General features: G+C 42.5%; 9 protein-coding genes across 18 annotated transcripts in view; 4 read left to right on the top strand and 5 right to left on the bottom strand.

The window, feature by feature from the left end:
* Positions 1 to 982: 982 nt before the first annotated feature.
* SLC23A2 (solute carrier family 23 member 2) lies at positions 983 to 72,003 on the bottom strand. 8 transcript variants are annotated; one of them, XM_049831182.1, is made up of 19 exons: positions 63,249 to 70,907; positions 62,390 to 62,431; positions 60,769 to 60,867; positions 43,643 to 43,746; positions 33,840 to 34,119; positions 33,070 to 33,168; positions 27,525 to 27,641; positions 26,136 to 26,293; positions 21,497 to 21,585; positions 19,935 to 20,005; positions 18,602 to 18,783; positions 15,511 to 15,631; positions 14,670 to 14,826; positions 12,360 to 12,507; positions 11,658 to 11,763; positions 8,488 to 8,617; positions 8,209 to 8,346; positions 6,971 to 7,066; positions 983 to 6,423 (listed from the first exon to the last, which is right to left on the bottom strand). In XM_049831182.1, the coding sequence occupies exons 5-19, from the start codon at positions 33,969 to 33,971 to the stop codon at positions 6,191 to 6,193; spliced, it is 1,977 nt and encodes a 658-aa protein (XP_049687139.1). In that variant the 5' UTR covers positions 33,972 to 34,119; positions 43,643 to 43,746; positions 60,769 to 60,867; positions 62,390 to 62,431; positions 63,249 to 70,907; the 3' UTR covers positions 983 to 6,190. The 8 variants fall into 8 exon arrangements, with proteins under 8 accessions (XP_049687139.1, XP_049687137.1, XP_049687140.1 ...); XM_049831180.1 differs by having other exon boundaries at positions 62,390 to 70,907; XM_049831183.1 differs by lacking the exons at positions 60,769 to 60,867; positions 62,390 to 62,431; positions 63,249 to 70,907 and adding an exon at positions 70,924 to 72,003.
* An 81-nt stretch (positions 72,004 to 72,084) lies between these two features.
* TMEM230 (transmembrane protein 230) lies at positions 72,085 to 77,921 on the bottom strand. The gene is made up of 4 exons (XM_049831196.1): positions 77,306 to 77,921; positions 74,910 to 75,037; positions 74,308 to 74,430; positions 72,085 to 73,364 (listed from the first exon to the last, which is right to left on the bottom strand). Exons 2-4 carry the CDS (start codon positions 75,006 to 75,008, stop codon positions 73,224 to 73,226), a joined length of 363 nt encoding a protein of 120 aa, XP_049687153.1. The 5' UTR covers positions 75,009 to 75,037; positions 77,306 to 77,921; the 3' UTR covers positions 72,085 to 73,223.
* Positions 77,922 to 79,897: 1,976 nt separating this feature from the next.
* Positions 79,898 to 82,775, bottom strand: PCNA (proliferating cell nuclear antigen). Its single transcript, XM_049831194.1, has 6 exons — positions 82,501 to 82,775; positions 81,874 to 81,971; positions 81,376 to 81,443; positions 80,999 to 81,193; positions 80,563 to 80,686; positions 79,898 to 80,435 (listed from the first exon to the last, which is right to left on the bottom strand). The coding sequence occupies exons 1-6, from the start codon at positions 82,719 to 82,721 to the stop codon at positions 80,353 to 80,355; spliced, it is 789 nt and encodes a 262-aa protein (XP_049687151.1). The 5' UTR covers positions 82,722 to 82,775; the 3' UTR covers positions 79,898 to 80,352.
* Positions 82,776 to 83,527: 752 nt separating this feature from the next.
* CDS2 (CDP-diacylglycerol synthase 2) lies at positions 83,528 to 109,342 on the top strand. Of its 2 annotated transcripts, none has more exons than XM_049831190.1 (13): positions 83,528 to 83,683; positions 96,520 to 96,662; positions 97,663 to 97,759; positions 98,169 to 98,266; positions 99,004 to 99,143; positions 99,567 to 99,625; positions 100,389 to 100,471; positions 101,340 to 101,427; positions 101,762 to 101,830; positions 102,493 to 102,645; positions 102,947 to 103,066; positions 103,714 to 103,817; positions 104,513 to 109,342. In XM_049831190.1, the coding sequence occupies exons 1-13, from the start codon at positions 83,621 to 83,623 to the stop codon at positions 104,640 to 104,642; spliced, it is 1,347 nt and encodes a 448-aa protein (XP_049687147.1). In that variant the 5' UTR covers positions 83,528 to 83,620; the 3' UTR covers positions 104,643 to 109,342. The 2 variants fall into 2 exon arrangements, with proteins under 2 accessions (XP_049687147.1, XP_049687148.1); XM_049831191.1 differs by lacking the exon at positions 83,528 to 83,683 and adding an exon at positions 96,088 to 96,327.
* Positions 109,343 to 112,294: 2,952 nt separating this feature from the next.
* ARHGAP25 (Rho GTPase activating protein 25) lies at positions 112,295 to 135,945 on the top strand. The gene is made up of 11 exons (XM_049831179.1): positions 112,295 to 112,696; positions 118,065 to 118,258; positions 120,502 to 120,589; positions 121,013 to 121,132; positions 123,784 to 123,991; positions 126,471 to 126,603; positions 127,608 to 127,681; positions 128,263 to 128,384; positions 129,150 to 129,349; positions 129,860 to 130,443; positions 131,036 to 135,945. Exons 1-11 carry the CDS (start codon positions 112,636 to 112,638, stop codon positions 131,244 to 131,246), a joined length of 1,995 nt encoding a protein of 664 aa, XP_049687136.1. The 5' UTR covers positions 112,295 to 112,635; the 3' UTR covers positions 131,247 to 135,945.
* A 9,104-nt stretch (positions 135,946 to 145,049) lies between these two features.
* BMP10 (bone morphogenetic protein 10) lies at positions 145,050 to 151,614 on the bottom strand. The gene is made up of 2 exons (XM_049831193.1): positions 151,241 to 151,614; positions 145,050 to 147,579 (listed from the first exon to the last, which is right to left on the bottom strand). The coding sequence occupies exons 1-2, from the start codon at positions 151,572 to 151,574 to the stop codon at positions 146,636 to 146,638; spliced, it is 1,278 nt and encodes a 425-aa protein (XP_049687150.1). The 5' UTR covers positions 151,575 to 151,614; the 3' UTR covers positions 145,050 to 146,635.
* Positions 151,615 to 167,856: 16,242 nt separating this feature from the next.
* Positions 167,857 to 171,512, bottom strand: GKN2 (gastrokine 2). The gene is made up of 6 exons (XM_049831195.1): positions 171,404 to 171,512; positions 170,781 to 170,834; positions 170,108 to 170,239; positions 169,478 to 169,588; positions 168,517 to 168,670; positions 167,857 to 167,936 (listed from the first exon to the last, which is right to left on the bottom strand). Exons 1-6 carry the CDS (start codon positions 171,413 to 171,415, stop codon positions 167,857 to 167,859), a joined length of 543 nt encoding a protein of 180 aa, XP_049687152.1. The 5' UTR covers positions 171,416 to 171,512.
* Positions 171,513 to 182,007: 10,495 nt separating this feature from the next.
* Positions 182,008 to 189,047, top strand: GKN1 (gastrokine 1). Its single transcript, XM_049831593.1, has 6 exons — positions 182,008 to 182,070; positions 184,758 to 184,815; positions 185,198 to 185,319; positions 185,526 to 185,636; positions 187,622 to 187,761; positions 188,972 to 189,047. The coding sequence occupies exons 1-6, from the start codon at positions 182,008 to 182,010 to the stop codon at positions 189,045 to 189,047; spliced, it is 570 nt and encodes a 189-aa protein (XP_049687550.1).
* A 7,378-nt stretch (positions 189,048 to 196,425) lies between these two features.
* The window catches only part of ANTXR1 (ANTXR cell adhesion molecule 1), a 110,340-nt gene continuing 19,730 nt past the window's right edge, over positions 196,426 to 287,035 (top strand). Inside the window, exons 1-17 of one of the 2 annotated variants that reach the window (XM_049831188.1) lie at positions 196,426 to 196,904; positions 207,826 to 207,897; positions 208,612 to 208,683; positions 212,147 to 212,228; positions 213,444 to 213,477; positions 215,414 to 215,493; positions 217,234 to 217,302; positions 219,380 to 219,460; positions 226,638 to 226,698; positions 230,285 to 230,383; positions 241,073 to 241,142; positions 241,434 to 241,512; positions 259,206 to 259,301; positions 269,643 to 269,684; positions 277,860 to 277,955; positions 278,463 to 278,630; positions 285,935 to 286,015. In XM_049831188.1, coding sequence (XP_049687145.1) covers positions 196,753 to 196,904; positions 207,826 to 207,897; positions 208,612 to 208,683; positions 212,147 to 212,228; positions 213,444 to 213,477; positions 215,414 to 215,493; positions 217,234 to 217,302; positions 219,380 to 219,460; positions 226,638 to 226,698; positions 230,285 to 230,383; positions 241,073 to 241,142; positions 241,434 to 241,512; positions 259,206 to 259,301; positions 269,643 to 269,684; positions 277,860 to 277,955; positions 278,463 to 278,630; positions 285,935 to 286,015 — 1,434 coding nt within the window. In that variant the 5' untranslated portion in view covers positions 196,426 to 196,752. Of the gene's footprint in view, positions 196,905 to 207,825; positions 207,898 to 208,611; positions 208,684 to 212,146; positions 212,229 to 213,443; positions 213,478 to 215,413; positions 215,494 to 217,233; positions 217,303 to 219,379; positions 219,461 to 226,637; positions 226,699 to 230,284; positions 230,384 to 241,072; positions 241,143 to 241,433; positions 241,513 to 242,867; positions 242,990 to 259,205; positions 259,302 to 269,642; positions 269,685 to 277,859; positions 277,956 to 278,462; positions 278,631 to 285,934; positions 286,016 to 287,035 lie in introns of those variants that run through there. The other variant, XM_049831189.1, reaches the window with a different exon arrangement.

Consider the following 287,035-nt stretch of genomic DNA (forward strand, 5'->3'; position numbering starts at 1 on the left):
CTCAGCCAGACATTTCCAGGTCCTAATTCATTACAGGCAGCTACCGCGCATCACTAGCGCTCCAGGCTAACATTAAGAATTTAATATTACAGCTCCAGATAAAACAAATGAGTTCATTAAATGGTTGGGGATGAGGCAAGGTGCTAGTCAGCTTCTTTCTTTTTAAATGCTGGTGAGGAGGCAAGGCGATTGACACTCAGCTCGTTTAGCTGTACACGCTGTCCAAGAGGAGGGACAGGACATCTCCAAATCCACCGTGCCCATGGATCGCTTTGTGCACGCAGCAGCCCTGACAAGGGGCCCAGGAGACTTCACTTGGGCTACAGATTACCAAATGCAGGGCAAGAATCTAGAGAAATTCCCAATCCTAAGGCTTTAACCCTAAACCAGAGGGTTATTTCTCTGCTGGTGACTCTTGCTGCTCATATTCGTAACTGGACAGAATAACTCAAAGCCTCTGCTCAGTGTACTATGAGAACGTGAAGGTTGTTTTTTCATTTTCATCAGGAAATTAGTCACTTAAGTTTTGCTGCGTGGACATTGCTCAGAAACACACCAGTGCTGACCGTGCAAATTGGTTTTAGAGAGAGTTTTGCTGTTCCTTGGCTGCCCGAGAGGTTGGGAGCTGCGAGAAGAGAGGGGCATGGGGCGCGGAGGGGGGACAAGTCCCCAGCGCTGCTGCTGGCAGCTCCTTGGGGCGAGATCTCGGAGGTGCCTCAACCGAAAGCAGGGACAGACAGCAGATATGAGGTATGGACTGTTAAGCAGCGCCTCTTCCAAATAAATCAAGGAATTTAACACGTCTTCATGGTATGAGCTGTGGGCTGAGAGCTGGAAGGGTCAGGAAGACGGCTGGGGGTTGTATTTTTGGGTGGTACTTGCTACAAAGAGATGCTTGGTCTTCACATCACCTGAATTCCCAAGCTGTCAATTTTGCTTCAAAGGGGATGTTTAAAAGGAAGTGTAACACCACGCTGCCAGGTTGCATCTATGCCCGCGTTTATTTATACTGAACAGCTTTAAAAATACAGAATAAAATAGCTTTATCTACTATTATTCACAACATCTGGTCCAAATATTACATTTTTAAATATTTAATTGTTTAATGAAGCAATGTTAGAAAAAAATATGAAATAAAAAAAACCTCCATAAAAGAATTACACATCTCAGAACAAAAAAAAAAAACCCAAAACAAAACAAAAAAACCTCTTGCTGTTTAACAAAAGAGTTTTACAGCCAAAGTCAGTCACAAAAAGTCATGGAAAAAAAAAAAATATTTATCCCCACTGCCTAAGAACAGTCAATAGTTTGTTACGCCAAAGGTTGTTATAAACAGACAAAGTACAATAATTTGGACTGGCAGCAAGATGATTTACCTGGAAAGATGTAGTAAATGCCAGATAGTACACAAGGCAATTCTAAATATATCTCTCATATCAATATGTACGGATGACAATGCACAGTCACAGTCAAATTAGAACTAGACAGGAATATTTTGGATGGCTCTGAACACGGATCCCCAATACTTAAAAGCAGCCCAGCACTAAGCTGTATAGACTCATGGGCAGAAGCGAAACACTGGCAAACTCGTGGCCTCCTCCAATACTGCAATGACCTATCGCAGCTAGATAAACATGAGAGCACAGAGTACCTGTCATCCCATGGCCACAAAGGCCATTCGCCTTAAGAAATACTAAGAAACATGCATCAAGTGGGACGTTTTCTGCAAAAATGAGTGACCCACCACTCCCCCACCCCCCTTAAACAAAAAAGAAAAGAAAAAAACAAAAAAAAAAGGAAAAAAAAGTCGCTTTTGGTTTAAGAAGGCCACGTGAAAAGAAACACTGTAGGTTGTGCTGGTCTGTCACACATGCATTTTCTACATTGATATACAAATTATGTTAAGCACAGGTTGTTTTAGATTGCGTGTAAGCATCCAACAGTTCGTTCAAACCATTAGAAGCCGGCTATTTTAAACCACATGTGCCTGGAGTGCTGTTTACACCACAAATGAAGTGATTTTCAACACTTTTTATTAAGGATGCAATGCTATAAATGACTGGTTGTACTCACTGATGCTCCTTGTGGTATAAATAGTACTGAGGATTTCAGTTTGCAAGCGCCAATTCTGCATTGGGAGTACCAAGATCTCAGTAGGGAGATGAACAATAAAGAAACCCTTTAGTTTTTGGTAGGAACATAAACATGGGTAAATAAAGTATACACAACTACTATAGATTCGTCAATGAAGAAATTCTACCATCACATGACATTGTCATGACAATCATACCACTCCCTCCCAGGAAAACTGTGATCGTTATCCTGAGTGGAAATGTTATTTTTAATATATGGAAATAAAATACTGCAATATTCATGTACAAACCAAGTTGCCATATTTAAAGTCAGTATTAAAAGGCATAAAGCAAATTCTGGGTTTAAAGTTTGAACTTTCTGAGCGAGGTACCCGATGAAGTTCCTCCACCAACACACTCTAATATGACAACATTAATCAGTCATAGCTGTTAGCTATGAAACCTAAATTTCTATAGGTATAATTTGCATGTATTTGCTTTAGAAAACGTGTTTCAACATGTTAGCAAGAATTCTTAATTTAACCTAAAAAAAATACAATAGAATATCAATTACAAAAGTCCCAAGTTATTTTGTTTTGCATACATTGATACCATCTTCGATATGACAAAATGATATTTCTACCATGAATATTTGCCCTTCTGTCTTAAAGTTTGGTTGAAACATCTCATTGCCTCTTAACTCATCCCTCAGGTGTTGTCTTCCCTATGCGGTTTTGTTTAGTTTAGCTGTTTGAAAGGCAGGCAATAACATATAGGAAAAACACAGTATTGCATTTACAGTCAGATATTTATATCCAGCCACCCTTATGCATCAAAGCCTGGGCATAACCAGCAAACACAAAGTATTTAAATGCTTTTCAAAGCTGCAAGTTAATCCTCTGTAACACATGTGCCAGCAGCTGCTGCACAGCAGCTCAGGCTGCGCACTGCGCTCCCCCCAGCCACAGCATTTCACAACTGCCACTAAAACGCCAGTGTAGAAAAGCGGACGTGGGAGAAGGATTTAAGGTCCACAATCGCCTGCCGCAACTGCACAAAACCGGGGGCAACTCAGACTTACTTCCCTCACAAAGAAAAGCAACGCATCTTCTTCGACTGGCAGCGCAGGGACAGTTGGTTTCAGGTGCATCGGAAAGAGAAAGGGGAGCTTCTCTTTCCAAGGCAGCCGTGCATCAGCTCCGTCCTCTGCTCCTCTCAGCGCTGGGGAGACGCACGCTTTAGTAGCAATAGCCCGCGTGCAGCAGCTGCACGCCCTGTACATTCGAGGTACTGCCAATGACTCCGTCGCAACCCTTCGCTATACATTATGGGTGCCTCAGCCAATCTCCTTTGCAAAACTGAGGCTCATCTTTAACCATTCGTGTGCGTAGTAAGATGGAGAGAGCTGTTACATATACAAATTTGGTTACAAAAATGACTAACTACAACTACTTATTTTAGTGTTACCAAGGTAAGTGGCTAGAAAAGCAAACACGCTGGCTAAACGCTACCGCGCTTTTCTCAGCCAGTCAACAGAATCAGCACGGTAGGACCCAAAGTCACGAAACGAATTAAATCCAACAGTTAAACAGAGTAATTGGACTTCACCTATTCAGATAGTCTTTCCTACGTGGCAGGAAAGGAGTGGTGTTCTGCTCCGGGGAGAAGAAAAAAGTATCCTTGGATTCGTTGCCCTGTAACTTGACTGAAGTGTCTCGCAATTCTCAAGCAAAGGCAATACAGAACACGCACAGCTTTGCTTCAGCCAAAGGTGAGAGAAGACAAATGCTATTTCTCATCGCCTTGTCTCTTGATTGCATTAGCATTGAAGTTATCAAAAGAATATTGGGGGGAGAAGTTAGAAAAACCTCGGGACAGAGGTGTCACTGTCGTGCTCTGTGCCCAGCAGCTTTACTGGACTTGACATTTCAGTATTTCTGAGGTGGCACTGTTTTAAATGAAATCTTTTGCCTCCCTTTCTCAACATTTATAAGATAACCAACTTTGGCATTTTACATCATTACAACCACCGTATAGAGGTGGCTTTTTTTTTTTCCTTTTTTATATATATATATTCATATATATTTAACTCCCCCATGTCTCCCACACATCTTTGGTTGCACATACAGTTGGGAAATTTGGAAGCTTCGTGCCACTGATCAGAGGTCTCCGCACTCAAAACTATCTGCAAGTGGATGTGGAAATCTAACACCTCACTACCTGAAGAGGAAAGATTTAAAAATCATAAAAATGACTTTGTTTCACAGGCAAACTAACCTTGTCTACTACACAATTAACTCTTCTGACGAGCTTTTGAGATAGTCCAATTGACACCAAGACTGCAAACTACTGAAAGTTCCCTGAAGCAGGAACAAAACACATGCTTTGTTATGGAAAAAGCGGTATAAAATAGTTTCTGGAAACAGCCATGGCATGCTGAGAACGATATCAATGGAATCATTCCGACTCTACACTTATTCAGTACTGATCCGTTAAGCTCTTTCCTTACCCTCCCCACCCCAACCCTTCCATGCTTCAATAACCAATAACAAATTCACCTGGAAGTAGACTCAGAGAAAACAGAGTTCCTGCGCTCCTGTCCAGTAGTCAAACTTTGATAAATATATTAGTGAATTACAGGATCTACTGTTATGTTTTTTCCAGGAATACAAAACGCAAGCACCGTAGAGCATACTGGCCTTGAATTTACATTACACTACATTTCCCTGATGATCTCCACAGCTTAAAAATGCTTTTGGGGCCACACTGAAGTCTAAAACTAACTTGCAATAGTAAGAACATTAAACATGAATAAAACTTTTAATTATGAATGCATGATGAGCATGAACACCCACATAACATCAGAGCTGAGACTATTCCAGGAAAAAAAAAAAAAAAAAAAAAAATCTGAATGGTGCCCTGACTGGACCCAATACCCGTTAAACCACCCAGTGGATGAGGACATCAAATGTAGTGTCTCTGCCGTTCAAGACCACCTCTGCATCAGTAACAAGCTTTTGCAGAAGCCCCGCCAAGAGAGAAGAAAAAGAGGCAATGCAATCCAAGCTGCTCGTCGGCAGCATCGGCTCTCAATATCTGATCAAGAAAATTCTGCACAGATCCAAACCAGCAAATGCCGGCAGCGTTTTGACCGTGTGGCTTTCCCTGCGGGGAAAGCTGCATGTATACAGATGGTAATTGCTTAGAACTGCTCAACAACTTAGCATTTTTGTCCAGGAAATGTCTTGCTGGATACAGGCATTGCACTGTAAAAACTGTCATCAGGTCCTGTCTGGAAGTTATAAGTTTCCCATCTCTGTAAAACTCAAGCTACACGTGTCCCTTTAAAGAAAATCTGCACCTGGACACTATAATTAGGTGGTTAAATGCCAGGCAGAAAAAGCAAACGTTTAAAAACGCAAACTGACATAAAATAAGTGGTGCCTTCTACAGCACTAAGCTATAAGAAGTTGGTCATAGTCTTCATTGGCAAAGTTATTAGAGAAACCTTCTGTCTTAACACTGGACATCTAACTGAACTATCGGTAATTAAAAAAAAAATTACTCTCATGATTTGCCAGTATCAACTGAGTCTGGTTTCCATGGGGCTGAAAATATGGAATGTGCGAATCAGTAAATACAAAACAATATATATGGCATTTGACATGACTAGGAGTAAATTTTTTTTTTCCTCCCCTGCCCCTTCTCACAGGATTCAAATTTTCTGGCGTAACTAACATTGCCAGCAATGAATGCGCCAAAAAAGCCAGCATCAATGACTTCAACAAAATCACCCTAAAAAGTAATATTTTTTCAATAGCACCTACATAGTTCTGGAACCTAAGCCCCATTTAACATAAACACTTAGGTGTGCAGGTATCTTTAGCTTTTGAAAATCAAACAGAGGAGCATTTGCAAATTTGACCCAGAGACACTAGATCTGGCTACCACCACCCACAACAGGAAAGCTTTTTTTTTTTTTTTTTTTAAATCCGTCTCAGCTCTGGTTCCAGAATTTAAATGCAGATATACAAAACATATATTTTAATGCTTCTTAATCAGCAAGAAACTGCAAATACATCTTTTACTACAACTAGGTTATATAATTTCAGCTAAGGCTATACTGTAGCTTCTGAGTCTTCATCTGAACTCCTGCAGTTACTGCTTTTCCTGAAGCCTTTCCACGTGTAACCCATGAAGGTAGGACTGATGGGCAGGAAGCTGAAACACCTGTATTTTTTAATAAAGTTCATGCCAAAAGGCAAATCATATGTTTCCATGCCATCCAGTGACTTGCTTCCTTTACCAACACCCTTCTTCCATTTCCGTATTCCCCTTTCTTCAGGGCTTCCTAGAAGTCAAAATAAAAGGAAAAAAGGAAAAAAAAAAAGTTAATATCTTTATGTAAACACACACATATATAGTAGAGGTTAAGAACAGAAAGAAAATCCCAGGTCTCAGACACCATGTTCAGCAAAGCACTGGAAAGATCTTTTAGACTCCTCAAAGAGGCATGAAGAGGTGGAAAAAAAATTATTGGAAATGGCTACTATCTGTTTTATTTTGTAGCTGGAAGTCAAGGCAACTTTTTGCTCTTAAATGAATGGAAGCAGGTTTGGATCTTAAAATATTTTACTCTGTCTCCTGAAGATGACTATTCTGGTTTGATTTTTATCAGCTATTTTGTATGCTTAAAAAGATGGAGACCTTAACCTGAAAGATTCAAAGCGTTCTCAAGGAAACCAAGGCACGCAGGTGTTAAGCAGTCTGCTCCAGGTGTTAAAGAAGTCAACAACAAAAGCAGTAATCTCTTCCCCCTGCCTCCATGAAATGCTGTGCTATCTTCATTCAAAAAGGCAGTTGTTATTTCAGATAAAACAACAAGTTCACACGCTGACCTGGAATGGTATTATCCAAAATAAATGCAACGCAGCCACCGACAAACATGGCTGTAGTGAGAAGGACGTTTAATACTTGATCAATGCCCGCTATTCCTAGAAGAACAGGAAAAAAGAAAGTATTTAGAATTTGAATTTTTATCATACGCAAATCCTACTGACTGACACGCAGCTCAAGCAGGAAAACTTGCTACCAAGTTCACTGAGGAATTTGCTCAAATAGGACTCTTAAAACCACGTGGGAATAGATGCAGAAGAAATTTCAACTAATGTAGTCCACCATGGGGATCCCTTCTTTCCCAAAACATAATGCCATGAACTTTCAGTTGCTTATAAAAATGTCATGAAATGCCATTTTAGTCTCTACTGCAGACACAACTGCTTAATTTAAACTAAATAGGAAACCACTAAATGGAAAAGGAGAAATGTTCATAATGTAAAATCATGTGGACTGAAATGATTCCTTTTATAAACCTTTACTTTTTAAATGGGCAAGACTTCATAGCACCAATTCACAGGAAGACATTGTACTAATATATCATCACCTAGCTCTGCCCGAATGATCTACTTTTCTGAACAACTTAAAGTAGGTTAGATACGCTCTTAAATCTGGTTCTGAAGCAATGGCTATAAAAAGTTAGTTAATCTTTCCTTTATAAAAAATAAAATAATCAAGTATTCCTGTAGAGTCTTCCTTTGATGACATACACTGTCATGACCACTATTGAGAAGGTAGTACTAAAATAGAGAGCCTACTCTATGAATTCACCAAAACTATAATTTGGCTAACAGTCTGAAACTGAGTTCATTAAAATTCAGATTCAGAGCACAAGTCCGCAGTGACAAAAAATTTCACCACCCCCCCAAAAAAAATTCCTTGCTTCCAAGCTCTACCTTGGTATTTCCCCTTGCTCTTTTAACATCATTTACAACTCAAGATTTACCCTGTTACGTCTTTCTTCCAGCCCAGCTGGCAATCACCTCCTTCCATTGCTCTACAATGGTACCCAGAGAAAGCAGGACAACTTCAAATGTATCCCACTGAAGCACGCAATTCAGGTCTCAACATCAAAAATAATTCTCCTCTGAACATACCTGCCTTGCTATGTATAGCTTTTATTGTCTCCATAATACTTTGTTTTTTCCGTTATTTACCCTTTACATTACTTCGTACTTGTATGTACTTTGCGTGAGTACAAGGTAAAGTATGCTTCATGTAAATGAGCAGAAACACATACCTGTGACCAGTGGATTTTGTTTGAGATAGCTTGGAAGGACAAGTCCAAAGAAAATGGAAAATCCAAGCACAAACAGGTTACGAGAAGAATTTAAATCTATGAACTGGAGGTTAGACAGACCCACAGCTGTAATCATCCCTAAATAAAAATAAAGCAAGTCTCAGCTTGTATAGAGCCTTTTTCTTCAAAACCAGACAGCAACATACATATAAACAGCACTAGAGTAAAAAGATATAGCCACACAGTACATGAAGAGGAGCAAAAAAAAACATACGTTACCAAAGAGAGTGCAGAAGAGGGCACCAAGCACGGGGTCAGGCAGCGATGCAAAGAGAGCACTGAACTTGCCAACCATCCCAAGCAAGAGCATGAAGGCTGCCCCATACTGAATAACCCTGCGGCTTCCAACCTGCCGGAGAACAAAAACGAAAGGACACTGGAAAAAGTCCATGCTTAGTCCAACTTCACACCGCATTTTATTTTATTACTCTCTTTTGCATTTAAAATTTCTTTTCAAGCTTCCATGCATATTTTTTGTGGTGTTAACACACAGGCTGCAGAGCCTTTACAAATGTCTTGGAGGGCTCAGCTGTAACATGGCTGCACTCCAACTCTAACATAATTTTGTTTTATTTTGTTTTCGTTAACATTAAGTCATCTTTAAAACCATCTGTAACTGCTACAGCCACAATAACCATGAAATGTGGTGCAGTCTCATCTACAATAAAGAAAACAAATAGACCATAACTAGGAGAGATGGCAAATGGATCAATTGTAATGCAAACAGAAAAATAAAATAAAATCCATGTGTTGCTGCCTTTTTACACAAGAATATATGTATTAGTTACCTATCATGCAGTTCACTTGAAGGAGATGCAGGCCTTCTAGACAGAGATTATCAACTGACTTCATAACATCCCTCTGAGATCAGAGCTGAATTCACTTCATATGCAAATCATGGCCACGCTAACACTGAAACCAAGTGCCTGCACTTCCTTCCCATTTTTATTTTAAGCATTCAAACTTTGGGCCGTTTTTCTCTGGCACTATATTGTAGTGGAAGTTGGTAAACCTAAGTGGTTGATATCTTAATAGTGTTATACGTGCCTAAGAGGTGCACCAGGGACAAACCTCCCCCCCTGCTACGCTGGTCAGGTGGTTTCTAGCAAAGCCCTTTGTAGGTCTCCTGTTAGAGTGTGTTAAGCTTCAAAGAGAAGTAGACACTAATTTCTTAACCATGTGTGACTGAGCTAAACGAGTGAAATGAAGAAAGAGAAGATACAGCAGGCATGTTTAGGGTAAAAGTACTTCTTTCCCCCACATTCTTCACTGCTTAACTGTCAGGTCAGATATGTTCACCTACAAACAAGCTACACCAGTAAATTAGGGTGTTCACTAGAATAACAACTGAAGTTAGCTTGCACCTTTCTCTACTTTTTATAAAGATATTTATTTCCTTAGGACCTCCTGTATCTTGCTCTAAAATTATCTTCCTGCACGAAACAGGCAGATTCTTTAAAAAATCCACATGACAGTGACATTTATTTATGCAAATGCTCAATCACTACAAGGCAAACAAATTAAGCTCCCTTTGAAAGCTACTAAAAGCATCCTGGTCAGCATTTAGCTCAAACTACATATTTATTCCCAGGCACTCGTACACACACTTTATGTGATTATTCTGGAGTGCGTGATATGGTATCTAGTACCTTACTGCAGTATCCATTTAATCATCAACATTATGGCATAAGGTGCCTATACTTTTGCCCCAATTAATCAGATTTAATTGATTCTCCTCTCATCAAATAAAACTCGCTCACAGAGTAGCTCAAAGACTCTGCAGTACTTGCATCCAGTTGAAGTCTCAAATTTAAATTCTAAGCATAATCATATACTAATTTCAAGGGAGGTAAACGCCTTTTCAAATGTTGCACTGGTAAAACAGGATCACCAGGACTATGTAGTCTTTGCTCATAAGTGCTAAAGAAATCCTCTCCCAAATCAACAGCGGATTATCTACATGCCAAAAATCTATTTTGATATAAATTGAAGTTGCAAAACTATTAGTTTTTTTAGGAATGAGTATGCAGACAGGAAAACAAGACAAAACACTGGAGCACAGCCATCCAGCTGTGCCATTCTGGGTAAGGCATGTTCATTCCTCCCCCACGCGCTCTGAACAGACCTAACTGTAGTTTACTCTGTTCTCTCTAACGGCTGCCAGTTTAACATCCTTTTTCACTGTTTCAAAGCAAAACTCATTTTTGTGGACCGTTAATAAATGCTGTTCATTCATATCAAGCTCTATGAAGTAACAACAGAAAGGCAGCATAACAGAATAAACCCTTCTTTAAGGATTTTTCTAAACAAAATTTCTTCTAGGAGATTTCCATCAGCAGCTAAATGGAAGACTTGTACAAACAGCAGATGGTGCTATTAGTATTTATATTCCACCCTAAAACTGAACAGAATCATCCTTTGTGCAGGAAAAAAAAAATGGCTGAAGATAAAATTCATCATCTATATTGGATTATGTCAGAGGGATGAGTTATTGTAAGTGGAGAGCATACATTTACTATCTTGTATGCATGAAGTAGATTTGTGGCTTCCAAGTGAAATATGCAACAAGATGTATGTATTTGCAACATAAACTACTCTTACCAATTTTGTTGATATTTCTTAACAAGGTTAAATTAACAATATCAAGCAAATCTATCTGCAGTCCGAGGTCTCCCAGTTAAGCAAGGCATTCAAGCACACATCCATTTCAGCATGGTAACAAAGGAATTCCTCAAGTGCTTAAATATTTTGCTGAGTAACACCCCCAAAAATATGTAATCCCTTAAGCATGCTCAGTGCCTTAGAAACCTATGACGGAAACAAATATTTAGGGTACATTTAACTTTCAAGTTACCTTGACTGCAGCTCCTGTTATAGCTGTGTCAGCGTAATGTCCTAGTACAGACGTAGATAGGACCCAAGGACCTCAAGTTGCATTTCATGGTGTGTTCAAGTGAGACATTAAAAATAGTCAGTTCTCTACCGATGCTTTCAGAGCCAAGACATCCAAAAGAGTTATCTATTTCTATACAGTTTACAGTGCTTATGCCTCAACTCAAAACACCCTAGAGCCCTGGAATGCCTTCTTGGTTTTCAAAGGGGTAGCTTATTTAGCATAATGTACTTTATGTGGGTTTTCTAACTGCCCTTTACTCCGAATAAAAATAAGATTTTTGAGGTCCTTATCTAGAATGCATTTCCATTAGACAATGGCTGGTACAGACATGTTAGGTAAATTCAGAATGCTGTCTAAAGTTTGTCTGCACAAAGTACTAAGTAGTATGGTTTCTTGGAAGAGGATCATGCTGTGAAACATGAAAATGGCATAAGCCATCTACCAGAGGCAATAAAATACTCAAGGCACTGAGTCATCAAGGTAAAGCACATACCTTTGTGATGCCCAGGACACCAATGTTAGGGCTGGAAGAGGTGGATCCATTCCCTGTCCCAAATACTCCATCCAGAACACAGGAGAGACCCTCAATAAAAATCCCTCTGTAAATTTAAAAAAAAAAAAAAAAAAAAAAAAAAAAAAAAAAGTCAAACTTGTACTAGATAGACTCACTTCAGGTGGTGCTTTATGACTGCATGCTATGTGCGGGCCTGTTAAGGCATCTGTCCCACATGAATTATTATTATAATTCACATTTCAAGCTCCAACACAACTGGAAAACCTACTTGAGTTCTGTTTTCTACGTCTTAAGATACCCACGTTCTTAAACTGAGGAAATTGCAAAATAATTCAAGTGAGACTTACAGCTGCTCTTTATTTCTACAATTGCATGTCAGGTGAATTTGACAAGGTACTCCAATTCTAGAACTGCTTAGAGTTGTGTCCCTACAGCAACCGTACTATTAACTTCCACAGACTCCAGCAGGAATAGGACTAGTTTTCCAATGCTACATTTGCAACAAAATAATTCAACATGACAGTTGCATCTTGTACTTCCTTGCCCCTTGTGTTTGACCAAATTGTAACATTTAATCTCAGAGCACATTCCTGTCTTATTCCAAGGGCGGGGTGGGGGGTGAGAAAAAAAATAAAAAAAAGTAGCTTAAGACACTGAAAAATATTTCTTTTTTTGACATACCTGTTTATTGCATGAATAGGTGGAGGAGGAGCACAAGACAACCTGGCACAGGCATAGTAATCTCCTATTGATTCAATAATGCTAGCAACAACTGCGCTAAGCATTCCTATTACTCCAGCGGCTGAAATTGTTGGCAGTCCCCACTGAACTGTGAAGAAAAGAAAAACGAGATCTCTTGTGCCACAGAAAGCAATTTAGATATCAAAACATACAGCAATTTCATAGAATCATAGAATCGTTTAGCTTGGAAAAGACCTTTAAGATCATCAAGTCCAGCCGTTAACCTAGCGCTGCCAAGCCCACCACTAAACCACGTCCCTAAGCACCACATCTACACGCCTTTTACATACCTCCAGGGACGGCGACTCCACCACTTCCCTGGGCAGCCTGTTCCAATGGCTGACGACCCTTTCAGTAAAGAAATTTTTCCTAATATCCAACCTAAACCTCCCCTGGTGCAACTTGTGGCCATTTCCTCTCGTCCTATCGCTATTTACTTGACAGAAGGGACCAGCACCCACCTCACTACACCCTCCTTTCAGGTAGTTGTAGGGAGCGATCAGGTCTCCCCTCGGCCTCCTCTTCTCCAGACTAAACAACCCCAGCTCCCTCAGCCGCTCCTCGTAAGACTTGTGCTCCAGGCCCCTCGCCAGCTCGGTTGCTCTTCTCTGGACACGCTCCAGCACCTCCATGTCTTTCCTGTAGTGAGGGGCCCAAAACTGAACCCAGGACTCGAGGTGCGGCCTCACCGGTGCCGAGTACAGGGGGACGATCACTGCTCTAGTCCCACTGGCCACACGATTTATTTATTCATCTTTAATGGAATCAACAAACTCCCTTCATGGTAACACAGCCTGGCAAGTTCAAGTAGATGAAAGGAGCAAAGGAAAAACTGCCTAACCCACTGCTTTGATCATGCTTGGAAAAAAACCAAAAACGCCTAAACTCCACCAAAAAAATTCCTCCTGTTCAGAAGGAAGGAATTTGAACTACTGCTTGTGAAAAAACAATTCTGATCAGTCAGGCGAATGCCACTTAATTATTATTGCTCTAAAAACTCAGTCTTTGGTTACGAGTTTAGTCTACCGAAGAGAATGGCCAACAACCAGCTACGATCACTGCACAAACACCTTCCAATTCCAAATTTTTGTAGAAAAGAAAATAAGATTAATTTAAGCCTGTAGAAAAGCTTGGCAGGTTTTCCACAGCAATTGCCTTGATGCTTTTATCTCTTTGAAATAGATGAGCCTCTTGCAACAAAAGGAACTTTAAGTCACACAAACGTGAATGAACAAGGCTTCACAAATAAGAGAGGTCTAATCAGGGTGCAGAAGTTTTCCTCCTTTTCTTTCCCAAAAGCTTCTATTATACATCTTGCAAGTACTGCTTTAGAAGTGGTTTCTTTTAAGAACTAATCAGAACCAAAGCATATGGAAAACCACAACGAAGCTGCCTCATTACAACATAGTGGTATTCCTAATAATTTCTATTATTCTATTCTAGTGGAATATTATTCTATTATTACCCCATTAATTTCTGAGCAGCACAAGGGTGAACCAGTTGTACAACTCCATCTCATGCCATAAGAAACAGCCTTTAACAGCTTGAAACTTAGAGGTGGCCAGCAAAAGAATACAAACAGCCAACACGACGTGAAAGCATTTCACGTTCTCTCGTAAATAGTTTTTTGTCTTTTGATAAACATTGACTGGCATTCTCTGACTTGCCCATCGGCCTGATTCCAATGCCGCTCCTGCAAGTCAGGACATTTTTGTGTAGTTGTTAATAGTTGTGCTAATTCAAGAACGGGTGCGTTTGGGGCAGGGAAGGGCATTAAGCTGGAAAAAACTCCACGTGCTACTGATTCTTTAGCCAATGACAATCAGTGACTTCAGTTGCTCTACAGGAGTTGTAATAACCCAACCTTATTATTGTATAACATTAACAGCAGCTGACCACAGTATCAACAAATACAGATAAATCAACTATTCCCTGAAAATCCATGTTATATATACAGTCACACTATGTTATTAGAAGTCAAGAGTTACCTAGATAAGCCCGGCAAGTGCCTTCTACTAATTCAAGTCTCAGAGACTCGGTCTTTCTTGGGTGAGTCCTTAAGGTATCACATTAAAGAGGAAAACAAGAAGAAAACCATCATCCCCACCTACAATGTCTTTAGATCAGTGCATGTTGAAGTGTATCAGAATATAGTACCAAGAGAAAAATAGCAATGTTTCCGAAACTCACAGAAATTATACTCATGGGCACATTATTAGAAAAACAGCCCTTAAACCCAGACATACTTACAAGGATAAGGAACCTTGAACCACGGAGCTACCAACAGCACTCCTCGTCGGGCGTCTGTGCGAGCGTAGAAGCCATACTTCGAACTGTCGGGGGGAAAGACGTCTGTGACAGTGAAGATGAAGCAAAGCAACCACGACACCAAAATAGCTAAAATAATCTGTGAAAGAGGAGAAAAAAAAAGCTGTTTAAAGTAAACTATCATTGGCACTGTTCATCAGCAGCAAACAGTTCCTGCACAGAATATCTATTACACGCATACTTGAGTGTGACCTTGAGTGAAATTTTAAGTCTGAACAAGCAGTAAAGCCTGTAATAGATCCGTCAGGTGTTTCCCCCCAGCCCCTAAGGAAGGTGCTGTTCCAAAATCTCTTCTCTACCCTAACAAATGGAAAGTCTCCAAATGGGCACTTAAACTAGTGAATTAGTCTCAACTTTACCAGAGAAATAAAAGGAAGTCTTTCACATGGGGGAACGGAGTATTGCTTTCATAAAACTTGAAGATAATGATCTTGCCATCCCTTTTTGGAGAGCTCAGTTTAGGCTTTCACTGCATGCATAAACATACCTTCTTCTCTACCCCCTTCCCTGCCCTCCATGATGTTCATCACTCCAATGACTCTTCATCAGAGATGGATGCCAGAATGGGATCTGGCAAAACTACAATGAGACTATTTCCTGTGGCAAATAAGCCATTTAGTTAAGTTTCCCATAAGCCCATTTAAGCTTTTCTCTCACCTTTGTGATCTACTGTATTATTAAGAAAGATCAAAACCAAGAAAAAAACCCAAAACACAAATTAGGGGTTTTTTTTGCCAACTGAAGAACAAATTCAACTACTTACAGGGAACATCTTGAAAAGTTGCAGCCTGTATGCTGTCCATCCTTTCTTGGATTTGTAAATGGGTAAGGGAAATTTGACATTTCTGGCATACTGAGAAAACAACAATACTAGGAAAATAGTCCTGAGAAAAAAAAAGAGGAGGAGGGTGGGACAAGAGAGACACGTCATTAGCACCAATATGTTAAAAACCCTTCTCAGCAAAAACCTCTTCAGGCTCTTCAGACACAAAATATAAATGTACATTTTAAATTTAGCACAAGATAAGGCGTCATAAGAGAATATCTTCTAAATAAATTATTATTCCACAAAAGCCAAAGCAACATATTTGTATTCTAAAGTGCTGCAAAAAACAAGCCAGCAGCAAACAGGTAAATGAAACCAGGAAAATGAATCAGACTAAAGAAAGATCTTCAGAGCTAAGCAGCCATTAGCAAAGAGCTAAGCTGCGCTGCTTCTTTTTGACTCAAATTCTCTCTCTCTCTCTGTGTCCAAGGTCTGCTCTGCATATGAAGCACAAAGGTTGCTGCTAGCCAATGGGAAGAAACAGGAAAACTGGAGGCCAGTATACAATAACTTCTACATTTCAAAATTTGCATAAAACTCCAAAGCGCTTGAAAAATTTCTGTCAAGGGTAATACTTTCTTCAATTCTTAAAAAACCCCAATTTTTTTTGGACATGCATCTTTCACTAAACAGCTCTAAATCAAGCAGAATAGAGCCCCAAACCCAAAGATTCCATTCAACTGCAGTTCACCAGTAACCCAGTTTATTACAGTTTTTAGATACCTCAAATATTATGCATTTCCCCACCTTGTCAAAACTGCTAAGCTTCTCTATATGTTAAAAATTAATTCAAGTCTACAGCTAAAGTAAGTATCCACTGCAATGAAAAATATAAAAAGCCAGGGCAGGTTGCTCAATTCTGAAAAAGCCAAAACCAGTTTTGCTGTAAAAAGGCTACACAAAGAGTCAAGCTGTCTGAAGAAGCAAAGCTTTTCTGAAATTTGAGATTATGTTTTTATCAGCTGACTGAAAAAAAAAAAAAAAAAAAAAAAAAAAGGCAGATTTTAAGCCTCCCTCCCTCTTCTGTCCAAGATCAGTTTCGGTCTGTAAGAAACAAAACAGAGCTTTATTCTCCCTCAATCTCCAGGAACAAAGAGCTCTGCACAAGAAGGGTGTCATTTATAGCCTTTACCCCTGACTAGAGCAGAATGATAAAGGCACCTTTTCCTTGCATTCAGGGAACATTTTGGCATCTCTCCCAAAGTATATTATGGAAAGATGGGCTCCACTCCCTAAGAGCAGCTATCCTGCCACGCTAGCCCTGAGGACAGGTGGCTTTGTATTTTCATTTACTTAGTAGAGAGTTGTACATAATGCAACAATATAATATTATTGTAAATAATCTAACAGTATTATATTATTGTAAATAATATTATATTGCCTACACAGCAGGGGAGCTTACTGCCATTCTGTAAATAATTCTGTAAAACATTACCAAATCTTTAAATGCCCAGATAAACAATTTTGTTCACCAGATATACAGGGAAAGACTAATTCAGGAATAATTTCCCTTTTTACAGATCACGATGTGATGCGCTTTATGGATTAAATTATTTCAGCTTGGCAAACAGAACAAGCGAGGTCAGAAAACTGTTTGGGAAACTGAAAATCTTGTCAAATAGCAACTGTAGCTAAGCGAGGATAATAGCTGTTACACAGGTATTATTCTGCTATGCTAGATAGCAACACAGTATTTTTATCTCATCAGAACAGTAAAGACAATTTCAAGTGCCACATCTTGTAGAGATCAAGTTACTTTTGAGTGGCTCTAGATGGCTATGGAGTTATTTTCAACCATCTAGTGCACATTTTTGCGTGGCAGAAGCCAGAAATACTTATTGACTGGGTAATATTTAAATCCCATTCCTAAATTGATTTATTTTTTTCCATCTGCAAAACGTCAACTTCAATTACACGTTTCCATGTCCAACTCGCCAACGGTCTGCTTGATTGATTTAACATTCGTCCCAACTTGCATAGAATTTGTTTTACAGGAAAATAAAATGTTCCTTTGGGTCAGCTGCTTAACATAATAGAATTACAAAAATATTCATGATGCTAACATCCAAGATAAAAGAGAATTAAACAGCCCTTTTAATCATAAGCTGCACTTACGGAATACTTTACATGTTCAAAGTACTGTGCAAACAGATTAGTCAGATCAGAATCTGATCTCATCAAGTCATTCCTTCCGCTTCCAGAGCCAGCACAAAGTTTGTCGCTATACATTGAATATAGCAACTGCTTCAGCCAATTTCCTTCTCCCTAAAATGTGGTTTCCGTCCTTATTTGGCTGGTTATCCACAGTATCTCACAGGAAGCTTTTGTCTTCATCTCATTTTTCTGTTATTCCCTTTCAAACCACTAATCTCAATTCTTTAATTTCCCTGGCATCTATACCTACAAAGCACACATATCATGCCCTGAACTTCACTCTAAAGGCCTTTTTGTCTACTAAACAGAAATCTGCCTATTTATGTCTCATGGAAATGGCATTCATCTTATGGCATTCATGGAAATACACATGCTCTCTGTTGTCACACAAATTTCTCTTGGCTATAGGTAAGCAAACCAGTAATAATGACAAATGGACCATTACTACCAATGGTATTTGCTTGCTGTTGCAGAACAAGAAACATACAAAACAGCATCATAAAAATAGAAATAAAAATTGTCCACTAATCTGTTTTGCTAAATCATCTTCTCTGTAGCACTGAATTAGACCCAGCCAATGGCTCTCAGACCAACTATTGTTTTATAAAATTCCCTGTTCTCCACACCTCGCTTTCAGCTGTTATCCTTTCCTGCCTCCTTGAGTTGCTGCTGTCCTTGTTCCCAAATTGCCAGCTGACCCTACCCAGACCCACTTGCATTCCTGCACACGGTATTTCTCCATGCTGGGAGCACTGCAATGCTACCATTGGCAGCCAAGCAGACTCTGGCTTTTCCCAGGCACTCGAAAATTCCTGCATGATGACTTACCAACTGGGACCCCCGGCCTAAGCCAAGAACACCCAGGAGTACTTACAACATCGCGATACCCCAGTGTTTGCCTGCTCTTTCTCCAGCAGCTTGGAAACCGGAGAGGCCTATGAGAGCAACAGTTGGCGTGATGGTCAGAGGTCCAATGTATCGCAACAGGGCGCCGGGAAGGCCAAGCAAACCGATCACCACTTCTATCAAGGAGGACATGATAATAGCACCTTGGATCTGAACACACAAGAACGGGAAAGAGACAGTTCAGTCAAATCCTACAAGCAAACCCAAAACATTTCTTTTTCTGCTCTGGATTACAAACTGCAGTTAAAAGAATTCAGTGACACAGAAGAACTCAGCAAATTTTTCGTCATAAAACAGCTCATTATGTTTAAGTGACTTATTGCTTAAGCATAACACTTATGGTTTTCTCCACAAAACTATTACACAACAGACCAGTGGGCCAGTCTGGTAGTTGTGTGGATAGCACATCACACTGTCAGACAGGAGACCTGGGTTCCAGGCTAACCTTTAAGCTCTCAGATCGAACCGGCAAGGGTTGCTGGCGCCACGGAGGTGATGCTCCTAGCTCCTAGGGGCAGAGTGTATGCTGCATTGTTCACAAGTGCTCCTTAGAAGTTGGTATAGAGCAGCGTTGTGGTCTCAGGAGACTGTCAGCCCTCTTGGCTGCAGGGCTCTTGGCAGGATGTAGCTATGGTTTGAACATGGGGAAGAGAGAGGGGTTGTTTTTAATTAAGAAAAAGTTTGCAGCCCAAAGCAACGGGATGGGAGATAAATTCCATGACACACGCCTTAATTTGGACTACGCTATCTACCACTCTAGTGTGATGCCTGGGCACAACCCTCATCCTGGGCTCTGCAGAGCATGACGAAGTTCAGACTGCAATGCTGCGAGTGGAGAAGGAGTTTGATATATTTCAGCAAGTCTCTTGGCAGAATCAAAGTCTTATTAGAATAGTCTCCAACTTAAGACACCTAGGGATGAACCAGATTTGCTAACTGCGTATTTACCTTCCACAGGACAGCCTACTGAACAGAGTGACAGCAGGCAAGTGGTCTGGTAGCAGCTGAACTGCTAGCAGCGAGCACAAATCACAAAGTGTTATAAGAAGAGTATTTGTCTTGCTTGTGCATTTTACTGCGCATCTTTTGGAATGTGGTAACTAACTCCTTGTATTTGCTGTCCAGCAATGAACAAGTTGAAAAGATGGAAGACTTCATGAAATGAGTAAAGAGATATATTCAAATGAAAATTGCAGTGAAAGAAGAAATTACCAACTTAAAGATGAGAACACACAGATGGTTAGGTGAGAAACTTAACTGGAATCGGACAGACCAACGGCTAAAGGCTACTCCTACATTACCTCTCGTATTCTGGGATACCAGATGTGCTCAGTGTGAAGCAGTTCTGTTGTTCCGTTTGTAACTGTTATATCTTACAAAAGGAAGAAAAGAAAAAACACAGGTATTTATTCCTCAGCCATTTTAGCATTATTTAATAAAAAATAAATCTCTCCTCGAGCTGTGTCTGACAAACGAGCCTTGATTTACACAGAATAAAGTTCTGCAATGCTACAAATCAAGTAATAGCATGCTTACATTCCCCAAGAGCTAACCACTAATTCTATCCACTGTACCAACGTGGAAAAAAACCATAACTTTTAGAAACAAAGGTCAATTAGGGATTCTCTTCCCACTCCAGTAAACGGATGAATGAAGAATTACTCAACTGCACCCTAGGAATCAAGTACTCCAACGTTTGTTGTTCACCAATTTAGGTCACTCGCTGAATGATGAATTGACCCGTGATAACAACCCCATCTGACCCTTTTTGAAGGTTAAAAGGTTCAAGAGCAAGATGCAGCAAAGTCTCTTTCTGAAAAGCCGAAGTAGGGGGAAAAACTGCTTTGCCATCAAAGGTTATCAGACAGTATTTTCTTTCAGCAAGGTGTGTATTAGGATACCTGCACATTTTGGCGCACAGGAATATCCAACACAGTTAGCACTACTAAAGCACACCACAGTTTGCCTTTAAAACTTGGGCACTGAAACCCACGTGCTGTTTCTCAGGAGCTAAATCTGACTCCCCCAGTGAGAAAATGTGAATGCTCAAAGCTAAGTTTTCTACAGAAAAAACATCAGGAAAACTAATTAGATGGTCGTATGTGGATCAAGAGAGATGTATAAACACATGAATAATATAAATTATTAGAGAATCAAGGACCCCCAGGAAGAATGTTAATTAGAAGCAAGCAGCCTGCTTCTCTGTACTGCTGCCTTGCACTGCCCACAGCCTTATTACTGAATAACCACACCCCATTAAAAACTGCCAGAGCTGTTCCCACTTCAGTTTTCTAACCTAAGCAAAAGCCCCCTACCCAAGCAGTTTTACTGCACACTTTCACTCCAAATAAATTCAAAACCTTTCAGGATGATGGTGTTAGCAAAGAAAAAGTTAATATGAACAGCTAAATATTGTCAAAGCTTGCTCTGCAAAACCTCTCAGGTATGAATTAAACAGGTAAAAATACTGGTCTTGAGGTGATGCTGAACATTGCTCAAACTTCCTACTACTCAACTTAAAAGGGCTCGACTGGACTCACTATTTCCAAATACTGGAAAGGAACATTTACGGAATCCTTCTGCCTTTCTCTACACTGTTAACAAAAGAATTGTTTTATGCTACTGCTAAGATTTCTTTTGTCAACATTTTTTATATTTAAAAAAAGCACCAGAAACAGAATTCCACAAGGGCATTTTTAGGAATCTTTTTCCAAGGCACAAAGTTTTAACATCGTAAAAAGGAGAGAATTTTTCATATTCACTGCTCATTACTTCATTTCCATATCAAAAGGTTTGGCAGTTGCACTATACGTGATCTGGGTCATTTGTCACTTAAACCTGAACAAGCATAAACGACAATTACCTGTATTATTACATTTCCACTTCTCCAGGGAGAGTATTGCTCTAGCAGGTGCTAAGAATGCAAAAGCACTCGCTTGAAACAAGGGTAACCTGGTGGAAAGGGAAAGAAGAGATGCTGACATTTCTCGGTGTTATGGTACCGTGTCAGGATATCAATTGCGGTTAGGTGGTTACTCATCCTCAAAACTGTCCTTTATTGGGGGTTATTAAAAATGTGAAATATGAGAATTTCTTATTAAAAAGAACAGCCATAGAAATACTAAGACTTCACAAACCAAAGACCTAACAGAAGACACTACATGCATGAAGTTATTAATACAACGCCTATAACAGATAATTACCAGATACCAACACACAGGTACCAAATATTGATTTAAGGTTTTGACTCAGCAGTGCAACATTCTGATATAAGTACCAGCCAGACTGCTGAACATGCAGCTTTTACAGTCCTGCCACATTAAAAAAGTTCTCTGATAGACCAGTATGCAGTCTGCATACTCAGTACCCTCCCCCTGCATGACTTGAAGTACAGTCATTTATACATTCATCTTTAAGTGTATGTGTAAATAACTATTAGGTTGATAAGAGCTGATTAGATGTTCCAGGTGGCTACCAGCAATAAACAGAAACACTGCAAGAATTTCAAGAGGACATTCTTAGCATTGGCATTTACACTTCCCAAAAGGTTTAAGATCTAAAAAGCATCTACCAGCACCAACTACGTATTTACTGAATCAACCATAGCTTGCATAACATCACAAATATCCAAATGTTACTTAACTACAGCAAAGATGCACTTTGAACTATTCTATAAATACCATCATTAATGGATTGTAAGAAGATTCTCTTTAATAGCAGATCTCAAACTGTAACACGTGGAACACTTAACTGCTCATGCAGCTCTAGTTACTGCACCGTGTTTATGGCTGTTTTACAGCTGCAATGAAGTGCCTCCATGCCAGTGCAAACACCAATAAAGGAAAAAGCACTAACTCTAGCAGATTCAGATGAAGATCAGAAAAGGCACAAAGATGGGAAAAAAAGAAGAAAGAAAAAAAATCTGTGGGGGAAGGAATCCTATACACGCTTAACACGAAAAAGATCAAACCAGAAGCATGTTACTAACAGTAGTTGTAAAGTTCACAGGCAGGAAGTTCGAACAGTTGAACTACCACTGGAAAGGAGTTTGGGTCATGAGCAATCTAAAAAACTGACCCACTTACCACAAATGTTGAAAACTACATTAGGAAGTCAAACTTTATAAAATACACCAGCCATCTGAGCATACCTGACTGGCATGCAATTCGCTTCTAAGTTTCTTCAAGCAAAAATCAAAGCTTTATCTTTGGTGAAGAAATGGTCGGTAGCTACAAGTGAATGATTCACCTTATTTTTCAAGGTTCATTAAGCACACTGAGCAAGCTGGTGCCCATGGCAAAATATGCAATACCTGTAACAAGCTGTTACTTCTCTATCCCACCTACACAGTACTCTGTCCCCCCCGGAATGATTTTGTAAACATACATTGCAAACACATTCTCCAATGATGAAGTCAGTTGTACTAAGACTCGGGCCCAGATTGTGAGTTTTGTATCACATAAAATACCCTGCGTACATATTGACTAATAACATCTTAGCAGGTCTCACTTAGCTATCCACTCAACCTTTACATGAGACAGTTAACTTGGAATATTTACCAAAAAGGCAAGTAGGCTCAAAATATTGCCTTTTTTTCTTTCTAAACATAAATAAAAAGTCTTTTTAAAAAAATTTTAATTTAAAATTTCTTAGTCAAAATCAGCCAACCAAGACCAGTCTCTTTCTGAAGAGACAGCTGCAGTTTGGAACATGACTTACAAAATAGCTTTCCCATCGCTAAGCCAAGCATTCACTACTACCTGGGTAAAGTACCACCAGCTTATGATTGGGATACCATTTTAATTTCACATCTAAATTGTGAAGTTGCTCAATTTTGGCACCAGCCCTTGTGAAGACAGAGCTTTTTATGCAGTTTAGGTCACCTGGAAATGTCTTCCTTATCTTAACATGTCACACAGATGTAAGAATGCTTAGACAATGTAGTGATGGGCACAGTAACAAACCTAAAATGTTTAAGTATGTTAAAGCTGTATTTGATTGTCTCAGTCATACTAATTACTCTGAATACTTGCCAAATCTTTTGGCATATTACATAATCTAATAAATAGCCTGAATTCCTAAAATTAGTATGGATACCAAATTGACCACAACTCTGCCACATAATTGAGCTAAATCCATCTTTAAGGACCTTTAAACCATGGAATTTGACCTTTTGAAACCATAGTGGCTTTATTTGCTGAAGTACTTTGCAGTTGACAAACTTGCCAATAAATACTTTAAAATCTCATTTAGAGACCATTGCTGCTATACCCCATTTCCACCCTTACATAAAACCAGAATCACATGTTAAATAGTTATAAAACATTCAACCGCAGAAATTTTCTCCTTAAATACAAGTTCACTTATTTTAAGACCCAAACACAATTGCCTCTTCAATATATAAACATGTACTTCACAGTGCAAGTGGAAGCCACCAAAAAGGGGAAAAAAACCCAAAACAAACCACCACAGAGAACAGAGGTGGTATTACACAGAAGGAACAGAGCATTGCAAACTGATGGGACCACAATGGTTTCTGCAAGAGCCCCAAATCACTCTATACTATGTAATAAAGAGAAAGAGCCCAAGATTAGTTAGGGGGAAAAAACAGATTATGACAAAATTTAGTTCTGTGAAGAGATACAAGTCTCAGGAAGCATAAAAGCTTTTTCTGATAAATTTGAGACACAAGAATAATGCTGGTAGAAGTACAGGAAAACCAAGATCCCCTTTGAGTTCATCTCCATCCACAACTGCGCTTCTTACAAAATTGGAATATTTTAAACTTCAGTAAATCCAGGGTGGAGACATTCAAAGTCAAACAATAAAGGACCTTATCTTCCAGTTCCTGCCTAGGTCAATGATCCCTCGATTCCCTATGTAAAGCACAAATAGAAGATGTGGAAAAAAAATACATCACTCCCATTAAAAGAGAGGTACAAAACATCAAAGGGCACAACTCTGCTCCTCTCCCTCCTTTCAGACGAGGTACTTGAAAATTTATGACTGCAGCTAAGGCAAGCTACCCTATGAGCACAAAGAGTCAATCAGGCAGAAAATATGATTATTAACTGCAGGTAGCCTTGACTAAAAGAAAATACATTCGGGAAAGAAAATTTTCTCTTTCAACAGTTTTCATTATGCTGTTTTTTCAACAGAATGAACTTTTCATCCAAAACAACGGAGTGATTTAAGAAGTTGAGTAAGACATAGTAAAAAAATAAAGGGAAGGTTTTTTTTCAAAGGAAAAAAAGACTAACTAAAGCTAAATAAAATAGCAACTAAAGATTACATTGGAAAACCTGAAATGTTTGGAAAATTTTTAGATGAAAAGCTGTTCTACAACTGCAAGTGATCCATCATAGGCTTGCCTTCTGCACCCTATTGAGATACCTTTTCCACCCAAAGATTCTGTTTCTTAGATAAATCTTTAAAAATGTGGGGGGTGTTTGTCCATTTTCTATTGGAATGCAAGATTTCAGCTCACATTGTTCTTAAATTGAACTAAATGACCCATGAATCATTCAAGTAACCACATGAGGGCATACTCTTAAAATACGCACTTTTCTTCTGGTTTTACTTATCTTCCAAGATGAAGTAATAACACTGCAGGTTTTAGCTATTCCCAGTTCCCACAGGCAGTGTCAACAGAAGTTTAAGTAAACATGTCAAACACCTCTCTGCAGTGTTTACTGTAGAACATACATTTAAAAAAAAAAAATCATCTTCATGTTAATAAAACTTACAACATCCTGTTCATACCAACACCAGATTTTTATGAGTATTTGCTAACACTTGAATTGGTCTCTTGCATCCTCCTAAGGAGAGCAGACCAAAGGAGAGGTACGGGCATCCCAGGGAGGCTACACTGACATATGTGTTTCTTCCCAGTTGAAGAAAAGATCATTACCTGCAACTCAGAGCAACTGACAAATAAAAACAAATTATTTGTTTGTATTGGAAGGTAACAAAGACAGTCAGTTCAGAGAATAAAAAGTTACCCTCATAATTTTTCCCTACCTTTTCATTTGATAAGACCTTTATGGGAACAAGCACACAATTTGCTCTAGGACTAATCACAATCACCTAAATATTGGCAAGAATATCATTCTTGATCATTATAGTATCATTCAAGAAACTAATAAAAATATCAAAATTAGTTCCTCTTTACCAAGGTGTATGAGTTTCTCCTTTCCCCCAGAAACACTTCTACCTTCTCTGTCCTCATGGATTTCCCTCCTCCTCCTTCTCTCTCCTTGTCCCTGCTGTATTTTCTTACCCTTGGAATGCCTTCTCTGATTTCAGATCCACCTTTTTTTGGGAGCAGCTTTCCAAAAGCTTTCCCTAACTGCCCTGTATTTGACCTGCTATCTTGTGTTTCATGTTTATCCTTTGAAAATAGACTACCTACCTCTTGGATCTTGGACTGCATTCTGGAAATCCCAACTGATATCTAGGCTTATCACCATTCTCAACAACTACAAACAAGTCCTGAATCTCACCTGCACCCAAAAGTTGTTTGTAACAATGTAGTGATGCCCACGCAGAAGAAAATGGTCCCAATCAACTGGCTGGTAGCCCACTGGTCAAATCCAACACACATGGCATCAGCTAGCAAAAAGGGCACTGCTATAGTTCCACTGAAACATGTTAAGTAATGCTGTAAAGAGAAAAATTGTTTGTTAATACTGCAGCCAATACTAGTAAGTAAATAAATTTATGACCATCTCTTTTTTTTCACTGGATATTTTTGCTTTTGAGTTATCCACCAAAGCTCTCACTTCCCGGTCCTGAGCATTTCTTCGAATGTTTCCCCTCTATGTCAAGCTACCACTAGTCTGCTGCTAATGATCGCTATTTCTGTAGGATAAAGTAGGTTATTTAAATAGCTACATGGTTACTGTTCTTGATGAGGAGGTATCTAGGAAACTGTGCTGAAAACAGCTTCTAACTCAGAAAAGCTGATAAATAACTGCATTCACTTTCAACCATGTGAAAAACCATTAGCTTACAAATGAACTTAAGAGCACACAGAAACTAGGATGCAAATAAGCTCATTCCCAAGTACCAGAAACTAGGTACTCATTAATTCTTTTTCAATCCAAATACATTAAGCAAACAAACAAATAAGAGTCACCATATTCAACAATGCAAGTAAAAATATAATCCTACAGAACCGCCTGTCCTTGAGGAAAGGCAGAAACAAAAAGGATGCTCTGGAATGTATTTGTTTGGAGATCTCAACATACTTTACAGATATTAACAAATTCTCAGCATTCCTGTGGGACAGATATTATTACCATTCGAGAAAGAAAGGAGATGAAATGAGCTGTTCAGCTTCACACAAATGAGTGGCTGAGCTGGTAGCTGGGTCCAGCTCACCACTAGAGTCCTACTCATTGCAGGAAGCATGCACTCTCACTCCAAAGAGTGCAGAATTTGCCTACCCCACTTACTAGCGAGCCTACAGGTCCAGGATGAGGCTATCAAGCTTGCAGAATTGAAATGACTACAGTAGCAGCTTTAATATTCAATATTTCAGGACTAAACCATTATCTCTCCCCATCTTTAATTTCAGAAGTGCTGGATGTTACTTTCTAAAACTTACCACTTAGCATTTGCTCATTTATTTGCTAGCAGCAGCTTAGAAGACTAAATATTGAAGTGAATCTCACAAATGCATATGCCAGCAAACAGTAATATAGATCATTATCAACACAGTAATCTTTGTGATCAACTTCAGAAGAAACTATCTTAACACTTCATTCAAACATGTGAGAGCATGGGAAGAATAAAATTATCACATACACAAATGCAATGAACTACACAGAAAATGCTAAACGAGCTTTAAAAGTTACACAGAAAAATATTATAGCTGTTTTGAAACATACCTGTAACCCCAAAAATATGCAGAGATACCAAGGAGGAACATCTTCGATAGTGTAAATCATGTCAGTTCTCTGTGCGTCCAAACTGCCGCTGCTGTCCAGTGTCTCTGCCAAAGAGCTCTATTTTGATGGGGGGTGGGGGCAGAAAAGCAGGCAGGGTAAAAAAAGTGGAGAAGGACACAAACAACAACAGTAGGTTACTGTTACATATGAATAAGCTGAATTTGAATTATCAGGCAATTCCCAGATACTCCAGCGCTGGTATAATACTCCCACACAACGTTGATGTTACATTTTTAAAGCCTTTTACCTCTGACAACAAGCTCATCTCCAGCTGTAGCTACTGAACTTCCCTGCTTATTTATACTAAGACAACAATTGTTCTTTTATGATATAACCGATCTGGCAGACAAAAGGTGCCCCAAAAATGGGATTATCATGACAGAACTGTTTATTTAAAAAAAGAAAAAAAAACAAAAGAAGAAAAAAAGGGAAGAATCAGAAGTAAGTGGAAGAGTCAACAATGGCTATTTTCAAAGCAGAATGGCTATCCTTGCATAAGAGACCAAAATCAGAGGCAAGAAAGTTCCTTATTAAGGTAACTGCTTCCCCGCTTAATTCTTACTCAGTTTCAGTCTTGGTTAACCTTTTTTAGCCACAAGATTTATTATTTTTGCTTCCACCCCACATTCAAGCAGTCAAGAAAAATGCTAATCATTATATCTGAATACATCCATGGCCAATTTATATTAGTCAAGGGGACTTACTCCAAACCGACAGGAATTTATGCAAGACCACATTCTGGCCTACCATGTGCCCTAATTTGCAGAGAGCTAACAGACAAATGACCACACATATACATGCATCAAAATCCCTTAAGATTCTCCATTAAAACACGATTCAGCTCAATCATTTCTTCTTTACAACTAAGTGGAATTGTTTCGTTCAAACTGTCTGGTTTTGAAATTCCTGAGAACAAAAATACAAGGCTCCAAAGCCCAAATACCAACAACAAAAGCAGGAGGAAGTATCAGATTTTATCATTTCAGCTCAACTAACCAAAAAATACCTTATATAACTACTGTTCTGACCTAATCCACACTAGAACATAACAAACTCATGTGAAGTAGCCTTACACAAAGACCGGGAACTTTGCCAGACTCATGACTTTGCCTCAAATGGTCTTTACTTCTTCAAAAAATCACAACACATCCACAGATTATGCTTAGATAACCTCCATTTGATTTATCATCTACAAGGTCAGGGAAGCCAAACTAATCCATGGTATTTCCCTCTTACCTCAGATTTCTGTTGGGAAAACAAATGCCACTGGGTTAATTCAAATTCAGGGAGTGTAAATGACCACATCACTATGGAAAGGTCAAGGGTATTACAGTGGAAAAGCAAAATATAGAAACACTAATTCCAGAAAACTCTTTTAAACAACATTAAGCACTGAGCAATCTGCTCACCAGGGTTAGTTTAAATAAGGTCCAGGTCCTAAACAGAGCAATAAGGGAAGATGTTCACTACACAACTCATCTTGCCAATTTGCAGCACTGATGCAATTTTTTCATTGACTGAAAAACAGAAGACCGCTCTCCTGACCTGATTCTCTACAAAACAAATTAAAAAAATCAGGAACTTGAGTTTTAGAACTTCACTTCATACTGAAGGGAGAGCACTGAAGAACAGTAAACCTGTACACATCTTGTCTCTAACTGGAACTTAGGAAAAAACACGTACAACCTCATGTGAAGGCAATTATGTGCAGACCCCAAGGTAGGGCACAAAGTGGCTGACCCACAAAGACAGGCAGAAGAACGAAGACTCAACAGCCAATGTAGTTATGGACAAACAGCAGGAAATTTGTCAGCACTAGAGGCTTCTTTCAAGAACTTTCTCAGGAAAACAAAGATTTGCCCAGAGAAGCTCCTGTGATACTTTCTGTTGTCATAAAGCAGTTTTGTAAACCATTCCCCAGAGCCTATACAAACACATACATACATATATATATATATACACCCCAAAAAATATATGTATGTGTAAGATTGCCTCACCTCTCCTCTATTTCACTGCAACATATGCTCCACCTGAGAACTTTGCTCACCAGTGATACTGACCTCTTAGTCAAACAGGCAACATGCACTTTCAGAGAGGCAGAGGTCAATGAAGGAAGAGTCAGAATGGTTACAACATCTGCTCCTGAGGTAGGAACAGAGAGGTATCAGCAGAAATTAACTGTTTGCTTCATGAATCACATCAGCATTGGCTTGCTGAAGCCACCCAAATAGCAGCACAGATTTGGGAGAACAAACTGGATAGTTCCCCACCTGACTGCAGTTTGAAAAGATGAAACACCTACCACTGTGTACCGAGCAACCTGCATTACTCCTTCCAAGGACAGACAGCAATGGGATTTTTCAAAGTTCATGATGTTCCCATGCAGGATACCAGGTTCTCCAAAAATCCATTAAGCGATTTGTGCAGATTGGTGACCTATTATGGCCCCTGCCTTTTGGAAACCCACCTTTTGGCCTATTTTCCAACTTTGCCAGACCAACATCCAGTAGCTACCTAATTGTTCCATTTAGTGCCAAACACTAATTTTCCTAATAGGACTGATGAGGTTGCATCAAGTACGTTCCTTAACTGTTCCACCTGCCATTCTATTCTATATATTCCCCCTCTTCTTTGGGCAGCAGAAATCAGAAACAATGACCTATTTCTACTGGGAAGACCATGGCACATGCAGCAAGTTTGTTAGACCTTTCAGAACTTTTCATTTGTGATTACATTTATGCCTAGATTTCTCTGCAAAGAACAAAAAAAGATCAGCAGGCACCAGGCCTAGGAACAAGTCAACTCGTCCGTGGCATGTAGAAAGCTCTCTCTGGGCACCGATCAACAACTGCTAACCAATTTAAGCTCTCCTTTAGAAAGTGACGTTTATAGGTCTTCTAACAAAAGAATTTCAAACTTTAAGCCACAATTGTCACAGCAATGTCTGTCCTACACAGCAAAGTGGTTGGATTAAAAAAAAAATCCAGGATACTCTTCATTCCTTCCAAAAGCCAGACTTATTCTGCTTTGGAAGAGGAAGCTTTCACCTTCATCAAACCTTTAGCAGATAATGGCTAAAGGGAACGAACATAAAAGAGACCAAGACTGAACAATGAGGAATTTGAGTAGTAGGGTGAGGTCTGGCTATCCTGCTGATAAGTCACTGGGTAGTCACTGACCTTTTCATATCTCAAGCATGTGCCTGCTGGTTTAACATACTGACTATGTGCTGGTGCTTGTCAAGTATGCCATAGTACACTGTAGGGAACTGCTGGGAATGAACTGCACCTTTTTGAATGAGATACCAATCAGAGACTAATTTTTTTTTTTTAAATTTATTTTTAATTGGCCAAAGGTAGGACAACACAGAAATGAAAAAAAGCACAGAATAAGTATAAACTGCGGTGGGTGGGGGAATGAGACAGAGGGAAAGGTGGAGCAAAAACCCCAAAACCAAACCAAACCCCCAAACCCAAAATCCTAAGAAGCAAACACCAACAGCAGTACAAGATGAAGGCTCTGTTATCAAGTACTAGTGGGAAGGACCAAAAGAAAACTGATTAACTGCAGGGAATAAGGCATTTAGAGAAATACCTTAAACAAAGAGCAGACAACATGTTCAAATCAATTCTATTAAGCAATAAGCAACATAGTATTGCTTATTTTATAGGGATGCAGCAATACAGTTATTTCTCATCTCGGCTAATAGTTTATTGTTTCAGCTAACAAATATTGCAAGACAAGGTAAGCACTGGGCATCCTCCAGCAATTAAGCACATTTCAGTCCTCTTTGTTAAAGGCTTTTTATTCAGGGTGTTTCATATGCTTTTTTTGGTGAATTATCTCTCAAGAGAAATGGAAAGCCAAGAACAAACATGCTTCATGCACACATTTATTTTAAGTGAAGAGCAGGAGGTTTGCCTAGATTACCAGAAATACTGTCTTAATATATGAGGCTGTTAATTGCTACAGCTCCTCCTTTCACTGTTCCTTCATTGTAAGCCACAGCAAAGCTTTAACTCGAGCAGATTTGGTTGATTAAAAGCTCACGATCTCTTTAAGGTGAATTATCATCCATCATTTGCAGTTCTGATCACATGGATCAAGCGTAAGGGAGAAAGATACATGTTTAGTAAAAAGCAGGCCATGAAGACATGCTTTAATGTCTAGAGATCGCTTATCCTAGTTGCACAACTTAATCCCAACACCTTTTGCTCAAGGCTTTTATCAGATTGTCTCTCTCCACGCTAGTCTGAGCATGCTCCAAAAATCAGCCATCACAGACATATGCATCTCAACAGTTGCCAAAATTTGTCCATTAAAACATCAGCATGATCAAGATGGTAGTAGAGATGTATTCGAGACATACAGGCACAACCTGGCATTCATAACATTCTTTTAAAATGTAACACTAGAAGACCTCTGTCAGAATCACCTGTTTAGGGTATATTTTAAGTCTAAAACTCAGAAGTGAATTTTGATGTCCAAGTCAGAAAACCTTAACTACACCCTTTGATACCACCCTTGCCCAACAGAAGTTACAGCCTCAAAGAAATGAGCATCATGATGCTCTTACTTGGAACCAGGAAGAGTTTTGTTCTTGTTTCCATTAGGACACTTGAAAAATTTGGTCAAATTGAGGCTTTTGGGAGGTAAGGCTTAACCGCAAAGCCAATTAGACATAAACATTTCAGAAAAAGGTGCTGTTCAGATTTCATGTAATCCCCTTCCTTATTTTAAACAAAAGCTCAAATTCACACCTTCTCTGCCTGCAAGATTATTATTGAACAGGCTTGGGGAAAAATGGAATTGAGAAAAAAGCTGGAAAAAATCACAACCAAACTGGTCTCCTTTGAGGCCTCAACTGGGTCTTCCTGAATAGCTAAGATACATTCATCATTATCCTAAGGAAAAATATTCAAGGGTTTTTATGAATGACCTGAAATTCATTCATAAAGCTGTCAATAATAATAATAATAATAATAATAATAATACTAATAAGCACACCCCTACTTGGAAAAATGACTAGAAAAATTAAGTTTATGAGGTTGGAGCCTGGAAGAAATTGGGAAAGAGAGTGGGAAAGATCCCACTTTTGAAGGTGCTCAACACCACGAGTTTACTTGACTAAATGCAGAAAAAGTTAAGAACTGAAGACCAGAACAGAAAGACCTTATCAGGGAAACCATGCGAAAGGCCAATGGAAATGAAGAAATCAAAAAATTGCATATTACAAATTTTGGTGCCAGGTCAAAGTGCATTAACTGCTTCTAACATTTGCTGAGTCATTCTCCACGTTCTGCAACTAAAACGTGTGACCAGAAGAGTCATGAGGACAGAGCTCCCCCAAGCCTGATCTGAATCTGCAAGTCAGCATGTTTGATTAGAGAAAGAAAATCTCTCAGCCAAGTAAAATTAGTGTGGACAAATAATAGAAGTGAAAAAGCAAGAATGAGTTCCCACCCAGAAGGAAACCACCACATACCTTTTCTGCTATGCCATTTTCTGTAGTATAGATGGCCATCAACTCTGTGTCTTCTGTATCCTGATCACCGCTGGATGTTGCTCCACCGTTTATCACGACCTTAAAAATAAAAGAAAAAAAGAAACACAAGGTCTTAAAATAAACATTTGCTCTGCAATCACACTTCATGTCACTCAGTTTTCTCTCTCTTGGTACTTGATATCTGCCTTTCATATTTTGTCAGAAAACATTACAAGCATGGCAAGCAATCATTTCTATAATAGCATGCCTAGGAATATACGGAAACTTGAAAGACATCACATACAGCTCCTCAAAGCCTGGACAGTGTCAACTGAGGGTGGGGAGAAACCTGCAGCAGACTGGAAGAGTTCTTAAGAGGCAGACATGTACAACAGAATGATACAACTGAAAATCTGAATAAGTAACAGAAGACAAAGAAATATTTCCTTGCTGTTGTCTGCTACTCTTAGTCAAGCAGCTCCGGGCACATGGAGGGGCTGGTGCCTTCTGCAGCAGGACAGTTACTTGTTCTAACCATGAACTGCCAGGGGTATTGCACATCCTGTGAACAGCACTGCTTTGGAGCGCACACATGAAATAACTACAGACAACATAATTGGCCATGTTTATATATAAACAGTAACAAGTGGCAAAAGAGGCTTTACTAACTGCTTGTGGAAATAAAGGTTTTGTACAACATAATTAGAACACAGCATTATTAACTGATTCACACTGAGCTTGACTATGTAGTACCTGAATGTGTTACTTACAGGCAGGGTGAAAAAGGTGGGATGTTTAGATTCATCCTCATATTTGCCTTCTGTTGAGCCTCCTGCCTCCACTGATTTCGAAGTGGTATTCTTACCAATCCCCATTGTTTCCAGAATGTCAAGGACTTGCATACAGTACCCAAGCAGATGCTTCTGGGGACCAAGTACTAAGGACAATTTCTTATTTAAACAGTAGCACCTCCAGGAATCACAAAAATGCTCAGTAATCCAGCTGGGACATTAGAGTTGCTTTTTTAAGTACCGTTAGCATCAATGGCACCTAGAATTGAAGAGAGAAATTGATTTTTTTCTTGATTGCCTGAGTTATATGTACAAACACACATGCCCAGCAGCCTTGGTTCCCTTTCACACTCATGACCCACCAACTCTTAGCATTCCTTTTTGATTTGATAATTACCATTTAAAGATAAAGCTGATGGCATTTTAAATTCTTTCAGGATGGGAATACTGTGTTTATTCTCTCATTCTTCTCTTGTGGTCTTCAACTACTAGTAGTATATTGAAACTTAGGTTTTGTTTCAATTCCACTGTCATTTCCACAGAACTTTTTGGGAACAAAGTATGCCTGTACTCCAGCTACGCAGCAATGTAAAACAGCTTACTATTGAATATCCACTGCAAACAATACTTGTGCTTCTTCAAAGAGTATAAATTTGTAGACCTACTCACAAGTTCACAGCTGTGTAACTAAATCCTTCCTTTTAAAACAACTTATTTTTAAATAAAAAGCATCCAAGAAGCTTAGACTAGATGGACAGTGAAGTATACCTGACTTTCAGTGAGCCTATTTCAGACAGACAGAAACAGCCCTTTCTGACAAATACCCTTACCCGAAATTATCCCAGTTGCTGGAGGGACATTCCAAGTAATCTGCCTGATGATGTTGAGGCAACTGCTTCAGGATAAAACTGTGCATTTTAATTAGTATCACTACTATTTTGGCACAGGAAAAGGAAAGGTTGTACAGCTCACTGCTTCTCTTTTGTTTTCCCAGATGGGTCACTACAGTATAGTCTTCCCACATTCGCTCCTTAAATTAGACCAGGGTCATTCACGTTTTTGCCATTTCCAAGACTAAGGAACATGAATTAACAGATTTGAACCTAAACTTCCCACAGGACAGCACAGAAAATTCCGCAGCAAACCAAGTTTTGCAACCTGTAGTTACTGAGCTTCAAAAAAAAGAAAGCACGGCTGCAGACAGCTGCGGATAAAACAGCCTACGCTACAGATGAAAGTACATGATAGAACCTGAAAAAATGGCCTTTTCAAAATCACATCAAGTGAAATTTTCTACAAAGCCAGGAACACATTCAAGCAGCAAAACCCACTGCACACTGGCGTTACTTCAAAAGCAAGGTAATGACATTTTCAACTTAATTGCTAGAGGCGGAAATGCAGCTAATGGACATTCAAAAAACACAGTTATGTACATACTAGAAAGCAAAAAAGTAGCGTTTGGGTTTTTTTGTTAAGCCTCCCTTCCAAAACGCTGCTCAGGAAAATGCCAGCAGCTTGAATGTCTACTGTAATTGCAATAATAATGAAACTTGACAAAGACCCTTCTGCTAGGGGCAATTTAGGACTGTTTGAAAAATTACAGAGTACTACTATTTTAGAACCTCTTAATAGCTGTTAATTGCCCATTTGCTAGAAAATTCTGGTTACTTCAGGTGAAAGAGATATTAATCTTTCAAAGCGATGTAACTTTTCAAGAGATAAAATATACGTACATAAGAAATACTACTTGGGCACTGAGATAGCCTTGAAGCAGTCCTAATTAAATCAAAATGGAATGGAATGGAGTGCCTTCAAATACGGGTTTAATTAAGACTTGTTTCTTAAAGTAAATATTAAGTTAGCATAATTAATTATTTCTCACTTGAACTTAAGACTAAAGGAGAAGACTAGTTCCAGTACTCACCGTCATGCTGTTCTGAAAAAAAGGCATTCCCATTTTTACAATAACCACAGACTTCCCCTTCAAAAGTGCAAATTTCCACATGAACGGCCACTTTAAATTAGTTTGTCTGCTTCTGAGTTTGTGCACAGATAATTGGCAATACCTTCTCAAATCTTTATAGGAACGTTCATCTAAAAGCTGCCTATACAGGTCTGAGAGGCAACGTGAACAGGTTAGAGAGGAGTATGAGATAGAAACTAGTTAAAGGTTTGGGGGCAGTGGGGATGTCGGGGGGGGGGGCGGGGTTTGAGGGGTTTTGTTTGCTTTTACTGTAGATGCACAAAGGATTTTTTTCCAAGCACAAAAGAAAAAAAGAAAATAATTTGCCTTTTTCTGTCAATGTAGACATATTTTATTCTCCAAGAAAATCAGTGATGGAGACAGGCGTGGTTTAGTCTGGCAGCTTTATCATCTCAGATTGGAAAGGAAAAGGGAAAAGGCAGAATTACACCTCCCTAACAAACGCAGCCATGCCAATAAAACACCAGTGTAAGAGTTAGACCAGCAGGAAACCTGTCATTCAGGAGATCTGGTTTAAGGTATTCTGGCACGATAAGCTTCTTAGTTAGCATTAACTAGCATCTCTACCAATACAAAAGAAAAGACCATATAATCCTATTTTACTTTGCACTGCAAAACAGTAAGACTGCTATCTTCTCAAAGAAGATGTGATCATTCCTGGGGAATTGTTCTTGAGAATTACATCAAGAGAGCAGGCAAATAATAAGTTGTGCCTTATATTAATTCTTGAGAGCTGAAACACAATAGCTAGAAAGATAGTTTTTGGATGAGGGTTCCCAGATGATGACAAACAAGTGACTCCAAATTAACAGGCAAAAATAGCCTCATCTGCTACTTTTCCTAGAGAGAGGGAGTGTTGTGTTTGTGTACAGACACATACACATGCACACAAGCACTACACATACCTGTGTCGGGGGACGGGCAGTCCAAAGAAAATGAGGAGAACAAATTCCCAAACTCTTCTTGCTTCTACTCAGCAATTAAACTTGCACTTAATGGCACAGATGATAATTAGAGATTTTCAGAATACTTTGATTCTGCACTCAGAAGTGTCTAATTGAAACAGAAATCTCTAGGCAGCAGGAGACCAGGTCATCTGAAAGATACGGTTCTTCTGTATCAGCCCTCTTATCCCACCAACTGAGCATAGCTAAACAATATGACTCACATTTTATAGCCCTCCTGTAACACATCTAACTGATCAGAAGCTGAAATATCATGTAAAAAGAGATAAAACTCATTCAATGCCAGCTAGGTACACACAGTACACCGAATTATCTGCTGCCTTGGATCAAATGGAAAGGCTAGAAGTGAAATTTCCACTAGGACACTGATTAACATTCATCTCTTTCTATACCAAATTATCTTCAGTGCTCATACATGATTAACCCAGGAAGGCCAAAAGCTGGCATGGGTTTACAGTGCTTTAGATAAGATTAGTATCTAGACAAATAGCCTACTGCAGGGGATAGTCAGGTGCAAGTTCACCAGAGGAAAATCCTCCTAGCTGGGGAAAGGCCACTCTGCATCTTTGACATGCTTGCCTTTTCTCCAACACACAAATCTTCTTCCAGATTTCATACCACTGGAACAGGACACAAAGCTACGGGAATGTCTGGTTTGACACAACATGGTACTTCTTACACTTTGCATTTTCATGACTACTAATACCACATCCTCTATTTTACCAAGGGACCTCCTATTTTGCTTAAACAGGTTACAATGCATTTCAAAGTTCACAGGAAGAAAAAAAAGATAAAAACCATCAGAGACAGAGAGGTACAATGCAAGACTGTAATTAAATGTACTTTTCTTTTTCTTCCTGCAGTTTCTGCCTGCAAGACATTACTCTGGAACCTCTACTGCAAATAAAAACATTCACTGAAGTATACAACAGAGGTTTTCCTACAGAGGAATCTGCCCATATACCAAGACAGGCTGCATGAAAAGCTTCCATTTCACAAGGGACCAAGCTGCATGAAAGTCTGTCTAAAAAATAATTTAAAAACTCATCTCTTATTAGATTCAAGGGTTAACTTGGGCAGGACAGAAGATACAGATATGCATAAAGAGCTTATTAACATGGAAAGGAAAAATGGACCATGAACCCCATTAAAGGAGTAGGCAATTGCAATATACACGTCTTTTCCCTTGCATGCATTGTTTTCTTTAAAAGCAGCATCATTCGATGTAGTTTTTGGCTGGACCACACTAAAAATGTTCCCCAGTTTTTTGTATTAGTCTGAGAACACCCACTAACAAAAAAAATAATTCAAATTTGCTGTGATGGCATTCATGTCTACAGTGCTATATTTGAGGGCCTTTAACATTTGAATCCACAGTCTGGCAAAGCAAAGATTGGGGAAAACAAAACCAATCTGACCTCCAGACTGCAACATGCTTGGGGCAATAGGTTGTTGGGGCTTTTCTGTTTGTTTGGGGTTTGGGGTTTTGTTTGGGGTGGGGTTTTTTTGGGTTTTTTTTTTTTTCATTTTGTTTTGTTTGGGTTTTTTGTTTGTTTTAAACATCCGTTAGAAGAGTGTCAACAATTTGTCAGGTGCTGTCAGACTGGCTGCACCAGAACTGGGAAGCAAAGCTGTGTTCAGGATATATCATGAATACAATAAAGCTCATCACCCTACATTTGCAGTAAGCAGATCTAGAGGTTAACCCTTTGGAAGAAGCTTACTCTGGACCTCAGGTTCCCCCATGATTGTCACGATGACTTTTAACTCTGAAAATTACTGTTTTTCCAAAGTGTAAGAATGATGCAGGGTTTTTTCCCCAGGAGCTCTAAGAGGGAAGCAGCTCTATGTATTTCTTTATTTTCCAAATTCCAAACAAAAAACTTCCTCAAACCATGAGGGTCTTTCCGAATTCCAGCTGGATCTCAAATTTCTATCAACTGAGCCAGACCCACCATACAAAGATGTTAGCCAAAATACTTTAGACTTTCCATATTGATTTGTGCAGCTGCTTTGAGAGGACAGGAGAGAGCTGACCCAGCATAAAGCTGAGCAGATAAACATGAGCAATGGGCACAAAGTTTGAACACAACATGAGCGGCCTGACTTAGTGCTTTGCGTGATGGGGCTGCAGCATTTTAGAGCTGATACCAGGTCCCCAAAAGCCACAGCCACAAGCTGCTGGACAATCACAAATGTTTTACTGCTCTGTAAAGTAGCAGAACTGTCTGCAAAGACAAATGGAAATTGGCTACCTTACAGTTGTGGTTTGCTGTATCACTTTCCCTCAAACAGTAAGTTCTGCTGGAGGAGGTCTAGGACACAAGTAAACCAGCTGGTGAAAGAGTTAAAAGGAGAATCCTAGCTAGTCTGAAACGTAAGTGTATTGCCTCCCAGCTCTTAGCATAGTAGAAGTGTCAAACAGAATTAACTAGTTAATCACTACCTGTGACCCTCTTGTCTCCATCTTGACTGTGGAAATATCAGGAACTGACCTGCATTCAGTGGCCTTAGACTGCTGTGCAAAGGAAATATTCGTAAAGGAAGCACAACAGGCGTGGTTATAAAACAAGCTGGCGATGAAACAGCACATTCTTTAGAGCGTACCGATGGAAAAGCTCCCAGGAGCACTAATGTAGGTATGCCACCTGGTAAGCACATGTTGCACCGCCCTGAGGAAGGAGCGATGTCAGATCCAACCCAAGACCTTTCTGGCTTTTACAGATGGCTGAAGAGCCAAGAGAGCTCAGTCTGTTGCACACACTAAGGAGATTAGAATCAAATTAAGGTGACAGCTTAATTACAATCTTCACTTTATTAGTTGTAATCAGCTGTCAGAATCACGTGAATAACAACAACTTTCTCCTGCAAGCAGAGATGATGCTCAGCCAGAGGTTGTCCAACCTAACATCAACTGAGGTTAGCTTCACCTAAATTTTAAATAAATTCAAAAACACTTGAAGCGAATAACCTGAACTGCAGCAGTACATCTCGAGTTCCAGCACCTCCAATGGCACTTTCAAGTGTTTGGCATCTCTAAAACTCAGGCACGTGACGCGTTTAAATACAAATCAAGGCATCCTTTACATCTGAGATTATAATTTTGGCAACAGACACACAACAGAGATGTGGAAAGGGACTTGGACTTCCTGCACGTCAGGTTATTTTATTGTTAAAATGAACCAAGTCTGAGCAGAAGATAGAACCAGTTTTAAAATCCACTTTACTTGCTCAGTACCGAGTACTGTGAGCAGTGCAGAGCTGTTTCTGGAAAGGGCACGCTGTAGACCATGACTAAAGATAAATTCTCAGTTCCTGTAGCGCCGGACAGCTATGAAAAATTTAAGCCAGTAACAAATGCACCACATTTACTTTGTTTAGTTTAAAAAGGTGCATTTAGGCCAAGCAGCTAATACTACTCTACAGGACTAGGGACATATTAAAGAGAAACTGCATGCTGCAGGACAGACCTGCTTACAGTTTGGTTGCCAGCCGACGTTCACCAAGAGACAGGCAGACACACGGCTCGGATCAGCACGAGAGTATCCAGGGAGATGCAGATGGCTGCAGAAGGCAGCAGGATGGATGCCAAGAGATCAGGGAAGTTTTGAAAGAAACTCCTTCACCAAAACACTGTACCAAACTGATTAGGGAAACAGGAGTGCTTCTGTGCTTTCAAGACTGGCAATGCAGACAATTTAGGAATTTTGTGGAGGCTCCAATTAGACAAGTTTACTTAGAGGGTACAGCTACCCCTGGCCAGACACACAACTCAACACAAAAGCAAGGCAGTTCCCAGTTAATTATGGAACAGGAGCTTTCTCCAGATTGCTATTGGTTCTAGTTACGCCTGTTGCACAAAATTTCTGTGCTGATTTTCTGCCATTAAGATATTAAAAACCAAAGACTTCGCTTCCTGTTATTAGACACACCTTGTCTTCTGTGCATCAGATGCGAGCTACAGGCACTGTGGTTTGCATTTATACATGTTCTCGCTTCTACAAGTCCCAAGTTATGCTATTTTTAATACTAGAAGAACCTTAGAACAAGATTCCCCCTTTCACTCTCCAGCCTGCCTGCCATAGCCATTCACATCTGCTATTTACCGTAAGCCTGAAAAACTTGTTTCTGAGAAACTGTTAAAAATGGAACAGTACATTATCAAGGGGTTTTAAAATATTATTGACCAAATTATAAGGGATCAAAAGAGTAGCCACTTTGCTACTCAAAGCCGTCCAAAAAGTTGCTTGATGTTTTCCTACAAAGCAAAAAGGTCCTCCCCATTTCAAAGAATTCATCAACAAGTATCTCATCAGTGAGGCTAATAAAGACCAACAAGTACTTAACATGATGCAATCAAAGTACTGTCTGCAGGCCCGCAACCACAAGTTCAATTGCTTCACAGTGCTGGCCACGAGTATTACATCTCCAGATTGGCACTTGGATACAGTGCCCGTGAGGTCCTCTACCCCACAAACTGTTCCAGATATGTAGGTGTGCCCAAAGGGCATTTTTTCAACCTTCCAGGGGATTTTGACCATCTTACAGAAGTGAAAAAAGCTGCAGAGCATCCATGCTTAATCTTCTGTTGCTACATGTAAAAAACATCTTCCTGCTTTAGTCTTAAATAGAGCTCTTCCTCAGGCTATTTTGAAACTGAGCCTCTCTGGTTCAAAAAAAACCTCGTGATTTGTCTCTACCAGGTGCCTCTTGTACCCAGAGTTTCTTCCTGTGAAATGAAATTGCACTGAAATGCTACCACATCCTTAAACGCCACAGAGATTTTTCCCCCTCCACTTGAGCAAACTACATCCACACTTGAAAAGTATGCTTCAAATTCCTAATGCAACACTATACAAAAAGACATAATTTCCCTTTACCTGCAGTAGAAGCAAACAAAGCACTGCTAAATATGGCCAAACTTCCTAACATCTCATAGAATCATAGAATGGCTTGGGTTGGAATGGACCTTAAAGATCATCTAGTTCCAACTGCCCTGCCATGAGCAGGGACACCTTCCACTAGACCAGGTTTTAAAAAACAGGAGTTGACAGGCACTTTAAGAAGTTTAGGTCCTGAGTTAAGTTTCTCACTTCACTTCAAAGTACATCTTCAAAGCGCAAACATATTCCTTCTTTGTAGGCACTAATGAATTTTTAAGTAGTTGGTATTTTGACTGCCATCCAGAATAGTATGTCTTAACAACTGACCAACGTTATTAGGACATGTCTACACAAAGACACACAGGAAAGTTATGCCGAGCTCAAACCTTCTGTTGATTTAAAGCACATTAGCTAAATCTCATTAACTTCCTGTGTGAATGAGCTTGTTGAGAAGAGGACTTAAATCTAACTGAATGAGACATTTAACAAAGGATCTCACAGCTTTCAAGAACTACATGTTTGGTTAATCAAGTTATTAAAAAAGAACTTATTTAGGCTGTGGTTCTAAATGAAAATATCTGAAATATGAGTATTTCCAGTAAGTATAGGTCAACCTGAAGGTGCATTTGGTCAAAAACAATATTGGCCAAGCTGTTCCTCGCTCATCTTTCACCCCATTACTCTCTCATTTTATTGTTCCAATAGGCAACAGTTTTGCCAAATTTCTGTGCAACGTGTGCCACCCTCCATAGGAGATCCCATCAACACGTACGCAGCAGTCTGCATTAACAGAGTCTTAACGAAAGACCAAGAAAGAAGTATACAAAAGAAGCCATAAGATTACATTTCAAAGAAGCACAAGCAAAATCTAGGAGATAACAACTTTACAGCCTGACATCAAGTGACTGCTATCAAATGACACCTGCAGTGTTCTCTAGATAGCAATGACGCTCACGGTAAATAAAAATGAAATAGCGTATCACTGTTCTTTATAAAACACATCACTACTTTATAGTCTTACTTGCAGCACAGTACACTTCTCTCACTGTTTATGGTACACATTAACTTGATTTATAATAGCATGTAGTCCTTACAATCTCCCTGTGGAGCATTAATAACCTAAGAATTCAGATACCTCCACATTATTATGGATGTTAATACACAGTTCATTAAGCTCCTTCACAGCATTCAGAAAGAAACCTGAACACACACTGGTTCTCTTCTCAGCTTGCTTTGTACTTCTACTTGGCACTTTGATGAAAGCTACTTTTTTTCCAAGACCTTAATCACATTAAAATGAAGGTGAAGTTAGAAACTCATCTAGGAAAAATTCCATTTATTAAGCAAATCAGGGTAATGTGCCAACTTTTTCAACTCTGAATACGAAGCTCCTTTCCAAAGGCTTAGGCATTCCTACGTCTGCTTTTGAAACAGATACTCACTCCTTGCTGAAAGAGAACAATTTTAGTCCAGTAAGCAATATAAAACCAGCAACTGATTACACACTTGAAAAAGTTTACTCTGAGTTGATCTATTAGGCTTGTCTTGAAACAATTTTTTCACTTCTATTTAATGTAACTTAATAAAAGATTTGGAAATCAAGAAACTTACAAAAACTAACCAAGATGCTGTACTTTTGGGGTCAAACAGTCTTAAAACCTCTTTTTTGCTACATAAGCCTCTTATAAATTTCTCCCACTTTAAAAATTAAAAGGAATCCAAAGTTTACAGGTACACAGGGAAGAGGGTAAATATTTTTGAGTCTTTCTTTACAGTAATAACAATTTTTAAATGAAAAATTAAGTCCTAAAATCTTTAAGATATTGAAACTTATAGTTATTAAACCTGAGTTTGTCAGGTTTCAGTTTTCTTCCTTAATATTGCCCACACTGAAGCAGTTGAATTTTTGTAATCATCCCCATTAACATCTGAATTCAAAGAAGCTCTTACCTCCAGAAACCTGTACCAACTTCTAGAGACAGTCTCAGCCAATTCCTCCACCGCCTGTCTTCCAGCCTATGCTCAGTGCAACAGTTCGAGTTGCAAGCCGCAGCCTGAAAGGATGCAGACATACCAAAGGAGGATTTTTATAATCTGGTTGGGCTCACTACATTGTATAACTGTACTGTGTCCAATCACCACCGCTGCGCGTTACACAACGGCTGAAACGCAGGAAGACCCCACACGGTCATAAACTGTTACTACATGCCTCTGCCATAGTTACGAAAAGGAAGGGAACGGAGAGTCAGTCTCTCGGAGTAACAGCAGACAGAGGGCATACAGATCAACCTGAACAAGAAGGTTCAAGTGTTTTACGTAACCTACTCTCTTCTGCAGGGAGAAAACCCAGCCGGGGCCCTCAAAAGTCAAGCTGCATAAATATTTAACATGCCTGACTCCAACAGCTGTAATCAGGATTGGGATTTTCTCCACCAAGTTAGCATTTCTGTAAGCCTCCGTTGTGCAACTTGCACAGAAGTATTTTTATTAGCAATTAGCCAGTTTTCAAGAGGTCCCAGATCTCAAAGCTCTGTTCCCTAAGACAAGGCTTAGCCATCCACAACCTGACCAAGAACTGAAAATGCACACTATAACTTGTGCTGGGCTCATCCGCTTTCCTAATGGAAAAATACTGCATAAAAGTGATGTTCAGGGCCACAAAGCAAAGCGAGACGGAGAGGGAGGCAGGAATAGAAGCAAGAAACATGAAACAACAACAAAACTTTAATTAACATGCAGTCCTTCCACGTGAATCTGTTGTTCTCTCCATGACCTGCCTCTCTGCAGGAGGACAGCACTGTCTTAAGGCTGCCCTTACACTTCCAAACATCCCTTATAATTCGTCACATCACAGCCCCTGCCTCGTTATTGTTTGCCATCAGGTTTGTACACCATCCCCTTACCCTACGAGGGAAGCAATTATGCAGCAATCTCTCCAAATACATCATAAGCTCGCAGTATTAATGAAACACCACCACTTCTTCTACAACCGATGCCATTAAGTGATAATTAAAATAGGCCACCAGAAAGCAGGCGCTTTCTGCCCACATACCTACGCAGCGTCTCTGCCACTTGGGCCCAACTGAGAGCCGGCCAGGAGCACCCCGCTGGAAGGCAGAATAAGGAGCTCAACTTTACCTGAAGCACACCTTTTGAACCCAAATTTGCAGAGGCAAAAGACAGGCCGATGGCGCCATCTAGCTCCCTTCGCTTTATGAGAAAAGTCAGCGTTACGCAAATTTAAAGGCTTGCTTGCTTAATTGTCAAGACCTGAAAGCTGCGGATCATCAGCAGATCAGAAATCGGCATGTGCTTGTTCTTGCATCAAAGAACCAAGTACTGAATAGCGCGCATTTAATTGAAAGCTGACACTTATTATGTGCAATACTCTTTATTCATCATTTACTAAGAATGCGTGGAAGAAAGCCAATTATTTCCACTGATTATTTTATGCAATGCGTGCGTATATAAAACCACATTATGTTCCAGCATTTAATCTCCACTGCAAAGAGATGTTGAAAAGTCTCCTCCACTTGCTCCTTTTCCAATTACTAGATTCCTTCCTTTGCTCTTTACTTCTGAATCCCAAATGTTTTCACAAACAGAAACATCTTCTAACTTCAATACAGAGAAAGCTTACAGCCCTTAATGGAAGCATCACCATATCTCACATTTTAAGACTGTAAAATATAAACTGCTGTACCAGAGGTCAACACACTGCCTGCAAGATTACTCATCTACAATACTTTTGAGGAATATGCTGGAAATTATTTTAGATTCAAGGCATTTGATGTGCTCACAGAGAGCTACAGGACTAAGCGATCAATGGCAAGAAAAAACTGTAGGGTTTTGAGAGGAATAAATAATTTGCTTTTTTACTCTAATGTCCAGGTTGTGGGTTTTTTTAAATAGTTGCATTAAACAATGCTGGGGACTCAAACGCTGCTTGCCCTGAATATCATAGTTCAAAGTATAATCCAGTTCAGTGCAAGTAATGTTACTTCAGTATCTGATTAAGCAAGACTTTTCTATTTACCTTACAATTAAAAATAATTGCTCCAAAGTTCATCACTGGTGAGTGGAGAATTTAATCATTCAAATGATTTATTTCTGATTACTTAGTATTTACACTCAATAACTTAGTTCAAATAAACCACCTACTAATCTGGATGCCTCCACTTAAAACCCAGCTTCCATGATCGACAGTCTGGACAGATCTAATGGCAGGTTGGTTGGTTAAAATCCCTTGCAGTGAATAGGTACTGTATCACTGCCACATTTGAGATGAATGTTAATTCAAGATATAACTGTTGCGACTACTGTTTCAAGACAGTGGAATATTTTACAGTGCATCTTCAAACTCCATAATACTGTGAAAGACAGGCAGGAATAAACAGAGGAGAAGCTCTATGTATTGCTGCACTTTACTGACGGAAGTCGAATCACAGCAGACAATTTATCTTGCTCTACTTCAGTGCAGGAAGCATTGTCGTGGTGATCCTCCATAGCTAGACTTCATTTTTATTACCTGCTTAATATCTGAAATTTAAACTGATTGAAGCATTTGTCTTGCTTGAGAATGTTGCTCTGAGGAGGAGTTCACTTCTGATTATTATGAGGAAATCCCATTTTTTGCCTTCTTCTCAGACGTACAGTGTTCAGTTTAAGGATGAAACAAATACTTCAGAGTGCCCTAGTCAAATTACAAATGTTTGCTGTTAGACAGACACTGGTTTAGACAGACCTTGGTAAACTAACTGACAATTTACAGGCAACGTTCTGAGTTTGAATATTTATTCTGAGGCCATCCTCCCTAGTTTTGCAGCACTCAGAGTCTGGACAAAATTCTTCTTTGAAGTCACCGATTTCCACTGTACTGAAAAAGGTGTCTTGTGTATAGGGATGGCACACAATGGTTATCTCATATGATCAAAACTGGTAAAAGTATGACCCAGCGACCGCAAACACCTGGTAACTAAGTCCCTCCTTTGAACCTTCATATATTGCCAGGTAATAACAAGAAAAAACACACAACATGAAAAGCTAAGTCTGATGCAGTCACTGAAAAACTGTTAAGAAGAGGTTCTCTGTTGCACAAGTTATAGCAAAAAAAAAAAAAAAGCAAGCCTGTTCCAGCATAGCAGATGCCTCACAAATCTTCAGCTGTCAGAAAAAGGCACATCATCTTTGCAAGAACATCCTGTTTCATCAGGAGGGTGAGGTGTAGGATGCCTCATTTATGATGGCTAAACAAGTCTCCCGACTACATATTTGTAGCATCTCCTAACGTAAGTATTCTTCCTACCAATATGAAATCTTTTACATCAGTGAAAAGATTCAATTTATACAGCAGACTTGCACGAACATCTTCCAGAATACACTTAACATAATACAGCAAACAAAAGAAAATCACATCACATACTAGTAGAATAAATAGATCCACTTCCACCCACAACTTAGAACAGCAGAAAGACTAAGCCATTAAGTTTGATCTTATAGACATTTATAAATCCACTGAATTATAAATTCCTTGAAAAAGCACTTACCAGAAGATATCCTTTAATATGAAAACATCTACTGTTTTCTTCCCTAATGCTGTATCGAGTATACACAAAGAATTACTGAAATTGCTTTGAAAGCTTACCATTTAATTCAATGAGCAATGCATGGTCCTGGGTACTACTTACACTTACCCTTTGTACATGACTCAACCCATTAAAATGTACATCCCTCTCATCTAACAGAAAGGATACCTAGAGACAGTCCCTGTAAAGCAAATTCCACTTTTCTAGTTAAGAGAATGCAATGCTTTGTGCTCAACTTCCTTTCTTCTTAAATCCTGAATGCAGTTACAGCTTGTATGACAGTGTTTCTTAGAACTTTTCCCACAACTGTGTATTTTGAAATACTTGTAAGAAAAATCTAGGGTCCGAGACGTACATCAAAGCAGACTGATAGTTATTCTAGGTGAAGAAGTAATTACAAGATGGAAGTGCCTTTAAAAATACCTTTGGCTGATTTCTGGGCAAGAAATAAGAAATAATTTTCAAGGAAAAACAACAACAAAAGAGTAGTGAAGCCAAGCCATACACTCCACAGGCACAGATCAAAGTGCTTCAAAAATTAATGGAGAAGGAATGTGCTTTTTGTGACCTGCTATTGTATTCACCACGGCCATAAACTAAGTCAGACGCCTACATCTTTCCTGGACCTCCAGGTATGCTTGTAATTAAAAGCAATAGCTCAAATAATTTTTCTTCCGAGAACTGACAAAAGTAAAACCTGTTTATTGGTCAACATAGCATCATGTGAGGTTGCTGACCGCAACCCTTAAAGCATCATTACCTTCAAGTATTCCCAGATGCCCCGGGAAACGCTGTTAACTTCAACATACACTTAAAAGACCACAGAATACGGCCCAAACTCAAGTATGCAATAACTCAGCCAAAGGAACAACACACAACTGACCTAATAAGCCCAAGTATCTAATAACCCTACACCTAATAAGCTACAAACGGGAACTCTACAATTAGACTTCACATCTACAACTTCAATCTCTTCATTTCTCAAACACCAGACAACAGAAGCACATCCTAGGTGCAGTCACGGGTTCTAGCCACGAGCAAAAACCCATGATCAGCCCAACAGCTCTGACCTATTCAATGCCGCAGATCACAAAACAGAGTAGATATGCAAATTTATATACTAAGTCTAGACTTGAAACATCTGTTGGTGTTATCTGCTAAAGCTGCAATTTTGCAATTTTTTGGTATTACTTTGGCATTATTTTGCTGTTACTATTTAGTTAGCACACTCATGTTTTACCTTTCTCTCTATATGTATCTATATCTACCTTTGTGACTGCAAATAGTTTCAAAAGTGTGGGCTAAATTTCCATAAGAAAAAAAACAGCAGACTGATCATGCTACAGGCTGTGCAGAGAACATGGAAAGTTCTATCCTTTAGTTGAAGTGGCTGTTAATTTCATTTTCTAAAGGCAAAACTTGTTTATACAAAAAACGTTCATGCAGTTTTGAACTCAATACACCATTTGCTCAGATGCCTAGAAATCTACCTGCACTAAATAGTGAGCAGCCAGGTTGAAAACTTTAGCTGCAAGACTAAATGTTTTAGAATAGGGGAGGAAAGAGCAGACAGCCATACTTCTGTTCAGTGATCCTGGTACCTCATTCATGGTTCAGTAAGCAAACAGCAAATGCAGCTTCACAGCACTGCCCAACTGCTCCAGCAGCCACAACTCCTCCTCCCACCAATCCCAACCTCCTTCATCTGAAATGAAAAAAGCCCTTTTAATCTTCAAAGCATGGCCACAAGTCAATCTCAAACTTAGCACACTTTTTAATTTTCTTTTTAATTATCCAGTTGGGAGAGTTATGCCCTCCTTGCTCAGTGACCTTTCACTCCTTCAAGATTATTTCAAGAAATCTTTCCTGGGAATAATCTGCAAATTTATACCACTTGTAGAGGAAATGTTTCAAGGCTTCCAAGCACCGAGGGGGAGAGACAGCATGATTATTCGTGTGCTTTTGTGCAGGCAGCCTTTGCTGTGTTACACAGTACCCTCAGTTCTGCAGGCCAAGTATCTTCTGGCTTCAGATGCTGACTGCTGCGAGCGCAATCCCGACACATCTGCTCAAATACCTTCCCAAAAGTAAGTTGTCACCATGCTGAGTTTTAGAGCCCTCGAGTCCTTACATGGAGCCAACCCCCAAAAGGGCAAGAGAATTTCCTTCTACTGGAACTGGCAAAAGGCAAGGCACAAGCAGATCATCTATTGGTGCCATACAGCAATATAGATGCTATTATTAATTATATTAGCAATAATAGATGCCATTATTACTACTGATAACTGCTGACCAACTGTTTGTCCCATGAGTTTTGGTCATTAAGCATAGCTTGGTTTCCCATAGCCACAGGGAAAAATTAAGTCATTGTTGCCGTTAATGATTTTTAAGTTAAACCAGCACTACTCACTCTCTGCCCACACACTAAACAACTGTATGCAATCCTACATTTGATTCCCACACGTTAAGCCAACCAATTACTAATTTATTAATTTCACAACAAGCCTGGAAGTGTTTATAGAGACAGGCTTGTGTTTAACCAGACTTGCTAATTAACTTCCCGTACTCATGTTTCAGACGGGCTTAGGTGAAAGTGTTTACATGCACACCAATCATCATCTACTTCCTTATAAAGGTGCATTTGTACGTCTTGCTCGTGGCTTGAGAAGTTATTGTGATGTCACCAGTTCAGTCCTCTGACTCCACAGGGACAATTAGTAGAGACAGGAGGTAACTAGAACCTGTTGAAACCCAGCTAACATGTAACCTGTACGTCACATAACATGTTACCACGCAGAGATGCAAGATGTAATTTAGTCCAATAGCTTTGAAGATTTTTCTCCATACGTAAGCAGTTAATTAAGAATGCATTAAATATATATTAATGCATCAAATATCCCTACAAGCAACAAAACTGTTAAAGAAGGCTAAGTGAATTCTTCTCCAACTGAAGTGTCAGAAATGGAACAGTCCACTTAATACCAAACTGGTTGCTCGGTAAAAGCACAAAAAACTGTAATATTTTGACAGAGTTCACATTACTTATAATAATATTTATGCCAACTATGGTTTATTGAAGGAAAGCTTTTTAGTAAGACATGCCTTTTGCAAAAAAGTATTTTGGCAACATTTAGTAGAATACTTCTTTGTGATTTTTGCCAGTAAAACGACCCTTTTTCGCCAATACACTGTGGTTCCAATATTGGACCTTACCGATTCCTTCATCTTCAGGCCTCTTTTGCAGATGTCTGCATAGCACTACTCAAAAAAAAAAATAATCGTAATTATTCTTACTTAATTGGCATCGCTTAAAATGTGAGAATTCTTTGCTGATACTATTTGGAGTAATATCATTTAGGCATACATTTTGCCCTCAAACAAAATTTTTCATTTGAATAATTAAGAAGAGAAGAGACCAATACAGATAGAGTCTCCTTTGAAGGTACCCACACGCTGTGCCGTCTCCATAATAAATCTATTACCTGCCATTCAACAAAACATTATCTGTCACAACAGCCTCCAGAACAAAAACAGTAATTAGACTCGGATCTTAATACACTCAGTGCACTGTTCTGTGGTCTACAATTTAGCGGGTTTAGAAAGGAAGGAACAGTGCACCTAAGTGAGATTAAAAATTGGGCTAATACTGATCATAAAATCTTTACCAAAACTGAATAGCCAAGGAGGAGAGCTCAGATAACACTTTGGGTTTAGGCTCATTTATACTAAGAAACTTAACAGAAGGCTTAATTGACAGCTTTGCTTGATTCAATTGTGCCTTATTAGGCATCTTCATGAAAAGCATTAAATGTCTTTGATCCCTTCCAAAGAAGAGGAAGACTCATTAGCAATGGATGTTTACAAGTACCCAGGGCTCAAGATTACAGTTCTTCCCCTTCTGCAGAAGGGGCTTTTTAGATCTATGTTTTTACGAGAAGGATCACGTATCGTCTCTGAAAGAGCTCAGGCTTCCATCCTTTGCTTTTTCTGATATTTGCAAACAAGACAGATGGACAATGAAAACGTCAGCCTGTTTGAAAGCCCAACCTGTAAGAGCCAACTCAGTTTAATAGACCTCTGTACGCGACTAGCAATCCAGGAAAATTCAAGCCAGAGGGCCAGTCAACACTAAAGATTATTATTTATACCAAGCCAGATTTTCTGTTTTCTATGTTCTGAAATTAATACAACACAAATTGAGCTGTTCCCATTCAATTTTCAGTTTCTGGCTAAAGCAAATAAATAGATACACTATCTTACTACAACAAAACCACAACACTTGGGTACTAAAAAAGCCACCCCGTCTTACACATAATTTTTTTGTTTGAGTTTTAAAAGCATCTACTAGTAAGTTGAAATAAGCTAGAGGTAACCAACAAGTGTCTAACAGTCTGAATAAACCAGAACAGAGCCCTATAAAATTTTATTGATAATAACTATTATGCTCAGCATAATCTCCCAAAATTCTGCACACAAAATTAAATGGTACCCATGAAAATACATATTTCCAATATCAGCTAACGACTGTAACTGTCATTGTTCCCATATACAAAAGGACACAGAACAGTATGAGAATATCACAATTATGTCTTGCAGTCTGATCCTACAGAATAGAGACCTGGAGCTCCAATTTCTTTCTGGTCAGTCTGAATCCCAATTATTTCTTTGGTTTGCCCTTCATACAATGAAATGCTCATCAGGAAACTGTATTCTAAGCTTTTATCAAAAAATCCAATCTGTTAAAATACAACCAAGCAAATGCTTCTTGCATCAGGAATATCTAGCTCAACTTTCACAAACAATTCATTTTGTATTAAAAAAAATGAAAAAAGGAAAAAAAAAAGCTGCCATTTGTTAAGCTGCTGGTGCTTTAGAGTACATCATCTTCAAAAACAAGGATGTGTTTTCTTTGCTCAGGTATGGTAAGGGTCTGAATACAGGATTCCCCACACAAAGGGCAAGTAATAAACACAGCAAAAATTGTAGAGTTTACGAATTTATTTTCCTGCCGTTAGGATTCAAAGACTCCATGGAAATTCAAACCTTATCACAGAACAGTCCATTAAGCACTACTAGCTCTAGGATGCTTTCGTTTTATTCAGCCCACAAAATAAGAAAGAAGTTGCTAACTTTGCAGTGCAGCATTTTATTTCCATTCCAAGCTTCTGAATAAAAAGTGAAAGTCGTGACAGGGAGTCACATGCCTGGTTTTGAGATATTCTATATGAACTTGAATAGTGTAAGAACATATACACACTTTTTTCTAAAAGCACAACAAAACCGGAACACTGAGCTATATGATTAAATACAAGACAATACAGGTAAGTGATAAAAGGAACAAGGACAGAAAAAGAAGAAACCCTCAGGATCGCTACTTCTGAGCTAGAAAAGAAAGCGTGCTCTGTAAAGATGTGCTTAAGGGCAGACCCCAGCAGTCAAAGATTTCCAGCATTTCTTTCTCATTGCTAACATCGGGTCAACAACGACATGCACAGCACTGAAAGACTGGGATAAATTCACTAACAGCACATTAACCGCCTCATCATATAAACACAGCTAAGAGCACACTTAGCAGATGGAGTGTTTAAGGTACCTTCCTATTAAAGCTTCCGAACCGCACTTTATTCTCCCAACTTTTACAATCTTACAAGCGTACCAATAGCCAGCATACCACTAAAATAGGCCTTATTGCCCTAGGCTGCAATTTCATGGCCATGCAAAATAAGACTAAATACAATTAAAATGCGTTGCTACATTTAGAGTCCAAACTACTCAAAGCATCCACACACGAGGTTAATGCTCAGGAATCTAAGTGCATAAAACCCCCCTGAAGTCGCTTTTTACTTACTTTCCTGCTATTCCAGCGCTGCTGTCTACCATGCATTCTCAAAATGCTTCAGCCAACTGTTCAATGACACAAGCACTGCAATAGTTCGATTTAAAAATAAATTCAGACAACAAATTTGGGGGACACGCAGCCGTTTGAAATCTGTTCAGTGAGTCACTACATTTCAAAACAGTCAAAAACAAAATAATGGTGAGTCAATCTCTCCTTCACCATTTATACTAATTTGAGCCCATACTTCAAGCAATTTTAATCTAAAGCAAGTGTAAAGGAAACAGGTACAGAATGAAAACAATCCCTTTTATCACGAAGGAGATAACAAGCAAATCCTGGTTAAATCCAAACACGCATAAAGTTCAGTTATTGCTTTCATACCACACAGAACCTGAAAGTTCAAAAATACTCACAGGTACCATTGCTGCTCAAACAGCTCCTCAAACACAATTACAACTGGACTAATGTGCTCCCATCTGCTCCTAAAAATACAACTATCAGACAGAGCTTGTTTTCTCAGGCATTTTGCTGACGCAAGTACAAGATCAAAACATCACTCATTCAGAGGAGAAAGATTTATTGGTCCCCATAATATGTAAGCTAAAATCTAGCTATACCATCATTCTAAGGTGCACATGACACACTCTTACCAATGCACATCAATTTTATTATGTGCTTAGTGACAAAGGTTTTTTGGGAAGAATAAAATAATCTGGCTGCCTGAATGTGGTGAGAAGAAATTCTGGAAATTCCCTTTTGCCTGAATAGGACAAAGTTTATTCTCTCCTGAAGCAGTTTTAAAAAAAAGTAAGACCAGACACTTGGATGGTAACTGCATTCCCCCCGGCCCTCCATAACCAGCACTTTCATCTTCTGGCCTGAGAACTGAGACACAAGGAGATTTAGATCACTGAATTTCTAATTATAAACCCGTTAAAAAGTAGTTTTACAATTACCTCAAGCCCAGCCATTCCTCTGCAAATGACAAAATGGAGTTGTTGGATAGGTAGGAACAAAGAGTATTTCAATACGTTCCCGCTGCATAGGCTGGAAACAACCAAAATGTGTGCTTTGGGACTTCCTCACAACAGCCTGGCAGGAACCTCGGCCACCAATTTGTCCTTCCCGAAACCAACCCAGAGTTTTCAAACCCCAATCAGCCCAACTCTACTCTGGGGCCACGGCACAGCCAAGAAAAGAGTCACGGCTCTCTGCAGGCCCAAGGTGAATGATGATTCACTATTTACTAGACTGATGACAACATTCAGTACCAAAAAATAAGTCATGAAACCTCTGAGAGCACACTGGATTAGAAAACCATGGCAGACGCATAGTGCATCACTAGGCACACTGTATTTCTGATGCCATACACATTTTTATTGCTATGTTTGGCAACAGAATTGGCCAAGGTTAATGTTGAGTGCAAGGAATAAAACTAGAGCAGGAGACCTCTTAACTAGAAGCCTAGTTGGGGAAAGAGAACAAGTAGGAGGGAGAACAAGTGCCAGCGATGTTTCAACACCCCAATTCCCTTTCCCGGGGAGGTAGTTCTACTCCTTTCATGGCCAAATTACCATGGCAAGAAATCCACATTTAGATTCATCTCTAACGGAAGAACATTCAAATAGCAGACGTTTCCTTCCCATAACATGAAAATGGCCAAATATCATCAGATTTCTTTTCTGCCTTCAAATAAACATTGTCATAAGATGGCTCATAACAACTAGAAATATTTAGCCATAAAGAAAATATGCTCCCCAGTACTGACAGAAGTGTTATGTGCAGTACCATGAAGTTAGCACAATGTCTTAATGCACTTCACCCCTGGGAATGGCTAGAGAACATGGCAAATAGCTTTCATTTTAAATGATTTATTTTATTCCTGCCTTACACTACATCAAGATGCATCTCTTTTTACTCATCCTGACTATCATTATTTTCTTCCTACAGCTTTTAAGTAAAATAAAACACACTGTAACTGCTGTCAGACCATTTCATGATGACCACTAAGGCTTCATAAATAAGAACACTTGATACAATAAATTTTTCAAGCAATACATGAAACATCATCTTCAATGGAGGAAAAACTGTTCTGCGAAGCCATCTGCATTTTCTCTTGTAAGGAAAAATGCATAAAGAAGTGTCCAAAAGTAAAATAAATCTATTGAAGAAATGGTCCCACAGAGTCTTTTCGGGCTTGAGTTTTCTTCCCTTTTTTTTTTTTTTTTTTTTCTTATTACATGGTTCACACAAAGACACTGACAGGAACAGCTACAGCAGAACAAGATCTTCCAAAAATCACCTTGCATGGGACGCTGGTTTGTAATCTGCTATGAACTGGAATAGCTCCCGAGGGCATGCCAGTTGACTTCCCCCTGTAAACACTAGGATCAGAAGAGGTTAACTGCTGCAGTGCAGATTAGGTCATTAGAGCAGCTTAACAGCCACTTCTGGAGGAATCCATACTAAAATGGGTGAAGTTTCACCCATTTATTTTCCAACCGTCTCCAATCCACCTAAACAGCATAACAAAGCCACTTCATAGCACAATAAGAAAGTCCATTACAGTGAGGAAGTTGACAGATTTGGCTATACCAAGAAGAAAAAAAAAAGAAACGTAGTGACAGAATCAAAGAAAGAAAACAACTTGGTTTAATTCAAAAACCTTTGAAATAGTAACTGCATACAAATGCAGCATCTCCTACAGAGTCTTCTAAACAAATGCGGGAAAAATCCACGGTCATAAAAGTTTTCTGTTAGGGGGAAAAAAAATAAAAATCCTCAAACACCGCCATTATCTCAAGCTCCCCCTGAAGAAAAGAGTCTCCAACCAACTAATACCAACAAAGACACGACCTTTTATTTCTCCACTGGAATTCAACTCGAGGTTAGCTTCAACTACAAAAGACAGAAATTCTCCTATTAGCAGTCTTTAAAAAAAAACCCATACGCATACACCACTCCATACAGCTTTACGGATGCACACACAGTTCTACCCATGGCTCAGGGAGGGGAAGGAGCAGGTAAAAATTCTCCAAACAGATCTGGCTTCAATATAAAAGCAAGGCTTTTGTGGGGTAACCCAAAAAAGCTCCCTGACCTCACTGACTGAGCAGCCATCCATACAAGGGTAGCAGCACCACCGAGAGGTCACTGCAAGGCTGGGAGTGCGCAGCCAGTGATGGATGGGGGCTGCTTAAATTGGTGCTGTCACCAAAGGAAACATTCATCGACCTGCAGCCCAAATTATCCCACTATTTGAAAAGCTTTTTCTTCCTTCAGATTTGTTTCTGTACTGAAGATGCAGAATGAGCAAGAGGCCTGTACTCAGAGAACCTTATTTCCATCCCGCTCCTTACATCTACTCAATGTGAAAGCCAGGTGCCTTGAGAAAGCGGTTCACTGAATCTAAACCTAGCTAAGGGCAGGGTTTACGGACAAGTGACAGATTAGGGTGGATTTTAAACCATACAAACTCAGCCTGTTAAGGGAACAGCAGGAGCACAACCCACCCTTGAGAATCGCAGTCTTTAACTCCTTCCCTTATCCCCAAGGGCTCTGACAAGACATTTTCAATTCCTATTTGCATCTTCACTAGAGCCAAAGGCTTGTTTAAATCCATGATAAAAATCTCAGGGCTTGTTTAACCTCATTGCTAGCGCAAGGTTGAATTTGTTTCAGTGCATCTCCATGTTAACGCTGCTCTAGTTTCAAGCTATCTGGATCATGACTCGAAGCTAGGAGCAGGGTTACAAGAGCTCATCAACTACTAATCCAATTGCTCTACATATCACAAGGATTATTTTCCAGTTTACTAACCTGAGCTACTTGTTGCAATAATCCTTTATCTATAGTGAAATCACTAGGCAGATCAAGGTGCGCAGCATTAAGTCTAGCTCTGGCAGTGCGCAGCACATCAGTAGCTAATCGCTCCAGTATTTGTTCTGCTTCTCCGCCAGGTTTTACAGCCTGCATCAAACTCCAGCTGCCAGTAAAACCACTACCCAAAACAGCTTTTTGCCTTTTTTTTTTTTTTTTTTTTTTTAAAGCTTAAACTGGGTAATTTAAAGCTTGCTCAAGTATGGCAACACTGCGCTGCAGCGAGGATACACAGACATACTCAGCTCCCTGTGAAAACGGAGCATTTGGTATTTTTATTTCAGCTGGTCAAGTTCAACAGCAACAGGGAGCCCACCATTCACCTGGCACTGAACTCACACCAAGAGAGTCAGCTGCATAGAGCAAATGATAAGATGGAAAAATTAACATGCAAGGTCTTTACCTTGTCTTAAATGTATCTGGGGATTTCCCTTTCCTGCCAGAATCTTCTACTGGCTCTGCCTGCAGCTCGCTTTCGGGGTCAGCCCCTGCCTGCACTTACCTGGCCAGGTTAAAGGACGCACTGCATGAGACCCCAAACTGCGTTAAGTGTTTATCTTCCCAGTCTACAAAATTACAATGACGGCTCCAAAATGAAAGGACGGGAATGAAACTGTACAAGCCTCTGCCTGCATTCCCATCTTTTATGAAAAAAGGCAAAACCCACTAACAACAGAAATGCACGGTATAAGTAGCTAGTCGTTATCCGTTAAGTAAAGAAACCTAATCGAAGGCTTTCAACAAGCTTTGTTCGGGCATTTTCTGCGCTACCTACATCACTTATTTCTACCCAAAACGTACCTTAAAACAAAAGAAAACCACGCATGATACCGAACGGGGCTCGCAAGCCAAAAACAGAAAACAGAAATATTTACTGTCTCGATCTGCACTGAAAAAAAAAAATCCAACAAAAAAGCAAGCAAATAAATAAAAAGGAGGAAAAAAAAAAACCAACCCACAACCTCAAAGCGTATCACGAGAACGGGATCAGACAAGAAAGCGAAGCCACCCCTTCAGGACCAGGGGAGAATTAACCTGCGTTTCTCCATCCCATTTGCAAGCTTACGGCTCTGCCACCCATTTTGTTGCAGAGTAAAGAAAAAAACCCTAAAAAATAGAGGTGGTCCCCATGGAACAGAGACAATACCACCCCCCACCCACGGATAAATCCCCATGCCCGTCTCTGCCTCGCAGGGCAGGTGATCCGGCCGCAGGTGCCCACCTCAGGCATCTCCCCCTCCCGCAGCCGCCCAGGCCGTGCCCCGGGTAGGTGCCCCCTTCCCCTCCGCCCAGAACGGGCTGGAGGCGATGCCGAGCCAAAAAAACCGCCGGCACGGAGAACGTGGAAGGGTTTCAATACGGAAAAGAAAAGGGAGAGGGGGGGGGAGAGGTACGGACGGCGCAGGAGGGGCAGGAGCCGCGCCGCCAAGGTGAAAGGCGGCCGGGCAACATGGTGGAGGCTGCCGGGGAGCCCCGACCCACCTCCCCGGGAAGGAGGAAGGGGCGAGCCCCGGCTGTCTGGGGATGGAGGGCGGCTCATCAGGCGCCGGCGGGGGGCCGGGATGGAGGTGACAGCAGGCGGGAGGCGAGAGCAATGACCGCGGCGGGCTGAGGGGAGAGCGCGGCGGGGGAGGCGCCGGCGCCGGCGAGGCTTCTCCGGCAGGGCGGGCGAGAGGCCGCGCCTTGCCCGCGGGAGGAGGAGGAGGAGGAGGAGGAGGAGGAGGAGGACGGGCTCACCTGCCATAGCGGGCTGAAGGCGGCAATGGCGCTGGGGGCTGCGGCTCGGCTCCGCTCCGCTCGGTCGGCAGCGGCGAGTGTGGCGGGGCCGGGGCCGCCCCGCCAGGCAGAGCACGGGGCGGGCCGGGCCCCGCTCCGCCCCCGACAAGATGGCGGCCGCCGCTAACCCGCCCGCCCTTCTCCCCTCAGGCCCCGGCCGCCATGGCGGCTCCCGGGGCCGTGGGTGGCCCAAGCGCCGGGCCGGGCCGGGGGGACGAGGAGAGCTCCCGGCCCCTCAGCGGGGCTCGGCCCCTCGCCTGGGGGTAGGGGTGTCCTTCCCTAGCCTCCAGGAAAATGGCGCTTGCCTGGTGTCACCACAGGCTGCCCTCAGCCCTGGCCCTTTCCAAGCTTTGGTTATTTTATTATTTATTTCTTTTAGGAGAAATCCAGGTTTTATAATAGAAGAGTGGGCAAAAAAAAAAAAAAAAAGAGAGAAAGGCTAAGGAAGTTGAGCCCCGCAAAAGATGACACCTCCACCACACGCACGTCCCTCTTGCTAAAAAAATCTCACTTTCCTGAGATTCTCGGGCTGGTGGGACAGAGCAAATCTGACATGATCCTCCACCAGCGCATGGAGCTGGGTGTTCTCAAACAGAGCACAGATATCTGCCACTTCGATACACGGTACCAAAGATGGGCACCACCTATGTCAGCAAAGCCTGAAATGCCTAATGGGTTTTGATAACCTTAACTCGCTTTAATTTGGCTTCTGCCATTTCCAGTATGTGCAGTCTTGGACGCGCCCAGAGCCAGCCAGCTCACGGAACCTTTTGCTGCTCAATGTTTTTCTGGGAAGCCGGGGCTGAGCCCTCGGAACCTCCTCCAGTAATTTCTGCCTTTTCTCCCCACAACGAAACCGTGCTACAAACATCAGCCTGCTAATTTACAGTAGGTGTCCTTGAGATAATATTGACTGATGCTGAGCCTTCTCCCTCACCAGCCCCCTTCGTTATTTGATTAAGGTGCCTCATAGATGTAAGTCGATAGGAAAGCCTGTGCTCCCCAGACCAGTGACACTAATCGTAATCCATTGCATCATTTTACCCAGACCTGCAATTCTTTGTTGATCTTTCAGGTCTTTGCCTTAATAGTTGCTGTTTGTGCAGAGTTTGGCTACCGGGAATGTTTACCCGGTACTTGTTCGCCAGCTGTCCGAGCCCTTCCATCCCGCTGCCCCAATAAAGAAGGTTTCGTCAGATCCCGTTAAAACCCAGGAGCTTAGTTTAAGACCATAGACCCTATGAGGCCTCTGGAGCATTTGTGCTTCTTACCCTCATGCATAATTTTTTCCACATTCACTGCAATACTCTCCTCGTTAAGCTTCTAAAAGGCTTTCAAATGAACCATATGGAGAACTATATAGGACATGGATAAGTCACAACATACCTATTCTGCTGCTCTAGATTATGAATATTGATCCCTTAGCATTATTCAATACCTGGCCTTATCCCAAACGTATAGAGTTAGGGCAGCTTTTAAATGTTAATAGCCTTTGTTTGTTAGGGTAGAGGAGCATGGAGCCGTGATGTAAGAGACATTTTAGTAATGCAAGATTGATTGAGACTGCAGCAGTTCCACTGTTGACAGGAGTTTGTACAGGAAGATGGATCATATGTATTCAGTGATGCAGCCTCCCTACAAAGACTTCCTGTGTTCAGGAATCATTGGCAAAGACACAGCTCTATATTATTTTTTTTTAAGTGGTATAATTTCCTAACCTGCCCTCCCCCAGTGGAAGACGGCAGAGTGAAATACAGGTAATATGGCAAGAGATCTGCAGGTGGGAAGTCCAGACGCATACATCAGTCAGATTGAAATTTAACAGATAAAAAGACCTTGGGATTGTGGTAATCCCAAGGACAAGCAGGGGAAAGATGATAAAGGTGGATTTAGCGCTCTGAGAATTGAATTTGACATAGGTAGACCCCCTGGAACCACAGGCTCAAACCCAGCAAAGCATTTTTCAGGCCTTTGTTCCTCTTAAATAGATAAATTACCTTCTAGGTGGCCTTCTGTGCTGTGAAGTTTCAGAAAATAACCCTGCATTTCACTCACTCAGGGAGCTGAAGCCCATTTTATGCTGTCACACTGTCCTGCTGTAGAAGTAAAAATAATTTTACTGGCATTATTGGCATATATCATTTCTGTTACTAAAATGTAGTGAAGAACCATTAGGTATCTATAAAAACATTCAATCACTTTCTGCCTGAATGATTCACTGGACCATAAAAGAAGTTGGAAGAATCAGAGACACAGGATGTGCGTGTGCTGTCCTTCATAGCGACGCTATGAAGAGAAATTAGCAGTCATTAATCACCTAGTGTGCAGACCTGTGAAGTTCTAAAGACAACACATTCCTTTTAGTATTTTCTTTTCTATGCTACACCTAATCTAGGAGATCATCTGAGTTCCTCAAAGCTTACTCAGAGATTTACCTGAAGAGGTTAAGATGTTGCTGGATCTAGGCAATGAGTCACAATAGAAGGCTTATGCCAGTCCTCCCCATTCAACCAGTGTAAAATACCTCTCCATCAAAAATATATAGCCTGAATTCCTCCTGTAATTGCCCCAACCGGCCTAAATTTCTGTAACACTGACTTTCTTTAGCTAAGACTACAGTCCTGGAGTCCCAGTTCCTCCCTCTGTTCTTTGTACTCATCAGTCATTATGCTTGCTTTCATGATGCAGGACAAATATTATAGTATTAATGTAATCACAGTAGTAACAACTACAGAGTGCATCAGCAAATAGTGCTTTGTGATATTTGCCAGCCTGAATCACCACAACATCTCCACAGCAGCATGCAAGTACGGACTTGATGTTGTGGTAAGGCTGTGCCCATGTGGAGCTAAAAGTCTCCATGAAGAGATGGTGTTGTGGGACAGCTGAGCCTTTAGCCTGGGCCGTGTGTCCTTCTCTGCAGCCAGAGAACACAGTACTATTGCCATAATCTGAGGCAACCTTTAATGAGTATGTTCCCCAAGCACACCAGCTTTATTTTGTTTGTTTCTTCATGGCTCTGTACAAATAAAGTGGTAAGGACAGGACTACAGAAGGTCAGGGTTTTCTTGAGATGCAGCATGTACGTTTTTACTGGCATAAATTTAAACACTGAAATGTTTTTGGCTGGCATCTCTTCTGTTTACTCAAAATTTCCATTTTAAACCAAAGTGTTGCCTCAACATGAGTCATTGATCTGAGTACAGGATCTCCAAAAGACCAGATCAAAACTTCACATCCTGTTATATCCAGGGATGATTGTATTGTTTTGGGCCTGGGATCCATAGCTCATTTCCAATTCCTGATCTTGTTTCCTTGGTGTGTTTTTTTTTGTTGTTGTGTTGGTTTGTTTTTTTTTTTTTTTTTTGTTTTTTCTTTTACAACATAAAACAAGGAAATAAAAAACCAGGCTGCCTTACATCAGATTAACAATATTTTATGTGAAACCCACAGATGGAGTCCAGGAGTTAAGAACAACCCAGCACACACGTATATTAGTAAGAGGAATATCTTTTACTGGATTACACAAAATAAAAATTAAACTCTTTGTATTTCAACAGCTTCCTAGGAGGTGAAAGAAAACTCCCCCAGAAAAGGCAAAAAAAGTTAACAGCTCACCAGGAGTGATGTTTCTGCTTCTTCCTCTGGAATATGTAGTAACTGTAAGAGGCAAAGAATACTGAACTTGGTAGACCCTTGGGTTATTGTTCTATACAGTAAAGAGAGCAAGAGTGAATAACCCTTTTTAAAAAATGCTGTCTACCACCACCTAGTGGAAAACACCACCTCAGGTTCCTTGACCTACATAAATTTATAATTTATCTTGGGGACAATCAGGAGTTGATTGCCGTTTCCCCCCACAATGTTACATGGAAACAGAAAGTAATTTTTTTGTTAACTCTAAGAACCATTTCTAAAACTGAGCAACTTCGTTCCTGGTCTGTCATCTGAGCTAAATCCTCAGTCCTGCAAAATGGAGGTAGGAAGACCCAGGAAGAATTCTATTAAATGTAATTAATGCAAAGTGCTCTTAATAGCAAATAGGGCTTTTGGTTCAAGGATCTCAGACTACTTTGGTCCAAGTACTCAAATTACTGAGGCTTCAGTCAGCGATCCAAGAGGCAGATGTACTGCTGTGCTTGCTATATAGAAAAATAAATAGCAGGGGTTGCAAAGTTACAGTTGCCTGAATTCATGTAATAAATCAATAAGAGAGCAGGAGAAAAAAAATCTGCATAGTTGCAGAATTGTTGGATCCCTGCTGTTTGTATCTTGATAGTTTTACCTCTGGTAGCTTTTAGAGAGAGAAGACCTTCCTTCACCTTTGTATATGCAAAATATTTTGTAAATGGAGACCAGATTCTGGCAGCCAGCACAGTACAAACAACCCAGAAGAGGTTCCTGTGCTTCTCACTATAGGCTTGCTCATTGACCACCCGGTATTCATCCAAAGGAAGGAAGAGTAATGAACACTTACAGTAACACTAACTCAACTGGACAGCTCATGCTTTGGATGAGAAGCTAATTTTCTTGATGCTGTTATGTCTGGTACCTCGGGGGCTGTACCAAATAGATGAGATTTAACTTGCTGAGTCAGGAGCAAGGAGGAGATGGGCTTAGTCACCTTGCAGAGTTCATTCCCAGTCCTCTTTTCAAAAGCATAGCCCCTGAAATTAGCCAAGGGAGAGTCCTTACATGTTGGGAAGGGTGGGAACAGGAGGAGGCCAGGAAAAAGGCATGCATTCATCCTCCCTCTTCTCTTTTTCTGCCAGGTTTTAGTTGCCAATACTGCTGAATTGCTGGAGCCACATCTCCTGACTCCGAGATGTTGTGGCAGCAGAAAAGGCACTGCAAGAGCCCATGGCTGACAGCTCCTGACATTTTTGCTTTACCAGTGCACATTCACACTGGCTTTTTGCTTGCAGCTACCCATCAGATGAAGCCTATGTCATTTGGAGAGATGGTCTCCAAGCCTGAGACAAGGTGGGTTTTGCCACCTTGCATCAAGTTCATGAGCAGCTGTTGTTTAAAGCTGCAGCAATAAATGGCAGCTTCTGTTAACAGATGTGTATAGGCAGGACCAGAGCAACTTATTTCCCCTTCCAAAAGGGTGTGGACATGGCGCACAAAATCATTTTCAAGTCCATTAGAAGAATTTTGTAGCACAGAGTAAGACAGGTTTTCTTAAGCCACCTCCACTGCAAGTTCAAATGAAAATCCTTTCCTTTGCAAGGAACAGGCAGCAGCACCCTTGTGGTTGCTTACTCATCTCAGCAGAGAAGTGATAGAGAAAATCCCCGGTTTAACCTTTCATTGCTTGAACCCACTTGCAAGCCATTCTGAAAGAACATCCACAATCTGTCCAGAGAGGAAGGATGGTCTTGGATGTTGTCATTCCTTTTATCCGCCATCTCCTCATGACTCATTTAATTCCTCCTGTGAGCATATATTAATGAAACCACACAGTGATGTCGGGAATGATAGCAAAGCAATTGCTGTAGAATCAACCTCCTCTAGCAAGTGGCAAAAGACAAAATAAATGAGCATGGTGCTGAAGCATGAGTTAAAGATCCAAACAGGCAGCACCACAACAAGCCCTCTAACAAAGCTGCTTCTGAAATTGAACTGTCCAAATCACACTGGGTAGATGCCGGGAATCATCATTCACATACGGCTAGAAAAAAGAACTCGCTGAGACAGGAGGGAGAACTGGGCCCAAACTGAAGCTCAACAGGCAACTTGAGAGCTGGAAACTGTCTGTGGCAATACTTTTCAGTTCCTTCTTTCCCTGACAGCTGAACTAACACTTGTCACAGGAGTGCAAACCAGGCAATTATAGCAAGCATGGATGCCACAGGGCTGGACAGGCTCTCTATTTATAGTTCTCTACCCACAGAGCTTTCCCACTGTGCCGCTGCACACAGGTTAAGGTACAGTCCATGCCTTGAAGGGCTCACTGTCTAAATAAAAATAGGAAGAGAAAGGACTAGCAGCCCCTTTTATAATGAGAGCCAAGACTCTTGAGATAAAAGGATAAAAAGGAAATGCACAGCAGTGCCTGGAACAATGGACTCCAACTTCTCCCCTACAAATTGCCCTTTATTTTGTTAACTCCTTCCCTGCCTAAAGTGCCACCTCTCCACTACTCATCATCAGTGCCAAAGAGTCCAATACAGTGTCACTGAAGTGTTCTTGCAGGCTCTGGCCCACCTTGCCACCATTAAATAATTTTCCCTACCTACAGCAGAGATGGAAGAAGGGATGTCAGCCTGCCCTTAACTCTCTCCTGAGACCTGGGCCCATGCCCCATTGACAGGGTGGGAAGCATCGGACCAGGACAGCATCCTAGTGCGCTGACCCTGCTAAAGGGATGATAAACTCCCAAGAGTGCAGCAGGCTGCCAGCTTCATGCATTCACTGTCTCAGCCGACTGCAGATGCAAGTCAAAGATAGTCTCTTTGTTTCGTGGGGAGGATTAAAACACGAGCCGTTTGTAAGTTGAACTTTGAAGTGTCATCTTACCAATTTGAAATGCGGTCACCCAACAAAAAGAAATTTTTACAAATACATTTTTTTTATGTGAAGTTGGAGACCACCCACTGGCCTATTTTTAGGCATACATTTGAACTGGCCATGTTACAGTCCTGCCTCTGTTCTCATGCAATAAAAGGCAGAGAGGATTCACTTGACCTGCAGTATCAAATACAGAGAAAATAAGACATTTGTCTGGAAAAGAACCACCCAAAATAGCAGTGAAGTCATGCTGTGACATGAACTGTTAGTGTTCAGAGACAAGAAAAATGAGTATTATAGGAGCTGGTAGACTTTTTCTCATGACATATTAATGAGAACAACTGCTAAAAAATTATATGGTGATGCTAATTAGTATTTGTAGCTTTAAGGAGATGTAGCTTTAAGAGATCTTTTCCTTTTGCACTAAATACACAACATGTGTAAGAGCAAGAAATAATCCTTGCTGAGGTGAGTTCTCAGCTTTCTTCAAGGATTCTTTCTAGATCTGCCAGACATTTCCTTTGCTAAACACAGCTTTTAGCTCAGAAACTAATGCTCTTGCGTGAGCAAACCCTCCCCTGGCAGCTGGGTTTTGGTCGATTGGTTTGACCACTTGCGTTAAACATGATGCAACGTGGTATGACAAATGCAAGCAAACATCAGGATGGAGCGCAATGGAAATGCTGCATCCTATCTGACAGTTCAGCAGGAGCGAGAGGAATTATTTGCCCTAGTAACAACACATGGAAAAGCACAGAGGCAGGGGGTAGGATGCATTTGCAAACACTCATGTTCCCTACGCTTTTTACAGCCCCTCAATAGGCTTTGCAATATCCTGAAGTAGACAATTATTACTATATTAATTGTCTGTCTTTCCCCTCCTTCAAGAGGCTGGGGAAAGAACCCAGAATACCCAACTGCAGATGTATTAACTTCCCACTACCACATCAGCAAGACCATATGTACCACGCATTTCCTACTGACAAGGAAAGAAAGGTTAAAACCTTGCACGACAGGTTAACAGCATGATTTACAGCAACAGCTTAAATAAATGGTTGCAGGCACGGAAGACTAACAGGCAGCTAATCCTTTAAAGACTTAAGAGCAGCTACTACTTCAGTCCAAGTAAATATTTCAAAATAAAATTAATTAGTGGTGACTAGTGGATTTTTTTTCTCTGTTTGAACAGCCCAGGCTGAAATGGTGATTCCTTCACAGAACTTAAAGACTTTCAGTGCCGAAACTGCTATTTCACAGGAGCAGAAAGAATCCTCTCAAAGAAGATTCATTGCAATTTTGTTCCTTACTGTAATTGCAGCAGAAGTAGGAAAGCTCTATATGAATCTCACACATCTCTTGCTGTCAGAGAGGCAAGCTCCAAGTGCAGCCTTTTCGCTGCTCCAGAAATGGAGGACAGCATCATGGCTCAATATCCAACAGAAGTACAGTGTAGAGGAAGGAAATGTTCACTTCCCGATTCTTATCATTAGTAAGCTTTATCCATGCAGGCCACAAAAAAGACCTCCTAATAATTGCCTTGCATCTAATTAAAAGAAGTTTCTTAACACCTTCCTAGACACAGGTGAAAGCACAGAAGGAAAGGCCTCAAGGTAGCAAGTACCTAACCAGCACAACCCAAAGTCTGCCTGAGCCTGGAGAAGCAAAACAGTCAAATAAATCATCTGTAAACAATAATTTTTAATCCACAATTAAGCTTTTTTCCCAATATTTTTTTTTTCCTTGACCCTTGGCTCCATCTTAGAACAAAGCCAGTTCTCCTGGGAAGGAGGAATCTGTCATGGCCCACTGAATTGTCTGGACTATTTTTAGTTAAATCCAGCATTTCTAAAACCTCAAGCTGATTTGTGTATCAAGGAAGGAGCAAGGAAACCCTGTGAACTTGCACATCCACATTTCACACAAGGAGCACAGAACATGCCAGTTGCCTTGCAGCATGAAAGCATAGCTGGGCTGAACGCAGAGCTCTAGGAAAAAGGCAAAGAACACCTCTTTTCACCAGGTGGAGAAGGCAGAAAACAAAAGCAGGATTGCTGACTTCCCTGAGCTGGAAGAGGCAAACTGAAGGCCTCTGCTAGCGCTTGGGAGGCCAGAGAAATCCAAGGGCCAGGCAATTTGCACTTACCCACTAACCTGATGAGCTGCAGCTCCAGACTACAGCAATGAGGAGAGTGCCAAGTGGAAAGGCAGGATCAGCCAATGAGTCCCAGAAGTGCTTGGCAGGCAGAGATCTTGCTGGGAAGAGCAGGACAGACACCCCAGTGGAAGGGCCAGGAGAAAGCTTAAGGAGAGGCAGAAGATGTGAAGGGCAGTTGTATGAATGGGCTGACGCTTGGGACTTTTAAGGACAGGGCTTGAGGGGGAGGAGTATGGAGAGAGCATGGAGAAGCTCGTTTAGACCACAGCATAAGTGGAGCATAGCACAAATCTGATTAGAAGGGACAGAACTGTTGTGCCGAGTCATTTCTTCCTGCCCTGTAGGGTTTTTACGTCATCTTTTATGCCAAGCAAAATCCATATTGCTGTAAGCGTAGCAGTATAGCACTGAGCCCCTCAGTGGCAAACCTTGCTGAATTTGGCTAATTGCAATTGACAGAAAGCAAACCACAACCACAGAAGCTGGTCTACGTGTTCCTGCACAATGGGTACCAGAAAAGCACTGGCGATGCTGGTGCAGATTGTGCTGTTTGTTCAAAAAAAGCATGTTTTATGGCTATATTTATAGCACAGGGGTCATAGCCAGCGTGCTCCAACTGAGTCATTACATTCTCTCTCCCCCAACTCCCCAGATGTTTCACACAACTTCTACTAAAATATTTTCAGGACTAAGATCAGTAGCCTGCTGGCCAGCCCAGCCTCCTTACAACCACCACGCACTGCAGACAGTCAAACAGTACAACATCCAGCCAGGCCTCAGGGATGAGGTTATCAAAAGAGTAAGAGGAAATACAAATCACTGCTGGGAAAAAATGAACAAGGAGTTAGAAACTCAAGTTTCCTCTTGCTACATCACCACAGGACCAGTGATGGGCATTGCTCTTCTCCCCATCCCATGAACCTCCATCAGCATAAGCACATGGACAATCTCAGAGAGAAGGATCAACAGTGATGCCAAAAACCATATATAGCACAAGTAAAGTTGCTGCCTGGAGTACTTACACCCCCTTTCCCAGGATCAGACTGCAGTGCCTGCAGCCAGTTCCCTGTAGAGGGAATGATGTCTCTTTACAAGTGTCTCTGTATGGACAGATGCAAAATCACGAGCCTGTAAGAATCACAACACTGCTGGCTGCACAAGCCCTAAACAGAAAAGAACTGAGAGACCAGGATAGGGTGATAAGCCCTTCAGGGCTGTGGCTTCACTTAGACTCAAAGCTCACACTCAGTCTCCAGGCTGATGAAACACCTCACCACTCCATCACTTCAAGCAACCTACAGAAGCACAATTTCTGCCTTTTCTTTCAAGGGTTTGTGAGAGCCATTTGCACAACACTTCAGATAATTCTGGCTTTTCCTATTGCTCCTTTCCACTGCTAAGTTCATCTCCATCCCTCCTAATTTTGCCATTTGATGGAGATCCCTTTCAGGCCTGCATCCTTCTACACAATATCCCAACAGGGGCATTAGCCATGACCTTGGAGATGCAGCACTGGATGCGATGCTTGCGACAAACCCTCACTGTCCCCAGCCTTATCCAGTGCCCAAGCTGGCAGAGACCACTGCATTGCTTTGAGCCATGTCTGAGTGTGAAGCCTCTCCTGGAAGCCCACTGAGGTCCCTCAGCCAGGACATGGGCAGCAGGTTGACTCCTTAGCTCTACACTTGAATGTCACCACTTGCTACAACTCTGCTGCCTGACTTCCCTTCTGAAGGGAATCTGGCTGTGGGAAGTGTTAGAAAATGTTACACACAGCATCTTTGAGCCAGGAGCCACTGGTGGCCATCTGTCTCAGCTGGTGGCATTTGCACCACCAACAGTGGTAAGGAGCCTCCTGGAGAGAAGAGGAACAGGTCCCCTTCTGCCTTGGGCAGCACAATATGCTATTACCAATGAGCCATTGCAAATGAAGAGCAGAGAAAGAGCCATTGTGGATCTAGCATCAGTTTCCAGGGCTTGTAGGTAATATCTGCAGCTACCCAAGACTGTCTCCACCACTACTTTGTTTGTTCCCCCCAGTTTATTCACCTAGATGTTTCAAACAGCTTGTCTACATAAGGGAAGTCTCCTCTGATGTGATGATGCTTGGGAACTTCCATTAGCTTTGTTCACTCAAGACAGTAAAAAAAAAAAAAAGGTAAAATCAAGATATTTACTTAAAATGAACCTTTGCTTTTCCAAATAATACATTGGGGGGGAATTTCTTTGGGACTGCTGGTAGCTCAGACCAGAGAACTCTAGAATCACACTTCTAAAGACCTTTCCAGCAATTTTATGGTATTAAGTACACAAGCATATAAATATACCATATAACAGCAATAGAAGAACATTATTGATGATACATGAATTCAAGCACTCACACTAGAGAAAAACCTAAAATCTGGGTGCCTGTTCTTTCACCAGAGCTTCTGTGCATAATAATTCCACATCAAGCTATACAAATGCTGACTTTTTTTTTTTCCCTGAGTCAGCTGCCTTGCCGAGTGCCCAGAATGGATGATGCTCAATAAAGGAAATAGCTATTCAGTATTATCCTCATTCATCAGTGTTCAGCCTGTGCCTTATTTGTCATTCAAGCCCTGCTCTAGAACCAGAAACTTCTTCACAGGCATTTTCCTATTACCCTCGCCACTCTAGTGAGTCAGTCTCAGTCAGTTCTCCCCAAACCCACAACACCCATGATTTTACAGAAGGGGAACTGAGGAGCAGAGCCATTAACTGTGGGGTTTGGCAGCAGCATCTGGCACCCAGGGTCAAGGGAAGGATACAGCTACACAGAGCCAGGTTGTTCAGGCAAGGCAGCAAAGGAGCCAAGCCAGCCATGCAAATCATGCATGCAGGTCCACAGTGTGGCAGGAGTGGGAGGAAAATTAAAAAGATGCTGTTGGAATGTATCAGCACAGAAACACCAAAACACCAGCCCCACTTAGGAGGAAAGCTTCATTCTTATGTAATGCTTTAACAAATGGAAGAGCTGACTGCACTGATTACAATCATATCTATACTAGAGGAGCACAACTGCTATGGTATGGACGAGGCTCAGAGAAACAAGATATTCGCAGTAATGTTTTCCTATCTCTTACAATAAATGTAAATGCATGCTATTTTGCAAGAGAAAATTGAAACCTGGCTATTAGCTACACTACAGCTAGACAATTAATAGACATTTGAACATCTAGAGACTTATACTGTGGAGGAAAACCATGCTTAGACTGCAGTATGTCAACCCAAAGAATGAAGTCATCTGCATCTGCATTTTTCCAGCAGTCAACATACCTTTTTTTCTTTCCCAGATGTGTCTCCTTTTTTCTAGATTAGATATAAAACAATCCCTGTAGAGAGGAAGACATCCCTGTGGCCATCCCTCACAGCCCTGCGAGCACTAGGGCAGGGACTGTTCTTATTTATACACTGTGCTGGCTGAGAACTTTGCTTCTGTCAAAAAATAAATTAATTGCCTTACCTTCAGAAATGTCAGCATGTTTTTCTCCTGTCCCCTACATTTACGTGTCCTTCTTAGTCAACCCAGGCTTCCCAATTTTCTGCATCTTATCAGTCCCACTTGAAAGCATCTTCTTTTTTTCCATCTAAACTTCCCTTTCACTTCCTCTCCCCTTTCCTCCAAACCAAACAAATCTACATTCTTATCCCCTAATAGAGGCCGATTCATGTTTTTGCGTCAGCAGCCACTCTCCTGGCCCGACCTAGCTTTAGTTGACACACTTCAGCTGCTGCCGAGCAGTACGTGACAACATCTGGGATGCAGGGCTGCCATCGGCGCAGGGGCCAGCAGCGTCAGGAACGTGAGATGGGTGAGGACTGGCGTGACGCAGCACAGCAGGAAAGAACATGCATAGTTGTTGCCTTCAGAGATGTAAAGGAAGATCCTGAATTCAATCAGTTATTCCTCAGAGTGCAACACTGGGGCACACACAAGCCAATTAAGTCAAACAAGGGAAGAGATGTAGGTTAAAAGAGATCTTGGCTCAGGCTTTGGGTTTAATCTAGAATATTGGAGGAGGAAAAAAGGCAATTTTAAGAGTACTTCCAGAGCAAGACATTCATCCAGCACTGTTCTCATCTCAACATCTCCACGGACCCGCTCTGCACCAACAGTGGTACCTGCCCCTCTGTTTCAAAATATTTTCAGTCCACAAAGCACACCTGACAATTCTGGAGTATCAGTACCAGCCCACAAGCCATATTCAGACGCTGCTCCTGTTACATTGCACAACAAAAGCAACTGGATATTTGGACCCTGAAACAAAGCAATTAGAAGTCTGGGGTCTTTACACATTTAGTAAAGGCTGCACGTGAGGTTCAAAAAGCAAATCCTGACCTTCTGGAGAAGCACGTTTTCCTACCGCACCCAGGGCACTCTGGATTGCTGCACTAGGGAGGGTAATCCCAGCTCCCCAGCTCTGCCCCAAAGCCAGCCAAGGGTCCTGGAGAGCAGATGGAGCTGTTCCAAAGCTGCTGGCTCAGCAAAGCCTAATGCTGATTGAAATGACTACATTAGCAATTGGAAGCAGTAGGCAACAGCAGATTCAGCTAAAGCCTTAATCTGGTTGCCCAGAACAGTTTTTAGTGCACACCGACATCTGTGAATGTGAAAAAGACAAGGTTATGATTTGTACACAGAATATAGTGAAGTTTATTCATATTAAATACATCTACTTGCATCACTACTTGTCAACATACTTGTTCTCCAGGACACTGAATTCATTCCCACTTCAAGAGACAGACTGTTTTTATTTTACACAAAATAGAGCTACCAATCTGTTTTCCCTGAATAACCTATCGCTGAAGCTAGCAAAACAATACAAATGGGACTTAAGTACAAACTATAGAGATTTCCTTTTTACTGGTCTAGGGAGTTATGCACAGCATATTATCTAGACAAGGACAAAATTATTCCAAATATACATACAGACAGATGGAATTCAAGTGTCTCCAAGATCCACATTAGTCAAAACCAAGTTTTTTTGTATCTAGACACTTAAGTCCTGGTCCAAATTCCAATTCTCCCTGTATCCATTCAGTTTGTTTAAAATAATAAGCAAAAATCCAACAATAGTCCTTTTAAAGGATAAGTGGATTTTGCCAAAAGTAACAGCGGTATGGCAAAAAGCTTGCTCCTGAAGTGTGTGTTTGCCGAGTAAAAAAGCTTGGTCATTCTGACAAGGAGTTGTGCAGCAAATGCACATGTAAAGTATTTCATGCAAGTCCAGTTTTCCCCCTCTTGTACACATGTGACTTGTTACTCCAGACAAGCACAGGACAAGTAGATTGGAAGCATTTCTCATGGACAGAGAGCAAAAGGAGAATTTAACTATGCTGGTTTATCTGCAAAGATAAACCTAGTGAAAACCACAATCTCACTGAAAACTAAAACAGAGTTCTATAAAACAGTTAGAAAAACCAAGTATCTTTGTTGCTGAAACTGGCTCATCTATTTTTGGATAATTGCTAGAATTGGCTTGCCCAAGAAGAACTTCTTACAAGCAACCAGCATTATGTAACCAAAAGAGGAAAAATACAATAAATCACATGTTCTACCCACCTAATGTTGCAATCCTTTTGGTCAATTCTGTGTTCAAGCCCTCTCCCCCCCAAATGAAAAACCTGCAATACTTCAAAACCTGGAACTGGCATCTTGTGACTGATATACTTCATCTACAATCTTACAAGGCCCCCTCTGATATCCAGGGTAACTAACAGCTCTTACCACCAACCTAATTATAATGCAATTAAATACATTGTTCAGTCATCAAAATCCGGGATATCGTCATAGGAATAGCCCCGGTAGCCTTTGGAAGCGTAGTATGCAATGCGGAGGTGGTAGAAGCCTGGGAGAAACACAAGGATCCCAATGATGAGCACAGGGATGGCACGGTCCGTTCCCTGCAGAAGAGAGACAGGCAAGTGCAGTAAGAGGAGATTTGTATGGGGGGGGTGGGGGGGGGGTCTTCCCTATTTCTTAAGTCCTGCCTCAACTATTCATTCCTAAGGCCTGGCTAGCTGACAAAAAGCAAAAATTCATCTTAAATTCAGAAACATCTCATTTTTCTTCAGGCTGAGCTCAAGTCCTCTCCCCTGCATCTCCTCCTTGCTACAGGAAACCCTCAACTGAACTTCTCCTTCGGGTAGGAGGGGTGGCACCTCCTAACACTAACCACGTAACGAAACTGCCAGCCACATGCTGGGTGCTGCATGCCCAGCTGCGAACAAGCTCTCCTATCTGTGCCTGGACTGCTTCCGATACAGCCAGAATACTACTGTTTCCACAATGATAAGCAGCAGCTGCCAACCGTAAAGCAATTCCATATGGCACAAGGTAAAAGAAGTGTGCCACAGAGGAGCACCAAGTCAGCCACAAACAACAGATCCCCTTTCAATGGATCATAAATACAGAGAGATGAGAAAAGTGCTGCTACGTCCTATCTAGCAGTCTGGTATCTCCTACAGAAGTTACCAAATGATCTTCACTAGAGGAGTGATGATCCTAGGATGAAGTTTTTCCAGGACAACAAGCTGACCTCTGCACGGATGTAGCATTAAAATGAAACTGTACCCCAGGGAGGACAGAGAAACTCGGCCCTCCCTGGCAGATCTCCCATCCAGCTACGAACCTGCTCCAGACTTGCTAACTGAAGACATCACAGGGCTCTGCTGCCAGAATAATAGGGCTGACAGCAAACATCAGTGAGGCAGCAGAGGGGATTATTTTCTTCCTTGCAGGCCTTTTGCTCTGAATTTCTACACTGAACATGTTGGTTCATGGCAGGCTTTGGGGAATGGGCAAGCAATGCAAAACTCGCAACAGAAATGTAATCAAACCACTTACGCCTTTGCTAATGTATCCTGCCAAGAGGAGGGCTCCTATGATAATGAGGAAGGTCCCGATCATGAAGAGCACAATAGCCAGTGCAATTGCCTTGTAAGGGATTTTTGGTGGGCTCTTCTTGAACTGGATCAAAAAAACCCAAATATTAAAAAGCTTAACTCAGCACAGTTCCCCTCCCACCATGGCAGAAATATGCATCCCACAGCTAGCAGAGATGACATGGGACAAACTGTTGCAGCAGCTCTGCTGCAGGGCTTTGTAACAGCCCTTCTGCAAGGAATCCTGCCCATAGAGACCCCGCTGTCTGAGCCAGCATTTACACCCATTGCTTCCAGATCTGCTCCAATTTTCACCTCCCTCTAAAGAAAAGCATCTGGCCCTATTAAACAAGCAGTCTTTCCAGTTAAGCTCTACAGGCTTTCTGGAGAAGGGCTCAAGTGGTGGCTGACAGCTAGCTTTGTACCTTTCTGAGCTGAGGCTGTTCTACTAGAGATAAACAAAGCAGCAGCCTCCCAGGCACATGCAAAGCTATAGCAGCCTTTCCTAGTAGTTTACAGTCAGAGCAGCAGCAGCAGAAAGAGGTTTTCTTCCCCAGTTTTTACCTGCAGGTCAATATATCCATCATCAGTGCTGGAGAGCTTGGAATATTTGACTTTGCTACTGGGAATCCCAGCAGCCAGATTTGTCCGTGATGGCATCATTACAAGGAAGCCTGAGCATCAGCTAGAACCTGGAAAGTGAGAAGAACAGCAAAAAAAATATCAGAGCAAACTGGACAATAGAATCTGAGAGACATGGATCAAGTTTCTTACTTGAAACAGTGTCAAGTCTGTACTAACAAACAGGCATCTTTGTTCTTCATAAATTCTTTTCAAACAAAACTTTGTATTTAAGCCTAAAATACAGGGGCATGGATATAGCTGCAACAGGGTTTGCCAATATTTGAAAGCAAAGTCAGACTAAGGTAGAATTTGCATTTAAAGTAAGATAGAAATTCCAGAATATACAATGTATAAATCAGCTCTCATTTCGCAAGGAGATCACACTTCCAGCAGGGAGATGTCTGAGGTCCAGCTATTTCTGAACAGGGACACTAGCAAATAAACCCAAACCAGAACTAAACAAAGCAGCTTTTCAACCAGCCAGATATTTTGCAATAGATCCATTTTTAAAAAAAAAAAAAACCAAAAAACACAAAAACCAACCCAACACAAAAAAACCCAACCACTGGAAACGAGAATGAAATGGAACTGTCATTCCCAAGACTGCTCAGGTTATGACTCAGAGGGAACATGACAAGGGGACAGAGTGATTAGTGGATGAGGTAACGAAAAAACCAGCAAGGAACTAAAAAGCATAAGTCACTTGTCTGTCTAGCTGCGAGGGAGGCAGCGTTCAGGGTAGAGCTTTATTTAGTTACGCCAGAGCCATACCCTGCAATTTCACCATGCCATGAAGCCAAGCCCTGCAGTTTTGCTGCCAGCAGTGACAGTCCTGGAGAGAAGGGCAGAGCCAGCTTGCTTCTGCACCTTGAAGCCCAACTTCTCAGGAGTTGAAGCCTGGATCTGGCCTGCCAACACATCCCCGATTCACTGCACAGCTATTTAACAGGGCCTGACCACTTCTCCCATGCATTTGGTGGCTGCTCACCCACAGCCTTGAAGCCGCACTGCAGCCCAGGGCTACAATTCCCAGAAGCGAGGCAGGCAGTAGGCTTCCCTCGCTTTCCAACTTCAGTAGCTTTATTTTCTGAGAAAGTACGGAATAAAGATGACAAAAGTGCATATCCCAACTGTTCCAACAGGAAGGGACAAAGATGCTTTTTCTATAACACTGGCGTATCCTCAAAATATTTAGTCTCCACTTGAACTGAAAGCCTTTGCCTCCCTCTTGCTAATTGCTGGCACATTCCCCTGCCATCAGGTTTGTTCCTCCTGTAGTAAATTTGACTTCTATAAAAAACCCAGCACCCTCTGATCTTAAACCCCCACAGCTGTACCTTTAACTTGGAACTTGTTGCTTTTTTTTGGTAGCCAAACCCAAGCACAGACAAAACATTTCTAGCCCCATCGATAATGGAAATACCACCCACCTACAGGGTGGTAACACTCACATCCTCAGCCACTTATACATCTGTGTTTTTCAGGTCACAGTACTCAAATACCCCCAAGGCCTCCCACGTGCCCTGGGGTAGACGTGCAGGAGGAGAAAAAGTCAAAAGAAATCAGCACATCTGAAATGTGTCAGATTTCCTGACTCTACCCTATTTTACTCTCAAAGTACCATGGGAGTCCTTACTGACTGTCCCATTACTTATCAGGCTATTCCTAGTGGCTTCCTAGAAATTATTTCCAATCTACACTTGCGTAAGTTGTCCTGCCCTTCCCATCACCTGCTTATCAACAAGAAAGCAGCTATTAAAAACAAATGTAAAAAAACCCAAACCACTCAGATCTCCTGTTTAAGGGCCAGGTTCAAGTCCACTAAGCTTCACTATCCTTGTGCTCTACAGGGGTTCAAGATCACAAACGAGCTCAGTGCTGTGCCCTTTAGGAAGCAAATAAATGGTGAATCACACTTGTAATTGAGGTTTTCTAATACGATGCGCTACAGTCATGTTTTAAACGCAGTCAGAACCTGCACTGCCCGGGGGAATGCTCCCCGAGCAGAGCGCAGGCTCACCAGGCGAGCTTGCCAGTAAACGCAAACACGGCACTTCGAGCCAAAATCCTGTTCACCCCCTAAACAAGAGCAATATATTTTTCAACCCTCTGTGCCCAGGAATAAGGCACAGGGGGGAATGTCACTTCTTGCCCTTTCAGGAGCTCAAATCTGACAGGATAAACACCGCCCGCCCCTCTCCTCCAGACCCAAAATGGTTTCCCTGCTGCTGAACAGGAAGCTCCCAACACGCCTGGGGACCCCCCCAAAACTCCAGGCTGCGCACCCTGCCTCGCACACTTCAAAACGTTGATCAAAAACACCCAGAGGCGGTTACCTGCCATCCATGCTGCTGGTCGAGCCCATCTCTCCTGCAGCCGCTTCTCCTCCGCGCTGCCCTGGCCGCAGAACAACCCAGGAAGTTTATTCCTATGACGGCAATTTCCTTCCAGGTTGTGGCAGCAGCTTCTCGCTGGCTCAGCTCCGCTGGGTTATTTTTGGCCTCGGACTCCAGATGAGCAGCTGGAATTAGTGTCCTCGGGCAGGGTGGCGTGGACCACATCCTGGTCACCCAGGCCCGCGTCACACAAGACCCACCGGAGCTCATCTGTCATTCTGGGGCTGCATTCGTTTGTGAAACAGCATGTTCACGCACATTTCTCCTACACGTGCTTTAAAGTCGACTTCCTACAGGAAGATCTGGACATAACTGAACCATCAGACACAGCACTGCCCTTCATTAGGGCAAAATATGTGACAGACAAGCTATAGCCAGAAAATTATTTCTAGCACCCGGACCAGTATTAACCCATCAGATGACAGACAACTGGGGATCTACTTCCTCCAACTGCTCCAGACAAGGAAACCGCAGGAATTGCCATGGTTCCAGTTCCTGTAAATTAATAAAGTACACACTGGATTTAGAGCCCAAAAAGCCTAATCTTAAATTTCATAGATTTCTCCCTCCTTCCCCCTTTTTCTCCTTGCTAAGAAAGTCTAAATATATCAACTTCAAAAGCTTACTCTCTCAAACATGGAGAAACACTCACAGGATTTACTAAGCTTCCTCAGCTTTTTTTTTTTTTTTTTTTAAGGGAACATCTTAATTTTGATTGTTTGGGTATGACAATGGCATAGTGAACATTCATCTCGAAGGACTTATCCAGAAAGCACACAGTACACAAGTCAGAACACAAGCACGTAGACACTACTGTTAAAGGATGTTTCTCACATACGGCTACTCAATTTGGTCATTACAGCTGTAAAAATAAGCAACTAAACCATCTAGCTTATTTTTACAATGTGTTTATGAGTAGAATAGCACAAGAGTTTTGTAACCCCCACTACAGCAGGAGGTTGCACCAAAAAATTTGCTTCAATCACTAGCCCAGCTTTACGCACATCATTGAAACCCAGAATCCTTCCCTATTTCAACATCATGAATCTTTGATTCTTCGCTGAAGCACATGCTTGCTTGTCGTACTTGCATGTACCACAATGGCAATCCAATCTGAGAAGCATCGCATTTGGAGTGAAAAGTCTCCTGGTTATTTAAGACAGTACTAGTACTGTTCAGGGCAGTAACTCAGCAATTGCTGAAAAACTTTAGGGCAGCTGAAGATCTCGCCTTTGAGGTGTTTTCTTAAAAGGTGCTGAATTAATCAGCAGGCTAAAAAAGTTCAAGAGAATAAGTGGGGTATGCTCTGGAGACATAAGACAAAGCTCAGTATGGGAACTGAAAACCATGCAGGGAGCTATCTGCATCCATCACAGCAGAAGAAAACAAGAGTCTAAACCACCTCTACTAGTAACGCAGTGCTACTACCAACAGAAAAAAAAATATCAACAGCAGGGGCATTAAGAAATCCTGTCCCTCAGCTTTGAGCAGGGACAAGCTTCTACCACAATGGTAGCTGCATCATTCTGACACAGCAGAATTTGTTTCTTAATCAGTACTGCCACCTTGTGAAATTCTCCTGCTAAATCGGTTGGGTTTTCCAAGTGTCAAATTTTCAGGCAGTTTATGCTCTAGTCAGTCCTGTATTGCTGACTAGTGGGAAGCACGCAGCCTCCTAGAAGAATAAGCATACCCACAGCACCTAAAAGAGCCTCTAAGTACTACTTACCACACAGCACTGATCAAGCTAACTAAATTGCTTTTCATTGTTTTGTCATTAGTGACAAAGTGGAGTCACTCAGGTTCCAGACAGAGGGTAAGGATTTATGGCTAGCTGGTAGCAATATGGTAACTGAAGAAAAAACCACAGTAGCTGCCTGAAACTGTTTTCAGATCTTGTTTTTCCATGATCAAACCTTCAGGGTGAAACATGGTGTAAGTCTTATTTTTAGATCTTCATCAATACGAACATAACACAGGAATTGCTGGTAGCACAGTAAGCACACTACACATCAATAGAAGCAAGCAAGGTGTGGGACAAAGGCACTCAATGAATGCAACCTGTTGAGGAGTGGCTCAACATCAACCAGCCAGAAACAACAGAACCACACCCAGGAACAGTTCACACAAATCCCCACCAGACCAAGCGGTTTTCTGTCACAGCCACACTGGGGCACATGCCTACACACCCTCACGACTTCACCGAGGGCCAGAGTGACAGCTACAGGAACAGTCCCTGCTACAGGCATCTCTGGCATCTGCTGAAGCTAATGCATTTTAAGGAAAACTTTCACAAACTTCCTCTGCTTAAAGGAAACAGCATCACAGACCAATCAGTTATTCAAACTGTAACCACACCCCTCAATTTCAACACATCTAAGGGATCAACACAGAAGCTGGTAACTCCAGCGCAAAAAAACCCAACCCACAAGCTTGCCTGGTGCAGTGCCTTTGAAAAAGGAGCTAGGGTACATTAGCATAGTTTGACAGCACATTGATTCATCCATCCACATTTAAACAGGATAAAACCCATGAAATTATATTCTTTATTTCCATTTTCAATGTTTCACTTAGAATACCAGCTTCAAAAATAAATGGATGAAATAGTCGAATAAACTCGGAGCGTAACTGAACAGCAACTCTAGTCAACTACAGTTCCACAGGTGAAACTCTAGGAAACATCTTTACTCAAGTTAAAATATTGCACCCCTTCTCTAACACAAGTTGAAAGGAGTAAGATATTTCACCTCCAGACAGTATCTAAGAGATTATTGGAGGTACAGGAACAGACTAAAAATCTACTTCCAATGACACCAGTATAGCAAAATAGTAACTTGAAAAATATGTACAAAAGATATCTATACAACATGCCTAACAGTGCTCATACAATGCTCCACTGCACTGAAATTGCTAACACCACCATTTCCTTCTCAAACTCAGTTGTCCTCTGAAGAGCTGACCAGATCTCCCCCTCAGTCCTACTCCAATTAAGAGCCTTCTTGTTGGTCTTCGATCTTTGGAGCCAGGTAGTATTTTAAGTGTCCCATATCAGCAATCTTGTACTCCACAACTGGGAAAAAGAAAAAGAACAGTATTCAGAAGGTTTTTCAGACAAGACATTCATTCAGGAGTTCTTAACGCAGCTCTAAGGTGGTGGCATTCTACAAGATTTTTCAAGGAGAGCTGCTTCTACTTACCAAGAGGAACATCTGCAGACATGCTGAGTGTTACCGTAGGTGACAGGGGAGTGGCTTTGGTAAAAAAGTTCAGGTACCTCAGAGCAAAGGTCAACTGGACTGGCTCATTCATCTCTATTGTGACCTAGAAAACCATCAACCAGGTGAGACTTCAATAAAAGCAAGCTGCAGCAAGTCCCCTTAAGTCTCTCAAGTAATTCAGACATCTCAAGCAAAGGCAGACAAGCGCTACTCCCCACTCTGCTCTGCTGAGCACAGCTTGCTGGCCCTGGAGATAAGGGCCTAAAGTTGGCAACAACCTGTTGCCTCCAACCTATAAACCAGAGAAATACACAATCCAATCAGCCAGCTTTAGCCCCCAATAGGTCAGAGAATGTCATATTAGTAGAAACCTCAACATTGAAGACATCACAGTAACTGTGAACGCTTAACTTACAGCTTCTTCTTCTTTATCCACATTACTCGTCTGTGACAGCTTAATGTTTCCATTGCCCAGCTCTCCATTAGATGAAAATTTCACACCGTCTTTTGCACAGGAGATGACAACTGCATCACCAATGTGGCTGAGATCTCTACAGATGCGCGCAAATTCAGCAGAAGGCATTTTCACTACACAGCTATATTCTTGTTCCTGCGAAGGAAGTGTCACAATTAAACTTCTACCAAGAAGCTTAATGTAGTCACTACACTTGAGGTTGTCTAGTCTTTCCAAAGGAAGTTATCTTACAAGCTCAAACTTCAAGTCTGATGCAAACATGGGAAAACACCCATTTCTAAGAGGCAGTGTCGTCAGTCATTCGAGCCACTACTTACTGGAATTCCAAGCTGCTCCACATCCAGATCCATTAACTTCATCTCATAATCAGAAACCTTTTCCTGATCTAAAGAAAGAAAGCATAGTTTGACCAACTGTTTCCAAGAAGTTATCATCCTGAATTTAACTTTTGCGCCCCCCCCCCCCCCCCCCCCAGTAAAAAAAACATCTAAATTATGACAATAAGAGCTACCTTGTTTAATTAGAGGTAGAAATCTGAAAGTGACCCAAACAGGCTTTTGCAGGCTGTAAGAGGACAGCAACCCACCAAGAGCATCTGCAGGTGGCCTAAAGAAGAGTCTTTCTCTTACAAAAATAGCATCGGTCAGGTTGACTAAGCTTACATCTCCAGACTGTTTCAAGAGTTTAAGTATCAGGTGACCCCTCCCATTTCTGAACTATTTACTGTCATTTCCTTCCCTCCTGCATTTGCATGGTTTGTGAAGACCACCTAAAACCATCACAGTAGCAAATTAGTTTCCACATCTAACACTCACTTGGTGCTTCAAACACTAGAGCCAACGTATCTGCATTGTCTTCTGCTCGGAGAGTTATGATGTCTTCGTTTCCAGCACACTTCAGTATTTTGGACATGCTGGGGCGGGGGGATAAAAGAAAGGTAGGTGACTCCCAAGATTGCAGGCAGACCGAGCCTACTACAGAGCGCGAATACAAGGCCAGCAAGGAGCAGCCGCCAGCCTCAGACGCGGCCTGCGGAGCTGCGCAGAAGGAGCAGAGATTCGGCTCGTTGTGTCCCCCCTCCCCGGGCGGCAGGAGCCGAGGCGCCATGGCGGGCCGCGCTCGGCCTCCCCCGCTCCCGAATGGGCTTTCCCGCCACTGGGCGCCGGCAGTGACGTCACCGCCGCCGAGCCCCGCCCCGCCAAAAACGGCGCGAGAGTTCTGAGGAGAATGGAAGGGCGGCGGGAAGAAGGGTAGAGAACGGGCTCCCAGGGGCCCCCGCCCGCCCCGGCAGCCGCTGCCCCGGCACGGCGAGCGCAGAGGCGGCCCCTCGCCCCGCACCCCCTCCCCCCCCCCCGGTCCCCGCTCCCCGCTCCCCTCAGCGCCTCAGGTCCCGGGCCCGCCCCCGTGGCCGGAGAAGGCCCCCGCCGCTGCCCGCTCCCCACCTGTTGAGATTGACGCCCATGGCGATGTTGCGGTCGCAGCGGTAGGTATCGAAGCCCTCGGATCGCAGCGTGAGCTGCACCAGGGAGACATGCGAGGAGTCCATGCTCTGCAGGCTGATGCCGCCCGAGCCCAGGTCCCAGCAGGCCTCGGTGATGAGGTCCTTGAGGGCCTCCAGCACCCGCTTGAGCACCGAGCCCTGCACCAGCCGCGCCTCGAACATCCTCGCGGGAGCAGCGGCCGCCGACCGACAAACAACCGCGGAGCGCGACCGGCCGCCGACTGCCGCCGCCCGCCAAGCGCCCCTTTTATAGCCTTCCCGCGCCCCGCCCGCCGCCGCGCCGCAGCCAATCGCCAGCGGCCCTGCCCTCCCCGCGAAACCCTATCCACGCTCACATGGCGGATGCCCCTCGCTCTCCGTCCAATCCCGCCGCCGCTCCTCCCCTTAATCCCGCCCCCTCGTCCGGCGGGAACCAATCGCCGCGCGGGATACACACTTCCCCCGCCTCCCCGTCCCCGTGGCGCCAGCCCGCCTCCCGCCTCGCCGTACGGCCATGGCCGGCGGGGGCCTAGCGGGGACGGCGGCTCCGGGAAGCCGCGCTCGCCCCGCGGCCCGGCTGAGGCGGCGTGGTGGGGGGGCTCTCTGATCCCTGCGGCCCGTCCCCCGGCTGCGCCAGCGGGGACAGCTCGGCGCGCTTCTCCTCAGAGGCCGGTTCCTGGCAGGAACTCCAGGCCTGAGTGAAAACCAAGCCGCAGTCTCTTCTTTCAGACGAATCCGCCACGCTTCTCCCCGCCCCCGCGAAGTTCCCGCGCGCGGGGCTTTCCCGGTCGCCAAGCCACACCCCCCCACCCCCGGCGACACCAACGCACTTGCGCCCACCCGACATGGCGTCGGCGCGGTGAGGGGGGGGGTGGTGGGTGGGCTCACATCCGGGTACACCTGGGCGGGGCCAGATTTGGGCGAAGCCCCGCCCCCCGCGTCCATCTCGGCGCCGTCGATTGGGCGGCGGTAGTCGCGGCGCTTCGCTCTCTGTCGCCCCCTGGTGGCCGCGGCTCGGGGCGGCTCAACGGTGTCGGCGGCGGAGCGGCGCGGAGCGGAGCGGCCGCGGGCGCGGGGCCGGGATGACCGAGCTGCGGCAGCGGCTCGGCCGGGAGCCCGGCGGGACGCGGGAGCTCGAGGAGAAGGTGGGGATGCGGGTCGGGGAGCGGAGGGGACGAGGCCGGGGAGCGGGGCCTGCGGCGGGCTGGGTGGCTGCGCGGCCTGCAGACGGCGGCGGGAGTGGGGGGGGGACGGGACGGGACGGGACGGGGCCGGGACCCACGGACGGGACCCTCCGCCTCCGCTTTCTCTCGCCGGGGCCTCCGCTGCCACCCCCGTCCTGCCCCGCTCCGTGCGCCTCTGCCTGTGCTCTAGCAGCGCCGGCGAGGCCCCTCGCTTGGTTGATTTGCCTCCCCCCGCCCCGGGCGAACCCCTTCGACAGCCCCAAAACCGGTCCCGAAGGAGCAAAGCCCGGCCCCGGGGCGAGTTTCTGTCCGTGGCTGGACAACCGCGTCCCCGATCCCGCCTTCTAGGAGCGCGGAGATCTGGGCATAGACTGTTTTGCTGGGGGGTGGGGGGGTACAGAACCCCGCGGGTTCCCATAGGGAAGCCTTTGGTATCTCCTAGGTCATGCCTAAGTGGGGTGCGTGGTCTCCATCGATAGTTTAGCGAGGTTTAACAGTTGCATTTCTCCAAAGAACCGTGAAAAGAAAACCCGACTCTCTTTTCCTGTAACGTCTCTTCTCTTTCAAACCCAAGCCCAGCTGGATGCTCCCAGCTTGGTGGTCGCTCCGTGAGTCATGTTGTCACCCTTGTCATCTTTACCTCCCGCGCCTCCCCAGAGAGGAGAGGACCAAGAGGAATAAGCAATCAAGAAAAACTTTGTAAATGATATTTGCAGGCTCACAGAGAACAAAAACTGGAGGGAAAAGCGGTTCTTTTCTGCGTTGGTGTTCAATGCGCCTGTCTTGGGAGCAACCCCGTACTTGTCCATTTGCCCTTAGTAGCATCATATTGATGTTTCCTCTGTTAACGCATGAAGTACGCAATTCAGAGGAGTGTGAAATCATCAGGCAAAACTGGCTTTTGCAATTTAAATGCCATATTTAATGCTGTTTTGAATGCCAGTTTAACACCTGCTAGGAGCTGGACAGTCAGGTCGAGGAAGCTTTATTGTTGTGATGCGATTAGAAAGGGAACTGGGACAGAAAGCGCTCACCGCGTCGAGAGTGGGTTGCCTTGATCTGAAGTTTCTGCGTTTTTTGTAGCTTACGTGAAGCTGTCTCACATCCAGATTTGCTGAGCTCTATTAAGAGAGCAATAAGATGGTTCCTGTTCTGTTGTTGTTGTGCATAGGGCAAAGCTGTTTTCCTCTAGATAAGTACGTTTGTCTCAGTTGGAATTTACTTTGCAGCAGGAAGTCTTCAGGGACTTTTATATTCCAGCACTTTTGTGGGAGTTGGAAGACGTCCCTCAGCAGCCTGGAAGGACTAGTACTGCTTAACTGGTATGCAAACAAACTCCCTCGGCCAAGCTGCAATCTTGCTTTAGCTACTTGTGATGCATTCCTAAAGAAGGTCAGAGGGCCGCTATTTTGAGTGCAATCTTGTTATCTCCAGGCAAGTATGCTTTTTACTTATAATGAGCCTTCTGAAGGGCTCCTCTAATACTACCTTTGAGTCAATGACTTGAAGTGTCCTTACTAGAAAGAGGCAACATTTATGTTGTACTGCTCGTCCTAAAGCAGCTCAAATGAATTGCAAGAGGAAAAAAAAAAAAGAAAAGATGTTCTCAAGTGGTGAAGAACAGCTCTTCTGAGGTGCTGAACGTGACATCTCTTTTAACGATAGAAAGCAGTTACGGGAGGCAGAGAATTTCCCAAAACTGTTAAAATCAAGCCTGGTAGGAGATTACCTGGTAACAGTAACACTGCCATTAGTAAAACCCTACAGTATTGTGCTTTCTGTGGCAGCAGACTTCAGTGGCAGATTTTTTTCTTTCCTCCCCTGAGATCAAGCTGTTGTGTTTTTAGTGCTCGGGAAATGCCTGGCAGAGCCTGGGAATAACAGCAGTGTAAAGCCAACGCTGCAAAATTGCTCGTGCGCATCCAATTTATCGGTGGTCTTAGCCTGCCCAGTGCGTTGCCCCCAGGTATTGTTGTCGAGAGGGGAGATTCCTGTTTCTGCTTTGTCATTCAGTTAGCCTTGCCAGTTTATTTTGCCAAGAAAAATATTTTATCAATGCATATTGCATTCTACAGAAACCCTTGTGTCTTCTGAAAAGAGTTCTTGGCACGTTAAAAGAAATGAGTTAAAATGAGATGTAAACATCTCGGCTGGATTAAGATTAGACCCAGAAAGTTGTATTTTGTACTTGTTCCCACTTTGTTTTGATAATGAAAAGAGAGAGTCTGGTTTCACTTTCTGGTCCTCTAACCCTTGCACAGTGTCACAGCTTTGATGTTTTCCTCCCTGCTGGCACAGGACAATGCTTATAGCTGAAACTGTGCTGCTTCAGTTGAGACCGTCGTGCCAGAACATTTTTAAATCGATTTTTGTTAAAACTCTTGTGCAACACACAATCTTCATCTCAAAGGGAACAAGGCAACATCTGTTTACTCTGATCTCTCCAGTGAAAAAACAGGGAAACTTGCCCTGATGTTATTTGTGCTTGGTACCCATTTTCTTAGCCCAGAGGACTTAGATGCTGTTAACTGTTGGCTGTTAGTGTGTAGATATTTGAGTTTAAATGATTGAAACAAGTTCTAGTTTCTTGTTACCTTACAGATCCCGTTCTCCCTTGGTCTTTCTAGACTCATTCCTTTGCTTTGTAGACTCATTCATTATCTAAAACCAGAGGTTGATGCCTTCTCTCCTTTTGTTGTGTGCATCCCATTAAATCACATTTTCTCTTCCAGCTTCCAAAGAGAACAGGAAAAGTGCAAAAGAAAATTGTTTCACGATGCATGCAGAGCTCCTGAACACTTCTGCTGGTTTAATGGGATTGTAAGATCGTTTCTCAGTAGCTGTTTGTACTTCATGTGACTCAACAGTGAGGACAGGATTTTTTCCTTTTCCGTCCTTTTGCTAGGATGTTGCACTACTGGTTGTCTGAAATCAAGGGGTGATCTTGGACATCCCGTGGCCTAGTCCCATGGAAGGGGAGGAAGGCAGCTCTATTTAGAGGCAGGCTTATCTGAACTGCAGATCACACCCCTACATCACTTGTGGCTTTGTTTACTGACCCCTTTGTCACTGGCAGTCAGTGTCTTGCTGGAAAATACTGTTCCTTTTAAGAGAGGTGGCAGCTGCAAGAGCAAATGGAAGCGCAGTCCCTGCAGCTGCTGTGCTGGCAGGCATTTTTGTGCAATGGCCTATGGAGGTAGATTCTTCCACCATACAGCGTTCGGCACCTCGTTGCACCCGTAGCAGCTGGGCCTGCTCATTTCTTATGGGAAAAGGGGCGACGGCGATTGCGAGAGCGTTGCTTTGTTGTTACGAGGTCTTGAAGAGCAGGTGTGAAGGGTACAAGGGTGAAATGTTTCCATACTTATGAAGGGCTCGATGATGAGGACTCTTGTTCTTTCCAGCCTGGTTTTGCAGTGGACTGACTGATGGTGTGACTTTTTATCTGGCTGCATCTTTATCGCGTGGTACAAAAGGATGAGAGGAAGTGGCCTCAAGTTGCGGCAAGGGAGGTTTAGGTTAGATATTAGGAAAAATTTCTTTACTGAGAGGGTTGTCACACATTGGAATAGGTTGCCCAGGGAAGTGATTGAGTCACCATCCTTGGAGGTATTTGGAAAGCGCATAGACGGGGTACTCCATAACATGGTTTAGTGGGCATGGATGATGGTTGGACTCGATCTTGAAGGTCTTTTCCAACCTAAATGATTCTATGATTCTATGAAAAAGTGGAAGACTCTGGCTTCAAGCCTCATGATTTCTTGTGCTTCCAGGCGTTTTGCAAGACTTTCCTAGTGATCTAAAGTGCTTTGAGGATGCTAAGCTAAGTAAACGCTGGGTGTTTGAACGCTGGTGCTGACAAGTAACTGTCCCTTAGGTCTGCTTGGGAGGGTGAAGGGTAGGTGTGCCTGGTGTGTGCTGGAAAGGATGCAGCAGCTCTGATTTTGGTGTTTGTCTTGGGAAAGGGTGCAGGGCGTAGAGAGATAATGGTGCAGGCGCTCTGAAGGTTTAGGCAATTTCAGATCCTGTTACTTCCCAAGTCACAGGAGAGCTCCTAGTAGTCGGGAGTTTGTGATAAGAAGATGAGGTTCTCGTAAGACCAAACCCAATAAATCACTACAGTGATGCCTCTCTTCAACCTCATCCATGATTAAGGGAGGCAGAAGTACAAGTCTGCTTCCAGATGCACCCCAAAGTTTTATTTTTTTAATAGCTCTTAATATTATCTTAGGCTTGATACCAAGCATCAGTTTGCTTGGCTTCTGCCGAAGCATGAGCCCCATTTATTCTTGATGGATGCTAGCAATCTCAGGTCTGACGTGAGAATACATTTCAGCCTTCCTTGCTGTTTGATGCTCAGTTTTATGTGCACCTGCCAAGAGGAGTGCATTGTCTGTTACTGTTAATTGTGGCAATGAGAAATTGGACTGATTGTATTTCTAATGGAGCTCATTATAACCGGCTGTCAAATTTAATACCTTTGTCAGCATCTGGCCTGTCCTGGAGCTGACGAAGGAGCTGCAGGCTGCTCATCATTTCCTTTGGATGGTGTTTGACTTGACCGCTACTCCTTTTTGCAAAATGCGCAGGCTCTCTGCCCGTTTCCTTGCTCATTTGTGGTGATGCCAGAGAAGTTTAGTGCAGGGAAGATGTTGTCATTTGAAGGGTTGGATGACTCCGCCTCGGGCTGTGAGGGAGTCCTTTCCTTCCCAGTCTGCGCGGAGCTGTGTGCAGCACTCGTGCGTGATAGAGGGAGCGCGGAGACTCTCAATGCTCAGGTTAAACCCCGAAGTGCATATTGTTTTTCTGTTACTCAGCCCCGTGGACAGTTCAGAGCTGGCTTCTGTTTCCTATCCTTATTTAATGACTAGATGATTTATTTCTGTCTGGTCTGGAGGGCTACATGAGAGAGTGTCTCTCTGGCCGGTATCTGAAAGTCGCCGTTACCTCCAGGCAGATGGCTGACCTGTTTTCCGAAGTGCTCCCGCTGCGTCTTAGTGGATCTGGGAGCTTCTTACTGAGTTCCCTCTTGCCGCTCCAGCGGTCTGTCCTCGCTCCCGATCGCAGCTTGTTATTGTGAACATGAAGGTCAGTATAGCGCAGGGTGATGGAGGGAGGCCGTGGCACACCCACAGCTCCCGATGGATATTTGTGCTGTCTTTGACCCCGCCATTGCAGGCTGAGGTCAGGGCTCTTGCTTGGCGCTCAGATGAGCTGTTTTGTACGCGAACGATGTCTCTGCTTGCACTTCCAAAGCTGTGTGCTTGCAATGATATACTGGGGATGATTCTTGTGAATGGAGGAGTGTTTGGTGCTGAGGAGAGGGAAGTTGTGAAGAGATGCTTGCGTTTCTCTTCCCAGCGGTGAGAAAAAATGAGGACCGATTTCACTGTCTGTCAACCGCATACCACACATTAGGTGGCAAGAAAACCATGTTATCCTTCTGCCTGCTTTTAATGAACAGTGATGTGCACCAGGGGTAGACTCCCCTTGGAGATAAAACCCTTAGGACATGATCATGTGTGAAGATGCAGCGTTTCCAAGCAAATCCATATTTCCTTTCTGAAATAAAAGAATACTGCCACTTTTCTTTGTATTGGCTGGGACACATCTGCAGGAATTTGGGGCAGAAAATTATTACTGTGCCTGTCAATAGCTCTATTGTTTTCCCCCAAAATGTGGTCTGTGTTAGCCTGTGTCCCTCCTGGTGATCTGCTTCACTTGAGTTTTCTCTGATTTTTGTTTTCCAGGACTATAAAGGACCATGAAGTTTCATAGATTTCTCTTTAGAACAAGTAGTGTGATAGTCTGTAGGTTTATGATGGTAGCTGTGACTTCAGAAAACTACTGATTTGGGTTCATCAGGATTACATCTAAACCTAACTGGTCCAAGTCCCACATGGCTCCTTTCCTTGATTAGTTCAAATAAAGCCAATGGAATTGACTGGTAGAGAAATGTGAACACAATTGTGGTGTCACCTTATAGTCAGCAAATTAAATAGACTGGTAAGATTTTTTTCCGATTGGGTTTTGGAAAAATATGTTTAACTCCAGAGGAATTGAGGGTCAGAAGCCATCGGCCTTGGCCTGATGGAAGCTCTCATTTCGAAGGACAAAAATAGACTTTCCCTGCACTAACGTTCTGATGCGAATAGTGTACCCGATGCTGCAGAGCTGTTTGTTCTCCCTCTTGTTTCTCACAGATCTTCCAGAAAACAACAGGTTGAAATGTCTGCAGAATTGTGCAGACGCAGCTCCAGGCTGGGGCAGCCTCTTTCAGACTCTGATTCCAAGAGGCACGTAGGAGCTTGGCTTTCTTGTTCCTCCACGTGTTTCTCCATCTCTGCAGGGACAACAAAGTCTGCCAGTTTGGTAAATGGCACAATAGCAGAGGGATGCCAGTTAGATCCAGGAGAACCCAGCACTGAAGCCTATCTCCAAAACATCTCCATCATGTCTTTCAGAGCAGGAGGCAGGTTCCTTTCTTAGCAGTAGGAAATTCTGGGGGAATGCCAGAACCAGCAACCTATTTTTGTGCTCTCTTGTATACAATAGCTTCTGGAAAGAACTTGGAGCCTGATGCATTTACCTTCTTGATTTCCTGGAATAAACAGACCCCAGAGTGGGTGCTGTGTTGGGGGCCAGGCAGAGGATTAACTTGTGCCGAGTGAGTCACAGGGATATGCGACTTCGCATGAATCATATTTGCTGACACTGAGATCAGGCTCTTGTATCAGACTGTTGTTCTGCTAAATGCAAACTGTGCATACCTCCAATCACATCCCACTGGCAAGCTGAGCTTGCTTGTGTTCAAAACAAAGCGGGCGGCTTTGGGAACATAAGATGGCAATGGGAGTTTTCTTAGTCATTTCAGCCACTATGCAAACATTTATACTTTTTGTGATGTTAGCTGTTAATGGTCTCCATTTTTAGGCATGCCCTAATTTCTGTGTGTGCTTTCAACTGGGATATATTTTTGGGGGGATGGGGAAGGGAGTCCCATATCAACATAAATGAAACCTGAGCTTTGTTGATTTTTTTTGAGACAACAAATAAAGCAGTCACCACTAGATGCCAGGTTGGTGGCATATCTTGATGGAGGGACATGAGAAACTTGAATTTAACTGCCCTGCAGGTCACTTCACAGCCCAAGAAGTTCAAGCACTTTGCCCTGGACCAGCACCAGGACACAAGTTACTTTGTGCCCACTTGCAAAAAGCCAGTGCTTTTTGGGAACCTTAGTCCAAATCAAGCCTGGGTGCTTGTTTGCTTCTTCCTTCTAGTGCTAATGGTCTCCAAACTTCCCTCTCGTTTCACCCTTCTGGCTTGTAAACCTCTAAAAGAGAATATCCTGTCATTAGGGAGTAACGGGACGATTTTTTGCCTTGATGTCACCTTGAGGACAGAGGTCTTGGTGGATCTGTCTGAGGTGGGTTTGTCTGTGGCGTGGCAGCCGCCGGAGATGGGCAGGTGCCGTGTAGGTAAAGCAGTGAAGAAGGGGAGAGGGGAACAGAGCAGACAGTTCTCCTGGATGTAGGAAGTAAAACCACTTTTGAAAAACATTGAGATTTTCATAACTGAGGCCACTGGGTTTGTATCCATTAGACTAATTATATTGGCCTTGATCCTGCAAATGTGCTCATAGGTGAGAATAGTAGAGGCTTTAGTACAGTTGGTCCCTGTTGTTCTAGCTGTCAATTTTATTGCCTGAAAAAGCAACTATATTTTTCTCTTTAACAGTGCATTAGCATTTTCCATTGCAGCTTTTTGTTAAAATCTGGCGGGAAGTCTAAATAAAACAGCACCTTGCTTCAAGAAAGGTGCACAAATAATGGGATTTCTTGAACTAATTTAATCTACCAGCATTGAATACTTAACTGTATCTCTGTATTGGGCAGAAAATTTTTGGCAGGGAGGTAGCTGACTTGTTTCTATGACAACTGAGATCATGTCATGGATACTTGGGCAAAAAAACAGAGTGCTTACAGCTTCTGCTGTGAGAAAGCCATTTAAAATATGAGTACAAATTTCTTACTGCATACTTGATGGAGTTAAGTGGTTTAAAAAAAGCTAAGACAACTCCTTTCTCCATTTGCCTTTCTTTAGGTGATAAAATATTTGTTCACAAATGTTGCTTAGATCTGCTGATTTCACAGATATAATAAGGAAGTAGGTATCTGGCTTTTTTCCTGTCTGCTCTGCTTCACCAGTCAGGAGAAACAGCCCTTGCAGAGATCTGTGGGTTTTACTCTTTCTTCTCATCATGGCTTGTGTAGAAATGAACAAGTTAGCATAAAATATATGCTGCTATCTTGATTTTATTCCTGCATTACTTATTCCCTTGATTCTTTAAGAAGCCTTTAATATTGAGATGATAAATTGAAGAAGGAGCGCTGGGCTTGCCTACGGTGCTGGACAGGCAGATTTGCACAAAAGAGCCCTTCAATATAATAACTCTGTGTTGGTAACAAAAGCCAGTAAAAGCTACTGCATCTCATTGTGTTTTAACAGTAAAAGAAACAGAAAAATAAAGCCAGATTCCCAGGTAACTGGAGGGAAGGTTTTCTTTACTCTTATTAAGGGTTTTTAATTGTTTCCCGGCTCTGCATCATGCACGTGGATTTCTAACATCTTGGCACACATTTGCACTGAGTGCTCTGCCTTCCTTCTGCCTGGGAGGAGAGAGGCAGAGGGAATATCAACAACTGAACCAGCAGGAAAAATTGGTGAGGGAGGGCTGTGGTAAGAGAATATGGAATAAATACAGCTGGAGACAGCTATGTCCCAGTGCAGAAGCACCAGTGGAAAGTGGTGGGATTGCTGAAAGGTGACAGGGCTGCATTTTCATTTGTCTGGGCAGCATCTGGTTCAATGAGACCCTGGTGCAAGATTGAAGCTTTTAGGTACCTGTGTCGTGCTGTGTTAGTTGCTACCTCAAAGTCATAGTTGGTTCAGGCGTGATCAGATGTATGTGAGGATCAGCCTGTGGCTAAATAGCTTCGATTTTAGGAAGAACCTAAACAACAACTAAAAAAAGGCAGAAAAAAGGTCCGTGGAAGGGTAAAGGAGTGAGTACGGTCCAGTGGCTGGGAAAGGAGACAGGTCATGATTTCTGCGTTATCTTACAGCAAGTCTGAGTCTCTCCAGGCTTTTGTTTCAAGGGCAGACATAGCAGAAAACAGCAGAGAAGAGGCATCAGAAGCCTGGTGTTTCTTAGGGGAGCAGCAGAATTGGTGACAGAATACCATCTATTAGACCCAGCTTCCCTGAAATGCTGTTTGTACTGGCATTGTGGGACACTGCAGTCTGTGGCTTAACACAGCCTAAACCTGCGCCTTGCAGTCACAAGCTCATTGCAGAAGCACTCTGTAATGAGCTTAAATTTTCACCGGCGATAGCCCTCGGCAAGCATCACTCACTGTCGTCTGTGCCAGTTTGCACTCTTTGCTTGCTACTGCAAGCTGCTTTGCGGAAAGCATTGCTATCTGATGATTATCCTTTGGGGACGGGGATCTGTCTGGCTCGGTTGGAGGACTAGCGAGATAGCAGTGGAAATGTGCGGGAGGGTGTTACCAAGGCAATGCCACAGCTGGATTAAGTAGCCCAGACCAGGGTGCATCACACTCAGGCTTAAACAAGTTATTTAGCACCCTGCTCAGCTGCTTAAACTGGTGATTTGTAGGCTGATGGTTGCAATTTGCATAAAAGGTATAAAAATAGTGTCAATTACTGAGTCCTCTCCATAGCCTATATCTGGCACAATGTCCTATATAATCTCAACACTTCATTTCAGAGAGAGGTCTAAGTAGGGAGAAGAGCTGATTCCCAACACTGCTTAGTTGTTTTCGAAGTGAAGATGTTAAAATGTATGCTAGCCCTCACTTTAAGTGGCGACTTCTTCCATGAGGGAAAATGTTTTCTTCCAGCTCCCATCAGGCTTAAATTGAGGAAGCGAGACATGTGGCAGGAGTGAGTCCTCCATTTAATGTTGAACCCTAACAATGTCCCTTTATGTTGACAAACCTCTTGATTGCCTTCATTGTACTCTCTGGAAGTAATGTGACAATGTTTGTTGGAGCTGTGGGTATTGTGTGTCTGTTGCACAATCTCTCCTGTTCCCACTGCTGAGGATGAAGTGGGGAAAAGCGGGATGCATGCACTGTTGGACTGATCCAGTGAGGCTTTGCTCCTGCTCTTGGAGACCAAAACACTTTGCAGCACAAGGCTTGGTTTGCGTTTGTGCTGAAATTGGTGGATCAGGTAACTGGTGATGTGGTTTACATCAATTCAGCTGTACCATCGGTGTCTTGCAATTAGTGCAAGAAAACATCGTCTGGGCTATGGCAGAGATCGGGACTGCCTATTCCAGAAGCTGTTAGATTAGCTCGGTTGCAACATCAAATTCCTCTGTTTCTTGAGCTATGCAGTTGCTTTCATCTTTTGTTCTTGGCCAGGACTGGAAGGGAGGAAGGCATCAGTGCTCTTTCCCTTTCTTTTGGTCTCTGAGCACTTTGCGAAACTTCTGATCCTCTGGGCCACAGGGAAGGAATAATTTGCCTGCTTTGCACTTAGCCTTGCAATGTTACTGCTTTGGGGAATAAACTGCAGGGATGCTGGCTTGGAGCTGCTTCCTCGTTTCAATGCCTAGTCCTTTTATTGCATGGCTGGCAAGCCTGGGACTTGCATGAGACGATGGATACTTGGACTACATTAGAAACCTGCTTGAGGTTTTTGGTTTTAGCCTATACTGATGATGGTTGTTGCCCCCTAAGTACCTAAGCACTTCCTTGCCCATTTGATGTGAATCAGTCACATTAATTTTTCTTTTTTAGAAATGTGCAACAAGAGAAGAACCCCCCCCATTTCCTAAATGTAATCTAGAAAACCAGAAGGAGAAACTGAGTTTGGTCAGGCTGGAGCTGAAGCTTTTCTCTGTTATTTAGGTTGCTCACAGGGGAATTCTGCAGAGAATCCTTTTCTTGGAGAAAGCATAGAGAAAGCATTGAAATAGGAAACAGACTGTAGCTAAATACAGTGACTGATTTCCCAAAACCTGCTCAGGAACAGGGCCCCTGACCTGTGCTGTGCTATAGGATGCCAAACTCATGGTCTGCGGGGAGTTTCCAGTCTTTTTGCTTGCTGCCATTTGCAGCTGCCTGTATGGATACGATCTTTTGTGTGTTCCCAGCTAAATGGCACTAAATCTCTCTGAAGCCTGAGGGACAAGTGGATTTTACAGGTCAGTTAAAAAACAGCTGAAAAAAAAGCCAAGTTGCATTTCTTTGCCAGCTCTTCAAACCCACATGAGCGCTGGCAGAAGTATTTAGTTTTGCTTTCCTCTTGCTTCCCAGTGGATGGGAACAGAAAGAAGCAAGTGCGGAGCAAGGTGAGCAAGAGGCGACACAGGGTGTGACTGGTGCGATGGCTGGTGCTTCGCTCGTCCACGGAAGTTATCTCTGGCAGCACTGTTGTATTTTTAGCTGCCTCCACCTGACTGTCTAGCTGTCCTTGTCTGTTTTAAGAACCTGGCCTGCAGCCATTGATATGTTACAGCTTGGGAAGTAATTATCTTTTCCTGCGTTAAATAAGGGAGCTACTCAAGTCTTACTGCTCTAGTGAACTACAAATACCTCTCGATTTGGTTACACCAAACCAGTTGCAGTGGATGCTTGTTTTGGTGGGGGTCCCCCCTCTCTGAGCTCAGGGCAGCACTGCCTGGGAGCCCAAAGGGATGAAGTCGCTTTGTTTGCAGAGCTCCCTGTGTTTGTCAGCTTGCCTCCCTCCTTGCTTTTCCTGCAAACATGCTTTCTTTTCCGGGAGTTTTAAAATAGCCCATGGTCTGAGGCCAAACGCATGGGCTCTGCCTTGCCTGATGCACGAGTGCTCCCCAGGGACTGGTGTTTTCCTTCCTTGCTTCAAGGACTGAGGAGCAGGATGAAGCTCTGCCACTGAAATGAGGGGCAAAATGTGGAAGTTTGGATTCGTCCCCTATTCAGGAGCTGGACTGGAGCCAAAACTGCCACTGGGGAGAGGGCATAGGACTGCCTGGGAGCCAGGAGGTCGTTAGTAATCCTTTGTCCACCACTGGCCTATTGCAGAGCCTTCAGTAACCTCCTGTCTCGCCTGTATTTATTTACCCCCTAAATACAGGACTTTGCTCTGAGCTAAGTGCTGGAGCAGTACAAGGGGCAGGGAAAGCATGTGTGTTCATTTCCAGTACATCAGGTTTCTTCTGTGGTCAGAGAGGATGGTTGGGCCTGAGCGATAAGCCATGCTCTTCCTCTTCGGCTATTTGAGGATGGGCTTGGTGTTATTTGTAGTGTCCTCATGTAAAGTCAGCCCTTGAAAAGTCTGTCTGAAAGCCTTGAGCCTGTCTACTTGGGGGCCTTTCTTTCTGTCTAATTTGGGCAGTGTTGCATTCTTGGAGATCTGCCTGGAGATTGGGAGACCTTGTAAAAATTCCTGCTAACAAGCTTGTGTCCCTTAAGCACTTGCTGTACTTGGAGATACTTATTAATCAACTGCGAGGCATCTTTAACTGTTCAGAGGGAACAGATCCTTTTCTATGGCTGCTGCTGAGACTGATGAAGAGTAAACCCCATCATGTATGTCACCTAAAACACTTGATGTTGTTTCTCATGGGTATAACCCTGTCTAATACCCAGAATATTTCTTCTCTTTCTCTCACACAGAAGCAGAGGGGTGGTGAGTGTTACATGCAGTGGGTTGGTCTGACTGTCTTCAAAGAGTGCCAGCACTGTGTGTAGTAAAGCTCTTTGTCTCTCTTTAACTGGCAGGAGTCCGAGTCTGAGAATAAGCTGGATGGAGAGACAGCATCAGACAGCGAAAGCAAATCCGAATTTGGAGGATCACCCCCGGTGCCGACATCGGATGACACTCCAGAGGTCCTGAACAGAGCTCTCTCCAACCTGTCCTCAAGGTAGCACTCACTGAGCATCATTCCCCTCTGCTGCCAGGGCCCCTGCATCTTCACGGCGCCTTTCCTAGCCCCAGCGGCGGCTGCTTTAAGCTGAATAAGCAGCTTTCAGAAGCGCTGCGCTCTCCCTCCCTGGCATGCAAGCAGGAAGGTGCCCCCGTGGCCACAGGAGACAGAAGATGAAGGTGATGCTAGCGGGGAGAGCAGAGCGCAGCACTCAGGGCTGCTGTGCGGTGTGTGGGAGAGGACTGGTGGCAGAGGAGTTCTGCGGGACGGCTACCTCGCTGTGTCCTTGGTCTTGGCAGGTGAAAAGAGGCCTGGGTGGGGCAGAAGACATGTTTAGCTTTGACAGAACTCTCAGCAAAGACTTCAACTGCGATGGTTTTTAACCACTAGTGTGACCTACTTCTGCAGGAATGCATGCGAAAAGCATGCTGATAAGGACAAGATTTAAGAACAAACTGGGAATGTTCTCTACAGGCTGCTTTGGGGGGAAAGCATCTTACTTATGTCACGGGAGAAAGTATCTCTCCTGGGTGTGCTGTGAGGATGAGAGAGGCTCAAGGCAGGATCTGTTGGAGAGTAGCGAGGGTTCGACACACCAGGGCCCATGCCTACTCTTGAAACGAGTGCAGAGAGGGGTAATGGTCCCCATTTTATTTGAACTTACCATGCAGCTTGTCCAGGTGTGGGAAACCTGTAGCAGAACAGGAGCAGACGGTCTCCTGTCCCATTTCAGTGCCCTTAGAGATGCTCTGCACCTGGCTAATGCTTTCTGCATTTAGTGACGTTCATAGCAGGGGAGACTGAGCTAAACTGTAGCCTTGCAGCTGCTGCAACCAGACCTTCATCAGTGGATCAAGATCTCTCTGCAGCACTAAAAGGAAACTTGGGGTTTCCAGGGCTCAGTTTCCTTCCTGTGATGTACAGAGAGCAGAAGTGCCGTCCTGCTTCCTTGCTTTGTTTTGACTTTCTCTAATGTCTTTCCTTCTCTATGGCTTAGATGGAAGAATTGGTGGGTAAGAGGCATCCTCACCCTGGCAATGATTACCTTCTTCTTCATCATCATCTACTTGGGACCCATGGTCTTAATGACAATAGTAAGTGCTCCAGAGAGATTCCCTGATGTTCACAGCAGTAGGGGGAAGGTTGCTGGGACCATTGCTGGGGTGGGAAGCTCAGCACCTCATATTTTGGAGGTCCTTATTCAGCTTGCTGGATTTTTCTCTCCATGGAGGAAACCTGGAAGGAATCTGTGACCACCTGCCCTGGCAGTCAGCATTTAGCTACAATTGAAGCTAATACAAGGAGTTGTTAGAAACCTCCTGCAAAGGAAAGGGGAGGGAAAAACAACATGGTGAGCTTCCCATGTTGGATTAGGAGACTCCTGGCAGACTGATAGCAACTGCTTAAGGACATTTTGCTCTGCACATGCATGTTTTTTATCTCCTGGAGGAAAGAGATGTTTAACCAACATGTATTACAGCTTCTGTATGTCTTTTTGTGTAGGTGATGTGTGTCCAGATCAAATGTTTCCACGAGATTATCACTATTGGCTATAATGTGTACCACTCATATGACCTGCCCTGGTTCAGGACGCTCAGCTGGTGAGTAAGGGGGCTGCTCCCCTCCCCAGGCTTGTGTGCAGCAGTAACGCTTCATCCCATTGCAGACAGGCAGCAAGGGGATCATCTGGCTGCCTCCAAACCAGAGACCCTGGGATTGCTGTGTGTTGACCAGTGTCATGTGTTAGCAGCTCTTGTGAAGGAAAAGCTCCCACAAACCTTGATAGATCGATATCTTGAAAGAGCCCGTATTGATAAAGTTTGTCCTGTTGTTAATGAAGTGCAGAGATTTGAATCCCATGATCTGTGCAAGGGACAGCATTGACAGGCATCACCACTTAGAGATGGACGTGATTGCTTGAGTGGGATGGGACTTTTTAGGTGGTTGTGAAACAGGGCTGAACGTTGGGACATAAGGGCTGGGGAGAGGGCAGGAGCAGCGCTTTCAGGAGGCACAGAGCGGGTGATTTAAGGATGCACAGACTCGCAGAGGCCTGTTGAGGAGTGCCACCTAGAGGCAGAAGGTCTTTGTGCATCAGGCGGCCAAACCCAAACCCCAGCGGTTTGATCCATGGCGAAGTGGAGCTGAGTGATGCAGCCACTAATTTGAATGAAGGTGACATTTTGAGACTGGGAGAAATAAAGTTCTGGCTGTCACTTGAAGAAAGCCTGTTTTCAGTGTACCAGAGCAATGTAAAGACCTTAGGGATCAGTCATTTTCTATGTTTCTCCAGAAGCCTTTTAGGGTTCCTCCTAATGAGCATCTGCATCCTTCGCAGGTACTTCCTGCTCTGCGTAAACTACTTTTTCTATGGCGAGACTGTGACGGATTATTTCTTCACCTTGGTTCAGAGAGAGGAGCCCCTGCGAATTCTCAGCAAATACCACCGCTTCATTTCTTTCGCCCTGTACTTAACAGGTAGAGACCACGTTTTCTGTTGCTTAATTTTGTCTGGGCTGGAGGGAAGAAATCTCCTTGAATCACTCTTGTTCCGAGTATTGTGTCCAATGCAGGATCCATAGCAAATTATCTCTGCTCTTCAGTGATGCTGGAACTTGGCAGCATGGTTAGAGTAGTGGTGGGAAATCTCTTCTTCCATGAGGCTCTGTAGAAGAAAACTCTGTAATCTGGATGGGACAGCCAGGCTTGATTGTTCATCTGTCCAAGTGTTACCTGTAGGCAATGGTACTTTGTGACTTCCCAAGTAGTGTGTTTTCCCACTCCACATTGCTGCTTTACTCAAGTAAAATCCTAAGGAGCTGTGCAATGTCATGGTAAAAAAGTATTTCTTACTGTTGAAGATGCATTCCCACCATTTACTTTTCTACTGTCTCTCCACAGGTTTCTGCATGTTTGTCTTGAGTCTGGTGAAGAAACACTATCGCCTCCAATTCTACATGGTAAGGTTAAATGCAGGGCCTGGCTGCTCCCAGTTGGAGGCAGAAGAAGGAATAATGTAGCCTGCTTGAAAATATTGTGTAGAGGACTATGTGTCAGTAGATGCTTCTGTGCTGGTCGTGCATTGTAATGCTGCCTGGAAGAAAAGTTACTGTGAGCAGACTGTATTTTTAGGAAGCTGGCTCTGACCAAATTTCCCTGCAAACATGTATTCTCCTCTCTCTGCACTTGTGGATGCTATTAAGAAACTTTCTGCAAGCTGAGAGGACTGCACAAGGCTACTTGACTCTTGTGCTGAGCGTAGATCACCACCAGAGTTAATTGGCTATGTCCCCCTTTTCCCAAACATCAGTAAGGCATTGCTTGTATTCGACTATTGATGTGGCTAGTTTTGCTTTCCAGTATATTCAGCACACAGGGATATGTCCTGGATATCTATCAGTCTTCTCCTCTTCTTATATAGTCAGAAGGCTGAGTGAGATATGTGGGATAGGAGTGGGCTAAAGAGCATTTAGTCCAGCAGAAGTCTTCCCAATGAAGGTCACTTCTGGGCTTGAGCTGAGGAACATGCCCATAAATTACTATGGGTGACTGTTCACTGCTCTTCGTGACTCTTGGTGTTTGTCATGCTGAAGGTGCATGCTAGAAATGCACATGTGCATGAGCCGTTCTCTGAGAGGGAGCTAACAGCATCTGATTTCTGCCAGCGATGCGTATGGGCAGTGTCTCTAGGCAGGCTGGACTGCATGCTATCTTCTTTTCCAGTTTGGATGGACCCATGTGACGTTGCTGATTGTTGTTACCCAGTCGCACCTCATCATTCACAACCTGTTTGAAGGAATGATATGGTGAGTTGCCATACGTTCTGAGTTGCTTTCATTTCTGCAGCCTGAAACGAATTACCGTGTTTTGAGTTAAAACTGTTCTTTTAAAAAACCAAATGGCCAAGGAGAAGGTACTTCCTGTGAGGGACCAACCTGTTCAGAATAGAAAAGCAAAAGATTGAGTGACACCTCAGCAATTTAGGACTTGCTTTGTGCTACTTGAGCAGTATAGAGAGTTGTTGTAAAGAAGCATCTCAAAATTGCTGTGGGGTGCAGGGACCTTTCAGGGAGCGTCAGGCCTGTGTAAGTGCTTTCTCTTTATACCCACATCTAGCAAATGGATGGGAAAGTGCTGCCTGGCACTTGATTTGGGGCAATGCTGTCAGCATCACATTAAAAACAGCACTTTGAAAGGAAGGAGATTGCAGCCTGCCACCTTACTCCAGCTGCCGTGGAGAGGAGAAGCCCCTTTGGTGCTCTTTCCAAAACCAGCAGGGCTGGAAACTTAATTTTGGCCACTTTAAGATTACATGTTCTTCTGCGCGTCACAACCAGCCCAGAGTGGTTTGGGAGCTGCCTGCTTACAGCTAAAATACAGCCTCTCCGGGGGGAAAGGAGGCAACTGTCTAACAGCATGTCATGTGTGGCAAAAAACAATATGTGTAAAACAGGCCGTTCTGGGTATATGACCTGCTTTTTAGTCCAGACCACTAGAGTAGTCCCCCAGATTTCCCGAGGAGCTTCAAGTGGTTGCTCCTTGCATTGCTTTGGAGGGGGAGACGTTGATGTGATGGCACTGCAAAGCATCTTATGAAGCAACTGCTCGTTTAGTTAAGTCATGGAGTTGTCTGATCTTGGCACTTTCCAATGGTTTGGTTCTTCTCCCATCTAGGTTCATTGTCCCAATTTCCTGTGTGATCTGCAATGACATCATGGCATACATGTTTGGGTTCTTCTTTGGCCGCACACCACTCATCAAGGTTTGTAACGCTTTGGTGGACAAAACATGCATTTTGGCTTCTTTGGGTCTTAGTCCTGTGTTCCTTCATCTCCAGTTCTGTGGCTTGTCATGGGTCTGAAGCAAGCCTCCAAATTAAACTTGGCGTGTTTCACAGTCTTTGAGGCTGTAAAGTTAAATGAGCCATTTCAGACCAAGGTGTTAGTGTCAGCTTCTGACCAAACTCTTATTTGTTGGTTGTTGGCACCAATTTGTACTTGCCTCAGCAATTCACAAGTGAGGAACGGCTGCATAGGTGTGAGGTGGTGTGCAGAGATGTACAGTCTGTAATTACCCCTTCTCTCTCTCCCTGGCAGCTCTCCCCAAAGAAGACCTGGGAGGGTTTTATTGGAGGATTTTTTGCCACTGTTTTGTTTGGATTGCTGGTAAGTAGCAATCATAGTGCTTATTTTATTGGTCTTTTCCCTTCATAGGGTGACACTGTTTTGTCTAAACGCAGTCAAGCTTTAAGCTCTCCCAGCTCTTGTCCAAGACTTCACATTTTCCTTACTGACTAGGATTTGAACTGGTCCATGGCTGTGTTCTGTGCTGTGTGCAGATACTGCAGATGGAGCAGTGTACTGGAGGAGGTTTTTAGTCCCTGTTAGACCCTGTGACATGTTTATTACAATAATTATCCTTGAAATTTTCTCTCTGCTCCTGTTGGATGAATGCTGTGCATCATTTCAAGGGCTGTGCAGGGAATTCAGCGCTCTTGGAATACTCTTCTCTGTTTTTATGACAATTTCTTTGTCGTCTTGTTTCTGTCTTCTCACCCAAACAGTGCAGCCTGTCTCAGCCCATTCGTACAGGGCTCTGATCACTGCATGCTGAACTGATGCACTTACTGAGCAAAAATGCTTACTCTGCCTTTAGCCAATTACTGCTTCTCAGGAGAGTAATCTTCTTAATGAAGCTGGGAGTGTGGCTCCCTCCTTGCCGTGTCTCCTTGAGTGGCCTTTTCCCTTGAGACCGTCTCTGCCACATTGCTCAGGAAAATATTAATCCTGCTTTTTCTTGCTGCATCTCTTTTTCTCTCTCCTTGAAGCTGTCTTATGTGATGTCCGGGTACCGGTGCTTCACCTGTCCGGTGGAGTTCAACAACGATACCAACAGCTTCACAGTGGACTGTGAGCCATCCGAGCTGTTCCAGCTACAGGAGTACAACATCCCCTTGGTGCTGCAGTCCGTGGTGGGCTGGGTAGGACTCTCTGTCTATTGGATCTTATTTATTGGGATAGGAAAACTAAGAGATCAGGGCTTTATTTTGATGGTCTTTGAAGGAATGTGGTAAGGGATGATGGTACATCCAGCAAAAGGGGGAATTTGAGTAGTGCTCCATGCTGGCTGAAGGCCCAAAGGAGTTGTCCCAAGTCTGGTGGGACATTAACCCACTTGAAAACCAAGTAACCTAAAGCCCGGAGAGCAGAGAGAGAGGGACAAGCGGTGGACAGTGCTATTCTCATTGAAAATCCTTCTCTGATGTGTTTTTCTTTCTGCAGAAGACAGTCCGGATGTACCCCTTCCAAATCCACAGCATTGCACTGTCTACTTTCGCCTCCCTCATTGGGCCGTTTGGAGGCTTCTTTGCTAGTGGATTTAAGAGGGCCTTCAAAATCAAGGTGAGGATGGTGAAGGTCATTTACATTTTAGAAAGCAAAGACTAAATGGTTGCTACCACTCCAAATAATCCCTGTGCTCCGAGGAGTGGCAGGCTGGGCACTTCGGGAAGGGAGGGGAGGTTTGTTCAGTCACAGATAAAATGCTGGAGCAGGATCTAGGTTGTTTGACTGAATGGAGAGAGACCTTGGAACTTCAACTGTGATATTCTAAATGCCTCTTTGGTGCAGAACTTGAGGTAGAGGAAGAAAGACCCAGTCAGGAAATTTTGCAATCTGAGGCTTCCCTTGATGTCTTGCAGGCTGGTTTTACGTATAAACAGTCCGTGTTCAGTTATGATGCCTTGAAGGGCAAGACAGGGTTGCAAGAGATAAACACTATAGCCTTCCTTGGCCTTTAAGTGACAGATCTGAGTCAAGCCTTGATGTCCCTCAGGCACTGGTAATCTTCATAACAGAGAAACTTTTAAAACCAGGGAGAGATTAAACAAAATGTCCTCTTAGTCTGACTTTTGCCTTCTGGGAAGAATTAGAGCAAGGGTATAAGGGTCATGCATAGAAGTACATAGGCATGGGTACATGTAGGTACATAGAGGTACATGTAATGGGCATTTGAAACTGCTAAATGCAATCCCTTCTGCTTGGCACAGGACTTTGCCAACACAATCCCAGGGCACGGAGGTATCATGGACCGCTTTGACTGTCAGTACCTGATGGCTACCTTTGTTAACGTGTACATCGCAAGCTTTATCAGGTATTTATTGCTTTGCAGTGAAGTTTGGGGGCCCTGTCAAACTCAAGTTATGTACAGGCTTGTAATAAGAGATGGTTGTTATCCCTGTTAGATTAACATCTAAAAATACAAGACAAAGAAAGAGAGAAAATGGTGGCCTGAAGAAGGGAAGCATCTTTTAGCAAGGTCATGCAGAGCTGAAAACACAACCCTCATTTCCCAGGGTCTGCTATTCCAATCTCTCTGAAATTCCTCCATGTCCCTTCTGCATCCCTGCGAATCTTGAATAGGGTTTCCAGAATTGAAATAGCAGAAAAAACTAATTTTGAAGCATTAACAAGTATTCTGTAGCCAAGCATAGAAGAAAGCCTGTAGGTGCATAAAAGATGTACTGAATGAGTTGAGGAACTGTCCTTATATGGCTGCTTTGATTTTTGAAGGGGAGCATCTGCTGCTAAGGGAAGGTGCACAACCTTCTTGAAACAGATTGGGTTTGGGTGGGCTTTTTTTTCTTTGTTTACTGTTCAGCATCCTGTGCCTTTTGCATCCATTTCCACATCTCAAATGGAGTTAAGCTCCCTGGGTAGAACTGGTGAAGGAATGGGCAACATGGCTATTACTTTAAGCCTATTATTTTGATGCAATTGGATTTGGGTTGGCAGATCATTTGAGATGTAGCAGTGTGACTCATTGATAATGATGCTTTTGTGTTTCAGAGGTCCGAACCCAAGCAAGCTGATCCAGCAGTTCTTAACCTTGCGGCCAGACCAGCAGCTCCACATCTTCAACACGCTAAAAGCACACCTTGTTGACAAGGGTATGTTAGGTAGCTTGGAGGACGCATAGACAGCCGGGCAATTGGAACAGGACTGAAAACAGACAAGCCTCCTTGAGGAAATTCCTGGCTTGCCTGATTTAAGACAATAACAAGGCCTCATTTCACTGTAACTTTTCTTCCTTTCTTGGTAAATATTTGCATTTGTGGTTTTTTTTAATAACATATTTATATAGCTTTGGTTCAAATGAGCAAATCTTGGGTTTCTAGCTGAAAAGGAGTTAAGGCTTGGAAGGACTGTTGGGTGAAGTAGGAGGGTACGACTGTCCTCATGGTCTGTTCTTAACCTTCAATGCATGTGGGCAGAGCTGAACTTTTTCTGTGAGTGTTTATGCAGGGAATACACAAAGTGTTGCCGTACAACTGCCTCTGCACGTGGGAGCCAGCAGGGAAGGTGAAGCCGTGCAGCTCCCCTGGCCATTGTGCCAGGCTGTGTTCACGATGGCAACTCTGGGGACCATCATTTTCTCCGGTGGTAACTGTGAATGCAATGTTAATTTTCCCAGAAAGCCATGTTTATGCCTGTGTGCAGTCTCCTTCTGGACTGCACGGTGAGCACAAGGCTCCGTTAATTGGAAGAGGATCTTGTACCAATCCAGCCATATTTCCTCTGCCCAGCCAGGCATGTGCATCTATTTTCACTTGCTGTTTTTTGCAGTGCCTCTCGCATTCCCCTCTTATGGATGATACTTTGGCAAATCAGATTTTTATAACCAATTAAACCAGAAATAGACTGGGGACAAGCACTGCTAGTTGCTTGTGGGAATGTGGGAGGTTCAAATTGCTTCAAAACTGAATCAAGTAAATAGGTGTTAAACAACATTGAAGTTTCATTGAGTAATTCCTGCCAAGTAAGAACAACCCTTTAAATAACTTGGTTCATTTTTCCCCCATCAAATAACCTTCAAGAAACACTGAACCACGCTTTCTTATTTCTCAATGGTTGGAAACCCTGCACTGGGATATTTTAAGTAATTTGAAGACCAGTTTCCAACTCTTTTTTTTTTTTTTTTTTTTTTTTTTTTTTTTTTTTTTTTTTTTTTTTTTCCTCTGAAGTTTGCTCATTGGGGCTCCAGCACCCTGCTGGTGCTTTCAGCTGGGTATTTTGTTTTTCTTTCAGGGATCATGTCTATCACCTGTTTGTTACTTGAGTTCTAGATGTCGTGCTGCTGAGTTTATCATGGTCTATGTTGCATTTCAGTCTGGGTTCATTTACCTGCAGGCTTCTGTCCTGCTTTGCTTACTAAATCTTGTCATAAATAGTTTGTACTTAATAGTTGCAAGTTTTATGTACGTACTTTCCTTTATTTTGTCATACTTTTTTATTATTTAAAAATGAGAGCCCTAAAGATTGTAAAGCTTCTCTTTTTTTTTTTTTTCTTTTGCAATCAGATAGTGAAAATATCCCTGGTTTACACCTTATGCAATGTTCCCAAACACAAGGTGACTCTGATTTTACTTTCCATAGTTTGTGCATGGGAGAGAGAAACTTTACCTTATTTTAACCTGGGGAACGAGTGACAGGGAAAGATAATACAGAAGTACACTGCTGTTTTCAAACAGTTGCTGACATAAACCTTATACACAGACCCCCCCCATATGAAGATATGTACATGCTGCAAGCTAGCTAAGAAAACACCTGAAAATACTTTGTAGTTCATACTCCATGTTCTGATTCTGCCATTGCTTTCATTTACTCTGAGTGAGCGAGAGAGTGCATGTGTGTGTGTAAATACATTAACAGATACCAACCTCTCTCTTACATTTCTATAGGACCCTTTCTGTGTGGTAAGCTCTGCTTCATCTCCCTAAATAGGAACCACAGGGCAGAAGTTTGTGCCCGTTGTACTGCAAATACAGGTATTTGATCAAAAGCACAGATTGTGGAGAAGAAGGATCTGTTTCCACAAAGTATTTTCAGCATGGTGCTGGCAAAGTTGTTGGCTTCTGACAGGAGTCAGGACTGCTATGACAGAGCCAGTTCAGGATTGCATTTGGTTAATGCCAGTGGTGTACACAAAGGCTTTCCTGAACTAGTTGTGGAGACTATTCCCTTCCAGCTTGAATTAGGCAGGGATTTATTTTCTGTCAACTTAGAGGATATTGGTCCAAGCCCATAATTTGAAAATTGGAGGGGAGAATTAAGGTGCTTCCATCTTGCATTGCCCAGGGAGAACATTTGGTCTGTGTTTCATGACAATTTGGCTGAGTTTAGCTAGGCAAAGTGAGGGCACCTGCAAGGAGTACCGGGGCTGGGAGTAGGTGTGGAAGTGATAGGGTTTTGTGTAGTCCCTGAGAAGTAGTTTGCCCTGTGGGGTCAGACAAGCTGGTGCTTTTCTCGATTCTCCCTGCCCGTTGCCAACATCTGCCAAAATCCCTTGTAGTGCACTGTTGGGTCATAAGTCAGTCATCAGAAGAAGCTATAGTGTTGATAAATATTACAAAAGTGTACTGCTCTTCATATTAAGAAATTTTTCATATGGGTCTTTAGTCTCCGCTCGTCTTGCTTTAAACCTTTTGTACCTCTTTAGTTGTAATTAGCGGGGCAAAAATCGAACGCAAAGCTTTTCTGCATGCTTTTGATTCGAAGTAGCATTCGGGCCTTTTTGAAGGGGTGTAATGCTGAATGTGGACACTGGAGGGCAAAGCAGTTGCATTTGGTGGCTTCCTAGGGCTGGGAGAGAAGCAGCAGCAATAGTCTGTGTGGGTGGCTTTCCTGATGAGCTCGCAGCTTTATTCTTGCTTCCTTCCCAGCAGTGCAGTTAAAGTGTGGACTTCCAAGCCTGTTTTGATCCTGAAGGGTAAAGCTACCTGGAAAGGGTTTAGCATCCTGCAATGAACTTTAGTAAACTGAATGGGAACAGTGCATCCATTTGAAAGATGAGGTGGAAGGAGGGAGATGGGCGTTGTTAAGAGTATTTGGAAGCTGTACAGTTGAACTTGCTGAGAAATACTGGCGAGCACCATAGTGTGTCCTCTGTCAGGCTGAGAGCTGTGGCTGGCAAACCCACTTCTACACCACTGGTATGAATATATGTGATAGTACCACTCAGCGATAGCATGCTGCCTGGGGGAGCATTTGGTGGGTTTTCCTCATCAGTCCAGCCTGTGAGTGGCTTTCGTTTGCTGTAGATACTTCAAGTTAGACTTGGAAAGTTAGACAAAATGAAAAGCTGATGTTAGTGGCTTCGGCTATCCCTAAAGGAGATAACTGCGATGCCAAGGGATGTATAGCAAGACACGTTGCACCTCTCTTCATTGCATTAAGCCTTGCAGGACCATGGTCATGCTGCAGCTCTCACAAGAATTTAGGTTCAGAGGGACGCCGACGTAGCTAGCACTGCTGGAGAGGCCAAAGTGACACTGGGGATGTCTAGTTAAGGTGATGCGGGGATGCTCACGTGAAGTTTCTCCAGCTGCAGGGCTTGAGCTCAGCATTGCACAATAGTTTTTGTTCACAGTGGGCTCTGTGACCGGAGAAGTTCCTCCTGCTTGTGCCCAGCAAGAGGGAAATAACTGTGAGAACAGACCAGCAAGGGGGGTGGTACTGTATCAGGCAGCGTGCGTGCTTGGGTCGGAAGAGAAAAGTAGCATTTGGCCAATGTGAAGCTTATGAGGGTATGACTGCTGCCTGGCATGGGACAGGCTGGTTTGGAAACCACCTCTTCACGAGCAGTCACTGCTTTTCTGGTTGGAGCGGACAGAGAGAGACATGAGTGTGTTTAATGAGCAAAGGGATGGCATGTGGCTAGAGAGCTGCTTTTGCGTAGTGTGAGAAGCTGGCTGTCCTGGTGAGGTGGCTCTAAATGTTCATGACGTTTGCTGGTGGGTGATTTAGCGATATCTGTCAGACACTGGTTTGATCCACAGTCTGAGCAGGCATGGCTGGGCTAGATCTGTGTAGACGAGCACTTGGCATGCTCTGGTAGGAATTTGCTTCTCCAAGTCTGGTTGTAGCCCAAATTAGTTTGCAGATGGGGTGCCTGGCCAGACCGTGGCCTGCAGTGCTCAGCGAAACATCAAAACCCAGTTTCTGCATGCAGTGTCATGTCCTGTGCTGATCAGCTTGTATTATTTAGATATTCTTTGGGGTGATGGGCTCAGAAGTCTGCTGACACTGATTCTGAAGGGGCAGCTGTTGCCTGGGGTTTATGGTACCCTGTGCAGCTCATGAAGCTGGAAATCCCATAGCATCAGCTAATACTTGGCACCAGGTTGTGTAATGCCAGTATCTTACATTCCAAGGTATGTATGTCTCCTGTTTCCAATGTGTGCAGCGAGTTTCTCTGAGCATGCTTGCAGTGGGATCCTGGCATTTCTTCCTTCTGCTGCCTCTAACCAGCTCTGTGTGATAGGAGGAGGGCAAAGCTGTGTGGAAAGCATCCGTATGGCCCATCCAGACCCTCCTAGGGACAAGTGTTTGTCACAAAAAGCATCGCATGAAAGCTGCCGTGATTCCTGCCCTCTGTAACCAGCCCTGGAATTGCATTTTGTACTACTGTAATCTTTGTGTGCTCCTGTTCTCCAGACCTGATGTGTTTCTACCATCTGCTTCTTTCTCTGTGCATTGTTCTTTTGATTAATGTTTTAGCTACACAAGTAGAGTTGCCTTTCTTTGACTGAATGTCCGAATGTGATATATTGTATATTTTAAAGTATTTACCCTATTTATATACTATATGTTACTGTTAAATAAAAATAAGTTCCATTATCTGTAGTGGAGTTTTATTCAGTGCTGTTAGCAAGTGGAGGAGACGCTGAAAACCTCCTTGCTGTGCTCTGTAAAGCAGATGGGTCTGTTTTAAACTCAGATTCCCCCATTCCTTGCCCTGTAGCTCTCCTTCCTTGGGGATCTTCCTAAAAGCAGACCTGGTTGCGGCAAAGATACACATGGAGGCTGTAGATGGGCTGAGCCCACAGGCAGGATTGGACCATCCACGTCCTGCATGAGGGACACAAACAAACAGCTACCTTTCCAGCGTGGATTGTAGTGGAAGCTGTGATCAGATAAGAGGCCTATCTTGATCGAAGATGAGGGAGGTGCTGCCACCCCTGCACCCTGCAAATCAGCTCATTTTGACCTAAAGATTTCATTGAGAATGTGAAAAACTGTTGGAATTCCACTTAGCATAAATTATTTGTTCATTTCGGCCATCTCTCCTGACTTGTGTGGGGTTGGGAGAGCAGAATCTTTTGTGTACCCAGCAAAGCACTATTTTTAGCTCTCGTGTTATTTTGATTGGTTTTGACTTAGCAGCTAAGCCAAACCAACCCATGAGCAGCTCTCTTTTTGCTTCCTGTCACACATACCGTGTGGGCATTTTCAGATACTCCTACAACAAAACATGATGTTCTGTCTTTCTCTATAGTAACCTTGCAAAATTACTCTAAAGCCCCAAATCTTGTGTTGCAGCACATCACCCTCAGGGGAGTCGGCTAGTTAAGCATAAAATTGCTGAGCAGCACCATGCGATATTCAGCACTCCTATGAAGCAATTAGATGCCATTACCGAGAGGTCTTGAAAGATCCCTCGGTGTTAAATCTTTTGGAAAATGGGCTATGAAGTCTCTCGGCAAGCAGCTGAGCCGGCTGGCAGCAGGGCAGTGTGTGTGTGTGTATGTGCCCGTGCCTTGCAGTGAGTCAGATGCATCATCTGACAGCCTCTGTGGCTGGCATATCTGCATCGCTGCTTGCATTTCAACCGTTCAGCTGAAGGTGCCTCATTTCTCTCCATCCTGTGCCAATTTAATTAATTCAAACATCAAAACCGGCAAATTCTCAGTGGAAATCCTGGTGCTAGCTGTGCTTCATACCCAGAAAGACAGTAAGCCTCAAACCAAGGCTGCCTCTGTGCGAGCAGGTCTCATGCAACCCTCTGTCCAGATGCATTTTCCATGAGATCCTGACAAAAGAGGGATGTAAAAACAAACCAAACAACTTTATGGGCTGAGATTTGCCCTTTTTAAGTTCCCCTGGGGCATTCGGTTCAGGAACAGGCTACCTGGCTTGATTGGTAGGAAAAAAACCCCCCAAACCACTCTTTGTGATGTCCTTTCCAAAAAACTGGAGGTAGCCAAAACAGTTCTCTGGGCTTTTGTGTAGGGCTCTTTTGGGGTGCCAGAGAGGGCTGAGCTGCTGCGGTGTAGCCACACAGCATTGGGCTGAATTGCACGATTTTGGGCTAAAACATTTGCTGTTTCCTTTCTAAAGGAGGGGAAAGCGCTGCGTGACATCCTGTTCGCACAGGCAGGTGGGGAAAGGCGGCTGTTCAGAAGCTGCTGCTGGGCTTTCATAAAAAAAAAATGGGTTGAAGAGAAAAAAAGGATTAAAATGCATGACCCTCTAGAGCTCCTCTAGCTTTCTGCAGTTATTATTAGGACAAGGGGGAAAATGGTGCTTAATTCAGGGCTCATTCAGGGCCCTCTGCTCGGGGTACAGCAGAAATGGAGTTAATTCAGGCATTTTAGGTCCAAAGCAGGATATTGGGTTTAATCTAGTTCAGGCTTGGGTACATGCTGGGCTGCTCCTTTGTGATAGCATTGCTTTCCATGCCATCCTGTTCTCTGGACTTTCAGCAGTGGAATATGTGAGCTGGGGATCTCTGAGCTAGCTCCAGTCACTGCTCAAAGCAACAAATTCATTTTTCAGCTGTGATTAATGCAAATTAGCCCACCAGGGTCCACCCTGGCTGTGCTGCGACCAAGCAGTCAACGCAGGCTCCGGCTCCTTCCCCAAGAGGCACAGCCTCAATATACACTATGGCACTAAAAAAAAAACCTTTGCAAGTGGCTCAGTGCATCCTGGGCATGACAGCTGGGCTGCGAATCAGAACAGGAACCAGTGGCCTCGTCCTCTTTCAGCCTCTTGTGCTCCTCATGTCACTGTTTCTGCTTCTGTTCAGGGCAACTTCCCTCTCTGCAAGGCCTGGGCTTTCACAGTATGGTGGGGGGAAATGGGGCCTGGAGCCCTCTGTTAGGCTTTTGGGGCACACTGCCATGTCTTGCAGCTGTCCTCGCTGCTTTTTGCTCCATTTGGGTGTTTATGAATGCAACAACCCTTCCTTGCATTTATCCTGTGTCTCAAGAGCTGCATCTCAGTTTAATTGCATTGCAGTCTGCTTTGCAGATGCCCAGCCATTTCTTTTGTGGAAAAACAGCACTAAATGACATGAAACAGGATACACTCGCTGTTGTGAGCAGGGAAAGGAGCTTTGCTTGATATGGTGGTCTTGATGGGGTCTGTGCCCACATCCCCTGGCCCTCACTGCTCTGATACCCACAGCCTTTCCTCCAAGAGCAGCCTCATTTCATCCCCATTTTGCTCATACCACTGTTACAAAGTAGGTGTAAAAACCTTACATCAGCTGTGGGGACTATCCAGCAGTTGCAATAAGAAAATGCAAAAAACACCCATGTTGTCCCGGCTGTGCACACAGGGATGCATTAGAACATTCAGAGACGCCATCCTGCGGCATTTGGCTGAGGCCACCTGAGCCACAGCCTGCTCTGCTTTGCTGCTGAGCAAAACATTTCCCGAAACTCCGTGCTGGGCCGTGTCCTTCAGCAAGCAATTTTCTAGCGCACCGACAGCACCAAGAAGGACACCCACTTCCTCAAATGCAACGAGCAGCACGCAGAGAGCAACCCTGGGCAGCCACACTTCGGTGCAGGCTGGGGCCAGGCTGCGGCATCTCCGCATCAGCCAAAGGGGGTACCAAAAAGAGGAGCAAAAAAGGCGGCATCACCTCGGCATTGTCGGGGAAGCAAGACGAGAGCTTTGCAGGAAAGCAGGGCAGGAAAGTACTTTTATGGGGTTGTTCACAGCCGCTCTCAGAGGAGGGAGGAGGAAGTACGTTGGCAAATCAACCCTTGCCGAGCCATCGCTCTTTGTGGGGGGGATCGCACCCCAGGCGCGGGATCCCCACGGGACTATCAGAGCTTCATTTCAGCCTGTCTCCTAAGCAAGCCTCCCCTCAGAACAAAAAAAGCCCCTCCTGATCCAAAATGTCCCTCAAGCTGCCACGGAACTGGGATTTCAACCTGAAAATGGATGCTGCAAAAATAGGTACTGTGAGTGTTTCTTTATGCCCTTCTGTTTCTGCTTCAGCCTTTCCGGTGCAAGCCAGGGTCTGCTGGGGTGCCCGTGGCCAAGCCCAGCAGCAATTTTGGCTACGGCCCAGACCCGAACCCGCTTCTGGCCTCAGTGGGGGGACCTGGCCCCCAGCTACCGCTTTCAAGATGGCAGATGATTTGCAAATGATTTGCAAGAAGTGATTTGCAAAATTGTCACTGAGGGATGCTGTGGGAGCACAGCCAGGGCTGTGGCTCTGGGGCTGGAGCAGCGGCTGTCTCGGTAGGGTGGGGAACTGGGGGACCTGGCAGCGTGGGTCCGCTGCCCACCCAGAATCCAAGTTTAGAGGGGATTTAAACCACATGGGCTCATTCTGCTGGCCCAAGCCTTGCAGGCCAAGAAGCGGACGGAGCGGGGCAGGCTGGAGGAAGCAATCTCACTCTTGCTCAGGTTTCTTCGCCCACCCCGACGTCACTAGTTTCCTCTCACCGTGGTAAAGAGCCCTCTGACACCCATTCCGGGCTCTGTGCCGCAGGACAGCTTCACTGTGTGATTTCCTGACCTATCTCCTGCCTCTGCCCAGGCTTTGCACAGAACTCCTCTGTCATGGGATTCATCTCCAGCATGAAAACCACTTGAGAACGCCTTTGGGAAGGAGTGAGGGATCCCCACGGCGGGCTCTGTGGCCAAAATATCACAGTGGAGCCAATGCTTGCTTTTGAGTCAAGCAATCAGGGAGAAAATTTGGTCGCGAGGATGCTGCGATCGAGGAAGGGGTGCACGAGCCCAGCCTTGTGCACACACTGAGGCAGGGGGCCTCCGTGGTCCTGGCCCTGGTGCCAAAACATGGTCAAGGCACACATCAGCAACTTGATTTCTCCCTGCAGCAGAGAGATTTGACCAAGCTGGTCTCTGTGGTACTGAGCTCTTTCTCCCCGCACCTTGTGTCAGCTTGCAAGGTCATCCTGGCTGGATTTTCTTGCAAAGACAATTTGGACTTCTATCTGAAGCTGCTTTTGTTGGCATGGCCAAATCATTTGGTTGACACAAGGCCCCAAATCAAGCACCTCTGCTCCCCAGTGGCCACTGCTGTGGCTAGGCTCAGTGATGCACAGTGATGTGTAGAATGAGACCACGGATGGTCCAGAAGCTTGCAGGCAGACAGAGGAAGCAGTACCATCACCTGCACTCATCAGCATGCAGGATAGTGGTGCAGAAATCCCCACACAGTTATCACAGAAGCATCCTGGATTTCTGCATTGCCCATTCTTAGGATAATTAGTATTTTTCTGCACAAAGACTGTGGAGCAGTAGGTAAATTCAATCGGTAGTTCAGAAAAAAGGCCAGGGGACACTGAGCCTGCTGGCTGCTGGGAAGCGGAGAGGGTGGAGATGGAACACAGGCTTGCACCTGTGTTGTTACCAGGGATTGCTTTTTTTCAAGAAAATCTGCTTGTGATGAAATTCTGGGTGCTTCTTGCAGCCTGTAGCTGCTGTGAGCCCATAAGATGGGTGTGTGTGTGTGTGTGTGTCTGCAGAGACCTGAGTGCTGGGGTACAGCTTGGTGCATCGACTCTTCTCATGCTTCAGGGTTTGTGGCTGCAGGGACCAGCTGCTGCTGTCTTCAGAGGTGCAGCAGGGATGTGACTTGCTTGTGGAAAATAATTGCAAATTAGTCACCACCACCCTTGCTGGCTTCTCCCGGCTTCAGGACGCTTCTCCCTCCTCATCTCCAGCCATGGCTGTGGCACAAGCAGCTTTTGTAAAGCCCCAGGACAGTGCACTGGCTTCTGTGTGCTTCCTCATGCTGAGAAAAATGCAAAACTATTTATTTCAATGAAGGAGAAAATTGTGTTTGCAATTTTCATTGCGAAATCTATTGTGGCACTTTTGCTTTTACTGGTTTCTATTGCAAGTACCTGACAGCCCTCCTGTGGGGCAGGAGCAAAGGGGATGGCAGGGAGAGCTCTTGCCCAAGACAAGGATTTGGGGCAGGAGCCAGCGTCGATGTGGATACCACGGTGGCACCCAATGGAATTTCTCCTGCAAGTCACATTTTGGCAGGGCTCCTCTTTTCTGGGAGCAGGCAGCAGGACACAGGCACCCTGCTGTGGCCGGTCCACAGGGCTGGAGGAAGAGTGAGGATGTTTTGGAGGAAATATCCAACTTCAGAGGTGCTTACCGCAGGAAACGCTTTGGGAGGCACCAAATTTGCTCTTAGTGGCTCTTTCCTGCCCTGCAAGAGTGGCAAGGAGGAGCGGGGCCAAGTGTGGCAGGGATGTGTTGGTGAAGGCGATGATTGCAAGTGCTGGACCACCCTGGTGAGAACCAGGGAAAAAGCTTCGCCCCCACCCCATGTAAAATTTTCAGCTGGTCATCACATGTGAGCTGGGCATCGCACTGGCCACAAAAGATAGAAACTTGGAAAAGTTGTAAGGGAAGGAGCCACAGCCTTGATAGTTCTGGTTTTGTGAATGCAGAAAACTTTCCACTGGGCAAAAATAGCCTTGCTGTCTGCAAAGCCAAGGTCCCCACAGCAACTCCCTCCCCAAACCTCCGCACAAGCCCTGAGATGGGGACAGCAGTTGAGCAGTGCTCACATCGTGGGTAAGAAGGATCCTGCAAACTGCTATTTTGGCCTTAAATAAGCCCAAAGTACAGGGACAGCTGTCTCATGCAGAGGGAAAATACATCTCCATGTTCACATTGGTGCATATGTATGTGCATGAACACAGCTAAACCATGGCTAAGCACAGACCTCTGGTTGCACCTTGAGTCTGGCATTTCAGAAGGGCTGATGCTGAAGAAAGGGGACGCAAGCGCACTCCTCTGAATGCACATTCCTCATGCACCTGCGAAAGGCTGCAAGGAGGGAGAGAATAAACGTTATTTCCAGCAAGGACCGGGCAACTTCAGCTCAAGGCTGAGAGCAGGAGGAACCCCTGGGTAGCAGTGCCTGCTGGGCTAATTCCTTTCCATGGTACAGAGCCCTGATGGAGCCATGATGGGCTTAGAGGGAGATTAATATCTTCAATAAAAGGTAGTAAAATATTGCATTTTTCATAAAAGACACCATTTCTCCTTCCAAGTCTTGTGCCGCTGGAATATCAGTGCTGCTGGCCTGAACTAAGCTCTTTGGGGAAGGCTGAACACAGAGCTGATGGATGGAGACTCATCCCTAATTTCCACCCATTTGGGACCCTGCGAGCTGCATTGCAACAGCTTCACTTCAGATTAAGACCTTGTGGTCATCGGTGCTTGGTATGGAGACCTTGCTCTGCAAATGTTAGTGCTAATTAAACAGAAGGAGTATCAGCATCTCTGTTTCAAGGGCGACATTAGGTCCTACGATCGGATAGGAGAACACACAGCAAAATTCAGGAAGGCATCAGAGTGCTGGCTCATGGGAGTGCAGAAGGGGGCTAGTTTGGAGCCAGCCCACCTGGGGTTTTCTCTTTGGCAACGGGCTGTGGTTTCTGCAGAGCAAAGCATTTGTGGGAGGCAGGCAGCGCCCTGCACCCAGTAGCCTCCATGCTCCCAGCGGCTGCTCCACCCCTGCGGATCATTCCCCCAAAATCCTCACCCCCGAGGAATTGACGGCAGCCGCAGGACAGGAAGGAACATGATTTATGGAGAGGAGTGATGCTGCTCGTGAGCAGTTTGCTGAGAATCATATTAATATTTATGAGATTTGAGTAATGCAGACGTTTTGGCAAAGTGCAAAGAAACTGTCCTGAGCTTGAGGTGCAATTTGGAAACCCCATTTTGTTTTTTTGCATCAGGGTAACCCCCAGTACCAGTATTTTTCAGGGGAGCTGGCTGGCAAATCCCTTTCAAAAGTCCTTGCTTATAACCACATCCTCTGCAGGAGGCATCCAATATCAGCACACATTGAGGTACAAGCAGCATCCTCACCGCACTTTGAAGGCTGATTTTTGGATTCACATTCCTTTTTAATTTTTTGGGAAGTGCTTTGCAACCCTGTGACAAGTTTGTAGTGGAGGGGTGAACTCAGAGTGCCCTACCCAAGCCTGGCTCAGAAGGACAAAGGCAAAACACAGAGGGGTTTCTTACTCCAGGGGATTTCAGAAGGGGAAGATGGGCACACTCTTGTACTGCAGCACCTCTGACCTCTGAAGCAACTGCTAACTGCTTGGCACTAAGTGCAGAATGTTTTGTAGGCTCAGGCTCCCTGTGGGTGTCTGTGCAATGGGAGCACCTGCTCAGGCGAGAGATGCCCCCACTCCCAAACATCACAAGGCAGTGATGGGTGATTTTTAATTTTCTGCTTTTTTAAGCTTGTCCTTTGCACTCAGGTCCACACCAGGATTCATTGACACTCATATCTAATGCAGCTTTTGCAGCTCTCCGCTCCGCTGACCAGCTCGGGGGAAAAGTGAGCATCTGGGGGCAGAGATATGGGGCTGCCGCAGCTTTCCCCATCCCACAGCACTACACAACACCTCCCTCGCAGCCCTGGCTCAGCCTGAATGCCCTCTGCCAGCGAATGCTGCTGGGCTCAGGGGCCCAAATCCTGCACCATCCTCACCCGTAGGACCCAGCCAGGTGCCATCAGCTCCGTTTTAGCAGGGGAGTTGTAGGACCTCAGGAAATCACCATGTGCAGAGACCAGTGAAGCTGAATTCCCCTGGAGTCATATAACTATTTTTTCCCTGAGACCATAAATGCTAACTCTACCCAGGTGGCTTGGCACTGGGGTCCTGCAGTGCCCAGTCCAGAGGAAAAAATCCCTTCTGGAAATGATCCCTCCCAAGGCATTTACTATCACAGACACATTTAGAGATACCACAGGGCCATGCTGCCGGTACCTGGCACAGGTCAGTGGCACCAATGGGACTCATCTATGCGATGCAAAGAGGAGACAGGGGACACTCTTCTGCCCAGCCAATAAATCCGTACTGGCACTTTTTTCCCCCTTGGAGACTTTCCAATCCCATTGTGCGAGAACTGCCCCATTGGAAACATCAGACAATACTCTCCCAGAGCAAAACTGCAAGTTCCAAAGAGGTTTTTTTGAGCCAGGCTGGGTCATTCTGCTATCGCTGCTGCAGGCTGTTTGGGGTGGCTATAAAAAAAACACACACTCCCATTAAAAAAAAAAAAAAGCTAATTATTTTCTTCTCACTTGCAAGACAACTACTCCCACGCAGGAAAAAGGAAGCACACACTGACAGATACTGCAGCCACTTCCTTTAAAAACTCTAGCCAGTTTGCTCAGCACAGGCAGAGGGGTAGAGAGCCGCTCTCGCTGTTGTAGCTTAAACCTGCCCTGGGGACGTGGGACTGCTGGCAGCTCGTCCCTGTGCGTCCCTGCCAGCCTAGCCCTCTCTTTTCTTGGCAGCCCGCTCCAAGAGCGTGATGAGCGGCGAGCCAGTGGGCACCCGGCCGGCCTCCCCCAACCCACTAGAGCGGCCCCTGAAGATCGGCTGGCTGAAAAAGCAGCGCTCCATTGTCAAGAACTGGCAGCAGCGGTACTTCGTGCTTAAGGGCCAGCAACTTTACTACTACAAGGATGAGGACGATGTCAAACCACAGGTAGGATGAGACCGCTGGGCTTTGCTGGTCCTCAGTCTTCCCCTTCTTGCAGCTTTGCTCATCAGGAAATGGTTTGGGATGGGTCTAGAGTAGGGTATTAAAGGAGTTTTCTGCCTCTGGGCAGTAACAGGGATGAGATATCCTGATCAGGAGCCTCATCTATGCACTTAAATACTTAAAGTGCCTGCAATCCCTGCTGGGGGCTTGGTCCCTCTGTGCCCAAGCAACAGGGTGGTGGAACACCCCCCCCCCCCCCCCCCCCAGTTCCCCCCCAGTTACCAACTAGAAAGTTGCTACCATTTTCCAAGACCACAGAAACAGGCTGGGAAGAAAAAGAACTCGGTACACCACCATTTTTGTATGGCAGGTGCAGCAATGGTTGGACAAGATGATGGGAGCTTTGAGAGAGGTTTCAGCCATGCACTTGGTGGGAAAGGCATCTTACAGGATGCTTTTAGGAAAAAATAAGCAGGACTTTCAGCATAGCCTGAGTGTGAGGATCTGCCCAGGACAGACCTCGTGGCAGGGCTGTGGGAAGATGACAGCAATGGGCAGCTGCTTCCTTAGGACGTCTTGCCACACAAGAGGGCAGCTGGAGGGATGAGAAAAGGAAATCTCTTTCTTTCTGGCCTCTGGGTTTGTATGCCATCCCAGCCCAGCCACATCCTTCACAGAAAGCTCAGAGGTGCAGATGCAGTTTGTGCTATTCGGCTGCCGCCCCAGTCCACCCCGTGCGGCCAGAGGAAACCTGCCCAGCTGCCTTTTCCTCTAAGGGAAAAGGCTTGAAATCTGCTGAGCGCTCCAGTGCATGTCTGTTCTGATGCTTTTTGAGGTCCTCAGGAGAGCACAATGTGCACCCAACCCTTTGCACGAAACAGGAGTGTGATCATCCACTTGGGCATGATTTGAACGTCTGCACCAGTGCCCAACAACCACAGCCCTCCAGCAGCATCCTCCCATCTTCAGCCCCTCTGGGTTGTAACAAGCCCTCTGTCTCACCCATATAAACCATTTCCTAGGGTGTGCATTGTAGTACACTTGCCCGGAAGAAATCATGTTGTTTTCCCAATTTACGTGGATAACTTTTTAGTTTTTCAACCATTTGCTCCATACTGTAGCTTACACCAGTAATATCCACCATCTTTTCCTTGTTTTGAGAAATTTCAGTAAAAGGTTCTCCCCTTTGCTGGAAAAGCCATTCTCTATACAAATTGTTACTGGTAGCAAAACTACTCTCAGGATAGAAAATGCTCGTAAGGGGAAGGTGATCAGTAGATCCTTGGGGTGAAAGAACAGGGCTGAGCCTGGCAGGGTCCAGGTCCTATTTCTGCCTTTGCCCTGTTTCAGGGGTGACTGGGATGAGCAGTCTCCCTGGTTGTAATTGGGATATAGAAGCAGAAAGTGCTGTAAAAAGCTTATTGCTGCTATTCATGGTGCGTTTGGCAGCTCTCGTGGTGACCCTGATGCATCATCCTGGGTCGTTTCAAGCCTCTCTGATCCCATCAATGACTCCGATACAGCTGCAATTCAGGCTTTTGGAGCGCCTGCTCGCAGGAGCCCAGTGGCTTTCAGGAGGTTGAAATCGCTAAGAAACTTTATTTTTGTGGTTCTGCCTTATTTCCTGCCTCGGGAGGCCTCTGGTGCTGACTCACGTCTGGCCCCTACGTGCTTCGGCCGCTTCCCACCCATTCCCCCCAACAAGGACCAAGCTGCCCGTGTTCACCACAACAGTTGGGGAAATGAAGGTCCAAAAGAAATGGCTGTTTTCCACTTTGCTTTTTTCTTTCCCCTTCCTTTTCTTCTTTTTCTCTACTCCTCTCCTGCAAACTTTAGGTTTGGATTTTGGGTTTAAGTGATGCTGTGTTAAAGGAATTGTTTTCCTGTGCTGGTGCAGCAGAAATAGGATGCTCCAGTATTTTGCTAGGTCCCTTCTCCTTTGAACTCTCTTCTTCCACTCCCAACAGGCGTTAAAAAAACATGAGAAGGGAAGAAAAAAGGAAAGAGCAAAATAACCAGTTTTCTCATTCTGAGAATCACTTCATCAGAAAAACTGGCATTTAGGAAGTGTCCCTTAGTGTTTGAAAAATAATTTTTAGCATAGATAGATAGATAGATAGATAGGGCACCAGCTCCTGCAATCTGTTTGAAAGAAGGACTTCGATCCTCAGTGCTGACATATGGTAATGTCAGCCTCGCAGAGATGGGACATGGGTATTTGCAGCTCCTGCTCTGCTTTGTTCTAGGGCTGCCTGTCTCTCCAGGGAAGCACCATCAAGGAGGTGGCCAGCAACCCAGAGGAAGGAGGGAAATTTATCTTCGAAATCATCCCAGGTGAGGATGCTTCACTCCTCTTTGTCGCACACTTTTGGGCTGGACTGTTCACCTAACATCATTTAGGCAAGTCATTTTTCCAGTCCTTTTGCTCCCACTTCTTTTCAAGGTCCCCACAGTGCTGCGTTGTACATGAAAACTAATGTCTTGCTTTCAATATTCACATGTCAGGGCTGGAGGAGGGCCCTGTGTCAGTGCCCATGTCTCATGGCCTTGGCAGGCTGCAATGTTAAGCAGTTTCTGTTCCTTTCTTGCAGACCTTCAGCAAGGGTGAAATATAAGAGCACTGCTTCATTTCACAGCCAAATAGACATTAATGGGGAAATTCAGATTCAAAAGCATTTAGCAAAGAAAACAAGAAGAATGTGTCTTTTCTCCTCCAATCCTCTCCATAAATGAAGCATAAATGTTTCTTTTTCACAGGGGTCTCTGGAGACCAGAACCGGGCAGGGCAGGACACTTATGTGCTCATGGCTAATTCCCAGTCTGAGATGGAAGAATGGGTTAAATCCATCCGACGAGTGCTGGGGTCAGCGTCAGGAGGTAAAGGGGAGCAGGGACAGCTCTTGGAGAAGCAATTTCCTACCATCTCATGGTCTGCAGTACTTTTTTGCGAGGATTTCAAAGCTGGTCTCATAAACCCTTGAAACTGGAAAACAGACTGTAATGTGACTGTAACTTGTAATGCCTTAGAAACCTACTCCTAGACCAGATCCTGTGGTGGTGGGTCTGCTGCAAACATGGGCAGTGTTAAGGAAATGGCAGCCAAGTATGAATGAAGATTTCTGGGCTGGTTTCAACCTCTTTTGCAAACTTCCTCATTGACTTATTGACCCTATAAAATGTTGTTCTTGAAAACGAATCTTATTCAGGGATAAAGCATTGAAAAATTTTGCTTTCACCTGCCAATTTCTTTGCTTTGCTTTTCTTCCAGCTTTTCTTGCTCAGCCCAGCCCTTCTGCCCCATTTTCTCTGCAGTCTGCCATGGCCACGCAATTGCCCTCCTCACACACAGACAAGGCTTGCAGCAACAGGATCCTTGCTTCCAGTTCCCTCAGGCATGCATTTATGCCATTACAGAATTGTGGTCAGGGAAGTATAAAAGATGAATCGACCAGAAAGGGGCATACTGTAAATTTGCCACCACAGGCAAAGCCCACAAAGGAAGCAGCAAAGGTCATGCCAGCCACTTTTCCTATAAGAATGAACTATCCAGATTTTTCCTATAACGATGAGCTCCTATAAGCAAGATTTACCAATGAAACAGGGCTGGGAGTCTCTTTAGTTCTCCTCCAAAAGAGCACTAACCCAGACAGTCATCCTGAGCCTCTCCTCCCTCCCTCTGTGCTTTGCCCTGACTATTTATATAATTTTTTTATAGCATCCATGCCCTTCAGCTGTGTAAGACAAGCATGATGGAGCTCTCATCTCCCATAGCTCCTGTGTTAATATAAATCACAGCAGTTCAGAGGCAAGTAGGCGCTGCCAATTTGAGTTCTTTCACCGTGACCCTGCCATAGGCACAGATATGCTTCACCTAAACAACGACACAGCTGGTTTTCCTCTGCAACCCTGGTGTTTTCTGCCTCTAAACTGAAACATGCTGTGCCCTGGGGGATGCAGCATTACTCATCTGAAATTAGGATTGCATGAGCCAGAAATTTTCAGGGCATTGCCCCACCTGGCTCTAGTATTTAATAACAACTCTGCATCTGATCCTTGCTTAAACTTAGGAGGTTGCCAGTTTCTTCCAGCGAGATAAAGTGACCTTATATGAGAGAAAATGTAAATTTATAGTAGTACAGAGAGCCCTGAGGACAGCAGAGAAGTCGGGTACCATGGAGCTGCCTTTTATGTCAACACACAGGTTAACAGACTCCCGAAACTTCAGGCTTTAGGTTTTTGGCCTCAATGCAAGCTGAAGCAACACGTGCTTTTAAAGCAACCCACTGCATAGTGGAGGTTTTGGCAAGAGCCCACCTGGAAGCAGCCCCATGTGACCCAGCTAGTTGTGAGCTTGTTGCACGCCAAAAAGCAGAGCAGCTGCCAAGTGTGAAGCAACAGCAAAAGCATCTCCAAAATCTCGGAGGGGTTTTGCAGGCCTGGCTGCCACCCTACAATGACAGCCGGCTGCCGAGTGGGCTGGCATGGGCATTACATTGGCCCCAGGGAGGTATTCCCAAATTAACAAATCTGCCAGCTTGCAGTTAAATAAGCAATTAATGCAGAGAGGTAAAAAAAAAAAAAAAAAAAAAAAAGCTATTTGCTTTTACTGTGCACAATGACAGGTTTATATTCATTATTTAAAAGTGTAAGTGAGTCATAAATGAAAAACCCCCATCATCAGGCAGGTGCCGACAAGCCTTGTGGTTCAAGATGAAAGTGTTTACTTGCATTTTCCTGGTCTGGAAGATGCACAGGAATTATTTCAGCCTTCAGAGCACAATGTGAACACATCACAGGCACTGCTGGGGCAAAAATACAGTAAAGGACCATAGGACCCTTTGCCATTAATATCCCAGAGCCAGTTGGTGTTGGGAGTTGTCTGCTCTTACCATGCCCCAGGCTCTGAGGAGGAAAAGCTGGGATGGAGGCTGCTGCCTTCCCACCTTCGAGCTCTTCTTTTGCTGTGAGTTCAGAAGGAAAAGGCCGTTGCTCCGAAGGAAAGGTACAACTCGCTGCAAAATACTGCTATTCTTTGCACAGGGGAGTTTCTGGAGGGTGAGAGGAGAGGGGAGGGGGAAGAAAAGCAACTAAATCAGTAAGACTTCGAGCTCCAAATCTCTTCAAGGCTGCTTTTCTTATTCCTTAGTGTTCTCCTGTGCTTTCTATATCCTTCAGCTTTGTGTGATGAGCTTGCCTTGTCTCCCTGTGCCCTGCATCATCCTTTTTGCTGTTCCCATCTCCCTCTGTATCAGTACCCTGCTCCAAGGCCGGCAAGCAGCATGGCAAAAAACAAGGCTCACTGCTTGGTTTTAATAATTTTGAGAACTGTTAATTATTTGTAGATGAACAAGGTTTTGTTTTGCTATTAATTCTTTGGAAGAATTTCCCCCAGTTTGCAGACTTCTTGTAGCTCCTATGCTATCAGAAAAGCAGGTACTGCTATCACATTTGCATCTGAGGTACTTTGGCAGGTAATATGTCTTTAGCAAAGCTTTCGGGCTCCTCTAACCTCTCTGTCCTTTCCCTAGCGGTGTTTGGCCAGCGCTTGGCAGAGACCATGGCCTATGAACAGAAATTCGGGCAGCACCAGGTCCCCATCCTGGTGCAGAAGTGTGCCGAGTTCATCCGGGAGCACGGTGTGAGTGAGGAGGGCATCTTCCGTCTCCCTGGCCAAGACAACCTGGTGAAACAGCTCAGGGACGCGTTCGATGCTGGGGAAAGGCCATCATTTGACCGGTAATGCTAGATTCCCCCTCTCCTACTCAACTAGGTCTCATACACCCCAAAATCTGGGGGAAAAGCAGCCTGTCTAACCCCCCAGAGAGCCCAGCAGTGCCCTGCAGGAAACTCAGACTCTCCAGAAGGGCTTGACAAGGAGAAAGGATTCAGCAGAAACCCCAAATGGAGGCAAAAGCAGAATCAGAGGGTGCTGAGATGAGATTCATGGAAAAAAAAAGGAAAGCATTTAGGAAAATCCTGGCCCCACACAGCATTTATCATTTGCGGGAGCAGCCAAAGAAGGAGGCAAAGAGAAGAGCCTACACAGCCCATTAGCTAAGAGCAGAGGTTTAGAGAAAGGAGAGCAAGTAGAGGATCACAAATAAGCTCAGAGAACACCCTAATGCACACAGTAGAAGTTATTTCTTTCCCTGCCAGCCTATAGCCATGATATTTTCCTCCTGTTGCTTTTTTCTACAACACCACATAGAGATGAGAGAGAGATTTTGGCTGCTCCAAGGCTGACGCCCTTCCTCTGCAGGGCTAAGAGGAAATAGCAAACTCCCTAAAGCTGAGAGAGCTGCCTATCTCTGCCCGTGTGTCTCAGAGAGGCTTTGGAGAGAGACATTTGCTACTTCTACCTCTGCCATGCCCTGTGCAAAATGGGAGAAGAAAGGTAAACTCCTGGTGCACCTCTTTATAAAGCCCTCCCTTGATAGCTCGCAGACCAGCTACCCCTGCAGGTGCCTCGGTATCTCTGAGATGGTTTCCCACCTGTCCGCTGCCCCAAGTCAGAGTTTAAGCCCTTGCTTTTGTCCCCCATCGGATAAGCATCCCCTGCTCACTTGTGCAGGCTGCTCCAAGGCTTCACCCTCTGGTTTGCACTGGTGAAAGCAGTGACCCCTGTGCTGGGATAAAGGAAAAGTGAGTCCTGCCTTTCCATAGCACCTAAAGTGAAGCTTTTTGGTTTAATTCCTGCCCTGTCCTATCCACCATAACTGAGACAAAGAGTGCCCAGGCTGCTGCATGTCTATGAAGGTGTTTGATACTTGTTGTGGTGATGCCTCATCTATGCAGACCCAGGGAGCTGCTCCATATGGCATCACCTGAGCTCTGAGAGCTGTCCGCAAAATCTGGGGTGCTTGTGGGAGGGATGCACCGAAACCCAGGAGTTTCCCTGGACTTTTGTGCAAAACAGTTTGCCTAAGCGGAGTGCAGGGGCCTCATCTCTCTATCCACAGGCCTGTCCCTCACCGCAAAACTTTTCCCGTTTTTACCCAGCTTTATGCAGCTTTGTTAGGAAAAACCACAGCACTTTTACCTAAATAATACCTACTGTAGAGCCACAGCTGCTCCGGGAGCATAACCATCCTGGCCGTTGGTTTTGCAGTTGAATATTTCTTGCTTTCTGAGTGCCAGAGTCCTGCTGAGAGCTTTCCTGTTGTAACCTGTATGGGGGTCATAGGAAGGTGAAGCCTTTTTTTATTTTTTGCAGAACTGTGTTTTGCAGTGGGGCATGGCGAGGGAGTTTGGCCCTTTTCCCAGCACCCTGTGCCTCAGGGCTTGGTATGAGCATTGCTGCGGTGATCTCAGGGTGATGGCAGCCCCCATGCACTTCAACCAAAACATTCTCTTAGCAAGGAGGAAGGCCAATAATGGGGTTTCCAGTGACCTCAACGCTGCAAGATGCTGGCTTGACCTTCAGTGCCACCTTCGCAGCCTGTTTGGATTTGCACAGGCACGCTTGCGCACACAAGCACAGCAGGATTGGGTGGGGAGTGCCAGAAAACTGTTGTTGCAGCCCAGGCATCCAGGATGCCTAATGGTGTGTATTGGTAGGCCCTACAAAAACACAGCTCTGAAAAAATTCCTCTGTGGTTATGTGCATTTATTAAAAACAATAGTATTTTAAAACCCCCAACCAATCCCAAAAATAAATGAACTGGGGGATTTTTGCTAGAAGTTTATAACAGCTTAGCGACTTCAAGGTAGGTCAAATTAGAGGCTTATGATCTTGACAGTGTCCTTTTGACATAATGTAAACTATATGGTATGCAAAGCTGCAAACATCTGTCCCGGCAGAACATCTTCAGTAATTGCTGTTAATCTTAAAAACCCCAGGCAAGCTTCGCCAGCTCCGCACAGAGTGGGGAGTGCCTGCCAAACATGTGAACACCAGGCAATATTTGCATGCAAACCCTCATGAGTCAAATGCAGACTGGGAAGGCTCAGCCTGTGTATGAACACGGGGGACCTGCCAGCCGCACAGTGGGGAAAATCTCCACCAAGCATTTATTTTCCTACCAGCTGGGGCCATTCCCTGGCTTGGGGTGCTCTATGGATTCCCCCCAGCTTGCTTTGGCTTCCCTATTTATATCTCTCTGTCTCCTGCATCTATACACAGAGCTTAAATATAATCTCATGCTCCTGGAGCAGGGTAGGGGTTGCTCACCAGCTGGGTCTGAGTTTCACGTGAGTGGCTCTTTGCATGTTGCAGGGATACGGATGTGCACACCGTGGCGTCTCTGTTCAAACTCTACCTGCGGGAGCTCCCTGAGCCAGTTGTGCCCTGGATGCAGTACGAGGATTTCCTGCTGTGTGGTCAGGCGCTGGATGCAGATGAGAGAAAGGTAGAGATGCATTCATTTCTCTCCTTCTGGCCTTAAAATTAGCTGTGTTTCAGTGCCAAGGCTTTGTGAGCTGGAGACACCAGGTGCATCTTTAGCTGTGCTTTTTAAGCTGTGTAATTACTGAGCTTCAAAATCTGGAAAAAAAGAAAAAAAAGAAAAAAAAGAAAAAAAATTAAAAAGATAAAATCTCCCAAAGCCAGTGGGGTTTCCCCACTTGACAACATGGGTTTATCCATTTTAAAGCTTACACTTCTGGAGCAGATCTAAGAGCTGCTCAGCATCTCTTGTCATTAAGAGCTTGCAGCAAATAGCAAGCGTGAAGAGCAAAAGAGGAAGGAAACACAACCTGCTGCAGTCTCCATCAGCCTGAGCTGAGAGCAGAGCTGGCAGAGGGCTCTGGATGAGACCACAGAAGGAAGTGGTGATTTGGTAGAGGGAGAAGTGAGAAACAGATGGGAACTGTCTTTTCCTAACTATATATTTTGGTGGAAAAGAAGCACCCCCCACTGCAAAAACCCCACTCATGGATGCTGTTCCTATACACAAAAAAAATAAGGCAGCTATCCATCCTTAGTAGCATGAGCTCTGTGAACTGCAGTGTTCAGCCCTGTATTTCAAGTGCAAATGTTTCGTGTAGGTTGTTTCACTTCAGGATCTTTGGGGTTAAAAATGTCTTAAATGTTTATATACAAGAAATGCAAGATTAGGTGTGATCAGCTCTTTCCAAAGAGCTCATCACACACGTGCTGGGCTGGAGGGAACCCTGCTCTTTCCTTTGCTGCTGTGGCAGCAGCAGTACTGGGCAATGGGCTGCCTCTTCTTGCTGAGCACTGTACAAAAACTTCTCCATGTCCATGCTTGGTCTGCTGGATAAATGTAATTTCCAAGGCAAGCAAATGCCAAGAGGTGTGACCATATAGGAATGGATGGAGTGACCAAGAGTCATTCTTGTGTCCATATATATCTGTGCATCTTTATAGAGCTATTTCTTAACTTTCATTTAGGGCCATCAGGAACTCCTGAAGCAACTGTCCCTCCTTCCCAGAGACAACTACAACCTCCTCAGCTATATCTGCAGGTCAGTCCTCTGCACAAGGTATAAACAGCTCAGATTTGGTGTTGGTGAGTAGAAATATCATCCCAAAGGCTGAGGCTGACTCCTCTAGAAAGAGCCCTCTTAAGCCATGTTTTGATTCCCCTCAAGGCACCAGATCCTGACTTTTCTAAAGGGAGAATTTCAGCCACGGGGATGAACACCTTGACAATGTCTGAGCATAAATGCCTACCCTAAAACTCACTTATGAATCCCTGAGAATTAAAATCAAATGTAGTTTTTCTAGACAAAGCCTTGTGCAACAAAACTGTCAGGTTTCACACAGCCTAGGTAGTTTTTCTCTGGTTAGAGATTAGATGGAGGTTTTCCCTTCCTTTCTGATTATTTGTTTTTTTTAGGTGAGCAGCTCATCACATAGTAGTTTTTCTACTGATACCAATAAGACCCAGCTCCAGTTTGCACTTATAAGGCAATTTCATGTTTCTGTCCTTGGGATTTAAAGGAAGAGCTGGATGGATCAATCAGGATTTTATACCAGTGGGTGTGTAAGGCTTTTTGCAGTCTTCCTTCTCTGACTTGAAATATTTGCCCTTGGATTCTGGCAGGTTTCTACACGAAATACAGTTGAACTCTAGCGTCAACAAGATGAGTGTGGATAACCTGGCAACAGTGATTGGAGTGAACCTCATCAGACCCAAGATAGAGGATCCTGCAATTATTATGAGAGGTAAAAGGGACTCCTGGAATAATTGGCATAGGAGAACATGATATGCTGAAATACCCAGTTGCATCCACAATCTTGAAATTAAAAATTTTCTATGGTAGACCCATGATATAAGCCAGACATGTGCCTGGGCACAGTAAATACAGCAGGGTAGAGTAAAGCCATGTGTTGCGCTATAAATGTTTATGGTGACGCAAATTGCTTAGGAATTGCACTGTGTGTTCCCTCCATAGATTTCAAACAATTCAGGAATTTTGTGAAGTCATCTTTCTTTTGCTTAGAGCAGGAAGGTGTAAAATTCTTCTTAGAGAAACAAAGGAAACTCAAAGAAATTACTGTTTAGCTGAGCCAAACTGTAATCCCGTGGGCAAGGCCAGATGCAGCAGAACTAATAGAAGAAATATTTTAAGGCCAAAGACTGTTTTGCTCTACAGACATCATGTTCAAATGATCCAGACATTCATATGCCTATTCATATAACTGATAGGTGTACTTTGCTTGTCTAAAACCAAAGAAGCACAATTTGTGTCTTGGTGCAGCTGAGCAGACTCCCATCTTGGTTGCTCCATAGTCTACTCCTGCTGTTCTGGGGTGATATAAAAATCCCTCCCTTTACTTGGTTTTGTGATCCTGTTCCTTGTCTTCACCTGCATTTCTATGTGCATCTCCATTTTGGACACAAGAAAGACCAACCAGAAAATGCAAGTGTGGGTGGAAGAAAGCCCGTTGCATTGGGTTTGCTGCTGACAGGTCTGTAATTTCTTCCAGGCACGCCACAGATCCAGAAGGTGATGACTGTGATGATAAGTGACCATGCAGACCTCTTTCCCCCATCCAAGGATGTGCCACCCTCCCCACCTGCCCAAAAAAATGACAAGAAATCCCCCATTCCACGCAGCTCCGTGGGCTGGGATGCTGCAGAGGACCCTGCAGTGCCCAGGACAGAGAGCTTGATCCAAAGGCAAATGGTAAGGCTAGATCCCCAGAGAAATAATAAAACATAAATTTAATAGAAGTGTGATTAATTATTATGGGATCTAACAGGTCAGCGAGCCACTAAGAGCACTTGCTATTAATAGGGTAAAGAGCTCTAACTGTCATCTCTGGAATATCTACATCAGGAAAACAATGTAGATAAACTTTCCACTTTCCTGTGGAAAATCTACTGTTCTGGGAAAAAAGAAAAATCCTGAAGTTTTTTAGCTAAAAGGCAGAATAGACGAAGCATTTTCAGTTCATGCTGGTGAAGTGAAAACACTGAGGATTAAAGGCTTTTCTCAGAAAGAATCTCTGCAAAAAGTTCTTTTTAATGGAAAACATGGTGCAACCCAAAATTTTTTATGGAAAACTTGTGGCCATTCCTGTTAGCATGTTAAAATGTGCCTTTCTTAAATATTGCAGTCACAGCAGTCCCTGCAACCTGTCCTTGCTCACAAAGCAGGATAAGGCTGTCCTAATGCCACGGGTCTATTTTACAGAGAGATGACCTGAATTCCAGCAGTGCCGCCAGACCAGCTGTGAGCTTAAGTGCACCCAGAGAAGATAACGGGTCCAAAGATACACTGGGAATGTGGAAAATGCAGTCAAGGAAAAGAACTCAGACTTTACCGAACAGGAAATCTTTCCTGACAGCTACTTCTCCCGGGGAGAAAGGCAGCAATGACAAAAATGACATATTTGCCAGTGACTTTTGGAAAAGCTCCCCCGGGAGCAGCATGCGCTCCGTGGTCCCCGATGGACATAAGAGAACATTGTCTCATGATCTTTTTAAGCTGCTCGACCTTCACCGGGCTTCAACCTACGATAATGTTCCTACCTCCCAGGCAGAAAGTGGGGAAGGCAGTGGCTCCAGCTCCAGCCCTTCAAGCAGCAGCTCTGATAAGGAATTTCTGCCCTGCCCCAGTCCCAGCCATCAGCCAAAGGAAATAGCCAGTCCCACCAGCAGCCCTGCCGAGGACTCCAAGTCTGATCAGGAGAGCAGGGAGTTCCTGCAAAACATGATCCTGAAGCTGAAAAAAGAGATGGAGGTACAGAAAAATGACTACGAGGAACAAATTAAAAGGTAACACGCTGCACAGTGCTGGTTTCTGAAGAGTATGAAGTCTTCAGCTCATGTTGTTACAACACTAGTATTGCACAGATTAATTTACCAGTAATACTATACAGTATATAAGAGTAATGACTAATGATAAAATATAGTATTGTAGTAGGCTATCTAAAAGTCAATGCTTATGTGCTGTACTCTCATGACATAGTTGCTAATGTTATATTACTACAATATTAATATTCTCTAGTTCTTATTACATCATTGTATGGCACTGTAATGTTTCTGCAATAATTACACTGTCATAATTCTTGTTATTACTACAATATTGTACCATTATACTACCCAGAATTCAGTAGTAGCATTATTACATTATTAGTTGCAACCATCAGTGTTATATAGCTTCACATATTGTTATTGTATTATTATATATCATGTGTATTGATTTATTGCATTGTGTTATGTGGCCATTGAGGGTCAGGGGATCAGGACTGCACCTCTGGCTTATTTTATAGCTTAATGACATAGAGGGCAGACTCCTTAAGAGCCAAAAGATGACTTCCTGACACTCTTTCAATCCAATCCTTTCAAGTTCTGTTTCTCTTTGCAGTCTCGAGAAGGAAAACTATGAAGTCTGGGCCAGAGTGGTAAGGCTGAATCAGGACATTGAGAAGGAGAAGAAGAAGTCTGAGGAACTGGAGCTGAAGTTGATGAATGTGGAACGCTCACGGGAGGACATGGAGAAGAAAAACAAGATGCTTGAGGAGGAGATAAAGAACTTAGCTAAATCCACAAGCAAAACTGATGCCAAAACCAACTAGGAGGAGACACCCAGCTGTGCACAGACATAAAATGCAGCTGCATGAATCCATAGAAATTGCCAAGCAGGTTCAGAGCCAGGGACTTGTATCATCTGGTGTTCTGCTACTGACCCTGGGCTGATTCGGAGGAAGGAGCCCAGAAGTTAGAGGCTGGTTTCTGCTCTGAAACAGGAAAATTCAAAAATATTCTTTAGCTTTTTTGGTGTGTTTTTTTCAACTCCTCTTTCAGCTGCTCAAGTTACCTGTAGAACAGGCCAATACTTCTTGCTGCTCAATCAGAATATCTTGCACTCAAGAGTTCAGGTTAAGGACACTTTATGCCTTTACCAAAAAACCCCCAGCAAGCATCCCTCCTGCCAGCCAGCTGGCTCCTTGCTGGAGATGATACCCACAGTGCTTCTGAGTAGAACAAAAAGTCCGTAAATCCTAGATCTGGAGAGACAGAAAAGCCCCAAGGTCTGGGGTGGCACAGCTCGTCACACAGTGTGCCTGGATGGTGGGCTGCAAATGCTGTCAGCACCATGGCTGAGATGTTCACATTAACGCATACAGTTGGTTATGGCTCTTATAGAGCAAGAGAAGTCCAGAGAGCCTGTCAGGTCCACTGAGAAGAGGTCTCCTACAGCATCACTCACTGTGCTGTGCCAGACTCATTGATATTAAGGCTCCAGTTATAAAATCACAATATCACAAAAACCTCTTTAGTTAAGTGGCTGTGCAGTTATTTTAAATCACTGTTCCTTATAGCCATGCATCTTTAAATCCAGCACAGCTGCTGCTGAGGCTTTGGAGAGCACTTTCGTGCATCCATACACAGAGCTCTTTGTGCAGAGGGAGTCCATCAGCACCTTTACCTGGTACAGAAAATGGGGCTTCTGCATTTTCCCTGATGGACAGTTTTCAAAGAATAACAGATCTGGACTTACTTACTGCCTCTGCTTTTGTTTTTCATGATTTCATGAGTGCCGAACAGGATTTCCTCGGCCACCTTGGTGGACACCTGGGTTTGCACCCCAACGATGCTGGGTCTCTCCCAGTCACTTGCTGCCATCAGCGTAAAGACTAATTGAACCCAAAGGTCTCCTGGTGCCAGTGTGGCTATTTGTAAGCTTGTCTGTTTGTTTTCCCACTGCCTGCCAGCAAGTCGCCCTTCCAGCAGTACCACGACGCTGCTGAAGCTTTTGGCGTAGGAAAGAAAATACACGACTCTGCAAAGAAAACCTTTCACTCCTCGTTTATGTTAAGAAGGGGGAACAACATCACACAGCTTCAGGCCAGCCTAGAGCCTTCATGGGAACAGAAAAGGAAAAAACCACAGAGATCTGCAGGAGTTTTCAAGCAACATGTCTAGGACCAAACACAAGCCTCTGTGCAAAGCACAGTGAAGTTATGCAACAACACTGGATTACTGCTACTGAGGACTTGGCTTTGTTAATACAAAAGTTCAGATCAAGACAGGCTGCAGACCTGCTTGGCAGAGCCTGCAAAGAAAAACAAACTGGTGAGAGAAAGGGACATAGAGGAAACTACGTGAAGAAAGGGGAGGTGGGAGTGGTAACACGTTATTAGAGAATAAAAGTCAATATTGGTTATATAGCACTTGCTGCTATCAGCCTTGCTGAGGGGGTACTTGTCTAGCCCTAAAACTGAGCCCAGACTCCTTAGTCCCAGACTTAGATTCAGTTTGGTGTATTGAATCCACCTTTGCTTAGCTGTGGATATAAAGTACTGGTAAAGGAGAGGTTTGTGAAAGTTGAGCTGCATTTAAGAATTCAGCCCATAAATAGCTCACTCGACCTATAGACTCTGACTCCAAGTGGTTTTCCTCTCCATGGGATCCTCAGGGACTACACAGCTTCTCACTGTCCTGCCCACAAACCCTCACACCAGGGATTTAAATTTTTCTGGAGGCCTGCATGGGGTTACTGCATGGCCCTGCTGCAAAATCACAGTGCCTTCCAGAGGACCCACAGCCAAGGACCTCTGCCCTTGCAATGATCAAATCCAATTAAAATATTTCAAATCTGAAATTTGGTAATTTAGTCTCTCAGTGAGGATCACAGTACCCCTTTACACTGGACCAGTGGTCCTGGACCTGCTGGTGCAGAGCTCTGCAGTCCACAGCCTTGCAGAGGGATGGGCATCACAGAGAAGAGCCCCAAGGAGGACAGTGTGGCCTCCACTGGGCTTTGCCACTGTCAAAGCTGAGCTATCAAAACCTCACTTTCCCCATCACCTGCATGTCCCACATGCTACAGCATCCTGAGATGACACATTTCTTGTCTCCCAAAGTCTCTTTCAAGCACCACTAACATCACTTGATGTTGACAGAGCTGCTTCAGTGTTTATTTAATTTTTTACCTTTACAAGGGACTTATTACTAATCTGGGCATGAGGCTTAGGAGTCATTTAGGGAGAAACCTCTCCATCAGGTCTAGGAGGAACATCGTGAACATCTGGGCTGGAAATGCCATACGCTCCTTTCTGCAAAGATCAAAAGTGTGAAGAGGCAAATAATTCCTTCACAGCACGCAGTAGACTGTAATGACGTGAAAAGGCTTGGCTGAGGCTCAGAAGTCTCCGTGATTAGGACAAGTGCACGTTATTTTAGTATAAACTGTGCATTCCTCCACTTCCGCTGCAGATAGGCAAAACAACCTCTATCAAACCATGACTGTTTCTGAACATCAGAGTAATTTATTTGAAGATATTCTGCCCATTAAAATTTGGAGTGTTTATAGTGGTCATATTTAAAAGATAGACTTTCCAATAGAGGTCAGGTGGGCTGGAAATTCCTAAGTGCAAGGCGGGCAGCGAACAGCCTCAAAGAGAAACACGGGCATCTTATGAGTTGTTATTGCTGTTGGGTGCTGTAAGATAAGGAGGGTTTTCCTGTGGAAACTTTGCATCCTTTTCAGCCCTGAGGGTATATCCTCTCCGCTCAGCCACAAAAAGCCCAGTGCCACACCTGAATATTGGCAATGGCCAGATCCTACTCTGGATTTAATGCACTTTCAGATCTTCTGTTCGAGACACCAGAATATGAGATCCTGAAAACTGACTGATGCACAACCTACATTTCCTTCCTCCCTCTCTTTTTGCAGCTAAGCCGTGAAGCTTCTTGGGGAAGGAATAGCAGAGAAAGTCTTTCCTGTTCCTGAAGCAGGAGTTGCTATCCCTCTGTGCTGGAAGGGGCATCATAAACTCACAGAGGGTTGTTTGGTGGCTGCTTTTCAGCTCAGTGGGCTTTAAGCATTCACTCTGGATATCCTAGAAAGTGTGGAACTACTACTATAATATAAAAGTAACACAGACTGTCTATCATGGCGAATAAAGAATAAAGCCTGTAGAAAGATCCTGTTCAACCCTGCCCCGGGCACTATAGGCTTCAAAACTGCCAAAAAGGCAGGTTTTCACCCCCCTTAACCCTCACACTGCACAGCCAGAGGACACAAGAGCATCCCCTTCAGGGCGATGGGAGTGTAGGATAACTCCAAAATATACCGAGGATTTTCCTCTCCCTTTAAATGTGATATGGCTTTCCAAATTAGAGCAATTAAAACCACAGATCTGAATGCATCTAAAACTGTTAAACCATGCATTATGGGATGAAAATATGACATCTTTTAGGATATACTTTCAGTCGTGCTCTCACTGTCTATCATTCTTTGTGTTAGAGAAAAAAAATCTGTTTTGCTCTTCTTAGGTATTTACTGCATTCATTTAAGAATTCACTTCATTGTATCCAGGCATTTGGTAGGCGTGAAAGGCAAGAAAGTAAAATTATCCTTCCCACATTATTCTCTTTGCATCTGGAGCCAGTCACGCTTATGCTGACTTACCCCCTCATATTTTATCAAAGTTGCATTTTTGGCATGATAGTAACTTCCCTTTTTTAGCTCGGCTACTGCATAAAATAGCAAGTTGCTGTGGGAGGCGAGATGGACGTGCGGGAAAAGTGTCCAGCCATTATGTAGGATGGCTTTTACAAACGAAAGAAAAGCAGTGAGAACATGTTGTTCTCCTCAGGAATTAGAGAGTAATGCAGTCTGTCCTTCCTTTACATGGGAGCTGAAAGACACTCCCCATACAGGCTGCTTTTAAGATGAAAAGACTGCCAAATGGAGACCTCGTGCATGAATAACCGTTCACCAAGGTGGGAAGGAAAAAATAGTCCCCAGTCTTTCAGTCAAACCCTCCCTGGAAGCAGTTCCAGTGTCCCACTTTCTCTGTGTTTTCCTGCCACCTTGCTGCAGCACAGGGATGTTACAAACCCAGACCATCAAACTGGCCTGAAGGAAAAATAACCTGGCAAAAAAGAAGCATCCTGATAAAGCAAGGGCCAACATGGAGGCAGGAAGAAGCCGCCAGGGTAGCAGGGACAGGAGTTGTCTGAATAAGCACTCCTTTGGAGAAAATGCTCACCTCTTCTAGCACAAAAAGCCTGCAAATTTTGGAATTCCAAGATGCTCAAGCAGATAAATGCCCTGAGTGCTTGCATGGTGAATACCGCACAGAGGCTCCACCTGGGACAGCTTCTTCCTTGGACAGGGACAGCTTCTTCCTTGGATAATTCACATTGCCAACAGCTCACTGCATGCACGGTCTCCACCTAGAATAGTTTACCCTTCTAGCTGTTTTCCTTTATAAGAGTTTTCTCAGTAGGTAATTCCCATAAACAAAAGTGCTCAGCAGTTAATTGGGAACTTGATTTCTTAAGAAATAAGGCTTATAACTTCAGACAAATGCGGCAACCAGGTGAGTGACCGGAATTCAGGTGCAACTAACTGTAAGGCTGTGGGGCAGAGCAGAGAGACCTTAGTGGTGCTGCCACTGCAAGACTCCAGGGTGTGCTCAATCTTTAGCAAACATCAAAGAATTTACCAAGCTGAAAAATCCAACAAGCAAAGAGCTCAGTGAGAAGGAAACATCCTGTTTACCCCTTGAGTCCTTCATGTAAGGAAACTTCACAAAAAGTCATTCATTTTTCATACATAACCCTGTCCAGAAGGTCTCCCTGTACTCCCATGCCCAGCCAACCCTGGTAAGCCTTGTGCGGCAGAGGGGAATGACACTCCCAGTGCCATCAGCAGCCACTGGTGTGGCTTGTGAAAATTTGCTTTATCACGCGTAAAAACACGATGTGATATTTTGGCCCTCTTAACACAATGTACCGATAACAGGAACTGGGAACAGGGGAATGTTCCTTTAATCTCAGCAGCTGGCCGAAATGCTGTTTGCTGCATCCAGGGAGCTATTTCCAAACGAGTGCATTTTAAAAGCAGCCAGCAAGGCAGGGGCCAGGCTTTGACCTCTTATTAAAGAAATGAGGACAAGCATCAGCTTGGCATCTGCTTTCTGAGCATATGAGAGGTAAATTTTTCCTTTCCCTGGCAGCGTTGCCTTGTTTCCTTCCTCGGCTCCCCCATAAGGGCCAGCACAGGCTGCCATCCAGCTGGAGAGACTCCCCTTGCACTCTGCATGCTCTGGATGAGGTCCACGCTTGATCTTTAGCGCCAGTGCAGGGTTTGAGTCTTTTCAGTGACACCTTTACCCTGTGTGTCCCTTCCTGGGGCTCAAAGGATGGATGTTCTAATGCAGCCAAGTGTTCCCTTTGCATGCATCCACATTTCCAATGCTGCTAAAAATCCAGTGCTCAATTTAAGTGCTGAACTGTATGGAAATGCCAATCCAAAAGGAGTCAGGAAGTCAGCCAAGCACCCCAAGGACAGCTGTTCCCAACACAACAGCTACAGGCAGCGCCGATGAGTGAAAGGTCAAATGTCCCCTGGAAACTGGAGTGTTGTCACACCCTGGGAAGGGATGTTTCCAGTGGGGGAGTGGGAACATCCTGCTCCCTCGCTACCTTCCTCCTATCCAGCGTAAAGAAGGCTGTGTAAAGAAGTCTAAAATGGGGATAAATCACATTTACAGTTTGCAGAAGACCTGGGATACGTGTTTAGAAACTCATCAGCTCCATAAGACTGGATCTTTCCCCTAGCTGGCAGTGGAAAGGCATTGGCTTAGGGTCAAGGATAGCACAAGAAGTTATGGAAAAGCAACAGCAGATTAAATTGCTGTCATCCACTCTGACCTGCTCCTGCTCACTCAAATATAAAGCCTCACTGATAATGGCAAGCAGGATGGTTTTCAAAAATAAAATTGTAGCAGAGCCTTTCTTCCATTTTGTAAGGCTGTTAAGAAATCACATGCAGGAACACCAGCTGGGGCGAAGCACCCTAGCATCCCATCACAACGTGGAGATGGAGCTTTAATATGGTTTGCATCTGTAGTGGCTTTTTAGGACACTGGTGTAGGGCTCAGATGGTTAGACTGCTTTTTGCTTGACTTGCCCCATGTCTTAGTGCCCTATCCTCTTTTAGGTTCAATACCAGCAAGCAAGGAGCCCATTGCCCAGACAGGTAAGCCTGCACCAGTGCAAGCCTTGCAGTGCCTTGGCCAGTCAAGGCAAAGGAGTTTGTAGCAAAGTGCTCAGCACTCACCATTCAAGCCAAAGTAATGAGGTCTTCTGTCCTGATGAAAGTCAAGCCATGGAGGTCACAGATTTTTGCTCTCCAAAACTCAACACAAAAGTAATGAAGCCTTTGAAAATGTTTGCAGAGCACGCATGAAGGAGAGCCAGACAAAGACTTGGGAGTCCTGAATCCCAATCTACACTGTAAATATTTGCAATAATAACTAGATTGCTGGGCTTGCCAGATAACCCTTCCTTTTATTAATTTTAGGCTAGAGGTTTTAGGCCAGAAGCGTTGACAACATTGGTGTCAGTGGTGAAGACACTGGTTTCTTCCCCGAGAAGAATGATGCAAGAATGAGAGAATGATGCAAAAGCGGGATGGTTATTGATAGAAGAACAGCTGAGAGCAGATATAGAGGAGCAATTCATTTGTTCACAGAGGTACTATTGGTTCCCAGTGGCTACCCAGTCCCTCGAAGGCTTCTGCATTCCTGTGTGTGTGCAGACCACAGTGTGCAGCAGGGTCCAGCTTAGCCAGCCAACAGCTCTATCTTAAAAGTTACTCCTTTCTCTTGCAGTAAGTGCAGGGGTTAATGCAACTCTGGGGAGCTCACTGAGGTCCTTGTCTAAATTGTTTGCCTGTCCTGGAGCTCATTAGCATTACATGCAGTGCCCTGAACAGTGTCAGGAAGGAACGCGTGTGGCAGCCCCCGTCAGGAAGGACTTGTGCCCCGCAAAGCATGGCCTGCTCCCTCTGCCATTAGCTCGCTGCTCAGGGCACGTTGCTTATCTCTAATGCACTAATTAGGGTGGACAGAGGAAGCACAAGACGTGCAATCAATATTATTGGGCCAAATTTGCAGCTGGTGTAAGTTGTTGATTGGCAGAGGAGTGCAAAAGAACAAGAAACAATGTGTGCTAGAGAAATCCCAAAGGAAAAGGAGAAAGTTCAGCAAGGAAAGCAACTGTGGTTGAAAGCAACTTGCTCTCTCTGCAAGAATGACTTCAAAATCGGTACAAATCTGTAAGTGACATTTTGGATAGCATGTTGTATTTGCATGTTATCATGCTATTTTGTGTCTATCTCAGCAGCAACCAGCTACTGTAAGCCAAAATCAAATCACTTAAACCGTTTCAACAGTTGGATCAGACCATTAGTCTCCTAACTGTGTGGGTCTCAGTTTCTCATGGATCCCCACTAATTTTAACCCATGGGGGAATTCAGGTTGGGATTTCATAGTGCAGATCTGGTGAAGAGCAAGCACAGTAAGCAATAACCGGTGAACAGTTACACCAGCTACTAGGACTTGTGGAAATGGTAAAAGGGCTTGTTTTTCCTACAATAGGATATTTGCTTTGCTTACAGTTCAGCTGGCTTATGTTTCAGGCTGTAGGCTTCTCTGTATGAGTATCTTGAGCTGGGCATCTAAAATCTGGTAATGATAAAAGCAAATAGAGCATGTTCAGTATTGTAGGATAACAGGTTTTCCTTTCCCACTCTCCCAACGCTTTGCATTTCGACTTTGCCTGATTAGCCAGCGGTGACAGCTCAGGAAATGGTTTCCACCAAATCTCACAACAACTGATCTAAAATGCTCTAATCTCTGGGAAGATAAGGAGTTGCTACAGCAAAGCCAACATAAACCTGAGAGCTATGGAAGGCTGGACTGTTGTTTAGCCGCTGTTGCTAGTTAGCTACTGTATTTGATTTCAGAGACCACCTTGTATTTAAACCTTGTCACTTAACTCGACACATCTTTTCAACACCATCTGAAGCTCACATTCTGGAGAGCCTCAGCTGCACAGAGCCGAAGGACATTGTTTGGGGAACTCTGTTGCTGCAGTGAGCATCCCCTCACCCTAAAGTCACTGCAGACTTGACAGGGAGCAGCTTCTGTGAAATATAGTTATGCTAATATTGAATTAATGGTACCGCAGCTGCCCATTTAAAATAAAATACAGCATATTGTCTTTGTTGGCCATATCTTGGGCCATCACAGAAAATGTATTTGGAGTTAGAAAAAAAACCCACCAAACTTCTTTTCAGGAAGCATTGCTCTATGTCACGGAAATCCATTCCTCTCATATCATTTCCTTTATTGCAGCCATGTTGATTGCTTTTATCCCTCATATTTCCTTTGTTTACTTAAAAAATGCAATCAAAGGTCCTGCTAAGTTCTTGAAATGCTTAGCAGGAGGTTGATCAATTTGTGTTGTGAAGAGAATCACATTGGGCATGTACCCAACAGTGTAAAACAAGTAAGCAAACTTCCCATTTTCAATGTAAGATCATTTGCCCTGGGCTGGATATATTGCAGTATATATGTTAGCAAAACTCTTCTATATTTTCTGGCATTATCTGTTCTAAAAAGTAAGTTGGTTTGCTGGAATAATGCAGCCATATCCTAATGAATTTTGCCACCAATGCTGTGTTGTGAGATGGAGCTGGAAGCAGAAATTTTCACAGCTAATTGCTAGCTCAGATTCTGCTCTTACTGACATCTGAAGTGACTCCTTGAGAGGCAGGAGACTAAACTGGCATTTATTAGCATGCATCTGAAAGCAAATGCGCTCAGCTGCTGCAGGAGATGTTACCAAGACCTCAGCAGGGAGAGTTGGACTCCTTCCACTATTCATCTTCTTGACAAGGGTATCAAAAGGTGGATGTTTCCCTCTACTTTTATCTGGGAAAAGAAGCAGTAATTCTAACGGCTGCTCCTTCTACTGCTTTCAACAGCCTTGCATTTCCCCAGCAAGCTGCTCCTCTGTGAGAGGGGCAGACACGCTACGTGCCTTGAGTCCCGCTCCCCAGGGAATGGCTTACAGAGACGTGGCCTGACAAAAAGCGTATCTTGCCTGAGCGAAAGTGGATGGAGAGTGACAGAGGGATGAAAGAGAGCAAGGCAGGGACGAAGGGGTGAAGAAGGAGCGAGACAAGATGCCTGGCAGCCAGATTTGTTCCCAAAATGTGCCCAGGGTTCTGAGGTCCTTTGAAAGCCTGCCCCTGTAGTGGGATGTGCAAATGAGATGATAACTCTGATAAACCTGGCTGCCCTTTTGAAATTACTGGCTTTATGGTTTATAGAAAGAGAGTTTGGGTCTGATTTTTTAACGGATGTCTCTATTTCAGTGGGATTGTAGTGCAAAACTTAGCTTTTTCTTCTCACTGAGAAGATGCTTTTAAAGATGTTCATTTGCACAGCAGTAGGTTTGACAGTCTGTTTTCATTAGGGAATGTCCAGGGGTGCTAGGCCATAAACTCAGGTCCTCTTTGGATTACAGCTGTGCCAACTAAATATGTGACCAGACCTGGCAAGCTAAACCAGCTTAATAACAGGTTGTCACAAACCTGCCTCATTTTAACTGGAAGATGTTCAGGGTAGACACATTCGGGGTGGATTTCATCTGTTCTCATTTAGGCACCTAAACTCTAAAAATTCAAGTGCATATATGTTGTCCCTTTACTTGCAGGTAAGAGAAAGGGGTACTGCCCTGCACTGCCTCACCTTATCCTGGGTCAGTGCCAGAGACATCTTCAGTGATTTCTATGCCATGTGAAGGCTTAGCCTCAAATGTGTCCCTTTTCACACCCAGGGAAATCGCACCATTACCCTGTGTGGGTCAACATGGGAGAGAAACACATTATCTCTCCCTTGACTTCAAAGCAGGAGTTTAGAGTAAGACATGGGTCATGTTTTGCGGCTGGTTTCTGCTTTCTGCAATATAGACACCTCCCTGACTGCTCTTCTCTCCTCATGTTGCCTGTGCTAGAAATACTCAGCTCTGGCCAAAATTCCTAGTCCCAGCACTAATATTCAACAATAATACACTCCATGTAATAAACCTCTTCTTCCAAGGGGTGCTGATAAGAATTTCCATTTTTAGTCAAGGGCAAAGGAACCATTCAGCCTTTATTTGTTGCTGTTGCAATTCAAGAAGGAGCAGAAGCTAATTTTTTAACTTTTCCTGTAAATAGTGCATTAATGAAGACAGATGGGTCAGCAGTATAAACAAAAACTCTATCTCAAGCTAGTTTTGCTCTGGCTTTGTTTCCCAATATAGTAAGCAAACCACCACCACCCTGGTTCCCATCCTATTAACAGTGTTTGCACTCCAAATGTTGAACTGGGTTATAAGGAAGTTTAAATTAACACTGGGCTGTAGTTTTTCAAATGCTTGAAGCAGATGTTCAAGTGCCAGGAAACCTTCCTCTCTTTTTTTTTCCTTAAAAAAAATGATGGATTTTTCTGGGGTTTGGCTCATTGTGTTTTACAGAACATACTTAACTGAACCTCTTCCATTGTGCTGTAGGTAAGCCAGGCACCAAACTGCCCGTGGCCATTAAAAACCGCAGGATCCTTTGATATTTCTAGACTGCTGGAGGTTCTGGTTTGCTCTGCTCTCTGAGCAGTCTAACAAGGGCAGTGCAGTAGCTGTAGCTTGGGAGGAGAAGATGGCCATAGGTTTTGGCTCCTGCTTAGGATGATTTGGGAGATGATTTTCCCTAAGTGACTTCAGTTTTGGGGAGGTTGATCCTCACATCTTTAGCTCCAGAGTTGCTGCTCACCTGGCAGGACCCACTGCCTTTGGAAAGAGGTATGTGTCCACAATATTCAGGAATACTTTTTTTCCCCCAAAGACTGACATTTGGGCACCTCCAAATGGGAGCAGCACGAGCCAGCACCAGGCACTGCTAGGGAGACGGCATGCCCTACTTTCTTGCCAGAACAGCGTGGGGCTCTGCCCCTTCTCCCCAGGCTCCACAGACTGCCCTAAACAGCCAGAGCAAGAGAGCTGGCAGGGCTGGGGTAGCGGTGGCAGAAAAAGCCATGCTGAGCTGTCAAGCTTTAATGCTTAAAAAGCCGGGAATCTGCATCTTCAATCAGCTATGCAGGGCACCTCAGAGTGAGCCCGGACTCCAGGAATCACACCCCCAAGAAAGGGATAATGCAAGAAAGCTTTGGGAAGAAATCTATTTCAGGAATTTTAGTCCACATGCAGAGAGCCAAGAGATATGGATTATTTAAGGGAACCTCAAGCTTCCAAGTGCTTCGTGAAATCTGGCATTGGTGCCGAGTGTTTGCACAGGAGACACAGCTATCATGATTTCTTCCAAGACCAAGAAATGAGTAAGATGTCCTGAAGTTCATGCTCTTCTGGAGGCATCGTATGTGTTGATTTAAGAGCAGTAATCCAAGACCAAAACTCTTCCCCCAGTCCTCTCACTGATATGTTATCCAGGCTCTTCCTCTCTTTGTATCATTTGTTTCTGCTCCCACCCCTTTACCTGTCCTATTTAGACTGCAAGCGCTGCCTGGCATTTTATACAACGTCCAGCAAAAAATGGGGCTTCATATCTGCTTACACTTTCTTATACATATTCAATTCGAAACAGATGAAAGCAAAAATCCAACTGATATTGGTGAGACAGCACTGCTGCCTCCTTCAGTTGCATGCAATAATTCAGAGATGGATAGATGGATGGCTAGAAAAATAGATACTTCCATACTGAAGCCGTATTTTTTGAAACATTTCTAAAATTGGTTTGCACTTTTAAGTCAAGCATCTGCTAGCATGTTGATATAAAATAGATCAGAAATTAAAGGAAAATCAATGCATACTGCTATTTAATGTGAAAATAAATTCTTTTAGAAATGGAAGTCACAGTACTAATGCAGATGGTTGGAAGGAAGGAGGAAGAAAAGAGGATGGAAGGAAGGACTAAAGAAACAAAGAAAATGAAAACATGCAGTGGATTATTTTTTCAGGGACTTCTCACTGACATTACCAGCACTTACAGCTTGGTAGCACTGGCTCTTGTCATGCACTCACCGTGTTATTTGTGAGTGTTTTACCTATATGGACAGGTGCATTTAAAGCCAAGCATTTCTGAGTTTGCAGAAGCAACCTTAATTTACTACTTAGGTAAAGCTCTTTATAAAATAACTGCCCCCATTTTTTTTGGTGTTATTTTGCCTGACCTCTGCCATCTAACTGCATGAACATCCAGCAAATGTCTTTGCATAATTATATTCAAAGGTAAGGTAAAAGTAAGGTAAGTTTTTGCTCATAAAGCAGGCATGCAATTCTAACAGACACACATTAATAAATGAAATACTGTTCTCAATAGTTCTAATCTCAGGTTATAAACAACACAAGTGCAGCTGAAGGATTCAAGAGATGCTCAGTTTTCTCCCAAAATAGCACAGTGAGATACATCTCATGCTTCACAGTTTTTCACCACAAACTCTGGCTGGCTGAAATCCTCTTCAATCAGCAGTACAGTCCGTGTTTCTTTATAAAGAAAAGTTACTAGTATCAGAAGACTGGCTGGCCGGCCTCTAATTCTAAAAAGCTACCATTGATATTTTTACTGATCTTGTAAAAATTCACACATGCAGGTTTACTAACTGATAAAATTACATGCCTACCCACATTTGCATTGTACTGTAACACACTGTGTACTATGTACTCTATTACAACAAATCTCTGGCAGTAAGAGAGTGCAAAGGCAGCCACTCTGCCATGCTTCATGGTCACTTGAAAATTTATAGTGATTATGGGTGATTACAGTGGGTTACTTATTACTTTTAAGGCACAGGTCCTCCTACATGCTGTTCAGAAAGGTTATTGCTGTTCAGGAAGCATTGGTACTGCTCAGTTAAGGACAGTGGCGCAAAAAGCACTCTGGTCAGATCACTGTCACAGGAACAGTTGCAGAAAAGAGATGATAAAAGCAAATGTCAGATTATCTCCCTAATGCTGGATTATCACTCCTAACAAGGTGAATGGTTTGTCTTAGCAAATGGCTTCATAAGAATTGTGGATAGTTTTGAAAGGATCTGTGTGGTCACACTTCAACCGTTGGCTTCTGCAGTTCATGTCAGCAGAGCAAAATATCACACCTCTTACGAATTCTTTTAATGTGCCATTAACCACAGACTAAGATTGCAGTGTAGCTCAGGGTAAAGGTCTGTGAGTGGTGTCAGTCACTCGCAGGGTGAGATCTGTAGCAGGCATAAAGCAATATAGCTCCATGGCGCAGCCCGCTATCTGGAAACACACGGCACGAGTGGAGACTGCATAACTCCACAATAAACTACACAGCTGACCACTTAAAGCAATGATGCCTCTGCAAGGGTAGTTATACATTGGACAAGACCATATGTGCTCCAGAATTCTACTTAAATGACTGCAGTAAGTGAACAGTTCTGTAAGCAAGGGAGGTAACTGTGGTATACGGTATTTACAAATATCTAGGGGAGAAAAAAAAAAACCAGCAACCCCAATCTCTGTGCAGCACAACTCAACAGAGAGATTCCATATAAAATAGGATTGGTACAAGGTTTTATCCAAGTGGGATTACACACAAGCACAAAAATAAAACATTCTGTATTCTACATTATATTACAAAGGCAAGCAGTCAATAAATAGGTCAATAAATTACGGGAAGCACAGAAGAGTATGTGTGGAAATAGGTGAAACTGTTTTTAGCTGGTGCATGGCAACGTCTTTTGTGTTCATTCCCATGAAGTGTTAGAGTGGTTCTTTCAAAGACCCTTATCACTTCCAGGGAAGATACCTTTCCCTTAAAAGTGTAAAACAAATGCAGGGACAGTACAGCAGGCTCTGGTACAGTCTAAGAGAGTCAACGTCACTTACACTTCCCCAAGAATCTGACAAATTTGCAGCTTAGTATAAATAAAGTGACGGGTCTATTGTTTCTCAGCTCTGACACCTTCTTATCACCACGATTTGTTGCAGAAGAGTGGCGGAAACATGGCATGTGACTCCATCATATATAGTTTAAGTGGGGGGGGGCAATATCTTTATGAATTGACAATTTCAGCACATGCATAAAGGAAGGATCCTCTCTATCTAGCTGGCACAAAGGGGTTTCCTTTTCTGTCTAGCTCTATGCAGACTAAATGCAATACTACTTGGCCATTTGAATTGGATTAGGTAGCTGTATTGTATGTAGTTTATTGGACTGGGTAGGGGGACTAGTTTCTTAGCTGGTATAAACTGATAAAATTTCAAGGATTTAGAAAACTTACTGCACTTATTTCTGCCACCTAAAGCTCTGGCTCTTGAGAGACGACAACACATGGCTAATGCAACAAAGCCAGCGCTGATTTACACAGGGTGCTTTTGTAATAAACATGCACAGGGGGAATTTCTTGCCATTGCACATCAAAGCACTGCACAAGCCTGGCACTGCTCCTGGGCCCATTGCTGTACTAAGAAGGATGGGAAAGGGAATGGTTCCCTTCTGCTCCAGATGCCAAATCACCCCTGCCAGTTACCTTTAACTGAGACAGGGAAAGATTAAAGAAAGGATTAAGAAAAAAGGAAAAAGTCTAACACCTCGTCATGCCTTAGTGATTTAGGAACTTGAGAATTATTGGGACTTAAGATCCACAGAGATAAATTAAAAAAAAAAAAAATCTGAGCATGTAAAGATCTTTATAAAGATTTTACATAAAACTAAACAATCTAGGTGTATATTGCCCGTAGTTCACCTATCTTTAATAGCTCTGGAAATCCCTATAGATGCCAATCGACATTAATAAAGTACAAAAATATGCCTTTATTTCTGTGAATTTGAATGTGCCCCTTTGGCACAAAGAACCCTCCCAAACAATCCAGTGATCTGCTCTAGGCCCTGATAAGAAAAGAGACTGGGTCATAATTTGAACAGCGAAGAACAGCAAGAAGCAAGCAATGGAACAAAATATACATTCCCTATGGTCGTACGACTTGCCCATTCCCCGTAACAGGAAACATACAATTATCTGTACATGCCTCATTAAATAACCTTATTAAATAGGAAATCTGAAATGTACAAATTTACAGACTGAATCATTAAATACTTCCCCTGTGCACTCCCCTGTGCATGCGTTCCCTGCTACTATCTGCAGCCACACTCTGATACCACCATGCCTTCATATTTGAACTTGTAGGTGACCACCCCTGCATCTAAGTAGAGAATAGAGATGGGATCAAGTTTGGTGGGCACACAGCAGGCCTTGGAGGCCTTCTGGGGATTCTTCAGGTGAACCAAAGTCTGGACAATGGCATGTTTTGTTGGTGTGACGTGCTCTGTTAAGGGGTAGGCGCACACTCCGTGGCACTCGTAAGCTTCATATCCTGCTGGGGCGATGATCCAGGAATCCCAGCCAATCTCCTTGAAATCTATGTACAGTGGAGTCTTTTTACAGTAGTTGCCTTTTGCATTCCTCCGGATTCGGGCAGTAGAGTCGTAAATGATGTTGGAGCGCATCTGGAGCAGCGCCTCCTCACCAGGCTGGCCATGGAAATTGCCAACTTCCAGGTTCTCCAAGTCCAGGAGCTGCTCATGGTCTATCATTTCGTTCAGCTCTTGCTTCTCCTCTTTTTTGTCATTGCTTTGGTCATCAGAGAACACAATCAACAGGGGCACATGCTTAGCCTCAGAGTTGATGTCAATATCGAGCTTCCCCTCTCCATTCTGCTCCTCCCCTTCCCTGCTCTCTATATGAACTTCCAGACGGTGCGTGGTCAGCCCTGCCCTTCGCCAACGCTTGATGGCTTCGGTGACCTCGAAGCTCTCCCATTCACTGCTTGTGCCATAGATCTGCCTGGATGCCAATGCCACCGTCTTTCTCTCTTCTCCTACCCCCATACGGTCATTTTCCAGCACTTCAAAAATGGTGACCTTCCGGTCAAGCCCATCGTAGAGCATTTGGTCCCTTTCCACTAAGGTGTAGAGCCTCAGCTCTGCCATGATGATTTCTTCATGGTGAGGGATGGAAACATTGAATAGAAGAGGATATTTCCGAATTCCTGTAATACCAATAGGGTGGGAAGCCAAGTCTGGAAATGACAAAGATCAAATATTTTAGAAGGATGAATACATCCAGGAACACATGCACTGAAGATCATCTGACATGTTTTGCATTGCTTGGTTTCAAACAGTTCCAGGAGAGTGTTTTTTCATCATTTTCCAAAACTGTTCTTGTAAAAAAGGACGACTTTATTTTAGATGTCTAAGGACAGCAAGGTCCCAGACATACTAAAGACCATAAACCTGGATTTATAGATCCTCTTTCTCTCCCCATACCTTCCAGGGAATTCCTTATCACCTGGAAGGCTTACATATTAAAAACATGTTGCCTAATACTGAAATACAAATTGCTTCCAGGCTGCTGCACAGCAACTATTTAACAAATGAGGAAAAACATTCGTTGATGTAGGAGAGAAAGGGAAGAAGGATATTTCACTGGAGTAAACATGAGATGGGTGACATATAAGCTGCATATGCAAGAACAACAGGCTGTATCTGTGTCTGCTTAGCTTTTCTGTGCTAGCAAGTATTCCCTTCTGCTGAAACATCCCTCAGAAACTGAAAAGGCCAAGCACTAAGGGAGGAAAAGTTGCTTTAGAAGATGTAAAGGCTCTTTGTTAAGAAGAGCAGGCGGTGAACATCCAGTGTGAACCACCAGTCAACAGAAATCCTGCCACAGACTCAATGGACTTCAAGTGAGCAGTCCAACAGCTGTACTCAGCCAGGCACTTTTGGCAGCTTTGATTAATAAAACATATAAGAACATAATATGTGCTTGTCAGTCAGGCTGTCTGTCCTATCTGCGTTGTTTGTTTATACGTAGGCAATATGCATTTCTTTACACAATGCAGGAATCTTAGCTAATGATTGTGTATCTGTTGCTGAATTACTGTGCTGTCTACTTGTAACTTGGAAGACAGATTAGGACATAGGGATTATGGGTAACATTTCTGCAAAGGCAAGCTACTTGTGACCAATTACAATCTTCATCTCTGACTTTTCCAATTTTGATGTTTGTAGAAAAATGACACTGATAAAGCTGCCAGTATTGGACATGCTCCATCAGTGCACTTAAGCAATCAGCTAACTTAATCACATGACTTGTCCTACTTAATTTCAGTTTTGAGGCACCTGCCTTTTTTTTTTTTCCCAGTCTGCACTTTCATCTGTTCATAAATTTAAAAAATGAGGGGTGATTCTGCTTGCATTTCCCTACCTGTCAATTGATAAAGGTGGAAGATGAATATGCTCTGCACAGCATCAGGGTAGGAGCAGACTGTGAGCTGAAAGACAATACTATTCAAGCTTAGCTGCAATCTCCACACTGGAAGTGATCTTCGGGATTTCCTAGACCTTGATACGCTAAAGCAAGTCTCCAGTGATTACATATAATGACAGGATGGAGAAATGCCACCTGACCATATAGAAGATGAGCACAAGTAATTCACCAGGAGGTAGGGGAAGGCCATGCCATATGTAAGAAGCTGGGCAAATGCTACCAGGGCATAAGAAGTGTTTATTTCTAAGTCAGGATGTGACTCTCCGCTTTAGCTAGAAAGTCTATAAGGTGAAATATCTCCAACTGTTACCAGTACACCCCTAGCAGGGTCAGGAAGGGAGATCTGGAGTCCACAGGAAAAGAAAAATTCCCCTTAAGACCTTTATTCAACTTTTAAGAACTGATTACAGTCCCATTTACAATGGAGATGTTACGGTCCATGGCTTAAAACAAAGAACTAATTCCAGCCATGCAGCATGTTGTTCTATAATGTTCTTATAACAAATTTAATAAAGGATTTAATGGATAATAATGAAACTATCATTACTGCCAATTTTCAGTAGGCAGGTGAACAAAAAAATTCCATGGTATGATCTGTTTCTGCTGTCCTGATCATTGCAAGTAATTAATTTCTCTATCAAAAGAGCTTGTTAGCATGAAATGGATGGTTCTTAGTTATACAGACTTTCAAGACACATAACATTAATTGCATAGCTCCTCTAACTGCATACGTTTATGAAGCTGTCTTAACATCAGTAGTCTCACTTTGCAGCTTGCTGGTTTGCACTGGAAGAGGTGAGAGAAATACAAAAATGACAAAAAGTTCAGCCAAATTTACTCCAAGTGGTGCAGAACTTCTGCAGTGATGAAGTAGCCATCAAATGTCGTGGTTACAGAAAGGCACAGAACTGCAAACCCTAATGTATTACTGGCAAAATGTCGGTCTGTACCATTTGCAATGCTGCAAACCTGAAAGAACATCGGGTTTGCCAGTGGAATGACTTCAGATTTACATCATTAAACCACACTGTATTTTATTCTTTAGCACACTGTACTTGGCAATTTTTATCCCATTTATTTTTTCTAAATAGTGCAAAAAGAGAAAAGAACAACATGCATTTCTGCGTATGTCTTCACTCATGCTGATGAGCAGTGACAGGAACGGTGGTTCACATGAGTGACTGTTCACCAGTGGTTGTAACTGGTTTACTAACAATCCTTCAATAAATTTCTCTACGCTGGAGGAAAGAATATATAAAGAAGATTTAAACCACAGTGTAGTGGCTCTTCAAACCAGAAACATATTGCCGGTGAAGAGTGCCTGGGCCTGGCAGAAGGACAGAGCAGAACGGAGGGAGCTTTTGGATTCGCTGCTTGCATCTCACTCCACTGCAAAACTGAAGTGACTTGCATGTAGCCTCTCCTTATAGATCATAATTTCAAAAGTGAAAATGTTAGAGAAAAAGGAATAATGACTTTATACTTCATAAATTAGACAAAAAAAGGATTATAGAAGCCCCACAGCAGTTTGAATAGCTGCATGTGCCCCGAGTAGTTAAAATGAATCGAAGCACTTGTGTTTGCCAAGTGGAGTTATCTGTATTCGGAATTGTTTAGTTGAAAAATGTTTTTAACATAAAACCTGTATTGGTGCAAATCGGTATTAACAAACTATTGAATGTTAGCACTGAAACATTATCTTGTCCTCACTGAACTGAGAGGAAAAGCTGAAGCAGAAACTACCTAAGGTCACAATTAGGTTTTTCAGGTTGGGGGGGGGGGTGTGTGTTTGTTTGTTTTCTTTGTTTTTTAATAGGAAATATTCTAGTCCTCCTAAGTAAAATCTAAGGGTTATCCAAAATTCTGTTTCACATATTTCTATGTATTTTTGCTGGACTGTGCTCAGATACCAAAGGAAGAAAATGTTACAAATCCCATGAGCATCAAAAGTGAGAGGATATTAACAGAAAGCCATATTTGGTTAAGCTCATAATACGAAAATATTGCACCTTTGAACAGTGTGTAAAAACATTTCTTGCATTAGTTTCAAAAATTACTTAAGGTATCCATTTGAAAAATCAATCTGGTAATTGCAAATTATGTGCGTCATTATGAGGATAATGAAAACGATGCACCTAAGTTTTACTTGGTGCTGCCCAAACATTAAAGAAACATCTTCCTCCAAAACCTTACAGTCTCAAAAGCAAAGGATGAGAGATCTATCTCACAAGAAGTGGGATCTGGGTAACCCTGGTACATGTAGTATTAGCTGCCTATTTCCAATGCCATCCTCACTGAAAGGCCTTTTTTCTCTTAGTATGGTTCATGCTCCATGCCTGGTAAATACATTTCACGCTGACTATAAAGATGCTCTTTTCTATTTACTTCTTCTAGAGATTCTCATATCTTACCTTCATTTTTGAAGCTCCTAATAATATTTGCGGATGGCATAGATGTCCTATCGGTGGCAAACCTGTTGTACAGCTCTAGCATGTATTCTGGTGGATCCACCTTGGCTGTTTCATGCAGGGGAATGTCAGAGAGGTTCAAAGTCTTCAAAAACTCATTTTTCATATTCTGAAGTAGCATGTTGAAATCAACACCATCCTGCTCGGAGAGAATCTCGTCGAAAAGAGGCACGTCTTCCTCCAAGGAAGAGTGCTCTAAGCTCAGGATGGGACTGCAAGTGGCAAGGTGAATCAAGAGAGAGAGGACAGCCCACAGCTGGAGGACTACAGAATCCATGACTTCGCTCAAGCTTCCAACCGCACTCAACAAGCTCTAGCTCTCGTGTGGGCTAAGTGGCGGTTTTATCCCCTGGGTTGTACACGGCTTGTGTCACAGAGAGATGACAAGTTTGGAAGCTCTTGTCTTGAAACTTGTGATCCGTCCTGTCTGTCTCCCCCTTCCCCCTCCCCAAAACCAGGTCTCGGTAATTGGATATGGCTTGCTCTCTTCTATGGTTGCCTTGCCTCTCTTATCTCGTGTAGTGTAAGCTGTTCACCAGATTTGTTGCTATCTCGCAATCCCCTTTCCCTTAATGAGCATTTTGTAAACATTCTGCGCTAGGACACTTGGAGATAGGACAAGTTTCTCCTCAGAGAGAAGCTGCCCTTTCTTTCTTCCTCCTGGTAGCTGACTTCTTTTGCTGCGCGTGAACAACTTTCATCCATGCAGAATTCAAGCTAAAATGTAAATTCTTCAGAGCCTTTATCCAAACATATCCATTTCACACCAACAGCAAACAAAAGCTCCCTTAAGGTAAGAACTCTGCCCTTTTCAAAACTATTTTAGAGCTAATTCTTTACATTACACTTATAAAGGAACTTCTTTAGGAAAAGTTCCATTCTTGTGTGCTTGTACAGCACACAGCATGGGAGAAGAGCTCTAGGTACTACCACGATACTGGAGTCACAAGGCCCTGAATGCAACGGAACAGATGAGCTCAAAATGAATGAGGAGAATTTCTCACATTGCAACTATAAAGCTGTGCTTTGCAAGGGCTCTGCTGGAAAGAGCGCTTTGAAGAGAGACTGAATGCAAGCCAGAGCGCGGCCTGTAAAGCTGGGCCTCAATTTTTTTTTAATGCAGGCACCGTACACCTGCATTGGCTTCACATAGATGGTGAAAAAGGACTTTTTTTTCTGCAGTGCTTATTTTCACTATAAACCACTCTTTCCAGATCTAAACATTAACACTAGTTGAATGCTAGCACTCAGTGCTGCATACCACAAAAATGTTCAGAAACAGACAGGGGACTGAAATATTTGCAAATAGTTCAGAAAACCTTTCCTTCCTTCTTTATGTTATATATGTGACTTGGCAGGTTACAGTTATTCTTAATTTAGTCCCAGCACTGCCAAAGAGGCTGTCTAAAAACTACTGAACACACACACAAAGGCCAACAGACTTCTGTTACTCTGACTTCACCTTTGCATCAATTCAAATAGCTCAGAGGCACAATGTGGGGAATGTGGAAATGATTTTGTCAGAAAGATGTGCTAAAATTATTTACTGGCCCTTTTTGCTTTAGTGTGCAAATTTCAACAAAATGCGAGCATTGTGTATGCAAAAATTGGTCTAGTTCTTGCAGAACATCGTCCCCCCAAATCTCCTCATTCTTCACAGACTTCAAAGTGCTCTTGTTTTGGCAACATGACCAGAGCTCAGCTCCTCTGCCCCAGTGGTCTAGCACTCAAGATAAAGGGGCATTTCTTCTCATGACTACTGCAGGTTTTGTCCTTGCAAGCACCAAGAACTTTACCCAAAGACTAAACCACCACTGATCTGCTGAGTTTTCTGGGCTCTGTTTTTCCATTATGCTAAGCACATCCATTGATTTGTTACCTCACCTCTACAACTTTCTTCCTCCTTCAATAGCCCAAATCTATCACTGGCACAAATGGCCACAACTCCAGCTAAGTTAATGAGAATGATACTCAAGCCATGCCTGTTTTAAATTAATCCTCTATTTTTTTCTTAAATATCAATATCTTTGTGAAAATCATGTGCAGTATTGATGTAATGGAGCCAGACATTGGCATGACCTTTTAATCTCATTTTATTCAACTTTTCTTCTTCTAAACAGCAGGAACTTAATAATAGAAGCAAAGTACATTATCAAGGTCCCTGTTATTGCTATACTACGTTAGAAGTAGGTATTTGAGCTTAGGAAGATTAATTTAAACCTCATTGTGAAGTTCCTGGTTATCTCTGCAAGTTTATCTATAAATCTTCTGCAGCCTTATCAAATGCTCATCTCTGAATATTGTGGCTTTCCAGAGCGAAGCACAGAAAACTTAGGGAAATTTTGGAGCTGAGTTCAGGCCACTTGTTAATTAACTTAAAAAGAAAAGCACCATCTTCTTTTTGTTGGTGATTCATCACCAGATTATGCTGAACTAAGGTCCTTACTGCCATAGGAAGTGACATTAACTTTAAAAACCATGAAGACTTAGCCTTAACTCTTTCATGAAGCACAATACTAGCTACTGTAAAGGAAAGTCTTCCGGCTGGCTTGTGCAGGTAGTGGATTTATCATGAAAGCAGTAATACCTACAAGAAGTGGTTTCCTTTTTTAATGCTTAAATATTAATTTCAGAAATGCACTGATTTCATATATATAAATGCAGATATTGTTAAATGAAAGAGATAAGCATATTGTAAGAGCTGCTGCTTACTGGAAGGCATCAGGTGCTGAGCCTTCTCAGCACTTCACAGCATATGACCTTATCCTCAGTCCTTGGTCATATCAGGTTTTCCTTCTCAGACAAGTATGAATAATGGCTTGACTGCACAGACAACAGCACACGCATATGCCTTGCAGAGTTTGTAAGCACCAGGATCTACAGTATTACATGACTCCTTTCTGAGGGTTTGGGGTTTTCTACAAGATTTAGAGCTGAAGGTTTTGAATTTAAAAGGATTTCTTCAGCATTTGTATGGCTCTGAGAATTTCAGCTGAGTCTCCTGTCTCCCTATGAATGCACTGGCTATTTTGAGGACTGCACCTGGTCCTTAATCAGACATGGAGTAAAATTCTTCTGTTACTCTGTTAATCCAGATGAACAATTCTAGAGCCAGAGGAGCTTTTCTAGGTTCACTCCACTTTCCTATGAATCAAAACTTAGCTTGCTGTGCAACTCTAGTTCGCTGTGTGAACAAAACTGAACAGCATTACTCTAACTGCTCCATCAGTGACATAAGCAGCACTGATGCTGCCTTGGAGCAGAGGCCGGGCTAGTGACCTCTCTAAGCCCTGCTAAGTCCAGACATATTTTCTATGAATCTGTAATTTCACACCCTGCAGATATAAATGCGTAAAGCAAAAATTAGCGTGCGCACAGTGATCTGACATAAATTTCCTAACCCACAAATATGTCATCGTGATTCAGTGGCTCATTAGGAACACAATTACTGCTCAGACATTCCAACTGTCTTTGCATTTCCGCTCTTTTTTCGATAACTCCTTGAACAATAGCATACTGAAGGGCAATGTAGCCTGCTGTGTTATATACAAACTGGCTTTTGCTGAGTTTCTTAACTTATTCAATTTAGACCCTGCTGGGGATCTGCCAAATGAGGAATACCCATAAAGTACATCTGATATAAAAGCAGCTTCCTGTTTCCTTAGGTTGCAGGCTGATGAATTTAAAACACATGCATTTTTTTTCTAAATTAAATTGTTTAACAGAAGGGCTTTATTTCATGTAACTGAAATGAAGAGGTTGGTCCTTTTTTCCACATGCACTGCAATTTATATGCACAATAAGTATCCTAGAAAGAAAATTGGTCTCAGAAGAAAAATCTATGCTAAATAGATTAACTGAGGTAGCTGGAGAGGGAACATTAATAAGCATCACTGTTTAATTATTATTAAATCTGTAGCATAAACAATGACCCCATTTCATTAGCAATAAATGGTGCAACAGGCAGGCAAAGTTACAGAGAGGTCTCTTGGCCCTTGCTCCTAGGAAAGTTTGTTTGTGACCCCACTTAATTTGCAGTCATACATGGGAAAACATAGCTTATGAAACCTAAGCCTCTGCACTGAACCTGGCAGTGTTAAGGAACAACATTCAGCATGTATACAGCATTGTTTAATTAACATTTCACTGTTCCTGTTGGAGCTCACTTCTGGTGGAGGTGGCACTATGGGTTGGACAATCTCCATTCTTATGCCACAGTAAGAACTGGAGGGGAAAATCAGCCTAGAGAGCAAAGAGAAGCCTTTCGTACTCACAACACTAAGCAGATCAAGCATAAACATGAGTGCAGTTGACATAGCAGTAGCCAAGGCTATGCAGCAACTCCTGGGAACAGCTCACTTGTCGAAAGGGTCAGTCCTGAAGATTGTGGGGCTCCAAAATAGACTCTAATCTCAGGCACCCCACAACTTCCTCCAAGCTGATGCCTCCACGGCTTCTTCTGTCAAGAGGCAGCAGAAGAGCACAGCTTTGAGTAGGAATGTGTGAAGCAAGCTTGGTGCTGAAAGGCTAGAAAGTGAAGCAGGGCTTTACGAAGTGTCAAGGTCGACAATATACAAGATTGAAAGGGTGTGATGCTCCTCTGGGTATGGGGAAGAGAGTAAAAAGAATGTGAAGTGGTTTTTAAGCATCCTCACCATTCCCTAGTCTGATTTTCGGAATGGAGGAACACCTGCTCTCACTAACACAGAGCAGATTGGGACGTGGAACCTTCCCCAGGATAAAGTAATTAATGTTTGCTTATACGTCCTGGGCTTTCTGGACATGACCAGTTCCTCAGTGAATAAAAAGAAAGTTTGTCAGTTATGTCACACGCAATTTCTCCACATGTAAATTCAGGTGGATTTTGGTTCAGCAGTCCATACCTTAACAAATTTAATTAATATTTTAAAATTAGATTGTTATTACATATTAGGGGTTTTTTTAAACATGAAAAAAAATTTCCTTTCTTCTATTTTTTTTTTCCTTTTTTCTCTGATTGTTTTTAATGGATTCTATTGAAAGAGTCTCTCAGAAAACACCACCAAGCAAACCCAAAGAGATTAAGGTTTCAGTAAGAGGAAAACAGAATTGTTCGTGGTTTAAATACAGAAGCATCACTGAAAATAAAGTATTCCTAAAGCGTTCCTTTTTTTTTTTCTTTTAATATTTGAAGAGATATATTTGATGAAAAAAATATTCAATTAAATAATCTATTGGAAGGGGAGAGGATATTAAAATTTTGCCTGCCCTACTTATATATGGATATAAATATCACACGTAAAAGTGTGGCTGGAATGTGGAGGTAAGACCGTTTCCTTTCAGATTTCACAAGGGAGGGACTTGCACCCACTATGGGCTTTTGGGGACATTTCTTATAGATCTTCAAACTGCAATTTCAAATCCCCATATTTAGGACAGGTGAGACAGGAAAACTAAAAAGCATCAAACATTTCAGTATCCTACGATTTCAAAGAGCATTAAAATTTTCATTTAAGTTTTATGCTTATTTGTCAGCAGCACAGTTAGATGATTGCATGTGCAACAAATAAGAAACAAATCCTGTCCCCCAAGAACATACGCTGTATGTAGAGACACACAGGGTAGCAAAGGGAAGCATCCCTGTTTCACAGAAGAAAATTTATCAAATGACTTGCCCAAGGTAGCAGAGGACATAAATAACAGAGCCAACAATCATGCCTCAATTTCCAGAACTCAAAATGCGATGTCCTGCTTCACCACAAGAAAATATCCTATCCCATCCTGCTCCTGCAAGGGACATGCATTATAGCACAAGGGAACCTTTGTTTCCATGCTAAAACCTTAGAGAAAAAAAAGAATGTCAAGCCTGAGAGTCTTTTCTATTTGATGCAGAGTGCTGTCATTCTCAGCTGCATGACTGTTTTTGCCCATAAGTAATACAGCATTCATAAAGAAGGGTGTGTTTCAATGGAAGAACAGGAGAGCCTTTGGTGACACTAATCAGCACTCAAAACCACAGAGATCAGTCTGAAAAAAACCCACATATTTTTCCACTGCACAGTGTGAGGAGGTATAAGACACATCTCTATCACAGCACTCGGATGAAATCTCAACATTCAGACTGAATCAACAGCAAGACATCTTATTGAGAAATTTTTAAAATTCATACTGGGCAAACCTGAAATCCTTTTCAAAAGCTGTGTAAATGCATGAATTTCAGTTCAAAGCTGCTCTTAATCAGGACACCACAGACACATATGCCATTTCAGGGAAGTAGGAGAGTGATGCAAGGCAATGCAACCATCACAGCATGTGATTTGAAGTTTTCCAAAATACAGGGATGAAATTATTACAAAAATGCCCCACAATGGTCTCTGTCAGGAGATAGCTGTGGCATGAGGTAACTGTTGGATGTGATATGGGAGATAAAGAAGAGTGTGACACTGACAGTGTGATGAGCTTGCAATGGAATAACTAAAATTAGTTTCCATTCCTGCATCTGCCTAAGTCCTTATTCCTGTATGCCTCGGTTCATGGCTACTCTGGATTTCCTTTCCAAAAATGGGCTGTTCCCAGCAGCTCTCTATTCTGATTTCAGGTGTCACTGCAAAATGAAAAGATAGTATTTAATGAAAGAGTGGGGAGAGAGAAGTGTAGCTATGCATTACAACCAGCACAAATGAGAAAAAGAAAAGAAAACAGGGAGAAGAAGGAAAGTCACTGTGCAGCCACAAGGGCAGGGAACTACTTAAACTGTATAACACAACCTCCTTCTGACCCAGAGACAACATTGAAATGCGCATCAATTGCTTTATATGGGGTGCCAGCAGCATGTCGTCTTCATCAGCTATTTCCAAGCAAGTGAAAAGGATGGGGGGCATACTAACAAGCAGGGCACAAAAACTATCTGCACTACCATGGGCAATTCCCCTTCCTCTTTCCTTTTTTCCTGCTGAGGTAGCAAAAGCTCCAGGCTCTAGGACAGGAGTCCATCAGTGTGCATTTGCACTAGCGCAACCTGGTCTCAGCTGTGGGTCATTGGCCATGAGGTAGTACAGATAAAGAACGATAAGCAGATATTTCCAAGCCAGCGCAAAGCCTAAGCAACTGAAACAGAAAGAAAAGGTCTGGAAATAGCTGGATATTGCCTTCCTGTCAGTGTCCTGTCAGTCACGTGAAGCAAATTCACTGCAAGCTCATGGCCTCATTGTTACTGTGAGTCCCAGCTCCCTGCAAGCTCATTCCCCAAGCAGTTATTTGGAAGAGCTGCCATTTTCTATAGTGTGATTGGGCTGGCTTTGTATTAATTGGGAAATTTCTAACACACACTCAAGTGTGTACTAGTACATAGCTCAGTCCTGCAGTCAGAGAATGATACACAGAAAATCCTTAGATCCTTATGTGAGAAAGGTAAAGCAGGCCCTTGCTTTTGCATCTGCTTCTCTACATTCCAGCATTTAACCTATCTTTTTTCCTGCTAGGCCTCAAAATGAACTAACACAGGCAATAAAAATGCTTACATTTAGCACAAGTATTTCTGAGAGCAGTAAGCTAAATATTTGCTTATATCATTTATGGGATGGGAGATATCTCAAGAAATCTATTGATTTGTCTCCACTCCCATTATCTCAGTATATGCCTATATGCAGATGGTAGCCCTAACTAATATTAAAAGGTCATTTAAAAGTGAGTACCCTTAGAGATCACACAATTTATTAATTCACTCTGACAATTCAAAACTGGTGAGACATGGTCAAAAATAAATCAATTACTATTTGAGATCTTCACGTAGAAAGTGATTACACTGTAGTGCTAATGAACAGCAGAGTAGGCAAGCTGTTTAATACCAGGAGTTTTGACTCTGCAGGCTTCTTATCATACTTGTTTCACAGAACAGTTTAACAGAAAAAGGTCAAGAGAAAGTTTTAATTTTACATTTTTGAAATTCCTTCTCTCATCATCTAGTTATTTTATGGAGCTTTGGTATTCATGAGGGTGTTAAACTTCAGGCAACTCTGAGCAGCTTCAGTGACACTGACAGAAGCAAGACTCCTGAACAAAACTTTACAGAAATCTCCAAAATTGCTCCTCTTTCTTTGTCAGCTATATGTCCAAGAGGGCTGTTTGAGGAATACCGTTCTTGTCCTTAATGAGAACTCCATTTAAATACTCCCACAGCCCTAAAAGAACAAAGTTCTTGGGAACAATTAGTAAATGTATCTTGTCTTTGGTTTTTAGAGCTATGGATTTTTCATCTTGAACAATGGGGTTGGAAGAAAACAGGCTCTGTTCACCAGAAATTATTTTGTTGACAATTTTGATTAATAGCTTGAAATTATTTAATTGACAGCTTGAGTATTAAGCAGAGACAGAGTATTTTCTGGCAGTTTTAGTCAATGTCTCAGCACAAGATGGTAATTACAAAGCCAACAGCTTATAATCCTATCAACAAAACATGAGAAAAAATTAGACAAGCATGTCTAATATTTGCTCTGTTTATTTGATGTTAGGGTTGGAATCAAAAAAGGAAAGCAAGTTGTACACAACAACAGAAGAGGTTGATTCAGCCATAAAAATTCAAAGATTAAAATGTATTACATTTCAGTTTCTATAACTTGATGATTGGAATTATACTGGATAAATTAGGGTTGTCAGCAGCCTATCTCATATGTTTGCCATGCAACTGAATATCAAATTTTGTCTTTTCTATCTTTTTTTTTTTTTAAGGGAAACTGTATAGAACTATAGAACTTCTCATTAATTTTGCTCTGATTGCAGCAAAATTTCCAGATATGGCCTGGTCCTCTTAGTCTAGCTTCTGTAACTTTATTGTTCAGGATGTTCAGAATACTTATGTATTGTTTAGCATTACCCAGGAATTTGATCAAATGCTGTTAACAGCTCACTTCACAAGGCAACTGCTGAATTCTCACCTGAAAAAGTCTTACATATATCCAACACCAATAAACTGAAGGACTAATTGCTCTTCAAATTTAACTAGCATATCAAAAATGTGACTTTATCTTGGCAGCTTTAAAAAAAAAAATCACAACAGGCAGGGAAAATAAGAGTCCATAGGTAATAGCTCTATGCAAATATCTTTACAGACAGGAAACTTACTTCACTGATACACAGATTGTTTTCTGATTAGCTGTCACATCAGTTTGAGACCATTTTAGTGGTAGCATACGCATACAGTGACTAGTCTCTCTCAGTTACTATTTACACTTGTGAGGCTCAGGATTGTGAAAATACATTTTAATTAGAGAATTTTTAATCAATCTCCCACTTTTAGACTCTAGTACTGCTAGCTCTATCATTCTTGTGTTGTAGTTCTCTTCTTCACAGCTGTTTAACACCTGTAAGCCACGCATAAACGCTCCCCTATCTGAAGGATGCCACCCCTCTGGTAGTGCATCACTTTTAATTAGCAAGAACCCCACATTTTGGATTGTAGCTCAGGGGAGTCTGTAGCATGCTTTAAATCATGCTGCACATCTCCCAGTTTTTCTCAGAGCAGCTTGGCAGATAGGAGTGTCTTGTGAAGCGTGGATGGCAGCTTATCTCATTGAGAGCATGGAACAAGCCCCTCGCAGTCCCTGGTGTTAAAGGGCTCAACTTATCCGGAATGAGTGGCAGAGTGCCCTGGCTCAGCTCTCAGTATATTGCACCCAGGGACATTGCTTAATGTGCTGCTGTCAAACACCTCCCAGTGTGCTCAGGGCAAATTTCTGAATCAGGGAGCTTCTTTAGGCGAAAACAGCCTCTGCTTCTTGTCACAGGCAATGGAAAAGGTTATTGGCCACCACTGTTGGCTCAAGCCTTAACATCCTTATGTCTCAATTTAAACATATTTTTAAATGCTTAACAATCCTTATGTGACCATCTTTACAATGGTGCCAGCAGGAGAAACAGGAAACCCCAGCAGCTGTCATCATGACTATCGTGGTATGTATGGGAAGAGTGGATGTACTGTGTCCTACCTGGGAAGTGCCAGGCAGGATTTACAGCCTGCGAATAGATAAAGGCCTTAGGTACCTTTATAGTCTTGGCTGTCCTGGAAGCTAGCCGAGTTACAGAAACATCAGAAAAACTCATTGCACTGCTTTACTCCTCTACCCTTCTTTATATCCCAACATCAGCTCTCATCCTAGTGCCAGCAATTACAAAGTGATTTTTAACAGATGCTTTCTCCACTCTGAGCATAGCCACAAAAGGTTCTACTTTATGCTACATCCGCTTTTCTATCCAACAAGAAATGGCTGGAGCAACTTGATGTGCCCATTCAATAGGTCTGAATCACCTTCTTCTCTTTATACATACCCTCAGAAAATTAAATTAAGAGGGAACTGCCAAGTCACATAAGTCTCACTGCCTCTGAGCTGAGAGAAAGAGCAAAGAACTTGCAGAATAAAAAAAAAAGATGCTAAAACCAGCAAAGGATGTGGCCATAACAAGTGCTAAGAACAGCAGGACCTGCCTGCAAGAAACAAAGACCCAGCTACAAAACTCCAGCCAGACTTCCAGCCCCCTTTCTCCCCTGGTCCCCTCAAAAAAAAACAAACAACAAAACAACAAAAACCCAAACCAAACAATGAGTCAAGAGCACATGATTCCTCTGTGGGTTATTCCTGAGGGAAGAGCCTGGCTGAGCATGATTGGGCAGGGGCAGAGACAGATGAAGCTGGTTAGATTTCACTTGGTGGCAATAGGGTTGTGATCAGGAGAGAAAGATGTGAAGAATGCAGGAGTATTTGGGCTTCCCCCCTTACCTGTGCTTATGGTCAGTGTGTGATTGGCCTTTATCAGATTTATCTTTCATCCATTGGTGCATCCCTTTTCTGAAAGAGAAAAGATTTCACTTGTTCATATGAGATCTTGTGAATCTTTGCTACTTATGTTTCTAGAACATTTCAAAATCTTTGATCAATAAACCTTGTGCAAATGCAATGCCTTATAGTTAATAGAATATATATACACACATCTATTAAAGAGAAAAAATGAAAAATATTAAGGGATCAAAAAAGAGTTCAGTCGGTTCACCAAATGGGGCATAATTACATGTGAAAACAAATATCCCACTGGTTTGGAAATCTGAAAGAATTCTAATCCTCTGCATCCTGACTCAGCTATTACTTCCTGGGGAACAGGTCTTAGGTTGACAGGGATTAATTTTATTTTATTTTTGAATTATGGTTTGTTCCTAATCAGTATTTTTACTAGCTTAATGACAAAAAGATCTCACCCAACAACCCTGGATTCAGACTGCAGTAAGAAAAACATAACTGTTGAGGTTACTGTAACAATTTGCCATCTAGTGGTCAGTCGAAATCACACTCGGTTCTTGGTTCAAGCAGAAAGCAAGTGTGTACCACCAGCACTGGATTATATGCCTTGGAAAATCTGGTATGGCTCACTGGCCAAGACATTTACTTATTTTAAACAAGTAACCATGCAAAACCCAGCTCACCTTCTCTCTGGACAATAATTTAAAATCTGAGTATTTTAAGATTAGGCATCTTACTGAGCATGTACTTTCCCTTTACTGGAATGCATCCTCTTTTCTTCTTGCACATGGATCTTGCCATGTTGTTCAGCAATTTTCTCCTGAGTAGTTAGCGGGTATAGAGACACACTCAAGAGAAAAGGTTTTGTCTTCTAAAATTAAGGGATGATTTTTTTTTTCCCCTCATGACTATGCATTGTTAGTACAAAAAGGGGGGGAAGACATAGCAAATGAGGACACTCGTTCACATCTGGCTTGTCAGCCCAGATGACACAATTTTTGTTCAAATAGCAGGCTTGAATCTCCAGTAAGGGAAAACTTGCTAATGTTAACAGCTGTCCCTTTTCATTACTTGATGCAAACTGGAAAACTTGTTTTCACATATCAGACAAGATAGATGAAAACTATCCACTTGTCCTAATATAAGCGGTCTCTTTCATTTAAATGGCATTGCTCACCAGGGTAAGGTTTTCCAGGTTAATCTCCGATTTCTAAAATGATCACAACTGGCAAAGGTATCATACCTTGACCTTGGTAAATAGTGTTGCACACTGGGAAAGTTGGTGAGGTGGTGGGGGGGAGGTTCTCAGTGGAATGAGTTCAGTGGTAAAAAAATCTTGGATTAATGTGCAGCACAGGTGACTAGATAAATTGGTGTCCTTGGCAGTGAGGGACAATAGAGGCTTCCCACCCACTGATATGTCTAAGGATCAAGAAAGGTTAATTGCAGCAGAGTTGATGTGACTGGAATGTGTGCTAATTCTGCCCTCCCCAAATGCTTGACATACTTTAGCTTCCTGTCAGTGTGCATCCAATGATACCATTGCTTGGATTCCAGGCATGCCTTTAAACACCTTTCAGGCTTTTTAAAAAAGCTGGGAGCAAATAATCAGCATTATTCTGATATCCCAGCCTAGGATAAATATTGTTTTAACTTACAAAAGCTGCCAATACACATACACACAGATACTCACTCAGGCACACCCAGACACACTCCCAGTGTGCTATCTTGCACAGAAAACAAATTCCCCACCTTTTATAGAACAAGCCTAGCTGAGAAGCTAGCTATATTTCCAAAACACGCATATTGCTTTGATCGAGAGAAGCTCTTGGAAAAAGATCAGGTAACTTTCAAGTTAGCAAGAGTCACATCCTGATGCTCTTTTCCTCTCTAGACTCTTTCAGGCAATATGTCTTTAGGATCTAAGCTTGTGCACTGGCTCCTTTCTTCGTTTTTGCAATATATCTGGGTTCCAGTCCTGGTGGGATCACCACAGCCCTGACTCTCTCCTGATGCAGATATACCAGTTGTCTGTGCTATTTTCAAGGTGTTACTCTTACGCTTAAGGCTAATAAGCCTCATTTTATCCACTCTGCACATTAACTGTAGGCAGTTATTAGGATAAGCACTCTGCTTTGTTGACTGCGAACACAACTGTCTCCCATTGTTTCTGAGAACCGTTGCTGGCTGCTCTCCACTTAGGAAATGGCTGCAGTCCTCTTTGGGTCCCTTCCGTGGAGATCAGTGGGAATTTTCCAACCATTCCTGGAGACAATCTCATGGATCACAATGTAAAAAGATCCTTACCAACAGATGACCAATAAAGCTACTGATACATAATGAGGTCTATGACAGCAGATGCTTTATATTGTATAGAACACATATCTAAGTTAAGTGATAAATAAGATGAAAGCTATGTATTTCCTTCAGATGATAAACATTCAGTCCAGACTCTTTGCTGACAGGCTGCGGATTTAAAGATTGAAAACATTTTCAGACTACAGTAATTTAAGGCAACAGATGGACCGTATCTTCAGGGATACTTTACCTGTTGTTGTTGCTGCTGGTTTTTCCTTCCTGGGTCTTTCCCTGTAGTCCAGTAAGAACATCTATCACCTCGCAAGATAAGAAAAATAGATTAATTATAGTCTAAGACAGATATGTAAAACATATGGTAAACAGTGGCATAGCCAGCGAAGAATGATATAGCAGGAAATAGCACTGGCAAACTACAGTATCAAATAGATAAAATATCAAAATTCTTTCTCCTGCGTAGGTCCTTTTCTCTACTTTTGTTCAGAGCTGGGTGTGCATTCCTGTTTGTTTTGTTGTTAGTTACTAAATTCAGAATAAATTTCTTTTTCTCTGCAGCCATTTCTAGCATGATCTTTGAAATCAGTGACATGTTGGTGATATCAACAAGCCTAGGCTCAAGGTCTGTAAATTCAGAACTGTAACACATGCCTACCCATGTGCTCATGTGAAAACAGACCATCCTCTGAAAAGCAGGGGGAAGGAGAACATGGGCGTACAGGTCATGTGGTATATGATTCTTCCTGTGCTGCTTTTTCTCTTTGTTGTGAGCTGTACCCCAAAAAGGTACAGCAATGTCATAACAGATTTGCCTCCAGCGTCCTTCATCCAGAACAGTTTCCTGTAAGCTGTGCACCTTGGCATTGGAGGTGCTGTGAGAGTAGATGGATAGCTGCAGCATTATTTATCAAACAATAAACACAGCCAATATATTTGCTTTTTTTACTACTAACAGGCCTGACTGATACAGTACGATTGTGAAATACAATAAAAGCTAGAAACAATCTTCTTACGTGTTTGAGTACATGAAGGGCAGAAACACTACCTCCCTAGCTCAAACAAAATTAAATGGCAGATAACAAGGTATTGAGGCTCGTTTCAGAGTTCTTTGTAGAACTATTTGCTCTAGTGTTGAGTGTAAATCTACTGAGCTTGTATCACTGCCTTCAAAATTAGTAGGCAGTAAACACTAAAAGCTTATTGGTAAGCTTTTAGATGTATATGCAATACTTTCTAAGCAAAAAAAAAAAAAAAAAAAAAAAAGACCTCAAATATGCTTATAATTTAGATTAAATTCCGTCAAACTACAGGAGGGCACTTTAAGCCATCAGTGAAGGCTGAAGAGCTGGACTGAGGCCCTGCCTAGGTCACTGATAATTTCCATGATAGCAGTCAAACCATACAGAGTAGTTTCTACTTCAGTTTCCCATTGATAGTATCAAGGCAGCAATGCATCCCTTATTTTGTCCATTCAGAATAGTTCTCATGATCTGTAAGCAACTATGCAAGAGACTAGGACTCTCTTCACATGAGTAAGGCTCTATCCCTGGGTCAATGGAAGAGTTTAGCCCTGCATCTTTTATAACCATGCATAACCACTCAGTTGTTTTATTCAGATCTCACTCACATGTCTCAGAACACTGTTCCCCTAATAAATTAATGTGGTATGCAGAGGGTTGCTTTACAGTGATTAATTATGATTAAACCAGTAGGAGCAGGATGAGAATCTCAAAGGACCATTATTACACTGGGCACACAGTAAAGGTTCCGATTCATCTATGCTGCAATTAGACCGAAAAGCAGATTGCGTTGACTAATTATTTTAAATAAACTTGAATTAAATAATACTCTTGGAATAAGACTCAGCTTTGTTTATACATCTAGCCTGCCTCTCTGGAAGCTCTACCAGTTTGTTCCTTTGGGATCTACTTCAGTCTGTGGTCTTCAAAATTCCACTGGATAGTCGACACCAGGCCCGCATCTCTAAAGAAATAATCCAAAGATATATAAAGCCTGAGACAGTTAAGGCAGTTATTTTCTATATTTTGAAGAGCTTGGCTGACTTGGGGCAGGGACTTGTCATGACTTCTATGCCCTCTAAGAGAAGTATTCACAAGGAAAGGGCTGAAACATGACAGTTGTCACTTGGAACCTAGATTAGGGTTTTCAACTGAGTTTTGAAGGTCTTGAAACAACAGCCTCTCTGGATACTGCAACCACAAAAGCTTTGAAAGTCACAACCCACATGAATACTCTTGCCAAGCAGTGCTCTCAAAGAGTGCTTTGAGGTGTTTCACATCCCTCATGCCTCAGCCAAGAACATCACAACTACAACACCTAGTTTAACTTCCCATCAGTGAGCTCCACTTCAAAATACAACTAAACAGGCTATCCTGTATCTTGCACACACACACACGTATTCCTGGATTTAATTACCAAAGGTTGACTCTCCAGAAACATTCTTTGGATCACCAAGAATCTGCAGCCTGTTGTGAATACAATTAATCTAAAAGAACAGTTTCAGCATATAATAAAACGCTCTTTTAATAAATAGCGGGTGGTTTGACCAGAAGTCCAATTTGAAAATAACAAATTGCAGCCCTCCGGCCAGTTTCCTGGACTACAATGCAATGCCTTGCCCTCTGGCAGTCATTCAAGGTTCCAAAAAACAGTAAACACTTAGTCTTCGGCCCCAAAATATACAGTCCTTCCAAGCACAGATGGAAAAGATGTGTGAATTCAACCATTCACCAAGATCTACCAGGAGAGCAGGCAGGCAGCACCAATGCTGCCTCATCTTTTATTTTAATCAGCTCCTGACACAAACTACTCTCCAACATATGTGGGGCACTCAGCAAGCGGTCACAGCTCTTTTTACACTGGCATTGTGTGAAAAGATAATTTTATTCTGGGTTACAAACTTTTTAGGACTGGGACAGTCTCTATGCTGGTTTGAAAAATGCCCGTAACAACAGGCACTCTGACACATTGCACCTATTGAAATTGCTACAAATTTTCCCTGGCCCTGCAGAATTCAAGCTTCTTTGCAAATGTTGGTAACATAGTACGTAAGGTGAGTTAGCACCTAAAGGGGCTCGGTGCCCATGCCAAAGGCAAGTTCTCCACTGAAAAAAAACTATTCTGTTACTGTTTCTTCATTGGCTTCAAGCCTCTATCAATGTCTAGGTCACGTTGCAGCCTGAGCACAGGAATGCACCAAAGGGAAAGGTATCTATTCTGTAGGAAATTAGCAAGGTCCACTTTATTTCTCTTCTGCTTTTGGATGAAGAAAAAAAGGCAAAGCATTTTAATCACTGCATTATCTTTATTTGTATATCATGGGTTTGTTGCACTCAAAGCTTAGGATAGGCAAGTTGAGTCTAACACCGAGTTTCGTTCCAGTTGGAGAACATGGCGACCATCACAAAAGCATGCACAGAAACAAGCCATTTCCATGCAGCAGAATTGTCAATATGCAGCCTAATTGGTTTTCTCACAGATTTTAATGCCCAAAATGGTTGGAATTCCTGCATTGGCACAGCCATGAGCATTCAGTAGTGCTAAAAAAACCCAAACAAGAAAAAGAAGATATTATCAGTGACAAGATCCCCATATCCAGCAAGGAAAAGTCTGCTAAATACACAAATTTCAATCCCCAGTTATGGTCCTATTGGAGGCTCCTGTTGGTCTCAGTGGATACTGTGTAGAACTTTTATGGTGTAACTCAAAGGGAGGAAATGTCTGTACAGCTTTAAATGACCTTTGTGCTCCTCCTTTCCCATAACCCACATACAGCAGGGAGCATACTGGCATACTGGTAGATGCCTTGTTGGATCATTATATCATCAGGGCATAAGTTGGTTACAGCTGCTACACACTGGCTTCCTCTGACACCAGGCAAACCACTTTGGGACAGCTGTTTCAGATATTTAGATGCCTAATGATGAAAACCAGTGCTTTATCAGATTTTTCCAAAGCATCCCAGAGCTCTACCCTTTCAATCCTATTAGGTAGTTCACTCCTCTCTAAAACAGGGCAACGTGTTCCTGCCTCAAAGGTGCCACGTGGACTTAGGTTTAAAGGATAGAATGGTGCTTATGCACTGTAACAGAAGCGTAATGTTCTGATCTCATAACTTACGTTGAGTCTTTACAAGCTTGTAGAGAGGCAGACCTGAGCAGAGTTGTTCAATGTGTTTACCGTAGAGAAGCCAGTCTTTGATATTCCCAAACACAGAATGGCCAGATTGAAACTGTACCCACACATTATTTGGAGAGTATATTTTCTTCATAGTCTAAAAAGAAAATGTTAGACATCATCAGTAACATAGCTTTGGCTTCATTCTACTAGGACACCCTTTGAGAAAATCCCAAAATCTAAAATCACCTTCCTTTGCCTCACACAAACCATTAGCTACAGAAGCTACATGCTTTTAAAGAAAAATAAGTTTTTTTCAATCTATTCAGGAGCAAAGTTCACTAGATACCAATTCTGCCAACATAGCAAAATTGAGCTGTATTACTATCATAATAAGTTATGTTAATTGGCAGTTAATGTTTGCTCTAAATGTGCTACTGTTAGGCTATCATAAAATGGGCCAGAAATCAAGTTTATCTTCAGGCAATACTTCCAGCCACCTTCATGAAATCTTTGCCTGAATAGTCAAGTCAAAGTCTGGTCAAAGTAAATTGATTTCTAAATTCTATTCTGCAAACAAAATTATTTTATGTCAAGATCAAACTATCAGCATGACAATGAAAAAAAGAAAGGAAAAGCCTGTCTGAACTCATATTGCGATCACCTCAAAATAGTCAAATTACACTGCTTCCAAGGACAAGGGATCTTACAGTTCTAGTCACAATGACAATCCACTATAAAACCGCAGCAGGGGCCATGATTGTTCATTATCTTAAAAGAATGTTCTATATGATATTCCCTTGAAGTTCTGTCTTGTCAGATCTGCTTCATCATTGCTAATGCAGTAAAAGACATTCTTAAGAAGAGCCATTCTTAAAGGCTGAATAGAGGGCTCCTATCACACCACACAACTCTTATCCAGTAGCCTTTCTTGTATGCAGTACAGGTTTCACTACAAAGTCACCTGTCTTTCAAAAGCCAGGCGTCCAATTTCTTCCAGCTCTGGGATGTATTCCTTGTTTATTTTCAAGATAAAGCAGGCACTTCGTGACAATAACCTTGTTGCGATATACCCCTGTGATTAAAAAAAATAATTATAGTTAATTAAAAATGGCTACCACTAATATTAGTTGATTCCCTCTGCTCCTTAGGACAGTCTAGAAGAAACATGGAGTGGCTCCCCAGATTGCTATTGTGGAATGACTCTGCATTTACATTGTCACCTTTGGGGAATAGAAGCAACGTGCCCACACTAGCATCTGTCCGTAAGACTCAAAATTTATCTTTTCCAACAGACTTTTGCTGCGTTTGCTATACATGAGTGATGGCAGCCCATTCTCAACTCTGACCTCTCTGAGGTCAGTGACATTCTTCTCACTTTCATGACCTGCCACCACAGGTTTCATGACAAGTCTTTTAAACTACACCATCATATGTGTGAAACGAAGAGATGGCCTAAGAGAAGGAAAGGTGATGGGAGTCTCCAAAGAAACAGTGTTTCAGGATAACTTATGGCAAGAATACACTAAAATAATTTCTGAGTTTAAAAACTTCCTCAGAGATTAAGTCTAGAGAGATTCTTAGATTTACTTACACGTGAGTAGTCAAAAATAGTATTGGAGGAGTACAGGCCAGAACGGACATTGACTTCAACGATGTTGTTCTCATTGTGGATAGTCATAGTTCCAGTGACATAATCATTGCCAGGTTCTTGCAGTACAAAGGTCTTTGGTAAAAAACACAAAATCATTTTTCATCATCTGGCTTACACCTTTAAAAGGTGCAATCTAAACAAATGCTTTCTCTCAAACAAACAAGTCTGATTGCTTTATGTAAATACTAAATCCCTTAACAACTCTCTAGCAGTCTCAGGTAGGTCTTGAGGTAGAGAATAATTATGCAGGAGTGCATCAGGGTGAGAAAGGAAGGGATAAGCCCTCACTGCAGGCTGAAGAAAAACAATATGGGGCATCCCAGTCATCGTGTGGCAGTAGGGACTGGCAGGAGACCGCAACAGTCTCCAAATTTTAGCTTGAGCTAAGGGAACCTATACCTCCCCAAATTTCTTGTTACTGTGCACCTGTGCAGAACCGCCTCCTTGGCTTATATGACTGTCACCTTTGGCAAATGCTATTTTTCTCTACACTTGGCAATAAGCAACTTGTTAGTGTCTTCTGTGCTTTTCTTCCTATTACATTCGCCCCCTGCCCAGGGATCAATACATTTTAAATGAGGACACACACTGGAATGTTTATCAGTCTACTTACGTCCAATGCAGAAGTCTGAGTCCAGAAGACTCCCAGCAAAACAAGAACTGCAGCCTGTAAAAGGAATAAGCGTTCTCACTCAGAAACACCAGGCAGTGCCATAAAAAAAAACAACCACAAAACTGTTCGTGAATCGAGGGAAGCAGCTGTAGCATCTGTTTGAAAAGTTACCCGCTTTTACTAATACACATGTATTAGTTGAAAACAATTACAATTCTTCATTGTAAAATTCTTGCTATTAGGCTCTCTGCTCTCTTTTGCCTGTAACTGAAAAAGCAGAATGACAACTTATTCATTACATTCTTTGTATTTTTCAAAAGTCCCTCCCTGATGCCATGTTACTTCTTGATCTGCCTCCACAACTGTAATTATTAAATCATAACTAAATACCCTTTTCTCGATTGTAATCAAGTTCTGCACTCTTAGCTCAAATGATGCTTCCACTAACTCTAAGGGGATTACTCTACACCCAAGAAATGCACGTTTCCCACCAAACAACCCAGAGAAACAGCACACAGATCACATTAGTCCCAGTACCGTACCACTTGAGCATCTTCTCTATCCTTTTGGGTTTTTTACAAATAAGAAACTTCTAGAAGTTCAATAAAAATGGATATACTCACAAATCCGTTCATTTTTCTTTCAGATAAGAACAAGAGGCTGCAGAAAGTAAGAATGCAGGGAAGTCTCAGAGACCTTCAACTTTTATATCTTGCTGGAGGTGTGGGAAACACTTGACAGAACTTTCCTTCATGACTCAAACAAGTCCATATCTACATGCCACACTGTGGTAAGCCTCATATCTGAATTTTGGGTTGGCACAGATAACCTGACCCCAATATTTTATGAGCACTCAGTTAAGTCAGCTTTTCTAAAATCAATCATGCTACAAATGGCTATTATTTGCCAGTTTAAACTTTAGAGGAGTTCCCACTCTTGCTGGTTCAATTTTTTAAGTATTTAACAGGATATTGTCCAGAATTAAATGGCATCAGGAATAACTCTGCTATTCATTCTACAAACTGCATTTTGTCTTCTGAAATATAATCCCTAACAGCCTGATAGTCTGCAGACAAATCCTGAAAAGAAATACCTATGTCATGGTGGCCTACACACCAGCCACCAAACAGACGAATTCTTCAGCTATTTCTTCCATCTAAATATATGCACAAACTCTTAACAAGAAGTGCTGCTTATTTTTGAACAGTTACCATGATGTATACAACACATGCATTGAAATTAGTAACATAATTAGGAATAACAACTGTGCTTCACGAGACAATCTGGGTAACATCTAACCTCCTCAGCATACAAAGGAGTGACATGAAACTTCAGAGTATGTGTGGTTCAAACAAGGTCACAAAACAAAAGGAGCAGGATGAGGATTCCTCCTTTAAAGCTACCACTGTTTTCTGTATTTTATGAAGATGTCGATGCCACACTATGCTGCCATGAGAAGTGTTATCTATGCTATGGCTGCGAACTCTCCTGGACAACTCATCTGTGATTCCCCGTCAGCCAGTGCTGGAACCTTGACAAATCGCACTCTTTCTACTAGAATGTCATAATCAAGACTTATCCCCTTCTAATAAAATGAGAACTCAACCTAATAGCCAACACATTTCTGTCATGTCAGTCATCGGGGAAAAAAAGTTGAAAGATTGTATGGAAATGTCTCTCAACAAACAAGACTCAATGAAAAAAAAAACCAAAGTTACATGCATGTGCTTTATTCCACCTAACTCCGCATGGAAAATGTTATCTCAAGTGAAACAAAGCTGTGCTGCTAAGCAATATATCAGAATACATATAAACAGATATCAAATTGTGACAAGCCCAGTTAGATTAGTCTAATTAGATTAGATTAATGTTACCCTCCTCTGAAAAGCTGGCTCTGTCCCTTCTTCTCAAAGAATTCTTTGTTTCTAAGATTACAGATATGTCAGAAATACTCAGAGTAGATTTCAGCAGTCAAATAAGCCTTTCATAGCAGGAATCTAACAGGGTTCAGGCACCACAAGCTAAAACAAAAAGCTTTAGTAAGTTTTAAATGCTCTTAAACTAAAGCTTAAATTAACTTTCCATTAGTCATTATGTCTTCAGATACTCATTTCTTTTTCAAAACACCCAAGAAACATGGGCTTCTGCTTTCTTAAGCATCGATATGCCTAGGCACAGGTAAGAGCAGAGCAACACATGAAATCGACAGCTATTTAGCGAAGGAGAATTACAACAATAGCTACGATCTCATGATTTTCACCTTACATTGGACTGGCTGAGTTGTGCTGAGCTGATCAGACAAGGTTGAAAATTAAAAATTAATCCCTCAAAAGCATTTGATTAATTAACTCTATTGCAAGAGAGAACACACATACTCCTAGTTGTCTCAGGCAAAGCCTAGATATACTGTAGATATAGGAAAGCCTTGCTTTTTGGAGACCTTTCCCCCCCCACAGTTAATCACACATCTCCCATTAATACCCAAAATTAGCACACAGGCACTCGGAGGCAAGACTACCCATGACTACTCCAGAGTCCTCTAAGCACCCTTCTATAATAAGTAACTGAAGTAAAGAGCTGCATAAGAAGGGCTATAACCTGCTCTAATTGCACTTTCACCAGTCCTCACCCAGGGTGAGGTTTAGCTTGGGAAGCCATGAGTCAGAACCCCTTAGTGAACATGACATTTCACAATGATGCTCACATTCTCAAAGTAGTCTTCTTGCTTTCCATACTTCTAATCTAAGTGAAGACTCTCAAACTTTTCCCCAAATAAAATCACTTTTTCTTCAACTATTACACTTGCAGTCAGGTTGGTCATAACAGGGAAGCCAGCAGAAAATGGAATTTGAGTAACGTTCAGAACAAGTAATATGTTGTTACAACACAGCAACATTTATTGTGACAGGAAACTTAATTTCTCTGTTATTTTCATAAGGCCAAGTATTTTCAAATACATTATAATCTACATGATGAAACATGATTAAGGTACAGAATTACTCTTAATCTACGTATGTAAAATTGCCAGAAGAATTTGACCGATTATTTGGCACTATCATCCACTAAAAATAATTTAAACAAAAGAACCTTGAACATCAAGTGAAAAGAATAATTGTACAATTTCAGTTCAAGTCTGATTACCAAACAGGAATTTTAACACTAAGGGAGATGTATTCAATCAGGTTAAAGTGAGATTATACTATCATAATAAAACTCTCCCAGTGACTCATAGGTTTTTTTCCCCAGGTACTTTTCATAAATATATACTTTGTCAGGGAGTGAGCAGGTAGTGGGGGAAAAGTAAAGAATGAAGCAACACCTCAAAAAATCAACAAAATTCTCTATGCTTCCATTTGCATTCAGCTGGGCATGCACACACTAGATAAAGAAAGGGTGACGCAGTCTAGAAAAATCTGTGTGGCACAAGGTCAGGTCAAGCAGAATTAATCACATGCCATAGTTAAAGAAATAAATCCAGCTTCAAAGATGAATCCAGAAGTAATTTCAGCAGTTTTATTCTTGCTAGAGAGCAAGGCATAGAAAAAACACATGAAAATCTAAGTGTGTGCACAAAATGAAATGCTAATTTGAGAAAAGGGTTAAAACTGGAACAGCGCTCAGCCTTGGGAGTCTGCTGCATAGTGTACAAGCATTTAGTACAGAAACAGAATAAGTTGAGCAGAGCTTTAAAAATGAGACACAGACAAACTTGTACTGGAAAAAGAACAGGGTCTTACACAGTAAAAGCACCCCTTCCTGCCCTTTTTCCTGTTTTTACTATTGTTATTAGTTTTGTAAGCTGTTCTTAATGTCAAATGCTCTAGCTGCGTGTGTTTGCCATACAAACTACTCAAGCAATCACAAGTTGATGGAAGATTTGGAGATTCAGGCTTCCGAGTGTGACACGTTACTGTAATGGCCAAATTGGCTACAGTTGTTGGAAGAAATGGACAAAACTGCTTTCCAACTCATTGCTAATGACACTGCAGGGATTAGCATTATACAGTTCAGTTTCTCAATGCCTTTCTTAAAAAACAGTCAATTAATTAAATTTCCAGAGACATGAGAGCACTTCATGACACACAAAATAAGACTTTTATGTGCATCTTGGAGGCTAAGGACATACCTGTCTCCATTTGGCAACCACCAATCAATCCTATTAGAAGAACTCCAAGTCTTTTCCCTCAATAATTTATTATTCCTTCACTGTATTTTACACCTCATGCAAATTGCAAAGTGGGTGCAAAACAGATGAAAACCAGCTCTCCACTCAGTGCTGGCAGACTGCTACACCTCCTCTACACTCATATAGTCCGAGCAAGGCATCAGTTCGTAGCAGAACAACAGTGTGGCCCTGACCTATGTAAATGAGAATTGGACCCCACCTTCTCAACTAAAGTAAAATTCCCTGGCTTTTCCAATAACAGCTGCAGCAATGATCCTCAGCAGTTGATGACAGTGGAGAACGTTGTTCAGAGACATTAGCTTATAATGACACCGAGTCCTTATTACGCCATTCTGGCAACAAAAAGCAAACTTAAATGCACAAACCCATACTGAAGTGCACGATTAGTATACAGAGGGACTGACAGAGCTGCTATTAAATAAGAAGTGCTTTTGGAGTAGGTAAATGAACACATCTCAAAGTGCTTCTTCTGTAACAGGCACAGCTAAGAAACAAATCCAAATTGTCTGTGGCTCTCTCTATATCTTAGTTTATTAAACAGCAATGGACAATATTCCTGGGCAAAGAGACTTGGACATTTGTACTGGACCCTTAAAAAAAACCAACCAAACAACATTTTGCCAAGTTTCTGCAACGAACAAGGCAAATAAGCTCCCAAGCTGTGGCTCTGTATATAATTATCAAATTCAGAAGACTTTAAAAATCTACTTTCTAAATAATAGTTGACATAAAATGCCTGTTGTTTCTGCTCCTCCCTTACTCATTTTTTGTTATCTCCAGTTTATGGTCCCTTTCTAGAATTAGCCCTTAGTCCATAATAAGGTACCACTTTTGGGAAGAGGCTCTGTGAAGATGCATAGGCCATGCCTGAAGACTGGAAAACAGTTCCTAACTGAATGAGCTCAGAAAGGAAGGTTAACAATTTAGAACCAGCCTCATGATTTCTGGCGACTGACTTAACATTTTTAACATAGCAAGATTACTACCTCCATCGATTAAAAAGGTGGTATCAGCTATGGGTAAAATATTAGGCTGAGTCCTTTGCCACATAGGCACGAAGAGCCACTACAAATTTTATTAGACATCTTTTCTCTGGTTCCGATTTTTTTTTCCTCATTTAAATGTTACTATAAAATACATTGAACTTAACATGACAAGTTTTCTTTCATCTTCCTGTATGTAATAAATTCAATCAGACTGGTATCAAAGCCTCCTCTTATCAGAGCACTTCCCCAGGAAACCTGCCACGATTCTGTGAACACAGGGCACATGCCAATAAGGTAAACCCATTTTGAGACTTAACTGTGGGATACTACTGTATAAAAAGTAAGAGTACACATCAATTACCAGCAGATCTTGCTTTGCCTACCATCAAAATGAAGTTCACTGTAAGTATATGTATCACTTTCTCATAAAACTGTTAAGGCTTGACAGTTTTAAAATTACTTTGAGTCCTTCTTGGCAGCTAGTGAACTGTTACTATTACTGATTTATGCAGGGATTACAGAGTAAAAATGCCAAATGGGTCAGGACTGCATGGGTGAAATTTCACTTTTGGCAGTGACTTCACTCCATATGCCTACTCAAATGTGAAAGAGAGAAGTGCTCTGTTACAAGGGTGAGACGCACATGTAAAACGTTGAAGGGGCAATATTCTCTAACTCACAACTCAAATGCAAGTCAACAGTCTCATCAAGTTATATAAAGTTACAGCACAGCTGTCTGATGAGAGCATAGGAGAAGAACCATTAGACATGAGAGACTCCAAGTGCATGACTGGGAAGCAGGGGTATTTACAGCAGCCTGAAATTGTTGCAGGATAAATTCCAAAATGTTAGTGCTAAATACTCTGAGTCACACTTGGATCTTTTTCACAAAAATCCTCCTTTGAAGTAGATGAAATCTGTGACCGGTTCAATATTAGGAGGGATTATCTCCAAGAGAATAATTGTTCACAATACCTATCATTACAAAAGAATTTATCATCACAACAATTTTAAATCTCAAAAACATATCAGCAGTAGTTTTGACGAATCTGAGCAACAACAAGCATGTGAGTCACCGAAACTGTATAATTTTATAAAGGGGTAACAAAGTGTTTAACATTACATTCTTCTGTACAAATATGATTGTGCCTACCCTTATACGAATAGCCCTGTATTCAGTGGCATGAGATCTACTATGAGGAAGCTCAGGTCCCATTTCTGCTGTGTTCCAAGTACAAAGCTGTACTGTGCACCCATATTCCAACTCTTTACAATAGGCACACATACACATGGATGTTGCATGCATCTGCTCCATGTCTGAAATGAAAAGCTCAGGGTGAAGGGTTCACATTTTTAAACAAAATATTTCCAACCACCTTTTTCCAAGTTTACTGAACTGGGGCTGGACATATTCTAAACCCCACTGTGTTTAAATTATCTTTTTACCTGTACAAAGTATACTGCTGAGGTTAATTTATATGAATTTATTATCTGATGTAAGCTCATTAGCAAAAAATTCTTCTGCATATTTAAATACTTTTCAACTAGACTATTTCAGAAGAGTGCTCAGCATGTACACCAAGTTAAACAGGAAGTCAAAATTCTTTTAAGACAGCAAATAACTTGATGCAAGATAACCAGTCACAATGCTAAAGTGCTGTGAATTTCAAATGTTCATTTCAGACTGTGATTGTTTCTCAGAGTTTTCCTGGCTCCAGCTCTTGCTAACAGGATACGTATACAGCTACATGCAGTTATACGCTGCTGGCATAAGAACTAGTGATCTTTAGCTATAGCGTCTGCAAAACACGTTCCTGAAAGTGAAGCTGTATTTTCGAGTCTGATACTTAGCAGGACACTGCATTTTTTATTACTTTTTTTTTATACCAAAGAAAATATTTCAGTGCTTCTTATCAAAGTCTGTCTCGAGATTATCATGAACACTGTGAAAATAACTGTGTGGAGAGAAACACATACTAGCATGAAGGATCTGACCCGAAAATACAGTGAAATACTGTGAGTAACCCTCTGCCTGTGAGTTCCTGCTGGGGAAAGAGCAATAAAGAATTATTTTACTTTTCCTAGAAATTTTTCTTTCAAGTTTGACTCTGAACATCCAGTTTAATGTTTAATTTTAAAGGAAATTCTCCAGCGTGTAAATGAAACAACATCATCTTTTCCACCTGGTCTAACAGGCATTCTGTATGGAGGCAGCATAGAGCAGTAATGTTAAAGCTTGTCTGTCTTTGTAAGGTGGACGCATCAGACACATGAAAACCGGGCTAGATAAAGCCTGAATGTAAGGTTTGACACAACAATACTAATGGCTTCCCAGCCTCCCCTCTAAGGCCAGAAATTGTCTCCCCTTTAACCTGATCTCCAAGAGCTATAATTTCCCCAAACATGGTTACTAGAGCTATTGCTTTATTGAGTGAAAGATTACTGGGGATACACAAACCTAAATCCTTATCCCCTTTAGTCTTTTTCAGAAATCAGAATGGCAAGAAAAACTTTAAGGGGCACCACAGTGAAAACTCACACCACTGACACAGGGGTCAGCACCGACTCAAAGAAGGTCTCTGAGGCCTGGAAATCTGTCTGGGACATCAAGACTTTAAGTGGCTGCCAACACGGCTCAAGAAACTGGAAAATAACCAAAAGGTTTTTGAAAAACCCCTAAGCTTCAACACAACTTAACAAGATGTTAGAGGAGATTGTTAAAAACATTTTCATTTAACCATTTTATTGTTTCTGCTGTATTGTACGCTGCACTGATGTTTTCAGCACTGAATTCCTTCACCTGACTTAAGCAGTGTAACATTCCATACACATGGCATTACTGGAGAAGGCAATTTACTTTACCTTGTACCAAAGTCCCTTGTCAGCCTCCATGACACATTTACCTAGACAACATAATCGAAAAAACAGTATTTTCCTTCCTTATCATTATTTGTACTGTATAAAGCCTTTTTTTAACCACTGCTTCCCTCTGGCAATCCACTTATCTTTCACTGTGTATTGTTTGCAACAAAATGTTGGGTTTTTTTTATTTTAATAGGGCTATGTTGCAAACAAGGTATTTTCAAAAAACACCTGTATCATTGCTAAAATGGACAAGAGGTTTTTGCTTGATAAACCATTTCCTGTATCACCTCAAGTACCCAAGGTAGGATGCTGAAAGTGGTGAGGAAACTCATCAATTGCCTGTGAAAAGTACTTGTTCCCTATGGACAAAAAGGAGAGAAGGCTCCAAGAACTGAAGACAAGTTTCTCAGCAGGGCTGAGTCACTCTAAAACTTCAGTCTTTCAAAAGTTGCATTGCACTGGAATAACCCCTTCTCCATTATCAAAGATGTGTGTACAGATTCAGAACTCCATTTTTGGGTTTTCTAAATGCTGTTTCCTGGGTTTGTTTCTTTGATGCTTAGGGACCTAGCCCTCACCAACTTCCACCCAGCGAGAATCACTTCATTATCTCAAGAAGCAGACTCCAAAGCTTGCGCCCACACGGAAAACATGTCCAAGCTTTGCACGGACAAATTCCCTCTTACCTTGCTTAGCCAGCTCCTGGTGAGTACACTAGTAACAGTGTTTTGTATACCAAATTAAAGATTAACAATCTTACCAATAAGGATGAAAATGAAATCTTTTGGTGAAGATGAACTAGTTAATTATTGAAGTGCAGTGGTTTTCTATGACTTTTTATAAATCAGTAAGTGTGTACCTAAGGAAAAGCAGCAGGTCTGTCACTCTTCTGCATACAAACTGGAGATCAGGATTTTTCAGGAAGGTTTTGGGCTCTAGCTGTTGACAGAAGTCTGAATTTTTTTTAGGCAACTTCACGCATGTACAATCTGTACATGTACCTAGCTACCATGGGTCCTGCCACAGCACAACTTTGAGATTCAAAACCCAATTTGTAGCTTAGATTTGTCCAAAAAGATCGCACTAACAGTTGCCTGTAGTATAAGTTTAGAAAAACGCAGCTCAATTTTAAAGTGACATTTCCTGCTACATATCCAACGTTAAGTTGGAAAAATTTCAGCTACATTGTTCTTTTATTTTCCCAGTCCAAATTTAATCAGTTTTTCCTTTTCTTTCAGGAACAAAAAAACCAAAATATCTTTTTAAAGCAAGATATTTCACGCTTGAAAGTTAAGATTAAGGAACTGCCTATCCCTGTGATTAATTATTCCTGACAAAGTTTTGAGGAAGAAGATTCATAGAACTGTGTACCCATGAACAAGATTTTTCTCCTTGATAATCTTTTCTTCATCATATTTTCAATCTTTTATCTGTCTCTCCTTCTGCTCTGAGGGGGTGTCTCAGTAAAATTTATCATCAACCTACATTGGCCTGCACTGTGCTTTTACAAATCCTTTAAAAAAGTAGAAGCAATTCTGAAGAGAAGTTGCTAAACTAGTGTTCTTGTAAAATCCCAGTTTTAGCATTTAAACCTCATCCTGTACAATTTCCAAGTGAGACTTCACATGCTGTCTTAAGCAATTATTCGTCACTACTAAGAGCAAATGGTGCTATAGCTACCACATTAGCCATATTTAAGATAATACATTCTGAAGTCCAGATTTAGAGAAATAAGCATATCTGAGTTATTTTTATTTTAACTTCTTAGCATACTAAGTATTACAATGTTTTACTTTAAAAATAAGCATTGCAATGCAATATGGCCAATTACAAAGAGGCAGATGCACTATTGCTCTGATCAACCCAGAAATCAAGCCTCAAATAACAGAATTAACTGTATTAAATGCAGTTTAGAGTTGAATACAGATGTTACTTAATGTTTTATAAATGTTTAACACGGGAAGCAAAAAAGCACACCCTAACCAATTAAAAGTTGAAAATTTGGAAGAGTCAAATTGTAGTTAGGCCAAAACTAAGGCAAAATGGCTGGGACTAGTTTCTTAATCTAAAACGATCACTTCAGTAACTCAGTCTGGAAAATACCAAATCTTCACCTTCTCTCCTTGCTCAGGAGCCCTTCTATTGGAGTTTGAAAGGAGTTACTCTAAGAGACACTTTACCCATTCAGGAACAGTCAAGGGTTACTGTAAATAAAGGATGCAGCAGGCGGTTCTGTCCAGGAAAAAGTTTCTGGCATCTTTAATAGTTAACTGACATTAAACCAAAGCAAAACTGCACCCAAATGTATTTTAGCACCTCCAAAGATAAGCAACCACATGGTTGCAGTATTTAAATAAAGTTCCTGTCCAACTTGCCTGGGGCTTCTGGAGAGAATCTCCTCTCCTTTTCCAACTTTACACTGCATTTTTCCTGAGATAAAACAGGCACAGCCCTCTTCACTTATCCTATCACATGTCACCAGGAAATGTCTTTCTGGGGGCCTTCGAGCCCTTGAAGGCTATGGGCCAGACTCTAACAGAGAAAGTCCCCCGAGGTAGCAGGGATCTCACCTGAGCAGGGTCTAAGGTGCACCACAACATCATACAGCCCCAGCTGTCACAGCCCTGCATGCAAATAGGGTAGCAGCCTTGCAGGGAAATAGGGATACCCTCTGCCGGGCTCAAATCAGAGAGTCCGTAGTCCCCTTGGCAGGGAATACCAGGGCATGGATGCTTCCGTCAAGGGACGGTGCCTGTTCCAATACCATCTTGTTTAAGGCCAAAACTTCAACAAGAGGGCACAACGCATTTGCGGCAACGTCCAGCTTCTCACAAAATGACTTTAACTTCATGCACAGAGATTCCTGTTTTTTCTACAATATTGCACATTGTGATGCTTAATACATGTACAAGCTTTTTCTATTCCACAAAAAGCTTAAATGAACCATGTGTCCCTCAGTAACATTTCAAACTTTACAGAAAACACAGAACTACTACTGAACCAATGAAGCAAAGTATTTGCTTTTCCCACACTCAAGGAATTTAATGACAATATTACATTCTGGCAGGTTTCTTGCTCTAATTGGGATGTCATTACATTTCACAAAGTGCATTATTCAAATTTAAGTTGATTCAGGTTTAGACTGATAGGGAAGAGAACAAGACTCAAAAAGAGACTACTAGCTAGAGACATGACAGCAAGGACTCCGGTGAACCTGAAGAGTCATCAACACAGTGACTCTCAAAATGTGCATGTAAGCACAGAGATACATAGATATTCTTAACAGTGCAGAAAGTTGGATTTGCTTACCTTACAAGGAAACATCTTTCTCAACAAGGATGAGGCCTGAGCTTTATCACTAGATACAATTTCCATGATCTACAACAATCACTTCAGTAACTTGGGCTGTCTGTAAAATACTAGATCTTCACCTTCCCTAATTTAAGTGAAATTGTAATTTAAATTCTGAGGGCAACCCATCAGTATGTCACATCAGCATTACAAAGTGACAGGATTTTATCTTAAGTCCTACTGCTCTGTTTTTCTCTTATTCCACAGCAGGTAGAATATAAAGATTCAACTGCATTTACATTTACAAACACACCTGAAAAACTGTATTGACAGAAAAAAGTTCAAAAGAGTGACTTAAGTATAATTAAAACCCTATAATATAATCTAATAAATATATTTGAATACCTTCATGTATTTTAAGACAAATTCAAGATGCTGAGAGTACCCAATTTGTGAGGGATTTTTTTTTTTTTTTTTTACACACAAAAATAGATGTTCTCATTCGAGACACTGACAGCAGGTCTAACACCAGTCTTTCAGGAAGAAATACTTCCAACAACTGTAAATTAATAAAGCTGGAATAGCATAAATGTGCCAGAGCTCCTTCCTCCGAAGGTCGCTGAGGCACAGCAGCCCCGGCCCTCGCCGCCACCGCCTCAGCAGGGTTTTCCCGCCTTTTTTCCCGACCGTTATTCTGCTCACTGTCACGCGCCCACCGGCGCCTCAGAGCTCTCCCGCCCGACGCCGCCTCAGCTCTGCCCTTCTGCCCTCCGCCTCGGTTCTCCCGCACCTCAGCAAAAGTAAGCTCTTTTGTTCCTTCAGCAAAGGGTTAATTCTGAATTCTGTCGGGCTGCGAAAGGAGTTTTCTCCATGTTTCTCTTCGGGGTTTTTGTGTGTGTGTGGGTTTTGGGTTTTTTTTTTGGGGGTGGGGGGGTGTGTGGTGGTTTTTTTCTCCTCCTCTCCCCGGCGGCGCCACAAGCGGGCGATGGTGAGTGGGGTCTGCCCCCAGAGCCCGCGAGCAAACCTACGTTTTTTCACACAAAGCCAGACAAGCGCTGCTGCTCGTAAAGAACCAATAATATAACCACCATTTGGTGTAACGGTATGTATCAAAAGCGTCACTTTGGACTTGCAGGCTGGACTCGGTGAAACTGAGACCAGAATTTAGTTTAATATTGCACTTGCAGCACTGGATAGAAGTTATTTTTATATATTAAAAGCCCCGCTTTTTAAAGTAACATGCTGGATTCCAGTTGAAAAGTAATTTTGCAATCTTTACAGTGATTCCCTGCCACAGACTCAGGTTGCACACAAAATGAAACTGAGCAGCTTGACACAAAAGCCAAGTATTCAGAAACCTCCCTAACTGAATGATCCCCTCATTCAATAAGTACTTGCATCACCACAGAAAATAAACTGAGGCAAGGTGAAAAAAAATTATTGTTCCAACCTAAAATAACAGAAACATCAACAGACTTGCACATATACGTAATATTTCAGTTTGAACTGCCTATTGTAAAACAATTTTCAGTGGCAATGTTCTATTGGGGCTATTTGTTTTGGTGGACCCCATGGTTACATGGTAACATACAGTACATTTTGGAAGGTACAAAGGCTCTTACTTTTGTCTACTGCAAGGCTTTTTTGGGGAAAAAATAAAACCCCAAAAACCAACCAAAACCCAAAAAACCCACCACCACCAAAAAAACCCCCAACCTTAGGCTATCTCTGGTCTTAAGTTCAATGTGAATTTTCAAGAGTAATTGGTACATGTCAGAAAGTTACTATAAAACATATTTAATTTTTCACTGCACATGGATTCTTATCTGATAATTATCGGACTCTTGGCAGGTCAAAATTTGCAGCAGGAAGTAATTTTCAGTGATATGCAGACAGGTATACAAATTACAAAATAATTTTATTTCAACACTCAATCATTCCACACCTAATTCTGAAAACATATATAAGGTGGACAGTTCACATCATTCATTCTACCTGCACTGGCATCAGCTCTGCAGTCAAGATGAAATTTATTGTGAGTCTGCATGCTTTTTTTTCCTCCTTATAAACTAAAACTTAGATTCAAAACCATTGCCTTTATCTCTTAGAAGTGCGTATGCCTGTCTATAGCAAAGAGGTATTCTCTGGGGAGATTCTTCTCTTCCAGAGTGAGGAACTCAGACACTATTAACCTAATCAGATGAAGAGGTATGGATTTTTTTACAGGTTTAACTACACATCATTCAACCTACAGGAAGCATAGTCTGTGTCCATTTTTGTCAATGCTTTTGCAAAACTGGAGCAATGTGTTCTAATGGATCAACTACTTTCTTGTAATACCTGAGCAGAAGAAATTTAAATTCCTTCTCCTCATCCTTGTAAAATATCTGTATATGACTATACAGGTCTCAGAAGCACCTTCAGATTCAGCTCCTTAAAAAGCAACCTACTATGTGTCTAATTTGCATTATTCTAGGGTAAAGGAAGGATGACTCCATTTAGGTGATTCTTGTAATTCCAGTATGAAAGCAAAAAAGGATCCAATGAGTACACTTAAACACAAGATGAGGAAAAAGGCACTAGGATTCCCATGACCAGATTTGTCAGCCAGACCTGCAGTTACACTTTTGTTTTTGTTTTTCATTTCAGATTGTGACTTCCCTCCTTCTTGGACTCTTGTTGACTCCAGCCCTTGCTACTTCCGTGAGTATAGTGACCAAGTTACACATATATTGCTGCTGTTTCTATATTCCCTTCTTGGAGTTTTCCTTGCTTCTTTCCCCATCCCTTTGGAGGAAAAGATTCTAAAACTTCTTTCACACATAAAACTCTAAAAGCACCAGATGACAGTTATAACATACAGAAATTATTCATTGAATCTACTAAAAGAATTCTTACAGCTGCTCCAGAATGCTACAGCCTTAATTCTTTGTAATTTTGAAAATACTGTGGTCACTACAGGCACTCCCTGTGGGCCAGCATTTATTCTATTATAGCAGTGATTTTTCTAAAGCTTTGGGGAGATAACCAGCTTGAAAGTCTAAAAGTGTTGTTTAATTTTGTTTTCTAGTTTCATGATATGCAAACAGGCCAGCAAGCAATCATTGGTGGAGACTTCCAAATTCTGACCATCAATAAGGAATGGCACGTGGCAACTATCGAGAGAAAGAGCAGCCATGGGTCATGGAAAACCATTTGGCACTATGATACAGTAAGTGGCAAGGAACATGCTTTTTCAGAAAATGTACAAGCAGATGAAGCTGTTACAAAGCTGACTGAAATACAGGACTTGTTTCTTTATTCTTAACATTTTTAGGCCAAGTGTTGGGGCAAAAGCTATCTGCAATTATTACCTTTAAAATATAGACTTTATTCCAATCTTAATGAATGAAAAACAGAATTCCTGGTATTTTATAGGGCTTTATTGCAACCAGAGTGCTGCCAGAGAAAGTTTGCTTCGTTTCCATAATGAAGATAAAGGAGATGCCTAGCTTTGATGCACTTCCTGCACTGGCTGAAGAGAGCAGGGTAAGATTAAAAAGGAGTAGTTACTTGTAAAGTTGTACAGTAATGCAAAGTAGACCGATGTCAGAGACAGTGCTGCTTTCAGAAGCTTTTAAACCAACATTTAGATCAGACCTTTGATTATCAAGTTGTATCAATTTCAATGACACTTTATATTAATATAATTTGAAACCTTTGAAAAGTTAGAATAACGTGTTTCAGATGCTTGCAGTGGAGGGTTTTCATATTTTTTTTAGTGTTGTAGATCACTTCGATTATTTTTATAATGTTTTAAAAGACTATTTGGATTGACTTTTAATAGTGTTTAGAGATTTTAGATTTTTGGCATGGTACTCTTCATAACCTCACATTCTTTGCAGGTTAAAAAAAATAATCATTTTTTTAAGGCAGCTCTAGTTGAGGAAAAGCAAATAATCCAGTAATGAGGAAAAAAGTTTAAATAAGTTTTCAAGCTTTCAAAACTTTTTCAAAAGAACTAAGCACCATATTAGCATGAGTTCAGCCCACAGAATTAGCACAGACATTTTAAAAATTATCTCAGCATTCAGCTTACTAACCTTTTGTAGACACTGGCTTCCCTTGAAGTCTGAGAACTGAGTCCTTAGAAAAATCCTGTCTTTAAAGGGCAAGCAGGCATGGCGGGGAAGAAAAAGGGGAGAGTTATGCAAGTACAGGCTTGAGCAAAAACATTCACCTCTAGCTAGTTCTAGGCTTGCTTGTACTAAGGTGCATCTCTCTGCCTCCTGAAGCTTATCTCAACTCCTTACCAGCAAGAAGGAAGCACACTGGAGTGGGCTTTCAGGAACTCTCTGATAAAATTCCATCATGAATTTGAAAGCCTATGTCAATGCCAGTCATCCCTGCTAAGTGTGTGTTTACCCTGAAGTTCATCAAACTGTTTCTTAACTGTGCTCTTTCTTTCTTGGGAGGATGAGATTTTTCACAAGTGGCAGGATTTTTGTTTTCTGAAAAGTAACGTGGCTTGGGAATTTGCCATAGGGATGGTTTTTCAAAAGAAAAAGATTAGATGCATCATTCCCCCCCACTTCCTCCCCAGCTAAGTTTCCTCTGAGGAAATTTAGGTCTGCAGGTTGCTAAGAAACAGTTTATGTCAGGAAACCTTCAATGGCATTAATTATTTTTGGATGGCAATATCTAAAAATAGTTCTGAGTCATTTCAGTACAAAATTGCATTTTTCATTTTGGAACATTGCTTTGCAGATGCTATTGTTCAGATCTCCATTTTCCTTTAGGGTGTAAGAGAGTATCTCTATGTTCAACAGCTTTTCCTCCATATTAATAGTACAAGCCAGAACAGGAATCCTGTGGCTGTAGCTGAATAATGAGATCCAAACCAGCAGGAAGCCTAGGTCATAAGAGAAAATACAGGCATCCAGACACTTTGTCCAGACAACAGAAGCACTCAAGTAGGAAAATATATTTGAAATTCACTTGAGACAAAGCACTCTGGAGCAGTTCAGAAAAAAGCTGTGCCACTAAAACACTCAGCATTCTCAAAGAGGTCATACGCACTACTAGCAAATAATTTTAGTGTAAATGTATCTGCCAAGCATTGCTGCTGCCATCTTTGGTTCCCCATTTCAGAAGGCTGAAAGAATAGACTTCTCCTTCCATGCTTCCAAGTTGCAACCTGAGCACATCTAGGGTGAGAGGTTAGTGACTGAGAAAATACTTTTGTAGGAGGTCTGTGCTAAAATACTGACTGCACTACTCTTCTTGTTCAGCTGTTTGTGTTTCCAGTTCTCTTCAGCCTCCCTCCACCGTAACTCCCTTAGAAAGATCTGCCATAGGAGCTGTTTTCAACACTTGCTAATGGTCCCACAGTCACAGAGTGGATTAAAAGACTGTACTAAATACAGTTTTAAGTAAAACACCAAGCACTGAGGCATCATTCCAGAAATAGGAATATGCATAGCGTTAATGGATCAAAGCACTGATTTTGCTGAATGATGTTATTTGATGTTTAGCAAATGAAACAGAGACGACCTGCAAAGGAGATCACGTTCGTCATCAGGACACCTGTCCGTGATCTCATGTCTTACGGACCAGACATCTTTGCTATGTGTAACGGACTCAGAACCTATGTGGCTTATGAAGTTCATGGTGAGTGCAAGCAAACGAATTATGTCTGTACCTAACCAGACTTTTTTTTTCCTTGGGGAATAATACACAAATGCTGCTGTTCCAACTAGAGATGGACACAAATCAAGAACCTCAGAAGCTGCAGAAAGGGTTCAGTACCTCCGCAGATCAGGATTGGAACAGTGTTGAGTCACAACCTCCATAAATGATCTGATACAAACCCTTACTACTCCTTTTAGTGAAGTTTAAGGTGGCTTAAGTTTTGGCCCAAAATTTTGCGGATTGGCCTCATCTGTAATGCCAAGGAAAAGAAAAAGGGTAGTCCCGGGAACCACTCTCCTTCAGGTCAGAGATTGGTGGTAAGTTTACTGAGGAATCCCAAACAACACTTAGTGTTTCACAATACTAAGCCAAGTTGTTTCATCCCCTGTAGGGTTTTCAGAGGTGGAATGATCACATTACCTAGGAGTTTAATAACCCACATTTCGCAGGATTCTTTGATAATGTCAAAGCCTGACAGCGCCTATTAACTAGCACTAGCATAAATGTATATATACACTAACAGTATAGAGTATAATAGTGCCCATCTGAACTGGAAAACCAAAAGAATATTAAATAGCATGTCTTTATGATCATTCCTTTCCGAGTTAAAGATCCAGTTGTGTTTGGTGACTACAAAAGAATCTTTCACTTGTACATGCAAAATATTTCTATTGCAGCAGTTATTCAAAACATTGCTCAGTCAGAGCAATAAGAATACACTGTTGTAGTATGCCAGCTATTGCTATGGAGACTAGTATAAATAAACTGTCTTGCTGTGGGTACCATAATCATATTTTGATCACTTGCAATAGAATTTCTTGTATTGTGGGGAAAAAAAGAAATGCTTTTTAAATATATATAAAGGAACAGAGTTAATCCTGAAGCACCAGCAATGTACTCTGAGCCTTACTGCAAGCTGATTGTCTGCAAACCCTGTTGTGAGAAAGGTGGTCTACAGATCAGGCACAGGCTGTTGCATTCTGTCATAGCAGCATTTCCACCTACTCACTGCTTGCTTTGATAATTGCTTTGGTGCTTGAGATGGCTCAATTTGATTAAAAATGCAAGTGCTATGTGCCAGATATTAAGGACTGCCAATGAATGCACAGATCACTTAACACCAATGTAGGTATTACCTCATGGTATTTTTTTTTTTCTTTTCTTGTTTTTAAAGAATCCCAACATACATACAGTCAAGGATCATGCATTAGACTTGATGTCCTGCATCTTTTGGGCCTTAACTACTGTCGTGGCAATACCACAGCATGAAAATCTTATCTTTCTTGAACCAAGTACGGATGCTCTATAGCTGCTGCACGAAGCAACCCCAATGATGTTCTTCCCTGGCATCACCTCTTTTGAGAGTTTTGTTCTTGATGGTTCAGATACTGAAACAGATCAATTGGTGACCATATCTTTCAATTAAAGGCCTTTAGCATGGATTAACTCTGGCTAGTTTCTCATTACTATATCCTTTATCATCTATGAATGCATCCAGAAAATTCTTTTGATGGCTTCTCTGCTACTCCTTTTGATCCCTTTGAATGCTCTTTTAAAAGCCTGCTCTTAACATAAGGCACACCCATGAAGGTGGGCAAGCATCAGAGTATGTATATTACAAATAAGCCATACAGAATTAAGATCTTAATTTCCCTTTTCAGGGAAAGATGCCTCACACTGAAAATCTTGATTCATGTGGCATGAAAGGTAGAAAGGAGAATGCAACATAATTGCTTTTTTTAGGGGAAGAGGAATCTAATTTGTAGGATTAAAAGTAGTTCTGTTCCTAAAATAGTCCATTTCTTCCAGTGCATAGTGAGGACTGGCTAGAGGCATCACATTGATCACTCAGGTGGATGAAGCTTTGCTTCAAAGATGCATGCACAATATAAACAATTATTGCTCCACATAGGACAGTGCAACATTCCCAGCTGTCTCCTCCCAAACTCCTCTAATTTAGCCTTGAAGATGCAAAAACCCCAGGTTTAGTTTTCCTTAATGCTGCAATGGCACTGTAATGGGAGATGAAAGATTTATTCCATTTATGCTGCCAGGGACATGTAGAAAGAGCCTTTGCACTTTTCTGGTAGCTAGTCCCAGATTCTCTGTATGTCCCATCTTCCAGTAGCATAAATTTGACATGAATCAACCTAGGAATACAGTAATGTTTCTGCTGAATTAACAAGGGCATTTGACAAAGTGTTTATGCCAGATTTGTCAGGTCTAGCCTAAGACAAACAATCCCCTATCTACTTTGACCCAGCACAAAGCTTGCTGTTACAAAGTTAACATTTTTTTTTTTTTTTTTTTAAAAAAAAGGCAGGGACTAGAAGTATGCATTTATCTTGGACTGTTGTCACCTAACAACAATTTTCCCCTCCCCAGTCCTGCAGTGGACACCTGAACTCAAATCTCTTATATGGTCAAGCCACTGTCACAGAAAAAACTCAAAACCTTATAGAGTAAGAAGCCCATCCTAAATATTTGGAAGTAGAGAAGTTCAGAGGGGAATTAAAGTACAATTTTTTAAAAAAGAGTAGGGCCATTAAACACTAAAGCTTCAGTAAGGCAAGGTCCCTATTGCTCACAACTTTAAAAATCAAGATCATTTCCTCTGTTCTAACAAAACTAGCAGGATGCCCTGGGTCATCCAGCTGACTACAAGTCTGTATTTAAGAAGAATACCAGCCATACAACATCCCTCAGTTTCTATGACCCTCTCACTGATCCCCAGAGTCTTTATTCTGTAGCAGTTTGAAAGGATATAGAGTTCACTTAGGCACATCTCACACAAAAGCATCTGAATTGTCTGGATTAGCACACGTCAGTCCCAGCAGAGGAGAGAGACAGGCAGTAGTTTGTTGCTGCTATTCTCCTTCCTTTTTGGTATTAGACACATTCTTTTAATTCCCTCACACAACCATCAGTTCTCATTTTGCTCAGGCTGAGGATAAGTATGACAGGAGGAGGCAAGAATCAAAGTTTTAGGAGGGATTTTCACTTACTTTTAGTCATTATACAGTATCCTAACAAAATCTTTCAACTCTTGGCATGCCCTACTTTACCTTCTTATTGGCATTTCTCTATTTAAGTCACTTTCCAGTAAGGACTGGAAAGAAGCTTTTTAGTACCAATATGTGTGTTTTAATGCCAAACATACACAAGTGAAAGAAAAGGAAACTTCAGCCACCTAACAAACCAAAGAAACTCCTCAGCAGCAGCCAAAATACACCTGTGATGCTTAATGCAAAACTGGAGTACAAGCAACCTGAAGAAACAGAGTTAAGACAAGCCCTCAAATAAGCCTGATGCTCCAACAGAAATTTTATTGCTTGTTATCAAGTGGAGCTGTTCTATGTCTTGCTACCCCAGCCCAGAGTCTGGGCCTGCCAGAACACCCCCACAACATATGTAGACACTTGTTTCACACTGCTGGGATGAGAGTTCTGAAGAACAAATACAGCAAGAACAACCTCACTACAAATCTTCCAGCCATACCATCCTCCAGCACTGCAGGAGATTACTGTAGTCCAGCAGCTGACATTTAACAGCCAAGAGCAGATGTCCACAAAGCCATCTCCCAGGCTCTGCTATGCAATAATTTGGGATTTTAAAAATCCACAGTTGCACCCTGCATGTACTCGGCTGCATTTTGTCCCATAAAATCTAAAGCATGCACTGATAGGTGTGGTACTAAAGACAGTAGACAATGCTCGGTCAAAGGAAATCTCTAAGCATGATTAGGAGAAGGATGATTTAACACAGCACAGGCTGAAGAGGGAAAATTGTTCCATTTTTCACTCCAGTCTGAACTCCAGTTTGGAGCACATGTCAGTATAATTAACCTCTTCCAAAGCAAGTCTTCAAGGAAGAACAGGATCAGTTAAGATACAAGGACTTGCCTCATAGATAAATGGTCACATTCTCCATGTTTACAGCACTTTGAAAAGGATGAGTCAGACACTGGAAATCCAACAGTGCGGTAGGATTTATTTTTAAATCCCATCAGATTATGTGAAATGTAGTCAGTAAATATGAATCTTTCATTCTGCGCAGCTCTGCTCCCTCCTGCTGGGCATCTGTGCTTATCCTTTTGCCTTAAAACCAGTGGAAACCAAACCACAGAAGACCTTAATACTCATTTAAACAAACAGCACTTCATCAGTGCTGTTTGCATATTCACTTGCTCTAAGTTAGATGCATGTTTCTAGATAATCATTGTTACCTTAGACTTAGTTGCTTAAGACCCTATTTGTGTTCAGTCCTTGATTTCTCCAAGGGGTTAATTACTGCTGTTTAAATATCTAATCAAATTGAACAGACTCCTAAGGAGAATACTGGGTTTGCGTTCTTGTGAGTCACAGGGGACTGAGAATCCAGACACCCAGGCTGTGGTTTGGACTTGGTCATTAGAGCATTCAGAGTTTTAAGCTCAAATTCTTAGAAAATACTTTTCACCAAGTGCTTTAATTTAAGAAGCGAGATCAAATTCAGCCATCCCATTTTCAGAAGTGCTGAAAACTGGAAGCCCCTAATGATTTCCTCAACATTTGCTCCAAACTCAGGATCAGAGGGAACCACGCTGATCATCTTTGTCTAAATGCCATCAGAGAGAAAGATACCACTAATGATAAATGCCCCTTTGAGTAGAACAGGCTGAATTTTGTCCAGCTGTAAGCAAATGTAAACAAAACAAAAACCCCAAACACTCATAGGGGTGCTGCAAGGATGCTCTGGCCCTGGCAATGTGCTTGGAAATGGTTAAAGGCAAACAAAAGCAATATACATGCAACACTGAGTAGAATAGGGAAGCTGTTGAGAAGTGCATAGCCTTATGGCATAACCTTATTTCCTACAGCACTAACCAAAGGGGACAATAGCTTGACTGCACCCCCTGCTCCTAGGCAGGTTTAGGCAGGAATTAAAAAAAAAAAAGACTTGGAAAGCAATGGCACGGCCTTCTGAGATTATGGCAGAATTACTCCCTACACCCTATTGTCTCCTATTTTATTTAATACATTACAAACCATATATTTTCATCTCTGTATTTGGCGTAATAGTCTCCTTCAGGAAGAGGTTACGTACATATGCAGAGTTAGCAGCCCTTGTTAAAAAAGCTAGTGGAACGAACTCTAATCACCAGAAAAATAATGCAGTGCAGCCTTACATGTTGCAGCAGAGGCAAATAAAAATCAAAGCAGGGCAAAGTCAGATAAAAGCAAGAGACAAAAAAGGGAGTTACTGTTCCCTTGAAAAATTAAAGCTATCCAGGGAAGAAAAAGGCCTTCTTGGCCACTAGGCGTCAGCCTTGAGTTATATGTGGTACAGTTGAAACGTAAAGGCGCACAAGTCATACCCGCGGAAGCCTGTTATCCTACACCACGTAAGACACGGTAGCTCTGCTGATACTAACAGAGCCGTGCTGAATGACACCATTTAAAGATAAGGCCAGTGAATTTAAATACATGTCTACATTGACGACAAGGAAATAATTCCTGTACAGTGATAATATGTTTGTGGTAATAACATTGGTCAGCATAGGCAATTTGTTATATCTTGATTATCCATGCAGTGCTGTAACAGCTTCCTGAAGTACCATGAAAACTAGGGAACATGATTTTGAGATCTTGACGGAAACCATTATCCACCATACGGGCCAGACATTTGTGAGCCAAAGGGAACCAGCCCCAAAGACAGCCAAGTGAGTGCTCACAAAACCCACATGATGCTGTCATGTGCTAGGTCTCACCTATCAGCAACACCACTGTTACCGCAATCTGACAGAACTGGCTTCTTCCAAGCTGCAGGTTTCAGAAGGCGGCCCACAGATACATATAAGGGAGTAGATAAGAAAACCTGCTGATACCACTTCCCCCATCATTTACATATGCAAATTCTGTTCACACACCGGGGGCATCAGCAGGAGCTTAGTTAACCATTGAACTGCTGTGCAATCAAAACACCTTATTTCTTGTCTCTTTCACACAAAAAAATACAACACACCCAGTCTCTCCAAGAACTGTTAGGTATTTCACACAAAAGCTATAATCTTCATAATGTTTTTGTTTCTAGCATTTTTAGTGAGGGAGGGACAGACAAATTCCAACGCCCTCTCCTGTGTCTCACACGAGCTTCCCATTATAGAGCTGCTTTTTTTAGAGTGTTGATGGTGCTATTACCAGATCATAAACAAAAAGACGCATTCTTAAGCATATGAAGAGGACTAGCCCTGAAGAAAATCAGAGTTACAGCACAAAGAATGATATTTCATTTTGTCAGCAGCTCCCTCCATCTCAGAGTACTCTAAGCTTCATCTGATGCCTCATTCCTTGGCTTTTCCCCAAGATTTCCTAGGCCTTCTGTCAGCCTGAATCCACAGCTACACAGAGAATCTGATCTCCTCCTCCATTCCCCCTGCTAGCTTCAGGACAAAGTTATTTTCCTGAGGTACAGGGGTTTTTTTGGTGGTGTTTTTTTGGTTTGTTTGTTTTGTTTTCTTTTTAATCTCTATATATTTATTCATCTCGGGGCCAGTCAGAAACAAATGAAAGAGACTATTAGTCTGCTTTTAATCTTTAGGCAGACACAGGTCATAAGCTAGTGACAAGAAGACACTTTATCCAGCTGTGGCAGGAGCCTTAGCTGTGCCTCAGATCACAACCTGGCCCTAAGTGCTTTTCCAAAATTTCTCAAAAACAGCACATCAGTCCCTAGAGAGAAAGCTTTTTTCCTACCCTTCCTATTTTTACATCCTCCATTCAGCTCATTTTCTTTTAAAATACCAAAAAAAATATCCATGGACTAGTCTCATTCCCTTCCCCAGGACACTATAATCTTCAAAGGCACACACAAAACTCTCTACACATAACCTCTTGGTTTGTGCAATTCAAGCTTCATAACTATAAACAGATTTGTTCCAGAGCATCCATATGAAACTTTAAAATCCCCAAATACTACCTGCTTACCGAACACATCTATGCTGACTACAGGAGCCACAGCTCTACACTTTATAATATCTCCCAGCAGCCTCCTGTCACAAGATGTAAGCAATCACATCACTCAGATATGCAAATCGGCAGGTGGCAGCTCCACCTCTTTTCCACAACTACACAGAAAGGAGCACCTGCCCTCACATTTTGCCTGCCCAAGCCTAGTGCAGGTGCTAACCCTCAGTTTAGGCAGCACCACAGCTACTCAGCAAAAAGCTCTCATATATGTTTCTGACATTGTGCTTTATTTCTGTTCCTTGTAGAAAGCCTGATATAGATCTTTTGCCTATTTGGTAATGAGCTGTGTTACTACTCTCCTTTCAGACTGAGAGGTAAATGACAAGACTCATACCCGCACTCCCAACTCCCCTTGAGTTTAGGTATGGAAGCCCAAAATATCCACCGACAAAACACCTGGTTCTGCTCCTGTCCAGCCCTAGAGAAGCTTTGACTTCCAAGGGATCTCCACTTTCAGGTCTGATCAGGATTTGACAGCAGGACCAAGGAGGTACCATTTGCCCATGTCTCTGTATTATCCACATTAGGGGTGATGGAGCTGGTGTATTTGCTGAGCATAGCCAGGTGTGGGAGGCAGAACACTGCCAAAGTTTTAATCATCAATACAGCAAGGTGCCTGACTAATTTGTAATCCAGGTGTTTTCACTTTGGTCACAAGTCTGTTATCATGTTTGTCATTTTCCCTTGAAACCTATCCTGCTACATTTCTTGGTCTTTCCTCAGATTGTTTGCTTTTGGTAAGAATTTTTTAAACACAAATTTAACTCTTTAAGCGATGAAGAACAGCTTGAAAGCCTGACTCAAGTGCACTTGCATCTCCTGTCAGAAACCTGACTTGGTCTCCCTGCACTTGATGCCACACCTGAAGCTGCTCTACTAACCAGCAGTTAGTACTGGGAGAATAGGTGTGTTGCTGTAGCCTGAGTGGATTTGAGAGGGAAGGCTAGGAGCTCCTATTCCTGGGATCTTTAGTTTAGCTTTTGTTGGTAGGGGAGCTGCTCTGATTGGGGAATGCTCTTGCTTTTGAGTTGTCTTGCTTAGGTTTTGGAGCTTGTGGTGCTGTTTGGGGAAGGAGACAGAAAATGCAAGTGTAGCTGAAGTTACATTTTCCAGCAAGTTTTCTTGGAAGAGGGAGGGTTTAGGCTCTAGTGGCTGAAATGAGTTTGCTAAGGATGGTAAGAGGGGGAAGCCTGTTTCACAGGCACAGATATTGCTTGATATTTCTCAGGGCTGAGAAAACACAAGGGATGAAACTTGGTGTGGCTTGTCACTTTAACTTTTGTGAAGCTACCCCAGGTCTTTAAAGGTCTTTAAACTCAGATGTTGCCTACGTGGGAAACAAAGATGTCTTTGCACAGTACTGTGTGACTGCTGTAAGCAAACAGCTTCTATGTTCGTAGCTAAAGCTGCTGTGGTATGTGTGCGCTGTGTGCTCGATGCATGAATGAGATGCTTGAAACTAGAGACTCCAGTCAGCTTGAGTTTTGGCCACAAGGTGGCATTCTCTGAGCCTTTTTTGCTAAGGGAAAATAAAACTTACCATCCTTAATAATAACAATAATAATTGGGGGGGGGGGGAGAGGGGGATGGACGGACCTCAAACCCTCCCTGTGTTTTCTGAAGTCTGTGACAAAGCAAGATTTGTTAGGAGGCTGCTCCTTCTCTTGCAAAACAATGGTGCTGCTTTCAGAGAGCTGCAAGTGAGACTGAGGGTCAAGTCCCTTTAAAAAAAAAAAAGTGAAATACAGTATTGTGCATCTTGAAATCTGAAACCAAGCAACAGAAGTGCAAGGGAAACAAGGGGGAAAGTCTTGCAATTCCTGAGGACAACTGTTGCAAGTGGAGTTTTAAGGAATAAAATACACATATATATATTTAAAGGGCATTGAATGGCTTTTGTGGAGAAACCTATGAAATAAAGGAGCCTTGGAAGAAGAGATTTCTTTTTCTCCTCATCTCTGGATATAATGGCCATTGCAAAGCAACGCATCTTGAGATTTGGCTTCAAATGTCTCTTCCTAGTAACTTTTATGCTAGCCTGTGATGGACAAGGTGGAAAGAGAGAGAATGGTGGTCCTGCCTGTTACGGAGGATTTGATTTGTATTTCATTCTAGACAAGTAAGTCAATTCTACTCTGTTCTTTTTCAAACAAATCTTTCTCTAGGCATGAACTGGAATGGCAGATACTGATACCGAGGAGGTTTTCTTTGGATTTTGGTTTTGTAGAAGTCACTGTGTCCCAAAGGGACCTGAGAAACTCCTTACTACTCTAGCTTTATTTTTGTTGTGGTAACTTTTTTGGTAGGTCTACTATATAATACCATTGTGCTCTGTAAATTAAATTGTTATAAATTTTGCTGTGGCTGATATAGAAGCTTTATTGTGTACTTGACCCTGTAGTTTCTTAAAAGAGTGGTTGGGAGGAGGGCAGCACCCTGGTCACCTCTAGTTTCCCTATGAGCCATGAAGGTTGAGGCACTCACGAAAGCAGGGGCTGGAGAGTTATTATTGCAGGCATTAATTCTGTAGCTGAAAACGTGGAGGAAATGCTCGCCTGCCTGGAGGTACTGCTTGCTCCTTAGCTCTGAACGTCCTAGAGCAGCAACTTGCAGGTAAAGACCAGGCTCTGAGAGGCGGCTGCTCTCTTTGAAAGGGTCCGATTTTGGCCGTTGTGATGGAAAACAGCTAGAATGCCTTATTTAAAGAGAGCTTTATTTTCCTTACGCTGAGTCACATTTTCTTTGTTTCCTGCTAATCAAATGCATATTTTGACTGCTTAACTGTTTATACTGAAGATAACTTCTACCTCACTTTTTTTATCACTAATTGTGATAGTGTCATCTTCTTGGCACTGGTAAGTTTGCCTCTTTACAGGCCTTTAGATTGTAGATGGAGCAGTGTGAAATAGGTATGTACTGAGTTTTGGAAAGCTTTGTATTGAAGTAATTAAAAAATTTACAAAAAGTATTAAAAAGTACTAGCTAAAATGATTCTCCTAATTTTCTTGATTAAGAGTAGTTGTTTTGAGCCAAAGGTTTGGAAATACTGGGGAATATGCATGCCAGAGCCATGGTACTGACATTATTAACCATAAATTTCAGAGACAGGAAAGTATTTGCAAGTTGCCAAAAGTGCTCACAGACGAAGCTTTCTGACTGATCCTCTTGAGTGTTTTGCAGTAGCTCCCACATTCCGTTAGTATAAATGACTTGGAATTACATAACACTTTATTACAAAATACTGAGTAAAATGTAATACTGAGACACTGGATATTTTAGTATGTCAGTTGTTCTAATGCTTCAGGGGGAAGATTTTTATTTTTTTTACTTTATTCAGTGGAAATATCTACCTGTCTAATGCATTTTGTTGCTTTGGCTGTTTAGTTATTAGTTGGAATACTTTTATTGCTACATATGAAAAAAAAACCGAAAAAAAAACCAGAGCATGATTTGTACTGCAGATGGCTTTGTAAACTGCATTTCCCTGAAAGTTGAGGCAGAATTGAAGGTTTTCTCAAATCTGATGGTTGTGCTGTGTTACACCTCAGAGCTAATGTAATTTTAACAGCCACTTATTTCAAGTTCTGTGCTGTCCTCTTACTAAAAGGCATGACTTTCTAGGCTTGCTGAAGGGATTATGAATTTGGGTGGAAATATGAGGCTTGGCATAAACTTTAAAGTAGGCAGGTTTACCTCAGTGTATGTATCCAAGTATCCAACAAAAAAATCCTGCTTTGACACTTGCAAGATTTCTATTTCTGGGATTTTTCTGGTGCAGAAATGTACACAATCTGATGTAAAAATGTCCTTGGTCTCCAGTGGAATTTGGAGGAGGGTTTATGGTGTTTAAGCTACTAGTGTGTACAATATGGTGTGGACCTAATTGTTTAGCTTTTGAGGAGGCTGATGAAAGACTTACTGTGGTGGAGTAGATTATCCCATATCCTTTACCTTTAAAACTTTCTTAAATTCTGCAGAGGTTAAGCTGAAGTTCTAAAAAAATGGAGTCTTATATAGCCTGGATTTTTCTACCTTCTAATTGTCTAGACAATGTTTTCAAAATGCTGCTGAAGTCCTGAATGCAGAGAGAGGTGATGCCTATAGAGGCCTTCAGGCAAACTATGAAGTAATAGTTCAGGGCTCACTGCTTTTCTTTGAAATAGCTCTAAAAATTATTAAAAACTATTAAAAGTCATAAAGGACACTGAAGCAGAAGAGATTTAGATTCTTAAACATGAAATGTTAGTTTCAATGGTGGAAAAAAGCCATTAAAATATTAAGCAACCTACTTTCTGGGATCAAAGGAGTAATATAAAAACAATAAACACAGCCCTGGAAGGCACCACTGCTAGAGCCCTTTACTGACCCTTTTGCCTCAGTGCCTGATTGGATTTAGTGACTCCTCAGTCCTTTTAGCACCCTGTATCTGTGCTGCTCATAGGATGTGTTCCAGCTGCCGCATTATATGCAGTCCTTGTCACAGTGCTGGCTCTTGAAGCATACTTCTGGCCACAAGAAGCCCCATCAAAGTGAACACCTAACCCACTGGGGAAGGGACATGTGTTATAGGCTGTTCTCATGAAGTGATGCTCTAGTTCCCTGCAGCATTCTCCTTAGGAGACTCCTGCAAACTTGCTGTGAGAACTGTTGGATGGAAACCAGGTTTCCTCTGGCTGTCTGCAGACGGCTGGACACATGACTCCCTGCAGATGGCATGCTTAGAGGACCTGAAGCAAATCTCCCATTTCTCATGGGCATGAAATAGAAGAAAATCCAGTATTCAGCCATTCAGAAATAATCCTGTTATGCTACACAGCCTTGATGTACATGTACCAAACAGAACAAAAACTTGAACAATACCAGATGTGCTTGCTAGGTTACAATAGCATCCTTAATCTCTGTGCATGCACTTGCATGTCCTTTATCGCTTCTAAGAGTTCTCACAGAGCTTAGGTAGCAATAGAGAAGGCCTTTCATGCTGTGACTGTTGGACCTCGGGCTAGCAGAGTTGTGTTCCAAAAGTGATGCAAAGACACCCCAGAGGACTGCAGTTTGAGTTGGGCAAACTCCTTGCTGAATGCAACTGATGTTGTCACGCTGTTGTTGGTGCGGTGCTCCAACTGTGGAGAAAACTATGGTTTGCCAGCTCTGTTGAGAATTGCTGCTTGACATGCAGCAAACTTAAAAGGACAAAAATAGCGTTACACACAGAAACACCTAACCTGAAATTCTGAGCTGCCTGACAGCAGTTTTAGTGAAGGAATTGTCTTCATGTGAATTAAGACTGGATTAATCCATTTCTCCTGTGCTCTGATTCGGGGGGGGGGGGGGGGGGGGGGAGCTGAAGAGGGCTACAACTCAAGCTGTATGTTCTTTAGAGTACAGTTGTATATGCAGGATCAGAATCATTAAGTTTGGAAAAGACCTCCAAGATCATCGTGTCCGACTGACAACCCAATACCACCATGCCCACTAAACCATGTCCTGAAGTGCCTTGTCTACGCATTTTTTGAACGCCTCCAGGGGTGGTGACTCCACCACTTCCCTGGGCAGCCTGTTCCAATGGCTGACGACCCTTTTAGTAAAGAAATTTTTCCTAATATCCAACCTAAACCTCCCCTGGTGCAACTTGAGGCCCTTTCCTCTCGTCCTATCGCTATTTACTTGACAGAAGGGACCAGCACCCACCTCACTACACCCTCCTTTCGGGTAGTTGTAGGGAGCGATCAGGTCTCCCCTTGGCCTCCTCTTCTCCAGGCTAAACAACCCCAGCTCCCTCAGCCGCTCCTCGTAAGACTTGTGCTCCAGGCCCCTCGCCAGCTCGGTTGCTCTTCTCTGGACACGCTCCAGCACCTCCATGTCTTTCCCGTAGCGAGGGGCCCAAAACTGAACCCAGGACTCGAGGTGCGGCCTCACCGGTGCCGAGTACAGGGGGACGATCGCCTCCCTGCTCCTGCTGGCCGCGCTCTTTCTGATACGGGCCAGGATGCCGTTGGCCTTCTTGGCCGCCTGGGCACACTGCCGGCTCGTAGTTAGCTGGCTGCCTACCGGCACCCCTAGGTCTTCTGCCGGGCAGGTTTCTGGCCGCTCTTCCCCAAGCCCGTGGCGTCGCACGGGGTCGTTGTGACTGAAGTGCGGGACCCGGCGCTCGACGTTGTTGAACCTCGTACGGTTGGCCTCGGCCCATCGATCCAGCCTGTCTGGATCCCTCTGTAGAGCCTTCCTACCCTCGAGCAGATCGACCCTCCCTCCCAACTTGGCGTCGTCTGCAAACTTGCTCGGGGTGCGCTGAATCCCCTTGTCCGGATCGTTGATAAAGATAATAAAGAGAACTGGCCCCAAAACCGAGCCCCGGGGAACGCCGCTCGTGACCGCGCGCCGACCGGATTTAGCTCGGTTCACCGCAACCCTCTGGGCTCGTCCAGGCGGCCGGTTTTTCACCCAGCGAAGAGTACGCTTGGCTAATCCATGAGCTGCCAGCTTCTCAAGGAGTGTGCTGTGAGAGACAGTGTCAAAGGCCTTACTAATGTGCATGTAGACAACATCTACAACCTTTCCCTCATCCACTAGGTGGGTCACCTGGTCATAGAAGGAGATCAGGTTGGTCAAGCACAGACTACCGTTCGTGAATCCATGCTGGCTGGGCCTGATCCTCTGGTTGTCCGGGATCTAGTCATACAGGGTGCTGAGCATCTCAAAGTGGAGGTCATACCAAGATGAGCCCAGTGTTGTGGAAGGTAAGGCTGGCTTATCTTGGGAGAATTGTTAGGAGAGCTGGTTCTAGATGGCATGTCCTTTTGTGTAACTGTGGTGTTGAAGGGTTTCATGGATTGAGGCTCCCATAGACTGAATGGTAGCAAAACATATGGCAGAAGATGGTACTAAAGAATTTACACTGATGTGAACAGGGCCTTCATTAAGAAGGACGAATGAGGAAGCAGTGAGATGTTGGTATAAAAGCAAACATTTGGTTTTGCTGATGTCATCCAGTTATTCTAAAAATATCATCCATGTGACTAATTAGTGAAGACTATGACCCATCTCCTAACTGACATGGTATCTAGTGCTGTAGTAACCACCCTCCACAAGCACAGTTGGAACATTTAGAGGCAGCTCCCCGATTAATTTATTTGCAGGTAGGGAGGAAGGAATAACAATGAGTAAGTGTCTCAGTAATCTTTTGCTATATCCTCTGTATGTCAAAGGTGTTATTTCTTATGGCCTTGCCTGTTAGGTGCAAATAGTAGGCATTTTATAACCATGTGCAGAAAACACACAATGAGCTGTACATGTGTGAAAGAAAACTTGGCTCTAAAAGATCCTTGGCAAAATGAAGCCAGTAATCCAAGCTGTTTTCTGTGATCCCTTAGTTATTCAGCCAGACAGCTGATCTATTTTTAACCAGTTGTATTGAAGTGAAACTCCTGCTCTAGAGAGGCTAATGGTTGTTTCTCTCAATCTAGCTGCAGTTACCATGACTTAAGCAGGACTAAGTACAGATTTACACTCAGAGTGTAGAAGCATATAGGGGCCACAGTGGGATGGAAAGCAGACAGACGCTCTGCATCACCAGGCAGGGAGACTGACCTGATGAACCGCTTCTGGTAGTAGTGACTCTTCCCCTGGGAAACGTAAGCCCTCCAACAGAGCTAACCACAAGACCCTTACAGAGCTGAATAATATTCTAGCTGCTGTAATGTGAAGAAATACAAATCTTTAGTAGGTAATTGTAAAATTGAACACCTGCAGAAATAAATTAAAAATCATCTCTGATCTTCATTGACCTAGTTAGTGATTCCTTGACTGCTTTTCTGGAATCACAGGCCTGAATCCAGAGCAATGTATGCATTTTTTTTGGATGGCAGGGGGTTGCAAGTATATGGAGGCATAGTTTTTCTTCGTTTTAGCATGAGGTTTGAGGGATGTTAGCAAGGTAGGGTGGAGAAATTTGCACATTCTTGTGTCTTTTTGCTTGTTGCCTGAAGGAATGTAATTAACTTCTAAGTCTGCTGTAGGCATGCAATTGCAATGAGCTATGTTAATATTTTAAATCCTTGCCTGTCAAGACCTGTGTACATGTTTTTTACCCAGTGGTGAATCTAAGTTAACTATTTCTTAGTAAAAGGGATGGGTTGGAGCTACCTTACATTCAGGATTAAGCATGTGCCTGCAGCACTCCGCACTTTATCTACTGCTTGATATAAATTCAGTCCATGGTTACTTGTTTATTAGTTTTTTTTTTTTTACATATCCCCTGCCAAGCAGGAAGAGAAGAATGTTCTTGGACTGTGATTGGGCTTAGAGGCTGATCCTGCTCTGAACTGGACCTCCATAGACCCTGTATTTCAAGTGTTTGACAGTATCTGTGGTAACCTGTTTCATGTGAAGTGTGGCTCAAGATAGTAGTGTTTCCTCAAAGATGCATCACATCTCTAACATTTTTGTGTTATGTAGTGTTTTCAGAATTGCTCCTGAAGTATTTGGAAAGACAAAGGACACTTTTTGGCTGATTTGTATATTTTTTAAAGAGCTCAATAAAAAGATGCTGCAAAACTTCCTGGGTCAATGCCACCTCTGACAGCTATGAGACTTCCTGAAGTTAGTCCAAAAATGTGCAAGTTTAAGGAGAATTTGGGTCAACATCAGTCTCTGAATCAGGTGTGTTTATGTACTTCTGTCAGCTGCAGTGCACGTAACTGGTGTGAAATCTTTGTGTAAGAGTTTGTGAGCTTGATTCTGTTTTCTTCTAGCTTGTGAGTTAAATAAAACCATGAGTATTCTGAGAAGGTACGATGCCAATAATGGAAATAGAGGGTCTAAACAGTGCAAGAAAGACAAACTGTAAGGAGGTTTAGGTTGCTGCAGCTTTGGGTTACGGTGCATCTTGTCACAGTGAGTAGAAGAAAAGCACCTGCTGGAGAGCAGGGTTTAGCCAGCATGTGGCTCTCCATGTCTGGAACCACAGAGGCACATGGAGTGTGTCTCTCGCCCTTGCATTTAGTTCACATGTACAAAATGCCAGCACAGTTGACCACAGAATGTATCATTCTCTTGTTAAAGGCTTAATGGTTTAGTTAGTCTTAATTTCCATTTATTGGGCTTTTCTCCAGCAAGAGAATTTGGCATCCTCGCAATGAGCCTTTTCTTAAATTGCAAGTTTACAGCATCAACCATTCAGCTGCAAAGTGTTGGCTCACTGATCAACTTGTTTCTCTTTGGGAATATGAAGAGATAACGATTTTAAATTTGGCTTTTATTGTCTTACAGTTAGGCTTTAGAAATACTTGTCCTGCTCAGAGTTCTTGGCCTGCCTTATGAGAGGCTTTACAAGTGACAAGTGTCTTTTCACTGCAGGGCTTCTGAATAACACAGGTGAAAGCTGTGGAGGTGAACACAGTAAGCTAATGTTGGTTTTGTAAACTTTCTGTTGACTGCAGAAAGGATGGGTTTATTGCTTTTGTCCATTTTATGCCAAGTGAAGACTGCAAGAAGTCTGAAGTGTGTTTCAGAAGATATATTTTATGTGTTAGAGGAGTACTTTTTTCTAAATGCAGACCTGGGCATTTATAGCTGCTCACACCTGGGCTTGACTAGATGGAGAAATTAGCTGCAAGTAGACTGCTAGCTGTCTAGCTACAGATGGAAAACTTGCTGTGCTAGGAGGAACGATGTATGGTCAGCAAAAGTATGAGTCTTTGTTTTGGGACCCTTTTATAGCTCACTTTGGTAGAGCGGAAGAATAAATGGATTGTAGACTATTCCAATTACCCCACTTCAGTGACTTTGGAACTGAAAGCAGAAACCATCCGCCTTTTATGGAGTTGAGTACGTTTGTTTTTATGATTGTAGCAATGGTAAGAAGTTTCCTTAGAATAGATGTTTAACATTCTGCTGCTCCTGAACTTCAGGTTGTTCCTTTTGTGCGTTAATAGATGTGTGGGAAGGTTTCATGGAAAAAGAGCTATAACTTCAGATGCTTGGAGTTTTGTTCCAGAGGGCATGAAGATGGGACTGTTGGTGGGAGAACAGAGTGAGGATGATGAAGGAGGAGGTGCAGCAGGACCTAAAGCCATACCCGTGTGAAGAATTAAAAAGCACTGCCTACCTGAAAAGGCAAACACTTAAAGAGGATGTGCTATTGACTTATTGACAGGCACATCATTGAACAGAGCTATTGGTTTGTAAGCTTTATTCTGGCAAATGTTCTTTTCAAAAAATGCATGACTTCTCCGAGGTGTGGAAAATGACAGGAGTTTTATATGGTGACCTACATACCCTATGTGCTCTGTGGCTGGATCTCATTCCTTGCAGCTGCCTTGCTGCAATATTACATTTAAGTGATGATCAACTTTTGTTCAGAGGTGAAGAAATAATCATACTTTTCAAGGCTAATATAGCTTCTAGGGCAGCGTCCTGTTGCAAGCAGGGGCTGGCTAGAGCTTCTGTATTGGCAGAGGCTGAGAGCTAAGTTTTCCCCTAACATGAAGTGTAGTATGGCCATCTTATCTGATGGCTAGGAGAAGGTTGGTAAGGGTATGCTTGTGAAAGGGTCCTAGCTTCATATGTCTGCTACCAGATGGCTCCGAAGGCATGTGAAACTCTGATGAAGTGTACTTTTTTTGAGAGGTGGATACATGGTCTAAAGCAACATACATTTCACTGAAGGAGGTAGTAATTGTTTTATGGTTAACAAAGCCTTGGCTTTATGTGTCTTCTGGAGACTGATGTAACTATTGTTATAAAGTCAAGTATTTCTTTTATGCCTCACCATATAAAGACAATAAATACTTATCTTCCAGACCAGTTCTCAGAAATTATTTGGTCTATTTGGCATTGATGGAACTAGAGTGCCTGTTATTTAACAAACACATAAAAGTATATGTGTTTCTTTTCCGAGTTAAGTAAAGGTGGCCCGTCCACCTGTGTCCAGTCCAGTAAGTAGTCCAAATCGGTAAAATTTGTCAATTCCAATTCATATTTTGTCTTTAAAATTTGGCTTGATGTGACACGTCATGAATACGAGTTCCAGCTTACTCTCCCAACCTTTCCAGGGCCAGGGTAACAGAGCAGGAGTACCAGGGGTAGTTTTATTGAAGAATCAATAGTCAAACAGCAAGGCAACAAATGACAATAAAGCAAGAACAATAGGAGACAGAGCAATAGATACAATAAGAACAATCAACAGTAATACAGCAAAAAACAATACAACCAGAACAGTAACAATAATTACGTCCTTACAAGAGATCTCGAATGACTCACAAATATATGTACGATATCGACAGAAGTAAATAAAGCTTTCCTTGACATACATCGCGCAATTCTTTCTTGTCGGGAGGTTACATTCAAGGTCTCAGAGTTATTCCACTTGCACCTGCAGTTGAACTTTGTGTGTGTGTCCTATCAGTTTGCAGTTTGGATGCAGCAGGGGTTAAGATTCTTTCTTGTTTGAGAGTAAGTTGTGATGTACATTGCCCTTCATCTGTGATAAGACACCAATTTTCCTGCTGTGTGGCTTAATTAGTTTATTAAGACCCTTACTGTTGGTGATTCTTTGGTCCTCTCTGATACACATTTGCATGGAGAGCAACTAATGATTTCAAGTCCGGGTCTGATGAACGTAAAGAGAGCCAAGAAGTAATCTAGTACTATTAGCATTTGCTTATGAACAAGTCTCCTGCACAATCTGTCCCTTACAATCATGGAAAAAAACAGAGGTGACTGTAAGGTTTTCTTTAAAGAGGTGCATTTGGTATTGGGTCCTTTGTGCAATGAGAGCTGGAGAGTTCACTGTTTTCACAGGTGGACCATATGCTCTTGTACCTGTGCAAGAGTCCTCACTGCATATCGTCAAAGGTTGCCTTAGGACATATCGGGGTCATACACAGAAAGAATGGCTTAAGGTATCGTGGAGCAAGTGGGTGAGGCCAAGGTTTTTACTGAATGGCTGTAAATGAAAACCAGGTGTGGGAAGGGTAGGGAAGGAAATTTCTATGACCTGCACAATGTGGTTTGCATGCTTGCTGCGCTGCTAGGAAGTGAAGTAATGCTCTCTGCAGCCAGGCTGGGGTTGGCTGTACCAGGTGTGCAGTACTTGGGTGAATCTATTCATGGCTATTCCTTTGCATTCTCAGATCTAAGGTAGAACAGAGTCAGGTCAGATGCCTTTTCTTTCTGTGAAGTGAAAAAACATCTTTTCAAACGCATCTTTCCTTCCTCAGGCTGCAGATCAATGAAGCTTCTATTAAAGCTAGAATGGTTATTTCCCCTAGAAATATTTTTAATTGTAGTCAATGAATTAAGTAAGTGATGACACATGTATTTTTCAACTTTAGGAAGGAATTTTTTCCCAATGTTAATATTCCAGTGTTCATAGAAGTGTTTATGCCAGAAGGGGCATTTACTGCTGAAAGATTCCGATTAACCTGATTTTTTTCCTGGTTCTTGCAACATAAAGAAGAATAATCCAATTCCATTATAGTCTATGTTTTATTTTTCTGAGGAGTAAAATTAGTTTGTTTTGCCTTTAACTGAGGTGTGAAAGAATTAGCCAGAACAGTTGAGATGTGGACCAAAGGTGTTCTGCTTTTCATAGTCTCTAGCACAGTGGAAGTCCTAGAGAAGTTTAATAATTTGTTCTTCCAACTGCATTTTATTCTCAAATTATACTTGAGCTAAAAGCTCTGCATAATGGTATGGCAAATGAGTTGGTGGAGTTAGTCTAACATACTATGCAGAGACACAGGTTTTTACTCAGGGTTAACTTGTTTAAAGCTGTGCTAAAGGTCTAGCGTAACTGCTATATGTTATTGCCAAGTGTAGCTTCAAACACTTGCATGAGGTATAAATTGTTCTTGCTTTTCAAAGTTAAGTAGGAAATGTCATTTACAGTTTAATATATCTTTAAAGGAAGAATATGGATAGTGAGTGTTGAAGAAAATAAAAAGAAATTACTAGCTGAGCAATGTATAAGAAACATCAGGCTGGGAAAACTACAATAGCAGCAATTAAACTAATAACTCCTGTAATCATTGTTTCCCTAGATCAGGAAGTGTCCTGCACCATTGGAATGAAATATATCATTTTGTGGAACATTTGGCCCGCAAATTCATAAGGTAAGAAGTGCACCTTTGCGGGTAACTGAATGAGGAGGTGTGTGTGTGCCAGCAGCTGGGAGATGAGCTCTCAGTTGCAGAGAAGCAGAACATGCTGGTGCCAGTCTCCTGGTGGAGAGAGAGTTCTTAACGCTTTTCTCGGATCATCCCATTGATTGCTTTTCCCCAGATTTCTGTCATGCAGGAAAAAGGAGTAGATAAGCTAATTGTTCCCTTTTTTTCTGCCTGACTTCTATGGATCAAATCATATTTTTGTGGGGAAGGAATCCTCTTGTTTGAGATGGCTGTCTACTGCTTGAGGTGCAGAAGTCTGGGTCTGAAGGGAGAGGCCTGAGGCTGTACCTTTCAGGCACAGAATGCCTTGAGACTGGATGAAAAATCCTCCAGGCCAGTGGGTGGAATGTGTTATGATAAACATTATTAGCCTTCCTTTGTCTCCATGGTGATACCAGGATGCATTTAAGCTTTTCTTCCTTTAGCAATCCTAAGGTCATGATGCAAACGCTATTTACATCTTTTAGAAGGATTCCTTGTGGTTTGCCTTGACTAAGGCGGCCCAGGACAAAACACATTTTGCTGCTCAGTTTTGTCTTTCATCCTGTTGACTTATAATCTAGATGGCAATCAGGGCGCCCTGTGTGTTTGCTGTTATGCGTACAGTCAGCTTTGGTCTGGACCACCAAAATAATTTACTCTTTTTCTCCCCTTTTCCAGCCCTCAGCTGAGGATGTCCTTCATTGTTTTTTCAACTAGAGGGACAATTCTAATGAGGTTAACAGAAGACAGGTAAGAAGAGATTTAAAGGTATACAGCAGCTTTTGTGTCCTTCTTGTAGCTTGCTTCACCTTCCTTGCTCAATGATTTCCAGTCCACTGTGAACAGTGTTGTGACACCTTTGTGCTTCTCAGTTTAATTGTTCGAATCGCCTGCCCATTTTCACATACGACACTCATTCTGCTAGAATGCATTAAGGCCTTTTAAGGCAAAGGTTGCCTTCTTAATTTTAACTTCTAAATGTCTGTCTTTCAGCAATTAGGGTTTTAACTCAAACTGCTTTCATTGAGGGAGTCTGCCTGCTACAGATTTCCAGACTTTTGTCAGAGAACAAGAGCCTTGTTGCCTTTGAAACATCCTTAGGGAGTTTCTTCTGCAAACAAAAAGGTGAAACTCCCTTCCAATAAAAACAAACTTGAAAGTTGTAGGTGATACCCATACTCTTGAGGTAGAGGTGAACATGATTTCTTTGGAGGTCTGAAGGTATGTTATAGGCAAAGTGTCTAGGATGGATTGCAAGGTTGTATGTTTTTTGGCAATGACAATTTGATTGCCATGTTTCTGAAGCATGTTCCTGTCATCCCCTTGTAGATCCCCAAGTTAATCCTAGTAAAATCTATGGGATGGATTTATTTTTTTTTCACTCTGACTTCAAGGAGAGCTGGATGAGGTCCTTTAATCGCTCTTGCTTCCTCTGTTAACTTCATTGCCACGTGGAGCAAAAATATATGTAACACATGTGAAGGCTGTATAAGTCAGCATGTGTTTTACATATTGGATGTCTATGAAATTGCATACCAGAGCAGCTACTATAGAGGAATGAATAGGAAACTGGCTGCTTTCCTAAAAAGCAGTCCACATACATATCAACCTTGAAAAATGTCATTCAACCCAGCCAGCCTAAGCATCTCTTGTCACTTATTCCAACTATAAGTATAAAGAGAGTGAACCGTATCTAACTTGGTGCCAGAGGAAAACCTGTTCCCTGCCTCTTTCTGTCCCCCACCCTGTGAGCACACCCCATTGCAAAGATCTCTAGTCTGTTAAAGCTCTAAGCTATGAGACTTCAGTGTTTCCCATGTGGAAATGTATTTCATATTTATCCAGTTGTCCTAGAAATGTTGACTGGGAACAATATATTGATATGGTATTAGTCTAAAGGCCAGCTGACTGGAGAGCTGCTGATTTTTATTGGAGGACTGATGAACAAGGTGTGGGCTTCGTGACGGTCCGTTATTTAACACTGGCCTTTCATAATCTGGAAGATGGAGTGGTGGCAAAACCTCTTCTATCTTGGCCGTGCCTCCATGTGGTGTATCAGCACCTGAGTGTGAAAATTGAAGGTGCTTAGCATCCCTTTTGGAAAAACACTGTGCATCTAATGGTACTGGATGGACATATTAAAGACTTTTGCTGTCTATTTTAAAAGTTCAGTGTTCACGTTTGAAAAATAGTTCTGATTGCAGGAAATGCTTTTGATTTTTATATACAGCTTTGGCTTGGTATGTGCATGGGTAGCTGAATGGAGGAAATATCTGCCCCTAGCCCACCTGTGATACACAGTTCAGTATCTAACTAGTTTGGGATATTGCAGGTACAGAAAGAGTTCTTGAAAGTTTGATAATTCAACCTACTGCAAAAGCAGATACTCTTTTCTCCCTGTGGGAGTTTCTGCTCTGTAAACTAAATAATGTTAATGCACTGCTGCAATCAGCCTCACAAATGTCAGATAGAGTATGTGATGGTCACACAAACTTGATTTTCTGAAGGAGTTGAAAAATGCAGGGAAAAAACTGTTGGAGCACAAGTCTTATGAGGAGCAGGTGAGGGAACTGGGGCTGTTTAGTCTAGAAAAGAGGAGGCTGAGGGGAGACCTTATCGCTCTCTACAACTACCTGAAAGGGGGTTGTAGTGAGGTGGGTGTTGGTCTCTTCTGTCAGGTGGCTGGAGATAGGACAAGAGGAAATGGCCTCAAGTTGAGGCAAGGGGGATTTAGGTTAGATATTAGGAAAAATTTTTTTACTGCGAAGGTTGTCAAACATTGGAATGGGCTGCCCAGGGAAGTGGTTGAGTCACCATCCCTGGAGATATTAATAAAGCGAGTAGACAGGGTACTTCACGACATGGTTTAGTGGGCATGGTTAATGGTTGGACTTGATGATCTTGAAGGTCTTTTCCAACCTAAATGATTCTATGAATGTCAGTGTGGTTCTGCATGCAGTGACTTAATCTGCTTCCCATGAAGATTGTATTGTTTGCTCAGAGAGACGCCCCACATATTGCAGGGTTTTATCTTGGTATTAAAGACTTCTGGCCTGTACTTGGTTTCCAGAGTTTGGTGTCTGCAACTCAGTGGAATGACAAATGGGTCCCTATCCCATTTAGCTTGCAGTTGATCTGTCAGTGGGCCTGGGATTTCCAGAAAAATTAAAACAGATAACCCTGAATCATAACAAGCTATTGGGAAAAGCTTTAATCTTCAAGTCAGTTTGAACAGGAACTGAAGGTGTAATGTCCAAATAAACTGGAGTTGCCAGGATGGGCTCCTCTCTCCATGGGTCTGCAGGTCCCAGCAGGAGCCTGCTCCAGCATGGGCTTCCCACAGGGTCACAGCTTCCTTTGGGCATCCCTCTGCTCTGATGTTGGGTCCTCCCCAGGCTGCAGGTGGATATCTGCTCCACTGTGGACCTCCATGGGCTGCAGGGGGACAGCCTGCCTCACCATGGTCTTCCCCATGGGCTGCAGGGGAATCTCTGCTCCGGCACCTGGAGCACCTCCTCCCCTCCTTCTTCACTGACCTGGGGGTCTGCAGGGTTGTTTATCTCACATATTCTCACTCCTCTCTCCAGCTGAAGTTTCTGTTGCACAGCAACTTTCCCCTCTTCTTAAATCTGTTATCCCAGAGGCACTACCACCATCGCTGATGGGCTTGGCCTTGGCCAGTGGCAGGTCCATCTCAGAGCCGGCTGGCATTGACTCTGTCGGACACAGGGGAAGCTTCTAGCAGCTTCTCATAGAAGCCACCTCTGTAGCCCCCCCACTACCAAAACCTTGCCACACAAACCCAATACAGTCATTTTTTGTGGCTGTTCGATTATGTGTGTATAGTCAAGTCAGCAAGCATAAGTAAGGAAAGTGAGCCAGGTGCAAGTCAGCTGCTCTGCTTCTGCATCAGAGGTTTGACCAGGGTTACACAGGGGAATATTTATTTAGAAACAAATGTATGGATATTGACCTAGGAGATGCTGCTGTTGTGATGCTTTCCCCAGTCTGCGGGAATACTGGGAGCGCATCTGCTCTATTTTCCACATCCTTGGAAAGATATCTACCCAGACATTACCTTAGCCTAAATAAACATTGGGTTAACTCTTTTTTTCCTCTCTCTGTATCTGGTTCTGCCACGCCTGTCTTCACCTGGATATCAGCTCCCGATAAATTTGATCTTGGATCTAACAATGATCTGCATTAATTTCAGGGAACAGATACGCCAGGGTCTAGAAGAGCTGCAGAAAGTCCTTCCGGGAGGTGACACATACATGCATGAAGGATTTGAAAGGGTAACTAGATGCATGTTACAGTGCCTCTAAACTGTGTTTGGGTGCTCCTCAGGAAATGTTAAACAGAGGAATATGGTTAATAGTTCTTTGGTAGGTAAGTGGGGCTATTTCTCTTTTATGCAATAAGTACACTGAAGTCTACACATTCAGTGTAGGAGCTGGTACAAGGGAGCTACAAACCCTGCTACTTATCTTTCTTTTTGCCTTCAGCTTTTATGGGGGGAGCTGCCTTTTCAGCCTGAGACAAGGCAAGAAGGCTTTGTCATTGTAATCCCACATGGGACCATGTTCCTGAAGGGTGGAAAGCTATAGTACGGATGCTATAGTAGGCTTGTCAGAGTTGGGTGGGGGTTGAGGCCATGGCTCTAACCTGTTGTCGCTGGTGGACAAATAATGCTGCGTAGAGGTTATTGCCTGCTCTGATCTTCTCCTTCTGTATATTTTACAAGCTCAGGAGTTTCTCTAAACCTGAACTCCTGACCCCACTTCCACTTCTGTACTACGCATGCATTTGGGAGGATTGTGGAACTGTGTGCCTATTGAGAATGCATGTGAACACAAAACAAAAATTCAGGTGACCTGACAGAGATGCTGGCTCTTAACTAGGAGTCCAGAACCAAATCCCAGAGTCTGGTGACTTCAGAGACTTTGCAGAAGAAGTCTAAAAATCCAAATTTAAATTCAGAAAAGAAATTAAATTTGTAAGCCAGATATGTTGAGGGTGGCCTACTTTTTAATTTTTAATGCTCACTGAAGCATTTGCCCTTCTACCTTGCAGTATATGCTTGTCCATAGATCAAGTGGGAGGTAGAAGCACAAGAATATCTCTCTGCAGTTGGTTTATTTGCAATTAGAGTAGTTGATCTAGAGGTGCTGGGGAATATTTATCAATGGACCCAGGATGTTTCTCGAGGAGGAAGGTGAACGTGATTTTCAGATAACAGAATAGTGGGAGACTACATTATTGTTGGCCAATGGCCTTAGGATTGGTTTGACTGAGTTATGCTTTAGATAAGACCTTGAAGTAATGGAATCAAAACCATATGCAGGAAACTTGTTCTGTGAAGCAGGTATCTCTGAAAGCAGAGATTATGCGCGGACTACAATCATGACATCATCATTGCCATCTTCTCCTTTCTGGTGCATGTGTAGATGCCCACAAAGTATTATTATTATTATTCATTTATTGCTAATAATCTTCTGATTTAATTTCAGGCAAGTGAACAGATCTACTATGAAAATGTTCACGGTGAGAGACTTTCTTGATCCATTGAAATTTTTTTTCTCTTTCTTTTTGGCTGATAACTTTAATAGATTTGAAATGCAGCTTCACTGTGGGAAAGGTGGGGGGTGGCTTCTATACCTACAGGAATGCAATGCTCTTCAGGGTAGTTGTTTCTGAAAAGAAAAAAGAAGAGGTGGAGCTTTAAGGATCCAGAGCTGGACTGAATGCGTTTCAGACCAAAAGTGAGAAGCTGGGCTGACTGAAGGTGCCTACTCTTACCAAAACTGTCTGGTACCTTATTTTGTTCTTTTTGTTCGAGGACTCGGGTAACCATTTCTTCTTCGTTCTGAAACATGATTATGCAGAGGTGCTGTTAGGTAAAAGGTCTTTTTCAATAAGCAATTATTAAATCCAGAAGTAAGCGCAGACAATTGCAAAAATGTTTGTCATTTGCTTCCTTGTAATCAATGTAAAAACTTTCTGCACTGCAAAGCCTGAAGTACAACTATAAACATTGCTTGTTGAAAACCAAGGGACAGGTGACCAGATGTTTGAGTACAAAGCCAGTCCTAATAGTTTTGCGTGGCCACTCATGAATAAAATGTAGTGACTAAGTCTGCACAGCTTTGGGACTCATCTGTAAAATATGGTGGCAGCAGAATGGAATAGATAGCTAGAACAATTTGATTTGGGATTGATAATGCTTTTACATGCTGGCATACATATGGCAAGTAAACAGGTTGCCACCATATGCAAGAAGCAGTGGGCAGCTGGGTCCTCAAGTCTGAATGTTGGCCTGTGTATTTTGTCTTTTAGTTTTGTGTGTTTGTCCTTGCTGCACTAAAAGGAGTGTTTATACCATCTGCAGTAAGTCCAAAGGCTCCTGCAGTAGTCAATGGAGGGAGAAGGGCATCTCTGGAGGTCCTTTGGGCTCCTAAGTTTATACAAGAAGTGCTCACTTTTCTCCATTTCCTACAGAAAGAGGCTAGGTACTTGAGTTAGGCATCTGCAACGCGAATGACTGTGCGTATTGCTTATTGTTTCTCAAGCACTCGACTTTCTTGTTGCATCATTACCACATTATTTAAAACCGGTGATTTCTAAGTGATGCCAAGAAAATTAGGTATTGGATCTCTGTTCTGCAGTAATTGAAGAAGTTGCTTGTTTGGATTTTTGTTTCTTCAGCAACAGCTTGTTAAAGGCACAGCTCCCTGTAATGATAAGAAAATACCCTAGAAGTTTGAAGAAATTTAAAGGTTGATAATTTACACACCTTGACATACTTAGGCTTTATCTCTCCGTAACAGTGTTTATGCAAGATGTACCTACAGAGCTCCTTCAGATCTGTAGCAGGTCTCTTGTCAGAAATATGAATTAATTCTATTTGGCCACTCCTGAAAACCAATACAAAGCAGTAAAACCCAAGCTATAATCAATACAAGGGGACGACTGCAAAGTTTAACTACGTTGCTGAAATATGTTACATAGGAAGGTTGAAGACTTTAGGCCATTTTCCTACCATATCTATTTAAATCCCATGAGCTTTTTATCACAAGCTGAAAAAAATCTCTGGATTTCTTGAACTGACAGCATTAATAAAATCAGGAAAAAAACCAAGGAACAGTTTGTGTTGTTTTTTTGATGGCTGCTGTCTAATCTACTCATCTGAGATATTGAAATAGTGATGAGGAGCTGTTAATTAAAAATCATTGACACATCAAAGGAGTGTGGTATAAAACTGGTATCGAAGGCAGGTGCCTGAGTGGAAAAAGTGTGCAGAAGACATGGAAAATTCATGTCTTCTGAAAACTGGTTGGATGAAAGGAGGTAAGGACATGGGTTTGCTGTCCACTATTTCTGGTCCTTTAAGTGTGCTAACAGGTCACTAGCAGGATGTTTTCTAAGCTAGTTTAGCAAATACAACTCAAAAACAAGGGACTAAAGAAGTCTGTGTATTTAGGTTACAGAACTGCAAGTGTCATCATTGCATTGACAGATGGAGAACTCCATGAAGACCTGTTTTTCTACTCTGAAAGGGAGGTAAGTGTCTCACATTTTTTTAGCCACGGACACAGTGCAATGTCTGGGCTTGCTGCAAAATATAGGGAAAACCTTCTTCCCTAGTAACAAAGCTTCACTTTGGTGCTCTTTAGACATGAATCTTAAGGATAAACATTAACAGCAGCAATGCTTCTGACTCATCAAAACTGAGACCTTTCATGGGAAAGGATGAAGTTTTAAACTTCCAGTTAAAAAAAAAACCCAAACGAATGCGGAGGAAGGAATAGCTCACAGCTGAAAACTTTCAGTATTTACTGGATTGTTCTGGGAAATACCTGAATCTTCTCATTTTGACATTTCTTCTTTCACAAAAAGTAAAGACTGCAGACAAAGGATGGCTGTTGTTCCTATAATCTTCTGTCACATCAGAAAGCCTTTCAGATGATCAAATCCAAAATTTCCACAAGTGTTTCCAAGATTCAAGTGTGTATTCTCAACACCCTCATTAAATCAGCATATTATGCAAAATGTTAGATAAACAGTAGGTTGAGCACTTGAAAGCTATGCTGTATAGTGTTTCTAGTGATGTCCTTTTGATAGTCATCTCTGAAGAGATGAACCAATTTGTACTTGTCAGTCAAACAAATTAAGATGACCTAAACTGGGAAGATGTTATTGTTATGTGAATTTTCTATGGACAGATTTTTTCCTCTCAATCTGTCCAAAGTGCAGCTTTAAATCCAATAACAACAAAAAGAATGGTTTTGTAGAATAAAACTAATATTGCTACAGCACAAGCAAATGTCATTAATCTAGAGTTCCCCTCCTTACTGTTCATCTCCCTTTTTTCCCTTCTGAAATAAAAAATGCACAAGAAAAACAAGTTTATTTTTAGAGGTGAATGAACAAGTTGAGAGGTCAGAAGTGTTATATTAGTTTTGGTTTGGGGAGATACAGTTAGTGAGCTAGTAGAACGGAGATCCTGAGCTGAGCTCTTACACTGTGAGTTGTTTCAATTGTTTGGGTTTAAGCTTCTCAGTGTAAAACTGGAATGATGCTTTTCTTGTAAGGCACTTGGCTATCTAACAATTTGAACTACTATAGTCTTCTGATATAATCTGATTTTCTACCATCTTTTCTGGGAAGGGGTTTTTGGTCAGGTGTTCCTGTTATAATGAAATACGATTAAATTACTTAATTCATAAATACACAGGCAATAGCATTTAGAACGGTTGCTTTTTGAATAGCAAATGCAAATTCATCTGCATGACAAAGAAATAGCTTGGAAAAATCAAACCTGTGGATGTTCTGCCTTTATTAGATCGAGATGCTGTGTAAATAGTGGGAGTGAATGGAGTGAAATGTCTCTTTACCTATGGATATCATGAGTCCAGGCACACATGTCTGAAATAGCAAACACTGAAACATTTTAGGTTACTATTATACTGGGATGTGTCCTAAATGATGAAAAGAAAATGGATTTAGTCTGTCTTGCATCTGGTGCACAGAGAAATGTTAGGAAGTTGGAATAGCTAGGAAGATGAGCTAACTGGGTTTTAAAACCCCACCAAATACTTTGGGTCTTGCTTCACTAAACAATTAGTAGCAGATAAAACCTGTTTTTGCAGAATCAGGGAGGAAAACTTTTAAAAGCTTTCCCTGGTCAAGCCCCTCCATTGCTCGTTTTACAAAGGAAGAATAAATTTATGATTAAGACCTTTCAGAAACCCGCATCTCTTCACGTTTGCATCCATGTCATCTGATCTTTCCTTGTTCCAGGCTAATCGGTCACGTGACCTGGGAGCAACAGTATATTGTGTTGGTGTGAAAGACTTCAATGAGACCCAGGTAAATGAGGCATTAGTGTTTACTGAGGTACTTGGCAAAGGTACATGTTGAACAGAGGCACGTGCTCCTGAATCACTTTCTCAGGTGGTCTTCCTCTCCTTCTGTTGATTGTTTGACAGTCTAAGTGTCTTGGTCTGGGTGTTGGGTTTAAGCCCCTTTCTGTCTTAATCTCCGTATGTGGAGAACTCTCCCTCTCTCTGCATGCCACAATGACTCTTGCTAATGGTGGAGAAAAGCAGAGAAAAGACACATGAAGAATATCAAATCAGTCTGGCTTAAGCTGTAAGCAGAAGGAGGTTGTGGGGACTTCCCCCCCCCCCCCCCCCTTTAAATTGACTTATTGTCATATAACACTTCAGTTTCAGTCCAGCTTTTCTTTCACAGGAACACAATTCTGTAAAAAGCAACGAGCTTCATTAGCAACACTAATATTTTACAGCATTTTCCCATTTGATAGTCTGACTTCTAAATTTATCATATGAATGTTAGTACATCCATGAATTCCGTTTCACACCAAGTGTAACAGTTGACACTGTATTTTTCTAACATTAGTGAAACACTGGTACGGCTCCTAAGTGGAGTGCCGAAATACTTATTGGATAGAGCTATTACAGGTTTTTAGCGTTGTAACAAAGCTTCAAACACTGATTCAAAAAGGAGTCAAAACAAAATTGGCTAAGAACAATCTCCTTTGAATCAAAACCAGAGACTAGTGTAACCCGGAGTTAGTCATAGAAAAAGCAAGGAGGGAATAAAAATGGCAAAGAGACTAGATCTAAAGTAGCAGACCTTAAAGACAGATGCTACTTGATGTCATTTAGATGCTGAGGAAATTAACTGGAATTAGATGACTGTGTCTGAAGTCCCAGAATGCACTAGGAGGATGACTATGAGGAATGAGTTGAGGAAACTGTAAACATCCTGGTTTACAGAACGTGCTGCATCTCGGCAACAAGCTGTAAGCAGCTGTACTACTCTTCTCAGAGCAGGCAGAGGAAAGTTGCTTGGAGTATTTCTCTGGATGCAAACCAGGAGGCTGGCAGTTTGGTGTTTTGGTTGAGAAGTAGGAGTTCTGAGTGGCATGAGCTGGAAAGGTGGAGCCAGTGGGGTTTAGGGAAGAATGTGTGGCTAGTCTGCTGCCTCCAATTTGCAATGCTACAGGAAACGCCAGAGGCCTGCTGGGTTGATGCTACCTCTGCATGGGAGAGAATTACTATAACAAATGGCCTTGCAGCAGTAAAACTTGATTCTGCTCCAGCAGATGCATGGAGAGCTCATTACTTGTGAATTGGGCTTACATTTTTGTCTTAACCTTAACCCTTAGTGTGCTATTGACAAGTGAACCTGCATGTAGCTCTTCACAGGTGATGTCCTGGTTCCCCTTAACTTACCAGCACCTCATGAATGGCCCTTTTCCTTGTCATGTAGGCTTCCAAATACTCTTCTGCTCCCTATTTCCCCCCACTCAGAAAATATATCCTGTCATAGCTCCCTGCTTTCTTCTTGGCTTTCTAATGGTTGAGCCTAGGACAAACAGTCAAATCTCTGTCCTGACAGGAAAGGTGAATCAGGCCTATATCTCCAGATAGTCTGTAGTTTTCATTAGTCTTCTCTATGTGTGAAAATACTGAATCATTTTGATTAGTTCTCTGGTTTAAATTATGTATGTGCTGAAGTGTTTTGCTGCATTAATGGCCTGTCCTGTTGATGCTGTGGCCTATTTTGGTTAGGGAGTTACTGTGCTGGGTGATGTACAATCATGTGGGAGACCTTTTTTGCAATGAAGATCATTAGGCTCTGGGTATCAGTGAAAGCCATGTTCTGTCTTGTCTTCAAAGGTAAGGGAAGCCTTTTCTGATTCCCAAAATAGAGCCTTCTAAAACCAATCAGGCTAAAGAGATAAACTTTTCAATGCTTGGCAAATTATAATGCACCAGCAATCCATACAGAGTACTTGGAGTATTTGGGTTTTTTACTTGTAAGTGGATGAGTCTGGAGAAGTCTTAACTTGCTGCCTGCTGGCTAATTTATCTCATTCTTTGCATTTCTGTTTTATTTACTTTTACTGCTTGGTCAGCTGGCTAGAATTGCCGACAGCAAAGATCATGTCTTTCCAGTGAATGACGGTTTTGAAGCCCTTCAGGGGATCATAGACTCTGTAAGTATTTTTAATCATGTGTTTGCATGTGTGCATGTTAGTTTGTGTTAGCTTGCACAGTTGAAGGTTTAGTTTTCCTGTGTTCACTGGGACCTGCTGACTGCTAATAAATCACTTAAACATTTGGTCCAAAGAAACTGACCTTTTTTGTACTAATATTTCTACTTCAAGGTAGTGTTTATCAACAGGTCACAATACTGGAAGCCTTGAGCCCAAATATTATCTTTGTATTTCTCCCTCCTTGATGGGAAGTAACTGACTGAATGGACTAGGCATATGGTGACAGTTAATAAAATGGCTGCCACACACTGGGACAGCAGAGATGTGTTAGAGCACATTCTGTATGAAGGATTAGGGCACTCTTTGATCATCCTTCTGCTTGACTAGCATCTTTTCTGTCCCGAAGGATGTGCTGCGCTGCTTATCTGTTTAGAATGGTGGAAGGGATCCTGCTATGTGTGCCACAATCCCAAAAACTTGGCTTTCTACATTCAGCCTCCTAACAAATGGGCTATTTTTTTTTCTTTTTTCCCCTCCAGACCTAGGTTTCCCAATTCAGATTGATCAATTCCTGGCATTTCCTCTAAGGGTTGAGTGTAGCACATAAGAGCTGGGCTGTTCCTGAGTGGCTGGGATAAGAGCTAGCAGTTCAGCTGACAGAGGGAGGGCCATAGATTGATTCCTTTCCTATGGCTTGTGTCAAAGTCATGCAAATGGTTCCATGGTCTTTACCAGCAAATAAGGATAAGGCATCCCTATTTCTAGCTCTAAAACTTTGAGCGGCCTAATACTGTCTCACCTAGAACCAACGCTTCCCTTGACTGAGCAGGAAAGGCATTATATGAGAGGGGGTGTGCGCCATTTTCATTATAAGTGTAAAACATGCCAAGCGTTCACTAGGAAACAGTATGTTTTCAGGTAGCTTTCAGTATTTTTCTGTTCCTTTTGCTCAGTCGTATCCCATAACTGTTCTAATTAGATTGCTTCCCATGGCTGCAGAGAAGGATGGGAAATCCTTTTAAGGACATGTGTTCTGTTCATTTTGGTATACGATTTTTAGTCGATAAAACACAGATGGAATATACAACTTGAAGCTAAGGAGGGTAAGTTCACCAGGGGGTTCTCAGATTTCTGTGTTTACAGTGGTTACACACTATTCTGACCATGTAGTACCAAGCAAAACTGTTCCCTCAGCACAGGCTCAATTTTCACTATTGCTTTTGCATGTAGATGGAATACAATCCCTTGCTTATTGGTTTTCCTGGCACTGTCCAAGTGTGGGGCTACTGCCTCAATTCTCTTGGACAATCAGGTGTTGCATGTCATTTAAGAAAGCAACAAAACAACAAAAAGCCCTAGTTTGCTTCCCAGTCCTGCATTCCCTTTGCAGCTGTTTTTAATGAATTCCAGCAGCAGTTCTGACTCCCTTTCCAGTTATACTGAACAGAACGGGAAGAGTTCAGCCTCCAGGAACCTAGTTAAGAACTGCTTCAGCTGACTGGTGCAAGATTTACCAGCCCTGAGAAGGAGGCTCACAAGGAGGTGTAACTGTACAGTAATGAATCTGTGACCTGATCACTTGCATTTGAGTGGAGTGATTGCAATAGATTGGGTAGAAAGAAGGTGTGTAAAAGGAATGGCAAGAAGGACATTAATCGCTCTGTAGAATAACAAAGAATCTGTAGATTCCTGTTCTAGCCTGAAAATAAGCTCCCTCATTCCTTCTTTTCTTGTCCTTGAAAGCACCTCAGTCTTTGAGAAAATGAACAAGGCATTTGTGTTCACTTGAAAGCATTTTAATGTTGAAAGGGCCATGAGATTTGGAAGGATCTTTCAATTCCTGTGTAACAGTATAATGAGGATGCTCATCCATGTGTAGAGGGGATTGGTTAGGCTACCAGCTGCTGGTTCATATAGCAGGGGAAGGAAAGAGAAAATTATGAGTCTGCAGGAGGTTAGTGCTTCAAAACACTCTAGAGATGTGAAGACCCGGGTTTGTTCTGGTCTGCAGTGATTTGGTGTGAACTGCCTTGTATTCCCACTGAGGCGGCCTGACTCTTCCTTCCTCCCTTTGTCTTGAGGAGTAGAACATTTTCAACCCTCTGCCTGTGCAGGGGCAGTGGACTTAGAAGTTCCTCTGGAGTGAGGAAAAGGGTGGGATCTGGGAGTGGTGGAGCTTGAGGCTGGCCTCTGCTGGGCCTCTACATCTGCTGAGCAAAGATGTTCAAGGTGGTGGGTCTGAAAATGTTTCGGTACACCTGCCCGCCCTTTTCTGTGGGAGCCAGCATGTTTTGAGTTAGCAGCTGCAGGGAGATCTGCTTGGTGCTCTCTGAGGAGGACTGTCTCCCACTCAGCACCACCAAACTATTCAGGCTGTGCCCTGGAGGCTGTACTTAAATGAGGTGAAAATATAGTTCTATGCTGAAGTTGTGCTTAAAAACATGCTTCTTAGTGGGAGCTGAAGGTGTTCAGTGCACTATAGGTTTTGGTCCTTTCTCTCCTGTGAGTTCCAGTGTGACTTTTCTATTAAGCAAACCAATTGCTTTTTCTCCCTCATCATGAAAAAGCCACTGCTAAAACTTCAGCTTCTGCCATCTTTAATGGGAATTTTGATTTTGTTAGGAGGGAAGTATCTGGTAGAGAAGCAGACATCTGATTGCTGTAAGCTGGGAAACAAATGGAAGGAACTGAAGTAATTTATTAATTTTTTCTTTGCTGTGAAAAATTTCTGCAGATCATAACCTGTCAATTTAAAGCAAATGGAGCAAGTCTTAGAAGGAAAACCTGAAACTCAACTTCATTTACTGCTCTGTATGTCTTTGGTAGGAGTGCTGGAGGCAATGGAATGTGAAGCAACATGAAAGTCAGGATAGGATCCTGTCATTGCTTTGCTTTGAGCCTTCAACAGAAACTGACTGCAAGAGCAGTCACTTGGAACAAGAATACTCCCTGATCCTTGCCATGTGTTAAACAGTGGCACTAGCTCAGAGCTTATCTCAAATAGAGATGTAATTGTGGGTCCCTTAGAAAGGATTCTGAGCGAGCTGCAGAAAGCCTCATGAAGCAGTTGTGATGTATAAGAAATGAAGTAGTATGAACTAGTTTGTGGGACTGTCTCCAATCTGTGCAAATTGTGCAAATCATTCGTCTTTTTAAGTTTAATTTCCTGTGTACTCCTTTCGGATCATCTTGCAAGGGTGTCCACCTACCCTCAGTATTTTTCAGGTCTTGCCTCAGATCTTAGAGTTGACATGGCAGTTCAATGGACTCCTTCACCCCAAGAAATTTTAGCTTGGAAATACACTGTCTCTGAGTAGTGCTGTTACACAAACCACAGTGCTTGGTATGTTTAGCGTGGTAACTTTTGTGAGATCTTGATGTGAGTGTCTGGTAGACGAAGTATGAGAAACGTGATGCTTTTGCATACCCATCCTGAGCTAGCTGTTCAAACTTCACTTGCAAATAGATAAACTGTATATTCCCTGGTGCGGGGAGAAGGGCTGAGATTCCATGAATGGGGGAGAGAGGTGAGAGAAAATTACTTCCTTTGCAAGACACATCCTGTATGTTCAAAATCTGTAATGTACACAAAATGTCTGTCAGCTGCTAAATTGTAGTCTGAGCTGTACATATACACTGCCCAGGGTCAGCAAGCTGAGCTCTTTAAGCTCCTGCAGCCAGTAAGGAAGGGTGGGATCTCCAGAGGGCAATTTGGAGCAGGAGCTTCACGTAGAAATTTTGAATCTGTCCTCTGTCGGAGTCAGGCTTTCTACATAGGCCAAGGAGAAAGTCAACAACTCGAGCATCTTGGCTTGGGTAGCTAGCTTACCCATCTAGAGGATGTGAACCCCCAGTCTCAACTGTATAGAGTTTCTCGTTACTTTTACTGGTATATGATCATGCTTTCTCCTTCTTTCTTCCCCCAAATGCATCTTTAAAAAGGACTTAAATATATTTATTTTACTTAGCTCATGCAGATATTATTGGCCAGGAAACACTTCATAAATAAATTACTGTTTTGTAATTGGCAACAGACTTTGTTATTTAGTAATTCAACAGAGCTTGATAATGAGTACCTAGCCCCAGACTGTAGGTCATTCACACTAGCACTGATTAGGCAGTAACCTTCTATTAAACTTCAGCATCCTGTTTGCTAATTAGAATTCCCAAATTTGGTGGGGAAAAAAAAAAATTATACGAAAGATGCAGCTGCTGTGGTGAAGTAATCTGTCTGCATGCTTGTGGACCAGAATACCAATGAAAACTTCCAGCAGCTGCAGAATTTCACTCCCCTTCTTCCCTTTGTTTCTAAAAGGGCCCCAGTGACATGCAGGACTCCTCCTGGTTCTTGGCCTTTAATGCGTTGCCTAGCAGAAAGCTAAACTAGTCGCAGGTAGTGCTCAATCCAGTTCTGTCCTGATAGAGATAACTCTGACAATTAAAGCCATGCTTTCACTAGGATGTGTCGTATTTTTTTATTTGGCATGTCAACAAATATTAACAAGTGATCCTCCCAGGAGCCTGTGTGAAGCTGGAGCATAATTAGAGCCCCACAGAGTACAGCAGGAGACTGATTTGGGAATCTGAGCTTGGTCATTAAGCATGTGCTGCTAAAGACAATGGGATGCTTCCTCACCAAGAGTGAGCACGTGCTTCAAATACTTTTCTGCATGGATACCAAGGCAAGCTGCCTTGAGGCCTGCAATTAGTTACCAAGTAAACCAGAACTGTTGTAGTTCTCCCTATGAAAATGAGGATGTGGAGTCAGTTCTCCCATGTACGCTGTTGGAGCAGTTTATAGGCATTGAGCTGGGAGATTGCATCACCACTCTTGCATGTTATTTTGCTTTCCTGGGGAGCCAGCCCGTAGTGAATGAGGTGCACCTACAGCCCACACAAGGCTGTGCAGTCCTCAGGAAATGAGAGAACAGAAGATTTGATGAAATCTTCTACGATGAATATGTTGAAGTCCTTTCTGAGTGTATTTTTATAATGAGGAAGAGACATAAAGGAATTCTTTTGCAAGTTACTGCTGCCTGATTTTCACTTTAAGTTAGGGTGGGTGTTTGGAACATTGGAAACTTACTTTTATTCTAAATCAAAATAAATGTTGCAGTTGGCACTGTAAAAAGCTGTTAAGGCCAGCTTTTTATAGTCATGTAAACGGACTGGACTGGAAGGGAGCTCTGCATCATCTAATTGAGACACCTGCTATTCCACCCCCCTGTCCGAGTTGGCTTACAGCATGAATGTTTGCAAATGACTGAATAGAAGTAATGAATTTCAAACTTAATCATGTGAGGTTTTACTTGATTTTTTTAGAAAATGAAAGCATTGATTGTATTTTTCATGCATTTGTTCTCCAACTCATTTGCCTACTTCTTTCACTTCATTGCTGAAAGGCAATGAAGAGAAGAAATATATATTAAAACATTTGGGGATGCTGAGGGAGAGTGGAACAGAATCTAAGGAGAAATTTGGAAAAATGTGAAAAGATTCTTTTCTTAAAGGAGACATTTTTCAGTGGAGAGGAAAAATACTTGGAAAAACATCAACTCTTAGTTGTGCTCATTAGCCCCACAGTCACTGTGGGAGAAAAATTCTGTATCTTCAGAGAAGCAGAAGCTGGAATAAGTAAGGGGCGGGTAGTAGAGGACTGACTGGAGATGGTTGGATGGATAGCTACAGACAGATACTTTGGAAGAGTGTTCTTACAGTCATCTCTATTTTTTGTGTATTTTCTTTATTCTGTTTTTCAAATTCTTTTAGTGCTTTTCAGTTCTGTTCTCAACTGTTGACTTTCTCTTTCTTTCTGCTTGACAGTTCCTGTATAACCTTGTTCCTGCAAATCTTTCTCCTCACTTGTCAGGCTGCCAGAAGCTCAGATCGTCCTGGTTCCTTCAGTCCCTTGGTACTCCTTCAGTCTCTACCAGCCCTGCTTCTAAGTAACTCAAACTTTTAAACAAAAGTTTTAAAAAATAACTCGTGGTTCTCTGTACCTTTTGCAATTAGGTATTTGAGGCAGAGCGCCATGATTGTGGAGAAAAAATAGATTATCTTTTTCTTGCAGAATTTATTGTATTGGTTGCTGCACTTTCCTTACAGATGTTTCAATTTAAAGTTGGGAAAATATTTTTCATGTTGGATTTGAGTCATGATGCTTGGCTGACATTTACTTGCCTCTTGGAGCTGACCTAAATTTTGATCAGTATTACCTCGTCTAGGGGCTGCTTAGCCCAGTGCTGAACACCCACAGCTCTCAGACGCTGCTGCTGTTCTCACAGGAGCTTATGGACACTGTCACAAGTTTGCTGACTGCATGCAGTGAAGAATTTGAGTTGGTCTTTAGAGCAGGGGAAAGGCTGCTGCATGCAAATAACAGCTTGAGCAGTTTTAGCACTGTATGGGAATAAACAGTATCCAACTCCAGCATGCTCCTTGTGCCTTGCAAGCAGTCTGCCAAGCCTGATGCTGAAGTATTCATGTAAATCACTGTCCACACGTAACGTGGTTAAAGGCAGTGCCAACTGTTATGAAGACATACTGCTTAATTTAAGTTTGGTTTAAGTAAAGAATAACTGTCCATACATCTTGATTTGAAATGACAGTGCAACTTTGAGAATGCACTCAGGTACACTCTTGCTGATCAGATTAAAAACGTAAGAAGTTTGAACCCCTATGCTGAGACTTGAGAAGTGGCTATGTAGATATTCCTAGGATGTTTCAATGCAAAGGTAAACAGCTTAGCTTAAACTTGTGATGTTTTATTTGGAGTTTTGGGCTCCAGAATAATTTTGGAGAGGGAGGTGTGACTGCAAAAGGAGGGCAATGACGTTGCCTCGCTGACTCTTCAGAGTGCACCTTAGTTGTTATGGATCATATTCTGCATAGTAACTTGTACCACAGACAAAGGCAATCTTGTGCTGAGATACTGGAGAGCGTTGGCATCTGCTGCCTTCCTCCGTAGCAATAGGTTGCTGTGGAAGAGCAATGACACCAAGTGTGGTTGGTTTAAAGTGAAAAGCTAAGATGGCATAATTGTGATATGAATGCGAAGTCCAATGTGGAGTAAAGCATTTATGTGAGAACAAGTGCACCTTCTCTCTCACGCTTTCAGCTTTATGTTTCTATAGAAACAAATCTGAGATACTTCATGACATTTTTTTCTGTCTTTTAGATTTTGAAGAAATCCTGTATAGAAATTCTGGCAGCAGAGCCTTCCAGTATATGTGCAGGGGGTAAGTATAAATTGAGGCCCTAGTTGTTCATGTTGCCTAAAATACATCTTTCTGTCCATCTCTAATTGCTGGAGAGTGCAAAAGGAACTGATTAACTGGAGGTAAATATTTTGCTTTTTTTGTGACTTTCTTTTTCATCTTACAGTAGCTTGCACACTTCCCCTTTCTGCCAAATGACGTCAAATGGGTTTTTCTTACAGAAAAGGCTTGAACTTCACGGTTTTGCCTAACTTTTTTTTTAGTCAAACCAGTCTGTCTTACTTGGACTGTGCCAAACTTGAAGTAGATATGCTGCAAAATTACAAACCAAATCAGAAAATAAGACTTTGATTAGGTTTAGAGTTTTGCAAATTCATCATCTCAAAGGATTGTTGGGGAAGTGCTTCTTAAGAAACTAGGAAGAAAGTCAAATGAGTACACTTTGATCTAAAGGCTTCTAATATTCTTGGAACGTTTCTTAGGCTTTTAGGGTTGATACAGTGACTGAGGACTAGAATTTAAACATAATTCAGCTGACTTGTGTGAATGGTACTGCCCCTTCTTTGTGTGCTTGTTCAAATATAATTGTGCTATGTACATAGTGGCTTTAAAGTTCTGGCAAGCATTTTTGCATTCAGCAGAACCCAGCCTTTTTCAAAGAAAGCTTGAGAACCATTTTGGCCTCTTCTGTGTGCTTCCTGTGAATTCTTCATATTTTATGAAGTGTATCCTAACTGTTTGTTGAATGTGTAGCAACTCATTAAGTAGAGAGGTTGTGAGCAGAGAAGGACAAGTCCCTGACAAATTCAGCATCTTCCTTTTTTTCTTAAATCAGTAGTCCAAATAAGAAAGCCAGTTATCATTCCTTCTTTGTTTTCACTTCCAAAACAGCTGCTTTAATCATCCTTCCTGCATCTCCTGTTCCTGAAGCAACTGCCTGTATTCTTAAACATATATAGGTAGTCATATTTTCCTAGCAGATGCAAGACACCAGGCTAAATGCCCAGTAAGTACCAGGCATCAGTTTTGCATTCCATGCGTGCCACTACAGTAGTTTTGTTTTTTTGAAGCCAGGATGGCATAATTGACATGAATTATAGTACTTAGTCATCTATTTCTCATTTTGGCTGGCCAATTAAATAGTTCCTGTATTAATGTATTACTGTAAGGTTCCAAAACAGGTCTCTGTCTACCTGAGCATGGTAGATGATTGTTGCCATGACAGTCTCCGATTCAGTGCAGTGATGTTCCATAAATGCTTGGGAAAGGAAGTGAAATTGTGTGAAGATTCAGATCCACTTTACGCTTATAGTTTTGGGGGTTTTTTAAAAATATATTTACATACTTATACAAGCGATAAACAATGATGCTTGTGTAATGTCATAAGCCAGAAGATGATTTATAACGATCATTTATAACTATCTTTAACGCTTTCTAATATGCTTGTCAGTTGCTTATACATCTTATCACTCCCAGTCGTTGTGTCTTAATGAGAATGTAGGGGTAATGTACAGCTGTATCCAGCAGAGCCAGCTGAGGAGAAATGTAGAGGGGTTTTATATAAACCGTTCACGTTAGAATTTGGCCAGTACTTCACAAGAGGAGCAATGTTAAGTTTGAAAAATGCCAACAGCTATTTAGATGCTCAATTCAAGGCCTAATCTCTGAGTTTGGGCAAATACTCCATTGCTCTCGAACTGCAGGTAGTTTAATCATGTAAGACTTTGAGACTAATGAAGGTGCCATTGAATATGGAAGTAATGTGCATTAGTGTCTTTTTTTTAAAATAAATTTTTGCAGATAGAGCTCTGATACCTTGTGTTTTCATGTTTCTGTGCACATCCTTGAAGGGTGGTGGCAGTTTGGGGGTTTGGGGTTTTTTTGTTTGTTTGGAAGGAGAGGACATGAGGGCTCTGTGTTACCTGAGCCCAGTCTTGCACTGCAGACTGGTCCCAGACACTTGAGTAATGAATTTCAGCAGCAACATATCATTCTGAAAATCTAGTTTCTTGATGATTTGGTTTTGCATTAGTAAAGACATGCAGGATGCATACTGTATCTGTTCATTTCAGTCTCAAGCTGAGACAGGATCCCCGTGGTTAATCTGACATCATTGATATGCTGTTATTTGACTGTACTTGAACTCTCATTCTCCAGCATTTGAGACTTCTATGATTTCTCCTAAGTATTCATCAGCCCCCGCACTCCAGAACAGAGCTCCTCTCCCCCGTTCTTCCCAAATGCTCTTGGACAACACATAATGGGCCTGTGAGGCAGCTTCCCTGGCTAGATGTGGTGGGATGATTTGCAACTTGGCTGTAAATGAGTGGGACCTGGAAGAGAGCCCAGATTCCAGAGCAAATCTGCTTTTTTTGACAAGTACAGTGTGTGAGTCCTTAAGGGAGATGAAAGAAGATGGGGACTGTAAAGTGCGAGGCAAAAACTTTGAATCTGCAAAAACTAGGTTCCTTGTTGCTCCTGAGAATTGTAAAACCAAGGTGGTGTTTCTGATGCACCTGTGATTACTTCTGCATTGTCTTGGATGGAGAAACATTTTGTGTTCAAACCACATCCACCAGCAAAACATTGGTGAGCATTATCTGAGTGCCTCTCCTAGATAGTAACAGGAATTGTGGGGGCTGTTTTCTTCACCATGGGGAACTGCAGAGTTTGAGTTTCTATGTCTGCTGCCAGAACTTTTCTGTAACTGTGGCACTGTTTCAAAATCTGGAAGACTGAAAATGGTGCTTTCCTTGCAAGGCAGTCTTAATGCTGGTGGCTGCAGGAAGTTTGTAAACCTTTCCCAGTACTACGTTCAAGTAGTTGGAATAACAAGGAACGGTAGAGAGTGGTCTGAAAGACTTGTGAGGATATGATCTCATTCCTAACCCCTGCTTGTTCCAAAAAGAACCGCTCAGTTCAGCTCTCAGGTGTTGGTGACTCCTTGATGCTTTCTGCTTGTGCCGCAGCTTGCAGCGACCTTGTAGAGTTGATCTGGAAGAATAGCAAAGAGGAAGACTTGGAGAAATGCCCACAGACTCTGAGATCATAGCCTTTGTCCAGAGACTAGAAAGCTGGTTGGTTGATGAAATCCCCAGTCATTGTATAGAAATGAGTCCAGCCAGGGACTCATGGTCATTGTACAGGTTAGTAGGGCAGGATGTGACAAAACCCATGGCAACTGATAAAATTTTGCAGTTAGCTAGGAAAGTAGCACTTGAACTTCTCCAAGTTGTCTGTCACTAGAAGATTTTTTTTTCTTTCCATGGACAGATACTTTTGCCTTTCTTCACCCCAAACTTTCTGCCATTTAAAATGGCAACCTGGGGAGGGGAAGACTCAGTGTCTCCGAAGCTTAGTGTTTTCACTGCAGGTCAGTGAAAATGTTTATGTTGTGTATTATTTCCTGTTTCTAAAAGCTCAAGTTGAAATTGTGTAGGGAGAGAGTGGAAGTTCAATTTTTAACAATTTTTAAATTTAAAAATTGTTAAACTGCAAATTTTAGCTCAAGAGATCTCAAGTGAAAACTTTTGACATATGTGCCTTGTCTAAATGACCATTCTTTGCCTCACTATATATCAATAATCTACTGTCTCTTTTGCCACAGAATCGTTTCAGGTTGTCGTGAGAGGAAATGGATTTCGACATGCCCGTAATGTTGACAGAGTGCTCTGCAGTTTCAGGATCAATGACACAGTTACTCTCAGTAAGCTGTTTTTATTTTTTTTTTTTTTCTGACCCTGCACTGGCAGGCATTTGCTTGGAAAACATTTTGGATCTCCAAATATGTTGACTGTCAAGGTAATAATTATGGGACAATGAGCTATTAAATTTGCAGAATGCAGAAGAGATTGATATTTATTTTTTTTTTTTTAGAGGAAAATTGCTGGTGGTATTGTATGCTGTGACTCTGACAGCAAGTATGTGAATAGATAAGCTTGGGCAGTGGAGGGGACAACATACAGAAGATAAGAAACTTGCCTGTAAAGAGTATCTATATGTTTCTTGCTGGGTTAAGTATATAGTGAGATCAGGTCTGTTTTCCTCCTTCCCTGTTTTTTGTGGTACTTAGCAGGCCTGGTCATGCAGCTTAAATAAACACTACTGTTGGAAGCTGTATTGGAGCAGGGGCTAAGGCACTGCTGTGATTCTGTGGATGCAGCTTGGAAAGATGTTTCCTCTACAATGTTCACCAAGCAGAAGAACCAATGTAAGAGAAGTAAATTAGACCCTGAGTGTCTGGTCTTTTTGTGAAGTTTACCAAAAGCCATTTAGCTGGAAGAACTAATGATCCTATTGTTCTCACCTGTCATGCCTGCAAACCCACCTAGGAAACCAGAAAGCATAACTCATAGTTAATACTATCAGTGACAGTAGAATTCATCTTTTCTAGCATGGAATCTGTTCAGAAGCTGATTATTTTAGAGGTGGTCCTGACCATTTTGAGTATAAAATAAATGCATGAATTAGTCTATTATGAATTAGACATGTGAAAGTCTAATGGCTCAATATTGGACTTGCTTGTGCTTTGAGCATCTGTGTAATTTGCTCTTCGGAGCAGGGGAACAGTTTGCTAAGGCTGTTTGTGCTGTGAGGAATGCCACGGAGCATTCAGGGCAGATATGTTTATAGGACAGTGAGTGTATGTAATTTGTCCTGAATGGCTTTATGCTGGCCCCCTCTATAGTAGGCAGGTTCTGGAATTGCCAACTCTTGTGTCACTAAGCAGACAGCTTGGCTGGCTGTGGTTCATGTTTGCTTCATTCGGATATGGTGAGTATTGAGGACATGAAGAGCAGAAACTGGAGGGCTAAGTGTCCACGGAGGAGCCGGTGGCACTGGAGGGTGGGAACAGGGAAGGAGAAGGATCTGAGTAAAAGCACTGGGGTGGGGGGAATATGGTGAATTAACTGGTATGGAGGCGTTTCCATGCAGCCTGGAGATAAGTCCTGGAGATGTGTGAACAAGTGAGAGGTGGCTTTCAAAAAAGAACAGCAGAGGCAGCCACAGATTCATGCTTTTCCTTTTAAGCTCCGTAAATTTGATCCAAACCTGACATGTGACTAGAAATACTTAAATCTGCATCATGGCTGCGTTTAGGTGCTGAACCATGTCTGGTTTCTCCCCAGAGTTAAGGTCCAAAGTTTCCTTTGGATCATACGTGTTACAAAGTCTCCTGTAGTTCTCTAGAGCTGGGCAGGAAACCTTCCCTTCTTTCCACATGGGAGGTTCCAATGGAAATGAAATTGCTGTTCAAATATTTAAAAGTTTTCTTTTAATGAAAACTCTGAAGCCATGTGGTACAAACCCAACAGCCTTTGGGTTCAGTTGCTGGAAGCTGACAGTTTCTAGCATTCTCAGTTTGCACGTCTGCTGTCTTTTTTTCAATTAAAATGTGAATATTCCATATTAGACACATAATTTGGGTGAAAACTTCCACTTTGTGGAGGAGCTACTTTAAACTCAAGAGAGAAATTAGAGGAGGATTTTTCAAGCAGTTGTATTTTATGATAAGAATTGTGTGGACAGGTATAATGGAAGTTATAGGAGTTACAAGACCACCACTCAGCATGACAGAAGCCCCTGAAGCTGCAAGATTTAGGAGTACCCACATCACCCTGCTGTAGCTTGGACTGGCCTTGTTTTAAGTCCTGAACATTCCTCAGACCAGATATCCCTTCCAGAGACTTGTGCTGTTGGTGGTTTCTAAAGCAAGACTGATTGGGTCAATGTGTGCAGTGTTTCAGTTTTAGGACCACCAGGGGCCAGATTTGCAATCTGTGTGGGAGGGGATGAGAGCTAGGTTTGGTCCCTCCTTAGTGGAAGGACATCATTACTCTATTCCCCCAAATTGCTTTTCATTTCTTCTATAAATTGCTTTCAAGAGCTGTAGCACAAAGGTCTTTGAGTGTGAGTTCAGAAGGCCTGAAGAACTTGGATCTTGGGTTTAATTTGAATTTTTTATTAGGAGCTTTAAAATAGATCTGTATCTTGAAGAGAAAGAGCATTGGAAGCTATATATGAAATGAGTAAACTCTACTACCCCTGGTTTACAGGTGGGGAAACTGAAGTTACAGTACTGAAGGTAGGTGCTCCGAGTGAGGTAATAGCAGACAAGCATGTGGATGTCCTGACACCCAGCCTAGTACTCTTCCTACTGGTTTATGGGGCTTCTTCAGAAGCTAGAGATTTGGTGCATGCCTCCTTTCTTGATTGCCTGTTCTTCATGCATTTCTGTCTCCATATCCATCCAACAATTGTCCTCCTTATGGCCCCCTTTGCACTGTGAGTCCAAGACAGGACTCTGAGCCTAAATGGAAGGTAAAAGTAGCTACTGTCCCTGCCAGATTTGTGAGGTAAGGAAGTGAGATTAATGCTGTACTCCTTTTCTCTCCGATGTAAAGTCTTTTCATCACTTGATTTGCTCTTCCATTTTTTCCTCTGGAGGAGACTACTTTCTTCCTTGTCAGTAGCTTGAAAGTCACCTCTGTTACCTGAGGCTATGCTAGCTGTGACCTGCTGTTGCATCCCAATTGCTTCTCAGCTCAGCTTCCTCAGAGCTGGCTGGCTCTGGAGCAAGGCATTCATTCCTGGAAACATCCTAAAGTCTTCACAGAGCTAAGAATGTCACCCATCAGCTTTCCACACTATTCAGTATGTCCTGTCTACGGAGACACAAAAACATCCAGTATTGCCAATGGGAGGAGCTGTTTACGAGGGTTACCTCACTCCCAAACGCTGTGACCTGGTGTCTGTGGGGGTGAGGAGGAAGACTTCCTCTCTTTTTGTATGCTGACTGCTTGTCTAGCTAAGTAATTTATTATGGTGCCTGTCATAATTTCATAGTAGCTTTCAGGCAAGATCAGCTTATTTTAGTGTAACCTGTGGGCTTTTCTTATTTGAAGCTGCCTTCCTGTGTCCACAAAATGACTGTGGAAAATGAGGATAAGGGCCAAACATATTTCCTGCCCTCCGACCTGATGCATTCATTGTGTCCTGAATCAATGCATAGGTGAAAAGTGAGCTCATTCTCCTTGGCGCTGCACCAAGACTTCTCTGTTTTGCACAGCCCTAGATTGTTTGATGCAGTGACCTGGAAGCAAGAGACCACAAACTCAAGTTTCTGAGTTCAAACAGTTTCCTCATTGAGGGAACTCAACAGTTGCTTATCAATGTTCTCAAACCCAAGTCTCTCTGAGTGGGAATTGCCACAGCTCTGTTAAGTTTAAGTTGCTCTGTGTGAGAATGTACTTCAGTGTTTTGCTTTACTGGAGCCTGCAGCTCCAGCCTGTGTTCTCAGTGTGCCTTTGTGGCACTTAGCGGCACGCAGGGTTACAGTAAGAGTTAACCGAATGAGAATTTTATGGAAACCTTATGGAGATTGACTAGCTCAGCTGTTTTTGTTTGCTTGAAACCTCTCAACCTCTGATTGTATCAGGGAGGGAGGTATTTTTAAAGATAACACAAAGCCAACAGTTCCTGATACTTTAAATTATCCCAGATGAGATGTAGACCAGCACAGCTAGGACTTGCTGAGGTTAAGGGCATGAGCTAATAGATTTTTATTGGGATTATTGGCACAGAAAAGTGGCAGGTGAAGAGAGCATCGGCTCATAATGTTCATAGCTATGGGATAAAAAAAAAAAGGAACATCTGTTGAAATCATGAAGAATATTTGGCTGAGCAGAACTGTAATCAGATGCATGTTCGACAGCAGGGTGTTTTCTGCCAGCAGCAGGACCTTGGAGAATTAGTTTCAGACTGCACAGAGTTAAAAGTAATTATCCAGTGCAGTGACTTACGACTGCTTTGTGTGCTAAAATGTCTTTGTCTGCCCAGGTTGCGCAGGATCCAGCAAAGTTCTGGGCATAGTTCTGGGCATAGAGGCGAGCTCTGTCCTAGGCAATTTAAAACTGAAAAGAGAGGCGAAAGGTTGGTGAGGAAACAGCATGCACCACAGCAGAGGTGGAGCTAGATCTTTTGCATTCTAGTGGATGCTCTGGACACTTGGCCAAAACTGATCCTTTGCACAAACTAGCCTGTGTAGGCCCCCCAGCACCAAGTACCAGAACCAAGGGAAAATGAGGCAAATATGGTGGGAGCAGGTCTTTGCCAGGTATCAGTGGAGAGTGAACCATATAGGGAACTGTATCCCAAAACTGCCCAACAAATGCCTTCTAAAAATTGTCTTCTGTTTTCAAAGCCTAATAGGTTGCTCCACTTTCCTCATCTTTCCTTTTTCCTGGCAGCACAGTACTTCTCTTGTGATATCATCTTTACTTTCTCACACCCTGGTCACTCTTAGCACTGGAACGTTTTGCTTTGCAGTTCTACTCTCCAATCCCCGATTTCCCCCCCCCCGTTGATCATGTCAGTATGTCAGTTCAACCCTCCACTGAATCTTTTCCTTTATTATAGTAGCTTTTCCCTCTTTCTACTGTGGTACTAGAGAATGTCGATCACTGTGTACAAATTCCATCAGATGTTTTTGAAAATGTGACCTTTAAGAAGGACACAACCTATGCCTCTAATTTTTCCTATGTGACAACATACACCAAGGTGAGCTTGGCATCCTGTTTTTAAGGATGGCTCACATCATTTCTTGACAAAGAATATGAAAACAGAAGAAATGGTTACACTTCTCTCAAATGCTTTCCTAGTCTCCAACAAATTGCAGTTTAGGAGACTTTAAACAGGATTCCTATGTGTTTACCTCCGGCAGACTTCTCTGCAGCTGTCCAGGCTGAGTGTGGAGGAACAAGCACAGAGCAGTCAGGAAACTTGGGCTGAGTGAGGAGGAGAATCGCTGTGCAATGTGGAGTGCTTTACCAAACTCACTTATTTATACTGTATGCTGCTGGGGGATCAAGATGGTCTTTCACTGTGACATTAGTATATCTGTGCAAATAAGCATGACAGGGCTTATGGTAACAGCTCTGAGATTGGAGTGGAGCTTTTGCAGTGCTGGACAAAGACTAGTGCCTGGGAGTGACCCTGTTGTACTGCAGCATGGACTGCTCTCCTGAGCTGCCAGTTGTGAGTGTAGGCAAATGAATATCGTGGTGCTTTGCCAAGTTCTATTAGTAGCCTTAAAGCTGCGTGCTTGTTGAACAGAATTGTAAGCACAGCAGATGAACCCATCAGAGAAAAAACGATTCCCTTCCAGATTCCTTCTCTCCATCTAGAGACTGTTATGAATATGATATCATTGTTCTGGGCTTATCTGTCTCTCCCCCCATCCCCTAACTGCTCTGAGTGGCTTTGGCATTCAAAGCTCATGTGTCCCTACACAAAGCAGAGCAATTATAGCATGATCTCAAATGTGGTTTTCATTACAGCATTAACAAAACATTTCTTATTTATGGGTTTTTCTTGTAGGCAGTTTCTCTAGCTCAGAGAGTGTTCCAGTTTCTTTCTACATTCCTATTTCCCCACAGAATGGGTTTGACAAATAAACCTTTGCTTGCAGAGTTGTCACAAGGAGTGGCATAAGAAGAGGAGTCAGCCAGGATGAACAGAGATTGTGCTTTGGTAGGCGGTGCAGACAATTATGGAGGTATTTTGCTCATTTGAGGTGATAAAGGGACAGTGGAAGTGCTCAGGGTACCAGTCTCCAGTGGGCCGACGTACAGAGAACAGCCTTCCTAGCACAGATGGTCCTGAGGGAGTTTTATGTGAGAGCAGCCAGACTCCCACCCCCAATTTGGATGTACTAGTCTAATGAACAAGAGTCTTCTCTCCTGCAGAAACAGAAGACTATGTCAAAGCATTTTCTGAGATGTACTTTAGTTGAACACAAATCATAAATACAGGGATAACAGAAGGAAATTGCTAGTCTGTGATATATGGGAAGTTTGGCAAACAGCTTTTGCAGCCTTTTCTGGACTAAAATATTGCTGATATTGTGAGTCCAACAATCAGCACTTGTGATATTTGGTGGCAATTTGAAAATGTGCTTTCTTAAACTCTTCTGTAAGGGATCTTTGCAGTCAGTTTTCAGTATGACAATTAGTTCTTGGATGAACCATTACCCAAAGAAAATGCTGTTATTTTTAGCTTGGTTATATGACTATAAGAAAGTACTCCTATCTGTCTTGGTCGCCTTCTTTGGGTTTTTGTACCTCTCTCTTACTGAGGTTTGCTTTTCTGTGTTAAAACATCATGCATATATTGAGGCTTTTATTATTATGGTTGGGAAGTACTCCAAGTCCTGGCTTGCCAAAAGGTTACACCCTGCTAATGGCGAAAGAAACTATTCACTAATGCTGGGACTAATAGATTTTACAGGCTACAGATAGTTGTTAAAAGGTATAGGAATGCTGGGTAGCAAATTACAGGAATATGAGCAGTAGAAAGTACCATGTTGAAAGGGCATCCACAGAAAACAAATGTATTTGTGTGAGATCTTTGACCCTTCTCCATTTCTGCACACTGTTCTGAATGGCTTATGCCTCAAGACTGACTAGTTTTAGTTGCCTATATGTGCTGTGTCCTGGGCGGGGGGGGGGGGGAGTGTTGATACAGTGAGAACCTTATTTTGCTTGATGGAGTGATTAGAGGTGCACAGGTAAGGGGCAAATTGTGCCCATTACTGTGGGCAGACTTTCTCAAAAGTGAGGCATTGCAATACTTCCTGAATATGTCCAACGTCTTCCCTTGATTAGTGTCTGAGATGCAATCAAGGCTTGTGCATCCTTTCTATAAAATTGGCAAAGGAGGCAAAGCGATTTCTTCATGGTTACACAGCCAGCTAGCAGCTGAGCTGAGAACAGAAATCGCTTCCTGGGCAGCAAAGTCAGCGACATAGAGTCGAGTGCTTGGCCCCCCACCTTCCACAGCTCTTCCACTAGTATAGTCAGCTGAGAGGAGTCCAAACCACAAAATTCAGATTTTGGCACGAGATCTAGAGTTTGGGAGATTTCAGGCCCATCTCTTGCTGCACAGGAATACGGCAAGTTTTTTGTGTAGCCAACAAGAAAAGCAGCGTTCTTTCAAATGCATCCTGCAGATAGAGATGCAATAGCAGATGAGAAGCATTGTTTTGTTTGGTTTCCCTATGTAAGTTTTCCAGGAAGGAGTCAGATGGCCAGAGTTATGCAAACCAAATGGATCTTCTTTTGTTTAGAGCAAAGGAAAATAGTCACTCATTTTTGTGGTGAAACACAAACATTCTCCAAACAAAATAATCTCTCCCTGTAGCCAGCCTGGCCAGCCATGAGTTCCCTCTTGGGACTCTGAGTCTGATAAACTTTCTAGAGGCATAGACTTTAGTGCAAGTTGGGGGTGGGAAGGGAGAGAAAGAGAAACAAAAAACTAATGAGATCTAAGTAAAAGGCCTGGCAAAATTTAAGCCAGCTTTTGTTCTTTGGCCTTTGCTGCCAATGTTAGCAAAGGAGAAAACAAGACATTGGTCTTCATTCTTGTGGCATGTGTGCACTGAGACAATGTCATAAATTTATGGGAGTTAATGATATCTTCATAAATCAGGGTGACAACAGAACTGTAGGGCCAGATTCACCACCACTGTGCATCTGCTTTGCTCGTGCAAAGTGGGAAATGCTGCTGGTTTGATTTGGCAACTCCATTGCAAAACTGAGTGCCTGTATATGATGCAAGCTCATCATAAATCTAGTGCCTGTGCTGTAGGCAATAAGAAGTGAGGGATGTGCATTGTATCACTACAGTGCATGCTTGAAATGCCTATTGTCTATCTGCCTGTCTTTCAATGACGAAGTAATCTTCTAGTTAGTATGGGGCTAGCAAAGGAATACCCTGTGCTAAAAACATCTGCTCCTAATGTTTAGTATAGTGCAAATGTTTGTTATGTATTCTTGCACTGAGGCTGTGGGAAAACAGCAGTAATATGGTACTTTCCAGGCCAGCAGCATAAGCAGGGATCTAGAGGGATCACAGAAGCTTGAAGTAGGTGAGCCATGATGCAGAAGCAAAGCCGGCCTGTGAAAACCCTACGGCTGGCTAAAACGTTTCACTTTCAGCTGTTTGCCTGTGTCAAACAGTCCTTAACAAAATAACTGCTGTGGGTAACTCAAAAATTCCAGTGTGTATATGTAGGCATGGGATCTGCTGGAAGCTGGAAACATAAGGAAAACTTCAGGGAAGGTTACAACTTCTCATTACCATTTCATTTTTTTTAATGGAGTGTAAAAAATAAACATTTCCTAACCTGCCTAAGGAAATCATCTTTTATACTGCTGCCAAAGCAAAGAAATACACCAGTATGAAATAGGGATTACAATGTGTGATAGGAATTACTAGAGCAATATTACTGCTTTCTAAAATTTTGTATTCAGTGGAAACCTCTCTTTTAGGAATGTCTAGGAAAGAATGCTTGACTTGGTGAGCCCTGCTTCTGCATGAGGGGACTCTCATGTGTTTTCAGACTCTCGCAGTCTGTATCTTATCTTTATGCCTCATCCACTGCAGTAAAATATGCTGTGTGACTCTGCTTCTGAGTGAACCCTGCTGAGCTAACCACTGAGAATGGGGCCAAGATCAATAATGCTCTTTTGCTGTTGCCCTAATCATTATTAGACACCATCCATGTGAACAAATTTATCTCGGCAGCCAAGTGAAGAATGAACAAGGCTCATAGCTGATGCAGAAATTACTTCAGAGAAGGTTGCCACATTCTCTTTGGCTTGTGTCTCTTCATGGCTTTTCCTCTTTCTACTGGCACCTTAAATGGAATTGTAACTTGCACAAGTTTCCTCAAAAACAAAAGACCAGACAGTCAGAATAGTTCAGCTCTTCAGTAGATTGCTAAACAATTTGGTTAAAACTTTATCCTTGCTCCTTTCCATTCTCTGTTGCTGTCAGTGGTGACCTGAACACTGTAACCTTGCTTCCATGTTGCCAGTGCCATGTCCACCCTAGGAAGTAAATTGTGTGCTATGCAGTTGTGAAGAGACTTTAGATGTTTAGAGACTCCAGGTTTGCTGTGTGTGTTTCAAATAGCAAAGCAGGGTGGTGATGAATTGTACTCCTGTTTCAACATGGCCCCATAGAATGAGGGTCTTTTCCACCCTGTGGTATATAGAGATAAGACTGATGATTTGGATTGAAGATGAGATTTGAAACCTATAGGTTTGAGCTGAAGGGGAAGGAATCTGTCAGGAGAGGAAGGGCTTTCAAACAAAATGAAAATTTTAACTGGAAAATTTTAGGAAGCTGGTAATACTTGGTAACAGCTCATTTCAGGTCTATAAGCATCTCTATAGAAGGCCCTAGAGGTGGTTATAAGTACAGCTGGTAGAAAGCTTTCTGATGCAGTGACGTGCTTCTGGAAAATGCTGATTCAGCAGAATCAACTCCTTCTGTGGGAATGTGTGGTTTCCAGTCCTAAAAACAAAACACCCCCAGCCTGTCTGCCTGATTTTTTGCCAATCTGCCCAGTCTCTAGTCAGCTGGCAAATGGGCTGAGAACTTCCTTGGGATCCCCATCTGCTTGGTCACCAGAGTGATGGTGTAAAGTTCTGATTTAAGTCTATAAGAGTATTAGCTAATGTTCCTGTTTCCCAGGCAATTGCCTATTGATAATTTTTCTCACTCTGCTTTTAAACCCATAGTATAATTCAGGTTGGAAGGTTTAATTTAGGATCAGAGGAGTCTGCCTTGAAGTGCAAAATTTCCCATAATGTATAATTTTCTTAACTCAGCTATTTCCAATTACATGTAATCTGTTGCAACTCCATCTGGTCTCCTGTATAGAGCGGCTGTGATAATTTACCCTGACCATTCCAAAAACCTTGTATCTTCAGTTTTGTTGTGGCTCAGATGTGTAGCGTGATAGATTTCAACAGCACTGAGCAGCTGTAGGAATGATGAAGGTTCTGCATACAAACAAGATGTGGGTGAGAGGCAGTACAGGGCTTCTGATTGCCCTGAGGTGTTCAGCTCTGCAGGGGTGGGTAGTCCTCAGCTCTTTCATAGGAGCGGTAGCATGAAGGGCTTTGTGGAATGATATTTCACAGTGAGAATTATAGAGAGCTCTGTGGCAGCTTGAAAACAAGACAGTTTTCATGAGGGCTCTGCAAAGAAATGAAAAAGGAGGGTCAGTAGCTGCATTTCCCCATCTTTCTCAGGGGCAGGGGGAGTAAATGCAAGGTGTTGAATTTCTTCCCCCCCCCCCCCCCCCCCCCCCCCCCCCCGCAAGATGCAGGGTCTATGCTGTTATCTTGAGTTTACGCTGTAAATCCATGAGCTAAAATCATGCCTACAGTTACCTCAGAACAACTGCCGTGCAGTAGCTTTTTATCCCTCAAACAGTGTTTGATCTTGTTTGTGTATCAAGAGTGAGGAAAATCATTATTTAAGCTTGGCCTTTAAGGCCTGTATTACTGATCTGGTAATAAATCCCAATATTTCTTTTTTCCAGATGAGAAGCCTTTTGTAGTGGAAGATACCTACTTACTCTGCCCAGCACCTGTGCTACGAGAAGTTGGCATGTACGTGTTTTCTAAATACTCAAGTATTTACTTTGCCTGTGGGAAAATGAGTTTGTGTCATCTCACTATATTCTGTTGTTCTTATATGCATTTAATTCTGACATTGTCTTTTGTGCTTGTTGGGTTAATTGGCAGTTGTGCATTGGAGCACAGGGAAGAGAGCTCCATCAATGTGAATTAACCCGTACAAAAGGCTTTTCTGTGCATCAGGAGCCGAGGTTCCAGAGGATATTATCTAGTAGAGGATTATAGACTAGCTGGCCTGACTTGTTTCTTGTGGATTTTTTTCAGGGAAGCAGCTCTTCAAGTCAGTATGAACGATGGTCTGAGCTTCATCTCTAGCTCCGTCATCATCTCCAGCACACACTGTGTAAGTTTTGATCTGTGTGCCTAAAATGATTCAGTAGGATGGTGGTACTTAACCACAGATGTTTGTTATATTGGTATTAGGGCTTCCAAGTTGAGTAAGCCTCTTGTGCAGAGGATCTGTTTCCTCCTTTTAAAGGTGAGCTTGTGAGTGTGGTAACATGACATTTTGTGTATCATGTGTGCCATAATGTGGCAAAGGTCTTGAGTCTTCAGTAAACACCTTGGACTCTGTATCTGCTGTAGGATGCAGACCAGAATAGGACTAGTAGCCAGTGGTCTGGAGCTGTCTGTGCCTGCTTGTCCACTGCACAGTGAACAAGAAGCAGGTCTGCTGGCTTCGCTATCTAGTCTGTTTCCTGCACAGCAATGGTGCTGCTAGTTGTGAAAGGCATATGGCAGTTGTGCTCACACCCTTTGTCTGAAACCAGTATGGTTGCCAAAAAAATGTGGGAGATTCTCCACTGAAGTAGCTGGCTTTCAGCTGGCATCCTTCATTGCCAATAGTGAGTTGCTGCACTCACTCTCTGGTGGAATCAGGCAAAGGACAACGAAGCCATTTGTAATTCATGGTATTGCTGAAGATGCTGCTTCTGCTAAGTCGTGGTTGTTGGGAATAGAGCATGAAATGACTTGCACTGAAGGAGGTAGTGGAGGAATTCATTTTGAGTTCAGAGCAGTTCTTCATGCTTCAGTGTATTCAGCTGTATTAATCTATGGGAAGACCTATCTTCTGTACAGGGAATGGTTGAGGTGCTGCTTTACTTTTCCCATGTACTGACTTAGTAAACTATTTTTTGGGGAAGCCAAAATCTTTCTGGTAGTCTCACCAGAAAGACTTGAAAATCTGTCCATGGCCTGCTTTTCTCCCTATCTAGTAAAGGTACATCATGTTCCCCTACAGAGTAAGTGAAAGGCGAAGTTGTATAACATGGGATTACCAGCAGTCTTCTGTGGTCCACAAAGGCTGATGCACACAGTGAGAAGTCTTTTGTGTCACTTGATCTTGACACTTGTTCAACAAGGACAGGATTGTATGGAGAGATGGTTTTTGGAGCTTACATGAGAGGTTATATTCCAAAACTTACAAAGACTTCCTTATGCCTTATAAGAAGGGAATTTATTTTATTAGTTAATTTTTTGGTTCAAGTTCTCTTTGCTCACTGGCAAAAATGTATTTGCATGTTGTCAGCAAATTACAGGAATATTTTCCTATGTTTTGTTCACGGGAGGCAAGACCTCGGAAAGAATTCTTAGAGAAAAATTTTTCCTTCCTGATATGCTTTCTTCTGTTGATAGAATTATTATTTCTAGGTTATAAGAGATGAAATACCCGTTCCTCTTCTTTTGTTTTAATAGCTGTAAGGAAACTTTCAAAAATACTTACACTTCACGGCAGCGCCTACTACTCTGATGCCTCCAGACTGGGAAAATGGATTTGCAGTGCAGCTAAGCAGCCAGAATTCAAACCCAGATCCTACATCCAAACCTAGATGCAGTGACATTCAGTGGCTGCTTTGAAAATTATATCGCAGGCTTCACTAATCAAAGAAGTTACTTCTGGGTAAACAGGCATTTTTTCTTTGTAGTAGTGGGGTTTGTTTTTCCAAGTTCTTTTTAAAGATGAAACTGTTTACCGAGACTACAGTCCCCTCTTTAATTAAGGTTACAAGGGCTCTGGTCCTGGAAATAGCCCTATACAAAATGTGCACCAAATGATCTGTTTAATTGACTTCAGACCTGAAAGTTAGGTCTGTTTGAAGATCTGCAGCCAAAGTGAGACAGTCAGAAAGCTGTGGAATGAAGTGATGGTAACAAGCAGGGAAAAAAAATAAGGTTTTCTTCGCTATGTGCAAACTAGGAATCAGTGCTTTGGGTTTCCTCTCTGTGCTGTATTTCAAAAATGATCAGGTTTGGAAAGAGGTCTGGACTGTCATCTTCAAAAAACTTCCCCGATAGCAATCGGCAGTGACTTAACATGGCAGCCCCACACTTGCTTTGATGCGAGTGCCTTGAACGCCAAACTCATTGCTCTCCAGAAATGGCTATTTAATGGGAGAAGGAACAAAGCAAGGGGCTTGACAGCCTGAGAAGCTTTACCATTTCTTTATTTTCTTATGTAGCTCCGTAATAAAACCTTCCTTTGCAACATGTAAATAATCTGCAAATATCCCGTGTTCCCCATAAACAATACCTGTCCTGTTCTATGAACTATCAGTTTTCAAGGAAAATCTGGAGGTAGTCTGGGGGGGGGAAACTCAATTAAGAGCATAGCTGAAGCAGATAGCTACATACCCAGCAAGAAAAGGCCAAAAATGAACAGTCAGAAAAGTCAGTCAGACTTTGACTCCTAAGTTATGAATGTAGGTATTTGAAGATCAGGACAGATAGAGCCTAGACATTGAACTATCTAATAAGCTTTTTTTATCACCCTAGCTAGCAAAAATTTTACAGTAGGTTTTCATGCTAGGGATACTCGTTCAGTTTCTCATAGGTTAATAGAGCAAAGCTATTTTCTACTGGCGTAGGTCCCAAACTTTATTTAATATCTAAAGACTCCTAGGGATGAGGCAGCTAAATATATGTCAGTTTTATCGAGCAGTGAAAACTCTAGAAGAAAGAAAACACTTTTCACCTTAAATAGGTCACTTTTTGGGAAGAAACAAGGGATCAAAACCTTTGCCTTTTCTAGAAGTGCATCACAGCTTCAGTGCTGTAGCTCAGCAAGACTCGACTCCTGCAACTGCCAGAAGCAGGGAAGGAAGAGCCCTTACTACTCCTGCACTCACATTGTGTTTTCTAACACTGAGTGCCAGCTGCTGAAAATAGGATACTGGGATTTTTTGTCTTGCCCAGTGCTGTAAATTTTGTGAGGTTGCCAGTTAAAAGTGCTTTTCGCAGACTATGCTGCCTTCATATTCAAATACTGAATGCGTGGCAGCAAGCGTTCTGTGCGCTTTAGGAAATGTCACTGTTTTGTGTCTCTGTATGCTGTAATGCATATGTCTCTGGTATAAAGTGACTCCCTTTGGGAATAGGTAGAGCTTTTTGCTTGAGCCCATATTGCCTAACTGTGGTAATTATACTAATTTTTTCCCCTTGAGGTGTAAGATCTGCTACAGCATTTCAAGGGGGAGAAAATGAGGGAAGGTTAGAAATGAAGACATACGTAACTGCTGATTTCATCTTGTCCTTAGTCTGAGACACACTTAAATACATCTCACTTTCCAGCATTAAGTGATACTACTTGTCAAATCTATCAACACCAAATTAGACCTCACTGTTTGAATGCTGGCTGGGGTTTGGGGGTTTTTGTTTTGTTTAAAGGAGTCACATGTACAGCTAAAACAGCCTCAGAGCTTCTACCTATGCTTCGAAAACTGGGCACTTTGGAATCCACATCCTGGACTGCAGGTGGTCTGTTGTGCTTTGAGGGACTTCTGTTTTCCCTAGCTTTCAGCTTCCTGAAAGGTGGCAGGCTTCAAGGTTTGCAGCCCCAGAAAAAGTGCAAGGGGTCTCAGACATTAAACTGCATGGGTTCTGTTGTATTCTGCCTTTTGCTCAATTGTTTGTGCTTTCCAATATTAGAGGACAGGTGTGACTGTATATGCTCTTATACCTCCTTTTCCATGGGACTCAAGGAATTGCTAGTTTAGGTTCCCAAAGTAAAATTGCCAACAGTGCTTAAATTTTGTTTTTTAAAGTGAGTCTCCAGGCTTTCCTGGTACTTACTGCAATTCTTTCCTCTCTATCAAAAGGTAATTGATTTTTTCATTTAACAAAAGAAAACAGAAGAACGTGTGGGAGAGACTTGTAAAGATGCTTTTGTTGCAAGGGATCTTTCAGCTTTTCCATTTTAAAGCACATTTTGGGAAGGCTTGCAGTCACATAAAAGTGATCTCAGCTGGATCAGTTGGAGCAAAATCTCCATTTAAAAAAGAATCAAAATTCTAGGTTGGCGCAGTTCTTTTCAAGCCTGAGGTATGAAACAGTCCAGGGGAGGTCTTTGGGGATTTTATTTTGTTTTTCTTCCTTGGGATTTTCAATATGAGTTTTTTAGAGGCAAGAGAGTCAATTACACACAGGAGGCCCTTTTAAATCCCTTGTGGTAAGTATCAGTCTGGAATTTGCCCAGGCATGTTAGCCAACAAATGAAAGTCCAAATGCAAGGTCCATCTTCTATCTGATGCATAAGGAAGTATCAGTCAGAACAAAGCTAGATTCCCCAATCCCATGCAGAGGCCTTTAGTTAAAGGTGGAGTTGTCATTTGCTGGACATGGTAAAAAGCGTTGACTTGAATTGCATGGGACTGCTCAGTTTTCACAGTGCAGTCTTTACTTCAAAGGAGAGTGAAAGAAATAAAAAATAGAGAACCAGGTTAGCAGAGGAGAATGTTTTTGTTTGTTTTGGTGAATGCAACTCCCTCTCCTACCCTTTTGTTAGTTTCTTAGGAATAGTGCTTTCATTGTGTTTTGCTACCATCTTGGCTTTTCTGCTGGTTTGGTGGCTCTAAAGATTAATGGGAAACCTAGCTGGACAATGCCAGATGCCCTCAAGATGATAGAAGTGTCAGAGCATATATCTGTCTGTCAGGGATGGAAAATAAGAGCATGCTGGAGAGAGACCAGGAGTATTGCACCCACTGCCTTGAGACCATAAGGCCAAGCCTACCCCATTTAATCATGTCTCCACAGGTGGTTAGGGGCTGCAGCATGCATTCTCACAGATCCCCAGGTGGTGCAAGGCAAGAGATGGTATGTGTACTTTCAGGGGGGAGGAAACTGGGAAGGCTGTGTCCTGCTCACCCTTGCAGGGTGCCTGCAGCACCCTTAGGGAGCTGGGCTCAGTAGGCAGGGGCCCATGTGTCAGTAAGGAGCAATGAGGACAAAAAGGAGTTTTGCTTGTTGGAAGAATACAGTGATTTCCATTTATCTGTCAAAAATGGGCCAGACACAGGAGGAGTTTGGCTGGGCAAAGCATTTTTTCTATTAAATTATGGCATGCAGATGAGACCCTCTAGCTTTAGGGCAGAATGATACTGCATGTAAATTTCAAGCTTGCTTGTGCCCTCTCTGTGGATGGCTAATACTATTTTTTATTCGAAAGTTTTGCTGACTGCACACCCCAGACTGAGGATTAGTGGCTGGCTTCTGGTAAAGCTGCTAACAGTGGCTGGGTTTATTTCAGAAGCAAGAGGGTAACTATGTGTAAATAAGGGGCTGCAGACAGAAGTTTAATCCTGCTCCCCACTAATTTACGTATTACCCAGTTAACTAAGACAGGGCTGTCCTGAGTGTAATTTAGGGTGTTATGTGGCCTGGGCTATGTGACCACTGGCAGTTACCCCGACAGAACAGGGGAATGGCTGGAATGAGCGCTCTTAAGGTTTGGAGACAGCATGCTGTTTATATGCTTAGCTGGGGGATAAGGTGCCAGCATCTCCAGTATGACAAAGCTCAGCTGGCTGGAAGTATTTGATGAATTTGTCTCTTAGCTTGCTTGTCTTGGAGAGTTACTAATTTATTTCTCTGAAGTTGGCTTTTCAATATCTGTACCTTTTAAATAATGTTTTTCTTTCATTTGAATGTTCCCCTGTGGGGGGAAGGAATCCCCCCTTCCATGCAGAGGGCACTGAGGCTGTGTTGTTACTGCATTACCTAAGGAAAAGAGAGCAAATCCATGCAGGGACATCCAGGTGACCTCAGCTGCTGCAGAAGGTGCTAAATGGCAGCCCTGAATATTGAAGCCTGCAAAGGCCAGGCACACCTGGGGACAGGGCATTGCTTCTAAAGGAATGTTCTTAAGGCTGTGGCATCGCATTGGCCCTGAGAGAAGCTGGGCTTGTTCCTCTGTGTTCTTTTGGACAAGGTAATCTCTCCTCTATAGAATCCAATGTGGATTTAAAACCCTTCTTCCTTCCAGCCCTTGGAATCAGTTGTGACTGCTTGGACTTGAGATTTCAGGAGGAGGCTACTCTTGAAAGCATTCTATAGGAGGCTAAAGATGTGGATGTGTCTTGGGCAGCTGTTTAGCAACTGGGTCCTCCAGTTCTGAGTGTCAAGGAGGTATTCGGGTTATAAATAATGTTTAATTATCAGAACTTGTCACTGTCTGTCTCTGTTGCCTGACTTAAATTAGACAAAGGCCCCTTCTGGGGACAAGACACATACACCCCCACTTTCTGCTGATATTTTTTCTTGCTTGGCCTTTGTACTGTAGTTACGGTTACGGACTGACTTGCTCTAGGTGCTGTGTAACCACAGAACACAAAGGCATATCCTACCCCCAAATTGCTTCTGTCCAACTCCTTGCAGCAAGGCTATTCACTTAAATTGTTACAATGCTCTTGCTGTCAGCCAAGCGCTCTGAGCTTTCCAGTGCCTCAGAAAGACATCATCTCTCAGGGCGGGCTGGGCTGTCTGCACTGCAGGTAAATGAGGTGCCTTTGTTCTCCATTGCAGAGGTCTCTGTGCAGTATGCTAGCAGAGGCCAAAAGTATGCAGTAACTGAATAAAGCTGTCAGTGATTACAATAAGGACTTCAAAAACAATTGGACACATTTAGGTGTGACTTTACAGTAAGTGAACAGTATGTTTTAACATAGCATGAAAGACTAAATTCTTGTTGCCATGATCAGTTTCCTCTCTTCAGCTTTTGATACTAGAATTTTTTAATGTGCCTCCATTTACGAAAGAGGCATTAAGGCAGAAAAAGATTAATGTATCTCCAGTCCCAATCTGGAAGTTGAAAATTTACATTGCTACAGGTGTTATCGTGTGGTTGCACACTTTCTACTTTTTATCTGACTGACCAGAATATCTTAATTGGGTGGCAGATAATTAATGATGAGAGTTTAAAAGTAGTTTCATTCTATTGCTGACATCAGTGGACCTTTAGTAGTTGGAGGCACCAAGAACTATAGTTTACTCTCTGCTAAACATAAAAACCTCATCTTGTAACACCAGTAATATAGGGTATAGGACCACAAATGCAATGGGAACTGAGCATCCTCAGCTTCCACTAGTGCTAATACTAAAAAAAAAAAAATAAAATAAATAATTATTTCTTCTTCAGCTATTAGTCTCAGCATACCACCAATTTCCTATGTGAAATTGTCCCACATCAGGCTTTAGTGGTATGAACACAGTGTGCATTGCTTTCATTTGCACCTGTTAATGCCTGGGGAGTGTATGCTGCAGTGGTTTTCCCACTGCTTGAAGAAGAATTAGCAAGTAATGGCTGGTGGAGTTGGGAAGCTCTTAAAAAGGGATTTACTCCTGTTTCCATGTTAGGACTTTGAAGAACTGAAAGAGGGAGAAAGTATTAAATGCTGCTTTATGAACGTGTACGCATGCAGATGTGCACAGAGCAGGTTGCACACCAAGCATTGTCAGGAAAGGGAATATACAATAGAGGAAATAATTTACAAGGCCGAGTTTAGAGGCAGGAAGTCAGTCCTACTCTGTTGACTGGAGGGCTGCTGCCAAGTTCTTCAGTGCAAAAAGACTATCTCAGAGGGAAGCCAGGATGGGAATTAAAATAAGTCTTTGTTCGTTTTCTAAAATGCTCCCAGAAGAGGAAAAAACACTAATGACCTCTTGCACTAGTAACTCTCAGTCTCAAAACTGGAAAGGAGGTGAAAACTGCAGGGCTGCAGTGACAGCGTAAAACAGGTCTTCCTGGCCAGCTCTTGACTGGAAGAGCAAGGAGCATCACTAGCTGATATTCATATACGCCTTATGTTGCCTAGCGAGAAACATATGATGCTTCTTTTGCAAGAAGGCAAGACAATGGACGTACCCACACGTGGCCTGGGAGAACATTTCTGTGGCAGGGTGTTAGACTTGCCTTAGATTAGCATTGATTGAAACTAATTTTTATTTGCCATGTGTATGTAGTTCGTAATGGATGTCTTCCCGCGTTACACCCTGTTCCTTCAGGGCTAGGGGAGTTATGCTTGTAAAAAGGAGTGTCTTTCAGCTGAAAGGGGACATGTTGGGTCAGGGCAGTTTGGGGTAGCAACTGCATTTGGGAGGCATATGCAGTGCCTAAAACAGGCTTACCCTTTTAAGCTAAGGTCCTATCCAGTGCTAGTAGATACCAGGCCCTCCTCACCTGAGATGCTGGTGCTCCAAACCCACTCTTGGCTGGGAAGATCTCAAGGTGGTTAAGCACACTGCCAGGCAGTTAGCCATTCCAGATTTTGGAAACCAGAGGAGAGCTGCTGGCCAGCAGTTGGGCCAAGCCAGTCCTTGGCTGTGGAAAGGGGCTTCTTGAGATGTTAAATGTGGAAGTGAATGGATGGCTTATTGCACCTGACAGCAACTTAGGGAAAGAGAAAGTCTTGCATAGGCAGATCAGAGAACTGGTTATCTTCTAATGAAGCAGTTATCTTGGTGGCAACCATTGATAAATGGCTTGGGATGATCAGTGAGGTGACAGGTGGGGAACAGGCCTACCATTATGGAAAGAAATAGTCCCTTTGGTCTCACACTTCTGGTTGCAAGGGTGCAGAAGCCATTGAAGTCAGCTAAAAAGGGGAATTTGGCCTCTTAACCTTGACAGGCTTTGCATTTGACAAAAGGATGTGGGTACTGGCACAGCTTTACTACATCTAGGTATCCTGGTTTTCTTCCTGTGGCTATTTGAAACTGAAGGAATTTGCACCTTTGAGTTAAACAACAGTGGGTGGATTTGATCTTTAAATATGGAGAAAGAAAAAGTTAGAAAATCAAGAAAGCACTACAAGTTTGTAGTAAAAACTTGTAGTAAAAAAATATGCCCTTCACTGAAGGTGTTGGTTTTTTTTTTTATTTAAAGGGAATGTAATTCACTGCTAAAGGAGGGTTTTTTTCAATTGCAACTTTGTTCTGGGCTGCACAATTAAGGCTCTGCTAGTTATCAGTGTTTCTAACTCTGCAGGCAATTAAAGTGCATTCACTATTGTATCAATAGAGGCTTTATGAAACTGCAGAGTAAATTTAACGAGCACTTTTCTAGGCCCTTGACCTATATATTATTAGTTGAGGTATTGCTCTGTGGGAACGCCAGGGCATATGATTTCAGGTTTGTTTCTAAAAGAAATTGCTCTTAAATGCTTTATGCTGCAAGTATAATAGGCAGTGAATGTTTTTGCTAACACAGGTCACCCTTAGAGTTAAATGTGCAGAGATTATTTCACTCTAATATTGCTACATGGGCTGTTTTATAATACCCTTAAGCATGGTAGGCATATTACAAACAGCATGTTTCTGTGGCTTTGTATTGGTTTTGTGTGGCAAGGTTTTGGTAGCGGGGGGCGGTTACAGGGGTGGCTTTCTGTAAGAAGCTGCTGGAGGCTTCCGCTGTGTTCGAGAGAGAGCGAGCCCTTACCAGCCGGCTCTAAGACGGACCCGCCGCTAGCCAAGGCCGAGCCAATCAGTGATAGTGGTAACGCCTCTGTGATAACATTTTTAAGAAGGAAAAAAAAGTTGGGACAGGGAGAAACAGCTGCCGGAGTGAGGAGTGAGAACATGTAAGAGAAACAAGCCTGCGGACACCAAGGTCAGTGAAGAAGGAGGGGAGGAGATGCTCCAGGCACCAGAGCGAAGATTCCCCTGCAGCCCGTGGTGAAGACCCTGGTGAGGCAGGCTGTCCCCCTGCAGCCCAGGGAGGTCCACAGTGGAGCAGATCTCCACCTGCAGCCCGTGGAGTACCCCACGCCGGAGCAGGTGGGTTCCCGAAGGAGGCTGTGACCCCGTGGGAAACCCGCGCTGGAGCAGGTTCCTGGCAGGACCTGTGGATCTGTGGAGAGAGGAGCCCATGGAGCAGGTTTTCTGGCAGGACTTGTGACCCCATGGGGGATTCATGCTGGAGCACTGTGCTCCTGAAGGACTGCACGCCGTGGAAAGGACCCACGCTGGAGCAGTTTGTGAAGAACTGCAGCCCGTGGGAATGGCCCACGTTGGAGGAGTTCGTGGAGGACTGTCTCCCATGGGTGGGACCCCACGCTGGAGCAGGGGAAGAGTGTGATGAGCCCTTGCCCTGAGGAGGTGAAGCGGCAGAAAATAATGTGTGATAACCATAAACCCCATCCCTGTCCCCCTGTGCCGCTGGAGGGGCTTGGTGGTGAAATCTAGGAGTGAAGTTGTGCCCGGGAAGAAGGGAGGGATGGAGGGAAGGTGTTCTGAGATTTGGTTTTATTTCTCATTACCTTGCTCTGGTTGATTTGTAATAAATTGAGTTAATTTTCCCAAATTGAGTCTGTTTTGCCCGTGACGGTAATTAGTGAATGATCTCTCCTGTCCTTATCTCGACCCGCAAGCTTTTTGTTATATTTTTCTCTCCCCTGTCCAGCTGAGGATGGGGGAGTGATAGAACGGCTTTGGTGGGCACCTGGTGTTCAGCCAGGGTCAATCCATCTCAGGTTTGGAAAGTAGGGATTCACAAAAGAGACCAATAAATTGGAGTTAGGGGCAGAATCACAGAATGGAAGTTTTGAAAATTTTTAATTTGGGAACATCAAAATAACCTGTGGATATGCGGACTTTTTTCCTGTGACAGTGCTGAAATTAACTAGAAAATATGTGCTATAATCTCTGCACACATGTACACCTCTAATAGTGAAATCCCATTTAACATTAAGTTGAAACAGAACACTTTGAAACAGTGCATTTGAAACAAAATGTTTTGTTTTATTGAAATGTTTTTCCGTTGAAAATGTGATTTCAATTTAAACCGAGTTTCAGAAGGAAACTTATCCCAAACACTTCTTGTTGTGTGGGTTCAGGTCATGCTGGCATGCTGTAATGGCCTGTGAGGAAATTCTCCTGTTCAGCTTGTGGGGGATACATGAGTGTTAGCTCAAGGAAGGTGCTCCTGAGATTTTTATTTTTTTTAAGTGCTGCTTAAATGCTACAAATTTCATAGACATGAACAGAGGCAAGACATTCCAGAGCTGTAGCATGCCGTTTTCCTTCCTTTGCTCCCTCACAAAGAAGTAAACTCAAGTCAAACCATAAATGGTTGCTGTTATGACAAAGTCTAATTCCACAGAATTTTGTCTGCTGTTATTCCAGTTGCTGTTCACCTCCTGAAATGGATTTAAGATGATACTTATTAAGGACTGCCTTCAGGCACAAATGGAAACCAAAATAACTGCTTAGGATTCACCTCAAAGGTTTTGTTGTTTAGCTACAAGTGTTGGTGGACAAGAGATGGCTGTTTCAGAATAGGAGCTCCTTGTACTTCCTCAATCAGAAACATCGACAACCAAACATGTACTGTCGGCGGGGGGGTGGGGGGAGCACTCAAGCTGCTGGCATTATTTCAGTGCAAGTGTGTGTGCAGACTGAACCTAAAAAGAGTGCTCAAGAGGCCTCTGCCTTTGTGCTAGCTGATTTCGGGCCTGTGATGTCCCAGCCACAAAGCCAAAGGTCACACACTCGCCTCCAGGACAAAACCTGAGGCCTGACAAGATGCTATGACCTCTGACTGTAGCTGTAGGGAGTGATTATTAAGATGCTTATCTGTAGTTAGTGTGCTTGAAGGCCTCCAGCTAAGAGGCCCTGATCCCTTTGATTTGTGCTGCTTTCTGCAGTGAGGCTGTTAAAATTGTGACACCTGAAGTTTGACGATTGACAGGTAATGGCATAACTAGTGAGAGACCTGAGCACATGTTCAATGGCATGAAGTCTTACCACTATTTTTAGTCTTTGGTTCAGAATAGGTCTCTTGGCAGTGAAATTCAGTGGTCGGGAGCTTTGTATCAGAAACAGTAACAGAATTTGGAGCATTTTACCAAACCCGATGGGATGTCTGAGGGAGCTAGAAAACCAAAGAGGTGGGTAAAGGCCTTTGGACCTCAACACCTCTGAATGGGGAGGCGCCTGTCATCTGAAGACTACTGAATCCCAATACTGATGTAGAGTATATGCAACTGAAGAGGGAAAGCTCATCAGACTGTAGGGTTTTGTCATGTGTTTCTTCATAAGCTATCCCACCAGACCCTACTGTATTTAATGCAGGATCCCAGATGCAATGCCTTATGGGTGAGGCACTACACTAGCCTGGGACTGGACAAACTTGAATTCTACCATCACTTCTGCCATATCTGCCTTTCGGAAGTCTTGCGAACACTTCTGTTTAGCTGGAAACTTTTAAGTATTTCTTCTGAAGGAAAAGCACAGCTTGTTTTTGTAAGCATAAACACAGCAATCAAGGATTAGAGAGTTGTTTTCCCTGACCAAAGATTTTTTTCCTTGTAACAGGAGTAATGATTACTCCTCCTTCCTTCCTTCCTTGTGTTTGCCTGCTCTGTTTGGAGTGTGAACTCTTCAGGACAAGGGTTGTCTCTTGCTCTGGTTTTATACACCATATGGTGGAGTGAAGCTTCGCTGGTGTTTATGCTGGCCTGTAAAGCAAACAACATAGGATGCTGGAAAAGTCTTTTGTAAGCAGGCTTTCATCTCCTTTCAGCACTGGAAGGAGGGGAGGGAAACAGATCATTGCCAGAGGGGAGTCTCATTTCACAGCACAGTAAACTTGGAAAAAAGGAGCTGAGAACACCTCTACTGGGTGACCTAGAACAGGTGTTCCTTGCTCGCATCCCCTGCTGAGCTTGGCTCCCACTCATCCTTTGTCTTCCCCTCCCATATTGACTAAAGGGCATTAAAACTGTTTCTCCTTTCTCTCCAGGGAAAAAACCTCTGTCTGATTTTTGGATGCTCATTCAAACCTGTACTCAAGAATTTCATAAAGCTTTTTAAAAGCACTTCATTCTTTTTACTAACATCTCTGAAGTCTTTCAGCATGTTATTGCTCTTTGCCTGCTTGGCAAATATAAGAAAGGACTGGGATACAGGAGCCATTCACATCTTCCCTGTCTCTGGAATGACATTAACCATGTTTCTCCTCTTTGTAAAGCACCTAAGATTTAGCAGTGATAAGTGTTATTTAAGTTGTTATTACTATAGAGTCACTCTGAAGTGAGACTGGGTTATATGGCTGTTTTCACACTGCTGTTCCCAGTTCTTGGTAGCAGTGCAGATGGTTCCGCACTCCTAGCCCTGACACAGTAACGTCAGCAGCTTTCCAGCCTGCCGTGGAGGTGACATCATGGGGCTGCATGCCAGCCTTAGGCTTTATGCTGCAGTTAACGGCTGGAAAGTCTCCCACAAGCTCTTCTGCACAGCACAGGGGACTGATAGACTACCTGTAGTCCTGAGAGCAGCTAGCTGATAGGGTGTATCGCTTTCGTTTGCTGGAGTAGTGAGTGCAGAACCAGATTAAACAGAGTATTTAGGCTTCTTACTTTCCAGTGAAGTCTGTAGGAGCTCGGACTAAATCCTTTTACTGAGCCCAGCCTTCAAGGCCTACTAAAGCCAAGCGCTTGATGCATGTATTTAACAGAAGTCTGTCCCTCTTGGGCACAGCATGAAGTCAGCACATTTAAACACATGCTTAAAGTTAAATCCATTTATTGCTGTGGTAACAAGCATGCATGCTACCTCCCTCCCTCTCCCTATAAATCCTCAGTGCATTAATTCGTCTGCCACAGTATACGAGTGCGTTTGTTAGATGTGCCTAGTGCTTCATTCATCATTCCTGAATGTCAGTAGTCAAAGCTTTTGAGGGTCCGTGCACTTTGGGGTTGTTATTCCAGGTTACCTTTCTGGAAGAGCTAATGTATGTTGCAAACGCCAGTGCAGTAAAGTGAGAAACTAGGAAATAAAATCTTAAACAAAAATAAGAAGATTGGAAAAAAACCAAACCAAAACCAAACACAACAAAAAATGCCCATCTGGTGCATAGTAGCTTTTTTTTTTTTTGAAAACCCTCAGAAATAAGCCATCGTTCCATTGAAATGCCAATTAACTGATTTATGTTTCTTTATAAATCAATTTATGTTTGTTTCTATATTAGAAGCCTTGAGGATGCCTAAGACAAAATAGGGGTCTTAAAATCACAGATCCTGTCTTGGCTTTGTCGCACTGCATGATTGTGTACATGCTTCCTGGGGCAAAATTCTAGGAACCTGGTCTTAGGCAGCAATCTCAGTAGGCAATAGCATAAGAACTCTGGAGGATGAGTCATTTCCTCTGTGGCATGACTATCACTGGAGTGGTCATCCCTGTTCCCTGGCTGTTAAAGGAATGTGCCTGCACCTGGTTTACACTAACCTTTTTGTTAGATAGGATCTTCCCAGAGATTGCATGCATGCCTTAGAGGAGTGTGGTCCTTTGTAGGACAGCAGGTATCTGAACGTTTCTGGGTAGATTTAAGGAAATAGCCCATGCTGTTTACCGGATCAGACTCTGCCATCCCTCCCCTCTTCTCTCTAGGAGTATCTACAGTCCAAGAGGTTTCTGTTTTGTGACAAGAGGATTCCCCCAGTCACAATCTGACTTCTCACAGTCCGTAACGGTTCTACAATAACTTATGAGCGAAAGCATATGTGTGTGTGTGTGTATATGTATACGCACACACACTCCCCTCCACACCCCTATGTATGAGGACATGCCTCTAATCTGTCCTGTTTCAGATTTCTTGCTATCTTTATATTTTACGGTATCTTCCAGAGGTTGTTTTCCATTCCAATACTTCAACTGCCAGCAATGCTTGTATATTTTCTTGGCCTTGTTGGACTCTGGCAGGGAAAAGGAGGCTTCAAGGCACAGCTGCCTTGCTTTCTCTACCAGCTTATTTGTTTCAAAGTCTACATGGTAGAGTTTTAACATGTTGAGTGTGTAGCACCTTGAAAGGTCATGTAAAGACCCTGCTCTTTTTCGTTTGACTGTTTCTTGATGTAATAGCAAGGCATTTCAAAACAATGACTCCAGGCATCGTCTAGGTCTTCAACAGTTGTCAGGAAGCAAGTTGCCAATGTTTTACACTTAGCATTTGACAGAAACTCTGACGAGTACCTTAGCTGTCTGGCTTTTTTCAGTTAGTCAGGTGTAGTGGAGTTTTAGGCTGTTGATCTCACTATGGATACAAGCACCACAGTTTTATTTCAGTGTAAGTAGTCAAGATGAATCCCTATGGGAAAGTAGTACTGATTTCAGATGACTGTGTATTTAGGGGCTAGCCACCCTTTGTCTCCATGGATATTTATGATGGAAAATTCACTAGTTCAGTGTTAAAATTCTCTTTTTTTTTTTTTCCTTTAAAATGAATGTTGGTTTCAGTTGATAGCCTTTATTCAGTAAGTGTTAAACACAGCTCATTGAATTATTCCATGGTTCAGTGTTTCCATAAGCATTTGTATTGTTCTTCCGAATTTTGATTAACAAAAATAATGGAATGAGAACAGACATTTCAAATGCTTCAGCCCTTTTTAACCAGCTCTAAGACTGGCAGGAAGATTTCAAAATGTCAGTGGAACTTTTGCAAACTATTTCAGCAGGCATATTTTCCTTCTTGTTTATTATTCAGCTTGGATAAGTAGCAGTTTCTATCTAAGCATAGTTCTAGCTGTATAAAACCGTAGATATTGCACAGCATGTTAGCTAAATTCTAGTAGAAACTGACAAAATAAAGATAAAACCAAAAACAGACTTGAGGCCACTTTGGATGATTATAGTAGGATTTATTGTGTATATATTCTTTGTCCTGGTCTGACTTGCTAGGGTTTCTTCAAAACCTCGTTTACAGCAGTGACAGCACAGGCAGAGTAGACGAAGATAGGATTTGTGGTTCCTGATTAAGGGTCTCAGTTTGACACTTTGTAGCTATGGCTGAGCCCAGAAAATTCAATTCATATTTGTCTGGAATTTTTAAATATTTGTTAAAATATAAGAAAATGGATTAATCTAGCAAGAATTTGGGTGGGAGGGGGACACGGGATGGGGCGAGGGTATCTGGTTTTGATAGCTGAAGAGGGCTTATTCCTGCAGACTTGCCAGGCAATGCTGGCTTTAGTGAGAGGCATTACCTGAGTGAGAAATGTAAGATTTGGCAAATCAAACCCTTCTATGTCCTCTGGACTGTTTTGCTATTGTGATACACAGAATACCAGCTGGCCACATCAGCTGCCTTGCAGAGAAACAGATGTGTTAGGGTAATGTAAATTGTTCTTTACAGTCTTGGGGGGGGGGGGTGGGTGTAAAAATAAATTCTGTTTTTATAAACAAGCAAAAAATCCCCAGAACAAAACAGTTAAAAGGCCACCTTAATTTGTTTCATATTTTTGCAAATTGATTTTAGAGTATTCTTAATGACAAAATATTTGTTACAATATGGGGGCAAAAGGGGCAGACAACAATTAGACATAAAAAGCCCTATTTCTTCTACAATTTAATGATAGCAGAGAGTCAGGATCACGTTTTTCTAAAGCATTGATTATCAGCATGTTCCATTTTGCAGATTATGGATGTGACTATATGCTGTCTGTCTAGAGGAACAGCACCAAATGTACAGCTCTGTCTTCTCAAATGAGCTTTTATTTTGTGTTGGGGTCCAAGGTCCATTTCCAGAGATGTCTTGGGTGAATTCTTCTCCTGTGTGGACTACCTCTCTTGTTTACAAGTGTCAAAGATCAGGTTGTCTTGATCCAAGTTCTCCAGAAATTCCTTCTACACCAGAAGAGAGTTTGGAAACTGTTCTCAACCTGATTGTTTTTTCCATTACTCTTCCCATTATGGTATGATGGGAGATCATACAGCCATTGAATTACAGTGACTTAAGCAGGCACCCAGTTTTCCTATCCTACAGGTCAGTCTGCTCTTGAACGTGTCATTAATCTGGCATTGTGATCTTGACACTTGGGTGGGGTTTTTTAAATGTCTGGTTTTTACATCAAGAACATCTCAAACAAGCTTAAACCAGGACTGCTTGCTTATCTCGGAATAGGATGATATTGGAGAGAGGAGTGGTATAGGGAAGTTGGCATGCCTCAGGAAGCCAAGAACATCTGGTTTGGGTTGAATCTAAGCAACAAGAAATAATGCACATTTGGTTTTGATTGCTATATTGACCTGGCTTGTGCAGCAGTTTGCATTGTTAATTGATATCAGAGAATTGCAAATTCCTTTTTAAATGAGGGAAGTATCCCAGTTAGAGAGGAAAGGGTCTTCTAGAGTTAATGACTTCTGATGTAGGAAAACCCTGTATATTGTTGTGATGGTGTGTATATTCAAATCTCCTTGAAAAGCTCATGGCAGATCTACCCTGGCTCAGCACTGCTAAGAAGAGCAGGATGATCTCAGTCATGGGCCCATGGAAATCTTGCTTCAAGTTTTCTGTTTGGAGTAAACTTTAATTCTAACATTGCTTTCAAGTTTATACTGCAAGAGGGGAAGAGAGTTGCAAAGAAAGGAGAATGGTTAAACTGCAATGAAACATTGTGTTGTGAGCTCTTTTTTAAATCTTGTTTTCTGTCTTCACAATACTCTGAGGAATATTACATTAGTTTTGATCTGAAGTGAAATGAGTGTTTTCCATAATTGTGAGGTTCAGAAAATGGAGGCAAAACCTATAACTCTCCGAGAAGTGAACTAGAGGTCTCAGCTTCTTTGCAAGGAGGTGGGAAGGGTGGGTGCCACATTTGGGTGTATGAGGAGGGAGGAAAACTGCATTTTGTCTGAAAAGTAAATGGAGTATGGCAATGGCCTTTGGGACATGTACTTGCCTGGAAGCAGGATGCACAGGGAGAGGTACCATGGAGAGGGGAGTTTTGTGTTAGTAGTGCTCACTCACTCTCTGTGTTTCTCTTCCAGTCAGATGGGACCATCCTGGCTATTGCTTTGTTGATCCTCTTCCTCTTGCTGGCATTGGTTCTTCTCTGGTGGTTCTGGCCCCTTTGCTGCACAGTGGTAAGTGACAAAAATCATTAGCACAAAACAGCAATTCAGTGTTGCCTGAATGTAAGAAATGAATGGGAGGGAGGCAAAGTTTTCCAGTAAGAAAGAGCGTAGGACTGGTCACTGAACAAGATGTGTTTCTTCCATTGCTGGCGCTGTTTTGTGCATCTATTTCATCTGCCTGACCTTTGGATTATACCCATGAAATACTAACGTTGCTAACACATGGACCTTGTCAGGAGACTTTTAGTCTTATTCATTGTTCACAATATGGAAGTGGTTTGCAGAAATGTATTAGTTGCCATGCCTTTTTAGGAAGGAATGGCTTTTCTGGGTTTTCCAATTCCTGTGTCAGTGTCCCACTGCTGGAGGGCTCCTGTAGAAGGGCAGGCATGCTGAACCCTGGCTGGAGTCCTTGTTCTGCCTCAGGTACAAGGAAAAGACATTTCTAAGTGTGCAAATTTTTGCAAGACTAACTTTTTTCCCTGTCTCACCATGTCTGAAAAGCACTTTGAAATATCCAAATGACAGTTTCAGTAGAAGTATGACTATGCTTCACTGAGCAATATCTTTCCTCCATGCTTTTTCATGAAATGTTCTGTGGAGTTAAAAAGCACAGTCACGGAGTTAATAATTAAAAAAGGCAGACAGAAATCAGGAGAAGATGGGAGAGAAGGAAGAGGTCAAGGCAGGCAAGAACAAAATCACCGGACTTGAGACAAGCTTTTCTCTCACACATGACCCTGCTCTTTGTCTGCAAGGACCTGTCGTACCCCTGTACATCTCTGCTCATCATCCCCTAGGGCTGCCTTTTCCCAATGAAGATCAGGGCAAAGGCTGGTTATTGTGGAACGTACAATACAGCGAAGCTCTGCTCTTGCTTTGGGTCTTGTTTGTGCTGCAAATATAGAGCAAGAATTAGGGATGTATAAATGTCGGCAAAATTGGAGTCTGGTTTTGGTGACTGGCTGTATGTAATGTTTCAGATGCTTCTTTTAAGACTGGCCAAACTGGCTGCAGTTTCTGGGTCACTATCATTATTCCTGATTTTAAATCACTTCCCCAGTGTTGTAAATTTGCACCATGTTGTACCAAACCTACGATCGGGTGCCGAGAGCTTTGGAGCCACAAACTGCAGGAGCAGTCACATTTGAGGATGAGTCTTTGTGGTGAGATGTATTTCTCTATCCAGAACAAGGATGGAAATCTCACAGAAAAAATCTTAGTTGTCTATTTCTATTTCTGGCTGGAAATAGTAGGGTGTAAAACGCTGCTTTTCACAGTAGTTTGGCACCTCTGTCCTGACATGAAAACCAGAAAGGAAAAAAAATTTATTTGGGCTTTTCAGAACAATAAAAAAAGTCTGTTCTAGAAATGGACAAAGGATTAGCAGCGTGGTAGGCTTCTCAGAGTTATTTGTCTAAACTAGATGGCACGTTCCGAGAGAAGCTGGGCCCAACTTCTTTGTTGGCGCATCTGCATAGAAGTCAATGGAGGTGTGCCATGTACAGATGTTTACACTGGGATTTGGTGGAGAATTGAGGTGATAGAGAGGAAAGGCACTAAGTGATGCTGCCATTTTAAGGTTCTGTTACAGGAGAAGGATGAAGCTGGTAGGAAAAAGGCATAAATAAAAGGAGGAGGGCATGGAGTAAAGAGAATATGGAGCTATGCCTTGAGAGGGTAGTATGGTACTGCTCCAGTGGAATGATATGAGGATAGTGGTCATATAACGGTGTTCTTGAAGTGTAAGAAATACAGTCCAGATAAGTAAGGCGAGTGCAACAGGGATATGGAGTCTCTTGTCCACATGAAACTTTATAATCTTAATATTTTCCAGATTTAAATTCTGTACTTAAAAAATTTGTTGTAGATAAAAGCTTTTCCTCACCCTTTCTCCTCCTTTACCTCCCACACTCCCTCTTAGCAAGGTCTCCAAGTGGGGACTATCTCACTGATATTTTCCAAATGTAAGTCAAACACATCTCTCTACTTGCTGGAAAGATTTTAATTCAAGAGCCTGTATGAAACCTCTTCCATCTCTCTGGGAGGGCAGTCCAGTATGTTTGGCAGTAGATCAGCAGCTAAGATACCTCACTGTGTATTGCTTACCTAAAGATTCTGTAAAATTAAAGATAAATCCAGAGGAGTACCCAGCTTGTTTGACTTAGGGTAGGGAGAAAGAGAGCAGAGCAGTGTTTATTTACTAGTTTGGTAATGGCATGTTAAGGAATGCAGTGTTGTCAGAAGCAACAGAGTGAATTAAGGGCAGAGGAACTGGCTTGCACAACAGACAAGAGAGGCAGGCAAGCAATAACCTCTAATAATCAAACCACAGACCCAGAGACACTGCTGTGGATTCAAGCCCAGGGACATTTCAGAGATAATTGTGTATGTGTCGGGGGGGGTGGTGGTGGTGGTGAAAAAACACAACAAACTTTTTTCTTACCAATTATAAATTTGTTTGAGTGACAAGCACATTTCTAAACCCTGAAATTCCTCTTGGCATGCTTTTTAATTAAATCGGAATCATTATTATCCAGCAGTTCTTCAGGAAAGACACCAAGCCAGCTTCATCCCTGGAGTAAATGGACTGAAGTCAATAGACTTACTCTGGAGATTTATCTGGAACCCAGTATCTCCTTGGCATGCACCCATTAAGAAATGCTATTTCCAAGTATATCCAAGTTTATTGGTCTCAGAAGTATTCTGGGATGAAGTCTGGAATTTACCACTTGGTTTACAGTAGATGCAATTGTTGCTTAGTGGATCAGAACAATAATTAGGTCTTTGCTGTGCCTGAGACTAGCACAGCCAAAATTTCCCTTGATATCTGTGGAGGGAATATTACAAAAGCATGGGAGCCAGGTGCTAACCTTTCAGAAGGTTTCAAGGATGTTTATTCAACAACAGAAAACAAAGAAGAGCAATTCTGCTAAGCTGACAACCCCAACACTGTACACGTTAGAAGAATGATGACAAATACCAAGACATCTATAACAGGATGACCCCACTGTTCCTCAGTTGAGCATATCAGCAAAACAGCAGCTGCCAGATCCTGGCCTCGTTGATGTTAGTGGGCATTCTGCTGTTGTCTTCCCATTCGTTCCCTTTCCTGAACACAGCATAACCTGAAGGATTCTGAGTGATCATAGTAGTAACTGTGTGTGCAAGAGGCTAGTTAGGTGTCCAAGGGTGAAATTGTTCCAGGTAGGAGGCCAACATAAGGCTTAGTATTAATATCGATGTAAACCAAATAGATTTTAATATAGATGTAAGCCAAATAGATAACAAGCCTCCAAAACCATCTTAAGGAGGATTTTGCAGGCCTGTTGTTAAATTGACTTGGAAATAGAACTGGTTAAAGTGCTTTGGATGTGTAGTGAAGGCATAATTAATACAATAGTCGGAAGGCTTATCTGTGCTGGGACAGTTTTCCTGTGCCAATATGCAGCACCACACTGAGCAAGTGTCTCCCCTAGACACTTAAAATTGGCAGGCTGAGCGAGTTGTGTCTGGGCCATGCTTTGCACCTGAACAGGACCTGCATGAAAGATTAGCCCTGGCATAGCTGAAGTGGTGGCTACAATCAGCCTGCCCCGAGCCTTGGGCTGAATCTTAGCTAGGGCAGTCCAGGAGATAAAATGTGGAGGATATGAGTGGGAATATCTCCCTGGTGCAGCTGAGACTGAGACTCAAAGCACTTCCCCACATGCTCATACATCACATCTCCTTACAATTTTATGAGGTAAACATGAGTCTTTGCCTCCCTTATGCATCCATACAGTGTGGCCTGAGGCAGGAGGGCATGAGAAGCTGGTCTGTGTTAATTGCCCACTTAGAATATATACACCATCTTACTCATTTTTATGCTGTAGCTTTTTTAAATACAGAGGTGTGGCTGGCATATAAATGAGGTGTTGGTATTTAAGTATCTAACACCAGTTTTAACTTTAAAGCTGTTTTCTGGAAGGAAGCATGGAAGAACCCAGCAATTTGTTTGGCTCTCAGTCTGTACTGCAGCTGACCAGAAGTTTTGGAAACAAAAAGCTGGATAGAGAAAATACAGAAAATATATATTAAAGCCACATGAAAATCATAGCTAAACTGGATGAAGAGGAGGAGAGGAAATGCATAGACTCTACAGCAACCCTGAAGAGTCATAAAATTACATGGTGCAGGTTGGCTTGATGGAGATTACTTGCAAGGGTCCACGTATTCTGATTCCCACCTGCTCCCATGTGTACAAGGGACAGTTTTTCTGCAGTTATGATGATCTGGGGAGAAGGGAGCACAGGATCATGAATCATCTGAAACATTATTGAGGCAAACCAAGAGAAAGAGCCACAAACGTGCAGGCAGAATTTCCTTGTGCACCACACAGTTCCTGCTTTTGGTTCAGGTCTGAGCTATTGAGGCAAGCGCTCACGTAGTATAATGTGGTAGTTTCACTGAATTTATTGAAGCTTAATGTCGTGTGTTACATTCAAGCCCTGAATTCATGCATGCTGCCACAAATGAGTTTGTTTATTTATAGCACAGTCAATCCAAAACATTTGGAGGTAGTACTGTTATTGTAGGTTTAAAGTAGTGTAAATAATAGAACCTGACTTTGCCATGGCTGTGCACAAATGGGAGCAGTAGGATAAAGACAGTCTTATTAATTATCCAGAGTACCCACAGCAGTTCACTGCTCCTCTCAGCCTCCTGTCAGTCAGATCAGAATGGTTTAGATATGGATATAATGCTCTATAACTGGCCACCTTTAAACAGGCTAGCATGGATCCTGAAAATAGCATAGCAGAGGCATTTTGCCTGGGCTAATACCATCAGCTCTACAGCAGTCCAGGTAGAGAAATGGGCTGGTAGAATAGTGTGTGTGCCGGGCACTGAACTAGAGTGCTTTGATGTGCTGCTGTGATGTGTCATTACCAAAAAGTTAAAGCCAAATTCTCTAAAGTGTCCGTCAGTTCTGGGGTGCCCAAACTGAAAGATCTTCATGGAGTTCCCTTTTTGGAAAGTGCTAAGCATTGCCCTCTGAAAATTAGGAAGGTTGCCCTTTGCCTTTAGATGATATACCTAGACTTCAGATTCTCAAACTGTTTTACTTGCTAATGCATTTCCTTAAGGCCAGATCCAATGGCCAATTATATTAATCTTGACCAGACCACAACAGATACTTAATGCAAAGGAGGCACTGTTGTTCTTTGCCCCAGTCCTGCATGGGAAATAATTAACTCAATAAAAGTGACTTCTTCCTTTCTTTTTTTCCCTGGCCACCTCTCACCTTTTCCAAAGAAAGTTGGCTCAGCCCAGCTAAGGAGAAATAGATCTTTAGGACATAGTCTTACTTAACCAGAAAATTCACTAGCAACCAGAGAGTGAGGGCAAGGGCTTCTGCATATAGCTGAAAGTAGCTATGATGTTTTTCTTTAGTCCAGAAAATAAATTTAATTTATATAGTTTTTTCAAAGAAAGTGCGTCAGACACTTAGAGCAAACCCCACTGATTCTGGCCTTGTTTATCTGTGTAAATGAAATAGCCTAGGAAAAGGAATGACCTTTGCAGATGCTGCATTTTTTTCCATGCATTCCCTGAAGAACTACAGGTCCGCCCCATTCAGTTGCAAACTGTACAAGGGTTACTTAATCAGAGGGCTTTTTTTTTCCTCCGTGGTATCATGTCTTTCATAAGTGTATGACTTTGATATGTGCTATGATCTGTATTGAATGTGGTTTGTGCACATCAGCTTGAAGTCTTCGATGTGAAACAGCCTTGTCTTCTAGTTTTAGTGAGTTAAAATTGAGATTCCTGGATCTGCTTCCAGGCTGACAAGAGAGGTTATCTTAAAAGGATGAGTTAGCTTTCCTATTGAACTTCATTTACCTTTTACTATTATGTCGAGGAAGAAGAATGTATTGTATTGCAGATGAAGAAATAGGGACAGGCTCCTGCTTGTATTAGGAACTTTGAAGTGCAGACCAAATCTCCAAGGATTTAATGGGTACTTAGAAGACACAGCAGATATGAAACAAATAAAAAGGAACTGTTCCTTTATCCAACTCATAACTAAACTATGAAACTCTGTCACAGGACTTAAGAGGAGGTCAAAACTATAAATATGTAAGGGGAAAAAAGAAACATTAGTCAGATGGGCCATAATTAATGCTATAACCCCCACCCCTGCTTACTAGGATAGCAAAAATACATACTTTGTATTTTCCAGAAGAGTGAAGGTAAATAAGGACAAAAAAATCTGCTCAGTTAACTGTATGCTCCCTTCCCAAATTATAGTCCTGATTAGAGGCAAAGTCCTTTATTTCTTATTTCATACTGTTTTCTCGTCTAGCCTTCATTTTAAATGATGCTCTGTTCCATCTTAAAGCAGATACACTTCACTGACAAGAAACATATTACCCCTATTTATCATATAAAACTCCAGGGACAGTTACTGAGTATGTGCTTGCTCTCACACTGTAAAGTGGTGGTGTTTTCTGGTCTCCCAAGATGGAAAACATCCTAGACACATTCCTGAAATATGCAAAATTTGGGTTCAACACGTGCTCTCTTATGCCTGAGTGTCTACAGAAATTTCAGGGCAACAGAAAACCAGTCCTCTCCAATGCTTTTAAACTTGTAGGAGGTGGCTAATAGCATTCTTCTGCTTTTACACTGGATTATTCATCAGAAACAGCTGCTTGTCCATGCATCTGTGACATCAGGGTGGGTCAGCTAACAGAGACCTGTGTCAATCACATGCATGTTGAAGATCCGTGAGGAAGGGCGATAGAAAGGCAAAGAATTACTTTACTGTCCTGAATTTTCACAGCTAAGCGTGTAGAAAAGCTGACAACTACCCTTGAAGTTCCTTCCTCTGCCAAGAAAAGCCAATAGCCACCTCTCCATCCCACAGGCCTTTACTACTTGAAAACAAAAGACCTCATTGTAAGGCTTTTATAGCATGGCAATGATATAGTATTCCTCAGGTATTCCTTACCTAGCGAGCAAATATGGTTGCTGAACTATCATATTTTTCTTCTTTGAAACACAGGGACAGAAGATACAGTTGCAGCAGCAATCACAGAAATGGCTTGGGTTTATCAAAACAATTGCAGCACACATGAACAAACACTTCAGCCTTGCCAAGCTAAACTAGCCTAAGCATTTTGCTTGGCCAAGCATGCTCCCAGCTGATTGCGTTCAGCAGGTCTATGTGTGTCATCTGGTGAGGCAGAGGGAAGGCAAGAGGTGCAGCCCAGAACAAAACGTGGTGGCCAGTGTGGGCTGTATCCTCACTGGGTTCCCTGTAATAGCATTTTCTTTCTGGTACTTGAGCAATTGTTTCTATTTGTGCAAGACGAGCAGGTGTAAGGCACTGCCTTTCAGCTCTGAGACCTTGTTATTCCCGCTTGACCCTTGCTTTGCTCACTTGTGTGAGATGGCACATTTGCTTCACTGCCTTCGGTACCCCAGAATAAGGGTGTCATGCATATACAGCTGTAACCGTGAGAATTCAAAAGGGAGAAAGAAAACATTTGTACTCTTTGTAGACCAAAAGGCTCTCCAGACCTGGGTGGCAAGACAGAAAATAGATTTTTTTAAGGCTTGAACTTTGAAAGTTTCTACAGGCTCAAAGGCAGAGAAGACGAAACTCTCCCCATCTCTGGACTTGTCCAGACTAATCAATCTATGCTGCCAATTTATGGGGTGTCCAGTGGCTCTTAGAAGTACACAGCACTTAAAAATGGAAGGAATCTCTCCCCCCCCCCCCCCACCCCCCCACCCCCCCCCCCGTGATAGAAAAAACTTGATCTGTTTATAGAAATCAGTTTGCGTGTATGTGTATGCATATGTTATGAGAAAGAATGCAAATGTATGAAAACCAGCCATCTCTTCATTTCCAAGTCTGTAATCTCAAGAGTTTCTAGTGATACTGGCTGAGAAGTTGTGTTTGAATGTTTAGCTGGACCAAATGTGTTGGACAGATTATCCTGATATTTCATGCCAATGCAAATGAGAGAAACTCCACTGAAACCCATGATGTTCCACCAGAATAATGTTAGAGGAGGGAATGAGGCCACTTCCAGTAGGTATATTTTGGATCAGATATCTGAAGTTTCTCAGCATCCAATGGGTTTGGATTAAGGCGGTTGGTTCAAAAGGAGGTCTGTTGACAAGTGCCACCCCTCACACTGACCAAAACGTATCTGAAAACGTGGCTAGAAAAGTCTTCTGTGTATTCTGGTGCTTTGTATACGCTGTGTCAGTATAGTGTCAAGAGACATACAAGAGATTATGCTGTCTCCATCTTAAACCAAGGAGCAGCACTTTGAGTAAACCATGCTGATACCCATTATTTCCTTTCCACGGAGTAGTACTCTGATGCAGACAACTCTTCGTCTACTTTTCATCATTTGCTTTCCATTAGGGAAAGAGCTGGTATCCCCCAGAGCTGCAAGAACAAGCTAGGAATCGCAGGGTAGAGAGAGAGAGAGATGGATGCTGTATGAGATGTTCACCAGCTCTGCTAGTCAGCCTGAGCTCCTCTGGGGCATTGGCCCTCCTTTCTCCCTAACATGGTCAGTGGCTCTACGGCCACAGCCTGATGCACAGTCCTGCTCTGATGTTGTGAGCAGGGCAGTTGGTGCACCTACCATGCTCCTCAAGTGTCATTTCATGCTTCCACATGTGCTTTGTGCTTATGTGCATATAAACGAAGATTCAGTGTTGATTCCTAAAGCATGAAGATTCTTTAGCAGGCATTCCCTGAGGGCGTACTGTAAGCCACCAAAAAAAAGCCCTGCTGCCCAGGAACAGGTAGTGGCAGAGCTCTACAACCATCATTGGTCTAAGCTGAGATACAAACAAAGGACTGATCCAGCCCAAGATCTCTTCCTTAGCCAGAGGCACATGCTCTTCATTAATGGCCACATTGCATGACTCGGGATTTGCAGAGGAAAATAAAAACAGTGAGCTCATCAGAGAAGGAAAAACATGAGTGAGAAGAATTGTTGTAAATATTTATATCTTCAGGGCCTTTAATGTGATTGTCGTTTTCCCTTTCTGCATTTAAACAGCCAAAATGTTATTGTTTGGGACTGTGATTTTTTTTCTTTTGAAGGGTTAATTTTTAAGCCTACATATCTGTACCCCGTGTCTAGGCAGCTTCTACACTTAATACATGCAGTCATAAGAGGAGCTGAGGATACTCGGAGCTATCTCCACAGGCGCTCAGCACCCTGACAGCATCTGACTCACGGCCTGGTGTGTAAAGAAAGAGCTGCCTCATCCAGATGGACTTAAAACTACTGGAGAAAATCAATCCCTGCAGCAATTGCATTGACATGACTGGCTGGATTCAATCTGTTGACTGCAATGGCTGTTGTGCAGCCATTGTGTGTAAGGGAGAGATATTTGACGTGCCTGTATGCAACTGCTTTCTCTTTGGAAAGCTCTCTGTTGCTCTTGGAGTGGAGGGCTGTGATAATAGCCAACTGCCTGCTGAGCCCTAGATGCAAACTTCTTGCATGAAATAATAGCCTCACACCCACATAAACTTAAATTGTTTCTATGGAGAATATCCTGGATCAGTCTAAAACCTCACCCTGCTGGCTTTTTTAGAAACCCAGGGAGAGCCTCAAATATATGTGTGTGTGTGTGTGTATTTATTTATTCATTTATTTAAGCTTGTGAGAGTGAACTGTATTAGCCTGATAACGTGAAAAGCATTTTTCACGAGAGCATGAGGTGGCACAGCCTTCTGGAATGAAGTACAGGCCTGGAAGACAAAGGCTGGGGATTTATTACTGCTTTGCAATGTCTCCAGGGCATTTTAGTTCACCTTGGTTTTGCTTTCCAGTCTTTGTTCAGACTGTAATTTATTTAAGGCAGGATTTGTACACGTGTGCAGTGGCCAGTAGAAGGAGACGTTGATTTTAGCATGGTTGTTCAGGTGAAACAGTGATTGCTATCTTTTGCTTAGAGCCAACACTGACTATTGCTCCTACTGGGATTAGGAAGCTGGAGAATCAAGGATATATGACTTTGAATTTGCGGTTACCTCACGTAGGGCAGGGGTCACCTAATGAGCAATATGAGTCTGGAGCTGTAATTAGGAAATGTCTATGTGGCAGGGCTTTGGGACGCCTCCTGTTTCCCCTCTTACTCTCAATGACTGCGACACCAGCAGCACACATAGCCACCCTGTAATCATACAGTATTGTAACTAAGTTCAGAGATGTTCACAGTGGCATATCCTGTTGTTTTCTCATTTGGTTTTTTTTAATTGACATTTGAATTGCGCTAAAGAACAAAGTATGAATTTACTATTCTGTTTCTCTTTGATCCTTCTAGATCATCAAAGAGCCCCCCCCACCTCCTGCAGAAGACAGTGAGGTGAGTAACACTGGCAACCTGATTTCCTCAATGTTTCGGACAAGATTTTGTTCAGTCTTCTCACAAGAGGTTGTGATTCTGCTGCGTGGCGGAGTATGGACCATTGAAACCTTTGTGCTCAGCTCTGTAGCCTTAAAGTCAATAGTGGTTTAGCTAAACTAGGGGCTTTTTAGCTGATGTCTGCCATGTGTGTTTAACTCTGCTCACTTTGCTTTCTACAGAGGTAGAGATGTGGTGTTAATTTACTTGAGTGAGTGTAGATCTATGTATACAGTACCTCCATGGAGCAGGTAGGAAAGGAGGACAGAGGCAGACAATACTTCTACTTTGTGGGAACAGCACTACAGAGTTAGGCTGTGATTCACAAAAAGGACAACCCTTAAGTTTACGTTTAACTTTTAAGTTAATTGAACCTAAACATATGCTTAACTGCCTTCCTGGAATGGTGTGGTAATAATTTTGATGGTTTAGCATATATAACTGCTCTTGGTAGCTAGGCGGTGACTCATGATGCTAATCCCTTGGACTACAGTTGCTGTGAGTAAAGGCAGCCCACGGTCTTTTCAATGTGTTTGAAGACAGTGGCCCAGATTCTGAGCAGATGTAAAACCCCAGTAAAATTGTCTTGACATCAGAAGAGCTGCACTAGCCAGGGAAGTTCTAATGGAGAGAAATGGTAAAGCAACATTAAACCCTTCCTCTTAATTCTGCTTATGCTTTTTAGATGAACCTAGTACAAATGGTTTAAAGCTATGTCACTATCACTTAATTTGTAGACTCTGCCCAAAAACAAGCTGAGTTTTTCATCTGCCTCTTTCTATGTCCTTCTGCTTTCAGCATGCAATGAGTCTCTTCTTTGTTTTCGCCGTTTTGCACGTGGGATTACATTGAAAAGTCACTGGGCTGTGTTCAGAGTGTATTGATGTCAATGGGAGTTTTTCCATTGACTTCACTGGGGTTTGGATCAGTTCCTCTTAGCTGTGCAAGAAAGAGAAGACTTAGATCTCTGCTCAGAGTAATTTGGTTGGTTAGTTTGCCTTGCTTTTTGCGTCTGCAGACAAATTCATTGCCTGCTTCAGCTTGCAAGTGGAAAAGCTTGCTGAAACGATCCTCTCTGTGCTCTCCATAAAGTCTGGCCCAGTGAGTGTCCTCTGTGCCAAGGCAGACAGGCACCCTTAAAAGCTCAGTCCTCTGCAACACTACGGAGGTGGAATCCAGCCTAGCTTCTGCCTGCACTGAGCACAGAGAAATAGTTCAGGGCTGCTGGAGTCAAGGCTGGTACTAGAACCTCCATCTTGGTGGGACTTGTCCCCTTCAAAACAGGCCTGAAGCAAAACTCTAAATCTGAATGTTCCTGGACCCAAGGGAGATTTGCATTTGGACCCAGTGCTCCCCATGCCTCTATATGCGGGCATCTGGCCTATTTTCCTAAGTAGACGTTTCTGTTTGGGCTGTATGTAAATCCACTAGCTTTGTTAGCTTCTATCCTCTGAATTAAAAGGAAAATATTAATCTAAAATTGCACATGCTCTGTTCTGCATCACATATGTCTCCAAGCCAAGGGATTCAATTGCTGAAATTAATTAAAATACATCATTCTGGAATGCTGGCTCACTAGCCAAGGACTGGTAGGGGAAATTACATCTCTCTGCTAAGAGAGAAGGCATGCTTCATGTATAAGGAAGCCTTTTATCAAACCAGTAAGTGCTGCAAAAGCAGACCAGTTGCTGCAAAATAAACTAATTGCAGCAGACCAGTTATGTTTGCCTCGGGTTATGTTTAGTTAAGCTGTTAAAGATATTTCTGGACATGTTATATTTTCTCTCAGCCATGATGCTGACAGAGAGGAACAGTCTGTGCAGCTTTTGGATGAAACAGTCCTCAATTCATCTGTCTTTCACAGCTTTCCTATAGCAATGTATTTGCCACTGGCTTTTTATTTTAAATGAACCTGGTCTTGTACTGTGGAGAACATGGGGCAAATCTTCTTTGTATAGAAGCAGAACGTTGTTCTGCTTGCTCTTGGGCTTGCTCCCCAGAGGTGACTGCTTTAAATGCAGACTTGTCCAGGCTTTAGTTGCACCTAGAGTAAGGCACTGCACAAGGCCTGAAAAATTGCATCAACTCATACCTGTAACCTGCTTCCTGCTCAATACCTGTAACCTGCATACCTGGTTACCTCGTTAATACATGAGGAGAGCTGTACAATCTTTTGGCCATTATTTTTACTATTTGGGGACCCTGGGATGGGGGGCTTTGGTTACAATAGTGTGCCAACATTGTAAGGACTAGTCTCATGGTATAATTTCACATACACTTTCCACCAGAGCACATCCCCTAAGCAGTTATCCTATAGCCATCTTATACAATTAGACGCCAAATGTTTCTTAGAAAGGAAAATGTAGTTTATACTATTTTAGAACTTGTATCGCATCAGAGCAGTGCTCAAAAATTAGTAAAGCTTGAAGCTGTGGCTTGTACTATGCATTTTTTCCAGACAGAAGAGCTTCCTGCTAGTGGAAAAATAGCAGAAGCTCTGAAAAGATGCATTTCCTTGGTCCCATTTACTCTTATAGAGCCTGGTCCACAGAACAGGATTGGCAGTAGTATGATGCTTTCACAGAAGGTTGTATACTCAAGATTTTCTACTTTGCTCAAAACAAATAGAAGATGGAGCTGATCTTCTACAATCCAGTTTTTCTTACGTGTTGCAGATAGCTTTCTTCCTTGCAGAAAACGTAGCAACTGCTTGTCTCCAGCATGAAAGAGCGCTAATCCCTTAAGCAGCAGCATTACAGTTACAGTAAGATTATTATTTTTTTTTCCTTCTCCCAAAAATCTTGGCAAAAAAAAGACAAGAGGAATTCTTGCATCAGCAAATTTGGGAGCTGAGGCCCATATGTCTTTGCACTGCAAGGAGAATGCATTATACTGTAACAATGAAGGGAAAGTAGCATTGCTGTCAGACCCGCCAAAGGTTTTATTGAACTCTACTTTAAAGGCCTTTTGAGACATATTGGAGACACACTCACTGTTGGTGAAGGAAATCATTATTGGCTAGAAACTTCCAATTAATTCATTCAGAAATCACAAATGTCGTCAACTTACTGCTGTGCTCCTCAGACAACGCAGGATACAGGAGGAGGTTAAGCCCAGATGAAGGACAGATGGTTTTACTTACAGCCAGGAAAGACTGAGTTAATGCCAATCGGAAGAGGTGAATGCCTCAAGGAGCCAGCAAGCACCTTTCTGGCCTGTGATTAGTCATTGATGGTGGATCAAAACCACATTCTTCTACCTCCAGTGAATAGGAAGGCTTTTTCTAGCCCTCTTGGAGGAAGACACAACTGCTTTTATTCATGTGTCCCATCACCTTCAGGCTGGGCTTATTGGAACAACTCTCACTCAGCTCAGACCAGAAGGTTACCACGAGGCTGAAGCTGGTTCTCACTGTAGCGACTCATCTTCTACATCAAAAAACCCTAACCTGCAGTGCTTAACAGCTTCCAACAATTTCCTATTCACTACCTGACTCATGCCAGAGGTCTGCGGCTAGTCAGTCCCACAGAAGGACAGTCTCTGAGTGCAGTCAGAGGGTGCGTAAACTGGAGCCCTCCAAAGTATCCCCAAGAGGCACACTCTCTTCTCATTGCTTCCTTGCTCTGTAAACAGAGATCAGGCAATGTTAAAATACACTGCTGGATCTTCATTTTCTGTCATGGCAGTGCTTTCTTCCACAGTAGGGATTCAGGGACACAAAGTTCCCTGAAATCTGGCAAAACCAGGCAGGAGATCTACAAGATGACCAGAGCATGCCCTTTCCTCATCACTCAGACCTGGTTTTAACATGCTGCTCTATCACCCAAGCTCCACAGTCATCCTTAGCATGGCACCAGAGCCAAGCCACCAACCAGCCTGTAACTGGATAATTCTTATGTCTGTTGTCATCTTACCCACATACACCAAAGCAAAAACACACAAGAAAGTCCTGGAGAGAAAGGACTATTCAGCAGTACAGTCATGAGATGCTGAAGGCGATTATTATTGTCATGGGAGGCTAGCATGAAAAGGAGGCATTTACCTCATTGCATGGCAGTTATTGTTAAGCCAACAGATGAAACCACCTATTCAGCTTGAATCACTTTGATCTTTGTGAACTAACTTCTTTCTCCCACAACAGAACATTTATAAGCCCAGAGAATGGCCAAAGGGGTTTCATCTGTTTGGGGAGCTGCTTGCACCCTCACTTATTGATGTTTATTAATCTTTTCCAAATTGTTTTCCTCTTCCTGAAAAGCCTTGCTGGGGAGACAGCAAAATAAGCTCCAGAGAAAGGATCTGATAGGAATTTTTCGTAGACACCAAGGCAGGAAATGTATTCTATTATTCCTGAAATAAAGCCAGGTCACAGTGGTATGCCAGCTCTTTTCCTTCCCTTTTAGTCCCCTTTTACAGTGAGTTGGGAAATATGGGAGGAGGAGAAAAAAGAACCTTTCAAGAGACAGTCATTTAAAAGAAAAAGAGTTGGGACGTTATTGTTAACAGATGAGGTATAGGTATTACACCATGAAGGTGTGGAGCTTTATAGCTAAATTTCACGTGAAATATCTAGGCAGGCCCAGCACAGCAAACTCGGTGTAGAGGCTGTGAAAAGTTGGGTTTAATCACATCACAGTTGCAATGGGAGAGCCAGTGTTAATTCCCTTGACCTTATAAGATCTAAGATCTTATTTCATCTTCCTGTAGCTCAGTGTCTGAGCTGTAGAGCAGGAATAACTCAACATCCTTTCTTCTTTATCAAAACCGGGCGTTCTCTCTTAACTGTGTGCATACAGTGCTTTGCACTTGGAGGATATAACTTCAGGCAGGATCTCTAAGAATCTGTACCATAGATAAACTAGGAGTTTCTGTGATCAGTAAGACCAACAAAGGCTGGTTTTCTAAGCATTTGTGTCTCAAGGATAAGCTTATATATGGATTTTTGGTGCTTCATGAGATCTGAGGTCTTTCTTCAGCCTGCTCCTTAGTAGAGCACCAGTAGAACATTTTCTTTTAGATGCTCTTGTGACCTGTGAGTGCTTTCTGATGATAGTTTGCAGGCTTGGGCAAGTGACAGGCAAAGATACGAGAAAAAACAAAGTGATGAGTTTATGCAGTTGCGATTTACATGCCTGGCAGAGTATAATGTAACAAGCAAAACCTTCCACAGCAGGGAGGAAAAGTTTCTTGAGAACTGAGCAAGGTGCCCTCAAAGTGTAACAATGCCTTTGCGTCTGAGAGATGGCCATGAAATTTGGAAATGAGTCTGGTGTTGGGAGAAAAAACAAGCAGTAAGGAGCCAGAAGCCTTGAGGACAGTGGATTCACCTCCATGTTTCCTCAGCTGTATAATTAGATGATAACATCTCTTACTCAGCGGAATGATTGTCCTGCCGTGTCTTACAGCACTTTGTGCAGGCAAAGCTCTCTCTAAATGCTAAATTCTGACAAGATTCAGGCACTACAGAGACAACTGTGAAAATAATTATAAGGGTGGGGAGAGGGGTAAGTTGTCCAAGCTTTTTTTCTATCTGGCTAAATTGAGTTTGAATTCTTACCCTGAGTGGTTCAGATGTCCCTAGTGGAGCCTGAATTATCCTTGTGTTACCCACGGATGAGGTTCCCTCAGGTCAGGGTCAAAGTATACAGAGCCCGGCATGGACTCTGAGATAAACACAGATCTTTGTCTTCTGAAATCCAGCAGTTATGAATCTGGACCTCTGACTGTGAAATGTAGCTCTGTCCTCCTGCTTCTTATTTTTTAAAAGAAACTCTAGCTCCATCTAAAGCAGATTTTGGGAGTGGAAAGATGCCAAGTTCTGTACAGCCAATTTCCAGCATCCTTAAATGCACTTGAATTTTCCGGGGCTGTTTTTTATACTGCTGCTGGGTCAGAGCTGAAGTTGCTTATGCAGTTCTTCTTCAGGCAAAACCCCCATTGTAGCTAAGCGTAGAAAAATACAGGCAAAACTGAGCCAGGATGAGAGAATTCAGCCCTGGTTTATTGGCTTACGTCTTGTGAATGGGCCAATGAGCTAGGATGCTGGACATGGGGATTGTATGCCTCTTCCTTCTTGTTTTCCTGCTGTCTCCTTGCCCTGACCCCCAAGTTTCCCATTGCTTTCCTTAGGTACACATGTGTGTTGTGAGCATATTTGCCAAGTGTGTAGGACGTCACTGGTGGGTTTGGGATTTTTTTGCTTGTATTGCAAAACCTCCTATGCCCTTCAAAACATGTAAACAGACTCATCCTGGAGAAAGCTTGTGACTCTTTTGTTTTTCAAGTGTCCACTGTTGTCTTTTTGTGCGTGTGCTGTTTCTGTTGTTCTGGCAGAAACACTCCTATCTTAGATTGAAGTGACTTGCAGGGCTTTTAAGGGCTTGTGGGGAAGATTTCCTAAACCTTGGTATTTCCTGTTGTGAGAAGTCCAGTCTGTGCTAAACTGAAGAGAGAGAAAGAGAAGTGCTGAAGGAAAATATTTAGATGGCTTTGATTCCAATTTTTTTAAAAAGTCCTCATGGAAAACTTCATGCAGAGATATTAAGTTCTTAGGTTGCAGCAAAGAGCCTCAGCAGCTTTAACCAGAGTGAGAGAAAGAGGTCAGTTATGAAGGAGAGGAACCTTGCATTTATGACTCAATTGTTCACTCTTCCTTTAGATCAGAACAAATTTTTCAGCTGAACTAATGTGTATTTTGAAAAACAGAAATGCTTTTGTTTGACATGAAAAGCATAGTTTGTCTTGGATTTTTTCCCCCTAGTTTTTCATTTTTCCTACTAGGGGGTTCAATTTCAAAGTATTTTTGGCTTTTCCAGTTTTGGAAAGCTCCTAAGTTTTGGAGTTTTGCCAAATCCCTGTGAAAAATTAAAGAAAGAAAAAAAAAAAAGAGAGGGACCATTTTTCATTTCTCTCCACATTTTTCACAGGAAATACTTCACGTTTTTGATGAACTCTGCTTTTCTGCTTTGCCAGTTCACAGGCTGAACTGCAGAAATTAAAGGGACAGGCACTATGTAGGTCAGAGCATATGTGGAGTTGTTATATAGTGCAACAAAGAATAAAGAATATATAGAATACATTTGCTAGAACTTTAATTAGACTCATTTTAAATAAACTTAAGGCTATTTTCTTGATTTGTTAATTTGGCCATATCTGAGCGTCATCATGAAGGCCAGGGTCCTGAACTCGTTTAACTTCATGTATGGTGATGTACTGTAGGTTTCTGCTTGCAGTATGTAGGGGTAGAACACATTCAAATCTGTACAGAAATTGTCTAAGTTTTCACACAGAACCTGAATTTTTGCTGGCATAAGCCCATGAAAATCACTGAAGCCACATGGACTTCCATGGGCAGCCTCCCTAGCGGAGGCAGAAGTTCATAATAAGAGCTAATGCTGTTCTTGTAACTTTTCCATTAGACTTTTCCGTCCTATTACACTTGGCCAGCTCATTTTAAAAAAAAAATTCATCTCCATGTTGGGCATTCACATATTCATGCTGGGGTTGTTTGCTAATTTGCCTTCGCTCAGGAGCAAATTTGACTTCCTTGCTTTCATGATTTTCCCCCCATTCTGTCAAATCTGAACTACAATACAATGATTTATCTGGGCCCTGAAGGGTTCCTCCAGCATGGGGAGCCATGAGTCAGGGAACACTCCTCAGAGCAGCAGTTGCAGGAATAAGTGAAGGGATGGCAAAGAGCTAAGTCCCTGCTACCATCACTCGTGGCTAGCATATAAACCAGACTTGCAGCCAAAGGACCCCAGCTCTTGAGCTATGCTGAGTGCTATTTTGGTGGCTGCTTCAATGATTTTGCAACTTGGAAACAATTTACTTCCCTGAATTTAAAGATTATGAAAGACAGATCCTCCTTTAATTAAAAAAAAAAAAAAAAAAAGGCAAAAATCACATTCTTGCTGGAGCAGGTCTGTACCTTTCAAGTGGTGGTGGTGCTTATATCATGAAACATTTTCTTTTCATGAGTGTACACCCTCTGGAAAATAATCAGTGAGAGACCAGAACCTTGACCACACTGGCTCTAGCAGGCTTAAAGGGCCACATAGCCTGTGACTGTTTATTCCTTTCCATCTCTAGTCATGCATCCTAACAGTGCAACCCCTTCCTTCTGTTTTGTAGGAGGAAGATGATGATGGCCTTCCAAAGAAGAAATGGCCAACAGTAGATGCCTCTTATTATGGCGGACGAGGAGTTGGAGGCATCAAACGAATGGAGGTAATTAGATACCAGTTCATGTATCACAAGATATCTTATTTGTGAACCAACCTGTGATATCCCCCTGCAACTTACCCAGAAACTCAGGAGATGGGCACAAACTTCTTTAAGCTTTTTTTGTACATCTGAGCCCAGGTCATTTTTATATAGGAATATTTGAGGGCCAAACATAGACTCCTGAAGTTTAGGACCATCTTTTTCCTCTAGCACAGTAAGATCCTGGCCAGCGCCTGGAATACAGGAGCAGTGTTGCCATGCAAATTGCAAGGAAATATTTTTAGTTTTTCTGAAAACCTTCCCCACTCTCACATTTCCCATAAATCACAAAGAAGTTCAAAGTTTGGGCTCTAGTCTAGAAACAAGCTTCACAGCCTGTGCCAATATGTATTGTTCTTCACCTTGGATTTGGACACTAGGAAAACATGGACAAGGATCTAGTTATTACACCAGGGATGTAACTCTCTGCAGAAGCTACTATTGTAATATGCCCTGATGCCATCTTTTCAGGTGCGCTGGGGAGAAAAGGGCTCCACAGAAGAGGGTGCTAAGTTAGAGAAAGCCAAAAATGCCAGGGTCAAGATGCCAGAACAGGAATATGAGTTCCCCGAACCCAGGAACCTTGCAAACAACATGCGCAGACCTTCCTCTCCTCGGAAGTGGTACTCTCCAATCAAGGTAAGTCCAGTCCGGCATTGTACTGCATAGGATTTTTCCAGGAGATCTGTATTAAGTGTTTTCACATCCAAGGCTAAGATGTAGAACTGTCCACAACCCTGTGATCTTAAAATGCTGCTAGAGTAGTTGTGCATGAGGGAGTCCCTCTGAACATGTGTCTAGGGAGGTGCTGTGGGGCAATGGGAATTTCCCACCAGGTTGATCAGGTTTGGGGGTTCCATTGCTTGCTCAGACCAGAATAGGGACCTGATCTGGTGGCATAGCTAGCTTCTGTAAAGTGCTTACAGACTCAACAGCACTTCCAAGGGCAGGCCCTTTAGTCCACGGTGTATATTGCCTAAGATGTGGGGAATAAATAGCATCCTCTTTCTAAGGAAAGAGGGGAGAAAATAGGAAGAAAATTGCTACTAAGTGTCATCAGGGAGGGTTGTCTTCAGCAGATCAGGGATTGCAGTGTGGCATATGGATGTCTGCCAGCAGGCGTGGGTCACAGAGCCAGGCTTGCTGCAGGGCAGCACGCTTGGCTTACGAGAAGAGAATGCCCTGCAAGAAGCGTTTGGCTGAATTAGAGTACCTCAGATGTGGAAGGTCAAATTCACACTGATATCGCGTCACGAGCAATGCAGAGCTGCACAACAGTTGCCCACAGGAACTGGGAAGACTCTTTTTCTCTGCCATCTGTCCCAAGGGCAGGCAGCTGTTCTTCAGTTTGTCTTCACTAGTACAAATGGTTGGCAGTGTACAAAACGGAAACAAGCAAGCAACTGAATAGTTCACTGAAGCAAAACTCTTCATTGCACATGTGAATGCTTCTTGTGGATTAAGAGAAACAAACCACACAAAACAGATACTAGCTGCATCATCCAGGGCATGGAACGAGGGCACTCCAATGTCAGAAAGCTAATCTTTTGCTTTCAGCACAAATTGAGCTGTCCTCAGGAAAGGAGGACAGCTTAATTACTGTATAACTACTCTAATGAAAGGAAAAGAAAATAATTCCATGCTCCCATTCTCAGGTTTAACTCTTTTGGGAAATGGTAATAGTCTTCTCATCTCTCTTCAGTCTGGGGCAGCAGACTGTAATTGTAGCATACATATACATATTTGTAGCAGCACTGTAGTTATCAGTCTCAGAAAAGACTGAAAATGCCCAATTCATATCCAAGTGCAAATCTTGCACCACTGGAGCTTGGATCTCATTTTGAAGAGTAGCAATGCTGGTTAGGGTCTTAGAAACCCTCTACAGGCAATTTATCTGCAAGTAGTCTGCAAAAAGGGTGTGTGTAACATATGTAGTAAACTTTTTGATGTATAGAGCTCACCTTAAACTTTATGCTGGGGAATGAGGAAGTGCCTCACTGCTGGAAAACAGAGGGTTTATTCTCCTGTTTTCTTCCTCCCCAGTAGCAGTCAATCTAGCCAGACATATTCTATTAGCTAAGTTATTGCAATGCAGTTATACTACACTGCAGTACACCCAGGTTTTCCTGCATTGTATCTTGTTACTGATCAGCTCCAAGCATTGCCCATAGGAATTTGGGCAAGTCACGTGTTTTGGCTTTCCTCAGTCATTGATCTTGCAGCTGGTTCACATCCAGTGATGGGAATGGCAAGGATGCACAAGGGAGTAAGAGTGGTTTCCGGAGGATACGGAAATGTGAGCCTCTTTGAAAGTTTAGTCCAATGCGTTCTCTCTTTTCCCCCTTAAAGATTATCATCTAATAAACATAACCTACCAACAAGTCATTTGCAATTGTGTTATAATGACTTCAACATGTGTTCACGAAGGTTATTCATTCCCACAGTGCGACAGGTTAGAGAGTCAACTGTTTCAGTTCAGAGTGGGGAATGCAGTAAGCACGATCCCATATAGCTGCTCCTTTGTTCCAAAATACACTGCATTGTCATTTTGCATCAGTGCAAAGCATTTGTAAAACACAGTCATCCCATCTGAGAGATTTTCACTCCTACTGTGTGCTCATGGAAATGACCTCATCTAGCTGAGAGACACAGCTCAGTTGCTTTTTGCATGCTGCAATCAGAAGGGTGAACAGAACACAAAGCTATACTCTAACCACTGAGGAGCTGACAGAAGCACTGATTTTTAGCACAAAGAGCCCTGAATACATGCTCAGGCAGCTGGAATCCATGTGCGTACAACTACCCAAGATCATTAGTTGAGAGCTGGGTCCTTTCCCATAGACAATACTTATGAGTTTCTCCCCTCCTCCTTCACCAGTTCACACTGTTGGATTACAGCCTCAGGAGCCTTTCAGTTAATTTTCAGAGTTTATTCTGCATGGTAGGAAATCAGTTCTAAACAGAGGAGTCAAGTTTGTTGCAGATCTGTGTCCCAGCTGGAAATTCTCCAAAGTTCAAGAGAGGCTTGGAGAAAAGATTCAATGTATGTAGGGTTCAAGTTCAGTTCTGACTAGGAACAGCTTTTGCTTTGTAACAGCAAGAATTCAGTTATAAGGGGGCCTACAAATATTAGGAGTATCTCATGGGTGATGTATATTCTTAATTTCTTTTAAAAATATCTGTCTTATCTACCGTTCAAATTGTATACAGTATAAGGGCAGTTCCAATCCAAGACCCCATATCCAAATGCTCCCAGAACTTTGGGGTGTTCCACATCTGGATAGTATTTAGCAGCCTGAGTCTGTCTGTAGACAAGAATTTACCTAGTTATTAATTGCCACCACACCCCTTACTGAACTGCACCCAAAAAGACAGTGTATGCAGATGGGATAACTGCATCCAACGCTTTCCCCATGTACAGTCATGAGCACTCATCAGAAACAGGGGGGATCATTTCTATGAAGCAGGGGTCCTGCTATTACTCTTCCTGTGCAGTAAGGAATTAGCAAAATTGGCAAAATTCATCAGCACTCTTGGCAGAAGCTCTTGTCCTGAAGATGTGAGCATACGAATATAAGTTTGCATTGTGTTATGCAGGGAAGCTATCACAGAGTCTCAACAGGCGGAAGGAGGCGAGGAGGGGTAGCCTATTAGGTCATTGGGTCTGTACTCTCAGCCAAAGCAGGACTGCTAATTCGAATCTATCCTTCACTGCTTTTTCCAGTCTGGTTTTTAAAATAACATAGAGGCTTCCACCACTTTTCAGGAGGGAATATTTCACAGTCTACCAGACCTCACCCATAGGAAATGTCTCCTGATACTCAGCTTAAATTTTCCCTCATCCTCATGCTTCAAGTGCACTCAGCTCTTTTGGTTAAAGCAGATGTTAAATTTCTACCCACTCCACTGGACTTGTTGAAACACCTCTTCGGAACGTAGATAAAATGCATGTAACAAGCTACTTTTAAAAAGTCATTGGTAAAGGAGGTGGGCAAGGAATTAAATCTCAGGAACAGGGAACCAAGGTAGCTTGAATCTGACAAAGAGCCAGGAAATTCACATTTTAGGGCCAGTCATCTTGCTGGCCAACAAGCCTCCTTTTCTCCATGCAGCACAAGTGCCAGGCTTTCTACTTAGAATGTTCTGCCTTTTTGCCAGTTTATCTGACTGAGTTTTTCTTCCATCTCTTTGTTACTCTTCCCAGAGTAACGTTTATAATGTAGGTAGACAGCTGAGAGTGGATAGATTGCTTTTTGAAATGCTCCAGAGTTTTATTTGCTGACAGTGTGGCTACTGACACTTAACAGATTGTGATTATTATTATTATTATTTGCTGCTGTTACTTCTTAGCACAATACCAACTGGATTATCCTGCTTTTAAAGTATCATTTCAACAGTTTGAAAAGTCAGTGCAAATAATCCAATGAGAATGACAAGTCTGAAAACTTCTTAAGAAACTTAACAAATCCTCAGTTCATCTGACAGGAAAGGGCTGCACAGATCATAGATGCAAGTGAAAGATTGTAAACGACTGTGCCTTTAGTTTTAATTTGGTTCGGGGCATGCTCCCTGCTACAGCCAGCCACACAGCTCTGTATGCGTTGGTTTGGTTAGCAGCTTTCCTCCTATCTCTATTTCTACCTCTGCTTTTATCTACCTGTCTACCTAGCTACCTCTCCTTTCTACCTTCTCAGAGCATTTATAGTACTTGTTTGACTTCAAAAGGACCACTATCAGTCTCTAAAAAACAATGCAGAAGGGACCACAAGACAAGGCTAAACTCACTGTTCACCCACAAAAACTCACATACAGGACCTGCCTCAAGGCTGAGGTTGAAGCAACAACTGCTGCTCTCGGAAAGAAACCTCAGGTGAATCCTAAGTGGAGGCTACTGAGGCATTTACTAAGCCATGTGTTCCTGGCATATTTTCTAGCCTTTGTCCCTCCTGTCTTTATTTACAAAGCTGACATGGCACAGCTTCCTTGCTAGAAGAGGCCCAAGAGCAGCTTGGATTTATAGGCAGCTTACAAAACTGCCTCTAACTGACACCACCAGATACCAGGTCTCAGGAGCACTCTAGATGTCAAGGTCAGTCACTAGACCAGGGTCAATACAGCAATGAATTAACCATTAATCCAGGAAGAGAATGCATTCGTATTAAAGCAATGGCTGAAACTATGCCCTCCTTCATTTGTCATCTGCCCTTATTGTTTCTCCTTTCTGAACTTCATATCTAGTAGAACTCAAAGCTTTATTTGTCTCCAGACCTTTTTTTCCTCCAAGCCACCTTGTGCTTCAGTTGCAAAGGAGTTCCCAAATACAGAGACACAGCCCACCCACATTTATATTTCCAAGTGATTGCATTGCCATTTTCATTTCTTCAACCAACATCATCCTTTCCATGATCCGCTCTCCCTCTCTTCCCCCCAGATGTCTCAGGCAGACCCTGAAGCTCCACTGAGACTCTCAAAGAGGGAGCTCTTGGCTTTTCCCAAGAAATCTTGGTAGGCTCTTGGAAATTAGGACTGCAGAGTAAAAAGGACTTTCTTGTTCCATGGAAAGTTGTATTTCCTCCCTGTTTTCCTAAAGGAGAAATGAAAGAAAAAGCTACTTATTTCTTAAATTGTCAGAGGGGACAAGAGATCAAGAGCTTCAACCAGCTCTGATGTAGGGGGAAAGATGGATTGGGATAGACAGGGATGGCTTTCCTCAGGTCTAAGAGGTTGTGCTGTCCAAATGCCGAAGAGTCTGACAGAGGAATTTCTTGCTTCTTCCTTTGAGAATTACGGGCTTTCCTGTCTCTCACCATAGGAAGTCTTTTCCCCAGTATCCTATGGAAACAAGATCTATGCAGTCATTCTGCGTGTCTGTCTGTCTCCACCCATGTGTCCCTCCAACTCCCAAATAAGCTTTGAACCATTGGCTCAACACACCGGTTGAGGAATATAGGTCTCAAAGAGGATTATGACACTAATGGTTTCCTGAAAAGGGAAGAGAAAGCCTCTGTGTCCTCCTGAAAGGAAGAGTATATATCGACTGCTTTGGGTCTTTAATTAGATAGTAGAGAACCAGGTCATAGAAAGACCTTACAAATACCCTGGCTGTCAGGAAGCTCTCACCTTCGCAGATGCTGAAGTTTACTATCAGCCACGAGAGCCAAGCTCTCAGAAAAGCAAGCTTCCTTACTGTTAATGAAGCTACTTGCTCTTTTCCCACCATCACTGCAATATTCAGCTTACACTTCCATTTGCTTAATTTTGTCCCATTATAGTTATATGAGACAATTCTGCTATCGTAAAATTTTTGTAGCCTTTATTTCCAGGAAAGAGGCAGCAATCATACATGAGTTTCTGAGTCCAGCCAGGGGTAGCTAGGTCTTTGGGTTTGATCCTCTCAACTGCAGGAAATCACTTTGTACCAAGGGACAGCTTTGTACATTGAGTAGCTTGTCTCCATCTCTGCAGATAGAATAAAGTTTACTATTACTGGTAGGAGTTTCACTCATGGTGCCTGCTCTAATATCATAGCATTTGTAGCATTCAGAACAATACTAATGGAAAGCTTAATAAATACTGTCTGTTGTTAACCTTCTCAAGAAACTTTTACCCATTTCTGGGTATCATGCACTTAACAGACCAACAGTCAAATGAAGTTAACGTGAAGAGAGTTTGATAAATTAATCTTCAGCTTGTAATACATCTGTAGCATTCCACTGAGGCAGCCAACATGCTGCACTCATGTAAACTCTTCTGCATATCTCGCAGAAGCTGAATTCATTTTGAAAGTGAAACCCTGGCCAATTAGAATGGGGATATAGCAGGGAATCCTTCAGCAGCAGATGCATGTTTCAGAGCAGATGATTCAGTGGATATTTCTATATTGCAGAGCCCTGCACTGCTCCTTCTGGCCTCGTTCAGCTCATTTGGAAAATAACCACAGGCTTGGCATTTTGTGTCACTGCTGAATTTCAATCAGGAATGAACGCTTTGTTGCATTGCAGAGAAGCATTGTGGGAATGGCAAGGAGGGCCCAACCCCACATCTCAACCAAACTTTCTATCAACAAGAGTTTCAACACGTTGGGTTTTCAGCAAAACCCTTCTGGCTCTGTGCACATGCACGTGTGCATTTGGATACAGGCTGTTGGGTGAGACCACATAGTGAGGCGAACATCTTGTCAAAACAAGTGCAATGTGTTGAGAGTGGCATCTGTAGGGCAGCTGACACTGAGCTCATAGGAATGGAGGACTTTGAAAGATGTGTGTTATTACCTGGAAAAGGTGCAAATATTAACTGACATAGAGGGGTGGGACTGGGGAGTTTGTGTGAGACCCAATAACCTGACGCTCTCTTGCTAACATGTAGCTGACATGAAAGATTAAGTGGGTCGTTACACAGCACCCAGCTGTGACTCAGCTCCCTTGGCTGTATGGAGAGGCAGGTTTTTTATTTCTAGTATGTCACAGTGTCCCCCAGAGCTAGAGGCAAGCCACTCAACCAGCCAAAGGAGGAGGCTGAATAGTTAGGAAATGAATGCATCATATAAAGTCACCTGACCGCTTTCTGCATTGATTTAGCATTTTGCTAGCAATGATGTCAGGAGCTGAGTAGGTATTAAACTCTCTCTCAGCACAGGAGGTCTCTAAGTCATCTATTACCTTTGGAGATTTTTCAGAAGAATATGTAAAGGCTAGACGCATGAATACTGTTGGCTGTCAGACATACCTGTTTATTGCTCATCCAAAAGCCTCTTCCTTTGCACTTGCAGAAAGTTCAGAGTGAGTTTCTGCGAGAGAAAATGTTGCTCTCCAGCATCTTGTATAGGCACAGGAAATGATTAAGTAAAAAATGTGTCGGTCTAAGCTGCATTGTCCCTGCACTGCACTTTGCATGGTGCACTTATTCTTGCACAGAAGACAACACTGTGTTTCTTTTGATTGCAGGGGAAATTGGATGCTCTCTGGGTCTTGCTGCGGAAAGGTTATGACCGTGTATCTGTGATGCGCCCACAGCCAGGAGACAAGGTACTGTGCCTCAAAACAAAACTTTTTTTTTTTTTTTTTTTTTTGTACAGCTAGGGAAAAATAAAATCCCTCTAAAGTTTCTGACTGCCTTTACCTATGGGACTGAAGGCAGATACTCACGACAGCTTAGAAACAAAAATTCAGTCATGTCCATCAGCTTTGTTGCAACTGCAGTTTGTGCAGTTTGACTGATACAGTTTCAAGTATGAAAACTGTCCAGGTGCAGTGACAGAAATACCCATTGAAGAGCCCTTCATTAAAATCTTACATTCTGGAATAACACTCTGAACATACACATAAATATATATATACACTTTGCTACATAAATTTAAACTTCATGAGCACTTTCGCAAAGCAAATTTTGCAGAATGAGGTTTGGACTGTTGTGTGAGAGGGAGAAGTTTTCCCATATATTTCTAGTAAAAACTGGGTTCATGCAAATTTCTATCTGTTAATGTGTGCTTATGGGTGGAAACAGAAGCTGTTGAAGTGAATGGACTAATGTCACTTTACAGGAATGATACTATCTATGACAGCAGGATACTATAGAGCTACCACTCATCTCCAAGGTACTAATCTCCTCCTACTCAGTGGAATTAAATGTCTAGATGCTGCCTAAATCATTTCAGGACAGTTATCCCTGAGTATCTCTAGAGGTACCTAGCTGAGCAGTGAAGTGGCCAACACACACCCATATGTTGCGTTCAGCTCTAAGCACCCAGCAGACACTTAGGGACTTGCAGCTGGGAAGGGAGAGTGAGAGGTGCACCTGAGCTTTGCCAGTTTAGTCTGCGATCAAGGTGCACAACATGGGTGAGTTGAAATCCCCGTGGTAGCCATAAGACATCCCCCAACTCCTTGCAATTTAGATAGTTACACCCAGTTGCCCAGGGTTGTTCCCAATCCAAGAGTGGAGATTCAACATCTCTCTGAGCTCCTGTCCATGTTCACCTCGTGGTGAAAAATGTCAGTTACATGAATGTCTTATGTGGTCAGTTTACACATCCCTGACATAAATCA

The sequence above is a fragment of the Accipiter gentilis genome, chromosome 28, assembly GCF_929443795.1.
Source record: "Accipiter gentilis chromosome 28, bAccGen1.1, whole genome shotgun sequence".
Classification (NCBI taxonomy): Eukaryota; Metazoa; Chordata; class Aves; order Accipitriformes; family Accipitridae; genus Astur; species Astur gentilis.

Excerpts from the sequence above, each read along its gene's own strand:
- GKN2 (XM_049831195.1), bottom strand. Across the intron at positions 170,240-170,780 it reads CTCAGACTTCTGCATTGGAC|ACCTTTGTACTGCAAGAACC; the intron begins GTAAGTAGACTG and ends TTTTTACCAAAG. Across the intron at positions 169,589-170,107 it reads CTATTTTTGACTACTCACGT|GGGTATATCGCAACAAGGTT; the intron begins GTAAGTAAATCT and ends TTTTAATCACAG.
- BMP10 (XM_049831193.1), bottom strand. The coding sequence starts at position 151,574 with ATGGATTCTGTAGTCCTCCAGCTGTGGGCTGTCCTCTCTCTCTTGATT. Across the intron at positions 147,580-151,240 it reads TAGGAGCTTCAAAAATGAAG|ACTTGGCTTCCCACCCTATT; the intron begins GTAAGATATGAG and ends TGTCATTTCCAG.
- CDS2 (XM_049831190.1), top strand. The coding sequence starts at position 83,621 with ATGACCGAGCTGCGGCAGCGGCTCGGCCGGGAGCCCGGCGGGACGCGG. Across the intron at positions 100,472-101,339 it reads CTGTTTGAAGGAATGATATG|GTTCATTGTCCCAATTTCCT; the intron begins GTGAGTTGCCAT and ends TCTCCCATCTAG. Across the intron at positions 103,818-104,512 it reads TACATCGCAAGCTTTATCAG|AGGTCCGAACCCAAGCAAGC; the intron begins GTATTTATTGCT and ends TTTGTGTTTCAG.
- ARHGAP25 (XM_049831179.1), top strand. The coding sequence starts at position 112,636 with ATGTCCCTCAAGCTGCCACGGAACTGGGATTTCAACCTGAAAATGGAT. Across the intron at positions 126,604-127,607 it reads TGGATGCAGATGAGAGAAAG|GGCCATCAGGAACTCCTGAA; the intron begins GTAGAGATGCAT and ends ACTTTCATTTAG. Across the intron at positions 130,444-131,035 it reads TACGAGGAACAAATTAAAAG|TCTCGAGAAGGAAAACTATG; the intron begins GTAACACGCTGC and ends TTCTCTTTGCAG.
- SLC23A2 (XM_049831187.1), bottom strand. The coding sequence starts at position 33,971 with ATGCAAGTCCTTGACATTCTGGAAACAATGGGGATTGGTAAGAATACC. Across the intron at positions 26,294-27,524 it reads GCATATTTTTGGGGTTACAG|CATTACTTAACATGTTTCAG; the intron begins GTATGTTTCAAA and ends TTCTCTTTACAG. Across the intron at positions 15,632-18,601 it reads CACTGGGGTATCGCGATGTT|GACTATTTTCCTAGTATTGT; the intron begins GTAAGTACTCCT and ends TTTTTTTCTCAG.
- PCNA (XM_049831194.1), bottom strand. The coding sequence starts at position 82,721 with ATGTTCGAGGCGCGGCTGGTGCAGGGCTCGGTGCTCAAGCGGGTGCTG. Across the intron at positions 81,194-81,375 it reads TGGAGCAGCTTGGAATTCCA|GAACAAGAATATAGCTGTGT; the intron begins GTAAGTAGTGGC and ends CTTCCTTCGCAG. Across the intron at positions 80,687-80,998 it reads TGGATAAAGAAGAAGAAGCT|GTCACAATAGAGATGAATGA; the intron begins GTAAGTTAAGCG and ends ATGGTTTTCTAG.
- TMEM230 (XM_049831196.1), bottom strand. The coding sequence starts at position 75,008 with ATGATGCCATCACGGACAAATCTGGCTGCTGGGATTCCCAGTAGCAAA. Across the intron at positions 74,431-74,909 it reads ATGGATATATTGACCTGCAG|TTCAAGAAGAGCCCACCAAA; the intron begins GTAAAAACTGGG and ends TTTTTGATCCAG. Across the intron at positions 73,365-74,307 it reads CAGGATACATTAGCAAAGGC|GGAACGGACCGTGCCATCCC; the intron begins GTAAGTGGTTTG and ends TCTCTTCTGCAG.
- GKN1 (XM_049831593.1), top strand. The coding sequence starts at position 182,008 with ATGACAGCAAGGACTCCGGTGAACCTGAAGAGTCATCAACACAGTGAC. Across the intron at positions 184,816-185,197 it reads AGCCCTTGCTACTTCCGTGA|GCCAGCAAGCAATCATTGGT; the intron begins GTATAGTGACCA and ends ATATGCAAACAG. Across the intron at positions 187,762-188,971 it reads GCTTATGAAGTTCATGGTGA|TCAAGGATCATGCATTAGAC; the intron begins GTGCAAGCAAAC and ends ACATACATACAG.